The sequence below is a fragment of the Acanthopagrus latus genome, chromosome 2 (assembly GCF_904848185.1).
Source record: "Acanthopagrus latus isolate v.2019 chromosome 2, fAcaLat1.1, whole genome shotgun sequence".
Lineage (NCBI taxonomy): Eukaryota > Metazoa > Chordata > Actinopteri > Spariformes > Sparidae > Acanthopagrus > Acanthopagrus latus.
In genome coordinates, this window is record NC_051040.1 from 12,400,943 (window position 1) to 12,644,735 (window position 243,793).

The 243,793-nt window shown below is 41.5% G+C and overlaps 17 protein-coding genes across 32 annotated transcripts in view; 9 read left to right on the forward strand and 8 right to left on the reverse strand.

Annotated features, from left to right (window-relative positions):
• il12a (interleukin 12a) overlaps positions 1-1,584 on the forward strand; it is a 4,002-nt gene extending 2,418 nt beyond the window's left edge. Inside the window, exons 4-7 of one of the 2 annotated variants that reach the window (XM_037078882.1) lie at positions 159-200; positions 577-702; positions 825-866; positions 1,046-1,584. In XM_037078882.1, coding sequence (XP_036934777.1) covers positions 159-200; positions 577-702; positions 825-866; positions 1,046-1,186 — 351 coding nt within the window. In that variant the 3' untranslated portion in view covers positions 1,187-1,584. The remainder of the gene's footprint in view (positions 1-158; positions 201-576; positions 703-824; positions 867-1,045) is intronic. The other variant, XM_037078890.1, reaches the window with a different exon arrangement.
• A 660-nt stretch (positions 1,585-2,244) lies between these two features.
• si:dkeyp-97b10.3 lies at positions 2,245-21,150 on the reverse strand. Its single transcript, XM_037079296.1, has 16 exons — positions 21,113-21,150; positions 17,438-17,469; positions 12,366-12,446; positions 11,392-11,424; positions 11,269-11,304; positions 10,899-10,940; positions 10,754-10,803; positions 10,566-10,618; positions 10,260-10,486; positions 8,945-9,198; positions 6,252-6,377; positions 5,167-5,302; positions 4,981-5,028; positions 4,807-4,878; positions 4,426-4,710; positions 2,245-3,580 (listed from the first exon to the last, which is right to left on the reverse strand). The coding sequence occupies exons 1-16, from the start codon at positions 21,148-21,150 to the stop codon at positions 3,552-3,554; spliced, it is 1,542 nt and encodes a 513-aa protein (XP_036935191.1). The 3' UTR covers positions 2,245-3,551.
• Positions 21,151-34,048: 12,898 nt separating this feature from the next.
• On the forward strand, positions 34,049-38,919 carry LOC119031218 (uncharacterized membrane protein C3orf80). Its single transcript, XM_037119548.1, has 2 exons — positions 34,049-35,701; positions 38,907-38,919. Exon 1 carries the CDS (start codon positions 34,989-34,991, stop codon positions 35,652-35,654), a length of 666 nt encoding a protein of 221 aa, XP_036975443.1. The 5' UTR covers positions 34,049-34,988; the 3' UTR covers positions 35,655-35,701; positions 38,907-38,919.
• A 1,393-nt stretch (positions 38,920-40,312) lies between these two features.
• Positions 40,313-78,806, reverse strand: ift80 (intraflagellar transport 80 homolog (Chlamydomonas)). Of its 5 annotated transcripts, none has more exons than XM_037119468.1 (21): positions 78,621-78,806; positions 77,360-77,477; positions 77,083-77,143; positions 76,448-76,669; positions 74,036-74,146; positions 73,808-73,876; positions 70,498-70,607; positions 68,767-68,856; positions 68,549-68,686; positions 51,743-51,922; positions 49,621-49,739; positions 48,696-48,770; positions 47,999-48,162; positions 47,848-47,912; positions 45,758-45,893; positions 45,513-45,660; positions 44,298-44,469; positions 42,408-42,497; positions 41,635-41,807; positions 41,415-41,538; positions 40,313-40,975 (listed from the first exon to the last, which is right to left on the reverse strand). In XM_037119468.1, exons 3-21 carry the CDS (start codon positions 77,117-77,119, stop codon positions 40,865-40,867), a joined length of 2,334 nt encoding a protein of 777 aa, XP_036975363.1. In that variant the 5' UTR covers positions 77,120-77,143; positions 77,360-77,477; positions 78,621-78,806; the 3' UTR covers positions 40,313-40,864. The 5 variants fall into 5 exon arrangements, with proteins under 5 accessions (XP_036975363.1, XP_036975353.1, XP_036975344.1 ...); XM_037119458.1 differs by lacking the exon at positions 78,621-78,806 and adding an exon at positions 77,605-77,643; XM_037119449.1 differs by lacking the exon at positions 78,621-78,806 and having other exon boundaries at positions 77,360-77,642.
• On the forward strand, positions 78,062-95,552 carry smc4 (structural maintenance of chromosomes 4). Of its 3 annotated transcripts, none has more exons than XM_037119417.1 (24): positions 78,062-78,342; positions 79,709-79,869; positions 80,854-81,044; positions 81,613-81,804; positions 82,853-83,029; positions 85,222-85,386; positions 85,756-85,883; positions 86,097-86,237; positions 86,485-86,635; positions 88,646-88,810; positions 88,920-89,153; positions 89,267-89,452; positions 89,585-89,746; positions 89,987-90,212; positions 90,756-90,832; positions 91,271-91,423; positions 91,570-91,696; positions 91,850-92,039; positions 93,105-93,249; positions 93,686-93,859; positions 94,047-94,229; positions 94,323-94,555; positions 94,640-94,823; positions 95,214-95,552. In XM_037119417.1, the coding sequence occupies exons 2-24, from the start codon at positions 79,719-79,721 to the stop codon at positions 95,376-95,378; spliced, it is 3,900 nt and encodes a 1,299-aa protein (XP_036975312.1). In that variant the 5' UTR covers positions 78,062-78,342; positions 79,709-79,718; the 3' UTR covers positions 95,379-95,552. The 3 variants fall into 3 exon arrangements, with proteins under 3 accessions (XP_036975312.1, XP_036975302.1, XP_036975321.1); XM_037119407.1 differs by having other exon boundaries at positions 78,062-78,278; XM_037119426.1 differs by lacking the exons at positions 78,062-78,342; positions 79,709-79,869 and adding an exon at positions 80,006-80,128.
• A 1,360-nt stretch (positions 95,553-96,912) lies between these two features.
• trim59 (tripartite motif containing 59) lies at positions 96,913-103,587 on the reverse strand. Of its 2 annotated transcripts, none has more exons than XM_037119516.1 (5): positions 103,148-103,587; positions 99,609-99,914; positions 99,270-99,491; positions 98,960-99,169; positions 96,913-98,530 (listed from the first exon to the last, which is right to left on the reverse strand). In XM_037119516.1, the coding sequence occupies exons 2-5, from the start codon at positions 99,861-99,863 to the stop codon at positions 97,931-97,933; spliced, it is 1,287 nt and encodes a 428-aa protein (XP_036975411.1). In that variant the 5' UTR covers positions 99,864-99,914; positions 103,148-103,587; the 3' UTR covers positions 96,913-97,930. The 2 variants fall into 2 exon arrangements, with proteins under 2 accessions (XP_036975411.1, XP_036975420.1); XM_037119525.1 differs by having other exon boundaries at positions 99,609-99,955.
• Positions 103,588-103,726: 139 nt separating this feature from the next.
• On the reverse strand, positions 103,727-117,760 carry kpna4 (karyopherin alpha 4 (importin alpha 3)). Its single transcript, XM_037119482.1, has 17 exons — positions 117,510-117,760; positions 115,664-115,708; positions 115,412-115,501; positions 113,709-113,738; positions 113,542-113,594; positions 111,854-111,949; positions 111,471-111,556; positions 110,017-110,103; positions 109,758-109,927; positions 108,796-108,840; positions 108,526-108,657; positions 107,940-108,068; positions 107,124-107,228; positions 106,930-107,001; positions 106,422-106,584; positions 106,225-106,319; positions 103,727-106,093 (listed from the first exon to the last, which is right to left on the reverse strand). Exons 1-17 carry the CDS (start codon positions 117,576-117,578, stop codon positions 105,998-106,000), a joined length of 1,563 nt encoding a protein of 520 aa, XP_036975377.1. The 5' UTR covers positions 117,579-117,760; the 3' UTR covers positions 103,727-105,997.
• Positions 117,761-119,543: 1,783 nt separating this feature from the next.
• Positions 119,544-122,415, reverse strand: LOC119031224 (ADP-ribosylation factor-like protein 14). The gene is made up of 2 exons (XM_037119560.1): positions 121,938-122,415; positions 119,544-120,468 (listed from the first exon to the last, which is right to left on the reverse strand). The coding sequence occupies exons 1-2, from the start codon at positions 122,250-122,252 to the stop codon at positions 120,160-120,162; spliced, it is 624 nt and encodes a 207-aa protein (XP_036975455.1). The 5' UTR covers positions 122,253-122,415; the 3' UTR covers positions 119,544-120,159.
• A 2,426-nt stretch (positions 122,416-124,841) lies between these two features.
• ppm1lb (protein phosphatase, Mg2+/Mn2+ dependent, 1Lb) lies at positions 124,842-178,158 on the reverse strand. The gene is made up of 4 exons (XM_037119537.1): positions 177,193-178,158; positions 141,158-141,374; positions 129,856-130,017; positions 124,842-127,633 (listed from the first exon to the last, which is right to left on the reverse strand). The coding sequence occupies exons 1-4, from the start codon at positions 177,589-177,591 to the stop codon at positions 127,293-127,295; spliced, it is 1,119 nt and encodes a 372-aa protein (XP_036975432.1). The 5' UTR covers positions 177,592-178,158; the 3' UTR covers positions 124,842-127,292.
• Positions 178,159-179,896: 1,738 nt separating this feature from the next.
• Positions 179,897-194,212, forward strand: nmd3 (NMD3 ribosome export adaptor). Of its 2 annotated transcripts, none has more exons than XM_037119497.1 (16): positions 179,897-180,006; positions 180,441-180,542; positions 181,468-181,602; positions 181,767-181,863; positions 182,526-182,606; positions 183,155-183,283; positions 184,898-184,988; positions 185,726-185,804; positions 187,112-187,208; positions 187,783-187,900; positions 190,395-190,540; positions 190,921-191,033; positions 192,046-192,118; positions 192,328-192,434; positions 193,448-193,518; positions 193,721-194,212. In XM_037119497.1, the coding sequence occupies exons 2-16, from the start codon at positions 180,499-180,501 to the stop codon at positions 193,852-193,854; spliced, it is 1,515 nt and encodes a 504-aa protein (XP_036975392.1). In that variant the 5' UTR covers positions 179,897-180,006; positions 180,441-180,498; the 3' UTR covers positions 193,855-194,212. The 2 variants fall into 2 exon arrangements, with proteins under 2 accessions (XP_036975392.1, XP_036975402.1); XM_037119507.1 differs by lacking the exon at positions 179,897-180,006 and adding an exon at positions 180,053-180,075.
• Positions 194,213-197,026: 2,814 nt separating this feature from the next.
• Positions 197,027-202,153, forward strand: sptssb (serine palmitoyltransferase, small subunit B). Of its 4 annotated transcripts, none has more exons than XR_005078296.1 (2): positions 197,027-197,669; positions 199,761-199,815. XR_005078296.1 is itself a non-coding variant. In XM_037118122.1 (2 exons), exon 2 carries the CDS (start codon positions 200,161-200,163, stop codon positions 200,401-200,403), a length of 243 nt encoding a protein of 80 aa, XP_036974017.1. In that variant the 5' UTR covers positions 197,027-197,669; positions 200,153-200,160; the 3' UTR covers positions 200,404-202,153. The 4 variants fall into 4 exon arrangements, 3 of the variants coding, with proteins under 3 accessions (XP_036974017.1, XP_036974003.1, XP_036974012.1); XM_037118122.1 differs by lacking the exon at positions 199,761-199,815 and adding an exon at positions 200,153-202,153; XM_037118108.1 differs by lacking the exon at positions 199,761-199,815 and adding an exon at positions 200,153-202,153 and having other exon boundaries at positions 197,027-197,449.
• An 8,078-nt stretch (positions 202,154-210,231) lies between these two features.
• On the forward strand, positions 210,232-213,047 carry otol1b (otolin 1b). The gene is made up of 5 exons (XM_037080643.1): positions 210,232-210,347; positions 210,825-211,240; positions 211,321-211,410; positions 211,884-211,955; positions 212,044-213,047. Exons 2-5 carry the CDS (start codon positions 210,838-210,840, stop codon positions 212,940-212,942), a joined length of 1,464 nt encoding a protein of 487 aa, XP_036936538.1. The 5' UTR covers positions 210,232-210,347; positions 210,825-210,837; the 3' UTR covers positions 212,943-213,047.
• Positions 213,048-214,574: 1,527 nt separating this feature from the next.
• On the reverse strand, positions 214,575-217,894 carry LOC119013412 (high affinity immunoglobulin gamma Fc receptor I-like). Its single transcript, XM_037087915.1, has 6 exons — positions 217,776-217,894; positions 217,657-217,692; positions 217,193-217,480; positions 216,300-216,572; positions 215,311-215,586; positions 214,575-215,209 (listed from the first exon to the last, which is right to left on the reverse strand). The coding sequence occupies exons 1-6, from the start codon at positions 217,798-217,800 to the stop codon at positions 214,839-214,841; spliced, it is 1,269 nt and encodes a 422-aa protein (XP_036943810.1). The 5' UTR covers positions 217,801-217,894; the 3' UTR covers positions 214,575-214,838.
• A 1,511-nt stretch (positions 217,895-219,405) lies between these two features.
• Positions 219,406-226,090, reverse strand: LOC119031233 (rab5 GDP/GTP exchange factor-like). Its single transcript, XM_037119573.1, has 9 exons — positions 225,943-226,090; positions 225,056-225,249; positions 224,731-224,903; positions 224,147-224,325; positions 223,560-223,641; positions 223,343-223,475; positions 223,124-223,215; positions 222,771-223,027; positions 219,406-222,425 (listed from the first exon to the last, which is right to left on the reverse strand). The coding sequence occupies exons 2-9, from the start codon at positions 225,226-225,228 to the stop codon at positions 221,994-221,996; spliced, it is 1,521 nt and encodes a 506-aa protein (XP_036975468.1). The 5' UTR covers positions 225,229-225,249; positions 225,943-226,090; the 3' UTR covers positions 219,406-221,993.
• On the forward strand, positions 225,154-232,131 carry LOC119031242 (caspase-1-like). Of its 3 annotated transcripts, XM_037119601.1 has the most exons (13): positions 225,154-225,292; positions 227,584-227,769; positions 228,661-228,939; positions 229,071-229,101; positions 229,468-229,508; positions 229,541-229,575; positions 229,672-229,771; positions 229,862-229,965; positions 230,068-230,244; positions 230,358-230,607; positions 230,708-230,872; positions 231,034-231,143; positions 231,242-232,131. In XM_037119601.1, exons 2-13 carry the CDS (start codon positions 227,763-227,765, stop codon positions 231,344-231,346), a joined length of 1,404 nt encoding a protein of 467 aa, XP_036975496.1. In that variant the 5' UTR covers positions 225,154-225,292; positions 227,584-227,762; the 3' UTR covers positions 231,347-232,131. The 3 variants fall into 3 exon arrangements, with proteins under 3 accessions (XP_036975496.1, XP_036975479.1, XP_036975486.1); XM_037119584.1 differs by lacking the exons at positions 229,468-229,508; positions 229,541-229,575 and having other exon boundaries at positions 229,071-229,177; XM_037119591.1 differs by lacking the exons at positions 229,468-229,508; positions 229,541-229,575 and having other exon boundaries at positions 225,255-225,389; positions 229,071-229,177.
• A 1,420-nt stretch (positions 232,132-233,551) lies between these two features.
• Positions 233,552-236,038, forward strand: LOC119031264 (caspase-1-A-like). Of its 2 annotated transcripts, none has more exons than XM_037119624.1 (3): positions 233,552-233,708; positions 234,812-235,103; positions 235,505-236,038. In XM_037119624.1, exons 1-2 carry the CDS (start codon positions 233,681-233,683, stop codon positions 235,084-235,086), a joined length of 303 nt encoding a protein of 100 aa, XP_036975519.1. In that variant the 5' UTR covers positions 233,552-233,680; the 3' UTR covers positions 235,087-235,103; positions 235,505-236,038. The 2 variants fall into 2 exon arrangements, with proteins under 2 accessions (XP_036975519.1, XP_036975527.1); XM_037119632.1 differs by having other exon boundaries at positions 233,558-233,708; positions 234,815-235,103.
• Positions 236,039-237,182: 1,144 nt separating this feature from the next.
• Positions 237,183-243,292, forward strand: LOC119031258 (caspase-1-like). Its single transcript, XM_037119610.1, has 8 exons — positions 237,183-237,341; positions 239,519-239,821; positions 239,961-240,049; positions 240,462-240,638; positions 240,733-240,982; positions 241,118-241,288; positions 241,430-241,539; positions 241,630-243,292. The coding sequence occupies exons 1-8, from the start codon at positions 237,335-237,337 to the stop codon at positions 241,732-241,734; spliced, it is 1,212 nt and encodes a 403-aa protein (XP_036975505.1). The 5' UTR covers positions 237,183-237,334; the 3' UTR covers positions 241,735-243,292.
• The last annotated feature ends 501 nt before the right edge of the window (positions 243,293-243,793 follow it).

Below are 243,793 nucleotides of genomic sequence, written 5' to 3' on the forward strand. Positions count from 1 at the left end.
GGGACAGAGAAGAGGATATGTTTGACTTTTTAAACATGTTTATGGAAAGAACAGCCTCAATTTTCATAGTTTCAGCTCAGATTTCACTATGTAATAAAACTCGCGACTTGACCGGAAGAATACATTTGCTTATGTTTGAAATGTGTTTCTCTCCGCAGAGCTCAGGCTGCATGATGCAGAGAAACTCATCCTTCAGCGAGGTAGCCTTCAGTTTCTCTTTTTAAGATCATGTATATTTTCTTTAAATTTACTACAAGGAACATCTAACTGGTAATGGAACTGTCTCAGTTTAATACCAGTGTCTCTATATGACTACATAGAGGAATATCGTCCATTTCTGGTTTGGATTGGACGTCATAGAATAAAATCTGTTCACAGTCTGAGGGAAGAAGCTGCTCAGTGAACCTTTGCCCTCAGAGGTCGCCAGAAGTTCCCTGTAGTAGCTTTAAATCCGGCTTTACACGTGTTGTGGAGGACATTTCACATTCAACGCGCATTCAATCACTTTGCTCTTCTCACTTCCTCATGTTTTCACGATGCAGTCCGGTAACTGTTTTCTCGTGTTTCTCTCGGCAGAGCGAATGTATGAGGAACATCATGAAGGACCTGGCCCACTACGATGCCGTGATCCAGTCCTACCTCAGGATCACTCCAGTTCCACTTCTGAACCCAACTCTGGGGATTATCCAGGACCTGAGGAAGGTGTGTTTATCACAGAAACAGAGAGAAACAATCACAATTTAAAGACAGAGAGAGCGAGAATCTCCTGGGAAATAACACTGACGAAATCTTGCTTGTTTTTTTGTTGTTTTTTTTTTACACAGACATGCTCCCCGATGGCGGATGGAGACAGCGACTCCTCTGAGGTATTTTTTCTGTTTCTTCTTCTTTGTTCCTTATTCGCTCCTCATCTCTCAGCCTTACAGAGGAAAAGTGAGACAACAGACACAGAGGGAAGCTGGGGTGGGTTTTTTGTTTTGTTTTGTTTTTTTACATGTGAAACTGACAGGTGATTATTGTGTCTTCCTCCTGTGTCGCCTTCCAGCAGGACGTGGCGCAGATGTGGGGGAACGACAGCTTCATCAACAGGCAGGAGATGTGTAAGATGATGCGAGGCTTCTACGCCCGCCTCATCACCATCAACCGGGCTATGGGCTACATCTCCTCGGGAGACCACAGGATGTAAACGGCCCGTCATCATCATCACCATCATTCCAATTAACTAAAAAGATTTTTTTCATGTCCTTTAACTTACCGCAGCTGAACTTCAAGGCAAGGGCCTTTACTGATCATTCACTACCATCGCCTACTACTACTAACCAAGTCGATCTTTACACTGCACATGCCGCACAACTGCCGGCATGACTGCTGCTCAGGCATAAGCTCTCCGGCCTCTCCACTGGAGTTAGAGCAGTGGAGACCATGATGGCCCATTATTTTTATCTATTAATGTATTCCAATATTTGGGGGAATGTATCTATTTATTTTTTGAGAACTATTTATTATAACTATTTATTTATTTATGTGATGGCCTGTGATGTTATTTATATTGTTATTTATAATAAAGTATATTTGTGGTATCAAGAGCTGGAGTGGAAGTGGTTTTATGATTGAAACTGGAGCTGACGTCACTGAATCACAGACACATTCTTCCTGTATTACAAGTGTTTGTATCAGCTGATCACGATAAGAAAGATGTAGATATTCTCTTCTCTTTTCTTAAACTTCCGCAGGACTTTTTGTCATTTTTTTGGCGATGTTGTTATGATTTGTACCAGCTAGTGGCCAATCCTGGCTTCTGTCAGGGAGCCTCAAATAAAAAGAAAAGGTCATTATATCACAAATCATGCTTCGGTGCCAGATTGTGGTGTGCAGCTGTATTGAAGTCAGGGGGAAGATTCATAGAAGAACACACTAAAACCCAACATATCTGCAATTACACCGCAAACAGGAGCCTTTCCGAAACATAATCACTGGGCGAACATGTTGGCAAAAAAAAGTGGTTAACTGAATCTCTGAAGTGTGGTCTTTAATTTTCTTTGAGGCATTTCTTCATCAGAACTCATACAACGTAGATATGTTGGGTTTTACTAGGTTTCTCTATGCCTCTCCCATAGATTTCAGTACAGCTGGCACCGAAGCGAGATGCAGTGATGTAGTGACCCTTCCTTATTCTTTAAGTTCCTTGGCGTCTGTTTATTAAGGGTCATACCCACAAAGGACAAAGTAAAGCTGAGGGAGGCGTCAGGAGAGCTTTCCTCTTTTTATTTGGTACACATTTGCATCTTTACATTTATTCCACAGTTCTTCTGCTGGACTCACACACGACAGACACAAGTGCAAAGAGGACGGACTGGACTTGTGGTGGTCCTTTGTTAAAAGAAGCGACTGTGTTCTCTGAATGTAAACATAACTGCATGATATCATTAATGGAGAATCTGACATGATTCGCCCGCTTTCTGCAGCCTTTTCCCAGATAGTGTTGAAAACAGTGTCGCTTGAAAACAGGTACAAGAGGAACACAGCTGTGACTAATGTCTGGGTGTGGAAATGTTTCTACAGGCGGTTTACGGAGGGGTTTGTTTTCCAAACCATAAGCGTTCTGAGCTCTACAGCTATGAAATAAGCCTCGAAAATATGACTCTGATCTAATCTATGAATGTTTCCAGGCTGCAGCTGCACTCACACAGGTTTATTCTTTAAATTCAGCCCTGAATCCAAATGCTTGTTATTTGTTTGTTTTCACGGTGCACACTTCTTGTAATACACACGTTTAGCCTTAACAAACACAAGATGTGCGTTACAGTCACAGGAGGGATTTATAATTCAAGTTAGAAAAAATAAACATTATTATGCAACTTAGTTTTACAAGTTGAATAACAAACAAAAACAAATAAAAAATAATTTAAAAAAATAAATCACAGGTTTGAAAACATTTGTAAAAAAAAGTGAAATATTTACAGGACAGCGTGCGAAAATACAAAAATATAGTTCAGTCCTTTGGACAGTCACACGCATGTGAACGTGATGCAATGCCCAATTCTTTTATAAAAAGTCCCACAAACATAACATTTAAAAGTGAAACAGATACACAGGTTGGTTTTTTTTCCCCCCCCATTTCTTTTCTTTTTTTTTTTGTTTTTTGCAGTTTCAACACTGCAGCACCTACACTTGCATTGTTTACTGGCTACATGATTAGCTACTAAATATCTCAATGACCTCTACCGCTACTGGTCTTTTTTTTTTTCCTGATTCTAGCTACGTAACAGGAGCTTTAAGTACAAATCGTCTACTCTGTAGTCATTACAGAATTACATGACTGACAATGGAAAATGCCCATCAAAAGTTCAGGCTGTGGCTCTTTTCATGAAATGCGACAGTAAAAAACAAAACAAAAAAAACAGTCTCAGAAACAGGTCAGTTTCATGTCCACAGCACGGACGGACAGAAGAGCTGATGTTTGGTCCTTGGGTCAACTCTTGATTGGTTGTTTTCCTGAGATCGACGCTGGAGCAACAGAGGCCCAACAGTCAATTTGAGTCAAATCTCTTTCACTTAGCTGCTCGATTGTCCATCATGTCTGAAAAAAAGACACAAATTGTAAGCCCATTGTTGACGTCCCACATTATGTTCTCGGGTCAACATTGTAATCAACCAGTTGCAGCCCTCTGACTTCATCAGCGTGCTTCTTTCAAAAGTAAGCTACGTTTTTCAAATCAAAGTGGATTCAACTGAACAAAACAGTTGACAAATAGTAAATATAATTTGACAGTATGTTTAACAACAAGACTAGCTAGCTAACCAGTCAAGTCATTGTCCCCAAATCATATCAAGATTTTCACGAACAAACGTTACTGTGGATGCAGCCTGAAGTACAGAGCTGAACAGTGAATGGGATGTGAGATTATTTGCTTATGTGATACAACGTATCAGTAAGTTTAGAGGGGAAGTGTACTTTCTGCAGCATTAATTTAGAACGGTGAACAGACAATTTGACTGGAACTCCTTAGTAGGTGTCCATATATCAGGGATTAATGGACACCCTGCAGCCAATCAGAATTGAGTATTCCTCGAGACCACGGTATAAAGTCTGGTATTACACACTTTAAGAGCTGTAGCAATCTGAGCCACTGCAGGGTTAGTGATTAGCTTGCTAGCAAGTAAGCTAGAATATTGCTCAGTAAGTTTAACAGGTTCAGAGTCATCACATAAAACACAAACAGGCGTGAACAGACTTAAAAGCGTAGCTATGTACTGGAAGTTTGTGTTAATTCTAAAAGATTTTGATTGCATTTGTCTGCTTTTGATGCTTTAATCTGTTGGATGTTGTGTCATTATGAACCTAATAAATACACATGCGTCATGCACCGTGTCTTCATAACTAATACAACAGCTAGTTGTAGTCTATTGTACACAGTGTATTACCTTGTAGAGTCTGATGGACCTCATTTGGCAGGTCATCCAGGTCCTCCACACTCTTCCACAGGTGGTACGCCGTGGCCTCCCCCGGCCGCCTTCTGCTCTTCCACTCCACCAGCATCTTCAGCTTCTGCATGGTCACGTCTTTCTCCACCGCTTGAATTTCATCCAGCTCCCTGGAGTTCAACTCCAGATAGATGGCCACCTGCTTCCACTCCTTCCCGAGCCGCTTGGCCACCTGCAGCAGCTGCTTCTCTGACATGTCCCGAGTCATCACCGTTCTCACTCCGTCTGGAAAACACACGCAGGTAATTCATTTCAGGATCATTTTAGACAGATAGGTGCATCTGGAAACAGCTCAGGTGTTCCTCTGCTAGCAAAAGTCACCTGACTCGTCCTGCCATCGAGGCCTTTTACAGGCCGTCTCCTCTTCTGAGGGGCTGCTGCTCCTCTGTCTGCCTGAGAGAGAGAGACAGGTATGAGGCGAGTCAGCTTGGAGACGCTTAAAGCATGCTGTGATGGAGAAATGTGATTTAAAAACAAGGACAACAAGAAGCTTACTGTTCGTCCTTTTCCTCGGCTTCTTCTCTGTGTTCTCCACACAGTCACCTAAGAAACAAATGAGACGGCCTTCACCAATCCAATAAGAAATGAACACTGGGAAAAAAACTGGTTTAGCCTGATTTCAGCCACAACACCTTGAATCAAATCACCAAACATGCTCAGAGTGACCAAATGCAGCGTTACCTTCTCTGATGGTGGCCGACCACACGGTCTCCTCGGTGTTGATCTCTATGAGAGACAATTTAAAGGGAGGAGGCTGCTCGAAGAAAGCTTCAAAGTAACCCTTCATCTTCGTCACTGCAAGGGTGAATTTCAAGTCCTGCACAGGGACACATGAACATCACTTAAAGGGACAGTTCAACCCAAAATCAAACATACATATTTTTCCTCTTAACTTAAGCACTGTTTATCCAGTCAGATAATTTGGGCGTGAATTGTGTTAATCTATCAAACAACCTCCAACTGTTTCACCACGCAGAAGGAAGTGTGCATCTGCTCACGTGGCTCCTCTCATTTCTCTATTTGGTGCTTACTCATCTCCTGCTCTCCTTCATCGTCCCACCATATTGGGGGAATGTCTCAATTCCTCAAACACATCTCCAGGTGAGAGGAACAAGGAGAGGAGGAGGCACAGATGTATCCTTTTTGCGGAATTTTATTGATACCTGTGATAAAAAGGGGCGCGACACACAGGGTCTCAGACATGAGGAGAGGAGGTGGGAAAGGAATGGAAGATGTGCAACCTGAGTAATGATGAGAAGAGGCTCGGCTCATGACAGAGCGTGATGTAAACAATAATGATGCTCTCCTCGGTTGAGCTGTGACGTTAGTTGCTCAGCGGTGATTCACGCTTCCTTCTGCGCTGTGATATGTTTGGGGGGGGGGGGTGTAGTTTAGTACAAAGAATGTAGTTCCCACATGAGACTGCCCACAACAAGGACCATGGGTAATCTTGAGTAACCAATTCATGATTTCTGGAAAGAGACATTGCTGTTGAGTTTTTGTTTTTTTTTTAAATCTAGACGTTGTGTAGTTGAAAACTCAGCACCTCGCAGCAAAACAACATAGATGGATAAATAAAGGTAGGTAAGAGGATAAATATGTATTGTTGCTTTATTTTGGGTGAACTGTCCCTTTAAAATAATTTTAATTGTGGAGTCCATGCAAAAACAAATACAATGATGATCATAATGTAGTTAAAAGATGACGTACTGTAAGTGTTTGGGTTTTCAAAACATGGATCGCACCATGAAAATGGTTTCACGCACCTCAGGTTTGATCTCTCCCTCCGGCTCGCTCACGAGGCGATACGTCCCCTCGTCCAGTTTACACGTGGGAGGCTTGTCTATCTTAATGTAGCGATTCTTGTAGCTCCGCACCTGTTTGGTAATATCCTGGTTCACATATGGGCAGCAGGAAGAAGACAGGATGATGAGCCGGGCTGGACGGTGATTAACGTTCAACAAAAACATTAATTTTCCACAGTGGAAAAACTGAAGGCCTCAGAACAACAAACCACTTTACGACTTCAGCCCACCCCCTTAGTGTTTGTTGTACATAATGTACACAGTGATGGAAAAACACATCAGATGGGAAAGCACAAATTTGTTCATAGTTCTGGTGCGATTATTCACCAACACACATGCTCACCATCACGGACACACTTCCTGAGTGACCTCAGCTGTACAGTGTTAAAATGAATCAACATAATGGTCACGTCAATGTCAGAACACTGCCTTACACAGTAACACACACACCAGTGGACTCATCGCCACTCAGATAGACTGTATATACCAAAAAACCCCACCAGCTTTCAGCTTTCAGCCAAAACAAAAATTATGCTTGCTGTTTTTGGCCACCGTATATTTTGAGTAATTAAGTTACCGTGCTGTCATCTTAAATAATGAAAATGTGAAATTAAGGAATATTTAAATGCTTCATTACAGTAACAGGACTATATTTTTCTAGCTCCACGGTTAAGAAGGATGTGCTTCCTTTAATTAGTCGACTACATGCGTCACCTGTGTTGTGCATGTTTTACAGTAACACAAATAATTTCGGTTTGCACTAACTGGGCAATTTTCATACTCATATGTATTATTCATTAATAATACACTGCCCACACTGTTTATAATAACACTGTTTATATTTGGACATACCATGTATATACGATTCTATTTCTATTTCTGCTCTAACACTTTTTCTTGCCTGTTTATTATATTGTTTATTCTTTTACTATTATTATTGTTTGTTCTTATATTGAACTGTCCTTTGGCGGCTGTGATGCACACATTTTCCAATTTGCAGAACTAATAAAGGAACCGTCCAGCTCAAAGATGCAGGAATATTTCAAAATGTTTTCTCTTAGTTTCTAGTTCAGGTTCATCTGATTCTTTGACGGTTGAATCCATTTGCACATTTGTTGGTGATAGTGGCAGTTGGCGTTGTTTTCACTGCAGATCAGTCTGTCAATTAGTTTCTCAATTGCTTGATCAGTTGTTTGGTTTATGTCAGAAGAATGGGGAAAAAAAATGTTTGTAAGAAATTCTCAGCATTTCAAAAAGCCCAAAACAATCACGTCGAATGTCCACAGCCCAAAGATATTCAGTTTAATGTCACAGAGGAGTTAAAAAAACATTATTCACATTTAAGAAACTGGAATCAGAGATTGTCAGACTTTTTTTTTAATTAATCAAACCTATTACTCCATTATCAAAGTAGTTCTTGATCGATTTAGAGCTTGACAAGCTATTAATCGATTAATCACCAGAGCTCGAGAGTTAACGCAGCGTTGCCTCATTCTGGTTCAGACTGTAACAGCAAGATAATTCATGCTGATATTGATGCGATATTTAAAATTCATTTCTTTACAGGTGCACCTTTAACTGTCTGCCAAAGGCCAAGAATTGTTTACCAGTTTCCAAAATGAGCTGTGTCATGGCACAAACAACATAAGTGAGTTTATCATAATATTTTTGGATTGTACTATGACCTCATCACAACAACTTTCTGTTTCACCTCTGCTTCGTTAGATTGCACAAACCCGGACTTTATCAGCCGTACAGCATCGAAGCCAGTGCAGTTCAAAGCATGAACAAGAAGTGAAAGAAGAATGTTTTGGCTGTTTGTTTTTCACACGCAATTCATTCACAGGTTTCGCAGGCATTTTGCTGGAGTTTTATCATGTAGGTGGTTGGTATGGTTGCACGTCACAGTTGAAGAATTCGGGCTAACTCAGGTGACGGTCTCATGAATGGAATATTTATTTGTACTGTGCATGAGGGAAAGGATTTTTTTTGCCTTTTTTTAATGCTTGCACGTCAGAGAAAAACTCCTCAATTAAAACACAAAATGCACTTTGATGTAAAAAGTCATGAGGAGCTTTTTCACATTGACTTTGGCTTATTTGTATTCACTTAAAAGTGGATCATCAGTGATTGAGGGATAAGAAATGAAACATGACAAATGAAAATGACTGTCTTCAGAAGCCGGGCATAGGATATATAATACTTAATAAATACATGAGTGAGTGTGTGTATTCAGACATTCAGGCTTTATCCTTGTTCACACTGTATCCAGTAATGTCACCCGACTATTTCATCACCGTACAGGAACAGATACCAAAATGTTACAGCATCCTGAGCAGGCAGATGGTCAAAGCAACTTCTAGGTTCTTTTTTCAGTTGTGACATTAACATGTAAACTTGCCAGTCATGTTACTTACAGATTAAAAATTTCAAAAACTGTTTGAAATGGATCCTGTTTTAGGAAATTAAAAACAGGATCTTGCAACTAAAGAACTTAGTGAGAACTTGACCAAATTCCCCCCGAAGTTTTTTCAATTTTAAAATATGCCATGTCAAAGCCTCAAAAGTGTTTTTGTGAAGTAAGAAGCGAAAACTGCCAATCGTGATTCCCGAACAATAAGGTGCACATATACACAGTATCCACCTCCGCTTACCTTGATGTCAGATGAACTGTTGGTGGCCAGGTAGACGTGGAAGCTGTAGTTGTTGTTGTCGCTGCCCGCCTGCTTGTAGACGAGGACCACCCCGTGGTGCTCTACGGACTGGTTCGTCTGAATTATGGGACCCACGGGTGACAAGGACGTTACATTCCACTTGACGTGGCTACCTGAGTGGTCCACTGTCGGCTCGATGAGTGGACGGTTGTCCTTTATGTGCAGGACGCTGAATGTCATCTCATTTTCTGGATCTGTGTGAAGTTATCAAGAAAAAAAAAAGAAGGTTTTATGTCTCACCTGTTCTTATAACTAAAAATGTATTTAAAGTGATCCTGAAATGCCTCTCCCAGACCAGCCAAAAGTAAATACAAAGCTGGTGTTGAACCCTTTGGACTACAAGCATTTTTTTTAGGCTCATTTAAAAGGTTATAAGGTGATTTTTGAAGATTTGTAAGTGCTCCTGGTATTAATCTATAGGAGTTTGAACGTGGTAGATTATATTTTTTCTCGCCTACATTTTTCAATGCAAAAATTAGCCTGTAGTTGACCTGTAACTGCCCCCTGTTAGCTGAAAAACACAATGGGTCCACATCATATAGGTCTTACACGGACAAGCCTCAAAGGTAATAAGAATATAACTGAAACTTAACACTAAACACATGATTTTCTAACAAAATATTCAGTCACCTGGCAAAATACCCTGCCTCAGAATAACGGGGGCAAAAACGTATTAAAGTTACTTGTTTCCCTATTTCCTTTGTACATATAAATAGCCAAAGACGAGTGCTCAGGTGGAAAAACAGCCGATTCAAACAGCAAAATTCCCCAAAATGTTTTATAGCTTTAAAAAACTGATATAAACTGTATAGTACCAAATTTGAAATCTCAATGGCTACATGATGAATCAAAGGTAAAAAATAAATAAATAAATAAAAAGAGAGCGAGAGTGGGTCAGTTGTCTACACGATCACTCATTTGCTGTTGTAGGTTCTAGGGCGGGCGTAGAAGCAGGATCTAAGCTCTCTGACGATGCACTGTATATGATGACCATACACTTAACCTGAGGCACAGGCAAGCCTCTGATTTTTATAAGTTAATAGATAAAAGATAACGATACTCTGAAATTGAGTACTTTCTATAAAAGATTTAAGATGAGTCATAATCTTGATTAATAATTAAAAGCTGTACGTCACTTTTACAGACATCAATTAAATTCAAAACAACCTCTGGGCAACATCTCTCACCACAGGAAGCCAAGATCATCATTGTGTATTATAAACTGAACAGGAGAGAGATAGCTCTGATATCTCACCAGCAAGACAGACGGAGTGAGGGAACTGGATGGACTTGAGCACGGACGCATCCTTGTTGACGGTGTCCACGTTAAAGATGGGTCCAGCGAACTTCCAGGAGTCCCTGAGGAACGAGCCAAACTTGGACCAGGACAGGACTGAGTACCGCACGAGGACTCGCTCCGATGCCTCAAACACCAGGCCGGTGACCGAACACTCGAATGTGCCCTCTCCTTCCAGCTGCACCCTAAAACACACGCGCACACACAGTCAGTAATGCTGTACATGCAGAATCAGTGTAAATGTGCACAGACAGTTGTACTCACTGTAATCGTCCCTTAGAGATCCTCCTGGGTGTGACCAGCTCATTGCCGTGGCTCTGTCAAACAAACAATTAAAACCTTTTTTTAAAAAAACCATAGAAGACTTATACAAGGTCATCCACAGCATCAGAAGAATGTGAAATACAATCAAGTATATACAGAAAAGACAAACGCGTGGTTTCTCAACCCACCTGCTGAACAGCTTTACATTTTTCACAGCAGAATTTGAAGGCCCTTTCATCTGTCAGGATGTAAAACAAAAAAAAACAAGATGTTACTCACAAAACATGTGAAACAATCTCCAAAACATTTGTTTGTGTGCTATTATCTGCTTACCTTTCCCATTTGAAACCTCTGCTTCAGGTCTAGCGACTGACTCTGGAAGGTGAAATAATTCCAATATTATGAAAAGAAAATCACATGCCAGAGGCTGTTGAGTCTCCTGACAAGCTGTTTAGGTTGTGAGCCACTTTTCGGGGGTTGTAAGGGTGGAGCTCAGTGACATGTCGAATCCAAGTCTCTGCTCCAAAAATTCATTCATTCATGTCATATGGCTGTCATTAAAATGTGGCCACAAGATCAGCGAGTTACCACTAAAATCATGGTAACTATGAAAACCAGCCAACATGGCGGACTGGATGTCAACAACAAAACACAACAGTTTTAAAAAGCAGGTACTGTGTCATGTGCTCATGAAGCGCCGTACCGTTTTTAAACTCCTCGGCCTCGGCCTCTTCGTTGTCTGCAAATTAGTGAAGGAGATCGACTCTGTTAATACATGAAGTACAAAAAGATGTGTGAGGATTTATTAAAGGATGTTAGTTCTTACCTTCCTCTCCTCCAAACTTATCAGCGCTGCCTTCTGGTGAGAGTCAAAATACAGCAGAGTGGGGAGAGTGAGAAACAGATAATAATATGCACCTATTTTCAATATCTAGTAGGGTAACTGACTCAGTTAACATTTGTAAAAGAGGGGGGATTAGGAGTAAGGAAGAGGTTATTGTTTCTATACTGAGAATAGTTCACACGTTTCTGAACAGCACTTTGTTTATTTTAGTAAAACACCTGAGTGGCTTGTGTTCATGTCAGGAACTTGAAGCAGTGCAACATGTTTTGATGTCTTGCAGAAAATATGACCACCAAAGACAAGAGCTTCTCAGAGAATTGCGAGAAATTGGATTAGAGGAAGTATCTCTGAAAAGCATTTTGGAAGTAGGGTCAAGCAGGAGGGGAAAATGCTGTTTTTTTTTCAGATTCTTAAAAGACACTGGTCTGTACAGCAGGGTTTAGTGCACTAAGGTGCTAGTCCCATAGATGGCAGCAATGCAACTTTAGGATGCCGGCTGCCGTAAAACCGCAAAGAAGGAGAAGAAGAACAGCTTGCCTGCGTCTGTCCTAAAGCAAGTCTGCCGAATTATAATTAACCTCTGGGTGACAACAAGACTCCAGGAAGTCACTGCTCCCAGGGTAAGAAATTACTTTAAGACCACAACATTCAGTTTCTACCTTTTCTTTTTAGGGATTTAAACAGAAAGAGATAAGACATGTTAATGTTTGAGCTTTAGAGGAGCTGGTAAGTGGATTTTTGTCTACTCCTGAACAGAGCCAGGCTAGCTGTGTCCTCCTGTTCCCAGTCGTTATGCTAAGCTAGGCTAAGCTAAACTAACAGCCTCCTAGCCATAGCTTCAGATATGAGAGTGGTGTTAAACTTTCCACTGTTTCTCGGAAAGAAAGCAAATTTCACAAAAATATCCGACTACTCTTTCAAAGGCCTGCTGGAGCAGCTCAACTTGCATCTCTCACCAGAATCCTCAGCCTCCTCTTCATCCTCCTCCTCCTCGTCCTCGTCCTCTGAGCTGTCCTCAGTGGATGTTCCCGTGTTGTCTGTTTCGACACATCAACATGCAAAGGGTACGTGTAAGGGAGCTGAAAACTTTGCACTGAATTTCCAACGAATGATGAGTAAAATGGTTTAATAGAAGAAAAAAGAAGACACTGAATTGTGGATCTGCGGATGACGAGTTTTCGCTTTGAGTTATGTGAAAAAACAAATGAGTGAACCTGTTGCGGTGCGATATATCGCTGCTTACCTGAACCACTGCTGTCACTCTCTGGCAGATTATCTGTAACACACGTGCAATTATGAGGTCAGTGCTGTTGACCTGTTGAAACATTATCTCTGACGTGTGAGACGTCCTTGTAAAATTTCCATCTCATTAGTCATTTCTATCACTACATTATTGTTAACATCTGTTGTTTACACTGTCGTTGTCATCTTTACAGGAACTTGTCACCACTTTCAAAAGGTCTGATCGCATCATCCACCCATTCCTGTGGTTAGTAAACTGCCAGGCAGTTATTGCGTTCAACGACCACACGGTTTCAGGAAGACTGAAGCCATATGACTGTGTCTCATGTTATTTTCACCCGACAGGAACCACAGCCCTATTAATAGTCACTCCCTATGAAACCAATACATGACTGAAGAGGGAAAGCAGACACTATTCTGCGTCTTTACTTACCAAAGTCTATTTGACCCAAACAAAATCTCAGGTGCAATAGTGCCTCGAGGCAGGACTCGCACACAGAGAGGCTAATTGAAGTATCTGAAGCCTGATGCATTGATCAATAATAGGTGCTATTTCATCTGACATTTTCAGCTTAAATCAGCAGTTACACTAAAAATGAATGTAGGGAATCTGACCGATTATTATCAAGGACTGAGAAGATGACGAAAAAGTGAAAATCTGGAAGAACGTCATATTTCAAGGAAGTCAACATATTTGATGACCCGTTAGTTAACGTTAGCATTCAGCATCTTCCGAGCTAATATCACCGATTTATTCCATCGAGTGTGTTTCACTCCAGACTTAAACATGCGTCCATTCATTCCTATCCTATGGTGTTCTACATTATCAAACAGTAATGTCAGCTTGGACGTAGTTGAATGCTAACGTTAGTTGCTGTCTCACTGAGGCGTATAAGGGTCATCAAATAGTTTGTTTTACATTGAAATATAGACCAGTCTGTTGTCTCTTCACTTGATAATCAATTAGAAAGCAGTGAATGATAACAATTTCCAGATTCCCTGAGTTTATATGAGTTGCAGCTGAAATGCAGCAGTATGACATTTAAGCTTGTGTTTGATGTCTGAAGAAAATGAATACGGTTGATGAGACGACCAGTTATTTTATCTCGTTATCTCATAACAAAGCTCATTTTCTCGAGATCTCAAGAAAATAATCCTAAAATGTTTCACTCTGTAATAAAAACAGATAAAATGTAACTCTCGTTTAGGGCATCTATATTCCAGTGCATCATAAATATATCATATCTGTGTATACTGGATGTTGTCCACAGGCACAGATATGAAAACTTTTAGTTTAGTTTACTTCCTAATTTCAGTATCGCTATCAGCCTCAGAAACTGAGTATCGATTGGGCTCAGAGAAAAGAGATGTTTAACTCCTTTTTCTCTTCTCTCATACAAAGCAGACAATGTCTGGGACACACCGGCATTGTGTGTTTTAATTCTGAAAATGTAGACAATTTTTAGCAGCTTTGTGGCAACAAATTTTGACATGCAGCCGTAGTACTGTTGTCTACCTTCCTGCATGTGTCAAATGTGACATCCAGTAAGTAGGAAGTTAAATTCAGAATCAATGAACATGTTTGCCGTGGTGACCCTCAATCAGCTACTGCAAGACACTTTGCAGCCGGCAATCATTCTACTTCAGATTTGGCCTCAAGTGGCGTTGATATGATGTGTTTTCAGTGACCCGATCTTTTCATTTGTCTGTACCGATTTCCAGTGTACAACCTACAATTTCTACGCATTTACTCTAAATCAGACGTGTACGAGAAAGGTGGCTATGTTTTGTTCTGGTATGTCTGTAATGAATGGGCCTGCTGGTAATCGCCTTTGTGTTTGTTTGATCAAGCGTGAGATGACTGACCCGGTGCACCTGTAGAGTAACCCACATGTAGGGTGACTCATCATGCATGCCTCGTTTTGCACGGAGGAAAGTCCTACATGGACTCAAATGTTTGCCCTTTTGCACATTTCTTCAGTGTATGTGCAGCAATGTAATGGAGAACACAGACACTGCACTTTTGCTCAAAGACAAACAAGGGACATTTTTTTTTTAAGCCGCAGCTCAACCTTTGCAAACCAAAACCTCAGCCACAATCAGCGATGCTGAACTCCACACCCGTACTCTTCAAACTTTTGTGACATAGGGAAAGTAATGATAGTTGGACTACCCAGTACTAACTATTGCCTTCTGTCACAGGGGCTCTTCCTCTAAGAGGTGCAGCCCCAGTGAGACACCTTTTACTTTGCTTACATGTTTGTGTACTCTGTCTGTGTGTGTGTGCATGTGTTTTTAAAAGCTCTCCATCCAAATTAGTCATCAAAAAAGCCCTCAGCATGTCTGACTAACTCCACCAGCTTCAACATATCCATCATTCCCCAGCAGCTGAGCGGTGGCACCCTGAGAAGCAGCCTCTGATAAGTGCCATGCATTAACATCCTGGCACATTTATACAGATGGGTCCAGAGGAGCTGCTTCTCCTCTCTTCCCAGCAGCAGTGGATGTCCGTGGGCCGGGCCATCTGGCTGAGTGCCTGGCCGTCTAATGGATGGAGCCCATCCTCTCTGGCCCACAGAGTTTTATCTTAGACTAACAAGCAGATGCTGCCATCGCCCGCTCGACTCGCGGCACCTCCCTCATCAATCTCTCTCCTCGACTCGGCTCGATCTGTCTGCTTCACCTCCATTTCTCCCTCCCCGTCCTCATATGCCTCCCATGGCCAATCGCTTTCTCTGCTGCTGCTGCTGCTTCATCTGAGCCAGCAGGCATCCCTCTTCACTCTGGCACGGCCGCTTCCCTTCATCAGACTGACAAACAAGGTGGAGAGCAAACACCCGCACAGATACACACATGCTCATGCAAACATGAGCACACACATACTTGTTTACGGCTTCACGGATCTGGATCGTTCCATGGCTGTTGGCTGCCATCTGCTGGCGTACAAAAAAAACAACAACAAAACCAAGGGCATGAGGAGGCACGTGTGTGGCGCACAGCAGTGGATCTCAGCCTTTCTGGCTTGTGGCCAGTCCACAATAAACAGTTTTGTGGTCAATGTCATCATGAAAGTCAGTGTTTCTACGATCGGTTGTATTCATTAAGACACAGCAGGTCACTGATATAGTTCTTAGCACCATTACAAACTCGTATCTCATAAAAATGGTCCCAATGATTTCCACACGGTTTGTTAAATGTGGGGAAAATGTATATTGGATTGGAAATCCCTGTGGCAGAGCTGAAGTGAGAGAAAGTGTCAAATCCTTTCAGTCTATATTTGTATCGGAGTACATTAGCTGAGAAATATCAAATATAATATCTGATCAAAGCTTTTACTTTGAATTCAAAGACAAAGTGCTCTAAAAAGCTAAAAAGTATATCTGTGCCTTTCTAAGTAAACATTTGAAGAGTCAGAACTGCCCTTTGATTTTATTCCTTACATTTGTAATAGTGATGTCAGTTAGATTTCCTTTGGTCAGATCCATGAAATACAAAATAATCCATCTTTGATCAGTACATCTCATCCTCAGATGTGCACAAACTACAGGTTACATGAACAAAACAAAATGTTGAACGATCGATTATCTCATCTGTATCAGAAATGAGGAGCAAGTTATTATCAGTTGTTGTATTGTCCTCAAAAACATATTTTGCATCCCTATTCCTCATCATTAGCAGCTCATCATGTCTGCCAATGTTTTATTAGTGTCTTCTTACTATATAATGTCACAATAAGAAACAAAAAGCTTTTACTTAAAAGGATTTATTTGTTTGGAATTTATGTGCTAGTGTACAGTGTTAAAAATGGCAAAACAGGGGAGCGATTGTATGGCTGTGCGTTAATCTTGCGGCCCTCTAAAGGTTCAATGTGTAGGATTTCGGAGGATCCATGGGCTGAAGTGGAATATAACAGTCATAGTTGTGTTTGTTCGTCCTTTATGTTGTTTTCATCACTAGAAATTCCAGTAGCTGAGAATGGACAAGTTCAACACCATTTTTTCAGAGGGCCTCTCCTGTTTTCTTTTGTGTTTTTAGCGGCCAGTTGCTTGCTTTCTGCAGCCTCGCCACAGGGTGCCACTAAATCCTACACACTGGTCACATTAAGGTAAATGTTATGGAAATCAGGGAGGCCAAACACAGCGAGTAGAGAGAAAGGTAGGATGGCATATAAAGGCAGGAAGGAAAGGAAGTGTTGCGAGACAGCGATCCAATATTTAATGCTTAACCTCACTGACGTGATAGATTTTTGTATATATATTTACTATATTGTTCTGAATTTGATGCCAGCACATGGATGTATAAAAGATCTTACTACATGGGCTCATGAGCAGTTAGTTTGCAATTTCTGTTTTCCTTTAAGTTTATCACAGCTATCTATAGTTTTAAGAAAACACTAACATAAAAGATTTAATTCACTGTTCTGGTGTGCATAAGTAAAAACAGGGAAACTTGGGACACCAGTGAGTGTATGACTGTGCATAATTCCTGCTGCCCTTTGAGGCAAATGATATGGAAATCAGGGAGGCCAAACAGTAAGCAGAGAGAAAGGTGCGGAGGCATAAATAAAGGAAGGAAAACCACAGCAGTGAGGAATAATAGATGGGGACGCTTGGCTTTTAAATATTAAAAAAGGAGCCGGAGAGGAAGCTCCAAGTGTGATCAGCGTATAAAAACAACAGTGCAGACACATGTAGCCCAACATGTGCTCAGCGAGATGGTGAAAAGAGAAAGAGACGGCAGCAATGAGTGGGAGGAGGGGAAGGAGTGAACCTGGGTAGATGTTTACCTTTGTTTTCAGGCGCAGGGATATCTCCGTCTCTGTGGGGCAGAGGAGATAACATTCAGACAACTTTCAAAGACACAGAATTCAGTGGGAGTCATGGGAGGGACCTCTGGGACGTGTGATGACAATTATAGAAGTATTTAGAGGGCTGGAACTTGCAGTGGCTCTTAAAAAAATTGTGCAGCTGCAGGCTCTCGCAGTCGACCACTTCTGCTTTCAAACAGGAACACACGCAGCCGAGTGAATGAGAAAAACAGGAAATGTGTACAAGCTGCCAGCGTCTCACTTTCTCACACTGCTGACACCAAACCCATCCTGTCGAGTGATAGATTCACCTTTCCACCCAAACTCCTGCTCTGACCCACTTTCAGAGCAGCGCAGCAGCTGTGGAGGGGTGCTTGCTGGGTACTTTTGCTGACTGGTACCGAATCACACTTTTTTTCTGCTTTTGTAAACAGACAAGGATTGTGGGTAGATGATTCACATTCAATCTGATCATTTATTTACTTCAGTGATACTACATCGTTATGCTATGATCATAAAATTACGTCTAAATTGTGAGTCCAAGCACATTTTGATCCAAAAATAACTGAAATGAGTGAACCGAAACTTTTGTTTCATACACGTGAAAGCATGCGACGCATAACAGTAGAATACACTTGACCGCACTGATCATAATGTTGAGTATTTCACACGTGATTCTGCCATATTGTGATTGTGTAACATTGAGATTTCAACCACGATCACTGACTGTCAAAACCAGCTCTTCCCGACTATTTAGCCATTTGACTCTTTTGATAAGTGCTCGACTATCCTGGAATGTAGGCGATCAAAACTAACAATGAGCCACGTTCAGATGTGTCCGACTGGAGCGACCTGTTGACGCAGTTCGAGCTGCAACAAGAGGCAACACGCCTGAGATCCGTCAGGAGGAAGAAGAACGAGTTCGCCACCAGCAGCAGGCTTGAAAAAGTAGGTCAAATACCGCCCTGTGTCTGTTCAACGGGGCCATCAAAAGCAGAATGATGCATCAGGAAATTTGGATTATTAAACCCTAACAAATTGTGGCTCTTTTATTTACGCGCCTGTTACTCTCGATAAGGCACTGTGGGTTCCTTTGTTCTCAAACATCTGTCCAGGAAACACGGTTCTTCTCCTCCTCAAGGTCAACGCGTTCCCAGCTTGTGCCACGTTGTCGCACCACAACAGCGCCAAGGCTCATTAGTTACCACGGTGATCATGTCTTCCTTGGAGAGAAAGGGCTGCTTTGTCCTCCCTCAAATGTTTTCAGACAATAAATAAAAACTCCCTGCATGAGTTCTCAGACTTTCTCTGCGGTCACTTGCTCCTATCTTTCCATAACAAACATTTGATAAGACAGCTCAGTGAGGGTGTTGTTCTGTGTCTGGCCGAAAGATAAAGGGCCACAACACCTACACGCTCTCGACAACTTCCCACAACCACGATGAGGAGAGAGGACATCTGTGTGCAGATAAACAACAGTCAACAAAAGGTGCAATATGTAAGAATTGGCCACCTGTCTAATTCAGTTAGCCGTGCAGCTAGCAGTCATATTAGCAGACTCTGACTGGGAGCTCAAAACACAGTGTGTGCTTAGCATCCTCGTAGTGAACAGGGCCATTCGGGGCCAAACACAGTCTCCAAGACCGGCAACTGCCAGCTTGATGACAGGGGATACAGTATGGAGGCGATTTACACCAGCTCTGACCAGGCTCTGATTCTGAAATGACAAAGACACTGCAGGTTTAGGGTGAGACAGGAGAGACAGGAAGCTCACACTTCTGGAGGCCTGAGCTGGGGTTACGGTGTGGTCAGGGGTACCTAGAGCCAAACCTGGCAAGAAAACCACCTCTTTGTTGTTGGTGTGACTCATTTTTAAAGGTCTTGTATAGCCAACTCCACTACACTGTGTCCATGCTACAGAAAGCTCTGTCTGCACCACTTCTCATTCCTCCACAGAGGAAAAAACACTCCGTCTTGTTTGTATTTCTTTGCACCAACCATAATCCACTTGCACGGGGCTAAACCCAGGTGCCTGTGCAAAATAATTTTGGGGAAACTTGTTTTGCAAGCCCTGACATTAGAGTAAATAAATCCTCACTAGCTTGCTGAGTGACCAGGTTAGTGTTGGGGTAACTTGCTATTTTCAGCGTGTGCTAGCCTGGAGGTTGTTGTTTCTCACAGCGAAGGCAGATGTAGCAAGGTTGGAGAATGCCACCTGGTGAGGAGGAGAGTCAGACTCAGGTAAATGTGGTGTTACGAGACAGGACGTGGCAGGGCTAGTTTGTTAGCTTGTTAGCTTGTAGATATCTCTGAAACACAATACATGGACATGATATGATGCCAAAACTGTTATTCATTAGCATTCTGTTGATGATGTTAGTTAATTTTTTACAGTCACTCCTTTAATATTATACTCCTCCACTTTCACTGTATGTTTATGGTCGGTTATAAACATAACAAAGCAAACATTGTTCTGCTTCTGCTACTGATAATAATTTGCCTTTAAAGTGGCACAGTGTGGTTTTGGAAAAGAAATTCATTCAAAAATCTTTTCCATAACTGAATAAAATAAGCTGCTCTCAGAGGAAAATAAGGCCCCCGGAACATAGTTTGAAGCTAGAAAAGTGGCAGGGTCCGCCAAATATAAACAAAATAAAACAGTATGAAATTGTGTTGTCCGTCTGTTGTCGGTTTGTTCATTTAGTTCGTTCAGACTCAACAAAAAAAATGAAGAAAACATCTTTCTCTTCTGATTAAAATGTCTCCCCAAAACTACATGGTGCACATTTAAACTACTATTTATAACACTCTAATACGCTGAAAAATGTTTGATATTGTAGCACAATGTTATTAAAACCCTGGTGGCATCTGACACTCGGGGACTTTTCCAGCCCTCATCAGCAGGTGAATGATACCCTGACGACAACACGGCAGCTTAGCAGCCTTTTTTTTTTTCCCCACAAGCGACGATGAGTCATCAGTATCACTTCACCTGTCTGTGGTCGACAGCACAACTGACACAACATACACATCGTATGGCCTGCTTATTAAACAGACAGTGCAGATGGTTTTCAAACAGCATCTTTATCCAATATGAAAAATATGAGCAGCCAAGTCATATTTGAGTGCTTGTTTTTCATGGATTGTAACACATAAGGGTGTTTTACTCTCATACATGTTCTTTCAAACGACATTTTGTGTATAACTTTATTGAATAAACGCGTTTAATCTTGATCTTTTGTTATGAAACACGCTGCTCGCCCACACTCGTGTCTCCGGGCTGCCACACGGTTGTTGTCAGTGAGTCATCACAATGTAACAACACGGCGGCGTGCAGCGCAGACACACCGACAAACACACCGCGACTCTGCTCTCCTCTCACTCTCCAAATGCATCTGCGCTCATTGAGACGTTTGTGTAACCAGGAATCACCAGCTCAGCGTGTGCTTTTGTTTGACTTCAAATGCACAAGCACACGAGCCCACAAACCAACAGCAACAAAAGACTTCCTGTGTCGTCGCAGGAGCGATTTTAGGCGCCGCATCCACAGCAGGCATCATGTTTCCCAAAGCGAACACTATGGAGCGCACAATCGATAGAACGAGGTCAGGGTTTTTTTCTTCTGCTGATAACCTAAAAAAAAAAAAGTCTTACCCGTCCTCCAGATGAGAAGCAGCTCCGCAGCTCGCCATCTCCGCCACCATCCTCTCTCCGTAACTGAAGCCCCGTTACACTTTCTGTTCGTCCGCCGCGTGCAGCACCTGCGCGTAAAGGCACCTGGACGCGATCCTATCATCGGCCACCAGCGCCTCGTTAAGGACCTGGGCAGCAATCAGCGCGGTGATGGTGACAGTCGTGAGCCCCTCGTGTCTGAGCTTCTTCACAGCATCTGTCCTTTTGGCTGCAGCATGCCCCCCAACAAAAACATCTGGATCTGACAAAAGAGAGAGAAAGAAAAAAGAAAAAAAAAAACCGCGCACACAGTTTCCAAAATCCAAACAGAAAACAGTCGCGAGGAGGAGAGCGTCGATGTGGATGTTTTGTTTCCTCTCACAAACACTTCGCTTGTGTGAGGGCAATGAGTTGAAAGACTGATCATCACGTCATGTCGTGCAGCGACGTCCCGCTCCCAGCACGCAGAGCAAATTTGGGGATCAGCGCTGCGGCGCAGTTGCTGCGCAGCGCGTGAAGGCACGCCGACGAGCATCCCCGTGTGGGCGGGTGCTGCAGCATCCCGCCTTCACCGGGGGCTTTGTAAAAACCATGCCGATGATTTACAGCCGGACTTTTACCACCACTTTTTTTTTCTTCATGTGAGAATACACTGAGAAGTCGAAGTGGCCCTGATAAGAAGATGTTTGCCAGCAAACACGACCGAGAGCAGCGGCGCGTCTGGTCCTGTTGTTCGCGCAAGGATAAGAAGTGGAATAAAGTGAAACTAATTCACGTTTTCGAAAATTATGTGTATTCACTTCTAATGCGTCACTAAAAGTTTCTAATAAAAACAATCCAGCGCTGTCAGACACAGAAATAACAGAACGGGGAGTGAGTTGGAAAGGAGCGAAAAACACGTCTGCGCACATCTGAGACATGTTTGTTGGATGCACATTTTCTCCCACACATAAAAAGGGGGCAGCCAGCACTCCACAGTGCAACTAGGTCACTTTGAGCGGGAAAAGACATCCACATCAAGACTGTGGAGCTGCTGCACTACTGGCGAGACACCACCAGATGTCCCATCAGACAACAAAACCGGTGAGGGCGAGCCTCCTCCACAGAATATCCCTGCACCGGAAGACGCGCTCAGAACCAGCCTCACGCAGTTATTATCAAATTTGTGAGGAATCAAAGTGGCATAAGCTCAGTCCATCAGAGAGAGCTAGAGAGGCATGGAGAGCTCACTGTGAGTGTCTGAAGTGTCCAGTGGGAGGAATGAGTGAAGGATCAAGGGCTATCCTATTGATCTTCCACTCATTGATCCTCCTCTCTCCATCCACCCGTCTAACTTTCATGGATGGATATGTAGTTTGCAGCTGGGAGAAAAGAGCGAGAGAGATGCCGCAGACTAACAGGGACATTATCCAAGTCTCAGAGTCTAAAGGGAGAGATCAGCCTCCTCGGTGCAGGAAGAGGCAGCCGAACATCAGACTGAGTGGCGAGACGATACCCCCTATACCTCAGGAAATTAGAGGAGATAAACCGAGAGAAGGGGGGGTGGGGGACGAGAGGACAGGGAAGGTCAGGAGGAGAGGGAGTGAGGGAAAAGAGGAGTTCAGATAACAGGAGGGGGAAAAAGGAGGGAAAGTGTGAAGGCTTAAGGCTCGAAGCTTGGACTCGACTTGTGACCTGACTGCAGGACGATTTGTCTTGACTCGAGACAAAGATCTAAAGAGACCTGACGTCAGATCAACAAATGTTTATGAAGAATACGCCCACAGCCAAACTACACTGGAATCACAGGAGTGTCATTAGTTTTGCAGATATTCAGCCATAAAGGTTTGGGCGGATAAAATATTAGACCGGATCAGACGGGAAAAGTAAACGGATCACCATACACTTCACCCAGAGGAGAACATGAATGTCTGGAAGAAGAAGAAAAAAAAAATCCATGGCGTCCCATCCAGCAGTTGTGTAGTCATTTTTTGGTCAAAACCACAGATGTGATCATCATGTTGGCGCCGAAGGAAAAGTCTGGAGATCATCAGAGTCGTTTTGATTCATCATCTGGGGATCATGACTGTCTCAACCAAACTTTATGCTAATCCCTCATGTAGATGTTGACCAGTGTTTGGGATCATTACTCAAAAAAGTGATGTTTTACACATTACTCGTTACTTTAAAAGAAAAAAAAACAAGAACAAGAGAGTAGATCATTACTTGGTTTATTTACTCCCAGTAGAAAGTAGTCTACCTGTTAATCACCTGAGACAACTGTCACGTAATTGCCAGTTAATAATTACATTAAACTCCAGGTATTAGCCTTGCCCTAATAAGGAAGCCAAACAGAAGACCTCCATTATGCTCTTTTGATGGCAAATGAACTGCATTTAATGGGCCAAACACACTTCACTTGACCTGAGCCACTCGCGCACAGAGCCACAGCCTATAGTCGTCTAGTCCATCTTGTTTGACGTGTTTATCATTAAAGCTTTGGTTGTTCCTCACGGGGAGCCTCTCAAATCGTTTGTCAGACTACCTGCTCCTCCTCAGAGTCAGTCGGCCCAGTCGCCGGGATATAATGTCCGCAGTTAACATTTCCAGAAACTACACAAACGTTCAAGGTTGACGCTTCAAGCAAATGTGGCGTATCATGTTCACATAATATCTTTGATAGCTAACTTACACATGAGTGAGGTGGAGGGGACGGCCGACCGCAGCTCGAATCACGCCACTGGATATTTTTGAGGCCACCTGCGAACATTTCTGGTGGTCTTGGTGGCGACCAAAACTGTCTTTTTGTCCACAGGAAGTCAGACCATCTCCATCTGTGATCCAGCCACCAAAACAGGTACTAATAATAAGCCAAACAATGATGTTTCCCGAACCCTAACAAAGTGTTTTTTGTGCTTAAAACCAAGCAGAGCATTAACACAGCATTGTGACGAGAGAGAAAGAGCCTCACTGTGCGCTGAACGGCGGCTCTGGGTTGAATTTCATGAATATCAGGAGGTCAGATAGTTGCACAAGTGTGCACGAAAAGGCACGTCTGCAGACTTTTTTCTATCCGCCTATGATGCAGATCACTGAAAAACTTGAGTAAATTATTCTTTTTGGTAACAGTAAGGTTTTATGTGACTGCGTGACAGACAACCCGTAAAGAGATAACAGTAATGTGTCACATTATTTTTGACATATTTCACTTGATAGGTGACAACTTTGTCCTGCTGGAGGCGCTGGAGGAAACATCTGGGCGGCCGTTGCTCAGGAAGCAGAGCGGCTGATGATTGGCAGTGATCGGAAAGTCATGGTTCGAATCCCCGACTCCCCCAGCTGCATTTAAAAGTGTCCTTGAGCAAGATACTAATACTGAACTACAAGTTGGCACCTTGCATGGCACAATTGTATTTTATTTTGTTGTCTTCTCCCTGCACTGCACTTTTAATGCATTAAATATATATTTCCATTAAAAAAAAGTATTTGTTGGGATTTTTACTATTGTAATTAGTATGGAAAAGCTTGTCATCAAGAATATGAAGACTGAGAAAAACATAAAAACCACAGTGGCAATGAAATCTGTCTCTATTGTGCTGTCATTGTAAAAAGTTGAACCGATGTGTATTTTAAAAACCAGGTATTGAGAAAGGTCTTTATCAAAAGCAACAACTGACATAATCTTTCCCTCCGCTGTGGCTCAGTTAAAACAGTCTTTCATTGTGTGTGTGTGTGTGTGTGTGTGTGTTATGACAGGGCTTTTTTTTTTTTTTTTTTTTTTTCCAGATCGACCAACCTGTTTGGAAACGATGATGTCACACACCCTAGAGGGTTAATATGAGCCCACATTGTGCAGACTCATTATCCATCACATAGACACACACACATACACACACACACACACTCAAAATAACCCACAGAAAAAAAACACAGTTACTCACATGTAAGGAAGGCAGGAGGAAAACCCATACCACTGCACTCAAACATTCCCTTTATAACATACATGCATTCACACACGCAGACGCACAAAAGGTGTCGTCTTACTCCGGAGATGAGGAACGCCATATCCTTTCAGTTTCAATGGGCCATTTTGCCATCAGGGCTGAGTTATCACTGGAAAGATCCTTAGTGACAAAAGAGCCGTGCCTCGCATAAAGAAGCCGGAGAGAGGTGAACGGGGACAAAGAGCAACACCTTTGGAAAGAGCAAATGGGAAGAGAGGCTCTGGAGATCATCCAGCCATGAGAGATTTCAGAGGCAACTTCATTCATTCCCATACAACAGTGTAATGTATAATGCATGGGCCGTAGAGCCGGTAGCAATCAATAGGCTAAACTTTGTATATCAACGCACAGCAGCACAAAAACAGAGCAGAGCTGCTGCACTCAGATACAGGGTTTCCGGTCAAAAAGGAAAGTGACTTCACTCGCTAATGACTATTTATTTTCATTACGCAAGGCCTGTGTTTGTTTGTTCTTTATCTTTATTTTTACGTCTTTTATTGTTTTTCAGCATTTTGCTGTTGCCATTGTCTGTTTTTTTTTTCATCTTGGGCCGAGATGTTTTATGAGTCCTTTTGAGTTCTCTTTTTTTTTTCCTTTTTTATCTCACCCACACAGTTTACACTTCTTTTGTTCTCTATTTTCAATGTGTTGTGGTTTTGATGAGAAATGAACCTCAGTGGTGGAAGAGTGGTGCTTTACTTAAATAAAAGTGGCAGTAACACAGTGTCGAAATACTATGTTGTGTGTAAAGTCTTCACCTCTGTGAAAGTACAAAGGCATTATCATCAGATTTCCAATTTCATAATAATACTGTATTATTAGATTATAATTATTGATGCAATAATGTGTTCTTTACTTTATTGCTGCAGCTGTTGATTATTGATGATTGTCTTAAAAAAAACCTTTTGTCCATTATCTGAGGTGTGAGGTTATTATATTAATGTGTGAAGTAAAAAGTGAAACAATTCTTTGTGAGATGAATACCCGAAAAATTGTACTTGATTAAATGTACTTTGTTACTTTTTGCCATTACTGGTATCTGAAAAGCTGCTTCACAATGTGGTAAACTAATTTTTTTTTAAAAGTCGAAGTCTTTGCACGACAGTGTTCAGAGTGTCAACTGTGGGACGCCACTGAGGCAAAATGATGTGTTGTGCTACATGCTAACTAACCAGCATGCTAATAGCTCACAATGAAAATTCTAACATGTTTAGCATTATAACACTCACCACCATCCTCAATGAGTATGTTAGCATATTGCCTGTAGTAAATTAGCGCCAAGGTGGAAATTATTTTACTTTTTAAAGCAACATTATGTAGAAATTGGCATTTTGTGTGATTTGGTGCCCCCCCCCCCTGCAGTTTCTGAGTGTGACACCACTGTTGTTAACACAGATCCCAGGTCTGTAACAGATTGTCAGAGTTAATGTAGGAGCTAATAACAAAAAAAAACTTGTGACATCATAACAATGTTATGTATTGAAAACTTGTATATTGAAGTAAATAGGTGTAACGCTGTGATCCGAGCCTCTCGCTGAAGTTACACAGTGCAGAAACAAGCGATGAACGGGCGGAGTGGCTGAAACAGAGACAACATTCACTCTGTTATAAGGCGCTGACCCATCAACATGATTTAGAAGTGTTTATGAAACATTAAAATCTAAATGCATTTCCTGGTGATACAATATACAATAGTTATTGAGTCTTTTTGCAAAAAACTGCAAAGTCAGTGGGATTTTTATTTTTGGATTCATTAATGTCTGTTCTAAATGTCATGGCACTCCATCTCATAGCTGAAATATTTCAGTCTCGATCAAAGTGTTGGACTGACGGAGCATCTGACCGTACCATCCCTGGAGCCATGCAGCTAGTGTGGCTAAAAACAACCAGTCAGACCTCAGTAAATACGAACAGCAGCTGTAAAAAGTACCCTCCAAGTCAGATAAACCATTTGTTCAATGTGTTTCAAAAGTTTTTACTGTGTCTGGCACAATATTTGGTATTTCTGGCATCTTGACTACAATCTAAAGTAAAGATTTGTTTATTGAGCAATATCTCTCTACAGAAAAGTTTGTGATGATGGACCTACATGTAGTTAAAGGAGTTGTTTTTTGGGAAAGACATCAGATTTGGCCCCAAAAGCAAGTTTTAGTCTCGTATCGTGTAAACTTTGTGTTTTCGGAGATGTCAGGCACATCTGTCCTCGATGTCAGTGTTTGGATTTAACACCTACACAGTTTCACTCTGAATTTCTTGGGACCATTTCATTGTTCCTGCTTTCACTTAGGGGGATTGACTTTAATTGTTGTGCATTTCCACATATTAACAGATTTCCTGTCTCTGGACATCCATAAAACTGGATGTGAGGGAAGAAAACAGAGGAAGGGAGACCATAATTTAAACAAGAAGAGAGAGAGGTTAGTGTCTGTAGCGTCTCTGGGGAAAACGGATGTCTCTGAGTTGAATCCCCCCCTTCCATCTCCTACACCAACCCTCCACTTAGTGCTTTATATTATACTACGCCTGTCAGTATTTATGTGTAATGTGTGTTGTGTCACGGCCGCTTTCTCTTTTCACCCGTCTCTCTGTGTTGGCGATTCCATATTTTGGAGCCCTCGGGGAACTCTGTGCATTCAGGGGCCACAGAGTTATGAGTCTTGCGATGTAACGTGGGCGTTTGGTAGGAGGGACGTAACTGAAGGCCATATAGCCTAGTCACCACCTTCTGAGACGCACCCTCCCTCCCTCCGTCCTCCTTTAGAGTGACTCAGCGCGGCAGTGCGGAGGCAGGGGGTCAAAAATCCCCTGCCCTCCGCCTCTACTCAAACATGTGGGAATGGGAAAGCTTTATCCTATATTTAACCTCCAGGTGTCTGTCTGCTTTGTGTGTGTGAGTCCCAGTAACTGAGTCATCAGCAGCTGGGTGCTGCAGACGGGTTATCTTATAGAGGAGAATGAGGTGGCCCTTGTTCTTGGGGGGTTGGTTGGGGGCTTTTGAAAGTCGAGGAAATGCTGCCCCTCTATGCTCCACACTCACCTCCCTCTGATGAGAACTTTCCACATTAAATCTGTCTGATGTTTTGTGAGAGCGAGTACGTTAGATTTGCGAGAAAAGAAGAGAATTTAAAGGAGACCTATTATGCTTTGTCTTTTCTTTCCTTTCCTTCAGTGTTTTATATATATGTTCTTGGGCATATAAAAAGATCTTGAAGGTTTAAAAGGTAAAAGTCAGCGCCAACAGAAGCTCCTCTATCCCACAGAAAACACAGCTCCTGAAATGCCCTGTCAGCACCTTTAGTTCCGTGACTTTGTGACATCACAGAACGTCGACATGTCACACATTTGCATTATCTATACCTAGCAGCTAGTCTAGCATGTACGAAATTATTTAGCACTGCTGCTCTGCTTTTGTTAGCAGTGCTGGCTCAGGTGTGTGTGAGCTAACCAATCAGATCAGACTGGGTAATCAGGTGCTAAAACAGAGCATGTTTTTTGAGCATTAAATCACGTAAACCTAGTCTTGTAGTTAGCCAAAATGAAATGATGAATCTCATGAATATGTCTCCTTAAACCACAAAACTCTGCTAACTGTCGCTGCTATTAGCTAATTAGCTCAGTTAGCCATGTAGCTAGGTGTCTGGACTTGGAGCTTGAAGCACCAAAGTAAAGTGCTGGAGTTACATTGCAAGCACAGAATATTTGGAACAAGATGGGCCAGGTGCTAGCTCGTTAGCATGCTAAACATGCAAAACTGTTATTCCCTCACATCTTGTTGATAATTCTGGTTAGTTTTATTACAAATTGCACCTTTTACTAAAAGAATCCAAGGTGCAGCTAATCATAATTGCTTACATACAGTCAGTGTAAATCCATCCTTCCTTGCTATGATAGTGCAACGTTTAATGCAACAGAAAAACAGCTCCCCTTCTTGTGCAGATTAAACGTTTCTTCCTTTATTAATAGTTAATTAATACATCATTTCTTACCCGGTGAGTTACAGTAGTCAGGTTTAAGATGCTGGGTTGGTTATGTCTGTGGCAGAGTGTGGAAGGGCAGCATCGCCCGTAGGCTAAAAAGACAGTGATTGATGTATGTGTATGTAAATCTTTCCCGGCAACAGGATGTTCCCCATTTGAGCAGAAGGCAACGATGCTGAGTCAAATCACTTAGAGCTATTACCCATCAAACCTGTCTAAATAATTGCGGAGTATGATGGCCTATACGATTATCATATGGGCAACTGTATACATTTATTCACTATACAGTCGAAAAGCCCAGCTCAGCAGATTTATTAAGAGCACTGAGACTTTCTCTCTTATTCTCCCTCTCTCTTGTGTGAAGGGCTTTTGGGCTTTAAGAAGCAGGTTTTCTCTTCAAAGGAAGTTCTGATTCTTCCCCGAGCCAAAAAGTACACATCGCTTGCCACGTAAAAAGGTAAGAGGTGCTCACACTTTCATTAGGTGACCACATCCACTCGCTAGTTCAGTTGATTCCAGTTGAGGGGGGAAAAAAGAGCACAAAGTTTGACCCGGGCCACATGTCATCCCTTCGCCGTGTCCCTCTCAATCAACCATGTGCTGTCCAGCGATGAAGAAAAGGGTTAAATGTTAAAACGCCCACACAAACATACTAAAACATAAATATAGTCACCCCATACTCTCAACACACACACACACACACACACACACACACAATCCTGTACACTTGAAGACCTCTGAGCAAGCAGAGCGATAAGATTAGAGGAAGTACGTGGGTGTGAAATAGCTGTGGTGTGGGACTTTTCTGGATTCGCACAATCTACGCCGACTGCAGGCCCTGCTTTTTATTAGAGTTCAAGCTGATGGGAATACACAGACGCTGATGACACCCACACACATATCCTGCAATGCTGGGATAAGAAACACACACACACACACACACACACACAAAGATAAAACATATGCATTCATCCTCGGTAGTCTGCAAATTCAGACACAGCTGTTCTTACACATGCAGCAGGATTAGGACAGTCTATCACATCATGTAACGATCAGATTATCCTTTAACAACAGTGAGTCTGCAGAGGCTGAAGCTGGTCTCAGGGCAGTAACCCCGAGGTTTTGACTTCTGCTCTGGTGCAAACAAAGCAAAGAGCAGAACCATCAGTGGGTCCATTAACAAAGCCCGACGCCTGACAAGGCTCTCTTTGTTTCATAATTAATGCAAACGCGATAACCGTGACATTGACAGTTGGGCAGTCCGCGCATCAACGTCTCTGACACATGAAAATGAACGCTGCCATTCATCACTGCACAGGGCTAATGGACCCCATAAGACTGAATTATTAAGCACAACACAGGAGACCTTTGTGCCAGATTAATGGAAGCATGCAGCAAAGCACATTCATTACAGTGATGTAGTGTAGTCAGTGAGTTATCATGTTAATTGTTAGCCATTGAGGAGGCTGCAACATGAGATTATTGTGTCAGTTAATGTAACAGCAGCAGAGTCGCCCCTTGTGTTGACGCTGTTAACAGATTTGTTGTGTTTATATTCTCTACATCTGTCTACCAGCGTCTGTGTTTCTGTCTCTGTGTGCATCGAGGACTCGGACAATCTGCTCAAGCAAAGAAACTTTCCACTTTCTGTAAACATACTATGCAAAGAACACTTGTCCTTTTTTTCCCCCCGTTTCCTCTGGGATGTAGTTGGTCTCCATTTAGTTTGATGTGTTTGCTGAGAGCCGCTCCGAGATAGACACAACAAGAAAGAGGGGGGAGGCAAGAGAGATAAAGACAGAGAATTTATTCAATCAAGTCTTACTCACATAAGAGCAGCACTTTGTGGTGAATTTCAGGGAACGAGGAGGAAAGAGGCAGGATGTGGTGGGTGAGAAACAGACCTGAGGATGAGAAATTGTCAGAGATAGAAGATGAGAGAGGAAAAGGATAGATTGAATCCTGGCGTCCTTGTGATCAGAAAGAAAACAAAAGAAAAGGAAAATGCTTTATATTAAAGGTTGACTTTGTAAGTCGATTTTGTAAGTTGATTTGTCGAATAATGACGCCTTGGAACCGACCTACAATCCCAAAGCTTCAGTGCTTGAGTCGGGACTATGACTCAAGAATGGACTCTCTCACAAAGTGGACCTTTAAGGTTCTTGTAATAAGCATGAGATAATAAGTCCAGACCTTATAAGATGCTTGTTTACGTAACAAGTGTTATTATAGAAGAATAAACATGTTTATTTGATATTGATTATTAGAAACTTGCTCGTTGTAGTAAGTGTGTCATGATAGTACCATAGTAATGAGAACCATGATGTCAAATATTGTAGTTTGAATAACCCAGAGAAGATGTTTGGCCTTGTGCATCTTTTGTTCAGTTCATCTGGTTACATTTTCATGACCAATTTAGTGTGATTGTTCCTTGTGTTGTTGTTGTTTTGTTTTTTTTTACAGTTATGAAGGTCACTTATCTGCGAAACACATCTAATTTGATTTACAGAATTATTCTTTTTCAAATTTGTACAGATATCACAAACATATCAGAATTCATTTGTTTGTCTATGATAAATGTGTAGTGAAAGTCTGTTACCTTGAAAGACTTCATTAAAAGTTAATAATCCTTTATTCTGTTAATAAGTGCATAATAAAGAATCTATTAACCTTACCTCGGTGTTGTTCTCACGATGGATCCAGTAGCCGCAAAAGCTGCAGAAAAATATAAAACGTATATATAAATATAGCGTATAAATTACTCTCAATGAAGTAACAGAAAAGGCTTATGAAAGGTTCGACACACACATAATAAGGCTTTTTTTTAATGTTCTTAAAGCAGCAATATGTAGAAATTGGCATTCTGTGCATTTTGGGGCAACACCACTGTCTTAAGAGCAAATCCCAGGTCTGTAACAGTTTGTCAGATGTAATGTAGGTGCTGAATACAAACAAAACTCATCACATCACCACAATGGTATGTGTTGGAAACTTGTATGTTGAAGTAAACGTGCAGAAACAAGAGGAGACACCAATCACCCTGTTAAAAGACACTGGCCCATCAACATGATTTTGAAGCTGTTATTTTAAGGTAAAACAGTTACATAATGTTGCTATAAATAGTCTAAATACTATAAGAGTCTAAGTACTTAAGAAGACCCGTACAAACTATTACATAACACTTATTAAAAAGGACCTTAACATAAAGTGCTACCTAAATTACTCTCAGTTTGCTTCAGGATGAACACAGTTTAACTTTGTTATCTTATTTCTTCTGCTCACAGCGGTTTGATCTGGGTGGGATTTAAAAGCCAAATGGTTTGAAGTGCTCCTCTGTACTCGGGTAAGAACTGTGGAGACGGCAGCATTTTCTCTACTTTCCTGACACTGAGAGCCGTGATCAAAAAATAGCTGTTGTTCCCTAAACATGTCAATAAGTGTATCAAAATAGCAGAAGTGCTGGGAAAGCCCTCGAAAAACAAAGGAGCTGAAAAAAGGGTTTCTCTCAGAGCCGCCGTCCAGAGGCTATTGATTGTGTATTTGTTTATTTGGTTAGCAGGGAGCCCTGCGATCACGTTTCCCTAATCGAGGCCGATTACAGAAAGAAATACGATGCTGCATAAATTAGGCTGTGTGATGTTACCCTTCTACTGAATTTCACATCATAATGCTCCCGTAATTGGATTTGGAGCATTGTGCATTAGGCCTTGTTTAGGAAAGAGAGGAATACAGACTGGCTATTGGTGACAAAGAGTAAACGTGAAGACAGGAGGGGTGAATGGTTCCTGTGACTCAAAATGATTCGCTTTGTGATTTACACACCAGAGTGTCAAAGCCATGTCTCATCAGTGAGATCACTTTTATCTAAAATATAGTAACGGGCTTTATTCGTCTTTAGTCTGTCTTAATATCATAAATCCTGTTCTCTGCGGGAAAGAGGCTGTAATCCTTTTCAAACTCAATAAGGACATAAGTGTTTGAAAGTGACCTTTGTCCCTCTATACACCCGCTGCGGAACATTATTCATTCAGCCACTGTTCCACTGCGATACAACATGCAGACGGGGTTTAATTAATCAGTTACCATTCAGTGCTTGTAGAGCAGCTTACCGAGCCGTCTGTCATTCTTGGATGTTGTCCAAAGGCACTTCTTTAGCGTAAATTAACACGTTGGGGCGAGGAGACTGTCGTATAAACTGGAGATTGAGTTTTATGGTTATATGCCTCAGTGCTGAAGGCACACGGTCCTCCAGGGTGATGCTGGACTAATGTGAATCCAGACACTCTTCTAATGGGGGGCCATTACAGCCCACATTGCAAGAACTATTCATTTTTTATGAGTGGGGTAGATCGGTTGGCGCCTTGTTTCAGGGGCCCTCACCACCACTGGTTACATCTGTGTCCATACATGACTCTTCTAGAGGGTCACAGGCTTCCAGTGGTGGACTGATTTACTCAGGCACTGTGCTCGCGCACAAATTTCAGTTTCTTTTTACTTCCATTTTGTGCTCCTTATCTGGCAGCTTTACTTATTAGTTAGTAGCAGTGAAACGTAACTAAGTACATCTACTCAATCATGAGGTGCTTTGAGTTATTCCTTTAAATGCTACTTTATTCTCTTACTCCACTACATTTTGCAAGTAAAGTACTGAAATATTGAAAATCAATTCTCCAGAAGCCCTGAGATCCCAGACTGATTTGAACAGACCTAAACCTTGACCCAAACCTTCATTTTAGCTGCTAAGCTAAAGACCTTAGCACACACCCCATATGTTGGGTGGTTGACTGTCTTGTCAAATTACTTTGAGTTCAGTTCCAGTTCAGTTGTTTAGGAGAACACTACACTGCAGTTTTGCTGTGAAGCTCCAGAAATGTTTTTGTGGATGACGAAACTTCACCTGACTTTCCATCAGCATGAGGGTGAAGAGATGATGACTGAATTTCCATTTTTGGGTGAACTTTTCCTTTAAGCAACACAGAAGGACATGAAGTAGTAGAAATGAGTGCAATCTGAGTCAGCTGTAAACAGATATGTGAATGAATTCCTCAATATTCATGATTTAATAATGTATATATTATGCAATGGGCCATTCTGCCTGTTTTTATGGGAATACTTGTTTTACTCTTTTTTTTTACACTGTAGTGCTGTACTGCATCTCACTGTGTCTGATTCAGCCACCAATAGCACATAAATAGTTTAAATGCTACTTATGCATTGATCTTCTAATACATGTTTAACACTCAGAGGGACTATTGCCCTGCACTATGTTTACTTCCCATACTTAAAGTGCATTTACCTCATAGTACTTACTACTATTTGCTTGTAATAAAGTATTTCTGTGGCGCAGCGCCGGTGCTCCAGCAGAGCAGAATGAGAACTAGTTTGGTTTCACAGTCTATCCAAACACAGTATAATGACTTCTCACTCTCTCATCTGCGCTCCTCAGTTCTTCCTACATGCACCTCATCTCACCAAACACAAATCATGGGGCTCTGCAGCACACCCTGCACTCAGCTGGGGTGGTCTTATTGATTTGAGGTGGCTGGGGTCACAGATCTCTTTTTGGGGGGGACCAGATCTGTGGGTTGCACTGGCATCAGGAGCTGGAGGACTGAGAGAAATGTCTTCACGTAATAATGATGTAAGATTATTCATGACTGTCATCACTGCTCCCTCCACACGCTGATGCTGCTCCACTCCTATCGCCCGTGCAGCAGCAGACAGGTCGTCCTCAGCGGGGGGGCACCTGCCGTGCTGTCCCGCTCGGCGTTGCAGTGTCTGTGTGAGCGGATGATTGGTGCACAGCTGGAGACAGAGGCGGACCTGTGGCCGAACACCTGAGCGGACTACCGACTTCGCGGGACGGGAGACGCAACACATTACTTTCCAGATCCAGCGATGATGCCCCGTGGTGGGCCGGGCGGCGGCGGGACACCGCGCGGGACCACCGGCACCTTCCTGTCGGCATGCCTGCTCTCCGCCTGTCAAGCCTACCGAAGCTGCGGGGGGGTCCAGTGCGGCGACGGCCAGCAGTGCTGCCCGCCCATGGTCGGCGGGAACGGCAGTGCCAGCTCGGCGGTGCGCTGCTGCAAGCTCCCCATCCACATCTTCTTCGACAACGTCGGCTGGTTCACGAAGAAGCTGTCGGGCATCCTGATCCTGTTGCTGCTCTTCGCCATGGGCTACTTCATCCAGCGGATCATCTGCCCGCGGCCCCGCCGGAACCCGCACAACGACCGCAGCGAGGAGCCCTCCCTCTTCAACGGGCACGCGTCGGCGTCCCAGGACTCCCTGCTGGACCGGTACCCGGAGGGCAGCCTCGGGGACTTCACCTCCCCGAACCTGCCGGCCTACGACGAGGTGAAATATCTGCCCACGTACGAGGAGAGCATGCAGGAGATGCACAGGGACCGATCCGACGACAACCTGCTGTCGTCGGGGAGCGACAGGGGCGGTCAGGGCAGGGCGAGAGCCGCGGGACCGAGAGCCGGCGAGCAGAGGCGGGATGTCCTGGAGGTGTCAGGACCGCAGCACAGCCCAAGGACATGTCGGAACTCTGTGTGACCGGCCGGACTGAGACAATACAGCGATCACATTTGAATATAATCAGGGTAATTATCTTGCAGAGATATAAACTCAAGTGCAATTATAATCCTGAATGTTAAGAATAAAAAGGAGGAGGCTGCGAAACATGGGACGTGCTCTGTAAGATTATGGGGGATTACTCGCCTTTTGTATGCAAAACGAGCGCTTGGGTTAAGGGGGAAAAAAGGAGATTATAAAGTGGAGCGGAGATCGACGCTCTTTTGTGAAGGGGGGGGGGGGCGTCTCGTTTGGCTCTGGTACAATCGCATTAAGGTTTTTTTTTCTTTCTTTCTTTCTTTCTTTCTTTCTTTTTTTTTACCTCAGCATCTCAATTTCAAGTGGCACCGTGAAACCGCTCCTCTTCCACAGTCTTCCTTCCTTAGTCTTAATGCTAAATATGCTGCAAGACCCCCATCTTCCTTTTATTGCATCTCGATTGAATTTGCATGCAAAAGGAGAGAATATTTAGATTTCTTTCTGCCTCTCGGTGACCTGAAATGTGTGCTGAAGGGAGGGATGTCAATGTTTGAATACTTTCTGGGGCAGACATTTTTATCAGGCAGCCTTAGAGCCGGTTAATTCAGCCCATAGCTTATCAGCATGAAAGCAATATTCTCTCAAACTGAGTCTCTCTCTCTCTCTCTCTCACACACACACACACACACACACACACACACACACACACTTCTCCAGGGGGCTGACAGATGAGCATTTTATCAGTGACCTGAGCCATGTCTAATACTGCACAAGCTGAAGCTGCAGCAGAGATGTGCAGTTTTTGTTTTTTTTTCCCACTTAAAGATGCTGCCCCGAGGCTACATGTATCAGTGTCTCCCAGGATTTTGAATCCATGGTAGAAAAAAAAATGAAAATAAAAATAACAATGGCAGAGATTACAGCTGGCATACTGATGGGGTGTGAGCTGCCAAGAAACAAAGTTGTATTTGGATGATAGCATGTCAGACAAGAACTAACGCCTCCCCAGCTCAGACCGAGGGAAGGGGAAAAAAAGATAGAGGGACATCTGACAGGAGACATCTGAGACAAAACCTTCACTTCTGCTTGTGTGTTGACCACGAGCGTGTAACTGTCCCCCTGATAATTTGCGTCTCTGACTGATGAGAGTGTCATCACATCAGGATTCACGGCCCATCTACCTGGATTAAAGATATAGGTATACTTGCTATCAACTGTCAATTAAAATGCCTCATTATGCAGCAAGATTAAGCTCATCTGTCATCAGAAATTACTTTACTTTGACTTTGTGTGTGGCGAGCAGTCACACTTGCCATATCCTCTCTCAGGCTCAGACTTGTCGAAAAGTTAGCACATCGTGAGTCTCAGGCCAAAAGAGAAGGCGAGAGGAGAACAGTATCTCCATTAAGGCTGCAAGTGATGGCTCATTTTCCTAACGAATAACCTGTCAAAAGTCTAGTAAACGTCTACCATAGGTTCCCAGATGACTAAGATGGCCCTGTCAGATAGCTTGTTTGATCTGACAAGCAGTCCAGAACACAATGATATTTAGTTTACCATCAAGGAAAGCTTAGGAAAAACACAAATATTCAGATTTGAGAGGCTGAAACCAGTGAATTGCTTTGTTGGTCTTTGTTTTGCATGAAATATTTACTTAAACGATCAATTCTAAATCTTAAAAATGAACAAAGCAGCTGTCAACAATCTTTTCAGCTCTAACCTCCATTACATCAAATGAATGAACTAATTTATTTACAAGTCCTGAATGGGGTAGTGTTGTAAATAAATAAATAGAGCCCAACAGATATATAGTTTTGAGAGCCAATGCTGATACCGATACTAGGAAGTATAAAAAAAAAAAAAATACACCTATTGGCTGTTATATACACATTTTCTGCGGGGATCTCTCAAATGTGGTCATCAAACACTTGGGACAAAAATATGTAATGGCATCAGGACAGTTTACAGATGAACTAAATCACCAATTGTCTAAAATAACATCCGTGCACTAATACAGAAAAACATGTACACATGTACATGTACACTGATATGGATATGGATATATCGGTAAACTGATATATCAGTCGGCCTCTATGTAAAACGTGCAATTCTATTTACTTGTTAATTCTTTAATACTTCTTTTATATTCTAAGTGGATATAAAGCACGGAGTGACCCTCAGCGTATTGACTTACGTGAGAAGCTCCAGAGCGGTTATGTACCATCTGAAGCACTAGTGTATACTCATTAGGAGAGTGTAATAAGAGGCAGTAATATTTAATAATTAAGCGCCCTTAATCGCCACAAAAAGTAACGCTTCACTTTCTGTCCAATGTTTAGAGATTAAAATACGGAAGGAGTTGCTGCTAAAGCACCACAAGCCCAGACTTCACAATTAGAGACCATGAGCTCCTCTTAAGTCTGAGTCTGATTGTGGTGGCTTGTGTAATCCAATACTTGTGGCCCGTGATGGCAGATCCACTGGTGAGCGCTGATGGCTCTGCTCTCCGGAGGGAACAATGTGGGTAGGTGGGGTTTGCACTTAGAAGCATTAAAATCATGCTTAAAACCCACTGATGGGTAGATGAGGTGGAGCATGTGACCCCGAGACGTAGGCGGTCACGTGTGAGTGCTGCTCAAGTCGTAAGAGGTGTGAATGTTGCATTTCACCCTCTCCTTCTCGCTCATTGCATTTTAAAGGAACAGTTCACCCCACAATAAGAAAATAAGGTCATTGTCTTCTCACCCTCACGCCGATGGAAAGTTGAAGGTGAAGTTTTGTAGTCCGCAAAACATTTCTGAAGCCTCTCGGCAAAACAGAGTTGCAACATTCCCCTCGACAACAGCATGGGACAGCTGTTTCATAACGTTTTGCTTTATTCGACACTTACTATCTTTGCACAACAACAAACCCCACTTGTTGCCTTTATATTCTGTCATTTTATGTTTGTTCTCAAGTACATACATGTGTACATAATGGAACATGTATAGATATACTGGCATGACAATAAACATCTTGAATCTTAATTCTTGACTGGAAAATGAAAACTGCTCCATAAAGCTCATCTGGCATAATAAAAGTCTCCTGAAGCCCTGAGAACCAATCTTTACTGTAGCTGCTGAGCTAAGTTGGTAAATAATGTCTTTTCAAATCAGTTTGGGATCTCAGAGCATTCGTAGACTTCGATTATGCTGGATGAGCTGTAAGGAGTCATTGTATGTTTTGATTAAGGGTTTTTGTTTGTTTGTGTTTTAGAAACAAGTCCCCATCTACTTCAGCTGTTTAGGACAATACTGAAACTCTGTCTTGCTCTGAAACTACGTAACTTCACCTGATGCTCCACCTGCACCTGGGCCAGTGGACGATGGCTGAATTTTCATTTATGGGTGAACTGTTCCTTTAATCAGATCACATAAGACTGGGACATCTGTCTGCCAGGGGAGAGGACAGCTCTCTTCAAAAGTGCATATTACTAATCCAAACATATACGTGGACGTGAACTGACAAAAGCAGAGCTGAGTACAGTGGCGACACACGCTCACATAAAAATTGATTCAGTGTAAGCAACATCACAATCTGCATCAACGATCCAGTAATTCTAATGCTCACTGGTCCAAAGGACAGATCAACTTTTAAGGTCAAATCAATGAGCATTATTGTCCTCGTAAATTCTACATCATATCCAGGAAATGTATTTTTGGGATCAATCTATTAAATGAGAACTTGCAAGTCATTAAATGTGGGAATACAGCTCTGAGGTTCAATAAAAGTGCAGAATCTTTCTGGTGTTTTGTGCTGTGTAGTTTTAAACACTGAGATTAAAATATTGAAATGAGACTTTTACTACTCTTAATCTACAGATGTGGTAGTCTGTAGTGTGTAGTGTGCTTTGTATAGTTCAAGAGGAAGTGCATAATTCATTTCAATTCTATTTTTCACTGTGTGTGGCCGCTCTCAGTCGTAATGCATGTGAAACCTGACTCGCTGATAAGTCTTTTAATAGATTAATGTTGTGTTGGGTCTGGAGGACTACGGTTTATCATGCGGTGAGCAGGTTTCCAAAGAAAGCAGATGGAGGGAGTAAAATAAGCGAAAGACAGTGAGTCAGAGAGAGCCTAGAAGTGGCTAAAAGTGCAGGTGGCTGAGGGGGGAAAAAACCAGGCAACAGCGAGAGAGAATGAACCCATTGATAGATTTCCCTCCATCTACCGTTTTCTCTGATGTTTCAGCATCTGCGGCCACTCACAGTTTCAGGGATTATTGCCGCTCACTTTCTACCGTGTCTGTCCACGCGATCGTGATATGGTCAAGCAGTTGTTTTTGTTCTGGAGAGCCCTGAGACGGCTCTTCTCCGTCATTCGTCCCTTCTGGGCCACTAGAGGAGATGGATAGGCTATAATGGTCCGCTGATGTACTGGCCCTCTGCCAACCAGGGGGTGGAGCTGCATGGCAAGCGGCTGGTTTCACACCTCAGCAGAAAAGGAAATACAAGAATAACTCAAAGAGAAGCACACACTGTAGATATATTGAACTCTAAAACACACACACGCACCTAGAAATACCCTTTGGGTGGATGGGCAACGCTGGAAAAACATCTCAAAGATACCACTGAAGCAGCAAGACGTTAAAGGAATACAATGAAAGCAGGATAAAAAAAGGTGTATACTGTATCTATCGGTTTTATTCACCAACAGTTTAGTCTTTACAGGATGCAATGTTATGAATATACAAACTGTAAAAATATCTATATATATATAAAAACACAGTCAAATGCCACTGACAGAGAAACGCAGCAAAACATTTGTGCACAACGAAAAGATAACAATGATATCACTGAAAGGCTGATATGACAGAAAGGCCATAATGGTGCTGTTGCTGAGAAATACAGATACTCTTATCGAAAGTCAAATTATCCACCCACTGTAACAGAATGCTGTGTACAATATTGTGCATATGTTTTACATTGACAAGACTGTAGCGTAACAATCAAAATCAAGTGTCATATTCTTTATGGCCTCCACATCCAAATGTTCCCCTTTGTTTTCACTTGAAGTTAATGTACTTGGAACTAATGGTTGACATTGTACCTCGAGTACAGAACATTTTTATTACTGTGAGTGCGAGCCAAACCACCTAATATTCACCAAATGTCAAAAACACATGGGAATCGATTCCTGCAAAGCTGATGTTGTAGACAAAAGGTCCCCTGAGTATCAGCGTCGCACGGCCATGCTGCTCCTCACGGAGGCGTTAGCGGCCTTCTCTCTCTCTTTGGACAACTCCATCTCTATCTTCGCCTGGATCTTCTCCCAGTCCACCTCAACCTGGCACACAGACAGAAAGATGAGATGAGCAAGATAAGACAAGATACTGTAGCTTGCTTTGATCAGTATAGAAGCAGTTAATTATTCACATTACATGTTAAGGAGGGGATCACACTGGGTGCCTGAATAGTGTGGCGTGATTTAATGCTTTCCCCCTCCTGATGGTGATAACACTGAGGAATATCTTGCAGCAAGGGGCACCCCAGTGATGCACCAACATCTAAACTTTACTCTATTTTTGGTTTAGTTTTAAACTCTTCCCACTGGACAGCAGAGGATGTATCTCCTTAGAGTTAACCTTTTTCAACTGGAGGCACTCCTTATAGTGAGTTAATGCTGATAACCTGTCGGAAACAATTATAAACCCCCCCCCCCCCCCCGTGTTATTCGCCTCCCTAATCAATTAATGCAGTGCAGCAGACAGACTGTTCCAACTTACCCCGTCAGCATACTGCAGGAATCGTTTATTGGTCTCCTTCCTGCCAAATTTCTGTAGGAACTTCTGCCTATAGGCCAAAACTGTGTCCACATGGGTCTTGTATTTCACTGCCAGCTCCAGTGCCCTGGGTACAAGATGCACATCCACATCCATCACTCAAACCTAATTTTTCTAAAAATGGACCTTTAAGAGGATGAAAGATATCATCACTGTCATGTACCTCTCCCAGTTGAAGAGGTCAATATTGACTTGTATGGCCTGGTAGATGAGACCAGCTTGTAACAGAGTGGCCTCAGCCTCCTGGACCTGACCACTGAACATCAGCATGTGGGCCAAAGAGGACTCCTTAGATGGCTGCTGCTTTATGAAGTTGATGTACTGCACCCTGGGTAGCTATAAGAGGAGAGGGAGAGGATATGCAGAGACAAGAGGAGACCTTTTAACTGATCTCTTAAGCCTTGTTTCTGTTTAATTGTCAAGTGCACTTGAAGCAAACTTTTGAAATGCACAACAAAGAAACACAAAAACAAAACCAGGTCCACTGCTGCTTTCGATCTCAAATGGCTGTGATCTTTCATCACGGATGAGACTAAGATTATTCTTTTGGTCTCCTCATAGCTCCCCATGTAACTGTTGCTACTAACAGCCATGTATATCTGGGAAGACGCTGAAAGCGAACGGAGCTTCTTTTTCTCCACTTGGAGCGGATACATCAGATCAGTCGTGTGAGTTAAATGTTCTCTAAATCCAAATTTATTTGGGCTTATAAGGTGTTTTTCGTAAATGGCAAAAAACACCTCAAATGAACATGAAAACTTTTTGTATTGTAATGTTATCAACCTTTTCTAATGCATTACTTTAAATTTTGACTAAACAAAGGCGGATGGAAACATAGCTTTTGACTTGATTCTTTTTTCTAAATCCCTGAAGTTTCAATTCATTAAGAAAATGTGTGTATCTTTACCTAAATCTGTCTTTAACAAATGCTCTTACCTCTCCAATAGAAGCGTAGGCCATCTCCGCTGTGGTCAGCTCCCTGTTTGCCATAGCCATACCAGCAAGACATGCCCACAAAGACTGGTCCTATAGATCATGAGAGCAGAGGCAGTATGTTACAAAGGCCTGGAGACAGATTTTTTAGAGTTCCCCCCCATTTTTTTCCCACAAACTTTTAACATAACCAAATATTTATCATCTGAGTATAAGCCACTTCTATTTAGACTTGTCCTGAATGTTTGATCTAAAATACAAAGTCAGTTGGTTAAGGATATAATAAAGCAGGGACAGGGTATGATGGTATCTTTACAGTCCACTCTACATCCCGCTCATATCCTGGAAGGCGTCATGTAGTCATGCACGACAACACACGCAAAAACAAACACAAACATTCGGCGTACGCAACACCAATGAATGTGATCTAATGTGTCACCACTTTATTCTGTGCAGCTGCATTCATTAAAATGAAGCCTTAACCACCAATTGGCCAACAGTTGAGCAAACTTCACACTGGAGTCTCCACTCTGCGTTCCCCCCTTTAATCAGTGTCCATCACCAAGACAAACAGCTCTCATCGGAAACCACTGCTGGAAACAACAAATAACACTGTCAGCCACTGCCTGAGGTCATAAACTTGATACAAAAACTGGACTACCTATCACAACTTCGGGTCAAATCTTCTGCTGGCAGCCAGCGTCATAGTGATACCGTCTACTATGTACGCATGTTTGTGTGTATGGCTCCAAACTATTACATCAACTCCTTCCAGGTGAAGGCTTACTGACAACGTGGACTGGGATTCTGGGAAAAGCCGCTGCCACCAAACTCTTACCAGAAGTCGAGGGGGGGAGGGGTGGTGGAGGAAAAAGGCTCTTAAAACCAGTCCCTTTCCCTAATCCCTTTTGTCCCACCCTCGTCTTACTACTGGCCGTCCATTTCTCCAGGGTTGTGGTTATTGCATCATCGCCTGAGCAAACACATAGTCTAATAGTGTACAGAATGTGTTCATGCATGTGGAGAGTTTACACGTGCATGTCACCGAGTGTGTATTTATGAGTGAGGTCTATGGGGGCTAAATCCGGTAAATGGTGTCACCAGGCTAATTGAAGGCTAATTAAAGCCTGCTGGTCTGCTCCCATAAACCTGTCTGCTACCTTCTCATTTCAGACTGTCTCACTCCCTTTCATACATGTATGCTTGTGACACAAAGCACAGGACGTTAGACTGTGCTTGAACCCCAGACAGGATATGTCACCCTATCTTGAGGTTCATTATATACATCTTGGGTATACTTTTGTTTGGGTATCTTACACATATACAACAGCTTTGCGTGAATGATATTACAGCAGATGTAGCCAAGTTCATATTGATGATTTCTTCTCTGGCTTCTCTGGCTCTAAAAGTTAGCTAACGTTACATCAAGAGGAGTTAGCCTGATGTCAGATCACCAACGTCATGTTATTTCTGTAGAAATGTTAGCCAGAAAAGATCAAGGCTCCTCTTGTTTTCATTGAGACGACAATGACTTGGCTTCAGTTTGCATCCTTTGCTGTGTTCATTAAACCTAACATCAGTAATATATCCTTCCACTGGCCACTGTAGTCCTTGCTCCCAGAAAAAAAATCTAACAAACACTACAGCAACTGGTTAAACAGTACCGCTGCCACCATGTTTCTTATTTTCAAGCTTGTATGACTCAGGTCACATTTTCCGCCACAATCCAAAAGATGTGACTTTACACGTGCTCTGGAGTCCACCATCTTAGTGTCTTTCTGCTCCGCAAATAGAAAGCACCATTAGTTTACTTTGATTTTGAAACATTCTAGCATCTGGCTTCCAGCACAACACAGAAGTTCTATGGAGCCCCTTTGATAGAGATTTTCTTACCTTAGCGAAGCGGCAGAGGCGCAGTGCATCCTCCCAGCGTGCAGAGGTGCTGTACTCATGCAGGAGAGCTGGGTAGGGAGGTACACTGCTGTACACCAGGGAACCATCTCCTTGGCGTAACGTCACCTTGGTGCCAACATAGCTCAGAATGTTGGGTGTACGACTGAACTCACTTTCAAGGGAACACATACACACACACACGCACACCAGTCAGAACAAATATATGTAACCACATCCTCACAGTTTTGTAGTTACAGGAACACTGAACAATCTCAGTGTTCTTGTTTTGAATACTCGTGTGGGGATAAAAAGACAAACTGTTTAATAACACGTGAAGGGTGATGCAATATGTTGTAACCATGTAAAAATGTCACACTTTAACGTGTGGAGGATGATTGATTGTGCTAATTAGGGACACAACGATCTACTTGTTGAAAATGCAGTTTTTGCCATTTTGCATACGTGTGCCTGTGTGTGTGGCAGAGTAATTTGTGGCCGCTCACCACACGTACAATTTTGCTGAATTGATGAAATAACATACTGACAGTGCTGCTTTTGTAACGCTTACTGTACTTGGTCCAACCTGCCTTCCATCACAGATATGAGTGGAGCCTTTGTATTTGTTTATTTATTAGCTCTTGCCACTTAGTATCGGGTGTTCTCCATTAGCACATTGCATAAGAACAAAAGAACTTTTAATGACTCTGATGATGCAATCTGGCTGCTAGAACACCAAAATAGTAAAAGCAAAAAAAAAACAAAAAAACATTAAACGCTGAAAAATAGCAACGCTAACTGAGGCTTGTGTCGGCATAAACAGCCCGCAACTGCAAAGCTTGATTCATCACGTGTGTAAAAATTTACAACAGCAAGTCATAAACCACTGACAGTCAAGAAATAAAGGAAAGTACAGTGTGTACAACATGAGCACGAATAAAAAACAAAACCAAATGTTCAGATTGGTGCAGCAGAGACATGCAAAAGTAGTTCAGGATGCCTTAGCACCTCCTGTACTGGCTGAAGCTGAGGACTTTTTGGGCAGGAAGTATTGCACAGTCTGACAGCTGCTGGCAGAGAAGAGCTATACCTAAAGCACTATGTGTTGTACCACAGGGACAGCAGCTTTACTTGTACATCTTTTTCTACTACTTCTCTTCTATGACCAAAAAAACCAACACATCATGAAAGTGAGAGTTAAGAAATGGACATGTCTACCTGCCATCCTTCATGTACAGTGTTTTTGGCAGCAGGTCCTTGTCAGTGAAGACAGCACTTGGGTAGTACCACACCGTTAGCTGGTTGTCTTGGACTCCACACAAGATGTTAGCAGCATCATTCCAAGCCATACTGTGAACCATGCTACCTACAGGACAGAGCACACACTCAACGATCATGTAACCCCAACATTAGTTAGAGTCACTGCACATATTGCCAAAACAGCTTCCTTCTCCCAGTCTCACCAATTTTGCAGATTTTGGGCTCCCGTCCGAGATGACGTACGGAGGTCAAATAAAGGTCCCGGTTCTTGTCTATCAGGGCAATCTTCCTTTCACTAGATGGGCCACACTGGTCCAGAGCGACCTCCACCACCTCTAGCTACATATGAATAGTGACACACACAAGCACAAAGGTAAGAGGGAACAGAGGAGTGAGTGATGGAGGAATGACAAAAGATCAGGAAAATAAAGGAAAAGGGGGAGAGCAGTTTGTACCGTGACCAGCAGCCTCTCTGCCAAGTGTGTGCATGTGTGTGTGTGTGTGTGTGTTTGTGAGTGAGAGAGAGAGATAGAGTGACATGGAGTGGGGATATGTGTGTCTAAACCTGTATGTAAGTGAATGTGTGTGTGTTTTTGGCCAGAGCCAGCTGGCTCTGCTGCAGTGTCTTGGAGCTGTGGAGTACTGGCAGCCAAAGCCCTGCTGACAAACAGTGAGTCCTGCTACCTCCAATTCTTTTCCTTCGCTTCTAATTCTTTCCTTCTTTTTGTCTCTTTCCCTTTTAATCTGACTCCAAAGATATTCACCCGTTCTAGTCCTGGGTCTTATTGTTTACCCAACTTCGGGATATAGGTTATTTGTTTAAGCACAGAAACTCTAAAAAAAAAGAAAAGAAAAAAAGAAAAGAAAAAAAAGCTGCTCCCCTCACAGATCTATTTAGATAAAACCTAGTCTCCTGAATCGTTAGGACAAACAATCAGCCACTACATTTAGCTAACGCAGACAAAAAGTCAGCATCCTCAGTTGTCCTTTTAAGACATGGGAAAATTATCATCAATCTTATAGCACAGGGAAAAATGTTCTCAACATAGCTCATGCCGTGACAAGACAATATCATACAAAATAACGTACTTTGCTAAGAGTCACCTAGCCCCTAACAGCGTTGTCACCAAAAGTCATACTGGAGTAAACCATCTGAATAGTGCTTGAGTAAAAACTAGGCATGCCAACACAGTTTTACTCTGTGTTTTTTGGCATGGAAAAGGCAAAAATATTACAACATCCCCTAAACTCTTTAGATACCAAGTATCACTTTTAGGCTCTGGTTACACAAGCATTTACAACAGCAACAATTTGAATTAAATCATTTTCACTGCAATCAGAATGATCAGTGAAAATTGCTAACTGAGGTGAAACTGCACGCTGACTGGTTCAGCTATGGGAAACTTCTGACACAAATTCGCACACCTACTGCAAACTGTATTGATGCTGGTGCTGAACATTGTGGACACAGAGGGGACCGCAATGTCTAGATTGAAACAAGCTATCATATTAGCTACATCACATGACCCACATTTTGAGTTCACTATGCCACCAAGCTTCCAGCAGCACCTCATTTGCAACGACACACAAATCAATTTCACGCTGCTAATTTCTGGTGCAGCTAGATGCCGCTACTACTAAAAGTAAAGTATCAAGAGCTCTAACGACATGTTATGATTTCCACAATGCTCATCATTAAAGCACCTACAGGGAACTGTTTTCGTGATTCTGGCGGCCCTTTGAACAAAATTTGATGATGGCGGTACCACAACACTACTGAGCAGCTTCTCTCCTCAGACTGTGAGTCTCATCAATTCATCCTCACGTATCCAAACCAGCTGATTTTTGCTTTGTTGGTCTGGAATCTGATTTCTAAACATGTGTTAAAGCACATATCCATGAGTGATCTACAGTATTTGTCATAGATAACTTGGCTGTGTGTAATAGTGCAACTAATCAAATGAGTCTCCAATCCTTCTTCAGTTGAGATCTCATATTGTTATAAACACACAGTAAAACACAAATACCAACTCAATCTGACAAGTTACTGTGACTGTTATGATAGTAACATGACAAGCTGATCATAGCAATCTCATATTATGATTGTCAGATTGCTGTAGAACAAAGTCTCTGATTTTCTTGCAGTTCTGTCAGTCCTTTATGCTGCACACTGTCCTATAAATGAGGTCTGACGTTTGCTAAAATGTAGGTACAAGGTGAACAGAAACAGGATTGGAGCACCTCCTTGTTGCTGAAACAGATCAGGTCAATATAAGGGCAAACAACTACCCACCTTGTGAGTTAAGGGTTTCCCATCGGCAAGGGCTTTCCCGGTCAAGGCGTCAAAGAGGAGAATGACTGGTGAGGAGAAGGACAGAGAAAACATAGTAAAAAACAAATCTGTTCAGTGTATCTCACCATCATGGTGATGGCAGCCACCTCACCCTTTTCATCGCTCTTGTCCCGGATGGCGATGGTGTCATTACTCAGCGAGACGCCCTGTGCGTTAAGGATGTCTGCTCTCATGCCGGGAAACTTGGGTGAAGATATCAGCCGACCCTCATAGGAGAACGTATATAACCCCGCTCCATCCACGAGCAGAAAATGTCTGTGAGACAAGAGGAGGCAGTGGATGAGAGCAGAGTATGCCTGCTGTGTATACACTGGGGAGGGCAAGGGAGCAAGGAGGGAGAGGAGATGACCTTTTAAATAGTAGAAGAATGAAGAGTTGAGTTAATAAACTGATACGATCAGGTCATTTAAACACATAATGCACATTAACAAACCATCGACTTACTCAGAAAGACTCATCAAACTCATCTCTGAATAGCCAGTAATCTATTTAGCTGTATGATGAGTGTCAGGGCCACGGCATTGGAGTATTGCACAAGAGCTACTCCATATTAATCTAATTTCCCCCAGTGGTTTCACTCTCAGCCTTATTGTATGACAGGGCTGGAGTACAGCCTGTGTGTGTGTGTGTGTGTGTGTGTGTGTGTGTGTGTGTGTGTGTGTGTGTGTGTTTGGTTAGCTGCTTGATGAGTGGTCAGTGTGGAGTAATGAAGCATTAGAGAAGCTGACAGACGATCAGACAGCCTGCTCGCTCTCTTGTTGTGCTGCCCCCGGAAAAGAGAAACTCACTTCTCGGCCTGCAGGATGAGGCTCACTGTTCCCTCCTTCAGGTCAAAGATGAGTGGAGTGTTCCAGTTTCTTGAGCTGGAACGGATGAGACATCACAAACACACACACACACACACAGAAAAGATTTGTGAGAACACAAACATCTAATAACAAAAGTGTTACATTTGGCGGGAGTGCAGAGGTGAGAAGATGAAAGTAACAAGACTAGGAAGGCAAATTAAAGGAAATCTCATTAAAAGGAGATCAGAAAAATATGCAGATAGAACATGAAAAGTGACAGACAAGGACACGAATGATCATGACAGAAATAGAGTAGAGAAAAAAGCGCTGACACAGACTTCAAACAGAGCTGTGACATTTAATGTTGTCAACTACAAAATTAACTGCCAAACATTTTAAGAATCAATTAATTGGTTTGCGTCATATTTCAATTGAAAAATAGGTAAAAATGATTTGATTCCAGCTCCTAATATGTTAATATTGTCTGGCTTACTCCTCTATGACAGTAAAGCGGGTTAGAAATAGGTTTCAGACAAAATTTTAGGAGACCATCATGGGCATTTGGAAACACGGACTGACATTTTTGACCATTTTATACACCTTAAATTAACCTACCAAATTCACCATGCACACAACATCATCTAATAACATGAGACCAGTATAATTCAGCATTATATCCAGATGCAGTTGTTTTTGAACCAGTACTCCTGTATTGTAGTGTTTCCATTTTTTTTCCATTCTTTGACACCATTTTGGGTGAAATTTTTCAGGCTTATTTTGCCTCAGTATTTGGATGTAAAAGATGAGTATGGGCAGCACAAAACCCTCATGTGTGAAGGAATACTGAATTCACAAGATGAGAGAATTCAAGGGCAGTGTGAACGAGGATTAGAGCGCACGAGGGAAGGAGGCGTGGGCTACTGACTTGTAGACATAGCACTGGAGGGAAGTGGCGACCACAAGGTGACCGTACGCCAGAGATGCTTTGATGACTCGATCTCTAAACTCCAGTATGTCCACTGCATCGTTCATCACATTCCTCACCTGAAGGAATGTGAAGCAAAAATATGAAGAGGTTAGTACAACAACAAGAGCAGGGATGAAAACAGGCATACAATTTATAGTTCTGAGCAAAGACTTAACAGGCAAACAACAAAGGGGAGACACTGTCTTCACTAACTGAGTAGTGAACACAGTAACATACACACTGGAGTGCATCTATTCTTAATATACACAGGAAACATTTGACAGCATGTCCAAGTATACGTAGGGAAACTGTGGTTGGAGAAAGCAGTTTTTACAGTTTTAAGTGAGAGCATGCAGTGGTTGCGACTCGTTTTTTCACCTACATAGATAAATACTTCCCTCCAGCTCCATCTATGAATGAATGAAAAGGCCCTTTCCAGCACCAGGTGAAAGGTGGGGTTATTTTTACAGCTTTACAAATCTTCCTCCTCTGCTCCCTCCAGCAAGCCAAATTTACATGCAACACAACCAGGAATAAAAAACATTTGACCGCAAGGTGGTAAATTTAGCTGGCTGATTCACAAACCACTGGCAGATGTGCACTTTTAAAAAGGACTGCGAGGAGGAGAGGGGGAGGAGGGAGACAGAAAGCGCCTGCGAGGCTGGAAATAAATGGCTGATGACCCGACTTTGTTTGGTTTACACAAACTGCACTTGGTAAAGACGTCTATGGCAAATGAGCACACGTGTGTTGGCACACAGGCATGTGCATGACCTTGTTTCTGTAGGTGTGCGTGTGTGTATCCCCGTCTGAAAGTATACAAGTGTGTGTGTGTGTGTGTGTGTGTGTGTGTGTGTGTGTGTGTGTGTATGTGTACATTTGGGTGTGTTAACCGCGTGTAAACGCTACCCTGTGGTTAGAATGAGTTTAAACAGTAGAGAACGGTGGAGCGAGAGAGGCAGCTACACAGGCTGGTCATTGTCATTGCAGGGCTGCACACTGGCACACAGGGAGGGTCCTGCTTTAATATATAGCCACGACTAGTCAAGGCCTGTGAAACATTTACTTCTCTTCATAGCATACTCACTCATCCGTTTACTGTCTGCCTGTGGCAGTGCAGCACTTTTTAATTCTCTTCTTATGCTGACGTAATTGAGCTCGGCTCTGTTTGTTTGCCTTGTAAAAAAATTGTAGTTTTACTCACAGATCCACTAATTTTTAGTGATCTGAAAACCATCAAAGACACCTTTAACATGTAAAACCTCAACTTTTATAATGGACCAGGAATCATGAGACTTCCAGTATGATTCTCTTGCCTATGCATAAAACTGTGCCATTTGTCTAGATGAGATTCAGTCTCATTGTTTTGTCTGTTTTCACTTCTTTCATTTCATCAAAATAACTAGAACTTAAGGAAGTATACATTGCTTGAAATATAGTCTTTTCATAGAATTTCATAGAGTCCATAGAATCATATCTTTTATATTCCATTCACTAGCCTATTCCAAATACTGTTTTCTAAAAATACATCCAACCCCTTCTCAGACTGCCTCTTCTTCTTTTAGTTGGGTAGATGGATTTGACCCTAGTTTACAGGTAGGATTTCGGACTTTTAGTGGTGTTCTGTTGTACTTGAGTATGAGGTCAGATATTTTCAATTCCGGACTGGAACACAGCATAAGCAGTGCCGCCAGCGGGCAACGTACTGAGAGCTGGTGTTGGCTCATCTGTCTTCAATGAGGATAAGATGGCAGCCTAGTCACAAACTTTCTTTTATTACAGTTAAACAGGACACTAAAATCTGTTTCCGAAACAGGGGAGACAAGAAATAAGCAATATAGTAACATAATTTCGGTGCACATTTGATCAGAAGTGACTAGTTTGACAGTTTGATTTGAGTCTGTGAGCCTCTTCTCTCTATCCATCTGACAAATGAGAGGGGAGCTCTGGGTGCAGCTAAAATGGAGGGAAGTTTAACATGTTTCCCTCGAGTCACTGAGTTCTCCTCAGACAAGACTAAATTGACTTTGAGGTTGAAAAGGAGCAGAAACCTAATCCTAATGTGTGTCTTTTATTCTACCTGCATGGTTCTCCTCTTGGTGAGGGTGATCACAAAGTTCCTCCACTCCCAATGCTGCTCCACCACATGGGCAAAGATGACATGCCCATTGCCACAAGCCCCAGCCAGCTGGGTGCCGTCTGCAGACCAGGCCACACTGAACACACTGCCTGTATTGGGCTTCTCCAATGCATAGGACCACTGGAGGGAGGGATACAGGGAGAGAACAATATAGTTAATTGCTATAGATATTTATCTACAATATCAAACAATTACCTGGGCAGACATCTTAGGAACAAGAAACATTGAGAAGTTTAGGTGAAGAGAGGCGGCGAGAGTCAAGAGTCGTGTATGAGTGAGTGCGTATATACAAGTGTGTGTGCGGACATAATGTAAACTCTGCTAGAAAGACAGGGGCCCAGTCAGTCAGTCATTGAGCTGTGATGAACTGTGAGACACTGAAGTAGCGCTCGGCCCTGCCAAGTCCAGCACTCGCGCTCGTAAACATACACTCTGCTATCCTCATCTATTACATACATGGGGGGCAGGGGTACGGGGAGGAAAAGGGAGGGTTTATATACGAGCCCCCAAACTGAAGCCAAAAGCTGATTAACAAGACCTCTCCCTTCTTTTTATAAGAAAAGGATTGAGAAGGTAGGGCTCTGGAGGGGGCTTACAGACACAAAGTAATAGAAAATCCGCTGCGCTGATGACTGTCGGGGATGGAGAAAGACACCACTGTGCGACATGCGGCCCTTAACAGTTTCTGAGACAAGGATTCCTCTCTCATCTTTCCCTGTTTCCCTCAGGTATCCCTTTTCTCTTTTTCCAGTATTTTGTTCTTCCCCGACATCCACCTTTCCACACATGTGTCCCTCAAGTCTTCAGTGGAGTATCACAATAAAATTAAAAAAAAACAACTTTTCAAGCAGTTAAAAGTTTTCCGAGATGTTATTTTCCAGGACGATTACTCATAAGGCCGGGCAGTAACACAGTAAGTCATACTAAATAAGTGTCTATCTCTGTTATTTGCTGTCAGCTGTGCACACCTGGAGGAAGTGTGGTGCAGCAGGCCGAGCACTGCGAGGAGTTTGGAGAAAAGGCCTCAGTGTTTGCTGCCTCACACACATGAAGCTGAGGGATGTGAGGTGTGGTGTGAGGTAACAGTCAGCAGGCTGCAGGTTACGGGATCTCTCTCCCTCTCCTGGTCTCATAGACACACAGCTCAGCTGGTTTTGGTCTGCACCCTCCCAGCCGTTAATGTCATATCAGGACCCAAAATAGTTTGAGAAAAAAATCAGACCTGTTCAGCCATGTGGACAAGAGATAGGTTGTGAAACTTAAATCAATTACCTTTTAACTTCTTTCCCCTCCCGTCTCCCTTTGATTTATGCAGCTCCACGCTTCCTTACTTATACATCCTGTAACAGGAATTAGCCTCTCTTTATACACATAATATTCTTTATGTGTAGATTTTTTCAAACCTGAGTCTATCCATGTGCTCATTCACGTGCCGCATGATCTCCACAGCCAGGCAGTCTGGCCCAGCGTTTATAACAATGAGAGATCTCATCCATTCTTCAGCTAACATCTTGAGATGGCCCGCTCTGTGTTAAAGCACCTCAGGGGGATAAGGAGAGGGGAGGGATGGAGGAGAGAGGGATGGATGGATGGAGGGTCAGAGATGCAGCTGAATGTATACACCAGACTGTAATGAAGCAGGACATATGATATCGGCCCGAGGAGCGCTGCTGGATCCATGCTTACCTAATGCTTTTAACACATTGAGCCATTTGACTCCTTCTAGAGCCAGCCGGCAAGCCAGCAAGTGAGAATGTGTGTGTGGGAAGGAGGGGTCGTCTTTGTGTGTGTGCAGTACTTTTGCGCATACGTGTCAGTGTGTATGTGGTTTTCACCATGTGTGAGTGAGAGAAACGACAGACGAGATGAAGAAAGTGTAAATACTGAAATTGTGAGATTGGAAGAAAATAAGATAACACCGCAGCAGAGTGATTCATGGGTGTGTAGACAAGGAGAAATAAATGTGGGTCATTTTTTCCCCTCCTCTTATGAGTGTCCAATGTCTGTTTTGAAGGTGTGTGTGCATGTGTGTAAAAGAGGTGAAAATCCTCAGGCTTGTCAGAGTTGTCAGCCGGTTTCTGACTATGGGACACAGGGGGATTCCTATAGCTGTCCTGCGATGGACAGCAGAGAAGAAACCTGGGACATGAATAACCTTTTCTGGACCAAAAAACCTGCATGTCACCCTGCTTGATCTGCCTTTCTTTCATTTATTCACTCCTTTCTTACAGGTAAAGCATTTAGAAGTTCTGACAGATGGCTGCCTGACAAGAAACTGATTAGGAGTGAGGTTCTTCAAAAAAATAAGAATCTAAGCCAACTGACATCGGGCATTTCCACTCTAAGATGGATTGCATTATAGCAATCATCTTGCAAGCACATGACAGGCACAGTATATTTTTGTTTATTAGAGGAGATTAGATTAGATTATTTTCATCATTGATAAATCTGCCACTTATTTTCAAGATTAATCGCCTATTTGTCTGGTCTATAAAATGTTATTTGTAATGTAAGTAGGCTGTGCCTCATGACAAAGAAAAGCGGCAAAGACATAAATTTAAGAAGCTGCAGCCAGCAAATGTTTGATATCTTTGCTTGGAAAATGACTAAAAGGAATAAACAACTATCGAAATTGTTGGCCATTAATTTAATGGAATCAACTATTTGAATAAACAGCAAAGTGTTGCAGCTCCATTCCACTCACATTTCACATCTTCTGATAACAATTTTGTCTCAGTGTAGCCAAGCAAAATTTGAGAACGCACTGAGATCACTCGTTAAAAAGCTATTTCATGGTAGCAATATCGTCTGATTACACACACACACACCACAGCATATGCATTGTGTGATCTGCATCTATAATGAGTACATTTCTGCTATATAGACTAAGCACACATATGTCATCATTCTCTTCATTCTCACACTACCAAGCCAGACTGGTGCTTTAAGATTTGAAAAGGCTGGCAAAAAGACGGTGGATGGAGTGAGAGTGGACTGTTACATGTATAATTTAGATGGAGGAAATGTGCAAAGAGGAGACCAGCAGTGGGAGGCGAACATCAGTGGCAGTAGATTTGGCAACTGGTTTTATTGCAGCAAAAAGGGGTGGAACTGTACTAGAGGAAGGAACTCTACTGGACAAGACTGGAAGATGATTCGAGATTAGTGTAAAGTTATATCATACAGGAAGAAGAAAGGGTGAGAAGACATGCAGAGAGAATGTATAAAGGCCAAAATTAATATTTAGGAGGGACAAGTAGGAAGTTGAAGGTGGGTCTGGGCCTTCATCTAGTGTAGCAGGAGTCCACACTCTAGTCACTGAACCCTGTCTGTCCATAATGGGCAGCTTTGTGGCCAGAGAGAAGGTGGCAGACATGACGTGTAGTTCTCAGCTGAGCTCTTTGGGAGAAGGGGGGCCTCAAACTCACAATGAGCTTATACACGTAGTGTACACGCAGTAAAGCAGCAATGCATGGCTGTGCATGTAAGTCTAAGTAAACACCACACAATGCAGACACAACCACGCCCACACATGTACCTGTGTCAGAGACATGGCAGGAGCCCAAGGCTGGTAGTCTAACACTTGCAATGATCATTTTGAGCACCAAGCAAAACACCCACACATGCATCCTGTGTGTGTTGACATGTGTGTGTTAATGTGACTCAGACGCACAGACGTTAGTTGCATGTAGGTGACAGACCCTGGAGGGCTGAACTGGTAAAAATGACCCTGTGGGATGCTGTAGTACCCTTCACAGAATAATTCAATAACGCTGCTCTACCATCCACCATCCTTCATCGTATTTGGCTGGCGGTTACTATCTGGATCTCTTTTCGCTACAGGAGCAGGCCTATGATGTGATGATCCACAGACCCTGGCATGTAGCATGCAACCTACCCCAGGCCCACACTGACATGCTGACAGTTCTGCAGACAGCGGCACATTTGCACACACACAGACATATGCACGCACGCACTCAGAAAAAAAAACCCAAAACACAGCCAATCTGCGAATGCACAGCCTCTTCAGAGCCTCTTTAAGGAGTGTGCTTGCCCTCTCCCTCTTCCCTTCCTCCTCCTCACTCTCTCCGCATTTCTCGACATATGTTTACCATTAAGACTGGCAGGTGTTGTGGGCCTGCCCCTTCTCTCTATTGTTGCCCTGCAGCCGCAGCCAACATGGGGAGGCCTGTGAAAAGGTTACGTTAGCTCAAAGGCAACGAAGTTCTTATTCTGAGAACCCCCCAAAATTATAACAAGCCTGTAACAAAAGGCACCCTCTGCCTCTCTATGTAGTTACGACTCCACACACTTTTTTCAGTTATTTCTCACTTTAAGAAATATATACATATCACCTCAACATCCATCTATTTAGTACAAAATACTTACCTGTAGACTTAAAAAGGCAGCTGGTGAAAGTTAAAAGTTTTCTACTTTCCACACACAATAGCAGCTGTGTTCAGCTTAAATTATGTTGGTCAAAGAGACAACTTTTCATGTCAGGGAGAACGCATAAATGTATGTTGCATGGTAAGCGGTTTCTGGTTGTCACAGGCAACTTCATTTTCAAACTACAGATGAAAGCTGTGTACTGTATTTAGACAGATTGGGCCAAAATATGAGTGTTTGGAACATACTGCACATGTGGCTGGATAACAAAGATGCGGATTATGCTGTACTAGTGATTTGAGAAGTTTCTAGGTAGAACTTTATCAGAATCCATGACATGATGGAGACCATAGATGCTATCCCCCTCCATTTATATCCAAGAAAATAAAAGTGTGTATCTGTGCCATAAGTTTACCCCTCCCCCTCTCTCTATCCGCACCACCTGAAACAGCGCTCTGGTTTTTGTGGCCCGGGCTGAGAGGAGTGGGGGTGGGCGGGGGTGGAGCTCGGGCCAGGGAAAGGGTTAATGACACATGTCTGGACTAATGGCTCCCAGTGGAGCTATCTGCTGATTCAGCCCCATTACTTCACAAGCATTAAATATGTCTGCCCTGACCGCTCTCTGCTCCCCCCAGCCCTAATGCAAGTCAACAACATGCTAATCAAAGCGGGGGCATGAGATTTCCAGACTCTCTGTGCTTTTCTAGCCCTTTATCTCTGACAGTCCTGTCACACTGAAGCAAGCACCTAGGAAAGGCTTGAAACAGCCATTAGTGTTAATGGGTCAACCTGAGTCTGTGACCCTGTTAAAAACCTGCATTTTATGCAGCTACAGCGCTGCTGGGCCTTGGTGTGCAAAAATGAACACTCTGTACATGCAGTTCATATTTAGTACTTTTAATGTATATTTCTGACAAGAATTGAAATGTATTGAAAAGATATTATTGTTGAGCCCTGCCTGACAGTGATGGAATGTAACTAAGTGCATTGACTCAAGGACTGTACTTAACTAAAACTTTTGAGTTACTTGAGTTACATTTCGAGTTTTCTTCCATACTTGATACTTCCACACTCCATGATTTTGGAGGTAAATATTCCTTACTACTTTTTACTCCACAACATCTGTTTGAAAAATTTAGTTACCAATTAATTTGCAGATTGCTGCATCAGAGCCAAAGTATTTTTAAATGTAGTATCTGCAGTCTGATAAAAGAAAAACTGATTCTAGTCATGAGAAAAATGCTGACAATCATATCCAATAATCTGCCAGATACATATAATTAAACATATATACTTACTTTAACATGTACTTTTGATACTTAAAGGGGCACTATTTCCTTTGAAGTGGAGATGCTAATTAAGGATTTTAACTCACAATATTAATAAGGTAATAATACAAATTAAGTAATTTTTTTCATTACTAAATAAACAAGCTGATCTCAAAAGGAAAATAAGGTCCACAGAACACCGTTTGAGGCTAGAACGTTGGCAGGGTCCGCCACATACAAACAAACTAAAACAGTATGAAGGTGTGTTGTCCTTTAAGGTCAGTTTGTTTATTCAGTCATGAAAACAAAGAGAGGTTGTTCATTTTGTTTGTCTAGGCAACAGTCAATGAAGAGCTTATGCTTCTGATTAAAATTTCTTGCCCAAAACTACATAACGCTCCTTTAAGTACACTTATTGCCAGAATATTACATTGATACTTGTCAGCAACTTTTACTCAAGTAGTATTTATATTGGTGACTTTCACTTTACCAAAGTACTATTTTATGACAATATACCTTTTTGACTCAAGTATGACGTTAGTGTACTTTCAACACTGTCTGTATGTGTCATCACTGTTAGTTAAGAGCAGTTTTAAGCAAAAAATGCTAAATTCACTCAAAGTAGTAAAAGTATTTGTTAATCTCCTGATTACATAACAAATACAACCACAAAAAGCCCCTTCTCTATTAGTTTATCACTATGCTAGTGGGATAGTGGGGGCCAACCTAGTCCAGGGTTAACAGTCTTACATAAATCAGAACAGATGGCAGACTCGCTGCAAAGCCAGCTGGCTTCAGTTTGCCTGTGTGTCTGTGTGCAGGACAGGACCTGGCAGTGCAGGTACAGAGTGTAACTCCCTGCACATAATAAACACAACACGCGTGTCCGAGTGTATTGGACACTGGACATATACAGGCAAGCATCTAGCCATGAAGAGACATACATATATACATACATACATACATACACATCACATGTATGAAAATGCTGCAACAAATCTACTCTTCAAAACAAAAGTTTGTCTCTGTGAGAAGTGTTTGAGAGTGAAACTGAAAACAAGATGTTTGTTTTGAGGAAATAGGAGGTGGTTTTGGATGAGGGTTCATCAATCTCTCAGGAGATTAGGAGGCCTTGTAAATGTCAGCTTGCACTGACCCCTCCATGGGGGATGGGGTTACTATTAGGATAAGGACAAGCTGGGCCCAAGTCCAGGATAGGTCAGACCTATGTGTGGCTGAGAACGGGCCCCTAGAAGGGACTACATGATCCAAATCACAACACCTTTCCTAGAGATGAAGATGTTACAATAAAGTAAACTACCTGTTAATGAATTCTACATTCAACCATGGATTTACATTGTTTCTCAACTGCCAACCACCTATGTATTGGAAGTACTTGATGATAAATCATTTTTCTTTTTTCACAGACAACTGCCAAGGTAAATTATCAACATGCTCTTTTGGGAGGAAAATGAGGAGCATCTAATGCAATGTACTTTGTAATAAAGCTGACTCAGCTGTATCAGGTTACATACTATCAAAGCAAATGAGGTCTCCAGCCTGTAAACGAGCTGCTTTCAAATGTTCCATGACACAGTGTAGTCTCAGCTTCACACACAGATATACACACAGATATACACACACACGCACACACACACACGCACACACACACACACACACACACACACACACACACACACAGTCAACACTCACATATCACCTGGGAGGTGTTGAACACCATGATACAAGCTTCAGGTCTAAATGCAACTCTATACAAAACATTTATTGTGAGCTGCACTTGCCATTAAGGTTACTATTAATGATTCTTCTTATTATCAGTTAATCTGCCAATTATTTTCATGTCAAATCAGTTGGATTTAAGTTGCTGGAACCAGCAAATATTTGACATTTTTGCTTAAAAAATGACTTAAACTATAACTCCATCATGACAATAGATGGTCTCATTTTCATTTACCTGATTTATCAAAATAAATTTGCTAATTTTTGCAAAGAAAAATTCAAAACGTTTTTTTTTCCATTAACATGGAAAGTTTTTCCTCACTCAAATTGAGGGTCTAAAGACAGAGGATGTTGTTCACTGTACAGATGTAAGGTCCACTGAGGTAATGTGATTGTGATTTTGGGATATATAAATAAAATTGATTTAGTTTGATTTGAAAAATTACAGAAAATTCAACCAATCTCTGTATTATTTGTTGTTCGTTCGTGAGTTTTTTTTCTGAACCACTGTCAGAGGCACAAGTCAAACGAAATAACTCCTTGACTTCACCAGAATGTCCCCAGACACAGTACACATTTGTGTACTTTGTGGGTTTTATTCCCACAAAGTCATCATCTCAGTCTCCCTGTTGTCCAAAGGAACTGTGTGCGTCTGCACAAATGTGTGTGTAAAAATACTGCATAATGTTTAGTGTAAGATAACAATGAAATGGAATCTCATTTCTTTTTAGTATTATAGAGTTATGGCCTCTAACACAGCACATTTCCAACTGTTGAAGTACCCATTATACACTAAGTGAACTTACCAGCACTCACAGTGTTTTCTCTGCCTGCTGCACAATAAACCATTTCCATTCCCTGACTCGGCAATAACACACAATAACTATAGCTATCATATAAGCCCATTTCTAAACATAGGCCAGCAAGAGGAGCTCTGCAAATCTCTGTATTGAAATACCCACTTGGCTCAGCTAAAGAGATACAGAGGCCGAGCCTGGGACGAGTGTAGAGTGGCACAAGTTGGAGCTTTGGCAGAGGCAAGGGGAAATGGGAGAGAGGGGCGGGTGAGTGAGGGGGGTGAAAGAAAAACTGGAAGATATTGAGAGAGAGAGAGAGAGAGAGAGAGAGAGAGTAATGATCTACACATGGTTTCATGCTGGAGCCTCAACATAGTAACCATAGACATATGCTGAGGCCTCCTGGGACTCATCAGCAGGACACAGCTGTGAGCTGGACAGCAGAATTCTATTAGCACCAACTATGCACACATGCACTTGCAAACACACACATACATGCACCCACACACCCACACACATACACACAGACACACACACACAGGTAAATTCAGTATTTGGCTGTGTTTTGGCATCCTACAAACACATAAGCCCTCAAGTGGACCTGATGGCTGATCTTGAATACCCTGAATCACTTAGTTCATCTAATGGCATCCACACAGGCTGAAGGGTTTGACAATTTTAGTCAATGAGCCGAGACAACGTTCGATGGGATCCCTACAGACGCAAAGAGTTTATTTTGGAAGACACTGACAAGTGTGCCTCTAAACTGCTCCTCAATGGGTTATGTAATACCTGTTGATAACAGCTCTAAATTTCATGCTTATATCTTGGCTAGGTCTACCCAACTATGAAGCAAGGAGTCCGCCTGTCTGTCTGTGCTTCGAATATCCCGAAAACTGTTCACTTGATCTACTTCATACAAGGCAGGTGCGTTGCTGGGGACCTTAGGAAGTGCAAGTCAGAAGTAACTCCATAGACAGCTTCTTGCTAATCCTAGAATATTTTATATATCTAAAATATCTAAAATATTTTAAAATACTGGCACATCACACATTACAAATAGGGTTATCCTACCAGAGGCAGCAATGTATCATCTCACATTATCTTTTGGAGAGGCAGACATAGAATAACATCCAGAAAATAGAGATTAGCCTGGTGCAACAACTTGCTGTAATAACACACGGCAGAAAGAGAAAAACAAAAGCAGGCGGTAAACAAGTCTGGATGAGTGGGGAAAATCGTCAATGCAGCAAAATGTTTTCAGCAAGAGCTGGAGGTGAGCTTTTAAAATTCATCTATCAACATTAGCATGCTAGCTAACGTTAGCCTCACATTTTACGTTTATCAAAAAATTGCGGCTTCTAACATTCAGATATTTCACTTTTTCTGTATGGTACTGCAATTTCAATAATGTTTTGATTAACTGTGCAGCCCTACAAATGAGGCACAAATTATATAGAATAAAGGAGCCAGTCAATAAATTAGTCAATGTCAAAGCCTAGCACCATTCTGATGTCTGATGAAGGAGGAGGAACACTAGGGTGAAGCCAAAATTAAACCCTTTCAAATCATCCTTTTCTGGACCATGGTCCACTGCCTCTAGCCCGGCCCTAGTCCTCAATAACAACCATTAATGAACTCTAGGTTGGCAGTTAAGCTTGAAGTGATACCCCAGTTACACACATGCTCTGCTTTCGCTTATTTGTGTGCACCACTGAAGCCCTTTATTTGCTCCCTTCATCACTCAGTATCACCCGTGCTCCTTCTACAGTTTTATCCCTCTTTCTGCTCCTTTCTCTCTGCTAGTGTGACATGTTTGTCTAGCTAGTGGAGGTAGTGATTTAGTGCTGCTAAGAATGATGACTCTGCCAGAGGGGCTGGCAGGGCACTGTCTCACTGTCATACGCTACTCCAGTCGTGGGGGGAGGGAAGGATGGAGGGGTGGAGAAGTAAAGGAAAAAAAAAGAGAGGGACAAGAGCAGAGCGAGAGAAAGAGAGAGAAAGAGCACGAGCCACAGCAAGAGACAGAGAGCGAGAGAGAGAGAGAGACAGAGAGAGACAGAGAGCGAGAGAGAGAGAGAGAGAAAGAGAGACTTGAGGGAAGGAGAAACCACCGTCTTTTATGGAGACCAATCCTCCAAGCCTCACTGCCTAGGCCAACTTTACAGGATATATTGGACAGTTCCACACTACCCCGCCCCCCACCCCAACTGCTCTCTTTTCTCAACTCTTTTTCGTGCTCCCCTCCTTTTTGGTTTCCAACAAGGCAAGCCTTTAGCCGAACTCTGGAGAGGTGTAAAAGTATTACCATGTCAACAAGTGCCTTTTACTCTAACCAACTTTATGCACACAAGCACCGGCTTCTCTGTCTCTCTTTTTCTGTCCGTCTGTCTCTCTCTCTCACACACACACGCGCTCGCACACAAACACACACACACGTGCACACACACACACACACACACACACGTGCTCGCACTAAAAAATTGGGGTCAATCATCTGCAAGAACGACCTTAGTATACACTGTTCCACAGAGTGTGCCAGAATAAGTTCAGCAACACAGAGAACCAAAGCCTGTTCGGCACAAAGGACCTGGAATACAAAGGAGAAACCATTATCCTTGCTTTTTGGTAGTGAAACTAATGAGCTCCTCGGGATGATAGATTAACTCTACATGTAAATCCTGCATCTCACACGCTCTAAACTGGGTCTTCAATGTGCCTGGTAACCTCATCAAAATGAGATTAAAACAAACTGGTAAAGTTATTCCTGTGAAAATGGGAGCGTAAACGGTAGAGGAGGAGAGCTTTGAAGGGCGATATAGACCCCAGTTGCCCTTTTTCAGAATTTGTGGTCTCTTTCTACCACTAGTTCACAGTGTACGGAGGGAGCGGGCTTACGACAGCAAGAGAGAACAGAGAGAGAGAGAGAGAGAGAGAGAGAGAGAGACAGAGAGAGACAGAGAGAGAGAGAAGCCCTGCCCAGTTGCCTGGGGAGAAAACTGCTCTGGTGCTGACTCAGGACTCTCTTTGTTTGACAATGCTCCCTCGCTCTTGCTCTCTCTCTCTCTGACACACTCATACTCTCAAACTCACTCCTCTTTTTTCAAACACTCGGTCACCATCTTTTCTCATGTGCACATGCTCCTTCTTAGTCAGACTCATGCCAATAATTTCACTTTGACTTACTTTTCATCTTCTTTTCCCCTCTGCTGTTTTTCCACCCACTATCCACTGTGTTTGTGTGTGTGTGTGTGTGTGTGCGTGCGTGCGTGAGTCCATCTCTCCTACCTCTGCTGCCTTTCCCTTCTTTTGCAGTGACATTTTTCGCCATCTGAACCACACTGAATGTAAAAGTCCCCTTCTCGTGATGAAAGCAGATAAAGGCTTGCAGTCTAATAAATCTACAGTGGTTTCTTTTGCCTTTTCATGCTCCACTAACAGTGGTTCACGATCAGGACCAGAACTCTGGGCTGTTTTATTCTCTTCCAGCAACGGCAATTTCCAGATGTTGGCCGGCCAGTGGTTGGCAGCAAACTGCCAGCGCAGGCTCAGGTATATGCTCCCCAGTGATAGAGAGGGGGAAACTGCTGGAGGGATCCAGGGAAGCCTGAAGTCTGGCAATTAGGGAGAGGGTGGCATGTCATAGAGAATAAGAGTCTACCTCTCATAAAAGAGTTTTTTAAAAAAAGACCACAAGAAGACTGGCAGACTAACCGACAGTCAAGAGTGATAGACTCTCTGAGAGAAAATAATGGTTGGCAGCTATAAGGATGGCAGACAAAGATCCTATAGAGAATGAGGCTGCATGTTATAGAGGGAAATGAGGAGAAAGAGAGGCAATGGTGATTCCAGCTGGACATGGACCCATTCCCAGAGTGGCAATGCTGAGCAAGGCTCACAAAGAGCCTAAGGGGACCCCCCCGGATTCACCCAGAAAAAAGGGGAGGTAAAGAGGGCCCAGGAGGGAAAGGGAGCCAAGCGGGGGGGAAGCACTGATAAGCACGAGGTAGTCCAACACACCCTGACACAGGGTGGAGGGAGGAGGGAGGCATGAGCAGCAAACAGGAGGAAAGATAGAGAGAGATTTACACTTATCCTCAAAACAGGAGAATTCCCTCTTTAAAAAGGAAAGTGTGCTTGTATCTCACAGATAAAGAGGGGAAAAAACTGAAGCTGCTCTATCTCCCACTTTAGTTCATACAGAATAACTTTTAGAGCAATGTACTGGCACAAAGTACTCAAGATGGATAGACAGATAAGGGAATAAGGAGGGCTTTTCAAAGACAGTGGGGCTTGCAGCAAATCACAGCTAGTGATAATAAATCATTGATTGTTATGATTGTATGAACTAACAGGCAGCATCCACAAGTAGATACCAGTGGTTTTACTCTTTACTAACATAAGTTTTAAACAATGCTCTCATTATGTGCTGTAACTTTGATACATGATTTATGAGTAGTCATCTCCCAAAACTGTGCGAGGGTGATAGCTGTTATGACACTGTGGAAGGACGACTGGGAAGAACAAATTACAAGGATTTTGTTCAAGAACCTGAGGCTAACATTAAAGTGATCTGATGATCTGAATCAGGTTGCCTGTGGTTAAACATATAACATAAAGCTGGGGAGGAAGAGAGGGAAATAAAAGAGAAACATCGGCTTATCAGTAGGAGAGCAACAGGAACGTGGATCGTAGCAGGGTCACATCTTCAGTAGACCTCAGTTAAAGGTAAGGGAGGGCAGTAGTGATCATTAAGTTCAGTGAAGGCTGGGTCACAGGCCAACATCATCATTCATTCATTTAAATGAGGCCAGACTGGCAAAAGGCTCAACTCTTTCCAAATCATAATGTGAGTTGATTCAGCAAGGTGCAGTGGAGGCATCAATTATTTTAACCGGGGGATGTTTTCTTGATTACAAGATTCAGCCATGTTTATGTGACCTTGAACAAAACACCTGCCTGACAGCTTTAACCAACTGATTTCTGTGGGGGTGGGAGGCCCAAAATTCAATAACCATTTAAAGAAACCAATACATCTACCTAGATGTAACGTCATCTTACACCGATGTGTAGCCATGCCAACATACTGGTTTTGCCGGGTATTAAGTGTGGAGCAGAGTGAGCAATACAAACTACACTTTGGTCAATATTGAGAAGACATGGCATCTATGAAACAGCACCATCCATCTTGTCAATTGCGGCCGCCATTGTTGTTATCACTTCTTCGTTCTGGCACACATCTTATAAAATGCTTGACAGCAGCTTGACAACGGAGTTTGAGCTGCCTGTGGTGCTGATTGGCTGAATCTTATTCCCCCCGTGGCGCTCATTGGATAGTCTGCTTTTCAGATGAGAAACCGCAGCTTTATGTCGCTATGCCAAATGGAGCGGATGGATTTAAAAGTCTGGACCCAGGCAAACAAAACACTGTACTCCTATCTGCTCCTGGGACTATGTCTGTCTGTCCTTTAAGAATATTTTCTCTTCATTTATCATTAAGTTTTTTAAACACTCACCAAAGAAAATCTGCAGAACTTAAGTAACATAAAAAACATGAATTCTAACCCATGAACGATTTAAAAGAGGAAAAAGAAATCAAACATTGAGCAGAAATTAGAAAAGCAAAACCAAGCAACTATTACATTTATGTATGTGAGCATGGGTGTACAGTGCAGAGAGAAAAAAACAAGCACAGGGAAGAAAAAGGGGAGGCGAGAGGGGGAGGCGGAGAAATAGAAGCGAGAGGGTGCTCGCCTGGCACAATGAGTCCTACTTGTTAGCCAGTGACAGTGTCAGGGATCGTGACAGGGTCCAGACGCTAGACACCAGCTGCAGCGCCTCGTAAATAGACTGCTGTCTCGCAGGCACATTTGCACGGCAATGGTTGCACACACACACGCACACACACAGACACACACAGGCATGTGGGCACATGCATATACCATGGCAGGCACACAGACAGACACTGACTTATTGTCTCTCCCAAATCTTGTAAAAGGGACAGTGAACCTCTTTGTGCCTTGTGTCCTGTTAAAGCTCCTGTGGAGAGAAAATGTACTGTACACACAAGAACTCCAAAAACAACAAAAATGCAACTGAAATAAGTTAATGTGTATTAATAATTCAATAATGTATTCAATAATAACTACATACCGATGCTTTATGGAAAAACAAACTTTGTGTTCAGTCCATGGGGTGGCTTGCTGGGACTACACGACTAGTCTTTCCCAGTACTTTAGCCTAAAAGAAGTTAACTTTGTACGCGTGTGTGTGCGTTCCCCCTCCCTGCATGGTGATAATGGGGGGGGGGGGGTAACACGCTACATCTGCCCTGTGGTGTGAGGAGGGAGAAAATGCAGGAGGAAAAGGGAAAAGAGCAGGAGAGAGTTGAGAGTTTAAGGCGAGAGGAGAGCTGAGCTGTACGGGGGGTGAAGGGGTTAAATGCACGGGGCTGATCCTGCTGAGCCAGCAGCAATACGTTAAAGTGCAAGGTTTCATTGTAGCAGATACAGAATGAAACTCCTTCCCATTAGTCACGCTAGTAAGTGAAAAGACTCTTCGCGCTCCTTAACCCTTACTGCAGGGCAAACAAACCACAGCAACAACACAGGTATAGCTTGTTATTGGTTATGGGTTTCTGTGTTTGTAGTAGCCTCACATGCTCGGTGAGATTACAGTTATTATGCATTGTGCATGTGAATGCAAACAGAACTTTCTCAAACTTGATGCTTGAGTGTCCTGAATTCACACACAGAATGCAACTCAGATGGAGTGACCTTTGAGGGGGATTTTCTTTTTCTAAACTTGTTTTCTCTCCTTTTAACCCCCCCATCCTCTTCTTGAGTAAGCCTCCCACGCCATGCTACAGTACACACTGTCTCTGAGGGGCTTAGGGAGGAGAAGGCAAGCATACCCTTCCTCCAGTTAGAGCATGGCAGAACCATAATCATCATAATTATCATCATCATCACACTGCCTTAACCAAGACACACACCACAGCAAAGCAAGTGGTGCAATGACGAAACAATGGAGCAAACCAACCACGTAAACAAACACATAACGGGAGGACATAAGGTGAATCGGGTCATTACAAAAAAATAACAGAGTGAGTTGTACTCAGTTCTGCCTGTTATAATTTTAATAGCTCAATAATTTCTATTTTTGTTTACACTAAGTAAATGGATACAAGCTGGCCTCATGTGAATGATTTCATCAGCTCACAGCTATAATCTGGCGATTTTCCCAAAAACTACCAAACTCCATGGTTCACATAACCAAAGGTAACGGCAGAGAATAAGGGATTTCCCTAAACTTCCTTCAGACGTTCATACAATACAAATTATATTAATGTAACCTCTCCAAAATGCATACAAACACACACCTTAACCCTCTGGAGAAGACATGTGTGTTGGCTCAGGCCTCTCTCCAGCCCATTTGCTTTAGTGCTCCAGGAAAAAAAAAAAAAAAAAAAAAAAAAGCCATTTGATCCTAATTAAATCAAAATGGAGCATGAAATGCCTGGTGATCAGCACACAAAAACCCAGCCCTGGCTGTTTGTTTTCATTACAACAGGTCTGAGACAGCAATACACTGACATCTCTGAGTAAACTCGAAGAAGCCCTAAACATCCCACAAGGGCAGAGCGGGGAACTAGTAATATTGTTCCTGGCCAAACGTTCAGCAATAATAAAACAACAATTACCATCCATCATTCTCTCATTTCCCCTCTCATTACAACTCCAGTTACCATCAGCACCAGGTAACAAGAACATGTGGCATGCAGCCTAATGTGGTTTACAGAGATGAACGATGTATAGAAAGCATGAGGCCTGTAGTGAGACTCATAATACAAACCATACCAGACTGGAAAAGCTGACAGTATAACATAGACACTGTACATTTCAAGGAAAAGGACATGACTGACCACTAAGGATCAAACCTGCAACATGGTCAAGTGCAATAATCAAATCGTAGAAGCGGAAATCATTCGAAAAAAAAAATTATCATGACAAAACAGCATATCAGCTAATCACTGCAGTGCTGCAGAGATGCAGGGGATGACAAATTTTGTCCTCCAGTGTAAGAAAACATGTTTGTTTGGTGCAGACCCCAATATTTTTCGGTGAAAATGAAAATTTGTACACCCACAAGACATTTTTCAGAGAATTACCTCAAACATGGAGTAAGGTAGAGGTACAATCAGAAATACTTTTTATTTTATGACTTGCTATCCAACCAGATTGGTAACACAGTTTTTATAAGATTTTGCTGATATTGTTCAATCAAAAATCAATGGAGTGTCTGGCTGTAAGTGCAAAGCATTATTTGTGTTTGGATTGTCTGACTGTCAGCTGATGTGGCAAAAGACTTCCACGTTCAGCTTCAAGTAAAGGTGCCAGATATCTAACATCTGGCTGAACAATATTTTTATTGGTCAGTGCCAACATCCCATTGTGGTGATAGAATAACTTCAAATTGTATTCAGAGAGTCACCATGTGATGCAACAATTCAAATATAGGGTACCGATGGAGTGTGAAAAGGTGTTGCTTACTCCAGTCTTGTCACAGAGACGCAGGGTGTTGAAGGAGCCCACAGAAAACACCTCTCCATCTGGTGCCCAGGACAAAGAGGTGACCGGGTAGTCATGAGACAAGGAGGAGTAAAGCAGACGGCCAAAGCTGTCCCATACCTGTTGAGGGAGGACATGGCTTGAAAGGTAAAAAAGGACTCTACACGCTCCCAAGACATCTAAGAGTGCACACTGCCCACCTTATATTTACAGTCTTCTCCACCTGACAGTATAAGGTCATTCACTGAATTCCAGTCAACCTTCAGAACAACCCCGTCATGAGCCTTCCACTAGAGAGAGACAGAGGGACAAGGGAAAGGACAATTTCAGGTCAACACAACAGAATGATGCCATCCATATTCAACTTCGTCCTTTAGCTGAAGAGAAATGGGAGGGCTCTTTAAAAAATACAGAGTCCCCCAAAAAAAAAAAAAAAATGAAAAAAATGAGCAGGATTCACTCCAGAGACAGTGACATGTGTTCTTGGTGTCTCACACTGTTATGGGTGTATAAAATGTTTCCTGTCAGAAAGCCTGCATTTGTCATAACCTCAAGACACTCAAGCCAGGCAGTGTCCAAACCATGTTTAACCCTGTGTGGCTGATGCACATTGACCCATTCAGATGGAGCCCACACAGGTTCAACGGCATCACTGCGTTGGTCTCCAGTGAGTCTGGAGGAGAGGTGATGAAGTTAGGTGTGTGTGTGTGTGTGTGTGCTTGTGCCTGCTCATGCATGTGCGTGGTAACAGAAGAGAGAGAGCAAAGGGTTGAGAAGTCGCACATTAAACCCTCCAGTGTTTATCCAAGGTCCCAGGCGCTTTTCGGCTTCAAGAAGAATAATAAACAAATGTATACATGGACAAGAAAAATACTCACTGGTGAGCAAGGTCCTCAGTGCTGCGCTTTCTTAATGCAGAAGCACTTAAATACAGATCTAAGGCATTTTTATTCCTTTTATTTCTAGAGATGCAAATCAATCGCCCTTAAGTTTAATATCCAAAGACCTGAATGAAGAAGGTGAAGTGCTTAGGGATGTCACATAAAATTATGGGCAAAATTCATATTCAAGATAAAAACTAATACACAAAGATATCTGCAACAGAAAATAAACTGCCCATTAGAAACTATAAAGGTGGCAAAGTAGATAATGACTGTGGCAAGAGAAGCCACAACCTTAGTCAAAAAAGTTTTAACACTAAGCAAAACTTTGGGGTTACTTACTATTGTATCACTGTCAAATTTTAGTGAAATAATTGACTTATATTAAGTGTTTATTTAAGTATTTTCATGTAATAAGGCCCTCACTAACTTCTGAATAAGTTGCTTGATTTGCCCCATCTTTCATAACAATTTAAAGCAATTACTACACCAAAAACATTTTGAGAAAAATAACAGAGGCAACATTTTTTAACAACCATCATTAATAAATACTAAATGTATAGTTTACATTTAAATTTTAGTGAATAGTATGTTCACAGTAAACAAACAATGAAATGCTTCATAAACCATTTATTAAACTGTAAAAGGTCATCAGCATTAGTTGTAACCTTAAAATTGAATTCAGTTAAAATTGAATATAGTTTATGCAATAACATATAAATGAGTTATAATTCTAAAAGTAAATGTAACCAGTGAAGTAATAGCAATCAGTAGAAATAATCAGGAGCTAATGGGTCATATGACTGAGAAGTGATTGAGGAAACAGAAAAAAAAAAATCTAACTTTTTTCCCCTTTCCCCATTTATGATTTCTGAGTCTGTATAGTCCATAAAAACGGTATGCCCCATTTGAATTGTGTTGTGTCAGTTTTTTGATTGATTTTATGCTAACTAACATAACTTTTGAGTCACTACTTACCACGTAACATTTACAAACTTGAAGATATTTGAATCTTAGAATTTGAAAAACTTAAGAATAGAGTTAGTGTACCTGTATAACTTTGGCGCTGGGCTGCAGAGGTTTGACGACTAGCTGTCTTCCTGATGTGTAGAGGATTCTGTCCGAGTCTGGACCCCAGGCTACAGAATACACAGGAGACCCTGGAAGATATGGAGAAACACAGGTACACAGACTATGATATCCAAGGCAGATGAAGTCGCAAGATCACGTGACCGTTTGATCTTAGGAATCCATTCTGGCAGGCTTTAACCTATGTGCTTGTGTTTGAACCACAGCAGTTTGGACTTCTATTCCTATGAGGAACTACTGGCTGCTTTGGGTCTGGTTTTAATCGTCATGACCAGTGACAGAAGCCACTGTTCGTACGAAAATAACAATGGTGGCTCCTAGAGAGGTTAGTGTAGATGCTGCAATAGCATCAGTCACATTGGATCTGAAGAGGATTTCTTAATTGAAATAAAAGCAGGTGCTGATGGTAGCACTCTCCTACTGTTGATCTGACTGGCTGAAGTTAGCATGTTAGACAGCTGATCTGTTCACCTACAAAGTATCTTTAAGTGTCTGTCTTTTTCCAAACATTTTCAAAGGACGACTTCTGAGATAGTTCTGATGTGTATTCAAAAAAATGTGAATTAATATTGTGTGTGCATTGATTTCTCTCTCCCCTTGACAAACTGGGGGTTAGTTTGAACAATGGGTCCAGGATACAGCAGTGCTAATTCCTCCTCTTAGAAGGTTTCATATTTCCACAGAGATCTCACCTCATTCAGCCTATGGAACAGCACTTAGCTTGCAGGCACACCAGCTGAGAAAACCTGCCTAACCTCTACAGCATAAGCACGTAAGTGTGTGTGTGTGTGTGTGTGTGTGTGTGTGTGTACTTTCGTGCACACACGTGTGAGGGAAAATGTGTATGTATGAGTTGGGTTTGTGGCTACGCGCGTGTGGAGAGGAGAGGGCCTGACATTTAACCCCACTCCAGGTGCATGTGGTTTCTCACAAATGCCAACTGGTCACATGATCTAAATCTGACAAAGGCGATGAGAGGGGTTGAGACAAGTTCCTCCCTCTCGCTCACTCACTTCCAACCTCTTCCTAGAGCTCTCTCTCTTTTAAAATGGGTCATAGTACACACGAAGAACCGCGGGCTGCTGTGAAGTGTGTGTGTGGAGTCGCTGGCTCTGAAGAGAAGCAACACCTGCAATGATCTGAGTGCCATGTCAAGGGTGGTGTGTATCTGCGGCAAAGCCACCATATCCAGGTGTTCCACAAATCTGTAGGTCTGGTGAGCAGTCCACCACCCAGCAGCTCATTCTCCAAACAGCCAGCGTAGGAAAAATGTTCCTCCATACTGGGGCTGAATTGCTGTTATTCTGCCAGGTTTTCCACAGCACCCGTTATTCAGCAGGAGTGTGCCATCCATTTCCCCAGAAGCCAACTCTCATCCATCCCTCCATCTTTTTTTCTGTCCCACGACTGAGAAGAAACATTTAATAAGTCAAACAGCACGATGAATCAATTAATAAGTAATACATCTGTAATGTGAATGCTGGATAGCGAAATGTATCATTAGGAGTCTTTTTTTTATAGCTTTTAATAAAACGCTATTTCTATAAAGCTTTGAAACTTTATGGTTCTTTTAAGAAAAAAGACATAGAACTGGAAGAGAGATTCTGCTTTTAGTTGTATTGAGCACAATTACACCCTAATAAGCCCAAACCCATACACACACCACACAAATGTTCACACAATCACAGAGCCACAGAAAGAGAGAAAAAAAGACATTTCCTTTTTGATTGTCATTCTAAATTACTTGGCTTGAGTAAAAAGGCAGTTTCAACACAGAAGGAAATCTTGCAGATCGTTCAGCGGTGCGTGCCAGCAATGAAATGTGGACGTGAGGTACATGCTCACCAATGGAACAACCACACACACACTTTTCATAAAGGAATCATAAATATTAACACAAAATGTAGGATAAAAGTCTGAAGAATAAAATCAAACAACATGTAAGGTGTGGCAAATTATGGCACCATCTGGCACCCTGTGTAAGAATGGACCGTCAAGCCCCAGCTTCGAGGGGGGCATTGTTCTAAGCCTGGTGTCAAACAGGAGCCAGATGAGGAGGTGAACTTGTGTGTCATAGCACTAGGAGGAGGAGAAGGATTTTTTGATACACATGAATGATATCAATATTCTGTGTCTGGTCTTTTTCATCTGGTTTCTGCTTCTTGTGGTTTTTGGTTCTGTCACATTTTTTCCTTCACAAGAGGGATTATTTGAGCCAGAAGGTTCAAAAACAACAAGTACTATACTATGTACTATACGTGTGTGTGTGTGTGTGTGTGTGTGTGTGTGTGTGTGTGTGTGTGTGTGTGTCATATTGTATTGTGTGAACTAAAAGCCCATAACTTGTTGGTTAGTGACTCGCTGCAGGTGGCTTTTGCAGGATGCCACCTGCTTTAAACTGTATAAGTCAAAAACATAGGTTGGCTCTTTCTCATACCGGAATTAAAATTAAATTAATCGAGATTTATATATAGGGTGGCCTGGACAAAAGCCACCTTGCCTGTACAGTTCTAAGCCTTATTGTATAGATGCGTGCACACACACTGAGGGTTCAGGTCATTACTGTGGTTCATGTAATCATCTCCAGTTGGTCACAATTTACTTATTTTGTATCACAATGGATTACTTGATCATTTAAAACAGCAGACGAGAGTGTGAACAATGTACCAGCTGTTACTATCTATATGAAGATGTGATGCCCTCCTACAGAAAGACTCACCATTTTGCTCCTTTTTCATAATATCACAAAAACACCTTTTTTACATTAAATACAGTGTTATGTATGTTTCACTGGGAAATCATATTTGGCTGCGTGTAAATAGAGCACACACACTGGCGTGCAGAGAAAACATTAAATGGATCAAACTGGAAAAAGTTTCATTTCTCACAGACTCAACTCACAGAATTATTGTTCCTTAGCTACAGCTGATTCAATTTTCTGGCTACAGACGTCCCTTCATGTAGTGAAATCATTGACCCACAACTTTCACCTCTATCATTAAAAATCACAGCTGCTGCAGTTTAAAAACTGATCTCTTATAAATTACTATTTTTGTATGCCATATATATATATATATATATATATATATATATAGCAAAGAAACAGGCATCAGCAGCAATTATTGTTATTATATCACAACTGCATGTACTGTGCTTTGGTTGATAATTTTTGGTTCTGTGATCATATAGAAAACATGGATAGCTGTTACACACAAGCACTACACGTGACGCTAAAACTCAGTTTAATAAAGCAGGGGTGTTTCAGCCTTACCTTGGCTGGCCAGTGTTGAGCGCAGCATCCCACTTTTTGACCAGATCTTGATCTGCCCATCTTCTCCAGCTAAATACGTCGTAAACAGATTAAATGGATTTTAAGAATATAAAGATTTGCAAGACTAAATCCACAAAATCCTAATCTTAAATAAAAATTTACAGCAGGCAGCTTAAACTAGCATTTGTTAGATGAAAATCAAACTATATATGCTCCTGTCATCTTTACCTGTGATAAGAGCAGTCCCATCATAGTTCCATCTTCCAGCCAAAACAGCTCCTTTGTGTGCTTCAACATTCTTCTCAATGCGCCCTGTTTTAGAAACCAGGTGGAACTTTCCTGTAAAGAGACCAAAATAGGCTTACTGTGTGGCAATTTCCACCATCTAGGCCTTGGTTGGTGTGGATGTTTCACAGTCTGTAATTCAGAAACATTACTGTCTGCTTTGCCGTTTCAAGCAAGAAAGAATATAGAGATCATGGTTTTATAAGTCTGAATGATAAAGGTATCTGCGTGAGGCAAATGTGCTTAACATTTTTTAATGGCCATTCCAGAACACCAGTGAAGAGAAAATATTATCAAGCTAAAAAGATGTTACAATCCAGCACTATGAATAAACCTTTAATGACTGTCTGACACACAATTAGCAACAATGTTATATTTTCTCCTCCCAACTAAATTACAAACTTACAGCATAAAGCGGATGAGTACAACTAAGGGGTTTGGCTGGCTGCAATTTTCTATTTGCAAGACACGAAGGGTGATCAGGCATGGAGACAGTTATTGAAGACGCTTGCCTAACATATACTTTGTGGCAGTGTGTATTAAAAAATTCTGAATGTTCTATGTAATTTCTGGTGGCCTAAAACTGCAAATCAGCATGCTGCTGCTCTCTCCCATTTCTAAATTTGGACATCCCAACGAAACATCCACTTCTGTGCAGCAGGTAGTGAGTGTAAGACATGTAAAGCTGCGCTGAAGAAACATACATTTAAAAATATAATTAATAATACATGTGCTCTCACATCAGCAGCCCTTATCTGTGCAGCCAAACATTGTGTGCGTGATGCTTTTGTCTGGCGATTTGTTTGTTTGCTTTTTTTGTTATCAGGCAGGTGGTTTTTATGATATCTTATCAAGACAACATACTAAGACTTTGCCATTTTACTTCTATTGATATACGGCTAGATGATGCGCTTGTGTGAAATTTATTATGATGCCACATCGTAGTTCCACAGGGTAAAAAGAGAAAGAGACTGACAGACTGTTGTTCCAAACAGAAGGCCCAGCGATATCCTTCATGCTTAATTTAGTCTTCTTTGAGTAAAGTCTACTTCCATTCCACACTATACCCTCTCTGGTAGAATGGAAAATGATGCACTGATGCTATCCAATTATGTTTAGCCATGGGGAAATATCAGGCAACGAAGTATGTTTATCAAGTGAATGTTAAACATTTAGCTAATATTGTAAAATGTAACATATAATATTGCACAAAAACCTTTATTTCATACTATATTTTTAACTGGGAAAAGATCAAACTGCATATGGAATAGACACAAAACAAAATAAATATGCTGGCATGGGAAAGGCAGGCAGACTAATCAAATAAGGTTAGGAAAAGCCAGAACATTAATATAGAGTCCTCCCATCCATTAAAGCCCTGGCTGTTGGACTGCTCTCTTTTCAACTATATCATACAGATCTCTTAGAAAAGGCTCTGTACTGAATCCAGATTTGAAAACAGCTGTGCCAAAATCCTTCATTGCACACCAAGGTTTCAAAGAGCAAAACTGTGTCACGATCACATTTTTTTGCTTTCAAAGAAGAACAAAAACGTCTTTCAACATATAACTATGACAATACTGATATTTGTTTGACAGTAACAAGGCAAGAAGCAGAAGAGAGCTGCAAAAGTGAATTGTAACAGAGTTTTCACTACTCGCTGATCTGCCAGAGAAAATTGCTGCTTCAGTTTGTGGGTGTGTTTATGCAACCCTACACTGCCATTAGTGTTGTGACCACACATTGCCTGCCATAACAGTACATCCATATGCTGTGTGTTTATATGTAATATAGGACAAAGAAGAGAGATGAGAGGCCACGTAGATGCACATCACAGAGAAAGTTTAGTATCAAGAGTATACAGTTGCAAAACAGACATCTATCTTTAGTGATTTGTCTCTGAAGGCCTAATGAAAAGTAGGAGTGTGCACAGACTCTATCTTTACTATGAAACTAAAAACATTTTCCTAAAGTGAAACTGTGAACATGAGTATCCTTCTCTCGAAATGATCATTCTGTTTAGTGCGAGATAAGTTTAACTGAACACAGTTCAAACTGGTGGGGATTATTTTGAGCCATGACAGAAAACATGAACAGAGACAGACCAGAGAGCAGTGAAAACTTACTTACTGTTACAGTTATTATGTTAGTTAGTTCCCAGTTACCATATAAATATTACTGTTGATGATCCTTAACTAAACTTTTTCCTTGTAAGAGTATAACTGAAAACAATAACATCAGCATCATGTGGCTAGTCACTGAATAATTAAAGAAAACTTTCAATTTTTTTTAACATGTGAAACAGAGCTGTGAAAGAGCCCGCTGGACAGATTTTTAGAGAATAAAGAGACTTGCCATCCGTGCTGGTCAAGACAAAGATCTCTGTCTGGTTCTGTTTCTTGCAACCAACAGTTTTGGGGAACCAGTGTAGGTCAATGGGGTAAATGTCATCTGGCAATTTGACAACCAGAGTGGTCTCGCTGGTGAGCAGGTTCCACCTGAGGATCTGATGGTCTTCACTGCATGAGTACAGCTCATCTGCCGTGGTCCAGCCAACACAACTCACAAGCTCCTTATGTGATCTGCTGTTAAGGTAAGTTATTGAGGCGAGGTATGAGGTTGTGTATTTCAAATGATTGTATGACATGAGACGGTTGCTTCTGCAATAAACAGGGTATTGTGAAAAACGCAGGTTCTAGTCGGCAAAGGCTAGTTGTAGTTCGTCAAGTCAAGTCAAGCAGTTGGAAGAAGCCAAATACAAGAATTGCACTAGTACTTCTATGTTGATGAAGGCGATTCTAAGTGCTATATGATAGCAAACTGGTCTATTTTCAGTTTCTCCTCTTATCAAAAATCTGCTCATACTTCTACTTGTGCTTACACAATAAAAACTAATAGTTAACAATAGCAGAGTTTTGAACATCTCATTACATACATATTTGAAACATAAATACAAGGTCAGACAGCTAAAAAAGCCATTAAAAGGATATGTTTGGGTTCCTGGAGCAGCGATGTTTTTAGTCTCATGGTGGAAGTTTGCTGTGTTGATCCCTAGAAGAAGAAGAAATTGCCTGTTAATGACAGTTAACTTCATATTAAAGCTTTTTTTATACCACACTAATGTCAAACGAACACACAGCATAGAACAATGTAGACGACCAAAACCTCAAACTATGACTTTACCCCGACAAAAAGGCGAGGAAGCAGTTGGCATGCTGTGTTAGCTGTAACGATGACTAAGTCAAGCGTCTGCAGTTGCTACGGTACCTGCCACTGTTGCTAACGCGAATCCTCAGATGTCCCCGAGTCTCGTCTGTTACTTGAATGCTAACGTTAACTGGCTTTTCTGGTTGAAGCAGACATCGTTCTCTCGTTTCCGAGCGTGCTGTGTGACAAGCAGCGATGTATGTTAGTCTTTTACTCCATTAAAATATGCACAAGAACTCAACACACATAAGAGCAAGCCTATTCATTACTAATAAGCACCGTATCGCTAATGTTATAAAGGCTACCTTTAGGTAGCCATTTAATCTGGGTCATGAGCAGCTTGAAAAGTGAGTTATCGCGAGACTTGCAAGTCTCACTTCCCTGAAAACGGATATTTCGAATTATTTACAAAGTACAGTATGACATCTGTTAAATGATTGTATTTAATGAAACATATTAAAATCAAAACACGCTAACATTAAAAGCTGATCCACCGCACCATATTATCTGTAATGTTAACTTTTCTTCCGGGCGGGACTTGGTCCTACTGTAACCAAGCAACTGTTTAAACACGTAGGAATATTTGAATCTGACAGTAATCTAAAACGATTTCTAATATTGAAATAAGTATTGTTACGTTTCGCATTGTTCGTCTACACATTCACTGGATTAAGGTTTATTTGGAACGAGGCGGAGTTGGCTTCGTCCCCTTTTTTGAATTTCGTCTTTTTTTTTCCCTTGCCCTTTGAACGTTCCATGGTGCCTTGCGTCAGTTTGTAACGAATTTGGTTCGACAGCACAGTTTAGGCGCCATTTACAAGTTAGAGTTTTCAGGCAGGAGAGCGACACGGAATGACACGGGGCTAAATTTTGTGGATTATAGTTGCCATTTTTTGGATTAACGAACACCTTTTCTTCCGAAATCGTGATTTTACTCGGAAAGGAAGACTCTTAACAGAACGCGCTCGTGTTGAAGAAGGTACAGGGAAACATTTTAGCTGAGAGTAATGACTGGGTTCCGTCTACTTGCTGAAATGCATAACGTTAGTACCTAACTAGACTTAACACTACCAACACGTTAACTTGAGGTTATACTGCAGTTACTTTGGAAAACGAGTTGACCGAGGTTAACAGTATTTCATGATGTAGTTGCAGATGATCACTTTTCTGCCTTCTATTATATTTAATACAAAATTAGCTTTTTCGTAGACACACACATACACACACCCCTAACTGTTACATGCAACTTTGTCTAAGCAAATGTTAATGTTGCGAAACTTTGAGCAGCAAGGTCTTACTCTGACTAACGTCAAGTACTTACGTTAGCGAAGTTAAGCGCCCTTTCTGTTCAGGTAACGCTAACTTTGACTACAGTTCACGTTGCAGTATTGCGTTAACGTTATAGGTCCACAACGCACATACATTTGCTAATCAAAGTTAGCCATTTCGTTAGCGTTAGCTCTGCTTCGTTATTCTACATCAGCTATCGTTACAGCAGCTAACTGAATATTTACAGTTGCAGTTACGTGGCAAAGTTAATTGTTAATGCTACGTGTATTTATAATCGAGTGACCAAGCTGGCATTAAGTTACCAAGTTATTGAACATAACTTATGTGGCACACGTATGTGTATCTATAATCTTAATATTAGTCTAACGTTACCGTTAAGCAACATTGGTAGTTTGAACGTGCTTTCCAATTAGCTAGCGAGTTAGGTTGCCCCGTGTACACCTCCGCCCCCTACATAAAAGATGAGGGGATTAAATAATATCGTTGTCAGTTTGGGACCTCGATCAATTTAGGACGACTTTACCACCATCTAGAGAGCCTGTTTTCCTGCGTCTAATTTCGTCAGCAGTGATCATATAACATAGGCTGGGCTGAGGGCTGTGGGGAGAGATTTTAGCTATTTGCATATTAACTGAATTTGTTATCCAGTTGACGTTGCGTTAACCTCATTTTCCATTTTTTTTTCCACATCATTGGAACTTTGTGACGCGCAAATCAAATGCCCCCTTAAGGTGCAGGAGATTACCAAGATTGTTTGTCAAAGGAGCAGCTCATTATTTTATACTTTTATTTGGGTTTAGGGTTAGAATAGCATCTAATTCGCTACAATCACAACGCATCTTGATCGCTACAATCTGTAATGTTATCAGACTGAGAGCCATTAATAACTCACTTTGTTTAGGTGACAAATCCGTTTATTCATGTTGATGTAAAATAAAACAAGTAGTTATCATATGTAAAATGTACCGACTAACAGATGGGCGGCAGTGAGCGCTGACTGTGGTAATGGTTTAAGCCTGACAACGGTAGCTGCGTGTGACCGACTAAAAGTGGAGTTGGGAGATTGACAGGCACAAAAACCACTCATGGATATTCCTTTTTTACCAATGACCCCTTCAGATTTCAAATCATGCCATCTAAAACGGCAAAGATCTCAACTGCCTCCGCCAAGCCAAAAGGGAAAGGGTCGCAGCCTCGGGATGACTCCGAAGACGAGCTGGATGTACCCCCCCTCAAGAAACCAACTCCAATGGCCCAAGAGGAGGCACCGCCGACAACTGGCAAGTAACAAAGGGTGTTTTGGTGTCTGTGAATCTAAATAAGTTGTGTTCACTCAATGGCGTTGCGTGTATTGCTGTATTGCTTGTGGCCAATTGGCACAGCCGTGGAGTTTTTTTCTTGCTTAATTCTCAACACGTAGATAGAATGGCTGGTATATTTTTTTCTGAAGTGTCAGTCATCAATAAATGTCTTATGATTTTTGGGATGATTTTGATATCGTCGAGTGCACTTCTTCCTCGGATCTCCTCAGCAAACGAGGTAATGTATTTCGGATAATGAAACGTTTTATGTAATCTTCAAAAACGGTGTTTGTTTTAATGCTTATAACTTGATAATATGTCATTTGTATGATAATTTGAACACGAAGCTTTAGGTGCACATTAAGTGATGTTCGGTGTCTAGATGATGTTGAAAAGCTTTACTGGGTGTCTGTTTACAAGGTTTTAATTTACAAACATCGACCATTAGCTTGTTTATGCTTATGTGAGCACAATAGATTTTGGACAGGTCGTTGTGGCTTGGTGTGATGGCAACATAGTCGGGTAAACGTTATACATTATGCTCACTAAACAAGGTTTTCCCTGTCTGTGTTACGAGTGCTGTTCAGCATGAGTGAAAACGTGACGTTGGTGATCGAAATGTACACTTTGGTTATTTAATATCGACGAAATTAATGTGGCGCATCTACTCTCACGTATCAACGCTTCTCATGGAGAGCGTTTGTAGAATATTGTGGTTTTGTTCAAAAGCGGCGATGATCTCTCTTCTTTTTTCGGGTTTGGCTCTTGTTTTCAGAACAAAGAAAAATAACGCCTGTCAACTTTCTCGGGAGTCGTTGAGTGACTGCTGTTGTAACTTGCTGCCTGTGTTTTGTTTGTTTGTTTGGTTTTTTCTGCTCCTCTACCCCTCCCCCATGCACCACTGTCCCCCACCTGAAACGACTCGCACAGAGGATTAAAAGTTACTTTTTTTCTGTGCCACAGATCCGTCTCAGGGGGAAGCTGCCGAGGCGGTTGATAATCGAAGTTTGGAGGAGATTCTCGGTAGCATCCCTCCACCCCCGCCCCCAGCAATGACCAATGAACCGGGCGCTCCTCGCCTGATGATAACACATTTAGTTAATCGCAACTTTAAATCATACGCAGGCGAGCAGATTCTGGGGCCTTTTCACAAGGTACGACCTGACATGTTTACAAATGTCAACCCTGCGTTGGAAATACTTTAATATGTTGTGTAAAGCTCACAGATTTACCACCATTTGAAGTGTTTGTCTCTTTAATTTTATTTGTGTTAAATTTCACATTGTGTAGCTGTTAACATGTTGCCTTGTGTAGTGTTAGACACAAAGAAGTACACAAATATTAGTGTCACTACATTATAACATTTATTTAATTTTTTTATATTTTTTCTTCAAAGTGGAAAAAGTCACACTCCTCCATTTTGATTTAGTGGGTGTATTGTACAAGGGATAGTGATCTAGTGATGTGCTAACATTTCACTTAAATGATGACTTTCTTTAAACTTTGTCTTTTCACCTTTTTGTGCTCCCCTCATTATTTTGCAAATAAAAGTGTATTAAAAAAAATCTTAACTACACCCACATGGGAGACATTCACTGTCACAATATTACTATGCTGAAATGCTCACATATAGCAACTGTTGTTATGACCTTTTAAATTATTTGTTTGTGGATGCAGTATTTATATATAATTGATTTACATACATTTTTATCTTTCTCTCAGCGCTTTTCATGCATCATTGGTCCAAATGGAAGTGGGAAGTCCAATGTGATAGATTCGATGCTCTTTGTGTTTGGATATAGAGCTCAAAAGATCAGATCGAAAAAGCTCTCAGTGCTGATTCACAGCTCTGATAAACACAAAGATGTGCAAAGCTGTACTGTGGAGGTGCACTTTCAAAAGATTATTGATAAGGTATATATATCTCTCTATCTATATCTCTGTCACACAGATACACACTACACTCACTCTGGCTCTCCTAAATTAATCAATACACAGTCCATAGAGAAAGGGGGTGACTAGAAGTATTTTCCTGTGGAAGATATTTTTCATGAATTTTAAATGTATTTTTTTTTCCTCAGTGCTAATGAGCTGATATTGCTACATAATCATAACACCAGTGACTAAACACCGACTCAAATCAGTCATGAAAGTTACAACTAACACCCACAAACGCAATAGTCAATTCATAATGGCCTCAAAGGGATTCCTTTATTTTTGTGTAATTTTAGAATGTGCCATTTAGTGACCAGGCTCTATGTTTTGATTGAATTGGGGAAAGACGGTAAAATGATTGTTGGTATTAAGAGACAAATTGAGTCTGTCACAATAGCTTACAAATTACTTTTAAAACTGATTGTGGTTCAGAGAATTTGAGTAAAATATGTTTCCATATTTGATCTACCACAGGGTGTGTAAGTTTTGCATTGACCACTGTTAAATATATCCAGGGCTCTCTGTATGGTCCATCTGTTCACAGTAAATTAAAATGAAGTTGTTAAACTAATGCCATAATTTCAATAAACTCTGCCAGCTTGACAATTGGCCATTTCTGAAGCTTAAAAATATTTTTAAAGAGGTGGTGTAAACTAGTTGAATTATAAGACCTGTTTTTAAAATTAATAATTCTTTAGGCAAATGACCCACCATTTTACATTGCATTTAGAATCTCACCGTCTTATCCAACCTGTTGTTTTAATTTTGTAAATGTAAAATGGTAAAATACACATTAATATTGTTATTGGTTAATTATATATAAAGTTGCTGGCCTGGATAGGCTGTGTGCTTTTTAAACAAGTCCTTTTCTCAATTGTTTCTAAAGTGGGGTGTTTTTCTGCCCACACTCAGTGGATTTGTCACTGTTATGAGTATTACCATTTGATGTGTGGAGCTGTTTGAGTTTCTCTTGGACTGTTCTCCTCTAAGCTCCTCTGTGTCTTCTGCCCCTCCCCCTCTGAGCCAGGAAGGAGATGACTACGAAGTCATCCCCAACAGCAAGTTCTATGTTTCCAGGACAGCCAACAAAGACAATTCCTCAGCCTACCATATCAGTGGCAAGAAAGCCACATTCAAAGAAGTGGGGGCTTTACTCCGAAGCCATGGTATTGACCTAGACCACAACAGATTTCTGATCTTGCAGGTAGTTTTGAATTTTTTATTTGATTTCCTCCTCCACTTTTAACTGTGCTTCCCCCCCCCTTTATTTATTTATTTATTTATTTATTTATTTATTTATTTATTTCCTTGCTGTGACCATCCCATTTTGTCAAGAGATTCCCTGCTCTTCATTCTCTTCCCATTCCCTAGTCCTTTTTGAGTAAAATGTTACATGGTTACCTTAAAGCCATGCCTATCTGTGGGAATAACCTGTTGCACTAGGATTGGAAAGGAGAGGATGTGTTCTCAGCCAGCCCCTTAGACTGCTATAGCAGCGCATCATGGTTTGAAACAATGTGGAAAAGGTGCGAACCATTTTTTGCTGCTTTAGAATTTTAAGGAAAAAATGCAGTTTTACCCATACATGGACTTGGATGTAAGTGGCTGTTGAACAACTAACTCAGATTTTGTAACGGGGGGGTGGGTCTTTGAAGGGGTTGACCCTCCAGTGGGGACAGGTTGGGTTGGACCACCCTTTCCCATGTACCTGCCACGCTTTAGCAGCACGTAAATATTGGCGTGTGAGAAATGACCCCAACCCCAATATTAGCAGTGCTGCTTCAGTGTGACCGGATCAAACACCCTTCATATTACCATGGCTTTAATGTTGGTTCAGCATTTTAAAACTTTTTTAATTTTTTTTTTACATTTTTTTTGTACCTTGATTGTGAGTGTAATGCATTCCTGTGTTGTTTTTTAAATTGTTTTTCTTGTCAGGTTTTTATGCATTTTTTTTATTTAGCTTTATGCTGCTCTGAGTTTGCTCACTAGTTACACTCCTACCACTTCAGATTATATTACATGTGTGACCGACCTATTATTACTGATTAACCAAAGGCTTATAGGGTGATGACTGAAGTCATAGTAGCACAAAATGGCTGATTTAAATCTTTGTTCAAATTTTTACATTGTATTTAATTTAATTACTTTTAATGTATGTGGTAGTTTCAGGTGAACAGTTGGTTTTTACCCTCCACTGTGGTTTTGTGGTTAGCTGGTTGATTACATGTGTCCTGCTCGACTTTTGTGTGTGTCTGTGTGTCTGTGTGTGTGTGTGTGCGCGCGTGTGTGTGCGTGTGCATGCGCGAAGGCACGTGCGCATGTCCATTCTCACTCTCCCTGGATGTTAGATTTTCAGCTCTCTGTCTCTATGACATGGCTGCATGACTATGGGAAGAGGCTTTAGCTTGTTCTCCAAGGTCACTTTTCCAGGCCTCTGGCTAAGGGGAAGCTCTCTATTTTGTGTACTAGTCAGAGCAGAGGATGACGTGGTTCCCCCCCTCCTCCTGGCTTCTGCTTTTCTTTCATACATAAAAGTAATATGTATGTGAGCTGCCTTTATTTTCACCTACAAATAAATGAAACACAATTTGTGACATAGTTTTTAATGTATTTAATTTATGTTTAACTTGTAATTTATTATGTCACAATATTGTTAATGTAAGCCAGCCTATCTTTAAAAAAATATTACAATAAAATTAGCAAATGTTGAGGCAAATATAAATACACTGTAGTGTTGTCCTTAACTTGTCTCCAAGTAGTATACATGTATAGTATTTAGAAATTCATCTAGTGTGTAGTTACAACAATTCAAAACCTGCATGCTGTCAAAAGTGTTTGTTTTTAAATTACTTTGAATTCATTGATTATAATCTGAACACCAGTTCTGTATTGGATAGTTATTGCTGGTGGGGTGGTAGTGTGTTAGAACATCATTTATACTTCAGAATGTTCTGAAGCTCTGAAGCATGTTTAATGTGTCTGTGATTACACTTTTGACACTACACTACAACACTTTTTATGTCAGATTGAATCATATCCATTGATTTTTTAAAGAATGGGTGTTTCAGTATTTTTATTTTGTGTCCTCATTTTGTTTTGAATTGATACATTTGTGTTTGTAGTAGTGGGGATTATTCCTATTTTTTCTGAGTCAGAAAAGCTACTGGCTCTCAGAGGAAACCTCTAGAAATTAATTTATGGTACACTGTTTGTATCTTATATGTTATTGCAAGTTTATTAACCACACATCTTAGTAGTAATTGCTTGTAACATTTGAAATTGTAGTATTACAAATTACAGTTGATGTTTTATAAAACTTTGAGCTTTACATTTTTTTCCCCTGAATAATTGCCTGCATGTTTTTGTCCATGTGTTGGTCTGGACCATAAATAGGGCGAGGTGGAGCAGATTGCAATGATGAAGCCTAAAGGTCAGACAGAGCATGATGAGGGCATGCTGGAATACCTGGAGGACATTATCGGTTCCTGCCGCCTTAAGGAACCCATCCAAACCCTGTCCCGCCGCATTGAGCTACTCAATGAGCAGAGGGGAGAGAAGGTGACAAACACTCATACACTATCTGCTCACACACTTATAAGCTAACCAACTTTCCGTCCTGTGTCCTGACTTCAGTAGACGTTTCTTTCTTTTGTGTTCGAATGTGTTCGGTGATCATATCTAAGATGAACAGAAGATTTGATTTGATTTGATTTTTAGGATTTTTTTGTATTATTTAAATGTACTGTATAGGTAACAAGATACGGGACTACGGGGGTACAGGATTACATAGCATGAGAATGATGGAGACACTGTAAAAGCAATATATCTTCTTTTAAACATGTAGCTTATGCATATGACTTAGGTCTGGGAATTGTATTGAAATTTTCTTACCTGATATTAATTAGTGCAATATGTTCACTGTCCTAGCTAAACCGAGTGAAGCTGGTGGAAAAGGAGAAGAACGCTTTGGAGGGAGAAAAGAACAAAGCTGTAGAGTTCCTTACTCTGGAGAATGACATCTTCAAACACAAAAGTCAGCTGTGCCAGTATTATGTGTGAGTGCACCAGCACCATCTCTCTGCACAAGACAAAATAAACATTAATAAGATGTGATAACATTTAAATGAAGACCACACAGGAGTGTAGAGGATGCAAAGGAAAATGCTATTTTATATTCTATTTTTAATTTTAACGCTTTGGTGTCTTTGTTTTATACGTACATTAGGTTTTACCCCTCACCGTTTTTACTGTTATCTCTTTGTCATTAGTCATGATCTACAGAAGCGTGTGGTGGATAAAGAGCAGGAAAAGCAGAAGATCTTGGAGGACACCAAGGAGCTCACTGAGAAAAATGCAAAAATATCACAGGAGACTGAGAAAATGAACCAGGAGCTCAAAAATGTGGAGAAGTAAGACATTTTCATCTTTGTCTGGAAATGTATAGAAGTAACAGTAGTAATTTGTCGCAAAAAATACACATCGTTTTGTTTTTTCTTTTCTTATATTTTACTGAATGAGCCTGTTTTCATTTGTTATGTTGAAATTTTTTTTTGTTTCAGTTTTTTTCCTTGTATTATCATTGTTTCTCTAGTATTTCAGTTGATTTGTATGCAATTGACATGTGCGTGCTCAGTAAAAATACTGTTTCTCCACCAGGAAACAAAATAAGCTCAACAAGTACATTGAGACTCAGAAGGAGAAGTTCACCCAGCTGGATCTGCAGGACGTTGAAGTTCGTGAGAAGATTAAACACTCCAAGAGCAAGAACAAGAAATTGCATAAGCAGCTGGAAAAGGACAAAGAAAAGGTGTGTTGGCCTTTAAATTGAATTGTCCTCTACTATTACACACAGTTCAATGACAACAATGACTGTTTGCAACTCAGTAGTTGTTGTGATTATTTCACTCTGACAGTATCATGGTGGGCATCCTCAGTTTTCAGAGGCACACAGACTCATAATCTGTCAGGAGTGCTTAATTGTAACCCCCTTTAAAAAAAAAAAAAAATTTTTACAAAACGTATCCATTAGCAAACACTGGGTTGCACTTAGTCATGACAAGCTAGCACCACTGCTATGACACTCCAGTGTTACTGTATTTATTTTGTCCTGTGGCCAACAAAGAAACATGGGCACTAACAATACAATTTCAGTTGCTTATAGAAAACACAAGGGGCTGTTGTTTGGAGGCCTAGAGAAAATGCCATTTTTCAAAGCTTTACAGAAACTTGCATATAAGTGATAGGGGAATTGTAGAATTAAACAAAGACATTTTAACATCCATCTGTGCCTTTTGTATGTTTAGTTTGAATTCATATTTCTTAGAATCACTTTTGCTAAAGGCATCCCTTATTTCACAGGTTTGGCATATTTTGTGTACCGATTTTTTTGCTTTTTGTTATGTTTTTTGTTTTAAACTATGGTTCATTTTATGTTGTTTGCCTTTTCATTTAAGTATATAACTGACTTATTTGGCATATTGAACAAGAATTTGTAAAGACAAATTTCCTCAAGATTTTTCTGTTCTTTATTTGTTTGTAAAAATGAAACATTCTTTAAGTTTAAAAGATGATATAGGTTTTTATGAAAATATAACAATGGGTGTACTTAGAAAATAAACTGGGAAGCCTTCCTGCTGGAAGAGTTATTGATTCCACAGAAATGTAACTGACATCATTCTACGTGATGGCTACAGCAACATGAAGCAATACCCACTGCAACTGAAATTGGCTTTCGCACAATAAAACATTTAAATATTCCTACTGACATGTGACTGAAAAATTAAACAAGTCTGTTGAGACCTTGCTTTAATTTTTCATATTTTTTCTTACCTTGGGTAAAGAGTAATCCCTGCGTATTTTTTCAATTAATTGGCATTATCCGTTTAAATAAAATAAAATCTGTGTAGACTTGTAAATCAAATTTCATGGCAGGAAAGGCTATCTGCCTTAAACAGGCCACTAGGGGGCTGTGAAGTAACACACAAGGTGATTGTTAGTGTGTGCCTATTGATAGCCTGTTCATGCTGTGTTTCACCATTAATGATGTTCTTGTCTCTTAGGTTAATGTTTCTATAACTTGCAGACCTATTCAAGAACATTTTTATACTAACATACAGTTTAGAGATCTCTGGTTATCATAGGTATATATTCTCATCACCCTCTCTGCTCTCAAACTCTCTCTGCTCCACCTACAATGGCTGTGCTCTGGAAACGTCTTGGTCAGAGGCAGGCAGACCTCTGGGGAGCAGTGTTCTGCTGTGTGGTAGTCAACTATGGCCTGGCTTGTGTAACACTCCCAGCAGCCACATTCACATTTCACCCGCAGTTAACCCTACAAAACATAGACTATATGCACACACGCATACACACACGTGCATGCACATACACACACATACACCACTCCTTTGCCTTGTTTCAGCCCTGCCAAGCAGCACTGTTGTGCCAGTCTTAACCAGGGCTTGCTCAGTTCTGAATGTGTGTTTATAGTTGATTACAGTTGTGTGTTTTGGCCAGCTTCTGAATGTGTAGCACAGTTGCTTGTAGCTGACATGTAAAACATATTCAATCCATTTATTTTACACCTATTTTCTTCCAAACTCTTCACTGATCCCTTTATCTCATCTAATTTAAGAGGCAAAGGGTTATTTCTAGTGTTGCAGGTTTAGGTGTGTATTAACTTTTCCTTTCTTTTTCAAGATGAGGAAAATTAATTTTGTCCTCAACTTGAATCTAAACAGGTACAACCACTGTTGCTTAGACGAGTCAGACGCAACTCATAGCTTTTTTTGTATGTTTTTCTGTCTGGCTCATCTTTCAGCTGGAGGAAGTGCGCGGTGTACCAGCCAGCAGTGAAAAGGCCATCTCTGAGGCAACTGCTCGCAAGGAGGAGCTGGAGAAGCGGAAGGTGAAAGAAGAAGAAAAACTGAAGGAGGTGATGGAGAGTCTGAAGGAAGAGACCAGTGGCTTGCAACAGGACAAAGAGGTGTGTGCACACGTCTTGTTGTGATGGTAAACATTTTTACATTGCTGCATCTGTAAAATCGTGTCTCCTCATCTTCTTACCTTGCCCCTTATCTTTTTGTCTTCTCCAGACTAAGGAGAAAGAGCTGATGGAGCTCAGTAAGGCTGTAAATGAGACTCGATCTCGTATGGAACTGTCTCAATCAGAGCTTGACATCTACCTTAGCCGCCACAACACAGCTTTGACACAGCTCAACACTGCCAAGCAGACACTTCAGACTACCTCTGACAAGCTGCGTGAGCGCCGTGCTGCCATTAAAGACTTGGAAGTCAAAATACCACAAAAAGAACAGGAGCTTAAGAGGGTAAAAACAACAACATTATTCATGGATAGCATTTTGTTTAGGAAGTATTTCTGCACAGTGTATCATGTAATTTGTGTGATCGTCTTGTTAAATTGCTTCTTTCTTCTTTGCAGGACGAGGAAGAGCTGGCAAAGCTGATGAAGATGGATACTGAGACTAGGGAAGTTGTGAGGGAAATGAGGCAGAAGGTGGATGAAGCCAAGAGCTCCCTGTCATCCAACCGCAGTCGAGGAAAAGTCCTGGATGCCCTCATGCAGCAGAAGAACAGTGGCAGAATCCCTGGCATCTTTGGAAGACTGGTAAAAAGCTGCTCTTGTAATTACACAACAACAGATTAATGTACTTTCTTTGACTTTTCAGCAGTCAGTGGCTGGAATGAAAAGTAGAAGTCTATAATAGTTTTGTTTTATAATTTACTGTTGTGCTTGTAGGGAGACCTTGGAGCCATAGATGAGAAGTATGATGTGGCCATTTCCTCGAGCTGTGGTGCTCTTGACAACATCGTGGTGGATACCATTGACACAGCTCAGAAATGTGTAACGTTTCTTAAAGAACAGAACATCGGAGTTGCCACCTTCATTGGTCTTGACAAGGTAATGATCATAATAGTTTGGACTTCAACAAGAGAATGTAAACGCTTGTAGGCTAGATTGGTTTATCATACATGTTATACAGAAGACAACATAAAGAAATTGTACCAGTTTGTTAGTGGGATTTCTGGATATAAACATATATTTACCAAACATTTAAACTTGTTAAGCTGTTTGTGTTTCCTTTTGATAAATCAAATGGTCTCCCCATCTCGCTGCTCCTTCTCATTCCTCCTCATTCAGATGAAGGTGTGGGAGAATAAAATGGCTCCCATTCACACTCCAGAGGACAGCCCTCGTCTCTTTGACATGGTGCGAGTGAAAAATGAGAGTGTGCGACCAGCTTTCTACTTTGCCCTAAGGGACACACTGGTGGCCAAGGACATGGAGCAGGCCACAAGGATGGCCTTCCAGAAAGACAGGCGCTGGAGAGTGGTCACCCTGAGGGGACAGATCATCGAGATGGCCGGTGGGTGTCATAGCTTTACCTGCCTTTTTTCTCTGTCTTTCTCTCTCTCTTTCTCTCTTTCTTCCTCTAGCTCTTATACAAATTAGAGCCCTACCAATATATCATTTGGCTGACATTAGCCTATGACAGATGGTATCATTGTATGTCATGTCCGATATTGCTGATATGAAAGCCTTTTATTTTCTTAGAGCAAGATTATAAGGCAGACAAAATGCTTGAGGTAATTAATAATTATTAAATTCCCACTGAAGCTTATTGTCAGTTTAGACAACAGAAGTTTAATGTTAAAATCTAAAATGTCCTGCCTCCTCAGATAAATGTTTTATAACCTCATTTGAGGAATCATTGCAAAAACTTGTGTGTCTGTCGACATATCAACAGAATATTATTTTACTCCCTTTGCATCAGTGTTTTCATCAGCCTTAAAAAATTGAAATGGAGTGTTTGTCAGCCTCTAATACGTAGAAATGTCTGTCTCAGTGAAAAGATTTGGTAATGTAGGGGGTTTTTGTTTGTTTGTTTGTTTGTTTGTTTTCTTCACAGGTACCATGACTGGAGGAGGAAGAGTAATGAAGGGCAGGATGGGCTCCTCTATTGGCACTGAGTTCTCCCAGGAGGAGGTGAGTACAAAATACACATGTAGTTGTTGGTGTTTATCAGATGTCTTTGAGTATAATTCTGGTCTGAAGTTTAGAGCAATAAATGTTTGGTGCCTACCTAAAACTATTAAGGAACAGCATGGCTGCAGGTACTTTTTTTCTAAATGCAGCTGTATTATCCAGGAAAATATTAGTTAAGTATTGGATCGGGACTCGGTATTGATCAGGATATCCCAACATAAGACACCATCATAAGTATCATAAAACTGGACATTATTCACTCTAAAAGGAGGCTGACTCTTTTCTCCCAGTAAGTGAAGCTAGAATTATAAATAACCACAAGCAAATCTCCTAGAAATGATTCTGAGATGATGAATGAATATGGATCCAGCAATCAGATAATCCCCAGAGCATAAGATTGGTGTACAAGACGTGGTGATTGTCTTGTGTTTTCTGCAGCTCGACCGTATGGAGAGCAAGCTGAATGAAAAGGTGTCCAAGCTGCATGGCTGCCAGGAAAGAAAGCTGCAGCTTGAGGAGAACATCCAGCGCCTACAACCACAGCTCCGAGACATGAAGAACACCCTGGAGAAATATGCAAAAAGCATGACGGTACAACCGATACCCTGTTCCTTTTCATTCATTGTGTTCTGTTTCACTTATTTGGGTGTATTTGTGATCTGAATAACAACCAGCCTATGTGACTGGGTGTTTTCCTTCTTTCCGTCCTCCTTCCTTCTGTCCTTCCTTCCTTCCAGAGTCTAGCTGACCAGGAGACTCACCTGAAACCTCAGATCAAGGAACTTGAGGCTAATGTGCTGGCTGCTGCCCCAGACAAGACCAAACAGAAACAGATGGAGAAGAGCCTGGAGTCCTTCAAGAAAGGTAAACTGTGAAGATAATTCTTTATTGTTAGATATGTTATTAAGTTAAATGATCATATCTAGTCATATGTAGGAAAGCTTAGTTTAACATGAATGTTATCATTAAGTCTCAATTCTCTTCACCCGTTTCTGACCCCCTCTGTCTTTCTCTCAGACTATGAGGCAGCATCCAGTAAGGCTGGAAAGGTGGAGAATGAGGTGAAGAGGCTCCACACCCTGATTGTAGACATCAACAGCCACAAGCTTAAAGCTCAGCAGGACAAGCTTGACAAGGTCAATAAGGAGCTGGATGACTGCTCCTCCACCATAACCAAGGCTCAAGTGGCCATAAAGACAGCTGACCGGTGAGGGAGTGATGCACATTTATGTCCTGCGATTACATGTGTTTGCATTGTATACACAAGTTAACATATTATAGTGTTCACTGAACTTTTTTTTGATTGTTATTGAAAATGATGTGTTGCTGTGACATCCCATCCTTGCAATTATTTAGTTGCAAAGACATCTTTCCTGTTGTCACAAGGGGGAGACACCCTGTACAAATGTGCTGGGTGTCCTCTCTTCTTCCCATTGTTATCAGTGGTTTGTTTGACTTCTTTGACAGCAAATTAAACAGGCATTCATTCATCATTATCTATAGCTGGAACATTAAGATTGATCATTCGGGCAAGACAGCCTGGCAGTCTGTTGCTGCAAAACGACACTGGTGGCTCAATGTGACAGGGTTTTATTCATCTGGAGGAGCTGTCCGGCCAATTAAGAACACAGTGGAGCTTATGAAGTGAGACACACTGAGGCAGCCTGTGTGAAAGTTCTTCTTCCTTGAGGTTAAATACAGCCTTGTTTCAGCTAATGTCTCACCATGTTCACACTAAAAACTGCACTTAATCTATTCACACTAATCCCAGAATTTTCCAGGTTTTACTTTGTATGTAACAGTTTAAGAAGTTGAAGATGAATTTCAATACCTCTAATTCCTTTGATTGCTTATTTCTGTATGTAAATAGTCACACAAGTGTTGCCCCCTGCTTTTCTGTATATGTCAGCATACTGTATTAATTTGTGTAAGGGTCTGAGTGCAGCAGTGCAAGGGTTTCTGTTAGCCTTTTTTAGCAATTCTGAGTGCTGCCAAAACATTTGTGTCCTTTACTCAATACAGTGAACACATTATGTATACACAGCATTTGAGGGTTAGCTGTCAGATCATGATGTTAAAAGTCACTGAACTGAGATTCTTGAACCCTGTAGACGGTTGCTCTTCAGCAGTCATCCAATAAGAGTTTTGTTTTGTAAGACTCAACATGAATTGATCAGTGGTTTTTCCACTCACTCTCACGCACTCTAACCACGGACACCTTGACAGAGGCTCATAATATCAGTGTCTTCTGCTGTACGTGTCCCTTCTGCAGCAACCTGAAGAAATGTGAGGAGAGCGTGAACCGTGTGCAGGCCGAGCTGGAGGAGAATGAGAAGTCGATGGCTGAGCTCACAGCACAACTGAAGAAACTGGAAGACGAGGCCGGAGAGATCATGAAGGCCTGTCAGGAGGCTGAGGTTGGCACTCTTACTGCACTTCATTATTGAGACTTTTTTTGTTTTCATTTTGTATTTAATATATCCAGGCAGATTTTCTTGCAAAGTTAATAGCTAGGTTCAAGCTTCTTTTTGTAATTTGAAAATAAGGAATGCAAGAGTAATAGAAGAGTTTTTATCCTTATAATCAAAATGAAGACTAATAAATTCTTCCTTGAACTCATATTTCACAGAATTATTTCTTAGGTGGCACTTTCCTTTAATCACCTAGACTCGAGTATGCAAGTTATTTCTATATATTATTATGGGTCTGTGGCTATAGTTGTTCATTCTGGACCAATTAGAGCTTCTGTAAAAGTCTTGTTTTTTTCTTGCTGTAACTGTGAAATCACCAATGTAAATGAATTTCAGGAAGACACTGAATGAAGTCGTACCACTGTTATTTCCTGTCCTCTAGGCTGCCCTTCCTGAGGTGCAAGAGCAGTATCAGGGAGTGCTGAAGGAGATAAAGGTGCTACAGCAGCAGGAGCACGCGCTGCAGGAGGAGTCCCTCAGCGTCCGGCTCCGCATCGAGCAGATCGAGACCACCATCACCGAACACAACAACAAGATCAAACACTGGCAGAAAGAGGTGGGTCAGGAGGTTTGAGGCATGTGTACTTTAAAGTTTTTGGGTCAGGGGGGTCATGTTAATAAAATAGTTATATAATAATTCACAAATACTGATGTTGTTTGACTTGGTAAGCTATTAAATATTTCAAATTGGTTAATGATTTTTGTGTCTGACTCTGTTAATTATTCCTGTTAATGTTTTTCAGGCTACCAAGCTGTCCCTTCACACCATTGAGGACAAGCCAGCAGAGGAACTTCCTGTCCTTACTTCTGCCGCACTTGAAGAAATCTCAGACCCAAACATCATTATCAACAAGATGATCACATTAGAGACTCAATGTGCTCAGATGAAGCCCAACCTCGGTGCCATTGCAGAGTACAAGAAGAAGGTGTGCAGAAATATAAACAGGCACACTCATAAACTGTCTTTGGTATATCTTCCACTGGTGCTTTATTCAACATGTGCTGCTGTGTGTTTTCAGGAGGAGCTGTACCTGCAGCGCGTGGCTCAGCTGGACGAGATCACCACAGAGAGGGACGCCTTCAAGCGTGGCTACGAGGACCTGCGCAAACAGCGGCTCAACGAGTTCATGACTGGATTCAACATGATCACAAACAAGCTGAAGGAAAACTACCAGATGCTCACACTGGGTGGAGATGCAGAGTTGGAGCTTGTGGACAGTTTAGATCCTTTCTCTGAGGGCATCATGTTCAGGTAACAGATGAGAAAATACACAGATCTGAAAGCCCAAAGGCAGTTTTTGTTGATGCCTAATTTTCTGTTGCTCATCCTCTGCAGTGTGCGTCCTCCAAAGAAGAGCTGGAAAAAGATCTTTAACCTCTCAGGAGGCGAAAAGACCCTCAGCTCCTTGGCTCTGGTGTTTGCTCTGCACCACTATAAACCCACACCCCTCTACTTCATGGATGAGATTGATGCTGCTCTTGATTTCAAGAATGTCTCCATTGTTGCCTGTTACATTTATGTGAGTATTTTTTATTACAATTTTAGTCACAAAATTATGTAATATGTCATGAGGAGCCTAAAGTGAAACATGAATCCAGGGGGTGCTGCTGGATAATACACTGATCCAACTGCATTGCTTTAGCAAGTTAATTTTAGAAAATGTGGTGCTAATCAGCGCTGTAATCACTGACTCATGAGAGCTCAGTGTTTCTGTTGTGTAACACTGGAATAATGGAGGAGTTCAGAAAATCACAGATTTTTGGGAGCAGGATCAAAGGTGCTAAGCCTTTAACTATTTGCCTCCACTGTGACTTGTCTTTTTAAAGGCTTTTAGATAAATGTTTAATCATCCCAGTTGAGTCTCTCTTCAGATAAGTAATTGTATTTTCTCCCTCATTTCACCATGTAGGAGCAAACCAAGAACGCTCAGTTCATCATCATCTCCCTGAGGAACAACATGTTTGAGATCGCTGATCGTCTCATCGGCATCTACAAAACTCACAACACCACCAAGAGTGTTGGAATCAACCCCAAGACCATCGTGTTTAAAGAGAACGAAGCACTCGTCCACTAAAGTCACTGATTGAACCTCAAAGATCTCTGCTGAACTCAGAAAGTTCTCTACTTTTTCACTTTCCTTTCACGTCTCATGTAAATATTTTGTATCTTTTTAACCTATCCTTTACAATGAAATGCTGCTGTTTTTATACTTCTATCCAAACCAATAAATGTTTTCTGGAAAAATCTTTTTCACACATATTATTTTATGTTTTGTGCAAGTAGTTAAATCAAATTTTATGACAGGCTTCCGATATACATCAACTTCAATCAGTCACAACCAAAGGCAAAAACATGTGTGCCCTGATACTTAGGACATTTTGGGCTATTTTATCCCATAACCTGTCTTCTTTGAGACTCCACATCTAGGTGTTTATATGTTAGTTCAGATTCGTGTTCTGGGAATGTCTGCAAATTCATATGTATTTCATTTAATTAAATAATGCCTGATGTATGTTTTTTAAGCACTACAAAAACTGATTGTCTTCATGTAAGTAACCAGCTGCAGTAATTTCAGGGTGATTGCTTATTGGTTAACATTTTTACCAAAAAGCTGCAAGCAAACATTTGCACACTACCTTGCTAAAAATAGTTATTTTGCAAATCAAAAAAGATAAATAAACATCAGTTCTCTATATTGCCTATTTATCTTTTTATATCTCATGTGGAGACCAATTGTTTGCAAGTCATCAATCACTCACCAATCTTGCCTTGGCATCGACTGCATTGTCACTCAGTCTCGGACAAAAAGGATTCTGGAATTTATTTAAAGATCGGTCAAGACCACAACTGCAGGGATATCGCTGTATTGTTTCATAGAATCTGTACTTAAAAATGGTTTCTGTGGAAAGACAAGTCACAGAAACCCTGATGCTTGCACAAAAAATTATTGCGCATCGACAGTCAAACTTGGAAAAGGAGAGTTCTGCTCCTTCATGTTCACATTTGTTTGCTCATAGATGATGAAGTAAAATTCTCACCTCTTATGTCTTTTGTGATTATCATATCCAGACATCTGTCAAAGGTACATGGCAATAAGAAGTGAATGAAAGGGGTTTTTAACTGATTTTATGCAGCCTTGTCTAAAGCACAGGGCGTCTAATGCTAAAAAAAATATTCTGATAAAGGTCCAGAAATAAAGATGGTGTGTGGACGTTTGTTTGTACCTTTTCGTCGACCTGTCCCTTTATGAGAAAGATAGTTTCCATTTAAACTTTTACCTTAATCACTGGAAGCGTCTTGCCTCAGGTATCCAAATTGATCAAACCAGCCAAAGTGGCAGTAAGCACTGATGACGCACCTCTACAGGCCATATTTAAAATAATTATTTTAAAAGAAATTGCCCAGGAGCAGCACAAGCGGTCATGGTCTAGGTGTAGTTGTAGTTCTGCTCTGAGGTCACGTGATGGCTCAGATGATAGATTTGACACCACAGAGACAGTTCAGTGAACTGAGCTCACTGCACCACTTTGAGACATACCACACCATTAACTGACTTGTACCTTGTCTCGTAATAGAAAACATGGCTTTTAAAAATAAATACTACTAAATAAAACAAATCATATTTATTAAGACACTTATCTAAAATACAGGAAATGAGAAGGTCACAGCTGGGTGACGACATTTGTTAGAAAAATCACTGAAATGTCTTCAACTAATACAGGCATATAACGTTTAGGAAAGCAGCATTCTGATTCCTCAAAATAAAAGAAACAAAATGAAATAAAGCATTTATGGAGTGCACTGATAAAGCTTTTATCCAAAGACTTGCATAAGTTTTGAAGTAGACTTAACCTGAGCAAAGATCCTGGTGGATTTATCACAGGTCACTACAATAAGGCTGTTGCATCAGAGAGTTAAAGGCATGATGGGTAAAGGCACAGTAATGGAGCCACTCGGAGCTGTGCAGCACTGCAACACAACCTGCGGCCTGTGAGTCAGGTCAGAGGCAGGTGTGTGTCTGGTTCCACTCACCGGGCTCTTAAGTTCATGTACTGTAAACAGTCCTGTGTAAGGAGATACATGTGCAGCTGTGCTGCTGTCCTGGGCTTTCTGACACAACGGGAAAGCTACTGCAATGTCCCATTGCATGATGGGAAATGTGACTTCAGAGTGTCGAGGCACCAGTTTAACAGTTGCATACATTTCTACTTTGCTTTGTGCACACCTGAATGTAGGGTTTTTTGTTAGTGTTTGGTTTGATATGTGTTTTATTAGACAGTTTGATCATAACATAAAATAATTAACTTGAACACTAAATATATAAAAAGACTGACGGCTACATTAACTGTGCTCAATTTATTATTATATAAACTATCTTTATAAACTATTTTTCTTTGTTTTCGGTTCTCAGTCAGCATTTATGTCCGAAGCTTTCCATAGGTCTGCATAGGACTTCTGTGAATCTTTGAGGAGAGGCTTGAGGAAAAATCCATCCTCAGATGACTGTTTTGGATAAAACATTACAATGGGCCCAGGAATGCAAAATCATAAACAGCAGGTGTTTGAGAGGGTGGATTTTTTTCCTTTTACAGGAATATGTGAGACTTTATCGACACTTTGGTCTCTTCAATGGGATGTCAGAGTTTTAAATAAGGCAGCCAGCTGCTGAAACGCCTTTTCACCCACTGACGAGAGGTGAGAGCTCCATCTTTCAACAGCAGCCTCCACCACCGCGTATGTCGACTCTGCCGTGTCGCAGAGAGATGTGATCATTTCGCTGCTCAGGCCGTGGATTAACTGACTGAACCGAGACACGAGAGAGAAACCAAGTGATGCCCCTCCGACCGGGTTGTACCACAGCGCCGCCAGCAGCAGCAGCAGCCCCAGCAGCACCACAGAAGAAGTGGGCCGCAGCTCACACCACAGGTCGATCTGATCCCTCCCTGCTTCGGTCTCCACACCAGCCTCCACGCTGCCACATCTGGCACAACAGCACATCTTAGGGACGGGCGCTTCCGGCAGGCTCCCGATGGTCACGGCAGGCCAGTGCTGCTGGAGGTACTCTGCTGCCCGTGGCGTGACGGAGAGGTTGATCACCGAGGGAAGAGGGGTCGTAATGAACTCCTCCACCCGCTCTCTGAACAAATGCACCTTCTCCAGGAAGACCAGCGGCGAGTCCTCCTCGTCAACTGACGAACCCAATGACACCAGGTCCAACTGTTCCTCCTGCAGGACACAAGATTGTTATCAGTGCTCTGGAACGCTGGTGGAGCTGAAAATATCAGTCAATTGATCAATCAACAGAAAATTAATGGACAGTCTGTTAATTAATTGTTTATGCCACATCTTCAGCAGAAACAGCAGATGTTTTCTTGTTCCTGCACCCTCCATTTTGTTTCATTTTATAACAGAACAGAATATTTTTTTTACTACATTTTTACTACAAATTTATATCATTTTTAAAAACTGATTGTCGGTCAATCCCCACAATGACAACACATTTCATGAGGGCGGAGCACCAGCAGCAGCTGGAGTTCAACGACCCACAAATGTGTCGTTTCCTTTTGTCACCTGTCTATGCCACCAAGGATCGGAAACTATATTTGTGACCTTACTTTGATGTAAACTTACTCCTTGATGAACCCTGACACACACCTGTAGCTCCTTTACTTTGTGGATGAGAGGGTCGTAGGCTCGGGACACCTCCGCCCCAGCTGTATCCAGGGCCTCCAGGTAGGCCTGTTTCTTCCTTGTCAGCACCTCCTCCAGCCTCTGAAAGAACTGATTGACCTCCTGTCGGTCCTGCCTCACCAAACCCTCGCAGCGAGCCTTCTCCTGCTCCAGCTGCTCCCCCAGCTCACACACCTGACACAGGGAGACAAGGAGAGGGCTGTCAGCACAACAGGAACATCATTTCTCTGGAACATTTACATTAACATGTGCAGCTTTACACTGGAGCCCCCACCTGCGCCCATCTGCGCTCAGAGAGTCTGGCCAGCAGTAATGATGGAGTCTGCTTTTCTCTGATGAACGCCGCCTGCAGATCATCTATGGGGTGGCCCTGGTGCTGTCCGACCGTCAGACACAGCCCGCAGATCAGCTGCCGATCCTGGATGCAGTACATGTTCAGAGGCTGCCTGTGGTGCTCCTGACAGGACGGGGGTCGCGGCTCACTGTCACTCTGGTACTGACGGCAAACACACATGCAAGACAGACGAGCAGAAAGTGAAGCAGCACTGTACGGCCCATTAAAAGGATTTCAGACTGAACTGTTGTCATACATTTCACAGTGATTCTCTCCTACTTTCTCAATGATGGCCCGCAGAGATACGTTGGTGGGCAGAGCGTCTACGCCCGTCGGGGGCAGCTCCACCACGCTGCGACAGTTGGGGCACTTTAGCGGCAGGCGGAGCGGGCGCCAGATGGAATAGTTGGCTGACGCCTGGAGCAAGTTGTCCAGGCAAGCCTTACAGAAGGTATGTGAGCACGGCAGGACTCGTGGGTCAGAGAACAGAGAGTAACACACGGAGCACGTCAGGTCCTCCTCCAGGTTGTCCATTGTGAGGACTAGAGTCCAGGCTCAGGGCTGGAGGTTTGGGAGGAAGAAGATCTGGCAGGACAGCAGGATGGATGAAATAATTTGTCATGCACCTGTTGAGCAAAATATTTTAACTTGCTACAACTGTGACTGTAACCTGGTGACTACTGAAGAAAATGGGACAGAAAGTGATCGAGTTTAGAATGTCAATCAATAGCATATTGATCAACAACTATTTAGATAATCAATCAAATATTTCATTAATTTTCCAGGCAACACTTGAAGGTTCCAGCGTCTCGTGTGTAGTGATTTGACACTTTCACTGTCATATGTGACAGTAAATTGAATACTGGATCGGATATAACAAGAGGAAAAACAAGTGTTTACCTTATTTTTTTTAGATTTTGTCGACAAATGATAAAATGAGAGTGGCTCAGTAGAGCTCAGTTGAGCACATACCTCTGCCAAGGCCTAACAGACCCCTTTCGTACTCACTCATTCAAAGTAGCCTAAAGCCTCAATATGCCTGATTTTTTTCATCAAGATCCATGGATTATTCCCTAAGAAATTGACAAAAATGGCCAAAAAAACCTAATAATTAAATGCTGTATCTTGCAATGTAAAAGAAAGCAAGGAAAAAAAATCCCAGATCAATCCCTTTATCTGGACACAATCCATAAGTAAATGGAGTCTGTTCTGGGCTGAGACCCATCCTCCATCCAAGTTTTATGGAAATCCATTTAGAAGTTTTTTTGTGTAATCCTGCTGACAAAGCAACAAACCAACAAAAAGACACGAGTGAAAACACAACCTCCTTGGCAGAGGAAATGACTGATCAAAATATACAGCAGATTAAATAATGAAAATAATTTAAGTCGCTTTCCTTATTAAGTTTAATAAAACATAAAAAAAAAAAAACAATGACCCCACCTACTACACTCGGCTGTGGCATTTTCATGGCGGTGTAAAACTCATCTTTCATTCCCTTCCCCAGTCCTCCAGCCTGTGACTGTCAGTGCACCAGTGTTATAAACAATCAGTTGAAATCCAATGCAACAGTTCTGTCATACATTCTTCCCTGTATGAGGTAACAGATTATGAGATGTTTTGTTTGTCCTCCCTATTTACAGACATGTGGGGCAGAATATTACAAACAACTCTGAATATAATGCAGCTGAGTAGCAAACAACCACCACGACGTCACTACTAAAACAGAACGTTACTCTATTAAATTAAAACCTCAGGGAAGAATGACAGATAACTTCTCGGATATTTATCAGTATCTGTAAAATTCCAGCTGGTAAACAGTCAATAATATGGAGCCATATTGCTTTTGATGACTTCGGACTTCTGGACTCTGATCCAATAGGGGGCTGTTTGCTCCTTGAAAGTTTGTTTGAGAGGCACCAGTAATCACAGAAGATGAACAGAAAAGGAAGAACAGCCTAACATGTTGTCGGTGTGAACATTTTTTTTTTTTTTACAGTTTCATATGGAGACAGCATGAAATTAATTTGCAATAAATGTTCTAAAATGGCTCAGAGAGCAGGTGGAATATTAAATCATCTGTCTTTGCTCACTACATCTGTTATGAGCTTCTTTTTAATAGAGTCTGACTGACTTGAGTTTTGGGGCTAATTCCAATACTGAAACTGGGTAGAAAAAAAAATACAGATATAGCTGCGGATTTACACATGTTTTTGGCAATAAATCAAACACTGGCGATAAAGATATGGAGGCAGGATATTTTACAGTTTAACAATAAACTTAATTGTCTAAAATGACACCAGCACCCTGAACGCACCGTGTGAACTTCACTGGGAACTTTATCAATTATCCCAAGCATATTTTTCTGCATTCTAATTACAAGCTGCACAATAACTATTAGGCAGTAAAAACATTACAATATTTATATATCCGCCAATACACACGTCTTGACAACCGCTGCTGTATGATTAACACAGACCCTTGTGCAATTTACTAGCCATTGCTTTGTTGTTTTATTTGACATTAGAGCAAAGAGGATGTGGGTGCATGACATGATCTGTAGGCGCCAAAAATACAGAGAATAGTATCACCTAGGTCAGGAAAAAGACAAAGTGATAGTGATGTCACCAGCACCTTTCTGAAAAGTTGAGAGATTTCCAACCCGAGGGGAGGTCAGCGTGGCCTTTTCTCTACACAAAGACCTTTAAAACAAAGTTTTTATTTTGGGCACATATCTTACACAAGTATAGGGAGTTTAGATATATCTGTGATAGGCCAGTGTCGGTCGACTGATATATCGGTCAGCTCTTACTTTAAATCATAAAAATGTTAACCATATCGTGCATCCCTAAAAACCTCTGAATTTTAAAGTGTCTCTGCATCTGAACATGGAACTTTATGTCAGAACATTTGTTTTGGATTATATTAAATACTACAGGTATACCTAATAATAACATTCCCTGGATGTAGTATAATACCATTGACATCAGGATGCTTAACTAATAGAGACTCAACTAAATCTAAAAAGTATGTGTACAAGAGTAGATCCTGCAAAACAAGACAGCAGCCAAAACCCAGCTCAGCTCATATTAGAGGATCAGTGGGATCTGTGTGTGTGTGTGTGTGTGTGTGTGTGCTCTCTCCTCTGGTTACAGCCAGCCCCGCAGTGACAATAGGAGGCGTTCTGCCAGCACCCACCCAGCCCCAACAACACACACATGCACAGACACACACTTTGTTGTCAGGACAGGCTGTTGTTCAGTTGTGCAACTGTCCCCTGAACCTGATCCATGCATGGGGCCGTTACTGCAGCCAATAAGGCGCCCAGATTCAAACAGGTAAACAGGTGTCCTACAAGGTACCGATCAGCATCATTTACACTCGTTATGAAGTCGTCATATGCACATGTGATGGTACATTAAGAGCTGGCCACCTTTCTTTTTTCCACTCTTTCGCTATGTTAGCATGGCAGATTTTTAGCTAACCTAGCTATTACTTTGGTTTAAATTCAAAGACAGTTGACGGTGACTGTTGTCTTCGCAGTTTTCACGAGCAAATAAACTGTCAGTTCATGGAGCAGAAATACAGGGAAATATAGTCTCCAAGTGATAAATTGTCATTTTTATATTTTATTTTTTTAGTAAATCGACACTCCCAAATACCAAAAACGTGACGTTAGCCACATTACAGCCGTTGAAGCTACTTTCTCACAACATTTACACTATTAGTTGTGGTCCATTTCATTAACTTTTCGATAAGACAAAACGTACGCGATGTAAACGGATGTCTTGAGGGTAAACTATTCAGACAAAACTCACCGTTTGCTTGGGGCAAAAGTGTCTGTCCCTAGTTATAGGTCCATGGTCTGTCCAAAACAGAGCTCTTATTTCCTGTTCCTTCTCGTGCTGCCTTCAAGTGCTCTCAGTAAACTGGAGAGCCAAATACGAAACATTCTCAACTCTCACAGCACATTCAAATGCACGTATAGAAAATAGGAAAGACGAGCGTTTTGCAAGGATCTATATAAAGACTCAGGATGTTTAAATCAGCTTCCGTTCACAAAATGAAAGGGGATGTGCACACACGTTTTGACATCTTGTTTCTTATTTGACTGTTAAATACAACTCGTATGAAATGAACTGCGCCAATGCCCTAACCGTTACATTTCCGTTAGTCTCGAACGCATCATTTTTAATACGCGTACTACGCATGCGGGTAAACGGTCTCCCTGACCAATCAGGCTTCGCTTCTTTTAGATTTGAATGAAAGCTCAGAGAGTGGACGGAACTTTTTCTTTAGTTTTTTTCTTTTAAAAAAAAAAAAAAAAGAGGAAAATAAACGTAAAAAGTTTAATCACACCACTTCTTCACAACAGACCACACACACACACAGTCTCCTGATTTGGGTTTCACTATTTATTTTTCTCGAAGACAACCTATCCTGTAGCCTATCTCCCAAAAAGGGTTTTTTTGGGGCAAACCACCTTTTTATTTCTTCCATGTCATAATTTTAGATCTGAAACCACATGTTTGCTAACAAGGAATGCTGCAAAAAAAAAAATACCCCTATGTTCAACAGAAGGTGTATGAGCACAATGTGTAATCATTTACTACAGTGTTTGAAGTTAACACAAAAAAATGGGCAAGGGTAAGCTTGTACACCTAAGCTGGTATAAGAGGAAAGAGGAATATGGGGCTAAGGACTCTGCAAGGTACTAAAGGTACAGCAAACTTGTTCATGGGTTTATTTATTATTCAGGAGAACCCACATAGGACAACTCCAGTCTGACATGTGGGAGACCCTTTGACCTTGAGAAAAGGGAGGTTAAATCTCCTCTTAGTCTAGCTGAGATACATTAGCAGATTCATTACCGCTGCTCCTGAAATAAAGTCATTATTTTCTCAAGTATCACTAAAAAGCATCATTGGATTACTCTAGAAAGACAACAAAGATTGTGGTTGAGTGATGCATATTGTAGAGGTTGTTGGCAGGTCGAAACTTATGAAACCAACCAACACCTTCAGAAAGACTTCAGGCCTCACTTTGCAGTACATGTGCAAAACCATAGATTATTCAGCAAATCGGACACTAGTGAGGGGTAAGGGAAGGGGAAACATGTAACATTTAAGCACAGTTTTACTTAAAATAAAAATTACACTGTATCCACAGCCTAAGGAAACTAAAATACCCTAAAAAATAACTGTGCTATAGTTTAGTACATGCAAAGGTTATGATTCACAATCCTACGTGAAATGGCCATTGTTCTCTTCTCCCTTGGTGATAAGTCAAAGCTATGGCAACAATACTGCAAAAGCAGTGATTTTGCTGTAAATTGAAGGAAAAATAATGAAGTGTCACAAGGGGGGGAGGAACAGGTCATTTGGTTGATTATAGTGATGGTGTCAGAAATTTCACAGCATCAAGCCCATGTCTGGTGCGTAGGTTAGGGTTCTGGCGTGAAGGTTGGAATATGATCGTCGTCAATCACCTTTACAGAAGCAAGGAAACTAAAAGCTGAAAATAAAAAGTATCATAAAAGGAACACACTGGAGGCAAAAAGAAAAGCCCAAAAGCCACCAAATGCATCTTAATACAATGCACTGCTGCTCCACACCTGCCAATAGCATTGTCCAGTGTCAATTAATACTAAATTAACAATAATTCAAAACAAAAAAAGAATCCTTGTGATGACGATGATTTTTTTTTTCCATATCCAAAGTTCTTCCTTTCAGGGATTTGAGGATCAGCCTCTCTTTCAAAGGCAGAATTTCTTTCCTGAAACCTTTGCTAACCTCATTGTTGCGTTTCTCAATTTTTGTTTCTCTTCAGATGTTGTTAGATTTGTTGTTTTTTTCCTCCGTCTCTGCATGCGTTCTCACCCAGTCTCGCATACTCCCAGTCACGCACGCAGCCAAGCACACACAACTCATCCGTCCATTCTCTCGCACATGCGACACGCGCAGCCGGACTCCTGGCCCCGCCCACCAGGGGGAGAGGATGGTGCCCTGTTGGGGGCGTTTTTTTCGTTGGAGGAGATGAACCTGGCTCCTCAGCACTGAGTCCAGACATTCATACACAATGGGTCCATTCACACACATGTCTGATAGCGTGGCCGATTGGGGGAGGGGCACATCGAGGGTGGCGCCCTCTCAAGTCGGAGGACCGCAGAATTGTGATGGTTCATGGTTCATCTCAGTTCGTAATTAAAGTTATATTCGTTTCTGTATTTTGTTGTGTAGTAATATTTCAAGATCTCTTGATTTCTTATTTTTGGATGTCCTTGGTTCTCCCCGGGCAGACATCAAGTTTTTTTGTTGTCATTTGAAGTAGTTTTCCGAAGACGACAGCTCCAATAACACAGAAGTTATGTCGGCATGTCTCTCAACCGTTCGATGTAGATGTTTTGCTTTTTTGCAACATGTAGCCACTCATTCTCACTCGCACCCACTCGCCATCTCAAACTTCATTTGGGCTGGTTCCCCTGGAATGCCAAATGAAATCCACACATTTTTCTCTCAGATAAGATGCAGCCATGGATCCCACGAGCCAAGCACAATGGATCAAATTTCTCACACTCTCGCTCTCTTTCGCTCTTTCTCTCCTAATTTTTTTTATGTTGAACAGAGTGCTGCATCGTGAACAAAACTCCAGAATACCCCAGATGACGTCTAGAACTGGAATCCCTCGGCTGGCACGTTGGCTGAGTTAAAGCCGTAAGTTCCGCCCTGGATGGCCTCTGGGACCAGGCTGGTGTCTTCATCGATCTGAAGAAAGCAATGAAGCAACAGGGCGTTAACAAAATACTGAAATGTGTTATCACTAACTTCAAGCATTACAACACTGTAATACTACTGAAACACAAAAATCCATCATAGCACAGATATTCTTAACTTACATCGTCAGATGAGAAGAATTGATCAATAATTTCATATGCCAATTTGTAGATATCTTCATTTTCATGATTCTGCAGTTGCTCCACTTTTTCCAAACCTGACAAACAAAGAAGAAAAACATTTTAACACCAGTCGATCTAACATGAACACCAGATTTAATACATTTAAACATGATGAAACATCAGCACACGGAACTCACCTCCACATTCCTCAATGAGGTTAGCAATCGTTTCGGCCTCATCATCTGCCATCTTGAGGATATTGCTGAGGCCATCGAGAACCACCTGAACGACCTGGGCGTCCTTCACTGTCAGCAGGTTGCAGAATGGAGGGATCACTTGCTTCTCAATCAGGTGTGCCACCTGTAGGTGAGCAGAGAGACAAAGAGGAATATCAGTGATGTCACAAGCTGCAGAGGGAAGGAACACTTTGGGTTTGATATGTTGCAGTCTTTGCTGATGTAACGTTCAATCATTCAATCATTCACAGTTTAACAATGAGTCGTAATCTCAACCCTTAACTTTAGAATCATTTCTGTAAACATCTCCCTTTTTTGTTCACTCAATTTAATTCTCATAAAATGTCAGGATTTGTTTCTCATTGTTTTGATTAAAGATAAATAATGGGATTTTGTCAGAAAAAAAGACTCACACTCGCAGAGCTGCGTGATTGAGAGTAAAAAGTGATTTAGTGCAGAAGAGCCTTACCTGATCTTTTCTCCCACTTATTGTTAGGTTGCTGATGGCCCAAGCGGCTTCCTTCTGAGTGCCAAAGTCACCCTGACAAAATAAAAATATACATTCAAAGTGAGAATTCCATCTTTTCTCCATATGCTCTCCAAAATAATCTGACATAATCCAGTTCCATTTAAGAATTAATACAAAGAGAGATTGATACACACCTTGTCGAGCAGGTGAATGATCATGGGGACTAGCTTGGCGTCGATGACGGCCTGCACCTGCTGCTGGTTGCCTGCTGTGATGTTGGACAGGAACCACACTGCCTCCTACAGGACAAAAAGCACAAATACAAGTTGTCAGCGACAGTTTGGAGGCTATGGGCAGCTGAAACACTAGGTAAAATCGGATGCAGGTCCTAACTGAAGAAGCTGGGTGATTTTATCATTAAAGATCTTTGTTCTTAAAGAAATATGACTGTAAATCCCTCTTCCTGAGGGCTAAAACACTTGTCAAAGTTGAGTTTTTGAATCTGAACTGGATCAGAATCCAGAGGTCCATAGTGAAAGTTTGACCTCTGGCCGAGACAGCGTACTGTGGGCGGGGCAGGGGCGGTGTTGAGGCTCTAATCATCGTCCGGGTCACAAGAGAGGGGCCTCATTTTTAAGTGACTGGACTCAGATGCACTCCGATATCAGCAGAGACACACGGCCTTCAGCACCCTCTGGCCACCAACCCGTGGTATCACACATTCAAACCACAAGCACACCAACAACCCTCTTCCCACCCCCATCTATCTCACGAACTACAGCAACCAGCCACTGGGGTCCTCTTCGTCTTCTTCATCCGCGCGATGCTCCATGTTGTGAATTGCTACAGCTAGCTGTCTGTCCCGTCTATACCTTTCATTCAGCATTCATACAAGCAGCTAGTCTCTGATTTCATCACTTCCAGTCGGCACTTCTTGTGGCAATTTCAGAACAACGGGGGATGAGTACGAGCGTGGGATGAAGAAGAGAACAGAGAGTGTATATCATTACCTTGTTGATTTTCTCTTTCGGGTGTGTGAGGAGTGCAGGGAAGTGGCTGAGAGCGTCACAGTTGAGCACCACCTGGGTCTGTTCATCTGTGCCAGTCACTATGTTCCCAACAGCTCTCAGGGCAGCAGTCTGGAGGTAGAAACAGACGAAATGTATTGATTTCATCATAAACATATTCAACATCACTAGGGTCTTTATGTACAGAAGCGTTATTAATTCAATTCAAAAGCATAATTTTAACTTCATGTCTGATTAGTTTTCTTTGGCTCATTTCAGTGTAAAATTTCCAAAATAAATTACATGAAACAAATCCACTGCAACCCAGAATACTTGTACAAGAGTCATGATTGGAAAAAATAGCAAACTAATAACTTCTCTTAAATTTACCAATATTTTAGCAACAATTAAAGTCACAGTCCAGAGAATTTCAGTTACACCAAGTGTGCTTATGGCAGTACTGGCTTACAGACTCTCTTTTGTCATCCTCGTCTTCTGATCCTGATATAAACAACTTCAGTAGGCTGCCAGGTTATAATCCATTTTATACATTACTAATTATGTTTTTAAAACAACTACATAATCATACCTGAACTTTAACCTCCTGGTGACTGAGCAGAGGTACCAGATGAGGGACGATACCGGAGTCGATGACCATTTGGATTTGCTCGTTCCCAGCATCCGTCAGATAAGACAGAGCCCACACTGTGTCTACCAAGATCTGAAGGTACCAAAGAGGAAAAACAAATGAATCCACTTTCCGTCTCGTGAATGATTTTGTAGGAATATAACGGAAATAGGTGAGTAAGTTCAAGGCACCACAGCATACTTGAAACTGGAATAGAAAAAATGTACTCACACTGACGTCAGTGTGGTGGATCAGAACACAGAGAGCCGGCAGGATCTGAGGAGAAAAATGACAATTAAAACATTAACAGTGTTTCTATATGATCTTTAATGGCTTACTCTAGATGACAGCATGATCCCACACTCTGAAATACCGACTAACACTAATACAAATCAGCATGTAAATGCATCACTAAATTTGCCCTCATTCAACTAACTTAGGCAGACCACAGAGTCCTTCTTTGCTGTTTTCCAAAACAGTACTATTAAGCACATCTTAGACATGCAGCTGGGATGAACATTCACACCAGTCAAAAATAAATGTTTTTGAATGATTCTCCTCTGGTAGCCATATTAGTAGTTTTTGACAAATATACAGTTCTATAAAAGCAGAAAGCATGACATCATCATGCATCCAAGACATTAAAACTTGTTTTTAAATCAATAACATTTTGAATTAGACAAATTATTTATTCCAAAGCTGATGATGAGTAAGCCATCTCACTTTAGAAAAAAAATCTCTGTTACAAGTTGCACATGCAAGTATCGGGTACTGACATGGAGTGACATTGTTGCAGCGGATAATTTCTTATACCTTTTAGTTCAGTCTCTGTTTTAAACTCATTTCTGACAAACCAATGTTCAGGCACTGTTTGTTTGGAGCCAATCAATAAGCATGGCTTTTGCAAAGTCATCTGACATCTGAATGCAGACTGTTGAGAACAAGAGCCAGATTTTATAGGGTTTTGTTCAGTTTTGTTTTGCTTTCTTCTGTATTTACCATCTTAAGATAAGAGATCAGACATACTGTCCAAAATACACAACTAGACACCATTTTTCAATCCAACATCCCACATCTGCACATGTAATCCCTTAATGATTAACACTAATGACGCCTCCTTCCATAAAAAGCATTGTTACCGGGCAATGTACTGCTCACTCATTCTCTTCCTCCTCATCTACACACATACACACCTCCTGGATCGTCTCCATGGGTGGTGGAGGGTCCTTGTGGCGGCACAGATTGACCATGACCCAGGTGACATTGCGGAGGAAGGTGATGGGGATGGAGGGACTGATGAAAGAAAGCAGGGGCTTGACCACACCCAAGCTGATCACATAGTCTCTGCACTGAGGGCCATCACCTGAAGAGAGCACACAAAGATTAAACAAATGTCTTCTTGGGACTGACTTCATTTTCTGATACACCTGTTTGACACAAACTACAACTTACCTATGATGTTGCCCAGGGCCCACACGGCCTGTTCGCAGACGTTCTGGTGAGGAGAGTGAAGCAGCCTCAGGAAGAGCGGCACAGCATCTACACAAAGGAAACAGAATGGTGTAAATCTTCATCATCATCAATCAAAGACAATGTTAATCATCTGAACACAAGCCTCCAGATCAGGTTTGCACTAAATACAATCCAGCTGCAAAAATGCTCAAGATGTGAAGAGGGAGCAGTTTGTTACAATAAGATCTTTAAAAATCACTAATGTAACCACATAAAGGTCAAATTAAGGAAATACGCCTCATTCAAGCCCAGAGATGCTTAAATCAGAATAACATCATCAAAGTCTGTAATTAATTATGCAGGCTTAACCACAGAGTGTAAGTGTTCAAATTGCCTCATGGGACAGTTTGCTGCCATCTAATGTGATTGATTACAACTTCTGAATGTTTGCCATGCAAAAATCAATATAAAGAAGCAGTAGATTTTTTTTGAATACACTATTATTATTTCAATTAATTTAATGTTTGGAGGCAGCAACCACAAGACATATTTCCATAATATAATTTCCTATTTTTTTTTGCCCATTTAAGAGGAAAAGTACCAATGACAATCCAAATATTTCAAGAATATATTGATAGTGTATGTGGGGACATTTCCATTTGTCATTCATATGTGGAATTGTATCTTTGTTGTTAGGGTTAGGGTTGTGATGTTCTTAAATGAGGTTTCCACCAGTGTATTGGCAGGGAGTGCGTTGGACTCCCCATCGAGTCCAAGTATTAAGGAATTCTTTTAAATGTATATTTAATGATGTTTTTTGTAAACTGAAATATGTTACTCAAGTTGCAGAAAGAGAGTATGAAGCTTCCAGTATAGCGGTACCCATTTCAGTTCACCCAGTTCAGGCTATTTGATTGTGAATAAATGATACAACTCCTCATGACCCAAGCTAAGTTACCACATCCTGCGTGCCAGCAGCTGATTAAAAGTGGAGAGGGTTAGCCCTGGAGTTAGCGACAAGCTGGACTAACCTTTAAGGTTGGCCAGCTATTTTCATGTTAGGAGCCTTATGGCCCAACTGCTTTTCTGGCAGAATACCTTATTATACCTTGTTAAAAATCACCTGACTGGGCAATGATTACATGTAGAATAACCATATATTCATTAGTACGTAGTTAAATAAGAACTCAACAAAATCAATCAGAATTATGCAAAGATTAAGACTCCAAACTAACAAAAACAAACAATCCCTCAAACAAATTATTTGAATAATGACTATGATTAAATGGAAAATACAACAGGCATCTGTTCCAACCTAGAACTGCACAGCCCAGTATCAAAAATCAATTACTGGAGCATTCAAAAAACACATGTTAAAAAAAGGAAATGACACTGAAACAAAATGAAGAGAAAGAAAGAAAATAACGTGCATGTCGTGATAAAAAGTCACTTACTGGACTGGACCACTGCTTGGGTCTGCTCTGAGGTACCAGACGCTATGTTGGTTAGAGCCCAGGCTGCCTCAAACTGGAGAGATGGGCTGTAGAGGGGCGAGGGAAGAGATATAAGTGAGTGTGACTGGGCAGGGGCGTTGAACAGTATAAAGTATGCTGCTGATGACTCATTTATATATTTCTACTGTTCCTGGAAGGTGAAAACTGGAGCACATTTACATAAATGCTACACAGTTCAGAAGAAGGCTGGCCCAAAACCTGCTGCCTCATTTGCATAACTTTGAAGTGTACATAAACTCAACATGATGAGGAAAAAGGGCCAACTAGTACTAAAATTATCGCACATGAAAAAGCGAAACGAAACAGAATCACGGCCTGCTTACTTGTCATCTCTGTCCAGGCAGTGCACCAGTATAGGAAGGATCCCAGATTTAATCAGGTCATCAATGGGGGGGTTACGGTCGCTGGACAAAAGCTTCCTACAAGAGCAGAGGAAACAAAAGACCATTTCACACATACCACAAACCAATGACACACTCAGCGAAACAGCTTAAGAATTTGAGCCATCTACAAAGTCAATCTCAGTGAGTGCAATAACGGCAGACTTCAACCCGTGTATGACCCAACATCAACGTTATATAACATCAGGTACAGTGTCATCTTCAGTGTCAAGATATGGCTGCAGGGTAGACTTCAAACAGAATGACTGAAAGGAGGGAACACAAAAACAATCCTGAAACCAGCTTCATGAATTGCTGCACCTGACCCGTCATCGGGGAGGGCTGCACTGCTGAGCTGCAGTGCCATTTACAGTCCCCATTAATCAGACGGTGCTCACTTACTGTAAATCACTGCTGTCTAACCAGAGCTGGAAAAAATAAAAGTCAGCCCCTAATATTTCAACATGGAAATTGTATTTTGCAAAAGGCCATGCATTTGAATCAGAACCTCGTTCAAATGCAGAATCTCTGGTTCACATATACACTCATGAACAGGATCTGGATTATTTTCAATCTGCGACGGTTATAGAGAAAATAAAACTAGCGTGGAAATTGAGTTTTGCTTGTATGGGAACTCACAGAATCATGTTAATAATGACAGCTTGCTCTTGATTTCTACCAATATATCTCTTCGATGTCATGAGGTGCTTTAGCAATTAAGGTTGTTTTTTTTTTATTAATATCCTCTTGAGTACATTTATAGTCTGGTGATGTGTCAGATTTCACCAATTCGTCTTGGTCACTTTCACATCTGTATTTCAAATTATTTTGGGCTACACAGCAACAGTTCGCTTCTAAGATCGCCTCCCTGACACTTGCTCAGAGGCTCACATGCTCAGCAGACAGATTCAGCAGTTGCCTCTTTTGATGCCATGCTAAAAATCACCATCATTAAATCTATGACTCATTCCACTCATCTTTCCCACTAGGGTTGGGAGATTTGGACAAAAGTAGCAAAGACTGAGTGGTCAGTTCCACTGCGGTTGTTTTATTGGGCAATATGTCATTTTATTCTGCTTATCTGTGGTCAGCATCTGAAGGAGAAGAGCCGCTGCTTAGTTTAACACTCCTGTTGAGCAAGGTAGCAGTAGCACAAAAAGGCTAGCAACAGCAGAGCGATGCAGCATGGGAAATCAGTCTGAAGAGCCAGAATATTTTCACATCTACGTCTATGAATTATTCTGACCTAACCAGAGTTGGTGTTGGAACAGTGGGAAGACGGTGTTAACTTTTATGTTGCTTCTGTGTTTACAAAAAGATTTGCAATCCCTCGTTGTTGAGCTGACAGGGGCCAGTTGGTGAATGCAACATATTGCCAAACAGTAATGAACGGAACCGGCATCTGCTTGAATTTCTCACATGGTCTCAGTCCGGTTGTTTAGTATGCACCGGAGATTGATCAACAGCTTTCACACCAGCTAAAACAAACTTAATTTAACACACTTTGAAGTATCAATATCAATATTACAACATGAGAAATGTGACACTAAATGATTACACACAGACATGAAACAATATTCAATAATTGTCCAATTAGTGGTGTAAACAAATGTGAGGGTGTGCGTTCCTACCTGGCAGCCTGGACAGCACTCAGCTGGATGCCCTGGTTATCACTGGTGGCGTTCTAGAAAAACAAGTCATGCACAACATTGAGTTCAATTTGGAGGATAACAGTTTAATTCCGTTCCATAACATACGCTGCCCATTAGACGAGCTGAATGACAAATGTCCAACTTACTTGTACTATTGCTTCAAGGGAGGTGTTTTGCTGAAAAAGAAAAGATTTGCAAAGTCACACATTTGTAAGAAGCATAGAATGCAATGTTAAGAGCTACAAGATGATCAGTAACAGGTGAAACCTAAACTGGTGGTTGGGCAAGAAATAAAAAGAAGCCAAAAAGCCATCTGAATACCCTGAGGAACGAATATCCTGGCAGCACCAAACACAGCTGAGCAGACATCTGTCAGCGGCTTTCTTTGAATTAAAAACAGTCACTCCTAAAAATTTCTTTTGAATGTGAAGTTGTCAAAACAGGAAGCAAAGTCGACAGAGCACCACTGAGAACAGGGAGGGGAGGCTCAGGATTGGGAAATGCCACCAGAACAATGTAGTGACTTGCATTCTCACTTGAATCAGTGTGGTGTAACAGTCAGCAGGCTGGACGACGTGCAGGCCAGCATTCAACACGATTTTGCCAATTGGCACACTCACCTGATGCCCTCCGCAGGGGGGTTCAAAGCTCAATATAGGCTACCTCTGAGTATCACTTTCTATCAAGGAGCGACTATGATTGAGGGTCTTAATACATAAAGTTGACTGGAGCCTCTGAAAACCAGCAGTTGCAGCTGATTTCCAGTCCAGTAGTCTCACAAAGCCCTACGCCCACATCTACATAAGACTGTCTTAGGAGTGAGGAGAGGTCTCGCGCCGTTTATTAGCATTCTGGTACTGGGGGGAACAAACCCTCTGACTTATTTGTATTTGTTTCAAACAGTTATAATTCACTTTGGCTGTGCTAATCTGAGGATGCAGCAACAGTGCCACAGCAAAAAGGCACAGGGGGAACTTGTTTTCCATGTGAGGAGGTGAACCCTGGCATTAAAATGGCTAAATCTTCATTAAAGAAAGTTAAAAGCTGCTAGCTTGTTTAGTTTTATACCAGTGACCAGGTTAGTTATAGGGTACCCTGCCTGTTTCAGTGTGTAGGCTGCTAGCTCGGATATTGTTGTTTCCCACAGTGAAGGAGACTTTGAAAACATAAACCTCACAGATAGGGTTAGGTAAGAAATGTTGCCTGACACAGGCGCACAACGGTAGAAATGAGGGGAAATTAAAAAAAAAAAAAAAAGATATTGTTGTATTCACATTCCATGGCTTTGGTGGAAGATTAAAGAGACGACTTTAACTGAGGGAAATTGAAAACAGTGGTGACAGGAACTCAGAACAAAGGCAGAAAAAGAAAACTGGGAGGGGAAGTGAGGATCTGTGAAACATCTGATACATCAGAAGAGGGCAAATAAAAGGGCAACAACCGGAAAAACACATTTCCTAAAGGCAACACGATCAATGTTATTTCTGACTGACTGAAAACAGTCATAGTGGTCATCGGTTTGTTGAGTATTTAAACTTGATTGGCCAGCATGCTTTGCTATAAAAGCCTCTCTAATGTCTTGCCGTGAGTCACAGCAGCACGTCATTGTTGATATATTGCTAAGCAGCCCATTTCGAGTCGGCCCTCCCAATACCACTACTGTGATTGAATTTCTGAACTGCTGAGTGGCCATTTTAACCCAGCAATGCCACCCAATGTTAAGGCCCCTCAAGTGATGGCGGGATTCTTGATCGGCCTACTTTTTGTGATGTTGTTAGCCTAAAATACATCATTCTGATGTGCGCACACATGCAGGGACGGCTTCTGAGACTTTAACTGTCGAGCGTACCGATCTGAAATCTCCATCGACATCAGAGTCCTCACAGATGTCCTCATGGGGCACGTTTCTCCTCTTCAGAAGGTGCTCATCTCTTTTGTTCTGCGGTTGAGGGAAGCATGGTCAGTATATGTATGAACCAGCAGAAATTCATGACAACAGGGAAAAAAACTGAGCATCTTTCAATACATTCATTCAGTGTGAACCTGAAAAACTTGTAATCAGTGTTTGAAGCTGACAGCACAACATAACAAATGTTCTTACCTTTCTGAGTTCCACCACTACTTCAGTCCTCTGTCTTCTCATAGTCTGTGGGCGAGATAGAGCATCAACATTACACAACGAGGAATCCCAACCTGCCTCTGCCCAGGAGAGTGACACAACATTAAATTTGGGCACAGCCCAAGATCAGGATCCAGTTTGTCCGACCAGAGCTGATCAGCAGTATCATCCATGCCGGCAGCATTAAGTCAACCGCCCACATGCTGCATATGACAGCACCAAAACACAGTTAACACAAGTCTGGCCTAATATGAATCAGCTTATGTTATGCAAGAACATTTCATTTGCCTTAGCAGGACAGCCAATCCTGATGTTTTACCATTTATACAGTTTTCAAGCATGTCCTCACCCATACAAAACAATCTCATCACACCTTGAAGACTATAATTCACCATTTTAGTAGCAAGGAAAGGTTTGTTCACTGATTGGTGGTTCACGTGAGATATTGTAATCTGTACTGCTGTTCAAATTGTATTAAGAGGAAGTTGGGGTCTCATATTTAGTCTACAGGCATTGCTATACATGTGCAGAGGAAATATATCTCTAATGCAGCACCACATCGCATCGGCACCTCTCTGGGCCAGTTTCAAACTGTTCTGCAATTTTGACCTCTATGAAGGTAGAGTATATCGCAGTCATGTTGCATTAGACGACACTGGTTTGAATCTGGGTGTAGCTAATAAACTGGCAACTGAGCACAGGGCTTATGAGCTGAACGGCGGGGTTTCAGGTGCAGTCAGAGAGTAGATGTTTGCTCACGTCGGACCACCTCCACCGCGACGATGATAGCTTAAGTTATTAACAGGTTGCAAAGGCCAGACAGCTCATGTGTTGAGGCCTAGCTTGCAACAGCAACTACTTGTCAAACAGGATGTGTGCGTATATCCTGCTCACATGCATCTTGAAGAGAGCCCGCCTGAAAACAACACCGTCCCCCCTCACGTTGATGAAGCAGAGGCACGCCGAGCTGCCTGTGTGTCATCTGGTAACTTATGGGGGGGCCAATGTTAGCTAACGTGTAGCTTTGATCTATCAGTCATGTGATCGTGTTAACGAGCTGGTCGCGTTAACCTGGTTCTCCAACGCATGTGTAACGTTAGTTAAACCACTGAATCCTATTTTAACACTGCGCCACAATTCAAAAGATCAATGTAACCGGTGGGCTAAGAAGCTAACTGGTTTCCGCCATTGTTTTTGATGATAAAGACGGGGGATGGGTGGAACTGCAGCCACCAGCACCACCAAGCCCTACCGCCGAGCTTAACGGCAGCTAGCAAGCAAGCAAGCAAGCTAACACGCAGGTTAGCTAACTGCAGTATCAAAATAATGCTAATTTACCGCTGTGTTAGCATGCCAGTCTACCATGTATCACCATATGCTAGCCTGGAGATGAATTATATGAACTTTCAGATATACATTAAACGTGTTCGCACGCTAGCACATCGAGCTAAACAGATCCGGTGGATGATATGCTTCAGTACAGCTAGCTAGCATATCCCCCGTGGGCCTTGCTAGCAGCAAGCTAGCAGAGCACATCCAGCGGAGGCGATGGTGAACTCTGACTAGCTTCTCTGACATGTTTTATAACCAGCGCGGTCTCATGGCGTAACGAAACCAGTGAAACCCGAGGGGGAATCGCCCGGCCAAGGCCAACCATCTAAAAGTGGTGATCCGTGCGGGCCTTGGCCGAGGCTTTAGGTACAAAGTTCCCGATGGTGGAAATTAGAAACGACGTCACAAGGAAGCCAAGAGGCGAAGCTGGCTGTGAACAGAGCGGCGGAGCCGAGGAAAAGAGGAGATCCTCGACACCGATCTGAATAACTTTTACCTCCAAATCACGGCCTTTATTCTTGAAATTCTTCAGCCGCTGGTTGTCCAGTTTCTCGTTGTCGGCCATGGTAGCGGTTCTGGTTGCGTTAAATACAGTTAAACTCGTGGATTTAGCCTGTGAGCTACCCTTTCTAGTTCCCTTTTCTCAGCCTTTCGCGAACGGACTATTTTTTGCTGGTCTGTCCGCGGTGCATACTGGGAATGCCGGTGGTGGAGGGCAGCCTCTCTCTGCGTAGAGGAAGGGTGGGGAAATCCCCTCCACTCTCATTGGCTTCACTGTTAACATCCATCTGCAGGGCGCGACACACAACCACCTACAAACTCTGCATTCATTATTAGGCTATATTCAATAACAGGTAACCATCCGACATGTACAAGATAGATAGATAGATAGATAGATAGATAGATAGATAGATAGATAGATAGATAGATAGATAGATACTATAATGCAAAATTAAAAAGGGACAGGTAGAATAAATACAATTTGAATATAATTTAATATTTCATTAACTGGAAATGCATTTACTCAATTAAATGCGACACCTTCTGAAAGTACAATGTTAAGTATTAATTGAATATTTATATTTTAAACCACAATGTTGCATATTGAGATTTTACACATGAAATATATGCACATAATATACTGACTAATATACTGACCTATCACCATAATCAGTGTATGTAACATTGATACCTTTTTGTTTTACTTTCTTTATATATGGCGGACCCTGCCACCTTTCTAGCTTCAAACAGTGTTCTGGGGACTTTATTTTCCCCCAAGAACAACAACTTGTTCATCCAGTTATGGATTTGTATTATTATATCATTGATATTTGAAAATATTAACATTCTGAGTTTGAATTTTACTACGTCGTGGTGCTCCTTTAAACATTTAATATGTGTAAATAAAGATAAACTACTCAAAAATAGGCATATTTGGGTATAGCTACATATATGCATGTATATGGCTGTGCAATAAAAATTCAAATTAAATGTGGGAACCAAAAGAAAAACAATATCCCATCTAATTTTGAGCAGTGTATATAGTCAGAAGGATTAGACACAAACTGCTGAGTGAATTCCCCCGAAACTTGGATGGAGGATGGGTCTTAGGAGGGGTTTCAGCCCAGAATAAAAGATCACCCCAGGAGATTTTGGTGTAGTTCTAGAATATTCAGATTACTCTGAGGGAATAATGTTCGGAATAATGGATCTTAGTGGAAAGAAATCCATTTTACATAGATACAAATAAAGATCTGGATTGAGTAGATTAAAATACTATGTTTGATTTAAATCAAACATAGTATTGTAGTTGGATTAGATTAATTGGTATATTATTGGATTTATTATTGGATTAGGCTTGATTTGATTAAAGGGGACTGTTGGATTATATTTATTTCTGTGTACTGATAACACGTTAGACATTATAAATGTATGGTCAAACTGTAAAACACCCTGCATGTGTTACATATCTTTTGTCCTAAATGTTTGATAACCACATTTTACGGATTACGCTCCAAAATTAAGTATCGCTCAGGTGCAAGTCCCGTTTCAATTCATATCAAACAATCAATAATATAAAGTTTTTAAAAAGGCAGGGTTACAGTACAATAATTTAAAAAAAAAAAGATTTCCCTAAATTCACTGAGTGGTAGTTGTTGGTTGTTTGCTGAGTTGATAAACTAAGATTTTATTGATACATTAGCCTCATTGTCATTCAATTGTATAGCTAAATTCCTTTTTTTTTTGTTTCTGTGTGCACATGGTCTTTACAGTCAGTATGATCAGGAGGAACAATTAGTGACTAGTAACTATTTCAGTGTAAACATTGGCATATGAAAATTGTTTTAAGACAGACTTTTAAAAATATGAACTTTTCCTTTAAAGCTCCGTCTTGCAGGAGCCCTTAGTTAAAATCAAAATTTTTGAATTCCAGGACTTTTACATGCTGTTTTTACTTACAAGAATCGAAATACCTCATTTATTATTTAACTTGGCGCCCCATCTCCATAAATCACCTCATTAAACTCCAGATGTTTTAACAACTTTATTTCATTGTAACAAAAAGACAAATCAATAGTGAAACAGGACCAGCACAACCCTCAAAACAGGAGCTGACAGATTGAGCAGACATGTTTTAGACACATTTGCGTCGGTGAAGGAAACCAGTTCATTTATTCTCACATATTGTGAGGCAACACTGGCAGTGTTTTTCCAAATAAATAAATAAATACAGTGGCAATGACACATAACAAGAAATCTTTATATTTTATAAAGAAATAAAGAAAACTGTTCATTCATGTCTGAAAATTCTCTGAGCCACAGAAAGCCGACCAAAAAAAACAGGCTTTTATCAGTCAGTTATCCAAATTCAGCATGTACCTACATCAGACTGAATTGTCTCAAGCAGCTCACATCAACGTCAAAATAATCCACAAAATCCAAGATTACTCACAACCCCTGAATGCGTTATCACCACTTTGTCTTCACCAGGGTTGAGTGAAAGTTCTCTCTGCCACAGAGATTAAAGCTGTGATCACATCATCCCTTTTGTCATCACCTCCTCATCTGATCCCGTCACAATGAGGCTGTTACACAGGCAGGTGAGAAACAATCCTACACGTCGTGTAATGAATGAAAATCACCTCTCATCTGTTGCAGAGCAAAACCTGTTTCACAGCTGTGAAACTGAAGCCCTTTGACCTCATCTTAACCTTGATGTCCTCCTGAGTCTGTTTCAATGGAGTCTTCATCAGATAGACCGTCCTCCTGAAACCTTCCTCCAGTCCCATGCCGGTGGTGGCTGAACAGGGCTGGATGAACCACGCCCGGCCTTCACACACTCTCCTCAGCTCCAGTTTCAGGCAGAGAGCTTCCGGGCTGAGGGCTCCCTGAAGGTCCTGTTTGTTGGCGAGGACCACGAGAGGAACCCCTTTGAGACTCTCGTACCTCAGGACCTGACGGACAGCCAACAAAGGGAAAAACACTTTAAGTAAGTTTTATAGTATAGTAAGCTTTTTGAGTTCTTGCAATGAATGAACTTGTCCACTGCTTTGAAGCATTGTGTTTGCTACACATCCCATGAGGGGAGCACTTTAAATTAACCCATTTTAGCAGGAATAAGTATAAAAACACATTAGATGGTTAATAACACACTGTAATGCAGTTTTAACCGTTTATTAATGTATTTGTGTGTAATAACGCCTCCTGCTGGTAAAAACAAAACGAATGATTGAAACAGTTAAATGTTATGTGCTTATTTATTATATTTCCTTATTTATTTGATCAAGCACATGTTCATTTAGAAATATCTGTTCTTCATTATAGAGGGCAAATGAGTATCTTGACGGAGGCCATGATATTCTGCTGAAAGCTCCAGCTGGAACTGACAGAATGGGGAGTGAGATAAGGGTGTTTTGGGTCAAACTGCTGCGAACGAGCTGAATAACGAGCCCTCAAGGTCAACATGTCTTAGTGAGTTCAGATGAATTTTAAACCCATCCATGAATGATTTATCTTGCACATATATAAGAAATAATAAAGGGTTTGTAACACACACGCTGATTTCCGGGGCAACTCATACATCTGGTTAGAGATTACATCGACTGCAGTTTTGGACAACACGGTTGTATTTTTTTCCTTCATTCATTTTTATACCTGCATTATTATTATTTTTTTTTTTTTTTGTCAATACCATTGTTATCATAATTTTTTTTTACTTTCTTTGATCTCATTGTATTCTGGACTCAGGTCTGACTTGTAAATGGTCTTGATCTCAATGTGTTCATGCAGACTTATGGAGTTACAGTTGTTACTTCTGCACATCAAGAACCCCATCTGGCTTTTAACCAAAATAATCACTCATCCTGTCTTTGTGTAAATTATGGGTGGAGTTGTAATGGAAATGAATTATTGTCCTCTTTGCGATGACCTCCGAGTTACCAAGTAAAGCAGAATATTACGATTAAGTCATACAAGCTAAAAAACCTCACTCTGTGAACCACTGCCATGAGCTGTTTATTAAAGCTCCAGTCTAGACACGTGCCAGGACATTTAAAACAGTTCTGCTTTGAATAACATTTGGCATTTGAAATGGTTATTACCCAGGGAAATTATATTCTAATCACTTGCATCTGCCTCACTAAAAACATCCACAATCTCTGCACAATGCAAATATTTTTCATTTCAAACGTCTCCTCCTTCACAAGTTAATCTGTGTGTGTGTGTGTGTGTGTGAGTGTGTACAGTGGACATTCATAAAGTTTTAAATAACACCAGGGTTGTAAAAAGTACCTAAAAGTCACACTTTGGTAAAAATAAAGACACCATGTTGATATATTACCTTGGTAAAAGAGAATGTCACCCACATGAATAGTACTTAAGTAAAATGATCTGATATTAACTGTTCTTAAGTGTCAAAAGTTACCCGATGAAGTTCCTTGCGTGCCTCGTCCAGCCTCTTCTGGTCCCAGCTGTCCACCACAAACACCAGTCCGGCGGTGTCAGTGTAGTGATGCCTCCAGTGGGGCCTCATCTTCCTCTGGCCCCCGATGTCCCACACCGTCAGGCCCGGGCTGCTCCTGTCTGTCTCTAGCGTCTCCACGTTGAAGCCCACGGTAGGCACGGTCACCACGCTCTCGTTGTACTTGAGTTTGTAGAGCAGGGTAGTTTTTCCTGATCCGTCCAGGCCCAGCATCAGGACCTGTGCTTGTTTCTGAGACTTGGATCCATGCATGCCCATGGCTATATACAAAATAACTCTGGCTTTCCTCCTCTTGTGTGACTGTGTAAACCGAGCTGTGTGCAGCCAGTGGCTCCCTCTGTACTGCTTTATCTGTAGGCTCAGTGTGTCTGCTCTGCTCTGTCTATCAGTATGCTCTATGTATACACAGTCAGAGAGAGCCCTCCCCCCTCTGTTGTGGTGGGATTCCTTCTGTCCCTGCGTCGCTTTCAGTAAATCTATTTATAACCAGAGTGACGGTGCAAACTTTGCTCTCTGGTTACCAAATCACAGAGAGCAGAGTCACATCACACCTGCCCTGGATCATCATACACACCAGCGGTCAGGAAGTCCATGTTTGAGTCGACGGGAGGATTGTGTTTCTTTCTGGCTGTTTAGTCCATAGCAATGACATCACAGGGACATATAAGTGGAGGATTACTCACCCTGGCTGATGGGAAGTTTCTGGTGGTTTCTGGTAGTTTGTTTCTCTGTACATAAAACATCTTTTGAGTGATTATGATAGACAACAGCATTGCACTTATTATGTCCTACAGTCCCTGCGACCCTGCAGAGGATTAAGCGGCGTACATATAATGTACAGATAATGGATGGATGGATGGATGTCCTACAGTATGACTAGACAATATGATACACATAACTGTCACATTTGGGACAATAACAAAAAGATGCATTTTTAATATACACAAGTGTGTGCTGATTTGTTTGTGTATGACCACTTGTTGACAGGACCACAGATTGATTAATAGATTACACTGCTGTGTGTATGTCACTGGTTAGGTGGGATTCAGACAATTCATTTTTAATGATTATATGACTATGTGATCAAACTGATTATGATAATCATAATGTCAATAATAAATTCTAGTCCTCGCATAAAAAGTTATGGGGATACACTATGAGTGAAAACACTTTTTTTCATGTTCTGACCAATTTTAAGATTATAAATATATAATATTAATATTATATTTTTTCTTCTCTCAGACTAGTGTCTGTAAGAAATGTCCAAAATACACATTTATCTGTTTATATTAGTTCAGATTTCTGTTTTGGACATTGTTGCAAATTGGCATGCACTTAACTAGATTGCTTCCTTTGCATATTCAAAGTAACATTATGTAGAAATTGTCATTTTGTGTGATTTGGCGCCCCCCACAGTTGGAGTGGAGTAGCGTGAAACACCACTGTGATAAACACAAATCCCAGGTCTGTTTGTCAGATGTAATGTCAGATATAGCTTTATACAAACAAACCTCAACACATCATAACAGTGTCATGTGTTGAAACTTGTATGTTGAAGTAAACATGTGTAACGCTGTGATCTGACCCTCTCACTGAAGTTATATAGTGCAGAAACAAGCAATGGAGGGGGGAGACAGAGACACCATTCACCCTGTTACTGACCCATCGACATGATTTAGAAGCTGTGTGTAGCTGCATTATCCCTTTTTCAAGGTCGCAGGGGTTGTTGCTGCAGCTGTCTCTGGGCAAAGGCAGGGTTCACCCTGAACAAGTCGCCAGCTCATCGATGGACGCTCACTGATGGCAGCTGCACATTAGGAGCAATTTGGGGTTCAGTATCTTGCTCAAGGACACATGCAGCTCAGTTCAGCTAGTTACATAATGTTGCTTTAACTAGATAATGTCTCATATGCATATTTAAACATACATTTTTCAGAAAACTTACTTGTAATCTAGGTAATCAATTGGGGCATTTTGACGGCGTTATCTGTTAGTTAAAATCGTTCCCTATTCACCAGTGGACCATCTTCTAATCACCCAGCAGGTGGCGGAGATGGACTGAGACCAAACGCTGTTTTAAAGTCGAGGGTCCCTGTTTGGTTTCAGACGATGAATCTCTTTTGCTGCATTTTCTCGTTTAAAGCAGGACAAATAAATAATGGTAGAGAACAACTTCTCATGGTATTCAAATGTTCAAGCTTTAGCTTATTGGGCATTTTTTAAATTTACTGATCATTCCTTTGTGTTAGATATGAGATGATGAGTCCCAGGATATACAATATGATGTTTTCTTCCTTCTGTTTTCAAAATGTACGTTAATGCTAAATGCCCTAAATGTAATGAAAGCTGTGTCTGTATCAATGTATCAAAGGTAACTCAAATTAAACTAAAAGGTTAATCTGAAAAAACAAAACAAAAAACTCACATTTGAGATAGCAGATACAAATAAAAAACTAGACTTTAGAACAAAATAGTATGGTACAATATTGTACTTCAAAAACTAAATATAATAATATCAAAAATACAGAAATTGTGAAAAGGTGATGGTGCACATGTTTTGCGAGACTAAGTCAAACACTTTCACAAAGACTGTTCTGAACTTTCTAAACTTTGACCCTGTCAAATAACCTCCATATCATCCTGTACATCAAAAAATGAATGAAAACTCAACTTAAGCTAAACTGGACAACAAATAAAAACAAAAACAAATACTATGATAAATGATCTGTTTAAATGACCTCTGATATATTGAATTTCTTTAAAAATAAAAAAAACAGGCCCAAAGAAAATGATCTGATCATTTATCATTTTATTGTTACCATTTTGATTTACATTTTAAAATCTCAGAATTCTTTTTAATTTTTTTTTTTTTTTTTTTACAGTTTATTAAAGTCAACAAAAACAAGTACAAATGCCACATAAACATTCTGTAACGTACATTATTACGGAAGAATGTGAACTGAAAAAGCACAAAACAGTTTTATCTGTTATATATCTCTGAAGTTAAACAATCCAGGAACAGGCGCGTTGCGTTCGTTGTTGCTGTATAAACAGTGGAGGGTTGATACTAACATGAGGACAGTATGTACATTCATCTTTACAACGTCATGTCTCCCGGAGACTTCGCTCAATGATTCCACATGTGAGTTAACAAGACGTGACACTGAGGCCGTGCACTGTGCATGGTATGATCGACTGCGTTACATTAAAAAACAAGTTGTTTGGCAGCAGACTTCATAACAGGAAATGGACCGTTAAAAAATAAGGCAACAATAACACATTTCATTCAAAAGGCTTGTTACATTTTGAGTTACAGTTCAAGGAAATGTGACATATGATCTGTATCAGGATGTTTTCTCTCAGTGAGGGTGACAATGGATTGTTAATTTCAATATATTTATACATCTCGTGAAGGCTGCAGTAAACGATAATGTAAGAAAAGCCAGATAAAGGAAGGACGTAGAAAATAATAAAAGATTGTAAATTCTTAAATATGAGCATTTAGATTATTATGATGTGATAACCAAATTATGACTTTCTTTTTACAAGTCTAAATCAGTGGTCAGTGTTTTTACATCGCAGCCTAGTCGCCACAATAAAATGTTTGCACTGTATGTTTCTGCAAACCGCGAATATGTCAGATTTGTATGTACCATAACAACAGTTGTGCCATTTCATGCTCGCATTACATGTATATGAGCTGATATTCGTGTCAGGTGGCAGCGGTGTTGGGTGTCAAGAAACCACTGTTTGAAGCAGCATTTCAACATTTGTAAGTGTGAAACACCTGAAGAGTTTTAATGCTTGAAAGCGTGAAACCAGTGAATAGCTTCAACATTTGTAAGCATGAAATAACTGGAAAGTTTTAGCATTTGAGAGCTTGAAACCACTGAATAGTTCTATTTGTTAGCATGAAACCACTGGATGGTTTCAATGTTTGCAAGCTTGGAACCACTGAATAATTTTGACATTTGAAGCTTAAAAAACAGAGAATATTTCTGACATTTTTAAGCCTGAAACCGGCAGATATTTTTTAAACATCTGTCAGTGTGAAGCCACTAGATATTTTTAAGGAGACGTCAGGACATTATCCAGCTGTATTTGTGGCAAAAAATTATATTTCTGACGAGATGTCCAAATAGAACCTGGAAACTGAACCTAAAGAAACTTTAGACTTGTAAAGAAATGTAAAGTTTTCATATACCTTGGCAACATTTTTTCTCATGACAGTAAAAAAAAAACAGTTAAGAGTCATAATGACATGTTTTTTTTTCGGGGATATTGCTTTAAAATGTTGTATTACTTTTTCATGTGAGATTTGGTTACATTTTGACAACCTGCTGCATTATCTAACTGTTATTACATCATCACGTGGACGCTGATCAGGGGCTTGACAGTGCAGCAGAACAGATCAAACAAGACTCAGCATTAAAAAGTTTTAAATTGTATCAACAATCAAAACAAAAAATGAGATAAAAATCTAACAGCAGTCAATTTAAGTGAACTAAGACATTCAACGGCTATACTTGACTCAAGAATCCCCATGTTCAACAAATATGATATGAAATTACAGTAAATTCTCTCTCTGTACAATATGAATAATGATATTTGGACAAGCATATGTATATTATAATCTGTGTTGATCATGTGTAAAGGGAATAAATTCGTCTTGATGATTTGCACCAGCGTCATGAATCTGATCCAGGAAAACATATTAAACGACAAACGGTTTCACCGCAGACACCCGTCAACACAGCTAAATGATGTGAAACTGAGTTTAGGAACCGAAAAATATACACGTAGTGGTCACACAGACGCTTGAAATAATGCTGAAGTGGAACTCTTGTACACTTTAAATTTCTCTTTATTGGCTAGACAATGGATTGGTCGTTAATGTGACACTTAGTGAGGAAGTTTATCACACAAAGACTTCTATCACTCACACACGCACACACAGACACACATACAAATGTGTGCAGACTCACAGCTGCACAGAGCTAAATCTGTTTGTTTGCATAACGGTGCCCCAGCTCGTATTACGGCGTCTGAACGATATGGCAAAGCCTAAATGACAGAATTTTCTTACGTGTGTCACTTTGTCAGCAGTAAGGAGGACGGAGTGATGGGGCATGGGGGTCTGATGCACTGAAGGGGTTAACTTCTGTAAATATCTGTGATAGAAATAGTTCTCGCTCAAAAAGTTGCAGGCCCTGTTTTTTAAATCTTCCATCTTAAGCCTATTTTATTCTTACTTATATTCAAACATAATACAGATACTGTGCGTAGCCAACGGGCCGTCTACTGCTCGCTGGCCTTGCCTTTAAACTTGACCACCATGACGGTGATGTTGTCGGGGCAACCGCGATAGAAGGACTGGAGGACGATGCTCTTGGCGCCGAAATGTGGCTCGTCCAGTCGCTCTCTGATGAAGCGAACCGCCTCCTCGTTGCTGAAGGTATCCCACAGGCCATCCGACGCCAGGATCATGAACTCTGGCTGCAGCTTATCCAGGTCAAACGACATGATGTCGGGATCGGGGACGACCACGTTGAGGTTCTTCAGGGGGTAATCGCCCAGAGAACGGGACATGGCCAAGATGCCCTGGACACGCCACGAGCCATTGAAGCTGATGAACCCGCCTGAGGAGGAAGACAGAGGGGAAATGTTTGGATAAGGAGTGGGAAGTGAAACATAATGACAGAGCAACACAAAGGTAAGGGGAAAAGTAGAGAAACAGATGTTTTCCTCGTTACTGCCATCAAACTGCGAGATACAAGACGATTTTTTTTTCTTCCTCTGAACCAGTTGGCACAACTTCTATTCATTTTTCATCAACTAAGAGACGTCAAAGTTCGAACAATAATATGGATCGCTGCCACCAACATGTTTCCACTCAGTGCTCACCGTCCATGCTCATGGAACGGATTGTTTATGTTGGACACATTTCAATTCATGTCACATCCTGCGAATACAGCTGCGTGTCCTCTGTGGGCTCCAACAGATTTGCAGGCAGGGAACTGTACTGGAAATGACTGGATAAGATGAAGACTTCCATACTAGGTCAGGCTGCCTTCCTAGCTCCTTGTATGTAAGTTCTGGACCAGCATTTAAAAAAGAAACTCTGAGGTGAAGAGTTCAGGCTATAATAAACTCCCATTATGTGTAACTTTCTATAAACTGCACTTAAGTGGGCTAAAATCCCCAAATTCCCAGAAAAAAAGCAGAGAGGACTGGACTTCTCTGTCCTCAGTAGACGATACTTCTGCCTCTTTAGGCTTGACATAATTGTTGGGAACATGTTTTGTATAAGTGACACTTAATGAGACGTGATCTTTGTCGTTGGTATTCAAACCAAAAGTGTCAACACGAGAACAAGACTCAACAAACAACCTATTTTCTACAGAACTGCCCGTCCTCCCATTAAGATACAGAATATAACAGAAAAAAGGAAATAAAAAATACTAGTAAGCAAAATAAGTATTTATATCAACAACAAGAAAAGATTCTGTATCCGATTTTCAAGTTCAGATCTAAAGTGTCATACACTAATAGGAAATCAAAACCTAAATGACATTTGCGTTCGTGCTGCTGCTGAGACTCCTTCAGTCGCCCTCAACACCCCAACTTGAATAGCTTATTTTTGTTCCTTGATTAATATTCATTTATTCATTAGACCTTATAGTTTGTTTTTCTGTGTGTGTTGCTTAGAGAATTAGAACAGAAATTCTATTACACAATTTGGTGTGGCATAATGACAACGGGAGTTACAGAATTCATTATTAGCGAAGAAACATTGAGGAATTTGTCTTACACTTTATATTTAATATTTAAAGTGAGACCCAACTTATTCACTGTATTCTGAGGCTCTCCTGATTTACAGTTGATCTGATTTGGGGCGTTCTTATATAAACTATTGATGGTTAAGTTGTCTCAAGTGTTTGTTGCAGTCTGCGGCAATTATGCCTGTTATTATTATTAAACATTCAGTGCACTGACAGGAATAAATTTAACACTTAAGAGTTACAAACGTTTAAAGAAAATCTTGTTCCCCTCATTAATATGTAAATGTATACAACAAGGGGCTCCAAAATCTAATCAGATCATCAGCACTACCCCCTGGAGCCTGTGGAGCAGGTATAGAGTTTTTATAGAGTCATTAATTGCTCTTGAGTGTCTGTTTGCAAGAATGTTTCACCGAGAGACAAACACTGGCATAAATAAAATAAAGCTTCCCCATGAGAGGGGACTATTGTATAAGTGGTCTTTATTGGTATTCTAGCGGTATATGAGGGTTTATGATTAAAACATTAGGTAGCCACTCTCTCTCTCTCAGGTCACCGTGAACTGTGGGGAATCTCAGCATCTGCAATGTCATAATTGTGAGCATGTTACATGAATAAGTTAACAGCAACATAGTGCAAACTGAAATCTATGAGTTTTCTTCCATTACCCAATTAGACCATTAGATGGAGATGCTGGGCCGTCCTGATGGTGACCACACCATCATCTGGCAACCAGCCATCAAACTCGGCTCAGCACAGCGAGTATGCAGATACGGTAGGAAGGAGAATTATGTCCACAGATACACCTTAAACACTGTGCACTGCCTGGCTGCATTTGATAACACGCTGCTTTAGAGGCATACTGTGTTATCAGGCAGCAGGGTTTGATGTCAGCCTGAGCTCAGAGACAGAAGATGTGAAAGAAAGGATAGCGGTGCTCAGCTTTGATCATAAGAAGACTTATTTTATGCTTTCAAGACAACAATCTGAGTTGTGGTGTTCCCTGAAGTTCTGACTTTAGCCTTGTTCTGCAGCTAATAATCAGCTGAGAAAAGTCTGGACTGCAGCTGTTCGCTCACCAGCCTTCTTGATCCTCTTGCGTTCTTTCAGCTGGTAAGGTTTGTGGTCGTGCGATAGAGGGATGGCATTGCCATCTTTATCGCAAAGGACTCCACGCGAGTCTCCGACGTTGGCCACTGTCAACTCCTTATCAGACAGCAGGGCCACCAGGCATGTAGTGCCTGAAACAGATGGAGGAGAGGGGAGAACAGCAGGGGACCAGAGAAAGATGAGAAGGAGCAGGAGAAGGTGGGGGAGAAAGAAGGTGTAATGTAGTTAATTATCTGGGAATAAACATAGAAACAAATACAACCAGGATAATCCACCACAGCAAATACCTGACAAATCATTCAACAAGAATAAGACTGGCCTTCTTTGAGGTAAATGCTAGTGTTCTAAACACAGAGTACACCTGAGGCAGTGTCTTCAGTTTTGCTAACCCAGGAACCAGATGAATCTGCCAAGCTCAGGTTTTATTTGCTCCGACAGATGTGTCAGGGCCCCCTCGTGTTTAGAGACCCATTCCAGGTGAGCTCCACCCTCCAGCCAGTCACAACCATTAACAGTGGTTTGGGTATGGGTTTCATTCGCTCACCTGCCACTCAACCCAAAGAAGTTTTTAAAAATAGCAGAACTTTAAGAGGAGAGGTTGTGTGAGTTGCTGAGAGTTTTTAAACATCTGTATGATGCTACTTTGCCTGAGCACATGGACAAACTGTTACTACAGAAGAGCTCGGAGGAGACTGGATGGGAATGAATGTGAGTTGGATGGTGATGAAGGAAGAAAGGGAGGTGCATGTGAGACAGATTTGACTCAGAAAGACGCCCTCTAGTGGCTGCATTGCTTAACATCCACACTAAAATAAAGGACACGTGGAAGTGGACAGTGGCGGGTATGTCGTCTGAAGCGGGTGTAAAGGGAGCATGAATGAGCCTGTATTCGAAGAGACTTGGAGGTGGAGCTCACTAAGGTCTGCTGTGTTTTGAATGCACCAGTTATTCATTTTTAACACATGTCATGTAAAATCAAACAATTCTGCCTTTTTTTTAATCTTGTGGTTATGACTCCAATATGAAAAACTCATGTTAGGCAGTGCTGATCAATTCTGTGTTAGTATTCTGTTTACCAGGCTGCCAGTTGTTTTCTGCTTGAAAATGGACAAGGAACCGTCTGACTTGCTCCAGTCGCTCAGTGCTACATCTTACATTTTGTTGTAGGTCGTACTCAGATATTCTACTCTCAGCCCGTCATTAACGCTGCTTGATGATCAGATAAATTTGGGATTTAGTCAGGTGGTGCCAGGCCACAGTTTTACAGGCATTTGGTTATAAGCCAAAGGAGTGGACAATTAAACTTTAATGGGATGATGACAATAGATGAAAAGTCGCAGCACGAACAAAGTTATCAGAGTTCATCCTGAGGTAGCAATCCTAATTGTTTGTTTACATATTTGAGACCAGACCAGAGTGGTGGTCCAACAGACAGACTGATATTGGCATCCATAAAGCCTCTGTGCCAGCGAGGCTATAAAAATCCAATATTGCCATGAAACAGTCTGCGAAGGCTGACAAAAACATGGTTCATATCGTCGTATCACCCAACTCTAAATGATAACAACCTTAATTAAAAACTCCAGTAATTTAAGACAAGACTTTTTTTAAGATACACTACACACTACACTTTCAATACACACCCTTCCGCCCTGCACTGAAGTGAAACACATGAAGCTATGTGCAAACTCTTTGAAGAAACTTCTCTTCCTTGTACCACTCTCCAAAACGCTTTCATTTCTTCTCCCTCCTTCCTTTCTTTGTTTAGCTTCCCAGCCAGGCAGAACAGAGTCTGGACTCTGAATCTGAGGCCTATTGTGTGAGATTCAAAGTCCCGGAGAGAAAGCACAGATCTGCCTTTTTGGCCATCTGCGCAAACAGAGAAAAGACAAAACTGAAGAGAGAGTGAGGCGAACAGTGGAGAGGTAAAAAGAAAGGAAGCAGGGGGTCCTACTAGCCTGGACCACCCGAACAGAAGCAGAGAGAGAGAGCGAGAGAGAGAGAGAGAGAGAGAGTGGGAGGATACAAGGAGGGAGACAAGAAAATGGGACATACAGTGGAGACGTTCTCAAGAGGTAAAGGCTAGAACAAAGCTGGCTTAAATGCCATCACAGGAGAGTGGATGACCTACTAACTTTTGAGGCTTAACTTTAAAAGTTTCACATCCTGATGAGATATTGACTGAATTAAATACATTTTTCACTCCATAAAGGCTTCATCCATTCATTTCACATCTACTCTGTCCCACCCCATGCAGTCAGTGAGTGCATTTACACATTGCACATTAAAGTCCTGGTTTCAAGAGGTACCCTGTTTTTCATCATGTTTGGGATACCGCGTTCACATGGAACACGAAAAACCTTGCTACACCTCTTCCAAAGTCCAACTCAAGCACATCATATCCTTTATAATTATGCTAAGCCAATATAAAACAATTTACAGTATGATGAAAGTAATCTTGTTACAAGTTGTTTCAAGCATTTTACCCAGAATTCCACCACTTTTTAAACCTTGAAAACACTACGTTTTAGGGATTTCCAGCACTTGTATGAACATTAGATATCCAAGTTTCTGATCATCTGCCTGTTTGATCTCCTAACTATCTTAACTGTTGTTCCATATGTTCATAAACCAGGACGAGGCGTTTACATGTGTCAGTATCCTTGTGTTTTCTGTTGGAGTGCTCCAGGTAGCATGTCCAGGGATAAGGCCTGGTCCAGGTTTCTGTACCAGGATATGAGGACTACATTCATTGTAAAACTGCATTTGAGTGGAAGACCACATTGTGGAGCACTGACTTGCCTCCACATGTGCGAAACATAACCAGGATACTAGAGCGCATAAACATGCAGCAGTGGATTCAGATGAAATGGAGAGCAAGAGTTGAGGAGGGCGGGAGAGCTTTGGAAAGGAGATTACTCAGCGGGACAATGATTTTATTGTTCCCATTCAAAGCTTTGGGTGAGAAAAAAAAAGTGAAAATTGGGCAAGGAAATAAATATGCAGCAGCTGGAAGTGAGGCCAAAAATGAATGAAGTGAATATTGATGCCACTTAATTGTAAATGACTTACTAAATCTTTCATGCAGTTTGTGGAAAAATCCATTTCTATTAGTTTCATCATTGTATGCATCCATAATCCTGCTGCTCGCGCCTATAGCTGCCGCTGCCCCGTGCCATGCTGTCCAGCTAATTATCCATATCTGGTTCGCATGGCGATCCAGATAATGGACTGAGTTGCCTTACTAGCACACCCTTCTCCAATTAGCCCAGCAATGCCATGCACACGTTCAGCACTCACTATTAAAATGGCACAGTGGCCTGCGTGCACCCCGTGCTCATGTTAATTATTGGCACAGCTCGGCCAGGCACACCTTCAACACTCCGATAAGATTAGCATCTCAGCCCCGGTTAGTCCCCGACTCCAATTTATATCATTGCACTGATTCAGTCTCGTAGCTCGCAAAGACTCTTTGTTTGTGCTCTGAATAAATCTGCAGACTACAAGTGTCCATACAGCACCAGAATATATCTCATGGATTTATGCTCTTCTCCAAGCTGCTTGGCATTTAGGTGAAAAATGTGAGGGCAGGACTGCCAACACCCGGCTCACCCCGGCTCATCTTCTCCTTCAGAGCCTTTTCTAAAAAACACTACCTGCCCATTAGTCCACCCACAACATCAGATTTTTTCCTCTCAGAGCTGCCTACCTGTCTTACTGTACTTGGCCTCCTTGGACTTTCACCATTAACATTTATAGCAATGCTATTTTTAGCATTTTGTTCTGTGCAACTCTCTGCATTTGCATACTATGTCCCAGTGAAGCTTTAAACAGTGTCTGCTTTCTATGATGCGTCATTTTGTGTTCCATTCATTATTATCTATCCTACGTAACTAGCTGCTTCGGCCTTTATGGGGCCATGTGTGAGATTCGTCTGTGTGCTATTTGTATTTGAAACCACCCAATCATTTCCTTTGATTGTTTCTTGTACCTTTCCAGTTTTTATTTTCCAAAATAAAAGAGCAGAGTAGTCATATCTTGGCAAAGCATGTGATGGGGTTTATGGCAACACTGACAAACTCCACCTCATGGGACTCCAGCTTTGCACTACTATTAAAATTGTGGACTCACAGTTTAAAATAAGGGTTGCAGTCAGCAGCAGAACCAGATATCAGCTTTTTCATTTACTGTGTTTTCTTTTTATTAACCATAATGTGACCCGACCAGCTCGGTCTGAATTCAAATTCCCTCCTTCTGGTCTTGCAGATTGAGCCCTCGTGGACTTCAGTTGTATGAACTGTGACGTGTTCACCATCATCACATGAAGTCCACAAGGATGCAAAACTGTAATATAAGCCGCTGATGGTAAGGCCTAAAAAAATGTCCTGTCCAAGTGGACTCTCTGGAAGTCTGTAGGAAGTCCACTTGAGGCCACTTTTGGACTGGATGAACTGTGGGTTTGGGCTGCCCTCAGCATTTGCAGTCTTCCCAGGAACAGTAGTAAAAAGTGGTCAAGTCTGGACGTTTGAATTCAGCCTAAAATTAGGATGTGTTGTGGTGGTACAGGGCTAATATAGCCTCAACCTGCTAACCTCAAGCAGAGATGAGGAACAGGCTCACCTCTTCCTGACTCCACATCTCCAGAATGTTTCTTTGTCAAACTCGTAGTCTTCAGAACAAACTTAGACTGACTTAAGTGACATCTCTTGTATCAATTAATCAGACTTCCTCTGGAGCCACAAAAGGCATAACAACTTTTTTCAGATATTCAGGAGTATTCCCCAAGACCTGAAAGTCGGTGGATTTCCCTTTTAAGATAATAAATCTCCTTCCTCCTCACAAGTGGATGCAGAGAAATAAAGAGTTTTGTGCCTGGAGTCCTTTAATACTTCAATTTAAAACAGAAAAATCTTGGTTTTTTCATGCAGACAGTCAAAGCTATTTAAATCCAACATCAAACTTGCAAAGACTTGAAACTTGCTTGAGATAATGGATAATTCATCACAAAGAAAAACTCACCATCTTAACTATCTAATGGTCCTGCAGCCATGCAGAGAGCAAGAACTACTTTAAAAAGTCTCCTTGTCAAGTTCAGAGAAATGTCTCAGGCATGGGAAATTTTAAAATTCAGCTGCCAAAAACCACTGCTGTGTGGTTAGCTGACATGAACTGTCATTTCTCAGATGTCAGAGTCTGTCAAACATGGTTGAGGCTACATGTTTTCTGTTCATTTTTGTGTATAATGCACATTGAAAGAGATTTGAAATGGGAAAATATTTTAAATGTATTCTAAATATCTTCTTCAGTTTTATCTAATTGACTTAAGTGGAGTTCATTAAGCATTTTGTCTTTTTGTATCCTGCAAACATACATTGTCTAGCTATAGATCTGCAGTTTGTTTAACCTGTACACTTGAATTACCATGAATCAGGACCAAGAATAGAGCCCGTCCGTATCCAATATACAAGATCAATACGAGGAAGGCACTTTACTTATTGATTGCTGTCAGTTCAACTCATTTTTGACCCTGTATTGTTTGCCCACCTACACATCTGGGATGTATTTCACAGCTGGGTGCACTGGCTTTGAGTTTGAAGAAACAATCGCAGGCCCACAGATCTTACCTGGAGGAGTCACCTCCCCTTCCAGTCCGACAGTCAGCTGTAGGCCAACAGCTAAGATCACTTTTTAGTGTGCAAAACAGAATCAAAGAATTTTACAGGAATAATTCTGACCTGAGAAGCTCAGAGTTTGACACAAACAGCAGAGGAAGGGCTCAATCAGCATGGACGAGTTACTGTGGTGATTGAGAATTAATGTCAGAGATTGTGTACATAACACGGACTGTAAGTCCAGTGTGGGTGTCAATATTTGGTGCCGCCATGGTTCAAATGTTGTTGTATTCCGCTCGACAAACAAAGTGGAATCTAAAAGAGGAGACACTGCAGAGTTTGAACGAACTGCTGCGAACGTACTCAGTGTGAACAAACATTTAGTTAAAGGGGAATGGAATGTAAAGCGCTTTTCAAAGTACTCAGACAGAAAAACACAGAGAAAAAAAACAATCTAACATCATTGGAGTCAGAACAGAAGAAATGACTCATAAAGCAATCATCAACAATGACATCAACATTCAGCTAAATGTAATCAGAAAACAAACACAAAGATTGGAAGAATTAAAAAAAGGGAGAGAAAACAGGGGCGTTGGAGAATGTTTATATTGTCTGTAAAGTCTGGTGAACATTTTTAACTAAGGAAGAGGCAAATAGTTATAATGACTTTGTAGAGGGACTGTAACTGATTGAATCTTATTTTCCATTACCATCTTGGCTGGCAACTGTTACGAAAACAAGTCAAATCAAGATGAACAATTATTGTGCCACATTCTTTTTATTTTAGCTCTCATTTTGTCTCTCAATCATCAATCTTATCTCTTCATTTATCATATTATCACCTCTACCAAGGAGGTTATGTCTTCACCCATGTCCACTTGTTTGCAGGTTTGTCAGCAGGATTGCAAAAACCCTACTGAATGGATTTCCACAGAACTTGGTTTAAGGATGGGACTCGGCCCAGAATATCCACCATTAACCTGTGGTGCAGAACCGGATACGGGAATGGATCCAGGACATTTTTTTTTCACAATATTTTACATTGCTAACTTTTTCAGACATTTTCATTTATTCCTCGGGGAGTAATGCAATGGTAAAAAAACATGAGGCATATTTAAGTGTCTGGCGTAAATTATGGTCGAGCAGTTATGGATGGTTTTAAATTTAGAGTGATACACGGTTATAGAGTTTAATGTTCGATTAAATTAGATTGATGCGCTCTGAGTAAAATTCTAGTTACACTATTAAGGTTGGATTATATCAATGTCTACTGTGTGTTTTTTAAAATTAAATAACAGCATGATGGCATGAAGTCAAGCAAGTATAACATCTTCTCCCTTTTGGCACATAATTGATTTCTAAAATGTTCTGCTTTCTGGCTGTTCAGCCTTTTGACAAATTGACCAAGTCAATATTGTAGTCTGCATTGCCAAGTGTGTTTTTAATGTTGCCGTCAGTGTTAAGAGGTCTCAGTCTCTGCGCACTCTCTGTTTTATGTCACCTGTCTATAAAACAATAAGGCACTGAATGATGTGGCCAATAAATACCTTAAACTGCATGTGAAATTCCTTTTATTCAGAGGGATATTCTTCGGTTCTGGAAGAAGAAGGTGGTTGCACAAAATGTTTTCCCCAAAATAAATGTGCACATAAATCCAAAAACTCTCCTCGTCCTGTTCCCAACCTTCAATTTTCAAGACAGAACCCTTTAGACACGGCGACATTTTCTGCCTGCTCGCTAAAAGTAACTACTGATTATTTGTCTAAAGCACTACTGGACACTTTTGTGCTCTTGCGTGGGAGCGCAGAGACATGTCACACTGCCACATAAAGGTTAGCGCTACCAGAATACCACACCGCATTAAGGAGACTGTTTCCATAATACACTGCAAGCTCGTGGCCATTCCATCAAAGTCCCATCTCCCTTATCTTTCTTTCAAGCGCTTTTGTTCTCTGATAAACAACAGAGGGATGAACGAACAGGGGGATAAATCTGATACGCTGTCGTCCAGGGGACTGGGAGCCGAATTGAGACTTTATCTCTCCATTTTCCCGTCTCTTCCCTCTGTGCCAGCCTAATTTAGGTCCTGATGGGAACAGAAAGCAGGGAGCTGTGCACCCTAAATGGTTCCTATTGTTGAATCAGATACAGGAACAAGAACGCACAACAATTACCTGATCAGCAGACACCCACCACAAGAGACGCTGGCAATAAAGCTAGGACAAATGCTGCAACAAATTCAATTCCTGAATGTCTAATGCTCTGGATAGACACCACAGAAGGGTTTTCATTGTAACGGAGCTTGGCTGTGAGTTTATCCACAACCTTAATGTCAGCCCTTCTTGCTGCGCTGTCCAAATAAAGGATGATAGAAATATAGTGGGATAAGAAGAGGATATCAACAGATCTTTTGGAGCCTGGATGCAACAGGTCACGTAGCGCAAGAACAGTAGTGGTCAGAGGGATCAGGCAGAGAGATTTACTTAGTTCAGCAAGCCGATGCTTTATCTGCAGCTGAGGAAGCAGCGGAGGAAAGGGGGAGGTGGGGATGAAAGAGGATGAAGAGGTCGAGAGCAGGTGAGCATAACAAAAGGTGCGGCGTATCAACCTTTCTGTCTGGAAATAATCGTTTGTTGCCTACGGACTGGGCGCTCCGGCTCTGGAGATTTTAATTCCTCTCTTCAGCAATCAGTGTATCATATGACCCATCATTCTCCAGAGGACGTGAGGCCCTCTCAAAGGCCCTTTCATACCAGTGACCCCTTCACCAACTTTCATGCGAGTCACATGGCTGCCGTCTGTGCACATTTCCATTGAGGTTACAAACTGTTAGGACTTGTAATACATAGGAATTCATGAGGCAAGGGGAACAAGAATGTAGCAGCTTACAATTAGATTACAACTGGAGTCTTACGTTTTGTGATTTTACCCTACATTTCTATTGGCTATGACGACAATGAACTCACCAAAGTGACTGCTGAGATCTGGGAACACAGCGACACAGCTGCAACAGTCAGCCGGGACAAGACACACAATGATCAGACGGTCTTAATCAATATTAAAACATTGTTGTGTTGTGTTCATACATTATCCTTAAAGTTTCCAAAAACATTTAACTGAAATAAATCTGTAGTAGTACTCAAGGCAACAGTGTGTTCAGTCATTTACCTGTCATTACAGCTTTTGGGAAACATTGGATGCGAATGTGACTCCACATAGACAAAACAGTTTACCTCATCCTGTAAGATAGATTTTATTTGGCAGTGGTGGTTGTTTACAAATGAAGACAACAACTCCCATGATGCCACACTACTGCACACTGTCTTCAACTACGTTTCTTGTTTTAATTGTTTTGACTCAAAGACCCACAGAGACAGAAATGAAATACAGCGGTTTTTAAAAGTGGGGCCTCTGATGGCCTTAAGGGGTTAGGGCGGCGAACATAAAGCAAAACATCTTCACCTTGAATCCAACCATTGACCTTTGCGGTGGCGTCAATATATCTCTTACTTCATTGCATGTCAGCCTTTTTCTCTGAACTCTAAGAAAAGGCATCGTGTGAACACGTGAAGTGTCGACTCGTTACACTGAAAAAACTGTGTGCACAACTGAGGTATGGTGAGTCAACCACCAGCTAGGACAGTGTGTAAACTGTGAGTGATGTTCAAACTGAGTAGTTTGAGTAATAACTTTACTGTTCACCCTAGCTTCTTTTGAGACATAACTTATCTTGTTATTTGTCAAGAATCTGCATGATTTTCTGACCACAAGGCCTAAGATACAACTCTAAAATTCTGGAACTGGAAGTTTATTATCCCCAAAGTGGGACCCTGCTACCTCCAAGCAGTGTCCCACACTCCTGTATCCTGCACGAGAAGCCAATACCCAGAAACAGCAGGCATGTCAGCAGATTTACATTTGTTGATGTTCATGTTCTTGACTCAGTGGTTCCCAAATGGGCCAAGTCCAGGTGTGCCATGGGAGTTTGTTACAACCACACATTATTTTCACAAATATACATATAGTGATAGATGCACACACACAGTTTTTTTTCTGTCTCTCTATGTTTGTTTTCAGTTCACCTAATTTTAAATGTAGGACCTGTCTGGTTTAAATGCATTTTGCTGCTTTATCAAAGCTACAAACTAATTATTGGATAAATCTGTTAATAAATACTTAATGAGTAATATAGCAGTTTGTCAAATTTTATTTGGCATTGCTAGTAAAAAAATAACGGTGTCCAGAGATAGGATAGATAACACGTTATAGAGGCTATTTTGCATTTTGATTACAGATGTGCCTTGAGATTTTGGCTTAATCTGTGTTGTGCCTTAGGCAAAACTAGAACTAGATAATAAAAGAAACTTCTATGGAATTAATTCACTTTATGTATCAGTGTCGGATCAGTGCTCCGTATCCGTATCGCAAAAGAAAAAAATTTAATTGGAGCATCTCTACTGGTGACCACTTTTTCTTGCATTATAGACACAATAATGCCTTAAAGCTAAAACCCAGACTGCTTCCTTTAAGAAATGACAACGATATACATTTCTATCAACTTACTCTGTAAACCTTTCCATTGCTCACATCTTTTCTCTGCTTCTCACTCTACTTAGTTTGATCATGTGCAACAGAAGGAAAAGTGACCCTACCCCGGGAACCTCGAATTCTTCAGTGACATTCTTCATCTCACTCCAGTTAGTCCATGTAATCATAAGATAATCTGTATTCAAACTGTCTCCTGTGCACATTCAATAAGCCAATAATGTTTCTTCCAATCATAATCACCAGTGTTTGGTCTTGTCCATTTTTCTATACCCATGGTATAAATGTAAAATTAATAAAGGTGGATGAAAGCACACGCAACTCATTACTCTGCTCTCTCTCACTCACTGTTGCTGCTTCTCTGATGTCTACAGAACAAAGTCAATATGTTTATGAATGAAGCCCATATGTCTCCACGTTGCACTGTAGGATTCTGCTGCAGGACTTTTTGTTCTCTCCCTCCTCCTCTCCCCTAAAAGGTTTGTTTTGGTTCAGAATCAGTCGGCCTTTTTCATCACCCTTTGTATTCATGTTCTCATTCTTGTCACCCTTTGAATGTCCCTCATTCTCTTTGTCCCCTTCTTGACTTCCCTCAGCACTTCCCATTTACTGTGCACCCTTCATTTTGCTCGTCCCTTGTTGCCTTTCTACTGTTCAGCTCTCACCAGCAAAATGTCCTCCTTCCACACATACATCCTTCCCTCTGACCCCTCTCCTACCTCCTTCCATCCATCACGCTCCCACTCTTGCGTCACCCCTCCCATCCCTGCCTCCCTCCAGAGATAATTACTACAAGCCTTGTGAAGATCAGCTTGTATTTAAACAGCTGAATAAGCAAGGCCTGGGGCTGCTGACAGTCACTATTCAACAACAGTCAACTAAACCGAAGTAGAGTAGGAAGTCACAGTTTGCGTGCGGCATAAAAGGAGACATTTGAAAACATCTCCACTGGATTTACTGGTGCTTTGTTGTTGTGTCCCCAGCAATGAGCAACACTCAAGGGTAAAAATCCATCTGTATGTGGCCTCCTAGTCCTTGTGGCCACAAACACAAAAACCAAACGTACATATTCAGATCTGATTGGGGGGGATTTTAACTAACTGTAAACACACACCTGCTTCATTGTACGTGGCAGAGAGCTTGTCCAGCATTTCTCTGTCCAGCGTCAGGATCTGCTGCTCCAGGATGGAAGGGTAGGACAGGCCGCCCCGCTCCTTTTTTTCTTCTTTCTCCTTGTCTTTTTCTCTGTCTCGCTCTTTCTCCCGTTCATATGTCAGCAGTTGCTGGCGGAGAGCCTCGGGCAGGTGGGCCTTGGCAAAGTCAGCAGCAGCCTGATAATGGAGAGCAGAGGGAGGTGTGTTAGATGACTACAGATTAACATTACGTTTGGCACAAAAACACAAAATATGTTCTGATGTGTTTTTTCTTTAAACCTGAGCGGGTGCAAGCAGTAGCATGGATTCCATCGGCAACATAAATTAATCAACAATAAGTGTGATAACTGCATGATCGTTTGTTGGATTTTCTATTTTCACCTTTTCAAATATGAAGATTCGCTGATAATACCATCTTTTCTATATTTAGAAATAGAAATGTTTTGATATTTCAAAAACTGAGGTATTGAGTCGCCAGTTAACCTGCATGTCTTTGGAATGTGGAAGGAAGCTCGAGCGTACATGTATATTATCTACATACCTATAAATGTGCACATACGCACAAACTCACAGCGCATTCAGCAGTGACACACACAGCAGGCTACAGTGGCAGTGACCTGCTTGTCCTTTCTGCCTTGCCAACGTGGATAAATCACAGATAAACAAAGATAAAGAAAGAAAAAGTGCACCGCCAGTCAAACCCACACAAGCTCACACTCACACCCCGCTGTGGGCTAGAGCTGAGCCAGAGAAACTGTATCTTCAACCTCTATCCATTTTACTCCGAGGGCAACACCAAGCAAACCTTTTCTGCACATTCCCTGCTGCTGTTTCAAGGCAAACAATGCCTCCCTCCATTGGCTCGGTGCCAAACAGGGAAGATGAGCCAGTCCAAGGTCAGGGAGTTCACAAAAGTTTCAAGTGCGAATGTCAGATGATATTCTGCTGACATGATCTGCAGCATCCCAGATTTCATACAGCTCACATTTCATACACTTGTAGGAAACAATTGCAGCAATTAAACAGCAGTGGATAAAGAAAACAGAGTGCGGGAGAGAAAAAGTTTGCAATTTCCTGGCTGCCACTGAATATAATGGTTTGAGGTCATATGACAGAGACCCATAGATGAACCATATGTCCCCTGTGTGTCCCCATTTAGCTCTCTCTCCTATCTATACCTCCCTCTGTTTCTCTCTCCATCTATATCTCGCTCTGCTTTGGGAAATTACTTTCAAGGACTCAGATAACCCTGCCTCCTCCGCTTCGTCTCTACACCATGAAAACAACTCATCCACTCCTCTCTTGTTATATCGCGTCAGTGTTATTGAAGCTTTCCTCCGCGAGCTCACTCCTTCACTCTCCCCCAATCTTCTCCAGTGAAACCCAAACACTTTTAGTTTTCCATTATCTCTGCCTCCATGGTGATGCTCAGTGCAAAGTCACCATGGATCTCTCCGACACCTTCCTTTCTCTCGCCTGAAGACGATCACGGCTGACATACCGTCATCCTGTGGTTACCATGCAGAGAACAGGAGTCATAAACTGAGTTCAAAGGTCATGAAGACTTTTGTCGGCCAGGGTTATACGGTGCCAATTACTGAGCAGTTTAATTGTCTGCCTTTCAGTCCTTCACAATGAACTGGGCTCACATTGGGCTTTTTTTTTTTCAAGCTACATTCCGTAGCATTTCACTGAACGTGCACATGTTGGCAACAACCAGTCTTTGAGACCAGTGGTGGAAGGTGACTCAGTACATTTACTCAAACTTCTGAGGTACTTCTACTTTACTTGAGTATTTAATTCTCATGTCACTTGATACTTTTGGCACAGTTCAGAGAAATACAGCTTTTTTCATACTTTTTGTTTTACTTTACATAATTTATCTGACAGCCAATACAAACGCAAATTCAGATTTTTGCACATAACACAAGTACAGCTGAATTTATTAGTTGGTTGACAGAAAATCAACTGTTTAATGCACGTGTAGACATATTTTAATGATATAAGAATACATAACAATTGCAGAGGAATTTTCATGACTATACGCACAGAGTTACAGTTGCGAATCATTTCAGGACTTTTACTTGTAACAAAGTGCTTCTAATGTGTGGTATTTGTACCTTTGCTTAAGCAGAAAATCTGAATACTTCCTCCATCACTGTTTGAGACAGCGTGACTGCATGTGAGTCTTCACTTGGGAACAGCTCACACAGCCTCAACAGAACTGAAAGTGGAGTCTAAGTCTTGATTATCTGACAATCTAACCTGCCGGCTAACCAGATCGACACATTGAACACCTGGCTGCAACATCTGCATCGGCTTAGGGGATGAAAGGAGAAGGAGGGTGGATGAGAGAGGGATGGCCGGGATGGATGGGGGTGAGGACTGTGGGATACAAGGATGAAGACAAGATGGCAAGGATCAGGGAGAGTAATGCATGAGGGAACAAAATGGAGGATGAGATTAGTGGTTGGCATAAGTGCACAAGGGAGGAATGCAGGAAGAGCTGAAGGATGAGCTGTGTTTAATGGGAGATTTAGTGACCCCTCTATGTCTTCTTCAGAACGAATAAAAGTTTCAGTCATAAAAACACTGTTATAACACAACTAGTGCTCAAGACTCCAGTGTATCTTTAATGTCTGTGTAACCATTATAAAGTGTCACCAAACCACATCACACTTTATGTGAGAAAGTTGGGAGACATTTCTCAAGTATGTTCCAACTTATCGGCAGGTTATTGCTTCATTTTGAGCCATATTGCAAGATGTGCAACTGGCCAGTATTCAGCTCCATTTTGGTCTCCATAAAAATTGCCAAGGGACAGATACTCCACAATGTTCACCAGCTAGTTGGGAACTTTGTCTGTCTCTGTCTACTGTCTGGTGCTGTCCCTCTGGCTATAGCACTTTTTCACTGAATATAGCCTAACTTTTCAAACTGCAGAATGAAGTGAGAATTTTCTGTTTTTTGTCACCATGAGCATTGATTTTCATTATTAACCTGTGACTATTTTTTGTAATTTAATCAACTGAAATGGAAAGGTATTGACTGATTTTAAAATCCAGACATATTCAATTTAAACTGATATGAAACATTTAGCTCAACTGGAACTTGTTGTTTGCCTTTTTTTACTTGATGCTTGGCTTAATCACTTAAAAAAGGATTTTACCATTGGCGAGACAATTTTTCACAAAAAAACTGGGCTTTCTTTGTAGTAGAAAGAAACATGTGTTTAATATTGCTGCTTCATGATCTGAGAAAACAGAGGAGATGGTTTGTGTATTTCCTTCTGCTCAATCCTACAACAAACAGAACATACACCAATAAACTCTCATGAGTGATGTTCTGCAGGTTGGGTGGTGCCTGGTTTTGGCTAAACTGGTTTCAGGCTATGGTCACACATTTGTGGAATCAAAAGTGACGAATATTCACCTGCCGTCACTTTGTGTGAACATATCCTGAAGTGGGAAACAATATGGAGACCATCTGACAACAAATGATCTTGTATATCAGCTAATTAGTACACTAGAATTTGTTACTAAAATGTTTTTGGTGAGATATAGCTCATTTTAATTTATATTTGATCAAAAGGCTGCTGGATGATGCAAAACACATTACTCAGTGGACTTGCTGTTGCAGGCAACTTGGAGGGAAGGTGTTTGGCTTTGGTTATTTGCATAGGCTACCCACATGGTGAAGATACAAAGCTGGTTGGAAATCGTCCTCCGTGCCCCCTGCCCTGCATCTTTTAGATGTCTCCCTACCCCAACACACCTGATTCAATTGATCAGCTTGTCACAGAGCACTGTTGAAAAGGACCATTCGTTTGAATCAGGTGTGTTGGGGCAGGGAAACAACTTTAATGTGATATGAAAATTGACGATTTTATCACTATCAACCACACTTTTCAAACCTTATAACAAAAAAAAAAAAAAAAAAAGCATGTATTCCTTGTCGTGTAGAAAATCGTTATTGTGAGTCCCAGTCCCAACACAGGAGAGTTGGCTCAGAGTGCAATCAGTCATGGCGGTGTAGAGCATCACATTGGGCTCTCCTTCACACCAGACTTCACTTGCAAGCACAAAGGCTCGTATGCACATACAGTAAAGTACACAAACCCCCACACACAACCCTTCCTATCTCAACAAGGCCACCTCCACACTTTGCATCATCTCCCCAAACCCTCCCCTCTGACTGCTAACTGTGAGCCACTCAGACGAACAGTCAGACAGAAATAGTCGGGCCTTTTAAACACTTCCATCCATCATATCGCCAGGCCGGCAGAAATGAGGAAAGTCATCTGAGTTTTCCTTTAGAATCACCCTGAGGGAGTTTCATAACCGAAGTAGAAAAATCTCTTTCTGTGGTCTCTCTGACAGATCAAGCAGGCAGATGGAGAGAAGAAGAGAAAGGGAAGCGGAGGAGGAGGGGGGGAGGCCGAGGAGGAGGGTAAGAGCCATTCATTAGCATCACTCAAGCACATCATTAAAGAGAGAGAGAGAGTCCCTCCAGTTTAAAGACTGAGCTGGAGATATAGTGACAGAAAACCATCAAAGCAATGAATTCAGAGAGAGCAGTGGATGCATGAGAGGAGGAAGAACATCTCAAAATATTGCTCATTGTTGTTTTGATTCACACGCTTTAAACTATAATTGCAATAGTTATCTTTGAGCACAATACATTTGAAATTTACCACACCAAGCATAATATGCATGGACTGTAAATTGCGTTGTGCTTAATGCCACAGACAAATGGGATATGATTTGTCTCTAATTAACCAGGAAAATTAAAACAAAGAGGTTATATTGTTAATTAAAGGCGGGGGTGTTCACTGCAGAGGTGTAGCATGTTTCTCCTCAGGGTGACATTGCAGAGCTCAGTGTGTCCACAGGGCAGAGGAGAGAGCATGAGCAGGGAGTCCTAATTTCATTATCTCACACCTCAGCTTTGCATGTGTCAAGGCTACGCCAAGTATAGGCTGGGAGTGGGAGTGTGTGTGTGCGCGTGTGTGTGCGTGTGTGTTGGGACAGTGTTGTCACTGCATCATAAATAGAAGCTGTCTCATTTGTAGGAAAGCAACCACGGCTTAGAGAAACCGGACACAGAGCACACAAGCATCATCTGAAAGGTTGAGACTGAAAGTTGATTCTTGACCTTGGAAACAGCAAAAACTATTCCAGCCAAGTGTTCATTTAGTATTGGATTTGTGAGTTCAGCTTTTAGGGCAACAGAGAGGAAAGGTCATACAAGTGTCAGGTATGATGAATTTTAACATGTACACTCCACCTGCTGAGGAAGGTCATGCGATACCAGTGAAAGCCCCACGACAGCTACTAAACAGACCCTGCGGTGAGAATGATGGTCAACTGTTTTTTTTTTTTTTTTTATTTCAGTGGTGACATCATCTTATAAAATGATCGCAACAGTTGAGCATTAACATTGATTCTTTATCTCAAAAATAGAAAAAAACAAAACAAAACGAGACTTAATGGTCCACTTACTCCCTTATTCTGGAGCTTTAAACCACATCTCATCATTCACATTTTATGATGGTAGTGTAGTAATGAAGTCATCTTACTTATTCTGCCTGGTTTTAAAATAATGAGCTACTTAGCATTTAGGGCTGCACAATAGGGTAAAAAAAAAAAAAAAAAAAAAACATAATGCGATTATTTTGACAGATATAACCACTGAGATATGACTCATGATGTGTGGGAACGATCATTCTAGCACTGTTATTTTTATTTTCACTGAAAAAAAAAAAAAATTGACAGTTGTTGGAGTCTGTACCAAGCGGACATTTTTTTCTTATATCTGGAGAACGTGACTGATCTCTTCAGCATCACGGTCCTTCAATATAATGTGGTTTTATCACAAATTGAAAATAGCACCTTCTGTGATTTGGATATTGCACTCTGCGATATTGAAATTTTTATAATATTTAGATTAATTGCACAGCCCTACTTCTATAATAGTCCTCAAACAAGAGCAACTACACTGAAGAATTTGTTTTACTCTTTCACAAAAAAATACCGTAAAAGTGAGAAACAGTTCTCTGCTGTTGACGACAGTAAAGATGTGGTTGAAGCTCTTGAAAAATCAAGTGGACCTTGAATTAAGACATATTATGGTGAATTATCTTAACAGCTTAAGTTGCTCATTATAAAGTTCTGCATTATTTCTTACAATAAAGAAAGGAAATCAACCAGCCATATTTTTGTATTTCAGATATCATTTATTTGTAAGGGTGTCACGGATTCAACTTAGATAGAAATCAGATGCAGTATTGTCACTTTTAAATCTACATGGCTTCATACGGCAAAGGAAATGTGCGCCAACAGGGACGTCATGGCGCGTTCAAGTGCACCTCATAGAATGTAAATGACAGTTGTCAGGGCACAAAAGTCTAAGTCTAACAATAGCACACACGTCAGTGCTGAATGATAATGTTTTTAAATTGGAAATTCAATGGAAAATGAAAGTGTATTCAGAGAATCGTGACACCTGTACTTATTTGGTCATTTTCTCGTTGTGTTGGAATCATGGGTGCAAATTGCCAGCACATTTACATTGATGTTTTTTAAAAAAGGTCAAAAATGTGCATTATCATCTGTAAATAAAGAGCTATAAAACGATAAACATGTACATTTTCAAGTGTCATCAATGAAGATCAATGTGTGTGGATGCGGATCACTTATTTTTAGAAAAACAACTGTAAAACTGAGCATTACAACTCAATCACGTCCTTCCTGTGCAGTGTGAGCCTGGAGCCAGATTGGAATTGGTTGTGCGGCCTTGAAAACACCCCCTTGCGCCCAAACACACAGATTTTACCCTGGCATCCTGAAACTATTTCTCTCTAGCCGCCCTTAAATCTCACCCACAACCACAACAAGTATTCGGAGCACAGATGGGCTTAGGGACGGAGGGCCGGGGAGGGGCGACTGTGGTGGTGCCAACACACACATATTTACAAAAACACACATTTCTACATGAGCCCAAGAAAACAGTCCAAACTAAGGCAATATTCATATTCAAATACCAGTCGTGTCTCAGGGGGTACATGTAATGGTCAACATTGTGCTGCGTGGCTGACAGTGTAAAAGAGGACAGAAATGACTTCTGTAAAGTGAATGAGGACTTGAGAGGAGAAAAACGCAGAGCTATAAAAGCGTATCAGGACTGAAAAGTTGAATATAAGTCCATTAAAAGTGGCAGGAAATGCTTCAGTGCCTTCAGAGAGAGAGTGAAAGAGACAGAGAGAGAGAGACAGAGACAGAGACATGAAATACTGCCTCTTGGCTAAACAGTCAGCCCCTTGCTCCTTTTTCTCGCTGGCTGTGAAAGAATGAGAGGTGTACGGCTGGTACGATAAGAACATGTGGTAGCTATGGTTACGACTGCCAAAGCCTCCGATTGGCTGAACATCTGTCCCACCTCAGCAGACGGCTCATTCCAAGTCCCCTCAAACTCGCGACGATGCACACAGACCTGCCCCCGAGGACAACGGGCCGCAGGTTGTTGGCTCATTCAGCTGCCAATAAAGCAGATTTTACAGCAAAGGTGACCGTCTACCGTCTACCAGCTCCAGATCCACCACATACACACACGCACGCACACACACAGTCAGGTACACATTCACTCTTAGGCACACAAATAGAGACAGATCTTGCCTCTCTTTACTCATAAAGTAAAGGGAACTATTACGGATGTGATTCACATTCAGGCAGTGAACGGACTCCGAGCAATCGCTCTGCCTCTCCACTCACAAATTCGCAATACACACGACTTCAGGAGTAAGACCTCACCAGTTTGTGTCCTTCGCGCGACAGCAGGGCCCATTAGAGGAGGTGAAAACTCATATTAAACCTAAACAGTCTATTAGAAGGAGGCTGTCTGGTTGATCCATAGCTTCCTATACGGCCTAACCCTCCGCAGTAAGAGCACCCTGTCAGTATCTACGCCCTGGACAGCCACTCAATAATAGACTGATGTTTAGTTTATAGAAAGGAAGCTCAGCATCATTTCCAAGGCTCTGTGATGCCAGAAGATTCATATAACTGCTGAAGTATGCAGGGATGTGAGCTGCTTGTATTACAGCATGACTGGTACTGGATATTTGATGATGATAATGATATTGATATCTTAGCCAAAGAAAAAAAAAGTCAGGGGACAATATATTGGCAGGTATTAGTTCTTTTGACTTAATCATTTTTGATTTAAAAAATTAAACTTACATTTGTTTTTTAAAGTGTTGGTCACTGTTGATCGTCTGACGAGCTCAGCAAAACCTTCATCAAAAGTCTTCATCAAAAGATGTATGCTTTCGTTGCCATCAAACCAAAATGAATCACTTTTCAATACATGTTGTAAATAAAATGGATATTTTGCTTCATTTTTCTAAGTTGATAGAAGCTACCAGTCATCTCTAACTTTCAGTCTTTGTGCTAAGCTAGGCTCTCCACAGTGATTTTATATTCATTACACCTGGGTGGTGCTTAAAATATCATGCGAGGAAAAATCTTGTTCCTCTTGACCTCATCCTCCAAGAAGATTAGAATTATGTTTCACAAATGCAGCAGTATGTACTAAATAGCTAGGTAATGCAAGTAGACATCAACAATTCATTAGCTAGCTGCAAATTTTCGAAGAAGACATGACTTTTTATAGCTCCATGGCAAACTAGCAAACCAATTAGCAGCAGAACAACAGAGAGAATGTGTTTCCTAATGGCTGCCTGTGTAGCAGTCACTTACTGAATAGGTGACAAACTTGCATAAAATCGAGTTAGTCAACAAAATAGGGGTGTCTTGGTGGCCTACAGGGAACATCCTGGTTCCGGCCTACATGTCACTTCACAGTTCTCCATGAGATCAGTCAGACACACAAACTCTAAACACGTCACCTGTCTGCTTGGCTGTGATGTGCTCTGGATCCGTGTGTTGCAAACAAGAGCTGCAGTGCTTTGTGGCAGAAGTATTGTGTAACAGGAATGTTTTTTTTTAAACATATTTGGCATCTCTTTACTTTTTCTTATCAGATAACACAGGCTTGAATACACGTCTTTGATTCAGTCGTTTACACCTACCTGACTAATATACAACCTTTTGTGTGAGCAGCATATTTCACCCGATAACAGCATGAAAAGCGCTGCTGTCATATACAGCAAAACAAGCGAGATCATGGGAAATGTTGGGTGCAAAGGTGCAGAGGCGCTGATGCTCACACATCAACAGCATGACAGCAAATAACATTACGACTTCCTTCTTGCTGCCGCCTTTTTAAACACACACACACACGCACACACACACTTGCGCACACACACACACACACACACTACACAAGCACAAACCGAGCTGCCAAAGCGCAAATGTGGCACCCATGAAATGTAATGCCAGTTGTTACAGCTCTGTAATCTTCATAGGTCTGGGTGCTGAAAGCAGTATTGCAGAGGAATATCCTCATGCTGTGTGTGCATGTGCAAATATTCGTGTGTGTGTGTGTGTGTGTGTGTGTGTGTGTGTGTGTGTGTGTGTGTGTGTGTGTGTGTGTGTGTGTGTGTGTGTGTGTCTGTGTGTGTGTCAGACAGATAGACAGAAGAAGTTATTACGTTTGGCCTGGGTGCTCCACATGTCACATGCCTGTCTCACAGAGGGAGCCGAAAGGTGGCAATTAGAATAACTTCAACTGGCATAAATCTGCACGGGTCATAAACACGACAGTGAGGGGGGAAGGAGTGATGAAAAAAAGATTTAAATGAGGAGGTGAGAGGAAGAGAGCAGAGGTGATAAAACCATTTTAGATGTGCGCTCAGGTGAGAGAAACGGGGGGAACAAGGGGGAAAAATGATGGAGAGAAAAAGAATGAGGATAGAGGATCGCTTCCTGCTGACTGATTAAAAAATGCGCAGACACAAACACCGGTTGTCCTTACTGACAGTTTCAGGCTTTCATCGTAGAGCTGAACCGCACCGAAGAATTACATCTTTTTCTTCCAAGCTCGTGTTATCTCATTACCTTCATCCAAAGAGCAGAAATGAAGACACCAGATGGAGCTTTGACTGCCCCCAACAAGAACTGATGTTACGTTTAACAAGTCTGGACAACAGGAGAAATCCATTCATAGTGTTTTTCCGAACACACGTTGAGCTTCATTTCTGCCAACAAACAAAAGAGGTTTCCAGCAAAGCAGACACCTCGGCTATGATTAGGGGCAGACATGCTGGAACACGACGTTCCTGAGAGATGGTGGTGTTTGCGTGTTGTGATCTCAGCGCAGACAATGCTTTGGATACTTTCTCATCTTCCACCTCCAGTAAGTCTATTATTACCAGCAGCTACCAGCATCAGCCCGTAATCCCACGCTTTTACTAGAGCTGCAAGAAAACAAATGATAATTCTTTAGAAATATTACACATTCCTACTCTATTACAGAGCAAAGAAGCATTCCCATGACTCTCTTCTTCCAAAACTCCTTTAGTAAACTATAGACTGATCGTTTTTAGATCAGCGTGCAGCTGCAGAAACTAATGGAGCAATGTCACCAAGTTGCAGGGTCAACATTTCCACTGCACAGGCGAGCCTCTGTCTTTAAGGCAGGCAGAATGCATTATTGATTGTTTAGTGCAAGCCAAGACATTAGATACCAAGAATGAGAGTCCTATCGGTCTTATTAATATCCCAGGATCAGGACATGCCTCTGATTATATTGTGTGACACTAGTTTATTGATCACTGTAGAGCTGAAACGATTAGTTGTTGGAATTGATTTGTAGGCAGTTGTTTACCATTTTTCAAGCAAAAACGCAAACATGTCCTGGTTCCACACACTCAAATGAAAAGATTTGCTGATTTTACTTACATATAATGTAGCACACTGATTATGTTTTGTATTTACAATGGACAAAATAAGCATATCAAACAAGAAACGAACAACAATTGATCTATTAATGCACAAAATAATCAGCAGATTAATTGATAAAGAAAATAATCATTGGTTGCAGCATCTTTAGATCTATGATTAGTCTTGAGATGACTCAAGGCCGATATTATTCATGGCAAGTTATTAATTCTTTTACTCTTTAATCACCTAACTATTATAATACCTGCACATTTTTTCACCTAAATGAACTAACTCCATTTGCACATATCTATCAAATTGTCAGTTCTCTGCTGCAGTTTCAGCGGCTAGACTGAAAATTCACAGCTGTATTTTAATTCTTAAATTATTGTTTCCATTTTAATTTTTCTATTGTTATGAGTATTGGTTATTTTTTGCCTGCGCTGTATAGCTGTTCCGATTCCCTTGGTGGAAATTTCCTTGGGCAAGATACTGAACCCCAAACTGCTTATGATGTGTTGGTTGGCCCCAACCACTGTGATCGGTGTATGACTATATGAATTACTGTAAGTCGCTTTGGACAAAAGTGTCTGCTAAATGTAAATCAGTCAATAAATCCATCCATCCATCCATAAGTGTTGAATATTTAGTCAACTAATGATCATAAAAGTTTCAGTTTGTCAGTTGTGATGATTTCATCATGGCAGGAGAAAATAATCTCCAAATTATTGATAATCTAAATAATCGATAGTTACGGCCAAGTTCCGACTTCAGCCTTCTTCACTCTGGTTTAGGTCTATGTTAATTACAAGCCATTAAACACTGATTCCTTACATTCACAAATAAACTTCTTGATTAGGTGACAAAAACAAGCGATGAAAACAAACAGCCCCCACTGTACAGGTAATGATGACATACTGAACAAAAACTACATCAGTGGCACTCTGTGAAGAATCAATCTGGATTCACATTGAGAAGCAGACCGTAAATTGATAAGGTTTGATTAATGCAAACCCCTTGCAAAGAAAAAAAAGACTGTTGAGTTTGATGCTTATCATACAGAATTATGACAGGAGGTGGACCCAATTATTGCACATTTGCAATTTTCTTGAATGCACAGATGTGAGGCTAGAAAATGATGACTGCTTCCGTTCAGGACCCAGAGGGGTTTGGCTAAGCACTTCTCAGATATCATCAGCTCACAGATGTCCTTGCGTTGAGGACAGATCCTGCACCATTAAAAAGTTTCTGAAACGGTTTGTACTTAACAATACCTTGATAGAGAGCCCTCAAGGCTGCACATGTACATCTGAACCAAAATCCCAGAAAGTGGTGATCTATAGCCAGAAGTAAGAGAAGAAGAATGAGACACTACTCAAATATAGATTCTTGATGTCCCCATAGGTTTGTCCTTTGGCATCTATTAGGATTTCACTTGTCCTTCAGACCCTAACACCTACCTCTGGTCTATTAATATACACCTGCATAGTGTGTGTGTGTGTGTGTGTGTGTGTGTGTGTGTGTGTGTGTGTGTGTGTGTGTGTGTGTGTGTGTGTGTGTGTGTGTGTGTGTGTGTGTGTGGTCATTCTCCCATTTGCTTGGCAGGAAAAGAAAAAGCTCAGGGAGTTTATTCATATTCTAATCAGCGGCAATACTTTTTACACACAGATTTAAAATGCTGTCTTCTTGTTTTTCCAATTGTCTGTTTTTTCTGCTGTTATCGTCTATTTGTTTGTTTCACTGCTCCAGTCTTTTAGTGCTTACAGTGTGTATTTGCAGCTACATTAAAAGTTCCCTGAGAGATCCTTGTTGCATCTTGGCTTGAGCCAGGAGGTCAAGTGTATCTGACTGGAAAATGAGTCAGAATCATTGCATGTCTTCCTCCTCCCCAAATAATCGTCTTCATTCTTTCACTGTTCACATTTCATATCTTTGAATGAACGATAACTAAATCTTAACCATAGCCTGTCACAGCATAAGATTATCATTTGCAAAAGAAGCCATTCAGAGGTAAGGCGAGAGAAGTTTGGCTTCTTTTGAGAAAAAAAATCCTTTTGCATCTGTACAAACACCCACGTGCCATTTTACCACGTTTATTGAAAATTATCTAGTGTTGCCAGGTTCTAACTAACACAATCTGAACAACTTAATTCAGATAAATAAGTCAGGTTAATCATTTTTCACATCTGCATAATACTGACATGCTAAAGTCTTCATTGTGTCGGTTCGGATCATGTGCGGTTTTCCCAAAGTTATTCTGTTTCTTCAGACAGTGTTTTCTTGCTGTGCAGTGGCAGAGGGAGAACCAATGATGACTTTGGGTTTTGTCCACCATCTCTTCCATACAGTCTCCTATAAAGCTGGGTATTGCTAGCGATTTCCCGAATCAATTGGCTACCAATTCAATTCAAACATTTCAGTTACAATAAAAACAATTTTTTTGACTGTGAAAGAAATTCAGAGAGAACTAATGCTGTAAATCATACATGGAACCATCTATTATCTAACCTGTTGCATTATTAAAAATATTCATGTTTAGATCAATAATTGAATTAAATGGTTTCAGAGTTTTGCGGCCTACAGAGAAACCAGTGTTTTAGTGTGGCACCCAACCAACCAAAAACTACTTGACCCCCAAGGCTAAGATAGAAAAAACAGTCACAAAAGAAAACAAAACATTTTCAGAAATTACATGCAATTTATTTACTTAGGTATATGTCTACTAAATAAAACACAGCAATGGTAATCAAAGCAGGCTGGGTATCTGGTTCTCCTCCCTCTCCTCCAGAGGTAATAAGATATTACAATGATTTTAGCATCTAATTATCCAAAAAAAATGCTGCACTGAAAGAACAAGAAAGTGATGACAGATGTAGGACCATATGTTTCAAAAAATGACAAAAATAGAAACTGTTATTTCCTGTTATTAACAACCTTTGTGGCCATTCAAGAAAAGATTCCTAAGTTTACAAGCTGCATCAAAGAACACTCGAATGCACCATGAAGTTTCTGTCCTGTGTGTAAAACTCCGACACGAGGACTGAACCAGTGCGCCGTAAAGATTTTTAATCACATGACTGTTCTGGTAAAAACAATTTCCTGTCAATGTGGCAGATAGTGCTTGATGGGTGTTCATTTTGGACCTCAAGAGACAAATTCACAGGAAAAGGCATAAACATTGAAAGAATTATCACGGAGGTTATGAATGGTTATGAATGATATGAATGGATCGTTGCACTTCAGATTGACTTGAATCAGAAAACTGATCTTTCTAACCACCAATAACTCTTTACAAAGGGGACGTTCGAGTACTGTTTGAAGACAGACTTGAAATAAATGTGAAACCCTCCTTTAAAATCACATGCTCTGTAATGATGACATTAGCATAATGTGATAATCATCAGTCCAATGTGAAGACAGCTGTCTTAATAGCTGACTGATATTTTGCTTTTAGTGAGTAAGTCATCACAGTGGTGTTTCGCAGTCTTTCATCCCTCATTCCACTGTACTGTCCTACATACAGGAGCTCTGAACAAACGGCAGGATGTAATGTAGAGATGGAGGCTGAGTTGTGAAGACAGCAGGCAAAAGTTTCAAAAAAAAACAAGAGTGAGTGTTCCTCTCCCTCCTTTGAATGTGGGGCACAAAAAGCCTAGAGGAGAAGAGCTAAGTAAATGTCAGCTACGCCTCTCTTTCTCTATCTGACACACACACAGACACACAGACACCACACAGACACACAGACACAGACACACACACCTATCACAATCTTACACCCTCCCAAATTGCTCATGCACTTCGGGCCCTATAATCTCCTTGTGTGCCCACACACGGAGCACACACACGCGCGCACACACACACACACACACTTCGCAAATGTTCTTATTTGTATTCCTGCGATCTGGAGCTTGCTTTCTCTGGCAGACAGCGATATATCAACTGCATGAATATTCATTCACTAGTCAGAGTGGCAAGCTTCACCAGCCCCCTCTTTTCTTGCAAGTGTGACTGCACAGACACATGGACACACACACACACACACACGTTTCTCACACTATGGTGATGCATTCCTAAACAATGCTAACCTTCCACATGCACGTATGCTATGCAAGCATGCTGTGGAGCCGCAGCAGGCAGGAGCTTTCACCATAAGCTAATGAACCAGGTCCTTGTTTGTCTGTCACCTTCACACACAAACACACACCAACAGACACACATTCACTGGATGTCTAAGAGGTGTCTTCCTGCTGCGACTGAAGCCACTTATCAATCATTTCCTGCTTGATTAATTGGTACAGCGGATCTCCTGGTAGATTAATCACATCCGTCTGTGAGCCTTCATATGTTTGAGCAGCTTCACTGAGGAGACTGTAACCTGTGAATGTGTACACATATACGACATGCACAATGATTATCAGTCAGTCCTTTGTTGCCCTCCTTCATTCATCCATTAAAGACAGAAGAAGAATCTAGTCCGATTTAAAGAAAAAGGCATCAAGAAATCAGTAAATAATTCAAAAGACCACAGCTGAAGCTACATTTCCAGACAAAGCCTCGCCGTTATTGGGCTTTTAGTCAAACACTGATGTCGTCAACTTCATTAGAGTGGGAGTACGAATCTTCCTTCCCGTGTGTGGGCAGGAAGCTATTTAAGTTGCTAGTGGTAGGGAGACAATTCAAGACCTTTGTCATTGTGCATTCGTCATCTCTGCTCACCAACTTTCTCTCCTACGTCTTCACGGCTCATTGCTCTCGTGCTCTGTCTCTTTCTCTTCTCTCCCACACACACACACACACACACACACACACACACACACACACACACACACACACACACACACACACACACACACACACACACACACACACACACACACACACACACACGCAAATATATGTTGCAGCCATATACTCACACAGCTCCTCTGATCTGAAATATCAATTTGCATTTCTCTCCACTCGGCTGCAAGCTCAATGCACATCAACACAGCAATACCATATCACTCATTCTCAGTGAAACCTTGTCATTGTTCTTAACAGTCTCATTTTCTTCAGCTTTGTTTGAAAGGCCAATTACGTATAATGCCTTCATAGAGCAAAATCCAAACCTAAAACTCCACGTTTTCCCACCGCTGCCCTCTTTATCCTCTCCCCCGGTGAATACATCCTCTGCTCTTATCAAAAGACAGAAAGGCAGTGGGAGCGTTGCAAGAAAATGAAAGTGACATAAACAGAGATGGAGAACAAAGCTCCCACTCCCAGTTAGATCTACAGATGGAGGAAACACAAAGATCTAGAGATGCAAGGGGCCAATGCGAGATAAGAGAATTTCCAGTGTTAATACCAAAGCTGTAGTTTGAGAGGGAAAGTGAACTAAGTTTTCTGTTTACAGATTACCACCTCTGTTGTGCGAGTGTTTTATCACACCACAATGCCTTCACTGTGGGACAGAGGGAGATAGGAAGGAAGGAAGGGAGGAAGACAGGGGCTGTTTACATATTGAAGAAAACACACACTGGCCTACTGTTCCTCCAGCTCCTTCTTTCTCCTCCATTAGTCCTTTCTGGTGGAGGTGAATTCCTTCTACCAATCCAAGCAGGCAATCGCATTCATCCAATAAGCATTCTACAGACAGCTTTATTCCAACGAGACGGCCACGTCCTCACAAATGTTGATCAAGAAGACAAAGGCAGCCTTATTTTTGTGCATTTCTACTTAATTGATGTGCAGACAGATGAAAACCATGTGGACAATAGGGACAGTCTGATATATTTATATCACAGCGGAGTCTCAGTGCAGACCACAGGTAGCCACAACATGCAAAATACTACTCGGATAATATCAAAACAAATTCACCACAGTTAAAAACAGATATTTTCACGGCAGTCACGCAGGGAAATTGTACCAAAATTTCAGATCACCGTCAAACGACAGACTATCCCACAGAAATTCAGCTCTATTTTACAATTAGTCAAGCATGACTAAGGCTCAATCCAGGCTCAGTCGAATAGTGTCTGCCCAGCTGACATGGATTTTTCATGTTACATCTTAAAATGTGCCATTTATAGGGATGGGATTAAAAAACACTTGTAATACTGATCGTGGTGAATCAATTATCAGGTTAATGCTGAATCAAATTTATTGTGAACAACCTCACTGAACGACTTAAGAAAAGCTGTCCAGCCCACTGATGTCCTTCCCTTTATTCATTTCCTGATTCATTTTTGAATTGCCCAAGCCTGTCACCAAGGCTGACGGCTCAGTTTGCACATGGTATCCACCACAAATACAAGTTAAAATAAGACGTGTGTAATTTCTATGGATTAAAAGTTGAAAAAAAAAACTACAAGGAGGTGAGGTTACCACCATTTAGTTATTCTCCATTCGTGTGGGAGGATCCTGATGATTCATGATGACCTATTCAGGACTCTTTGCTTAAAAAAAGATGTGCGTCCTATTTGGGATGCAATAAAAATATCTGATTGAAAATGTATAGTTAGTGTGATGCCTGGGGGCAATTTAAGGTGAAGGTTTAAAAATACTTGTGATGTTATATCAATGTTGGAGATGAAATGTTCATCGTCCCATGCCTAGCAGTATATCATATTTCTTAACATTTAAAGCTATATCGTAAGCAACTGGACATGTTTCAGCTTCACCTCTCATCTAAGGGGCTCCTTCAGTTGTAACTAACAAGAGAAGAGTTGCAAGATTTTAAACTCTGTGTGGGAGTGTCCTCACAGAGTCGTCACAGTCAGACACGTGTTAGCTCTGAGTTTCAGAGTCGTTAGAGCCACTTGTGGGTTGTTGAGTTAACCGGCCTTCATGTTGGTTGCTAGGGCTAGGTTAAGTTTTCCGGGAAGGGAACTGGGTACTGCATTGTAGATGGGTGATAAGAATCTGAAAACACATTCCATGGTAGTAAAGTTCAGTCCCTCACAATTTAGATGTGGCTACGAGGTGATATTTGCTTAGTAATTTTCCTACGAGATAATCACTCGGCATCTTATCTCTTCAGCTATAAACATAACACCGCTGTTATTAACGGACACCTGATGATTATTGAAATGCAGATTGAGTCGTCGCAGTCACTGACATTCTGAAAAGACTCTTGCCACCACAAGGCACATGGCAGTGCGCTCTGCCAAGTGCCACTTCCGCCATTCTGAGTGAACAGCTTCCTGGACTCCATTCATCCCTTCCTGTGTCCATCCATTCACGGTCGCTCTCATCTCCATACAGCTGGCTTCCCTGGCGCAACAACTCTTTCAATTAAACAACATGGCAGGAGTGAAAAATTTCCCTGCAGTGGGCATATGGTGCAAAGTAACCATTCCATATTTCACATGCACATGCGCCTCATTTCCATACACACATACGCGGTGGTGAGCAGCAGAATGCCTATAATTGGGGCACCCATAAATAAGGAAAGGAGTGACGCCTGGATTTCTGCTGATCTGTTTCGCACGGGAAGCATGTGTGAATAAATTGATGGCTTTTCATTTTAATAGCGCCGCACTCTGCTGGTGTCATCTGGTTTGCTCCCTCCCCCTGAAACCTTTACCTCCTGCACCAGCTAACAACTACACCTTCTTTCTCATCTCTCTCTCTCTCATATTTATGATCACGCCACTCCCTCATCGCTTGCTTTTTCCAGTGCTTCAATCTATATCCTCCTCCTATTTCTTAACCTCACCCGTTTTTTTTTCCTCTGGCCTGTCACTTCGGAGACAGATGCTACATTTATCTCATTAATTACAAACTGCCTGCCTCTTCCCTCGCTCTGATTAGCGTCAGAAAAAATAAATAAATGAAATCCACAAATGCAAGTGCTTCACTGAGGCCTGTGTCAGGTACACACGCACGGAGTTCCTCACAAGGTTATTTGGCACCAATTCTAACCTCCGTCCTGTTGATCATTCAGTAATATGTGATGCTGAAAATGTGACTTTCCTTCACGAGTCACTGGCTTCTTGGCTTTACCCCCCTCTCTGCGTTCCCATTCATCAGAGGGAAGAAAAAACACACAGCGATCAATGCGACGCCTGTTTGTGTGTGTGACATGGATCAAGACCAAACTGCACTCGCTGATAAACATACAGACATTCATAAAAATCAATACTCATCTACTACATCCACTGCTGCTGCCCTCATAAAGCTTCCTGATGAATATAGAGGATTTTGTGTGCTCTTTGTGGATGCATCACTTTATGGGGGAGTAGAGACCTCTATCCATCAGAACATTGATTCAGGAGGCTCCGGATTTGAGGTGCATTGTTAAGTGCATATAGGGACAAGGCTGTGCGTGATGGAGCTATGAATACTGAGCAATACAGCAGAATGAGTAAAGAGAAGCAGCTACTTTCAGGATGTGAGTCACAAGGACAGAGACAGAGGTAGATCCTGCATCACATCACTCTGTGTGACAAGTTCGTGGGCGTACAAGACATCACCTCCTACTCTCTAGCGAAGTAGGTAGCTGAAAGTAACGGATGTCCCTGAGAAATTAAAAAAAAAATCTGATTCAGCAGCGCTGTGTCGTCTAAAGTCTTCAATCTGCAAACAAGGCACCAACGGAAAAACAGAAAACCTCTGTTCGGCTCCCTGACCTGGCTGATGTTGATTTTCCTTCATTAATACCTAAACTTATTCCTGCAGGTCAAACTTATGTAAAACAGCCTAATGACATGATGATGACACATGCTGCTCCATGATGGCTCAAATCTTCAGCGCAGCCAAGTTCCCATACAACATAATGAGGACAGGATGTGTTGCCAGAGACCAAAACCCAGTGCCCACTTTCCAAAACAATCCCGAACGCAGCCCATTACGGCTCAGAACTACACCGTGGGCATTTGGGCATGACACGTACAACAAGCTTTATGTGGAAAGCAGCCAACAACTTTCATTCGGGTCCAACTAATGAATTGAAACGCTGCTATATGCTGAATAAGCTGGCTCACGTAGCGGATCATTTTTGGATTTTAAAAATGCTTCTAATCATTTTTTGTTCACTTTTGGTTTGCAAGCTCTTGACAGCTTGTGCATTTGTTGTCTTGCCCGCATGGTAGAGGAGCGATGGCTGCAGGCGCCTCGGCAGAGCCAGCAGGCGTCAGGCCACGGGTCTCCAAGGCAGCCCAGTTTCCACAGCAGGTGCACTGCCATCATGGAGCAGACCCACTCCACTTTGGCCTGCTCACTATTTCCAGCCTTAGACACCAATGACTCCCCAAGGGACTGCCTGCTAAGAATAGAAGCAGGATACCTCAGCCTTTGCTGCATTTTTATCATTCTTTTGTTTTGAAAATCACCATTTGCAGGTGTCCTGACTTTGTGGAGGTGCTTGATGTTTCCGTTTTGTTCAACATCAAAAGGACAAGTTTTTCTTTTTTTGAACAGAGAAGTTGTTGCACAGTATGTTGTTGGGCACTTTGGAAGACATTACATCAGTCAATCATTAAGATAATGGTTAATTTATGACAACTGTCTAATTAAATGCTTTTCTATCTTGGTCCTGGGGCCTCATGTCCAGTATGTTTTAGATGTTTCCCTGCCCAAACACACCTGAGTCAAAGGGTCTTTATCAGACTTCAGTAAAGCTCGATGACAAGCTGACCATTTGTCTAATTGATTAAAGGTGCTCTATCAATCAATTTTGGTTTTATGTTACCATATTCTTGAACTGCAGGACTTCTAGATGGGAAATGTGCCGTTTTTGTCCCTCATGGCTGAAAATGCAAGCCCGATTTGCTCTAATCTTTACAAATACAAACGTAAACGGGCTTCAGACCACATTTTTAAACGTTAGCTTCTGCAAACTGCTATTCCGTGTACCAAGGGCTCAGTCTGTTTGTTTACAGGCCTGTGAAAAAGTTGCAAAGTGCACATTTAATTGACTAATCCTTTCAGCTCTACAACCCCTACTCCAAATAAAGTTGGGACGCTGTATAAAATGTAAATAAAAAACAGAAGGCAATCGTTCTCAAACACTCTGTGATTTATTTATGTTTCACTCGGCAAATCTTCTGAAATCAGAGTTGACGCCAGGACGGCCGCATTGGAATGCAAACTAACGTTAACTGGTGTCATGGAACTGGCGCGTGTACGACAGTCAATCGGGCTTACGTGTCAGCAGTCTCTCTGACAGCATATAAGCATCTACAGTTTCCTGAAGGAGTCCGTCAGTCCACAAGAAACAGGAGAAAATGAGCAGTTTGTCCAAAGTGTACCGCTGCAGAGAGTTTCCAGGAGACATCATGATTTAAGTTGAGTGTGTATGTGTGTGTTGTAAGTAAAAGTCGTGGACTCCCCTCAGGACTGGAGGCAGCAGACTCTTTAATATTTCACAGCAGTGATAAATAAGTCAGACAGACTGCAGAGAGATAAGGTGACTCTGCGGGTAGGGGTGACGAGGGAGGGAGGCAGGCAGTGGGAGGAGGGGGTGGGGGGCGAAGGAGACAGAAGGAGAAAGGGAGAAGGGGGAAAAAAGATATAGCGAGGTGGAGAGAGATATATAAGGCAACAGAGCAAAAGGTCAGAGAAGACATGAAGTAGAGGAACGGCGAAAACAGAACTTCAGCCAAACCCAGACACCTCTGGCAAAAAGGGAAAAATCTGATATCTACCACATTTTAAAAACACCAGGAAGAGTCAGCGATGCAGATCATAACCTAAAGATTTGTGTCGTTCGATAGTCCAAGGAGGAATCTCTCTCCTCGGGAAGAAATACACCCACACTCTCAAATTGCCCTTCCTTGACACACAGACCTGGAGACACTCGAGGCGACTGACAGATTCTGATTTCTGAGGACAAAAGATATCAGAATGGGGGGGGGGGGGGATCAGAAGCAGTAGAGAAAGGGAGAGGAGGGATAAGTAGGTAAGGCAGGAGGAAGGGGAGGAATGGATGAAGAGGTTGGAGGGAGGAGAAAACAGACAGTTACTATGGGGAAAGGTCAACAGGGACAGAGAGCGAGTGTGAGAGAGAAGATGAAAAACAGAACAAAGTATGCCACGCTCTTTCTCAGGGGGGAGGAACTGCAGCCCCCATGGTGCCGTGGCCTTCAGACTGACAGACTCATGATCAAAAGATTAGAAAACCCTCAACTGGCACTTCACACACAATCCAGCGCAGCTTGTTGTACAGTTACTGTATGTTTAACCTATCTGTCAACTCTTTCAGCCTCTGAATCTACACCAACTTTCTGGAAAATCTTCAGGCGTCGCCTCTCAGCATCCATGGTTTTATCCCCTTCTCTGAAAGAAATAACTTCTTCCCTGCCTTTTCTCCACCCCAAAACAGCAGCTTTAAGCTCCGTCTTCCGCTATCTCCTCTTAAACTTCTGTAAGCCGCTGGCATTTTTAGTTCTTGGCTGCTTTGCCAGGCCGTCTCCTCTCTCCTCCCCTCTGCATCTTTCCCCCTTTCTCCATCCTCTTCTGAGGGCAGGCCATCATTTTCATCTCTCTCTCACGCTCGATAAAGCATCGCTCCTCTCCTTTTTAGCAGCTGTAAGTACAGCTACCAGCTCTGCTGCTGGATAAGCTCATTAAATCAACTCAGGAAGAGGGCTCCACACAGGCTTCTCAGGATAGCAAACACATGCAGGTACTGGATGTGTAGAAGCCACACGAGAAGGAGGGGGTGATCTAAAAATATCAAAAAGTCTGTCAGGAAGTGAGCGAGGAATTAATTGGGGAAATAAATAAAGCGTGTGAGATGGATGGTGGGAAAAAGAGAGTGAATCCACGGAGGGGACGTATACTCCCAATCTCCCCAGTTGGATTAGTGTAAATCTAATCTGCCCCGCTGTCTCTTCGACTCCTTTTAGCCTCGGCTTAGAGACTCTCTCAGGAAGAGAGCAGGGATCCTAAGAGCCTTGAGCTGTTAGCATTAGCTCACATCATCACCGTAAGCTTCCTCGGCACCACACTAATCAATTACCGACCCCACTCGCCTCAAAGCTCCATTTACCAACACACTGGGTGTGATGCATGCTACAAATCTGCTGGTTTAATGGGTGGTTCACATAAGGTCAGAGGAAGCGTGACTCCATTACATCATCATGAAGTTTACCTTATTCAAATAATCATGTTTAAGAACAACAACCTGCTATGGCTGTGAGGGAAAAGCATGGGTGAGGAGATTAAGACTGTTTCTGCAATGCATCAGAGACAGAGTTAGTTGTTTGAATGGTTATTTATAATTGATTAGTTGTTTGTACAGCCTGATGGATATTCAATCTTTGGGGCCGATGGCAATATTAGGGAGTAAAAATGAAATTCTGATTTCGATATATTGACCAACATAAACTTACTTTGCAATGATCCCTCCAATGTTGTCATTAGACACACATGTAACAGATGAGGTGTGAATCTAGTTGGCCTCACCATTAGATTAAGATTCACCTGCCAATGATTCAAATGCACTAAGATTCATCCTTGCTTCCTATATTCGTACACACACTTTTTCTTCATTTAATACAAGCAGTAAAATTAATCTTAAGTCGGGCACCTCCTGAATGTAGCAAACATCACAAACATGACTCACCTCTCTCAGAGTTGGATGGAAAAGTCGAAAGTTCCTCTTTATGGCTGCTTCATATGATAACGGCGAACATGGTTTGTAAAAGTTGTGGGGCAGATTTTACATTTCCAGAATGTTCATGAAATCCTTCATGTGCACCAAGATGTCTGCTTTCAAAATACTAGATGTTTTTTTTTTTTTTTTAAATAAATCACTGCTCAGCTCTGCCTCCCTCTGTCATGTCTCCTGATAGGTAATGATAGTCAATGACAGCCAGCCTGAATGAAATAAGCAATCTGAAGATGCCAACTTTAATAGAATAGAAGAATAGGATGGAAGAGAATAAACTTTACTGTCCAGCTGAGGGAGGATTTCCATAAAATAAACATGACAACAACAGAGCAAAGACCTCTCAATTTTACGACAGTCAGTGCATTCATATCTAAGTTTACTGTAGTATGTTGAACATGTTGGATTGAAGAACCCCTGCAGCTCAGACTAGAGAGGTGTTTTGTCATTAATGATTGACAAGTCTTTTCTGTGTAAAGATCATCTAGCTGCTTCTGTTGGCGGCCTGCCATCTTCTCTGCTGTCTTAACAATCCTTGTCAGCTTGTTTCTGTGTGTTCCATTCCAAGTGTCCATCCCAAACAGAGATGTCAAAAACAAGGACGCTCTCAATCAGGCTGACTCAGACTCTCTGACTGTCTCTCTTACATATAAAATCAACACTGCCTGTGAAACTCCATATGTCATCTATATATGTTCATTGATACCTAAAACAATTAGATGACATTGATTTTTTTTTGTTTTAACTGTCTTTTACAGCCAATAAACATTAATAAATAATGAAAATTATCATTAGCAGCAGCCCTTGTTGACTCATTGCAAAGAATATCTTCTCATTTTAAAAGTAACCAAAACGTTGACACTTATTTTTGAGTGAGATGTATCGTATTAAGTTAAACAGGTTTGGAAATATGTATTCATCGTACCCGTTATTTATGCACTGCATAATCCGACTAAAACTGTACATACTATTAAATACCCAGTACAAATGTTGGACGTGTGTGAGAGCTGTTATGTTTCTGGGGTCAGAGCATGTGAACAACCCATTTCTGATTTCTGAATGAGGCCAACGATACCTCCGGAGGCCTCAAACATTAAGCTCTGGCTGCCAGTAGATAGCCTATATCTGACTGGGACATGGTTAAGTACAGAGTTTACACCACTGTTAGCCAAAAAGGTCGTAAAAATCCAGATGGGGATCAAGTTTTAATCCAATCGGACAATTAAGTCAACGTATTGTCGTTAGTCTGATGAACATGTGGCCTTTGTCTTCATTATGTTTGCAAATTATAGCCCTCAATCTGCTTCTTTGGCCCCGTTCTGTTGTGTCTTTAGACCTAACAACTTTATCTAACACTTACACAGCAGATGGTTCACCACAAAGCTTTACTAGTGTTGGTCTGCCCTTGCACCACCCTTCTCTATAAGTGCCCTACAACCACAGACGGAAACAACGAGCTGAAAAAAAAAAAAAAAAAATCTCAAAGGGCCACAATCAAGAGTGCATGGCAGAGATCCAGTAAGGCCCGGGTAGACAAACAATCGCACATACTTGGCCTAAGAATACATGCAGAACAGACTTCCTCCCGATTTTAATCACGAGCACAAATTAATGACATGCTGCAGAGTCAGATTCTTTTGCTTATCCCGCGAGCCTTCGCTACAGTGCAAATTAAAGACAACCTGGCTCAGGGTTGAGCCACCAAACAGTGGATTTGAAGGTTTGTAGCTGGCAGTGAACAGAAACCATGTGCAAATATCAAGCATTCATATCAGCTGCATTCCTCCTGTCTGGATGGATCGATGTCTGGAAGACTGCGCAGCACATGTGTGCAGCAGACCGGCTCCAGTATGCAAACTTTAAACATACATACAAACATGCGAGCGGTGGAGTCATGCATTCAGAGCGAGTTAGAGTAAATAACCGCAAATTGTTTTGATTTTCAAAATGATGGAATCAACGACTTGTGGGCCTGTGTGGTGATAAGTGGCGGCGGCAGACAAAAACACAACCAGGAGGCCTGTTTCCATTCACCAGGATGCACCTGCCTTACCCAAGAGGCCCATCTGGGCAGCGAGAAGAGAGAAAGAGCCACGACTGTGAGCGCTACAAAAATCACGCCCCCCGGTCTCTTTGCGCACACAATCACACCAATGTCGCTAACTCTGAGCAGCTGCGACTTGCTGCCTTCTCTCAGCCAACATTCTTCTGCCACCGGTCCTCACTGCCAAGACAGCGAGCAGGCAAAAACTCCAACTGACTCATCTATTTTCTCAATCGCACACACACAAACAAACAACTGTGGAGCCGGCGCTGGCATATAGACTCCTAGTCGGATTCAAATTGAACACGATTCTCCCCCCCCCCAAAAAAAAATACACACATGAGCAAGCATTCTTTCATTTCAGCATTTTTACATAACCGCCATCTACGTGAAGAATGTGCCCCTTTCAAAACAAAGTGTAGATTAGACCAAGCAGCCCAGACAATTCTCGCCATGTGATTAGATTTAGAGAGTGCTAATCAGCTACACACACCAAAAAACACACGTAAGACCGTACAATCTAATAGCATTGCTTTGGACAAATATAGGCGAGGATTATGCATTCAGAGCCAGACTAAACCTCTACTTCCAAACAGGAGCAGCATGCTTGGCATCTAAAATAGGGAACGCAACACAAGGGGCAATACGTTAGTGCACCAACATCGAGCGACTGAGCGTGGCAGGCAGCAGAGCAGCCATGGCAAGTGTGGACACAGTGGGAGCGGGGGTCGGGCGAGATGCCATAACGGGGGAGGACAGCAGGTTGACACAGCCTCGGAGATGGAACTTTTGTGGCCCATTCATCAACAGGGCGATGGCAGGGTTTGCAACTAAACACAACAGCTTCATTACCGAGCTCACCCATCAGCACCAGGCCAGCTAGATCCAGCCACACATGGTGAGAAGTGGGTGAGGTGAAGGAGGACAAAGAGAGGCTAAACACCATGAAGCCCCAACATCGAAAAACAACTTTCCAGACACGAACTCCTCCCAAAAAAAAAGAAACAACAAAAAAAAAAAAACCCTCAACATAAACAGTGATATTTGATGCGTGTGTCTCAGCGGTGACCTTGTGGCTTCCTTCTGCTTGAAGGTACGTGTATATTTAGTCAGGGGTTTTTCAGCAGAAGTGACAGAGAGGGTGTTAAATTATTGAGCAGTCGCAGCCAGCAGGGAAGGACGACACACTGAGGCTGAAGAAGGCACTCTTATCTGCCGCTGTATGCTGTTGGCAAACACACACACAAAAACACGCATCAGACCAGAGGAGTGCGTGTTCTTTTTAGCCGACTAAATGCTCTTATCTGAAGAGAGGAGAAGGTTTGTTTTTTTTTTTTATACATGCTAAAAAACACTGAGGCAGAAATATTATTAAACTCAGTGGATTTATGAATGAGCCTTACATTTATTTGAAGGAAAAAAGGATGACAGTGGAAAAGAAGAGATTACAGATGTTTACTTCGGGGCTAAACATTCAGGTTGCTTGACAGGCAAAAGCCCCATTCATCCATTTAGTCGGTGCGTTTCGCTCAGTGGCTCCACTTCTCAGTCACTCCCCGACAATCCGCTCGCTGCGAGGAAAACAAACCTCACCACCGGGGACAAATTACCCGAAAGGTCAGGAGACTTTTCAGCAGAATCCTCCAGCGCTCTCTTCTCTGCAGCACTGGTATTTTCCAGCAGAATATGACCTCCCGTGTGCTTTCCACTCTCTGCCTGACTTGACGTGATGGAGGGGCTGAAATGTTGAGCGTCAGCTTCTGCTTCAAGTGACAGAAGTGGGTACAGGAGGATGACATTACTTATGACCAGTTTAACTAATCCTAATTAGATTAATTCCTCTTTTTTTGGCCTATGCAAAGTGCAGAGGAACCCGTTGAGCTGCCAAGAATTCAGTAACTCTTAAGAACACTTCAGGGGAGAAAGCTCTCCTCTGCAGCTCCCAAGTGGTAGCCGCCCTGAACTTTGCGTGTCTCTTTAAACTCGGAGTGGACAACAGCACACTGGGTGGGGGCGTGGTGCCTATGCAAGAGGATGAGCATGGCATTGATCACCCAATTTGTTATTTTTCTAAGAAGTTGAAAAGACCTCAGCTACCCTGTAGTACCACTGAGAAGAAAGCTTTAGCTCTTCTCTTGGCACTACAGCAGTATACTTCGGGTCCAGCTCGGTGACTATGGTCGTGTCCTCCGACCACGACCTGCTTGTGTTTTTGGGTCAGATGCAGAGCAGTAATCAGCACTTGATTCACTGGTCCTTACTGCTGCCGGTCTTCAACACTGAGATCCGGTATAAAACTGGGTTTGACAACGTTATGGCTGCGTCATGATCTGCATTAAATATTTATTAGGAGATAAATGTTTGATTTTCAGGCAGAGAGGCGTTATGACCCTGAGGCATTATTGTGTTTCTGTTTGCTGCTGATCTGCCTCTCCTCCTCATTGTACTCTCTCTGAGTGTGTGTGTGTGTGTGTGTGTGTGTGTGTGTGTGTGTGTGTGTGTGTGTGTGTGTGTGTGTGTGTGTGTGTGTGTGCGCATGTGGATCGTGAACAGGTTGGACCAGCTGATTGGCTTGCTCAGCTTGACTGCTGACACAGGATTGGGCAGAGGGAGGAGAGGACCACCGGCTGACTGCAATCCACCTCTCGACTCAATCTTCCACTCCCAACCCAGATCAGTGTCTAGTAACTAGACAGGGGTGGGCCACCCCTGTGGCTTACATCACAAACAAAACACACGTCACACTGACTCTTGTTTGACATGTGTTTTGTGATGTAAGCCAGTTGTCTTTTGTTCTTTTTTTGTTGTATTGGTCTTATTCTCCCTCTGAAGGAAAAGAAATGCTACTTTGAACGTGGCTCATCTGTGACACTGGCTTTCTTGAGAGTGGGAATAATGGGGAGAGACACATCACGTTATGCCTTGGGTTCGCCTTGACCAGGGGCGTAACACCCTGCAGAGGATGCTTCAGCCTGTGCCTGGTTGTGAATGGACTGAACCATACTGCGGAGCAAATTTGCCAGTCACAGTCATTTCACACCAATGAATCCACCAACTGCTGAGGGAAATAACTTGCTCTTTGGGTCCTAAATGCTACGCATTTTGGACCAGCTACTAGCTAACCTTGTATGTCTTCCGTTTTGTGCTGGGTAGGTACTGTACAACAGGTGTTCCAAGTTGTTTCACTGAACACAGCTGCCTGTCATGGCCGAAAATGAAACCCAATATTAGTATATAGTATATCGCGCAAATAAATCATTGGCCCTACAATGAGACATTTAGATATTTGGCTATTCACTCATAATTCACTAAAAATAGTGGCAGATAAATGGAGCCGATAATACAAAGCTCAATATCTTCATTGACTTACTAATTGCACCAACTAAACACTTCAGTGGATGGTGGGATGCACCTTTAAAGTTGGTATGTGATCCGCAAAATCACAGACAAAGAAGAAAGACAAGAACATGAAGAAGAACATGTAGAAGAAGAGGGACAAGAAGAAGGACGAGAAGAAGGAAAAGAAGAAGGACGAGAAGGACAGGGTTTGGGTTTTTTTTACAGTTTCATAACAATATAGAGATCTGGGCGATAGTTTTCCATTAGTTCATCAGTGTAAAAATATTAATCATAGCAGTTTAACAAATTTGTAAAAATTCCATTTTCTTTCTTCATTTATTTATTTAGCTCGTTACAGTCAATTACTCAAAATGAGTGCCAGTTCAGTCTATTTTATAAGCCAGCTGGGGGCAGTGATTGATGAAGTGATGTAAAGTGGTCTGAGGCAGGTGTCTGGACCTGATAGGCCTTTGGCAAATTTGAGCCTCTCACAGTGAAGTTGTCTCTCCCTGGAAGACCAGATAACACCAAACTGACCCTCGCAGCTCCGAGTGAATCCTCAGCGTCCGTCAAGAAGAAGCAGTGCTCCTTCTTGTGCAAGCTTGCAACACACACATAAATATTCATACACTCACACACACACACACTGCTGTCTTCACACACGCCGTCTCTTCGTTTGCTCTCCTTCTAATCCTGTAATGCCGACAGTGCAATTAGTCACATGCTGGCTCTTTCTTTCATCTCAGGAGGAATTCAAACTGCTTGGTATCTAAACTACATAACCCACCCCGTGCTCCTGGAGCATAACAAACACGCACATAAATACAAATACCTACAAACTCAAACACCAGCCGTCCTGACTATAAAATGTCCTTCGCTGTGAAGCGAGAAAGAAAGTGAGCTGTGCTGCACAACTGCTTCATTCGCTCTCAAAAGTCCTGTGTACTTTGGGATTCCAAAAAATGAATAATGAAGTAGAAAATGAAATGGCCATTCAGCCTGAATGTGAGCTGAATAAAGAGGATCCCTCTAAAAATGGTCATCATCCCTGGTGGGTTTTTTTTTTCCACTTCTTTACTCCGCGCTCTTCCATCGCTTCATTCACAGTTAAGAGACCATACTGTATCTATCACAACCCACTCAAAAACAAACAGCACTACATCGAAGTGTGAGCCGTGATAGAAGGAGAAATCTACAGAAAAAAAGCTGAAAGGATGGCAAAACAGACAGAGAATAGCAGCCCCCGCATTCAAGTTAAACAGCCTTGTAGAGAGTGTCTTCTCTGTACTCTACAGCTAAGGTAATTTTGCAGCGCCTGAAGCCACATCCTGACAGCGAGGCAGGGAGGAGCCAAGCACGGCTGACTCTCTACATGCCGGTATGGAACAAATGGCTCATGTTGCCGTTTTATGGATGGAGAGCCCAGGGTTATCACTTTCATGCAGGTTATTGCCACAAGTCAGCTAAAAATCAATCTCCATTTAACAGATAAATCCCCTCCCTTAGCCAACATCTAATGTGACTGAGACTGCCGGTGGCTATTTTCACATTTAACACAGATTTTTAACACCAAATTGAATTTGCATTGGTGTGTGTGAGAGCGGGTGTGTGGTGCAGAGAGATACAGATGTAAAGGAGGTTCTCCAGATGTTACTTAGCAGCACTGACTGATGATTTATCTGGTAGTAAACCGATTGGTTCCAGTGAGTGGGTAGAACAGTGACGGGGCAGAACTCACTGAAGGATTCAAGATTTTGTTCTTTCAGCCTTCCAACACGCTGGGCTCACATCCTTGGATGACAGGATCCAAATCACTTCTGACCACGTTGCAAATTTAGGGAGATACGTGGGGCTATCCGGAATTTCATTTTTGGGGATTTGGGGCAGGGAAAGGGGGTATCAGCACCCCCAGTGAGAGAGAACTGAGAATGCAACATTGATTTCTAGTAAAACTTTTCAACAAGCTAAAATCAGGCTGCAACGTTAATGCATCACAAAATAGTATTAATTGACAAAATAAGTGCTAGGCGTCACACCATTTACATGCATGAGGTGGTTGTGGCTCAACAGGTGAAGTGACCATCTGTCAATCAGGACACTCTACAATGTACAAATACTAAGATATGGTTATTTTGATGCCTGGCTAAGAATCCACAACCTAATTTCTCAGTTGAAAGCCAGTTTTGCAAATCCTGGTGAAATACAGTCAAAACTTTTGAGTATCTTTTCACCAGTGACCACTGATGTTTTTAAATGTATCGTCAATGGGAAACGCTCAGTGGGACTTCATGAGTGAGCGAGTATTGAGCCGTTTCACGTGTGTCTGGAGTGTCGAGCTCGCCCTCGTCAAATCCCCAATGCTCGCTGGACCACATTTGCTCACATGGAGCAGAAATGATGATCCTCGCGAGGACGGTTTCTCCGCTCATGGGTAATGCTCTGTGTACTCGTACCATTTTCACATGAGACATTAAACACAGTAGAGTCCACATTTTTCACTGATTATCGCTATTTTCATTGCATTTATTGCAAGTAAGCCAGCATCCCCTTTCTCGTAAAAAAAAAAAAAAAAAAACAACATTTAAACATCCAGAAGCTCCAAAACATTTGGGTCAGCCCTAAAAAAACACTTATTTCCTTTCTTGCAGAGAGAGACAAGAAGATCAATACCACGCTCATGTTTGTTCACAAGCAGCTGGAGCCAAGTGAAGATTACCTTAGCTTAGCATGTGGGAAATAGCTCGCCTGCCTCTGTAAAATTGTAAAGACTGTAATTTTAAATACTAAATACACCTACCACCCACTCCCTGACATGTTGTCTCATGTTTGTTGATGTAAATATGACAATTTGTGGTTTTATAGGCACGTATTTTTAGCAGCCGCCTGCTTCCAGTGTTTATGCTAAGCTAAGCTAATTCCTTTCGGCTCCAGCTCCATAAGCCATTGATCTTCTAATCTGTTGTTGGCAAGATTAAAAAAGAGAATTTCCCAAAAGGCCAAATGAAGTCTACATCTACACCTACCCTCAGGTGTATCATTACAGGCACATTAAGTGTTTTTATACAACACAAACCATTGGGAAAAATATCCGTTACCTACATCATTTTCATCTACAGCTACTTGCTACACCTATGACTGGGTCACAAAGACATAAAGTGAAACTGTGTGTTTATTAAAGATGGCAAACATGACTTATTTTCACCCTGTCAATTAGGATAACTTGTTGGTTTTCTTTGTCTTACATCGAGCAAAACTGAGTTCTGGACAAAACTGAGTTCTGTCACGTTAGGCTCTAGGAAAATGTGATAAGCATTTCTCTCCATTTTAATGGCAAAACTATTCAAATCAATTGAGAAATCGATCAAATTATTCAGGATATAAACCGAAAATATTCATTGCTGCAGACCTGATTGCATTTGGATTGACTTCCTCTTCCCTTAAAGTTTTTGTCGAAACTCTGCTCTAATTAGTTGGCACACTTACACCGGAGTATAAATGTATTTTAAATTTTGGTCTTTGAAAACCATGTCAAAAGACCTGCTGGTGTAAAGTCTTTGACGCTAGATAGATGTTGACATAAGTCCAACACTGCTATAATGGCTGTGTACGTGGTTTTGGATGAGAGCAGTGTGTGTGCGGAAAGAAATGGAAGCAGCCGACACCTCACTAACTAGCCAGCGGAGGCAGCCAGTGTTCCTGACGTTGCCTTGGGCCACACAGCATCCCTCTGCTTTTATTCAGTGCCCTCTGGCTGAAAGAAAATTCTAGATTTGCTAAACAGGGGAAGTTGTTTCTGAAGGCTGCTGTCTGGCAAACCATCTCGCACACTTCAAAAGAGGGCGTGGGAATGAAAACAGACCAAATTGTTGCCCATGGACATGCAGTGATAAAACAGCCTCTCGCCTACACGGGCAAATCTAAACCGTCTTCTTCTCGCTCTTACTCTCACCATTGATGCTCTCCCACTCATTTTTCTCCTTTTTTCTGTCACGTATACAAAACACATCTCTTCTATTCACTATTTATTTCTCCTGTTCTCATAACCATATGTGTGGTAGCTGTAGCAGGGCTCACAGGTTCGGTCACCGGTATAAAAAAGGAACTCCACAGAGGGAATATGCATGGAGGGGGGTTAAAAGGCCACAGGGGAAAACAATCCAATGACCACGATTGGTCAGAAGCTGCAGCAGTCAGCACCGCAGCCTTAAATTTAATTTCCCCTAAAAGAACAGCTATCCTCAATGCCTTTGGCTGCCTATTTTTAGCATGTTATCATTCAGACCACAGCAGTCGAGCTCAGAATGAAGACAGCTGTTGAAGACAGCATGGAGGGAGCTCCGCCTCGCTGATCAAGAAGTGTGTATGCTTAATTTACAAGCTGAAGTAAGAGAATCGAAGTGGAGGTAAGAGACACGGGGTAATGGGATATACTGTCACTTACAGTTGTTGCATCAGTACTGTCGGCTGAGTTCAGGGTTGTTTCAGGAAACAATGCCGTTGTGTGGCGTCACCTCAAATGTTCTTTGTTCCTTAAACTCCCAACTTTCGCTTTTTGATGCGAGTTGCTCTGTTAAGCTGTTCCCTGCTGCCCTGAATGCATTACCAGGCTCGTGCACTCGTGGCAAATTACAACAGTCGGTCAGCACCAAGGAAGCAAAACGGAGGAAGATTTCTTAGCTGCCAACAAGTATCGACTGGGGGTGGACAGTGACCAGCAAACCAGTGATCTAATGGCCCACTTCAGCTACGCTCCCCTCACAGTGTTGAGCTCAGTTAGCTGTCTCAAGAGCACACCGATTTGAATTCACCCTCCTCCTTCCTGCTATAATCATGTTAGGCCACGGGGCCTTTGCTGTCTGCATCCTAAAATGTTGTTTTGGCAAAAAAGAAAAAAAAAAGAAAAAAGAAATGAGAGATGGATATTTTTGGCATGGTTTTAAGCTGCAAATAGATGAGATGCAGTTGCCTTGCCATTTGGAAGAGAACATAGTAAGTGTGGGTGAATGCGTGCAGCAAGGAATTATGGTCTCCCACGCACAGTAAAGGTCCATGCTCCACGTGTCCTCAAATACTCAATGACAAATGGCCAAGGGTGAATTACCACTTGCCTCCAGGGGCCCCGGATAACTCTAGTCCTGCTGTGTGTCAACTGGTTTGTCCTAATTCAATTGAAAACTTGTAAAGGAATGTGCACCACCAAACACAACAGCAGCTGACATCATAAGTGCCTGAATGTATGTCCTGCTTTATCACCTGACCTTGAGGCCCAGTTCAAAATGGGATCTTTGTGCCAAAAAGTAGTTTAAAGATAGGGATGCTGTGATATCGTGATATGTAGGGTAATGGTAATGTTAAAAAATGAAATACTGATACCATATTGATAATACACATATGATAATGACGTGTGAGTAATCCAGTATAGATGTTATGCTGTTATGATGATGATGTTATTGGTTTTTTTTGTATGCTTTGTATATAGACACAGTCTCTCTCCACCTCCCTACACACTACATTTTGAGGGTAATCCATTTGCCAAAATGAGACAAAACACACAAACGGTTAAAAATGAATTTGATGGCTGGGACTTTTTTTGTTCTAATTTATACAAATATCGTGATAATATTGTTATTGTGAATTTGTCTGACCATGATAATCATGACGTTCAAATCTGATCCTGGGCTCCAGGGTGACACTATTTTGGTCGCACATGCTCCCAAAAAATAGGTCAAGCATCACTAAACATTTACATTGGTCACACCGGTGTGTCTGAAAATGTATTTAGTATACACAGTTTAAACACTGAGTTTAAACTTTTATATTACATGAATGTTTTTTCTAAATACCCCGATAAAATCTTACATCATTTACCTGAGTTTCCTTAACACTTAAAACAATAGCACCTTGTAACTTTTTATAATTCTTAAGTAATTGTTATTGTTAAGTTATTGCAATTTCTTGTTGCGTGTGCTGTTATTTAACTGATTAAAAAAACATAAATAATGCGCTGGTACACCTCAAATCAATAAGATGCAACAAGTCTGTCTGGTACCCTGTTGGATTAGTTTGTGTTTGATGGCCAAACAGCAAATGAGGGTAATGGTGGTATTCCAGCCAGAGATATGAGATTTTATTGTGATAAAAACACTCTAGATCAGTTTATTGTGGTAAATTTACATTATCAGGATAGTGAATCAAGATAATCATGAGTATCTTAGATGAGTGACTCAAAAAATCTTGATAAGTCCTGTATATCTTCTTTCCAGTCATTCCAGAATATCAAACCTGCGACAATGGCTGAAGAATGAAAAACTCCTTTACTTACATCAGAGAACTTTATGATTTCTGATTATATTACTTAAGATCATTTGTTTATCACTAAAAAAAGATGTGAGGCAGTAAAACTGTTGGGTAAGTGCCAATGTAAGTATATCTTGATGATTATCGTGGTAATATTGTTAATCACAATTACTCTAGGCAGGATAATCGTCACATGAAATATTCAAATCGTCCAAGCAGAGAAGAATATGAACACATTGTTCAAACAGTAGAAGGAACAGGGGCCCAGTATTACATTTTTCTTCTCCGTGGCAGGTTGATCGAGCCCTGTCCTCAACTTAATCACAACTCCACACATTAGAAGGTGCACTATGTAGTTTTTGGGGAAGAAATTTTAACCAGGAGAGACTGACTTTTTATGCCTAAACCAACTTAATAAACAACCGTCTTGTTTTCATGACCTGAGATTCTGAGGTGGAATTTCTTTCATCAGTGCTATGAAGTTCCCCTTTAATCTTGAATGCATTCAACATAATGTACCAAATTAATCATTAATGCGTTAATTTAACTGTCTACAGATGACACTTAGTGTTAGATGCAGTCCTGATGAGGATACTCTCATGTTAAAAATGCCATTTTCATTGTCCAAGTGGGAAAATGCTGTCTCCTTCACTTACCCTCTCACTTATAAAAGTATATTTTTAAGGGCTGTTTTAAAGCAGTCTTTAAGACAAAACACAGACACACAGACTCTTGAAAGCATCTTATCCAGGACACATGAGGACCCCTGCAGCTCAGCATGGGGCCCCTGGGTGCCCAAACACACACACACACACGTGTGTCTGTGTTGGAGAGAGTAAGGTGTGCTGGGTGCCATCAGGAAACACCTGGCCTGTGAACACTCACCTCTCCTCCGTGGCCGTCAAACACCCCAAATATGGACGGGTGACTCTTGTTGACGATGTCCGTGAGCACATCGAACCTGTCCTCCATGTGGTCTCGCCGGCCTTGGATGGAGTACACGGCCACGTTGTTGCTCTTGAACTCCCATGTCTTGGAGAACTCCGCGTCCAGGACGTCCAGCCCGCCGAACCGCTCGTTCTGCATCATCTCCGCCACTTTCCCCTTGACCATCTTGACCGCATCCCGGCTCGACTTGACGATGGTCTTCACTTCGTCCGTGTGGAAGAAGTAACTCCACAGAGCCAGGCTGATGCACAGCAGGAACAGGGTCTCCGGTCTGAGCAGAAAATAACGCATGATCCGACCTAACAGAGACAGCAGGGTCATTGTATCCTCTATCATTTATTTATTTACATGCAAGAAATCGCGGCAGGTTGTGCGTCGCTCTCGCCCGCCGTAGATTTCAGTCCATCGTCGTCGGCGTGAGTGGTTTGTTCGCGGCGAAACAGGCACATTTAACCGAGCGGTACTGTGGAGACTAGACTGACTGAACGAGGAGGGGGGACACTTCACTGCATATTAAAGCGGACTCCCCAGGCAGAAGGTGCTAGAGTAGAGAGACGCTTGACCGCGGGGTGGAGGGAGGGGGACGGACACGGTGGGTTCCCTCTAGCATGCAGCCCCGCAGTGAGCCACCAACGGCTGTCCGTTGACCCTCCGATGCGGTCCGAGAACGCACCGACGCCCCGCGCACACACACAACGCAGGTCGCCCGTTTGGACTTCAAATTAAGCCAGTGCGCTGCTGGCAAGAGCAGAGCTTTGGGCTGAGCCTCTTCCTGGCCAGCCGTGCTGCTACTGTTCCCAGTCCCTGAAAATAGCGGTCCGTGCCGGAGCCGTCACATTCCCAGCTGCCACACTGGCTGCGACTCTCCGCCGCTGCCTTACTAAACACTATGGTGCTGCCTTCAGGCGCAGCTCGGAATGTCCGGGATCCGGAGGTGTCAGGATCACCTTCAACTTTTGAATCAAAGCACTCCGTAGCATCATGTTGTAATACATGTTTTAGTAGATGCTATCACTAAACTTTTGATATTTAAGAACAATTCATGTCAGATACTTGTACTTCTATCTATGTAGATGACTTTCACTTTTACCAAATTAATATTTTAACATGAAGTCTTTACTCATGTATGACGTTTGAATATTTACACTACACTACAAATAAGACTGGTGGATATTACTGAGGCGGACTGATCTTTTCTGCCTTTATAAGAAAACCTCCCTGCTGATAAAGGCAGAGAAGTTGGCCATCCTCCCTTTTTAGAGGCAGGGGGGATAAATTAGTAATTAGTTGAAATAGACATTAATTAATGAGTAAGAGTTACCATTTACCATCAATTCCACAAAGCTCTTGTGCATATTGTCCATTCTTAGTTACACCGTGGTTGCAAGTATTCCCTTGCCTCCTATCATTAGGCTATGTCTTTACTAAAAAGGCACGATCGTTCACGTTGAGATTTGATATTCCCGACGGCACTTGAAGGCATCTAGAAAGCTACCGTACCACAGGTGCTTAAAAGACATCCATGGATGAATAACTGTATTTTTGTAAATGTACGTTTTTTATATTCATTTCTGGCAAATCATTATATTGATTATGTTAAAAACATAAAGGCCTAATTTTGGCAATGTTATTTAAACGAGTGACAAAATCAGATAAATAATCCCAAAGTTGACCACTCAAGTACCAACTGGACAGAGTGTGTAACTGCCCCAGACACACAGGGATCCCACAAGCCATTGCATGATTACCTGATCTTGAAATCGTGTTTTGAGGAGGGTCTTTGCATTGCAACCTATTCCCTAAGGCCCTCCCTTTTCCAGCAAGTTTTGTGCTTATTTAGAAAACTCCAAAAAAATGTTTGTAATCAAAAAACATCACACAGTAAACCTGGAATCATGTAATATGCTATTATAGGAGTACTTGTGCTGCACAGAGAGTGGGACAGACAGAGGGCATAGCAGAGTATCTCATTTTTGCCTCAGGCCCCTCAAGCAAGTTAATGACCTTGGGTACAGGGGAAATACATGCAATTCTGGTTTTGTTAATGCATGTTGAGGTTAACAGATCTGCAGTTTGATTTGTGAGGGTCTTACAAGCTAAACTAAAAAAAAAAATGAAAATGTAATATAGACATGCCATACAAAATGTGCCTAAGTCAGGGAAAGAAATGAATAATTATTTTCTATATGCATACCATATAAGAACATACACGATCTTGACTTGGAAAACAAATTATGTGATACACACTCCATGTGTACATGTTGTTGTTTTAATAAAACACACAGCCTGGAACCATGTGCAAGTAATCTAGCAATACTATTATAGCAAAGACAGTCTAGCACATATTTGGCTGAATTAAATCGATTTTCTTGGGGTACTGTGTTCGAATTGAGAGCGTCATTGAGTAATATACAACAGTCTTAAAAATGTATTAAAATAATTTTTAAGTGTAATGTGTTAAAACTTTTGTGCATTCTGGTTTCACAGCCTTACATCTGTATTTATACTATTTCTCAAGAATTTAATCCTCTCATACCACTAACCTCATACCAAATATGGTTTTATCAGCCTTTTAATTTAATTTTTAATTTAATTTAATTTAATTTAATTTAATTTAATTTAATTTGAATGTTTTTTTAAGGAAATCTATTCAGGCGAACAAAGAGAGTCCCGGGGTCCTTAACTCCTGCATGACGTCATCAAGCCTCCCTCGGTCCTCGGTGGGGAAAACGTGGAGGACTGTACTTCACGGTGTGTTTTGCTTTCTCTTGTCTAAAGTAACTCCAGCAAGATGTCATCTCTCGCTTGTTCCAGTTCTAGGCATCGAATAATTGTGGTCGACATTTTGAGCTTGTTTCTTCTCGAATATCCGTCAGAATCACTCGTGAAAACTAGCAATTTAGCATCTAATGCTAACTGATATTGGATGTAGAACATCAGCTAGCAGCGTTAACTACTGAGTTCACACTGCATATTTTCAGTGATATAGCAGTCTTGATACATCTATTTAAGAGCGTAAACTCTGGAATAACGAGCCCATATTCTTACTGTGTTTACCTCCTGTTTAAAAAGGCTAGTAGTTGTTACACCATGTTAACTACCAGCTAACTGACTTTTTCCCATCACCTTTCCCCCTCTCAGAGCTTTGACAGGGCCATTTAAACCTGTCACATTTCTGTCCTCAGAGATCATTGGACTATACTAAGATCGTCTGACCCACACTGACCTGTCAAGTTGACAAGAATGGAGTACATGCAAGCTCCTGCCACAAGCAGCCAGGGGAATATGTAAGTCAACAAAACGTAACAGCTCTTGTCCTTTAATCTGTGGTATTGTCTGAATCCACGTTCACCACTATAGACCTTTCTTATTATTGATATTCAAGAAGACTTTATTTATCCCGAGGGAAATTGTCTGATATGTTTGCTTGTCATCAATGGAAAACACATCTTGTCTGTTACCACATCTACCTGGAGTACAGGCATTAACAAAGACATAAGTATTGACTTTTTGTCAAGTCAAAAGATTTACAATGACATATAAAGTGTTATTGACAGATGATGAAGCAGACATTTCTTCCTCTGTAGTTGTCCAAATAAGAGTACAAAATCCCAATCAATTCTAGGCTGAAGATCTGGTAATCAGTCATAGTAAACATGAATTTGTGTCACAAGCTATATGGCACGAAAGAACAGGCTGCATTTATAAAGGATTTTATCTATTTCTCCTAAATTGGTCTGACTGTTCAGACTGTTTGTCTGAAGCTGCTGAGAGAATCATTTACTGAGAAATTTAACAAAAGATGTTGGGTTGTCTCCAGTCTGCAAGATTAAAAGGGGCTTCATGAATTCGGTAGCTTCTTTGACTTGATGGCTGGCTTCCTGTTGCTGTTTTTAGTCTCAAATGGCAAAGCTTCTCACTTGGACTGTAACAGAGCCACTAAAAAGAGTTTTCTAAACCATCTGTGATTTCAGCCGCTCTTCAACACAATGTTGATGTAATTTTGACAGTACTTTAAACATCTACATGCTCATAATCTATGATCATACAGAAAATGGAGCTGATTTATTAAATAAACTATGACATGCTTCAGTCAGTGTCAGCACTACTGTATAGCTCATTTTGTCTTTATTGAATATCCAAAAAACAGAATTTGCTGATCAAACCAAAGGTGTAAAATAACACATTATTCATTAATTTTCTCCTCCTCAGCCTGTGCTGTACATGTGGAGTCCCCATTCCTCCCAACCCAGCCAACATGTGTGTAGCCTGCCTGCGTACTCAGGTGGACATCTCGGAGGGAATCCCCAAGCAAGTCACAGCGCACTTTTGCAAACAGTGTGAAAGGTTTGTTTTTTATTTACAGGGTGATATACAGATGAGATCATTGTTTCCCTTTGGAAAACATTTATGATTACTAGAAGTTCTTTTCTGTCTTCAAAAAGTAATTTTCTTTTTTTAATAAAAAAAAAAAAAGTAGGCTTAAATGGACATCTTCCTCTTTCATGCAGGTATTTGCAGCCTCCAGCCACCTGGGTGCAGTGTGCCCTGGAGTCCAGGGAACTGCTGGCTCTTTGTCTCAAAAAAATCAAGAGCTCGATGACCAAAGTAAGTTTTTATCTTACTAGGATGCACATTTTAGGCCGTTTCCTTAACTGACAGTCAGCTGCATCAACAATCGATTATTAATCAATGATTACTAATACATTAAATATTGTAGGTGTTTTTCCCTAAAAAAATATTACCACTGACATGATCTATGTTTCATGCATTATCCGAGCAGGCTAATTCGAAGAGTTAAAAAAACAGATAAAGTAAACACCAATTTACTTGAATGAAAAACTGAATAATGCAATGAAATCAATTCATAAATGCCAGACTAGCCAATAGACATAAATTATGCATGATGATGCAGTGTGATGTCATAAAGTCACTGAATCAAAGGTGGGGCTACTGATGAGGCATTTCAGGAGCAGTCTTTTCTGTGGGAGAGAGGAGCTCCTGTTGGTGCAGACTTTGACCTTTTGAACTTTAAAGATCTTTTTCTTGCACAAGCACCTATAAATCACTGAAGGAAATGAAAAACAATTAGAGGGATAGATTTTTAATTTCGGCACATTATTTCTTAGTGACAACTTTGTTTAACCTTTTCATGCTGCCAAATCCAACACAAGGAATTTTAGAATGAATAGAAAGTTGAATCAACCCCTTTGACACAGCTCCAACGTAAACAAACATTGTCATTTTCAACAACACTTCTCTCCTCACAGGTGCGTCTCATTGATGCTGGCTTCCTGTGGACAGAGCCACACTCCAAAAGGATTAAGTTGAAAGTAACCATCCAGAAAGAGGTACGAGAACAGAGTGGAAGTGATAAGTGTGGGAGAGTGACATTCAAACAAACAGAAAAAAAAACTGATCTAGGACCTGAGACAGGCAACATGTTTTTCGTTTAAGGGTTATCTGGGTTATTTGTTTAGGAGGTAATTGGCAGAAATCACAGTTTATATGAGAATTGAAACCCTCTGGTTAACATGAAAATAATAACATCACACACGTAAATTACTACAAAGCGACATTTTATGAGATAATCTTATATGCAACAGAGTAAATGAAGTCTTCTGTTCATGAGTTGTGTGTGTTTGAGAGAAGTGAGTTTTGCCAGAGGCTGTCATCTCATCTCTTTGACCTTTAGTGAGAACCTGAGCCCTGTGCTTATCAGGGCCAACTCTCTTGTTTGTGCTGTCTCCAGGTCCTACCTCTCCAATCTATCTAAAAAGCAACTTGGTGACATGTTGAGATTTTCTTCCCATGAAGTGAATTTTGTCGCTGTTTTTGTCGCTGTTTGCTGCACAGTTCAAGCAGATGGTGTAAATTGTTGCTGTATTTGCCTCTCCAGGTGATGAATGGCGCCATCCTACAGCAGGTGTTTGTGGTCGAGTTTGTCATCCAGTACCAGATGTGTGACGACTGCCACCGTGTGGAAGCCAAGGACTTCTGGAAGGCCGTCGTTCAAGTTAGGCAGAAGGTAGGCGTCTGTGCTTTAATGAAATATCCTCATCTGTTATATCTGCTGTTTGATTTAACCTGAACTCTTGACGACATTTTCAAGGTTTGAAAAACATATGAAGCAGAATGTGCATCAATGTTAAATGCCTGATTTTAGGAAGTATGTATTGATTAGTTGAAACATTAAATGCAAGTGTGAGATAAATCCTGTGAATCTGGTAAAAAGCTTTGAAAACCCAATCATGCGCTGGGCTGGAAAAACACATACAAGTAAAGTGATACTGAAAGGCTACAAAGGATGTAAATGTAAAACATTAACAACAAAAAATGTTGCCAGTTAAATTTTTGGTGACCTGATTATTTAACTCCTGTTAAATAGTGTGTAGTTTGGTTCCTCATTTTTCCATCTTAAGTGTCCTCAGCTTACTCTTTCTTTTCACAATCTTTTAATGCTGTGTTATTTTTGCAATTGCATGTTAAAACCCGAACCCTGTTCATTCCATGTTAAAAAAACTTGGATCTCTAGGTATTTGGCAGGAAATACAAACACTTAATCCTCAATGGATTGCACTTTTCTGTTTTCTCTCATCAGTGATGTGTTACAGAGACAGTAGATGATCGAGATGATTGGTCAGACGCAGGTGAATTCGGTCCAACTGTAGATTAAAAGATTGAGCCTCTCCTACCACTTTTTTAATGCCTCCTCCTTCTGCTAATGGCTACCGTCCAAAGCAAAGAAGCAATTGTAAGATTCCCAGTGTGACCTAGACTCCACAATGTGCTATGAAAAGACAGAGTGAAACACTTGATTGTATAAGGTATGCAGGCTTTGTTACTTACTGATCTGCTAGAACGAATACTGTTTTGGAACCGTCTCATGTCCCAGTGGTCGGAGGAAACCCATATCAGCGAGGGAACAGATTTTGACATAGCACTGAACGACTGTCCGTCCCCCTCTTGTTTTACCTCGGTTTCTGTCACACTCCCTCTTCACCTTCTTTGCTTCTTCCATCAGCGAGGTTCTTTGTCCTTTGCAGTGTAGAGTTTCTACAGTTATTCCAGTTGTTCCACCATTACCTTGGGAAAGTGACCAGGGAAGACAAGGCCTCTTCCTGTTGTTGTGCGCAGTGCCAGACACACTTCCTTTGTGTAACAATGTCACCTTCATTTTTGCGCAAATGTAGGCTGAATAGCATAGTGAAAGCGAGTTTTTGTAGGGAACCAATCTACACGTGGATTGTGTTATTTTTCGAGAGCCATTACACTCTGCTATCAGTATGTACTGCAGAATGATTAGTTGAAGTTAAGTTTAACCTAGCTGAAATAAGCTTCTGCCACTGTTCACAATAAATCAAACATTAAATCATGTCTCTTCATTGAAATGCTTTCAGAAGTTTGAATTAGAAACATACTAGAATCTTTCAGTCTACTTGTTCTTGCTTGTTTCCCAGCTGTGCTGTTCAGTGGAAAGAAAAATATCAATGTGTTTTTCTGATTGGTCAGAGGTGGCAGATGCCAGGCTGTCTGTTGTGTCATACCAGTAAATAAATGAATAATTGGGTCGCAGGGCCTCGGGGAACTGTATGAACGTCTGTATAATCACGATGATGCTGAAAATCTGTTTTTTTCACAGACGGCTCATAAAAAGACTTTCTACTATCTGGAGCAGCTGATCCTCAAGCATAAACTCCATCAAAATTCCCTCAACATCAAAGAAATCCACGGTAGGTCAATGTGATTTTTTATATATATTTCAACATGTTTTAAAGGGGAGGGGCCTGCTGTATCCCTCAGGGCCTCTAACTGAATTAGTCGGAAAAGCAGGAAAACTTGTCTCATCCGTCACCAGCGTAACCAATGTGGATTAGGCCTAAGCGGAACATAATGATGTGTCGAGTGTTAATTACCTCTTCCAGTACCAGACTGCAAGCCATGCATGCGTATCACTGGCGCCAATCAGTCCATGCAGCTGTCCTCGTGTGGGCCTCAGAGGGGCACGCGTTGGGCATCTAATCAGTGTTCTGTAATCAGAGCAGGCATTCCAGACAAGATTCCTGCGATGCAAGCTTGATTCATACCCTATTTAGAGATGCTAACTGCTGCATCATACATACAGGCACACAGAGAGGCATCCGCACACTCAGGCCCACATGCTGTGCAGTGATAGACAGCTCAGCAGCAGCACTCTGTGCTCTTGGACGGCACTGTGAAGCAGAGATTTGGCTGAGAAGTGTGATTTAAATCATCTCCACATCTCGGCTAGACTTAAAAGCTTTATGAAGGGTACAACATGTGGCTGCCATATTTTCTCCAAGCTTTGTGTGTGTGTGTGTGTGTGTGTGTGTGTGTGTGTGTGCGTGTGCGTGTGTACATGTACATATGCGTAGGGTGTAGACCTGCGAAGCAAGCATGTGATGTATTTATTGGTGCAGGTTGTGAAGGTTTTGCTCTTCTTTCTCAGATGGGATTGATTTCTACTATGGCTCCAAGCAGCACGCTCAGAAGATGGTTGACTTCCTTCAGTGCACCGTGCCCTGCAGGTGAGAGACCTGCCTATAGAAATCGGGCTCTACTGCCACAGTAAGACCTGTCTTTGCTAGGGGTGGGAAGTACTGAGTAACTCTAGGTTGCCCACGATAATTTCATTATCATGATACAGCAGTTCTGCAATAATTGATACATTGCAAGACAAGCCACTAATGATGTGTCATGATATCTGTTAAACTGAATTATACAAAATACTCCTAAAAAGCCAAAGGGAAGGAATTATTTATAAATTCACTGTGTTGTGGTATCAGTTTCACAGAATTTGACATGAACTGAGATGAAACGATGTACAAAAGTGCAAGGAGTATTAGCTCACAATAGTATCATGATATATTGCCCTATTCATATTTTGTCCCACCCCTAGTCGTTATGCTGCCTTTGTCTTTCTACACTCATCAATACAACAGCAGAATAATGCCGGCCCAGTGTGTAAAGATATGTAACACAACATAACGTTTTCAATTTCTTGTCTTCCCTCCTGTGCCGTGTTACAGCCACAGAACGGTCACTTGAGCTGATTGTGGCTGTTCTAGACACTTTTAGATGTTCGTTTTTCCACATTTCAGATGTATCGTGGCATCTACAGCACAACAAAGTTGGAAATATTAAGAATATACACACTTGAAACAGACATACACCTAAATGATTTAACTACTAGCCTACTCACCAGTGGTAGAAACACTGAAAAAGTCAACAAGTCAACAAGTCAACAATATCAGGCGGACATGTGGGAGCAAAAAAAAAGTTATACAAGCCAGGTAATGGAGACGACCTGGTGGAATCGAGGGGTGAAGGTATAATGATCCTTGAAGAGGATGTGTAAAAGAGGCTTAAGACAACCTTGTCCTCATAAGGCTCGGCATGAGAACAACATCCCCCTTTTATTTAGATGCAAATGACGAGAGGATTCAAGCTGATTATGACTGCTGACTTTCAGCAGTTGCCTTCATCCAAAAAATCTCGAAGTTTCTGAGCATATGTGGAGGTGTCACCGAGATATAATTCACTATAAGGTGTATATCAAAATGTTGTGGTGAAAAAATGTCCTCATAAAAAATGCATGAAAAAATAATATTTGCAAAACAAAAACTGCAGGTGTTTCAGGATGAGAGAAACACAAACTTTACATAATCCATCTCCTGGATGCAGAGACGGCATGTTGACCTCCAAAGAACACACAGGTTATTCCATGTGTAAACAACATCTTATTGTTTTAAGGCAGCGTTGTCAATATACTTATTTAACTGAGACAGTGTAAACTCTCTGCAAAAATGAAAACTTTCTCTTTCCTGTTTTAAAGGTCAAAGACATCCCAGCGCCTCATCTCTCACGACATCCATTCAAACACCTACAACTATAAGAGCACCTTCTCTGTGGAGATCGTACCCGTCTGCAAGGTATCCAGCAACCTTTATATTTAGTTAACTATTAACTTAATTGGATTTGGAATCCGCAGAGCTGAGACACACCCGTATCTGCTGGACAAGCCTGAGCTGTTCTTTAGACGTCACCTCTAAAGCCTTCACTCTGTCGGTTTAGTAGGAATGTTGCGTTAGAACGCTGACTAATGATGAATTTTTCTTGTGATGTGTGTGTTTTACATGATAATTATGCTATCAATTTTGATAGCATAATCAATAGCATTAGGGGACAACAAACTACATTTCAATATATGACCGTGTGTAGTGAAATGATGCAAAATGCAATTCATACATTCATGGCAAGGTGTTTTCATGTAATGAAAACAGGAATTTGATTAGTGCTCTGCTTGTTTTGTTCTTGAAGTTCAGAGCAGAAACTTTTAATCCAGACAGACACTCTTTATCTAAACTGTAGGTTAACCAGAGCTTTCCTCTGGGAAAAGAGCTTTTAGACACTTCTGTACTTCTACAACAACTCTAAAGTCTTTTTTACTTTCTCTTCGACCTCAGTTTGACCTCAGGTTGTCTTGTTTTTTTATCTGGTTTCCAGGACAATGTAGTGTGCCTTCCACCACGGCTGGCTCAGAGCCTGGGGAACATGGGTCAAGTGTGTGTGTGCGTCCGTGTCACCAGCACCATCCACCTCATCGATCCTAACACCTTGCAAAGTGAGTACTTCTACCACCGGAGCACTGCTGAGTTTTACAGGTCCAACTGACACCGCAGACAAGTTTCAGTACAACAAACCCTGCTGTGGTTACGTATAGCTCCTGTCTGGTGTGTCTGGTTGTCATCAGCTGAGTGTGAGCTTGTATCCACACTCACTCATTCAGTGAGCTCTATGTATAGGCATAGTGGAAGACCTGATGTGCAACATGTCAGAGTTTTCCAAAGATTTTTCATGCTGTGTACTAAGGAATTTAGCCCAAGACTGACCTGTGTGTCAAATTTTGTTAGTTTGAATGCATAACAGCAGGGGGAGCTGATATTCTTATGAGCTGTCATTGCATTGATGTTAAAGTATATACAAAAATCACAAAATTTCAAGACCTTACATTAATAAATTCTTGAATATATTTGATCCAGAAAGTACCATAAATTGAAGAGCTTAATTTGACTGCCGACTTTATTAGGGCCTCAACGAACATGAGTGATTAATGTTATTATAAGTTCAATTCTTTGTCATAAAATGGTAAAAAAAAAAGAGGAAAATAAAGCCCTGACTTGTATTGTTTTGTCTGCTCATTAGTCTAAAACTCAAGATTGCCGGTTCAGTAGAAAAAAGAGCAGTTGACTGGCCACAATGCAATTTTTTTTTTTTTTTTTTTTTCAAATCATATGTGTTGTGCTATATGTCTACTTCATGCCAGTATAAAGTCCAAACAATGACACAAATAGTTTTTTATGTATTGTCAATGATGTTTAGAGTGACCTGGAAACGATAAACGTGTTGACGCCTCATCCCTGGAAGACTTTCTTAAATTTTTATAAGTTCAGTGTCTGGGGATCCTCTCTGATCACTGCGCAAAAACAAAACTTTGTTATTCACTGCTTTGACTGAAACTGGATCAAATTTTACGGAGAACATTTTTTCAGGGTATCTGTCTGATATCCTCTGGTGACGGATGAGTTTTACTCAACTGTTAGTGTAGCTGCACCTAGCAGTCCTAGCTGACTTGGTGTGTTCATGTGCGTAATGTTGGATGGTGAAAAGACGTTTTTGTGTATTTTATTGCTCAGAACATTTGAACAACACAATGACAGCTGTTTTCAGTATTTCACTGACGAGGAATAGCAAAGGAAATGATACAATGATTATACAAGACACGACTTTGATGAAAATTTCTTACATCAACTTAATGTTTACTTTCTTCCACCATGTTTCAGCATCATATGATGTCAACTCAACAACTTGTGTATCAACATTTTCTCAGATTTTCTGAGTTGTTGTTCCGACTAAGGAGGGCATTCATGTGAATTTTCACAGATAGCATGATAGCAGATGAATGTACATTCAGGTTTGGGTTGCCAGGAAGACCACCTTGGTACTTGATCACTGCCATAAAAGTGGCCTGTGGGAGTGTTCTGTAAATGCCAGTCAATATCCGCAACAAGTCCCTCTCTAGCTGCCTGTGTCTAATTTTACAGGAAACATAAATCTGAAGAATCAAATCCCTGCCAACTGTTTCATGGAAACTTGAAGTTGTATTTTTGGATTGCACTTAATCCAATAATACATAACTGTAATAATAATAACTGCTCCAAGTTTTACATATTTATGCATTCACATATTTTAGTGTTTAATGAAGAAGATTAAAAGCGTTTCCTGTATATCACCATGGAGATCTAACTGGGAGTAGTTGAAACCCTTCTGCTGCTCTAAGCCGGCCCCAGTCTGCTGACCACATGTTCATCACAGCGGTCTTAACTCAACAGCTTCCCTCTGCGTTCAGTCACGACAGAGCTCGAGACACACTTCCAAAAAGAGAAGAGAAAAATCCTAAGTTTGCATTTTGGATGCTGTCATGGCAATTTCCATCTTATTTGGAGGGATTTATAATCAATACAAGTGTGGTGACAATTAGTGATGATGCCTTTCCTCCGTATCTGGTGTAATCACTCATTAATCCAGAGGCTGAGACGCTCCTCGACAGAATTCTGACATTTTGGAAGCGGCACATGCGTTTTTAATTACTCTTCAAAGAGCGGGCTATTTTTGTTGCAGAAAGTTTTTCAGCAGGCTGAATAGCAGAAAGCGCCTCGAGGCAGAGCTCTGCGCGACAGATTTGGGCTGCAGAAGGCAATTAACTCTGGTATTAAAAATATTTGTGTTGCTGTTTGTCTGCGAAGACAGACAGAAACACATCGCTCTGTTTACTTGGAATATAAACAGATAGAAGAACACTTAGACAGATACATCACAGACGTGTTATTTTGTAGAGATTATAAATTTTAAAGTTTGAGTTGTCAGAAATATCTAAACGTATCGAAAGTGACTAATTTAATTGAGCCGCTGTTTGTCTGCGAGAATGAGAAGCAAGTGATTTATCTAACTGTCTTTAACTATCAGGTAAATATGAGAAGAAACTGTTTTGTGCTGATGTTTCTGGCTGTCTGCTCTCGTGACCAGTAATCGTCAATAAATCATCTCTAACTCACTAGTTGCCGAGGTGGATGGGAACACATACTGGCGCAACCCCTTCAACAGTCTGTGTAACCCACGGCAGCTGGAGGAGTTCATCGTTATGGACATTGACACCATCCGAGACCAGAAGCTGGGTGCTGGTGCCGGCATCAGGTCCAATAAGGTGCGTGCGTGCGTGCGTGCGTGCGTGCGTGCGTGTGTGTGTGTGTGTGTTGTTGCAGAACAGATTGCATTATGAGGGAACATTGCTTTTCTTTCTGGAAGCAAAATCAATAGTGAACCATTACATTATCCCTGAGCCTGTATGCAGGATTCAAGCCAGAACAACACACAAGAGCGTTTGTTCCGATGATGCAGGGAATGAGGTTTGTAGGGAACAATGTTCGCTCTCTCCTTCCTCCTCGCCTGAATGTTGCATTAGTATCGATACAACTGCCTGAACAGATTGGAGGGAAAGAACAAGAGTAATGTTGTTTCAGCTTCTCGAAAGTACATTTATATTCCCTCTGTGTGTTTGTTTGTGTGTGTGTGTGTGTGTTACAGCACACCCTGGCTGAAGTGTGGGTCCAGAAGACATCGGAGATGGACACCAGTCAGCAGTATCACTGCCGTACATTCCTGGGCCACCTGCTCAACATCGGAGACCTGGTGATGGGGTGTGTATGAGGTTATTGGGGAAAAGAAGGGATGCAAGATAAATTATGAAGTAGTTTTCTCATTTTGTCGATGAAAAGCATAGAGATATAAGAGTAAATCCTCTATTGTGCATCCCTAACTAGAAGTTCTTGGCATTAATGACTAACAGATGATGTCTGCAGGCCTTAAAAGTCGTTAGTCTTAAATTTTCATCTGTGAGTTATTGATCACCCCAAACGTTTGATCCAAGGTCATTTATCCATATTTGATTTTTTTGTCCAAATGTGTCAGACTGCACATTTCTGTAGTACTAAACCTAATACAGTCTTTTTTACTTAATACTTGCACTTTCCTCTTAGCAGCATTTAGGCAAAGCTAAGTAAACCCACTAATTATATTTCAAAATAAAACATGCGCAGGACCACAAACACACTACCTCTCAGAAATTTGGCATCATTTAGAAATGTCCAGATTTTTGAAAGAAAAAACATTAAATTGATCAGAAGTGCAGACTAGACAATATTAATGTGATAAAAGACTATTTTAGCTGGAAATGGCTGATTTTAATGGAATAACTACACAAGTATACAGAATACCAGTCTCAACAACCATCACTTCTGTCATCCAATGAGTGATTCCAAGTTTGTTGTGTTGACACACTAATTGATCATTTGAAAACTTTTCAGCCATCATGTCAGCTCGGCTGAAACTGTGGGAGGTGCTTCAGGAAACATGGTGTAAAGCTTCTTCAGATAACATCAATAGATTGACAGCTTAAATGCCAAATGTCTGCAAAGCTGTTATTGCTGCAAATGGAGGATTATCTGACAAAAGCAAAGTTTGAAGTACAAAATTATGATTTCAGTTAACTTAAATTACCTTGTCAATGTCTTGACTATATTTTCTAATAATTTAGCAACTCCTTTGTTGAATTAAAGTGTGAGTTTCATGGGGAGTTTGTACTACATACCTCTATAGTTACCTGCAATGTCTTGAATTTGATTAAATTTCTCACCCATTCTCACCCGACAGATTTGACTTCGCTAATTCCAACGTCAATGACGAGTCCCTGAACAAGATGAACCCTCACCACATTCCTGATGTGGTAAGACTCTCCTGCACTTCACTTAACATCCCCTGTGAATAAACCTGGACTTTTTATAGCTGTTGTAGACTTGATTAACACTGACCTCTGGTGGTAACATGAAATACTGACTGTCGATCTGATTCATTCTTGGTAAAATAATACATTGGTATGTTGACGATCTGCTGCAGTGTTTTAATTTCTGCACCCATGACCATTGACTGTTTAAGGTGCTGATCAAGAAGAGCTACGACCGCACCAGGAGGGTGAAGAGAAGGAACTGGAAGCTGCAGGAGATGCCCAGAGACCGCGAGGGCATGGACACAGATGATGAGAGGTAGGAGCTGAATGAATTCAAGCTTCAGAGATTTGTTCTCACAGTCACAGCTCGTCATTTGCTGGCCCGCTGTATTCAATATTTTTTGTTATTGGAAAAGACCAAAAACAACAATACACTCTCACTTCTCTACCCTGTCTGCAACAGTTAGACCCACTTGGTCCTACTTGACTGGTAAAATATAATTATTTAAATATATAATCTCAAATACAAGTCAGTGATGAGTGATTACATGTCTGCAGAAGGGCTAAATCATTTTCTAAAGCAGCAGGACACTGTACTGTGAAGCAAATATCTGCATTCGCTGGGGACTATTTCCAGTTGTAATACATATTTTTTGTTAAGGGAGTATTTACAGCAGCCAAACTATGTGTGTTGGATTGACTCGGTTCAAATTAAAGTGCCAATGGCCATCATGAAGAAAAACATGTCCCCAGTGCAACAGTGTGGCTCATTACAATGTTTTAATAGGTTTGGAGCTCTAATTAGCCATTTATGGCTCTGGCTACACAGACTCCTTAGTAGGACAAATTTGTGTTGGTTTGGACTTTTTGTGGGATGTGTTGACTATAAGACAAATGCAGAATATCGGATGTAGTGCATGCTGTGAACAGTACAGTCCTGAGCCATTTCCAGTTATGGTATCCGAACAGCCCTGGCCACACTTGATTGTAAGAGTGATCATAATATCCCTCATCCGGTCACAAGAACGTGTATAAATTTAGAAAACCTTGTCCTTTAAAAAATACCTTCCTGAATAAATAAAACAAAAGTTTAAACCTCAGTCGCATTTTAAGGCAATGAGGAAAGTTTCAGCACAAATATCTCTTGCACAGAAAATAAGGAAAAACACTTAACATAGCTGAGGTGATGACTAAAGACATGAAATTGTTTTGGTTAGCTAGTGAATAGTCTGAAAATGTGCCAACAATGCCAAGTACCCTGTGAACATAGTTTTGCCTGTGATGTCGCACCACACGGGTTTTTCCTTTAACTTGCTTTTCTGTCTTCAGACAATACCAGGACTTCCTGGAGGATCTGGAGGAGGATGAGGCTCTGAGGAAGAACGTAAACATCTACAGAGGTGAGGAGCTGGACACTGCTGACTTTTCACTGCACCAGTATCCCATGAGATTTCCGCCCTTCTTTTGAAATGTTTGTTTCCATTGTTGCAGCCTAAACTGCTCGTTTACCGTCAATGGCTGCTAATGGATCTAATGTCACAGTTTATTATAGACGATGTGTTGGATAGTTCATGAATAGATGTTGATTGCTTTTAATTTCAGATGCGTCAAAGATCCCGGTGGAGAGCGACACCGATGATGACGGAGCACCACGGATCTCCCTGGTGGAGATGCTGGAGGAGCTCAGCCTGTCAGATGCCACAGGAGGAGACGGCGCCGACATGATGACAGACTAGCTGCTCGCCGTCCTGCCTGTGTGACGCCGACAGCTTCTCCTGTTGAATACACATCTGCTGCTGATACCGTGATACAGTTACACACAGAGCTGAGACCTGACTGCAGATCGAGGACTGATTGAACCACCAACAAACAAGTGAAAATATCCACAGTTCATCACACTGTGGTTTAACGACTCATTTCAGTTGAAACCCATAAATTGTGAGTTATAATGGTGTCACTTAGTAACAAATACGCTTCTGCTGAGGAACTAGACTTTCAGTGGATTCTTTCCCCTTTTCATGAAAAATTTTGAAGTGATGTGGAAATGAAGTGCTTCTGGATCACTATACAAATAAATATTTCTGCTAATTCTCACTTTTTATTGATATTTTCAGGCGTAGGGATGTAAAGGATATTAGCTATGTCCCAAATCCATTGCACTTAGTAATTCTAGTCAGTATTTCTTTATATGCTAATCATCGTAAAAGGATGCAGTGCATTAAGAAGAGACGGTCTTGCTATGGGATCTCACCAGCCCAGGCGCCCATCAACATATTGACGTTCCAACCCAAGACTACTTAATGGCCATTACCACATCATGACACAAGTAGTAAGGTTGGACCAGACCTACCTTCGAACTCAGCCTTCATGTTAACCTCAACTATCACCACCTGTAAAGTTTTGCAAGCCTATCTTGTACGGTTGTGATGCTGACGTGTTGTCTGCCCATAGTAAAATGCCTGGCGTAGTACTTAAAACCACTGTTATGGTAGTTCCTGCTACAATAGGTGTCCAGGACCGCATTTTAGTGGACTGGAATGACTGAACCTGGGTTATTAACTGGAATGTGGGACAGGGGCATGAAGTGGCAGGGGCTCAGTTGCCTCTTCCCTGCATTTTGCAGTGATGACATACACACAGGCTCACAAGGTGAAAGCAATACACATCACATACTGCACAGCACATAGTACAAAAACTGTACATATCCACCAGAGGGAGCCTTTGATCACCTAGAAAAAGTACCTGATGCTTTCAAATATCAACAATCACACACCATAAACACACACGCACAAATCAAAGCTTCATCAATGCTGGATTTCACTTTGCATTTGCAAAATGATACATAAACATTTGGATTCTGCACCCAGGAATGTTCTTCAAAACAACATCGCTGTCCAAGTAGGGGCTTTTGGATGATATAAAGTTATAATTAACTCACTGCGTTAAGATATTAGCCAGATTTAATCTTGTCTGAAACTCTGGTACTATATAATCAATTTGTTGTTTCTGTAAACTATCTTTTTTTATTTTTTAAATGCTCATCACAATATCCCAGCAGCCAAAGTAACATCTTCAGATCGCGTCTGTCGTTCAAAACAAAAGTCTAAAACCTTAAGACTCTTTGTTTGCTGTCATAAATGACAAAGAAAAGGCACGAGTCCCCACATTTAAGAAGCTGCAAAAGGCACAATTTTGAATTTTTTAACAAAATGAATTGGTAATAAAAAGGAGGCGATTACTTCTTTCTCAGCTAACTATTGCCTGTGGTTAGATAGTCTCAGTTTGATGGATACAGTGCTGGAGCTATTGAACATTTTAATACCTTTATTGAAAATTAATGTGAAAAAGGCATGTGAGACTACTCCTTTTTTAAATTTGACAGCAGATAAAAACTTTATATCAATTTAATATCAAACCTTTTTGAATGATCCCTGCTAATTTTAGGAACATAAAACCACATCATGTGCTCACAAACTGAATCTAAACGAAATCCAAACCATTGCTGAACTCAGAGTTGGTTTAGAAGTTTTCTTTTTGTCAGCAGCTTTGCTGCATGGCCATGCACACCTACTAGAATGCAGCTTTATGTAATGAGACACAAGAGGAATGTGTGTTTTTCACGGGCTGTGTTAGTGTGTGTGACATTTGAACATGAAGAGGGAGGAGGAGGAGGAGGTCCAGTCCTGTTTTTCACAAACCTGAGCTGGCTGTTAACGGTAATCGGATCCACTTGGGAAAGTGAATGAGCTGAATCTCCTCTGGGTGTGGGTGGTGGGGGCAACAACAATGTGGAGCAGGGGGGGCTTCCTTTTTTTTCCTGATCACCCTCCTGCTGACCTGATTTTCTCACCATCTTTGCATGTGCACACACTGAGCCCCCCTGACCCAAATACTTTCCCCCTTTATCCCCCTTTAACCTATTTCTAGTATTACACTCACTTTCGGAGTCTGAGTGACATGTTGTTAGAGCAGCAACACCTGAGCTATTTAGGTCCACGGAGGCTGGTTGTCTGCTTTGAATACTGATTTGCAAAGTACTTGTGCTGAAGCAGGTCAGAACAGGTCGCGTAAAGACAACAGTAGATACTACAAAGAGGTGTTGAATCTCTGCGAAGGCTTCATTTTGTTCATGCGCTCTGTCTGGCGTTCCAAACCAGTCCTCGTCCTTGTGGCGCTGCAGTGTATCCATGCGTAAACGGTGCGCCACGGCGCCACTGCCCGTGTTTACACATCAATAATGCACAGTGTTGTCAAGTGCAGGAACTGAACAAGTCAGCAACCCTGGAGCAGATAGAAGATAAGATTTCCTAACTGTTTGTCCAGCTGCTCACAAACAGAGGCACAACTTCTCAGCTTATTATATCGGATTTTGTTTTCCAGGGGTGTTCGGGCTGTGCGTTTTTTTTCTCTTGGTTGTCCTTTTTGAAGGCACCCTCCAGAGTCAGTCCGGAAACGTTTTATTAGTTTGTTTGGAAGAGGTATTGAAAAGAAGAATGGTTAACTGACACTTTTCTCGATGCATGTTTGAGTGCGCGTAGGCAAAACAGAGCCCGGCTGCCGCTGGGAGTTGATCAACCCTGCGGGTAGTGCGTAATGCGTTTACGCAAGGAGCACCTCACCAGTCACACACCTCCTCCGTACACCTTTGTTTTTGAGTTACCGTATTCACCATAGCATTATCATTCTTATGCATAATCATCAACGCATAGACTGCACTGACGAGGACAATAAAAGCAGAGAGGGGTGTCTGATAAGCTATTTTCCGCATGTTTAAATCAATATTTCAAATTAGTCTCCAAGATTGCTCGGAGAACACTGATCCTGTCTGTGATGTGTGCACTGACGTGGGTCCAGCGTGTTTTTGTTTTTTGTTTTTTACTTTTACTTGAGAAACAGGCGATACGCAGATGCATGACTGTTAAAAAAAAATACACATTTGTCTAGTATTTGGCTCCCAAAAATAAACTACGTTGCAGCATCCCGACGCTGCGCTGGTATGAGTGCATACCAGCATCCTGCCAGTCTGTGCTGCCTCGGCTTGTTTGCCCATCCTGCTGCTTCTGCCGCTGCCTACGTCAGAGGTGGTGCTGCAGCAGCGTCGGGCTGCAGCATGGTGGGACCGATGCGCAGGGGGGGAGATGCGGCACCGGCTGAGGAAAGTTTAAGTATGCGGCACAAAGCAGGGGGCTCCTTGCATGGCTGAAAACAGAGCTGCGACCAAGACATCGAGTCCTCCTGAGCCTCCCACTGAAACACACACACACACACACACACAACGGCCCGTCGCGTCGTCGCTCCGCGGTCACTTCACCTGCACCATCTGCGAGCCAGGTGAGTGTGAGCACGAGCAAGTGGGTGTGGTGTCATTCTCACAGCGTGTATGAGCTGCTACATATAGGCCCGTGGGGGGGAAACTAGCGAGGCAGCTTTTCGTTTACACAAAGCAGAGCAGCGGCAGCGGGACGCGGGCTGCAGTCTGACTGTCTGTGGCTCGTCCAGTCGTTCTGTCTCATTAGTGCAACGTCCAGGGGATCTGACTCCGGCTGCTGAGGTAAGCCACCATTTAGATTTATTATGGCGTTATTATGATCATACAGAATACAGACTCGATACTCAATCATCTGAGGATGCGATTTGTTCATGTGACCGGCCGCACCAGGAGACTTCTGCGTCAGTTATTTTTTGGGCTCTTTGCTGCACTCGTGCTGTATAGTATTTAAATCAGGGAAGTCAATCTGGCCCCCTGCTGTGTAGAGCAGCTCCCATGTGCCTTATTTTCATAGCCTATCTGTTGGAGTATATTCTAGAAAGCCAGGTGCACCTGTAGCGCACCTGTCGGCCCCGCCCCCTACCTGTGCAGCAGGACCTGTTAACGCCTGCGGATACGCAAAACTTCATCTAATACACACGTAGCTTTTCATCGGATATGTTTGAACGGTGCACTAATTGCAGACAACATGAAGAGAAAGATTTGTTTCATGTGTTTGTTAAAGAGGCACTATGTAGTTTTGGAGAATAAATTAAAACTCATATTTACAATATTAATGAGGTAATAACAGAATTGTTTTCCATAACTGAAAAAATAGCTGTTCTCAGAGGAAAATAAGGTCCCCAGAATACTGTTTGAAGCTAGAAGGGTGGCAGGGTCCGCCACATATAAGCAAAGTAAAACAGTATGAAATTGTGTTGGCCCTTAATTTAGTTAGTTTAATCTGTGTATTCAGTCATTAAATCAAAACGTGTTTGTGTATTTAGTTTGTTTAGGCATAAAGAAATCAGTCAATGAAGTTTTTTTTTTTTTTTTTTTCATCTGGTTAAAATTTCCTCCCCAATAACTACAGACTGCACCTTTAAAGTGTATGTTTTATGTGCTGTATGTTTGCTAAGGGTGGAACATTTACCCTCCTCACAACACATGAATTAATTTCCCATGTGTGTTAAGTGTTGGAATAAGTGGGGACTGTTTTGTGTCCATGTGGGAAACCCGGCGTCTATTTCATTGGTGTCTCTCTGACTGTTACAGGACTCTGAGCTCCCATGAGGCCCGCTTGATTGTGTGTTTGGAGGGGGTTAATTCCCAATTTCCTCTCACACCACCTAATTAATAAACACACAGCTACAAGGACTGTTTTTCTATTCAAGGATTATTTTTCCATTGTGGTTACGCAGTCGTCCCCACGGATAATAATTAACAGGAGGGAGAGCGCGTCTCAGTCTGCGTGTGTGTGCGTTGGTGAAAATTATACATGTTGTGTTTTTGTGAAATCCCAAGAGTTTTATAGAATAATCCTCTGTACTAACGGGCAGTCAATATTTTTCCAGAGTAAAGTTCCAGTGTTTCCGTACTGAATTTATCTACAGGTTTTATTTCTCACATCCTGTCTCATGATGCCACTTTGAGCTCCCTGTCCAGACTGCTAACTGCATGCTTTAAAACAGCTACATGGGCAGTTAGCAGTTGAGCAGGTAAACTGTCCCCCCACTAGTTTGGAGCTTGAGTAAGGTGGCCTTTTCTTACATATTGCACCCTTAAAGTTGAGGGATTTCCATAATAATATATAATCAGCTCATAAAATAATATGTTATGGATTAAACAAGCAGAGTATAAAGTAGTTTTACTTTGATTGACATAAAATGGTGCCTATCCAATAATATGGAAAATAAGGAGAGTCATTCTTCCCCTTCATGTACACTTAAACTTGTAATTCTTTGAGTAGGTTGTGTTGTTAAAGGAACAGTGCACCAAAAATGAAAATTCAGTTATTTACTACTGGAGATTCACAGCAGAACAGACACAACTGAAGTTGATGGGAACTTGTTTTAACATGTAAAAAAACAACCCTCCCAAAAAATGTAAAATGGCCCCATACAGCTTGTCCAGTGTAATCCAAGTCTCTGGAGGCCCCGAGATCTCAAATTGATTTGAAAGATGTTATTTACAATCTTTATTAGACAAAATGTTCCCCGTTAGCTGCCAATCTAAAAGGGTTAGCACACATTGAGTCTGAGGTGGGTGCACAAGCTCTACCGAACGTTGACGGTGTAAATAAAGTCCTTTCAAATCAGTTGGAGATCTCAGGGCTTCGGGAGACTTGGATTATGGCTGTATGGGGCCATTAATTAATCCTTTTTGTTTCTTTAGTCCCCATCTACTTCAGTTGTTCAGGAGAATGCTGCAACACTGCTGTGAAGTGCCGGAAATGTTTTGTGGACTCTCCTGACTTTACATCAGCATGTGTGAGTAGATAATGACCAAATTTTCATTTTTTGGGTGAACTGTTCCTTTAATGTGTCTGCGCCTCAACTGCAGTAAGATTTTGAATGCAGGATTTGTGTGTAGTGTTTTTACCTTGAGGCACTGCCTCTGTGAGTTCTCAAATGTATTCTTTTTCCTTTTTATTTTTACAAACCATTTGAATTCTTATAATCACTCTCATCCTATCCCATCTCTCTCCATCACCTTCACCTCTGTCTTTCTATCCCCACCACATCCCCCCCGTCTCTTTCTTACGGCCACCACTTCCTGCCATCCAGCTTGCAAGATGAACTTCAAGAACCTTTTGGAGTACCTGGCCTGGCTGTACTACCAGTACCTGCTCATCACCGGCATCTATGTCCTGGAGCCGTGGGAAAAGTCCATCTTCAACTCCATCCTCTTCTCCGCCATCGCCATGGTGATCTACACCTCGTATGTCTTTGTGCCCATCCACGTGCGGCTCGCACTGGAGTTTTTCTCGGGGATCTTTGGCGGCCAGCCTGAGAGCACCATGGCACTCATGAACTAAACGAGGGAGAGGAAGAGGCAGCGGCTGGGTGGATTAACATGAAGTCCCCAAATCATTTCCTCCTCGGCCCCCAAAGTACCTCTTTACACCACGTTCATCCCCAACCACAGCGGTCAGTCACCTCATCTAATCGAGACTGAAAACATGAAGATTTTAATGGAACAATCTGGAAATCAGAGCCTTTCTATCTTCTTTACGTCCCAAACCCTCTGGCCTTACCCCACGGTATTAGACACTCGACTCTACATCACTTTCACACCCTCGCTGTGAAACGTCTTGTGAATTGTTGTTTGTCCTTTTTCTCTTTTATTGATTTTTTTTTTCTACCCACGTGTCCTGTGTGAGTGCATACCACCTCTGGGTTTTGCATGATAGGGTCATATGTGGGTGGTTCATTTGCATGCTCATCTCAATACAAAATATAGACACTTTTCTTTTCATCACGACTGTTAAGTCTTTAAAGGAGTATTCCTGTGATTTAGGTGGTCAGTTCCATATAATGGGGGCGAGAAACGAAGCAGCAGGGATGGTGATGTATAGACTTTTAGGCTGCGATCAGAGCCAAAGAAGACTTTTTACTTTTTTTTTTAGGACTCAGGAGTAAACTGAACATGGTGTATAAAATCGGTGTAGTGCCCCTTTAAGCATGTCTGTTCCAATCTACATCTGTGACACCATGTTATCACTGATTGTGAGTCGCTCTCTGGTGAAACGGGGGTTAGTTCTCTTCCCAACATTTCTGACATGCACTTAATGTTACTGGTTGATCTATGGTTTTGTATCAGAACCACCATCACCTTGTTTAAGTTGCCTTCATGCACTGTAATGCTAACTGGCAGGGTACACCGCACATTTCAAGTCACTGCGTAGCTGATATTCAAAGTGAAAGCTGACAGAAAAGCCCAAGCTATGCAATTAATCTAAAGGCATCACAATCAGGGATCTGTTTGTCCCAGGCCCTCATTTAGTGGTCAAAGCGAGTAATAAAAGGAAAAAATGTACCGGCATGTGTGCCGAGCCCTCTCTTTATCTCCTGTTTTTTGACTGGTTGGTATGTCAGGAAGGTGTGCTCAGTGCTGAGCATTAGCAAATATTGATACAACACTCCTTTTCATTTTAGGCTTGGCTTTGTTAATGACGAAGCTTAACTCAATCAACAGCCTCTGAACTCAAAGCAGAACTGTTTGCTGTCACATGCAAAGTGCAGTCAAATTGGCCTGAATGAAAAGCGAAGCCTGACAGGCGGAACGGAAACCCCGTCCTCCTCATCTATAGTTGATCTATAGAGAATGAGTCCTATCTGGTAGTTGGGATGAGTGTTGCATTTAGTTGTGTTTTAAAGATCATCTTTTATTATTTTTGCTTTGGGTCAAGGGCTCGCTGATTACAGTCTAATCATGATCTCTAACTTAACTTTATTTATACGGAGCTCTATATTTATATACACTGGTAAATGCTTGGCTGGTTACAATGTCAATTACCAAAACGTCTTTGATTATTTATATGTGTTCTCTTGTGGCCATAAATGATGCATCATTTTGTTCTTTACTTTGTTTTTCCACCTGAAAAAAGTGCTTTTATATTGTTCCCTGTTTGCTGCATTTCATTTGTGTTGTCTTTAACATGTTGCAGTCGTTCCAGACATTTCATGTACCGAGAATGAAGAGCTCGCTGAGAGGCTTTTTTTTCACTGTTCACCAAAATGAATGTTATATTTATACATGATGGCAACACGTCACTGCAATATTCAGAAAATAAAGACATCTGAAGATACTTTGACAAGTCCTCGTCTGGTATTTGATGAATTTATGCGGCAAATAAAGTCTGTTATTGCCTATAAAAAAGAGAAAATGGCTGTAGATTTACTGAGGAGTGCTGCTTCACCAATGCAGGTCTCAAAAACAGGTGCTCTTTGGATCCAAGGACGTATCATAAAACCCAAAAAGAGAGAATGTAGACTTATACTTTGATTTGTGTTGAAGAGGTTGTGACCAAATTGAAAATTGGAAAGCCACCTGCCAACTCAAGTGTCTGGATGTTTCATAAGTGTATCAAACTCCAACAAAAACGGTCTTTCTTTGGTTTATTTGCAAATTTCCAGTAGATGCATTTCAGTAAGTCCAAAACATAGTAATCCATGATCAAATAGTGACAAAAAGGCAGAGAGGAGATTCCAGGACTGTCCTAGAGCTTATAACAGCCAGTGACTAATCATGTAGACAAGTGACTAACTCTCTTTCCTTTGTCCTCTCTCCTGGTCCCCCTTACATGGACCATGTAAGACTATATGATGTGGATGTGTTTTCCAGCTGAAGGGGGAGCATCTGCAACCTTTTCAAAAGAGCCTAAAACCTGGGCTCTGCAAGAGCCTGCACTACAAATGATTCGACATCGGCTTTGAATTTACTTTGGGCTACATTGGGAGAGGTGCTTCCAGATCAACTTTCAGGAATAAGAATGATGCTAATCGCCTATATTGGATTCAACTCACAGTCTTCATCGGGGCGTACGGTATATAAAGGCTTTTGAATTTTGCAAAGCTTTGCAGTTACTTTGAAATGAAAGAACAAGCAAAACAAAGGCTCATGGGTAGCACATTCCTCATACAATTGGCTGTACTACATTATTTGAAATCACACAATAAGGGGCAGAGCCACCAAACCAGTTCTCCTTAGACAGTGTAGGAATGAATACCCAGCGGCTTGTCTTTCCCTCCTGCAGGTGGTACGAGGTGACCTGCCCGTGCCAACAAAGCTCTGTTTACCTGGAGCCGTCCATGTCCGTCCTCTTTGTTGGAGCAGACACGTTTTAGATGATGAGAGGCATCATCGTGAAATTAAATTTGCACTGGACATGCAAATTTCCTGCAATGATATCAATGTGGGTGAGGGAGCAGGAAAATATTTTGGTCATTGTCAGTGTCGCCGCAGTAGAGCGGCAGCCAGGTAACTATGTTTGTGCCTGGATTCCTCCATCTTTGTTTTTGTTTTGCCAGGAACACAAAAGCTGCAACACCCTCATTTCTCAACCTGCACATTCAAGTTAATTCTTAAATATGACTGAGGCCCTTTCCTTTCCTTTCCTTTCCTGTCCTGTCTTTCCTTTCCTTTCCTTTCCTTTCCTTTCCTTTCCTTTCCTCTTTTCAAATCTTTACCTCATGACATTCTTTTTCTTCTTTTACTTTCCTTTAGCTCACTTCATCTCCTCACCCGTACCATTTTCTTTTCCATACTTTTCTTTTCTCTTAATCGTATCATTACCTTTACCCCAGTTCCATTCCTTCCATTCCATTTCCTTTCCTTTTCCTTCCCTCTACTCTCGTCTCCCCTCATACATCCCGCTTAGTAAAGATTTTAAGTCTGCCTCGGGGTCTCTGAAGGACTGTCTTCTGTTGACACTTAACATGTTAATTTGCGTCCCGTGAAGGAAGAGGCCAGAGGTTATCTCCATAATGACAAGGTGTACACCAAGCCATCTGCAAACACTCGGAGGGCTGGTGTATTTTTTCTGTTGTGTTTACATGTCGCTTGTGAATTTAAACTGGGAGGCAGGGCTCGTAGCAACTGTGGAGTCTCACAGACAGAGACGTACGTGTCGCCAAGAAAACACACACACACACACACACACGCTCTTGTACGCCAACGGTGCCACCTCAGCCAAGTTTCAGGTAACAAGGACCCCCACAGAGAGCTCCAGTATTAATATTATTGCTAACAGTATATCTAACTAGTCTCTCTCTCTCTCTCTCTCTCTCTCTCTCTCTCTCTCCCTCTCACACACACACACATCTAAAGAGCAACGGTTTAACAGCCCATTGTTCAGCTCTGCTCTCCTACAGGTGTGTGTGTGCCTTTGCGGTGAGTGTCTCCATGGTAATGACCCCAGACTGATGTTTAGCCTTGATCTACGACAGACAACAATGGACAAATTTAGACACGCACACGGTATTACAGCTTGTTCGTCGACTCTGAATTAACTGTCTGACACCATATTTATATCTGGTCGGTTACTTTTCTTACTTACTTTTCCATTCTCTGACAAAATAGAATATGCTGTTTTTTTTCTTCAACTCAAAGTGTTTTTTTTCTAATCTAATTTAAAAGTTTCTCCTCGAGAAGCTTTAAGAGGTCACCAAACGTTTTAGTTATGATACTCATTAACCAAAAACCATGTAAAAAAAAGACAAATGATGCAAAGGCCTAACATCTCCACTGGATTATTCAAACGATATCATCATTAATACAACAATTAATATTCCATTCGTTAATATCGTGGTTAATGTCAGTATCACAGTATTGCGACAACCCTCCAATATTCAGCACACAAGTAATTGTTTTTTTAATCAAATTGTCAACTTATGAAATAAAATAATCAAAATGTTAATGTAGTGAAGTATAATGTAGCAGATAAATTAATATGGAACTAAAGTACAAGCACATGCACAAGTGGTGTACATGAGTAAATGTACTTAGTTACATTCCATCACTATTAAAAGTCAGTTTTTTGAATATTGACCCTTCTGTCACTGTTTGTATAAAATATGTGAAATGTTTCAAGGCCTGAATTTATGGACACATCACTAAACATCGCACTGAGTTGCAGCATACAGACATACTGAATGTCTTTTAAAGGCAGTGATTACAACAACATCTTAAATCTAAATCTGGTTAAAAAAGCATTCACATCCATCTTTTACAGCTTTGAATTTATTGCAGTTTTATCTCAGCCACAAAGTGAGCATCTCAAAAAAACACGAGTTGAATTTTATATTGTTCTGCATGGCTCACAAATGTGACTGACTTATCTGGATGTTTTCCAGCTCACTGCATGACTCAGTCTTGTGATTCATTGTGAAACTGAATTTTGCAACGATTGTGTGGTTTTTGAGTCACTTGTGTAAGGATCCGCTTCATAGAGATGAAGATAAATGGATGAATTAAAGGACTGGACAGGACAATAAACCTGCTATTACAATGTACTATAGTGGCCTGTTTTTGAAGGAACGTTGTTTGCACTGCTGGGTGTGTGTGTCTGTGTGCGTCTCTGCTCTGCCTGTTGTTATACAGTGTTTCAGACTCAAAGGGTCATCTCCAAAAAGTCGACAGTTTTATGGATGTGTAAATCAGTTTTCTTATCACACCATAATCCATGAATTGTTTATTCGCCAATACATTTATTTACGGTGTCCATTTCCCTTCTTTAATAGTTGAACTTCTCACTTTGACTTGACAGTCTTTGCATAGAGAGGAAAACAAAGGCGAATCACCCACTGAGCAAACAACACATAGATTAGATTAGACACAATAGCCAAAGTAGTTGCATGTTTTGTGATACTGCAGTGGAGATCAGGCACAGGCTCATATTATCATGTTCTGAGGATAAATGAATGTGTTGTTTCATGATTAACTCTATGTCAACACCAGAGTTATTTCCAGCCTGCTCTCTGCGCAGTCAGAGGAGGCTTGTCAGGTGGCAACTCAGATTAATTGTGCGATTCCTGGTATTCTTTGTTGATCAAAGATGGAGAAGGAGGAGGAAGTCATGTCGTGACAAAGCTTCCAGCTCCACGGTCTATCTCAGTCAGGAATCAGTCAATATGATTGTGTGGGAGTAGCTGGCCTGATAGCTGGAGCCAAACCCTGACATGGTCAATGGGCTTTTACTACAAAAGAACACATGTTGTGCTACGTTTGGTTCCTGGGAAATGTTGGTGAAGAGCACTGTAGCTTAATAAAGAGGTTGGATTGTTGCTTCATCAAAACCATCTAATATGAGCTCATGTATACTTTTGTTCATACCTCAAATTTGTACAGCAGGTGTCTTAAAGGGGCACTATGTATTTTGGGAAATTTAATTTACAGTATTAATGAAGTAATAACACAAACTCTGAAATATGTATTATTCCATAACTGGGTGAACAAGCTGTTCTCCGGGGAAAATATGGTTCTCAGAGCATTGTTTGAAGCTAGAAATGTGGCAGGGTCTGCCACATCTAAACAAAGTGAAACAGCATGAAACTGTTTGGCCCTTTAAGTTCTTCTTCTTTTTTTTTTTTTTAAATTAATACATTTTATCGCCAATTAGATTCTGCTAATCAGAGAAAATGTTGAGTATCGGATAATCAGCCTGATGAATCAGATTAATGTAGATATATGATGATTTATATATCAACTCATCATACAGTATCAGACACTTTTAGAACTGTTACGAGTTGTGTGAGTGACCTGTACTTTTACTAATATGATATATCATCATGCTGTCTTTAATACTACCCTGATACTTCTTACAATGATGACAAATAATAGTAAAGAGTCACAATAACAACAATAAATGGCAATGATAAAATACAAGTCGGTCTCAAAACAAATGTAGTACAGAAACTGAAAAAAGCACAAGTCTGCCACCAAGTGGTCAGCTGCTGAACTAAGCTGAGAAATCACCCTTAAGACATCCGTCTCAGAGTATGGTGCTGTAAACTCGTGGAAAACAGGGATGTTTTCATCAGTGTGTGCAAGCTGCTGTGAAGGAATGTTTGGCAGGGTACCAAGAATTTTATTGTGAAACACAGAACGGAGGGAGCAGGACAGAGTTGTGTAATTTCTCTTTCCCTTGATATAACCTTTCCTTTTTTCACAGGGTCATGAAGTCTGTTAGGTGAGCTTGACCTGAGCAGATTGCTGTTTCTTTTATATTTCTTTTAGCCTGATTTAGAGTTGGTGTGCTCGGTATGGGACCTTCGGGTACAACAGTGGGGCGGCACCTTAGGGAGTTTCTGTGGGAGTTTCTGTGGAGCTGCAGGACGGTGTAGGAGGAGTAAAGAAGGAGAGAGGGAACAAGAGGGTGGAAAAATCATCCATCCATTTACGACCCACATTGAGCATCTACTTTTTGTGCTGTTGAGGTGGTTTTTAGTTCCCCAGAGATACAACTCATGAACTCAAATCAATCTGGGAGCTCACAGGATCCTGTTTGTTTCGTTCTTCTGTCCAATCGCGAAAGTAAACTAACAGACACACAGTCAGTTAATTATGTTTACTGATAAACCAGAATACAGTTTTTGACATCAATACTCTTACTTTACTAAATTACTAAAACAGATTTACCTTTTTAATTATTTTTGATGTATTATTTTGTTAATAATAACCAACTCATCAAGGATTCATCTTCATCTTAATCTTCCTTGGCAAAAAATGTTCATTACCACACTATTACGAGGCATTCCTCTGTGTCTATGTCTGCGTGGGTTTTCTCTGGGTACTCCGGGTGCCTCCCAAAGTCCAAAGATGTGCAAAAAAGTCAGGTTAATAAGTTACTCCAAACTGTCAATAGGTGTGAATGTGAGCTTGAATGGCTGTTTGTCCCTGTATGTCAGCCCTGTGATGAACTGGCAACTTATCCAGTGTGTTCCCCCGCCGTCGCCCAATGTCAGCTGGGATTGATTCCAGCCCTCCCGTGACCCTGAAAAACGTAAGCGTTTTAAGATGATGGATGGACGGACAATTGCATGGGCTAGCAAGATCAAGATCTTTACAACAGGAAGCAGTGGTGCTCACGTCGCTTTGCTCAACAGGGGCCACCAAAAATCTTTGTAGCAGCTTTAACTTAAAGATGTGAGAAGGTTATGAATCTTTTCATCCTTTCATTCTTGGAAGGAAATGTTGACTTTTGTTACTTTAAATCGTACGTTCACCCAAAAATTACCACTGAAAAATGTTATCTACTCACCCTCAAGAAGAAGTCGGAGGAAGTTTTGTAGTCCAAAAAAATATTGGCAGAGCTTCACAGCAAAACATCATCATCTCCAAGATAACAAGGAACGGAAAAGAGTTTTTCAAGAGATGCAAAAAGACATCACCACACATTGATTCCCAAACGATCCCCAATCAAATGATGTGATCAGAAGAATCACTATTCATCTCTTTGCATATCCTGTACAAATACAGCAATGATCTGTCTGTTGGACTTCTAGATCCCTGGCGATACATTTTGTAAACAGAGATTCTACCATGAGCAAAACAACTTTTCTCTTGTGGAAAATGCCATCGTGTTGACACAACCAGCTGCGAGCGTATTAGAAACTGATCCAGTAACATCAGAGAAAGCGTGGCAGGGGGAAAGTGTTTCTGTCCCCTCTCTGACTACATGAGACGAGCCTTCACTGCCAGCACATCTCTTGCCAAAGTCATTAGCTGCTAATTCTGCAGCCTCTAGATTTTCTCTGATAAGATTCCACAGTGAGGAACAAAACAGCAGTCTATGGCCTTATGAGTATGATGTTGACAGTGGCCGACTGCTATGTTGGTTAGTAAACAAGTCTCTATCTTATTGTCTCACCCTCTCTATCTCTCTCTGTACACATTCCCTGCAGCTTCAGGATCTCCTTTACATGAACAGGGTTAATGTAAGGCAATACACCTCCATCCATCCAAGTCATCTTAGGTCCTCTCTCTGCTCGGCTGCACCCGTTGAGTAAGTTAACTCTTCCTTATCCCTCGCTCTATAGCCGGTGTGGATTGAAGCTGAGGGCAGGGCCGGTGCCAGTGTTAAATGAACGGACAGGTGAGCGGCGCCTGGGTCCTCTGTGACCAGCTGGGCACTGTAAGCTGACCGCCGCTGTTGTGTGTGGTCTGAATGGAGCTGAGAGACGATGGGGTTGAGGTCGGGCAAGGAGAACCCCAGAGGAACCCCTCTCCGGCTCTCTCAGGGCTCAGGTGCATATCTTACACTCCATCTGTTTGTCTTTTATGAAGGGGTAAGTCAGGGACACACCACCTGAGCTGCTGGGAAGAGGAGCATGTAAATGGAGGGTGAGGAGATAAAGAAAAGTGTATGTTAGGAGACAAAATGAAATAAACACAGTCAATTCTTCAGTAGCTCTCTCCTCGTCACCCCTCTCTGTTTCCCAAATTTCATTTCCCCTTCCTCCTGCTCGCTCATAGCTGGTCATAGATCCCTCTGAGGACGTGAGGTCTTTGACAACTGAGGCATGTCCGCTGCTCAAGCATTCATTGTCACGGACAAGTCGAGAGTTTCGACTAGACAGCTCACAGAAAATCACTTTTCTCCAAAAAGCCGATGCTATCTCGTTACACCGTAAGAATGAATCATTGTCCAGCCACACAGTATGAATCATAGTTAGCGAATGTGGCTGGGGGCTCATGTGCAGAAAGCCGGTCACAGTGATCAGGCAAGCATGGCGACTGCACTGATTTGATGGAGATTAACTGGTTCCTTTGACAAATATCTCGGGTTTAGCAACTGTTGAGTGAGGAGATTATCAGAGCTCTTTGGGCTAAAGCTTTCTTCTGGATTTCTACCAAGTGCAGCCTGTGCTACGCGCCAGTTTGCAGATGTCGTCTTAAATTCATCGCTGCAGATATTGTCGTCTGGGCGTACCGAAAGCATCACCCTGCACGACTGGGAATGGCGCCTTGCACGTAAAAGATCTTTCTTTCCTGCTTGCGGCTGCACGCAGATACAAACCAAACCCACGCTTGAAAACAGGCCGTTGTAGTGCCCTGGCCTCTGTCACAGAACCCTGTTTGCTTGGCTTTGTCCAGCGTAAGAGCCTGGGTAGTAGGCTGGATGTTGGAGGAATGCCTTCCGTATCGGGTGACCCATTGCCCCACGGCCTTTGCTCCTCGCCTAGCTCGCAGCGAGGGAGTGCTCCTGGCGGGCGCTGTATCCCATGTCACAAAAGCACCTTTCTACACAACAGGGGTACAGAGAATGGTCCACAGCACAGTGGTTCTCCTTGGGTCGGCTCCAGCCCGCCGTAGTTGGATTTCAAGACCTCCCCCTGTGCTTCCAGCAAACACCCTCATTGGTGGGGATGTTCTTTCGCCCAAGCCTGGCAGAGATATCAGAGGGACCTGGGGCTCCTGGTGCTCCCTCCAAGAGACCGCTAGAGAGGATAAATGACCATACCACTTATGCATAACTGGGTGAGTCTTACTATATTTATTAAACTATACATTTTGCTCAGAAAGTGTCAGCATGAGAGGTAACCCATGAAAATGCTTTGTGGATGTTTAAGAGGAGAGTGCTAGACTTCAAAAATCTGCCATCGTTACTGCAGGTTTTTAGCAGCTGAATTGAAAAAAAAAAATCACTTTTTTCAATAAAACCAGCATTGAATGGCCAAACTGCAGACTTACTGAGTCACAGAGGGAACAACGTAGCTCCAACATGAAAATGCCAATGTAGGAAAAATTCTAGGGACGTTGAAAAAGTGAGACAAAGAAGCTGATTTTTAAAAACAAATGTTGAAATTGTTTATCTCTGGTTACTACGGAGTGATTTCTAACAGTTAGCGGCTGATCATCATCAAACTATTTTTGTATCCTTATGTCTTTAAAACTAAAGTACACGGTAAAAGGAAACAGAAGACAAGTGTCACGTATAACCTTGTCTCTTCTCAGATCCAGGTCAACCATGAGGATTATCTCCTGTCAGTCGACTCTCGGGGCTGTAGTTGTTCTCACACTCACTGTGGTGTCCTGCGTTGAATCGAAGACCACACAGAAACCGAAGTACCAGTACACCAAGAAGCCAGTCCCTCAGATCACAGTGTACAACCCTGCCACCACCAGCATGCCCAAGACTCACAAGATAGTCCCGACTCTAAAACCTGTGGAGCCCCATCCGCTGCCCCCAATGGAGAAGACTACCTATCCAAGCCACATCTCTCCAAGGTACTACACAGAGAGCCCCGAGGTCCCTGGTGTCGGCCCTGAGAACTACACCCTGGATTACAACGAGTGCTACTTCAACTTCTGTGAGTGCTGTCCACCAGAGAGGGGCCCCAGGGGGCCAAAGGGAGACAGGGGCCTAGAAGGTATGAGTGCAATATAGAAAAATGCTTTTGATTTAATCAATTCAGTTGTTTTAAAATGTGACCTTTTGTTGCTTATTCAGGACCGCCAGGTGACAGAGGCCTTACAGGAGCAGCTGGTTTACCAGGACCACCGGGAGTGAGCGGTCCGATGGGGTTTAAAGGAGACAAGGGTGAATTTGATACACATTTCGAATTTCTGTTTACAAAATGTTTCATTCAGTAAGTGAATTTCTAAATTAAAGACCTTTTTAACTTTGATGATCTTTTACATGCACAAGAACAAATATAACACACTGAAGGAAAGGGAAATAAATGAGAAAGCATATTAGGTCTTCTTTAATATTTGCTGATAAAGATTTGTTTGTGGATATACTCAACACTGCTGGTCACTGGGCCCCCCTGTTCCCTTGAAATGACTAATGATAATGATAGTAAGATCTGTGTTGAATAATCATGCAAGTATGAGTAAGTAGTAAGAAAATGACATCATGTCACTGTAATGGAGCCTTAAAACCAGGAAAAGACACCACTCATATGTAATATCACGATAGAAGGAGATCCAAAATCTAGGATGATATAAAGTCCTAATAGTTTATGTTAGATATTGAGAGTTGATTTGAACTTTAGCATGTTAATTTCTCAGGGGAAAGAGGTGACAGAGGAGGCAGTGGGACCGCCGGCCCACCAGGAGTCCCAGGGAAGCCAGGACAAAAAGGTGCCAAATTGTTCAGGTGATTGCTGATTTTTTTTTTACATTGTATCCATACATCAGTAGCTCTTAAATTGTTTCTTTCACCTTGCAGGTGAGGTTGGCCCAAAAGCTGAGAAAGGTGAAGTAGGGTTGCAAGGTGTCAAAGGTGTTAGCGGGGAGAAAGGGGAGCCAGGCCAGAATGGAACTGCTGGCGAGAAAGGGGAACCAGGAAAAGAAGGTCCAGCTGGACCTCCAGGAGTGGCTGTTGAATCAGGACCTAAGGGAGACAAGGGGGATAAGGGGGAGTGTGGCACATTCGGGGAGCGAGGACAGAAAGGTGAGCGAGGGGACTCTGGGCCTCCTGGCATCCCCGGAGCGATGGGCATCCCAGGAATAAATGGCAAGCATGGCGCCCCAGGTCCTGTAGGTGTCCGAGGGGATCCAGGACCTCCTGGAGCACAAGGAGAACCAGGGGTTAGAGGATCTCAGGGACCACAAGGCATAAGAGGGATGATTGGGCCCAAAGGGGACAGAGGTTACCCTGGGATGAGAGGTGAGCGGGGCTTTCGTGGATTTAAAGGTGCGAAAGGATCAGGGGTTCCCCAGAAACGCTCAGCCTTCAGTGTGGGGATCTCTCCAAGAAAGTCCTTCCCTCCTTCTGGCTTCCCGATCCGCTTCGACAAAGTCTTCTACAATGAGGAGAACCACTTCAACGTCACGTCCAACAGCTTCACATGCGTCCATGCTGGGGTTTACGTCTTCTCCTTCCACATCACTGTCCGCAATCAGCCACTGAGGGCCACCCTAGTGGTGAATGGGTCACGGCGGGTAAGGACACGGGACTCTCTGTATGGTCAAGACATCGACCAGGCGTCCACTTTGGTGGTGCTGCGGCTGGCGGTGGGTGATCAGGTGTGGATGGAGACCTTCAGAGACTGGAATGGGGCGTATGCCAGCAGTGAGGATGACAGCATCTTCTCTGGATTCCTGCTTTACTCAGACAAGCCCTGACACGCCACTGAAAATATCCTCCTTTATACTGGACTGTTCCAACGTGACTGTATCCATGAAAAGGCCAAATACTGGTGGTGCTACTTTATACTCATCATTTATGAACTGCTCAAAAGCTGGACTGCACACTAGTATGGAATATATTAAGGTGCAGTTCAACCAAAAATGAAGATTTAGTCATTATGGACTCGCCTTCAAGCCAATAGAACATTGGATGAATTTTTGTAGTCCACAAAACATTTCTGGAGCTTCACGGCAAAACAAGGTTGCAGCATTCTCCTGAAAGACTGAAGCAGCTGGTGACTTGTTTTAAAATGTAAAAAAAAAAAGTGTGAAATAAAAACAGAGAGAAAACAGAGTAGATAATGACTAAATGTTCATTTTTGGACAAACTGTTCCTTTAAAGTTGGTCAGTATCATATCATGTTTATCGCATCATTTTCTCACTTGTATCATCTTTTTTTATTTTTACCTGTTGCATTTGAATAAAAATTTTAAAAACTCACATAAACTGTCTTGTTACTGCTGATATATTTATTAACATTTGGATCTACGGGTCATGCAAAACAGTTCTTTATATATCTGTAGATACAAGGTAAATTATCCAGTCCACAGAAATTAGGTCAGTCGGTAGGCATTTAAAGGGGTTCTGTTTAACTTCTGTGTTGTGATGAAAGCCGGTCGTAAGTTTATGTTAGGTTAGTTTATACTTCATTTCTAACGTTAGCTGCATTTGCTCTCTGTTAGCAGAGCAAAGAGAGGCGCTGAGACGAGGCCCACGAGAACATGCGTGGAGTCAAGTCCTTTGGGCTGACGCGGAAAATCCGCTCTGAGTCCTTCAAAAAGAAATCCACGAAAGTCCAGCAGCTTTTAACAACTTACACAAACTGTCCACAGGCTCGTATAATGCAGGTAACCAAGAGAGATGGTCTCGTATTTCACATCAAGTTACAATCCGCTCACTTACAGCTGATTAAAAAGTGGCTGATGAATGTACATCATGACAAAGTTACATGGAGCCCATTTAAAGGAAGAAGGAATGCTGTAATCACATTGACAGTATTAGAAAAGGGTTTGAATATGACGGTGTAAAGGGGAAAAACTATGAATATTAATCATCAATGGAAATCGAAACAGCATCCATATAACAACAAGATTTTGAGGACAAAGAATTGCATAAATATACATGAATAGGTGCAGAAATGATTAAATACTTTACTACTACTTTGCCTGTCTGAAGTTTTTTTTTTGAACATCTGCAGTTTTGCCCTCAGCTGAACGGCGTGGCCCCCGTTACCCTCTGCTAACTAGTTTGACCCGGAGAAGTTCCTTCACCGTCAGTCGTTCTTCCTCTTGTCTTCCTTCTCTTTGTCGTCTTTGTCACCTCTACTCCCTGTCCATTTACACCATCACCAATGACCTGATATGATCTATCTGAAGTATATCTATTTGCAAAAAATTAGACATTTTTGTGTTAAGTATACAGATAATATCTCTGTGACCTGTAACTGTTTAGCTATTCTTACTCTAAATCCAGATGTTATTATGGCAGTATTTGTAATATGTAAGCAGTATTGCAGTAAAATAGGGTTGTAAAAAGTGACTGAGTTGAAAATAAAAGCCAGTAGTACATATTATTTATGATCAGCTTTATTAATGGCATTAGTTATTATGAACCAGTTAGTTTTGTACAGATCAGATGATGAAGATGAAGTTGAGACATATTTAACATGAATATTACCAAGAACTGCAATAGCATTGTACGGATTATTGATATCAGACAGCTGAATATGTGGCAGTCGCGCGTTGTTACTCTGATTTAGGATCAATAATATCTGTAATGGTCTTTATTGTATGCAAAGTTGTCTCTATGCTTATGGAGAATCTGAACGCATGTCACCAGAACCTCTTGGGCCCGTCACCAGACATGTCACCAGACATGTCACCAGACACGTCACCATCATCCTCAGGCGTGTCACCAGATTGCTCTGTTATATCGTCAGTTTCTGGGAGAGTAGTCTTGTTGAGAGACTGGGCTGTGGATGGCACAGTTCTTGGTGCTGGCTGTGAAGATGGAGGACCAGAGGAGGGGGTGCCCGCTTCAGTAGTCTGAATAACAGTAGGAGTGGCAGTAGACTGGTGAGGGGGGAGCAGCGCTGCTGTTGGCTCAGATGCAGGAGGCAGGGAGGGGTCTGAAGGGGATGAGATCACAGGAGCTCGAGTCCATGGATCTCTGGGATGAACTGGAGGCTTTGTCATCTGTAGCTCTATTTGGGTCAGAGACAAGTTGGCCTTGTCAATCAGGAAGAGGACAAGGCTTTAAAGTTTAAGTCGAGGCAAACAGCAGGCTACATTTACTTCCCAGTACCTGTCACTTGTCCAAAGCTTTTGGGCTGACTCCACCTGACGAGGCCCAACACAGGCACCCTGATCTTGCAGGTGTACTGGCCCGGAGTCCGTTTGACCAGATCATGGTTCTCTGAGGTTGCCATTCCCAGTTTCAGGTTATTTCTAAAGAAATAGTAGTGCACTGGAGGTTTAGGAGCAGGGGCATTGTATTGGTGGTGGCAGTTGAGCCGCATCATATTTGCTGGAATCAAGTCGCCGACAGTGACGATCTCCAAAACTGGCTCCGACAGAACCTCTGAGACAGATGAGCAGGAGAGAAGACATCACTGACATGCTGGAATAATTTCTGGAGAATATCATGTTGTTGTATTTCGGCAGTTAATTAAAAATATGGGCATAGTTTGACATTTTGGTAAGTTCTATCCACTTTCTTGTCAAATGAGAAGATTGATAACATTCTTGTTTCTGCACACAAAATGTGTAATAATAATGTAGTTATGTTCAACCAGCTGCAGTTTAGCTTAGCTTAGCATAAAGACTGAAAACATGGAGACATAGTGAGCCTGGCTCTGTCCGAAGGTCCTTGTACCAGCACCACTAAAACCCACAAATTGTTGTTTTTACACTGGAGTTTTTGTACAGAATATATAATAAAATAAGATATAACATTAATTGGCAGAGATGAGGACTCGGATTTGGAAGTTAAAGGACTTGTTGATTTGTCTTGGTTAATTCAATATTTCAGAGAAGTTATATTTGTTTGTTATATTTGTTTGTTATATTTGCACTGTTTGGACTGGATCTAATGCACCTTTAATCTGGCTGTGGCTATATCTTGAAAGGAAAAACAATATATACACATATAATATATACCATATATAAAAATACATATATATCAATCTTCTCATTTTATTGTTTTCAAGAAAGATAAGTGCATTTCCTAAAAAGTCTGGTCGTTCTTTCAACATGTGATCTGCAACCACAACCAATCGCAGCACATCAACTCACCTACAACCTGCAGCAGCGTGTCAACAGAGATTACAGAGCGTGTACGCCTCTCTATGTCCCAGGAAGCTCTGCAGGAATACATCCCTTGGTCCGCCACAGTCACGTTGGTCAGGGTGAAATGTGGGTTGAGTCCCTTTTGTCTCATAACTTCAATGCCTTCTTTGTACAGAATCACCTCACGAAGCTGGGAGGTGCCTCGGACACGGCAGGTGACCACTAAGGTGTCCCCGACAAGACTGAGAGTCGGTGGGACTTGCAGGATAGCCCACCCTCCTGAACAAAGACCCCAGAAAAAGAGAGTTACCTCAAAATAAGATCTTGTGAACTTCACTATGTAGTCACAGTTCAAATAACAAAATGCGGTTGCACAGGAAGCTTCACGAGAGTTCAGCAATTTCCGGTATTCAGTGTAAAAGGAAAAGATCATCCAAAAAAGGAAAATTAATTCACGATCTGGTCACCCTCATGCCGATGGAAGGTCAGGGGAAGACTGATTGTCCACAAGACATTTCTGGAGCCTCACAGCAGAACAACTGAAGTAGACGGAGACTTATTTTAAAATGTAAAGAAACAACTGAAAAAACATAAAATGGCTCCCGTAAATAACAACTTTTCAAATTATTTTGGGATATTGGGTCTCCTGGAGACTTTGATTATGCCAGACGAGCTGTATGGAGCCATTTCATGTTTTCTTTTCTTCTCTTGTCTTCCGCTTTGGATGTAAATAATATATTTTCAAATCAATAGAGGAGGAGAGAGGTTTTGTGGACTACAGAACTTCTCCTGACACAGGGTTGTCTAGATAATGACTGTTGTTTCCAGTTTTGGGTCAACCTTCCCTTTAACGCGTGAGCAAAGCAGATTTGTAATGATACAGATAAACAAGATCTTACCATCCACGTTGATCTCTACAGGCAGACTTTTACTGGTGTATATGTCTCCCACTGCTGAGTCCCTCACTCCCTGGCAGTAATAGTTCCCACTCTGTTTAACATGGGCTCTCCACAGCAGGAGGTGCTCCCCTTGCTGTGGGAGCTTCTCAGACCCCCTGAACCACAGGTAATCCCAGGTGGACCTGACATCAGAAACGCTGCATTTCAGCCGAACACTCTCCCCAGAGAAGATCCTCGGATCCCCCGACACAATCTCCACCGCAGCTTTGACTGAGTCCACGGACGTGGCTATGGAGACACACAGATACAGGTATACAAAGGGAGGTATATCTTAATCAACTGTATACTTGCTAAAATACAAATACTGCTTCTACAGATAGAGATGCTGTTTTCAAATATTAGGATTATGCTATGCTAAGCTGTTTCATATCTAGAATTTGCTTATAAGAAGATTTGGTACATACCCACAGGCACAACAAGCAGTGGTAGTGTTGAAAGAACTGAAAAAGAAAAAATATATAACCATGTGTTAAACATAATGTAAGATTTGTGAGATATTGTGACTGAGATGAAGAAAACTCACCAAGGAGGGAAATGACCGCGTTCATTTTGGCTGCTCTGTTGGTGGGAAGCAGGGACTGACGGAAATTCTTATATTTGTGATGGTGAAGAGGGAAGTGAAAATGATGTTTGGTCTGAGTTTGAAAACACCCTGCATGACATCCCCTTTTTCAGAAACAAAACCATCATATTTGACAAGAATGACAAGTCATTTTGTTTTTCCATCTTAAACTGTGGGTGTGAGTGGGTTCTGGGAATTTATCAGGATTTAGTTTTTCAAAAGCTGCAAAATTAAAAAGACTGCAACATTTTTAGTAGATTCGATGTGGCAACCCTGTATTTTCTGCTCATGATTTCTTCATCTTTATTTAATTTCACTGACCCCACCTTAGGAATAGCTCAATCCTGGAAAACCTAAAACCAAAAAAGAACCCGAAGGGAAGTGAAAGTAGTACACCTACATGCTTTTTCCAAATGCTCGGCTTTGGTGGAAATGTATCACACCCTTTAAGAAACAATGATGGGAGGAAAGTGTGGGGAAGGGACTAAATAAATGTTAAATTCAAATAAATAATAAATCTCTCTCCAAAGAGAAAGAGGGTATTTTGGCATTGAATGAAATCAACAAGCCATCATAGTTATTTATTTAAATTCTACGTTCTTGTTTGCTGTTTTTGTGTGTGTATCTGCTGCATTTTTAACCGTAATACTTAAAGGATAGGTTCAATTTAATTTATGAACACCTGACAAGTGTAATTTCTAATATATGTCTGGAATTCAAAGACGCATCGTATCAACCAACACCTGCTGCTATTTACCAGCTGTTAGTTAGCCAGTTACTTAAAACCTACTCTTAGGTTAGGATTTACTTTTAGGTGTATTAATCTGTTGTAAAACAAACTTGCCGCTTTTACATCTCCCTGCTGAAAACAACTGGGTGCTATCAGACTATCCCCCCCTTGTGTTACAGAGTGGTATTGCGAGACAGGATGGACCAGAACAAAGGTGAGAGGACATCCCTTTGACACATTACATAGATGTATGAGATATTTGGTTATTTTTTTCAGTGTTTTACATTACCATATGTACACTGCAAGACTTGCTATAATTATTCCTCCATTCCCTCCACACTGATGTTACAGTGTTTGCTTGCCGAGAGGAATAACAACACAGGAAGACATTCGTACAAAAGACTGACTTTGGAAGACTCCCTCTTGATTTGTCTGACTCAAACAGCTTTGAATATTCTTTTAACTGTGTGATTATTCCTCTTCCACAGTTCAGAAAGCAAACACTGTCTGTTGAAGCACAAAGAGAATATTCTGAACGAAAGAGTTCAAGTTTGGAACCTCGAACGTCAACTCCCATATCAAGTTTGACTGAACTTAGAAGTAGTTGTTTTTTTTTTATTTATTTATTTATTTATTTTTACAAAGAATAGGACTGTGGGTTTTTATCAAATATTACCATTTACTGGGGGAAAAGTTCCATGACTCCCAGAAAGGTAATAATTTGTTTCACTTTTATGACCATCTATTACACGGAGCTGTGCAAGTAGTTAATTCTCAGTGCGTCAACACTTTATTTAATCCTAGCTTGCAAAATCACGACAGTCATGTGAAACAACATGATGAACAGGAACTGCACACAAGTGCACGTGCATTTTCAATTTTTAATCATCATCATCATCATCATCATCATCATCATCATCACACACCCATAGATGCAAATAAACCAACACTGCCCCAATAAGTTACATTTAAATAAAAGACAGTATTGAGTTACTTTCTTTCAAGTGATACAATAACAAACCTATAAGGTTACAAAGATGTTTTTAAACTTCTTTAAAATACCTGATAAATGGCTTCTGCATACAGTGCAATATGAAATTATCCAAGCTATTGTTTGAATGTACTACAAGGAACTTTCAATTTAATCAATTTGATACAGATGCCTCTACATGTCCTACACAAGAGAACGAGACCATCAGCAAGATGACTGGCTGTTTCTGTACAGTTGTTACAGTTATTCTGAATGCCTGTCACTAGGTCAGATTCTGACTTGTCTGGGTGGAATATGCAGTAAAATTTAAACTGTTTTAGGGCAGAGTGCTTGAGGTAAGAAGCTGCTCCGTGGTCTGGTAGCTGTACAACGTTTACTTCGGTTCACATCATCATCTTTTTTCCATATAAGGGCTGCCAGACTCACCAAAGAATGAGCGTTTCCTTGTAGTAGCTTTAAGTTTACAATAAAAGCCTCTTCTCAAACTAAAACTGAAAAGCAACTGCACACTGACTATACTGTTGCAAACACAGCTATATAAAAAAAAAGATTAAAATCTTGCAACATAAGGAAATGTTAGCTCATAAGCAAAAGGAAGACAAACGCACAACTCTCCCAAACGTTTCTTCAACTACATGGCTGCCAAATACAAAGAAACACGTCTGTACGGCAACAGCCCACAACACTGTTCAACTGATGATCCTTTTATCTGAATACAGCCACATCTTCCTTCATTAAACATACTTCTCAATTAAAATCATACAGAAAAGTGCTTAAAAAAATAAATTAAATTGGATGAGTTAAGTCGAGTCTGCTAAACTAGTAAGGCAACTGGCCTTACCAGTGATTTTTATGTATTGTGTTTCCAGGAAACATCACATTTGTCTTCTTCTTCTTTTTTTTTTTTTTAATCTAATCCAACAGCCCAGACAGAGCAAATTTTAAAAAAACTCTTTTTTTGTGTTATGATGGGCCATACTTATGACACCCTCTTGAGACGACAAACCAAAACATAAACATTTGACTATTCAATCATTAGAACCATGTGTTCAAGCAATGTTCTTTACTACTGTAAATATTACAGGATTAATATCTGCTATTGCATCCAAAAGAATTGATACCTGCCACTCTATAGAAAAATAAAATCACTTCTGTACATCCAGCATATGACTGGAGTGAGACATCTGGCATGAGGAAAGAAAAAAAAAAAAAAAACTACAATGCCCAACCACACGACTGGAGGACTTTATGATTCATCATCATTAACGGAACATGTCCATGCAGCACTTTCAGACACTCTGGCCTGCATGCACAACCGCCACACACACACGCCTTTCTCCCCAGATGTTTCGCCGTAGGAAAGGGAAATACACAGTAAATACGGCACGTATCACGAGCATGGGCTGGAAGGCTTTTTTTAGTGTGGGGAAGTTAAGATTTCTCAATTTCCTTTGCCAAAACTTCTCATTCTGGTTATTAGATGCTAAAGCCTCCGCTTTTTCAATTAACAGCTGGAAAAACTTATTTCTTATCTGAAAAGATGCAGGTAATGACAAAAAACATGTTTAAATATCACATCCAACCATTTATCTCATCTGCACAGATCTAACAACGATTACAAGACAAGTGTGAAGAGGGACTGAGGTACTGAAGACGCCTTGACGCTGGCCAATAGAAGTGTTCGGGAAGAACTTGAAGTGGAGTCAGTCTGCTCCTTTACATTAAAAGGAGGAGCCTGTTGAGGCGGTCCAGGCACCACATCAGGATATCCTCGACTTTTCAACCACGACAAAATGCTGGAGTGTACTTGGTCTCTGCGACTCTCTCTCTCTCTCTCTCTGGGAAATATTCTTTTTCGCTTTCTTGCTAGGAGTCAGATGAGAGGGCCGATACTGCTCGCATGTCTGTATGTTAAATATTAGGATGAAGCCAGGAGATGGTTAACGTAGCTTAACACAAAGACTGGAAGCAAATCGAAATAGCAAGCCTGGTTCCATTCAAAGGCAACACAACTCAACAACAAGCACCTGTGACAACTAACTAGTCATCTTTGTACTTGGGCTTTTACACAAGATAAACAAATGAGATAGATTGTTCAATGTTCACTTGTGAGCTTTGAACAGAGCCAGCCTGTTTCCAGCCTTTATCCTAAGATAAGCTAACCAGCTACAGCTTAACATTTACCATACAGAGATCCAGTTGTCACTGATCTTCTCATCTAACTCTCTGCAAGAAAGAAAATGAGTGTGCTTCCCAAAATGTCAAACAATGTTTCTGTTACTGTTCGGTGTGATTTCCCGGCCTCGAGGACAAGGGATGGATGGAACAGTGATGGCTAGAGTGGAAATGATTCATATCTCATGTACTGGCTGCTGTATGTGCATACGGACAGCAGGGGAAAGGAGGGGGGTGGAGTAAAGCCTCTAGAGGAATTCATTTTAGAGCAGAGCTCTTCACGTCAACCAGCGAACACCTGTGGGGTCAGTGGTGGTGGCAAGAGCTCATTCTCAACATTATCAGCATCAATGGCTGAAGATGCTGCAGCCGTTGTCCCAGTGGCTGCGGGGGCAGTCAGGTTCTGTGTCTCTGGTGGAAAGCTCTCCAGAACACTCTGCACCTTCTGCTCCACCTCGTCTGTCCAGTCGATGAGGTCGTTCTCCAGCTGGCGAGCCTTCTCCATGACCCGATCCTGCCTCTCCCCGAGCCCTGTGAGCATGTCCAGCCGTTTGTGGACCTGGTTAAGAGCTGCGCTGCCTGGGGAACAGGAGGAAGCTCCGGTTGCCTGTGGCCAGTGAGGGGACGCCTGGCCCGACATGTAGAGCTCAAACTCCTCGGAGCTTAGGTTCAGAGACTGGCCATCCAGCTTCTCAATGAAGGCCACCGCACAGCACTGGGAAGATGGGATGTAGGAGGTCAATAAGATAAAAGCCTCAGCTATGGATAACTTCAGTCTGTGACATCAGATTCAAAAACATTTATGGACATTTTGCAGTTAATAGACAGTCGAGACAGATGTTCTAGTAGGATATTCGACATTCACTCAGATTTAAAACTTTTCATGCCAATTGGAGCAGTGAAGACGTAGTGAAATGTGATGGAAGAAATAAAAACATCGCACATCAGTACAGTACAATTCAACAGCATCTAAATGTCTTTGAAATCATAAATATAGAGACATGGAGACAACAACTGATAAACTACATAAATGCAAGCAAGCCGGTAGTGATTTTCTCACCAGATTGGTGAAGTAGTAACCGTCCTCTCCAGTCATGAGTCTGCTGGGGTTGCAGAAGCGGGTGATGTACTGGATGTTGGACTGCAGTCTCGGAGGATTTGCTTTCAGCACAATGTAGATGAGTGTGGGGAGGAAGTCATCCGCAGACGCAGCCTCTTTCTTGCTGACTTTGATGGCATTGAAGATGTGCTTGCTGCAGCGAGTGATGCATCCCAGCTTGTCCTTGGGCACACGCTTCGAATCCATTTCAATCACATCTGAAATGATGCAGAGGTTTGTGAAGATGACAAATTGTTTATCAAAACACAAAATCTTAGTGGATATCTCACGCCAAAAATAAAAATAAACCTTACCTGTGATGGCTTTGACTACACTGTCGGACACCTCGGGGATCTCTTCATCTACAGGAACACACAGCATCTCAATCGTGACCCAATGTAAGGCTCTGTAACAGAAAGCAGTAAATACCGCTCAAATGTAGTAATTTCCCCGGTAATCTTGTTTCCTTGTGCTCAGAGGGAATGCAGACAGATTAATGACGACTAGAAAAGCATTAAAGAACTTTTGCAAACCTGATTCTCTTCTGAATGGCCAGGTCTTTCTTCTCATCGTCTGTGGTCTCTGGACAGAAGACTTCCTTGTAGAGACGTGTCATCATGTACTTCTCCACTTCATCCATTACACTCTCCACATGATCTGATGAACCTGAGAAACAGAAGCGCAAAGAAGACATCAGTGATATTCACTGATATTCACTCCTCTTCTTGAGTGTGAGCGTTAAAGCGGTACCTTTGAACTGAGTGTGGAGGCGATCAGAGAGGTTCTGGTAGAAGTCCTGCACACACTCTGCTAGCTCATCAGAACCCATGTCCTAAACAAGGAATTCGGATCAGATTTCAGATCAAAATATACACAAAGACATCAAAATTAAACTCAAATATGACAACGTACTATTGTGCAATATTTAAATGTATTACTAGACAATTGTAAATTGATATCTAGTCAACATATAATAAACTGATTTTAGAAAAACATTTGCAGTGACTAAAGGAACATATTTCCTCATCATGTATTTATAAAGACGTCTTTCAAAACAACATTGTGCAACAGGCAGCATTCCACAGACACAAATGTTAAAGCTGTTACAGAACGTCATGCACATAATGAATGCTCCATGCTTTTAGCTTTTGAGTTCACCTCATACATTCAGTAACTGTGATGTTGTGAGCAGACTCCCCTCCACAAAAAGAATTTAAGCAAAAGCAGTGTGTTAACGTGATGTCTGGACCTTCATATAACTATTCATGGATAAGATTTAACTGGTTCCAGCAGGCTCATCACCCACGAACACAACAAAACATGGCGATTAAACTCACCCTCTTATAGACCATGCTCTCAGTGAAGGCCCTGCACTGTTTGAAGATCTCCCTGCCAGACTTCAGAGGCTTGAGGAAATCAATGAACTCCCGTGTAGCATGGTCACTGTCCACAGAGGAATGCCGGCTTGCAGAGGAGCTGGGGCTTGGGCTTGCCTGCGCGTCAAAGGGAGAAGCATCTGGAGGAAGTGTCAGAATGTTGCTTTAATCAGTATTATGACCTACTGTATAGCACTTTCTTCTAATAACCTTTGACACCTGCAATAGTTGTGTTCTGTGTTACAGTCCAATGTCCTCATTTAACCACATTTTGTCGAGATGTGCAGGCTACAAACCAAGGGAAGTGGCTGAACTAGGGAAACATTATTGAGCAATGGTTCTGTTGACCTCGATCTGGTTAAAGGTTATTTCAGTAAAGCAGGTCACCAGACCAAGTTCTGGAAAAATGCATGCTCAGGCACTTCAATTCGATAAAGAAACAGTAAACTCTCAACAATACACAACAATAAAAAGTTTAAAAATAAAGATTTCATAAACAAAGACTCATCTCTTACACTTGTTTCTGCTTATGTTTTTGCCTGTACCTTTTTTTGGTGGTGTTTTTGAAGAAGGAGTAAAAAACTTTGTGACTGTGTGGACTTTGCTGGACTTTTCCTTCGTTTTTCTTTCCTCAAACTTGCTGAAGGGTGTGATGGTGGACTGTGATTGGGCCTTCTGATGTCTGCTTGCGTATGCTTCCTCTTCCTCTCTCTGCAGCCTGGGAGGGAATAAGACAGGGCAAAGGTTAATAGGTGTCAGATGAGCAAATGAACAAGAGCAAGCGCACAGAATGAGGACATAGCAGAACGAAAGACACAGTATTCGTCTTTTAGGAACCGTCGTGCATTGGCCACAGAGTGACAGACGAACCTCTCAGCAAGTGCCTGGTCTTCTTGAATCTGTTTTTGTCGTGCTTGCTGATTTTCCTCTCGCCAGCACTTGGAGCAGAGGCCCTGCCAAGCAGTGTTGCCATAAAAACCACATCCTTTCTTGCAAAGCAGCTCTGATTGGTCCAGATGGATCCCACGCCGCTGGCTCATCATCTTTCAAACTTAAGAAGACTGCTTGGGGGGGACAAAAAGACAGAGGACTTTAACAATCAAAACAGTGAGTAGGAACAGCAACCCAGTGACGAGAACAGGTCCCTCTGCAGACTGATCAATTCAACTGGTCATTTAAGTATGCTCACAACTTTTTTCGACTCGTAAGTAAGCTGAGCTCAAGTTTAATTCCCACACCACGTCGTCGATCTAACACAGATAATTTGGTTCGACGCAGCAGTAGTTTGTTGTAGCATCCGTCTAACTGCTCAACGTAATCGATGTCCTGCCGGCTCTGATTAGATGTATTTTAGCGGAGCGAAAAGACTGGTGAAGCGGAATGTCTCCAGCTTTGACCTATCTGATTTGTTAGCATTAGCTAATAACCTGCAGTTGCTACAGTGCTGAGGTGACAGACCGCAGCTCTAAAACAGAACATCATCTAAAAAAGCGTTGTCACTTCACGACATTTACTTACTATCGTGCTGAAAGATGGCTGCATTGTTGTAAAGTCAGATTTATGGTCCAAAACGCTACATCAACAAGCTAATCTACAGCTAGCTACCAGTGGTGACCAGGCTAATTACAGAGCTAACCTAGCCAGTCAAGCTAACTAGCTAAATTAACAATATATTGGCTTAGCTGCTCTGTGCTGGCTTTGTTGATTTTGTGTCAACATACAGTCTCATTCGCAGTGTCAAAAAAAGCTCAGGTAACCTTATCGTCGCTCCAGTTCCAGGCTACTGAGGGTGGATGTTTACACTAGCCAAGCAGCTAGCTTTGTCCCACAGCCATTTTGTCTGTCAGTTGGTTCTTCTTCTCTGATTCTTTTTTTTTTTTAGCAAGTTACAAAACAGGTTAAACGGTATGTCGCCACCTAGCGTCACTTCATGTCTGAATCAGTCTTCATCATTTACTTTGAATAATGACATTAAGTCTTTTTTTCGATACAAACATGTATACAATCATATAACACAATATCATTGAAGAAGATAATTTCAAAAACACTGTTTCAGACCCCCAATTTCTGTACACTAACTGCTAAAATGTTTTCTACTGGTTCTTTTGTTTAACTCATTGACTCACCTAAGTAAATAAAAGCTGTGGGGCCACTACTTATAGTCAGAAATGTATTTATTTAATCCATAGCCAAGAAAAGAAGTTAGTTTTATTATAGAGCTTATATATGTATTTTTTAAATTTCCCCCAAGTTTTTGTATGGCTGTCCTGATATCTTGACATATTTTAGTTACGAGGGTTCTTCATTAATCTGTACATAGATTTGGATTTTGTTTCGCCATTGTTGATTGTAAGTTTTTTTTGGATTATGCATAAATAAACACAGTCAAACCACACTAACATCCTGCCCTGCCCTTTCCTGTGTGTGTGTTAGTATATATATATATATATATATATATATATATATATATATATATATATATATATATATATATATATATATATATATATATATATATATATATATATATATATATATATATACTTTTAAAATTCAATCTTGTTTTGTACTTTATTTATACTATTTTAAACCAAAACCTGAAAGGTCAGGATGATTATGATTTATCATTGATGTTATTATTATAACTATTAATGTTATCATAAGTCAGCTTCTAGTCTGTTTTATGTGCAAAAAGATACCAACATGTTGAAGGGAGTGAGTGGAAGGCCTTCAGATTTACACTTGTTAGGCTTTGGTGCCCCCTGCTGGTAGCAAGAAGACACTGTAGATGCTCTCATTGAGCAAGATTACTGCAAATCGATATCAATCAATCAATCAATCAATCAATCAATCAATCAATCATCAGAACACAATCCACCAGATTTAAAATGAAAAAATAAAATAACTCTTTTTACTAAATGCCACTAATAAAGCATTGCCTATGTGTAACCGTCATTAGATTAATTTAGATTAGATTGTTTTTATTTATCACACAACGGGGAAGTCCAGCTGTTAAAAGAATCAGACAAATACGCTTAAAGTCAAATGAAAAATAAATAGAAAAAAAAAACCCAAGATGTTTACAAAACACTGTTGTCTCTGTGTCCCTGCAGATGGATACTACAATCTTGTATTTGTATCACATTGTAATCATCTCACCACTCATTTGACCGCGGCAATCTCCATATTGATTCGGGGCCTGATAACACGTCAAATTGCAGATCACAAAATCCCCACACACGGAGCCACACATCCAATGAACTATCACCAACAATGTGTTTTATTGATTTCTGTTAAGTGAACTACAACCATTAACCATTTGTATGAACTAATGTGACGGTGGCACTGCTGTAACATTTAAGATGATAACTGATTATCCTTCATCTGCTTTTTTACAGTTGGGCCTTTTCTTCCTCTGCCATGTACCCGCTATAAAAGTGGGGGAGGGGGGATAACTTCTTATGTTTATGACTGGGCGGGGTTCCATGTAGCCCATGATAACAGTTGAGCAGAACATCTCCAAATTAGGCTTTGTGCACGATCGTCCTTCATCTGCAGCCCTCGACCCCGCGACACGATGGCAGGTAAGATCTGTGCTAGAACAGTACGGGCACAAACTCAAGTTCAAAGTTGCATATGAGTCGAGAAAAGCAACTCTGGGGTGTTTATCATGGCGTTTCCGTATGAAGCGCACCGCTGCAGGAGAGGCAGGAAACAAACTGTTTTTAGTTTAAGATGTACCCATCCTGCAGTCCGCCAGGACCAGGTTAATATCTGCAAACATGTTCACACAACACAATAATGGCCTGTGGAAATTCGTCATGTTGTCTTGATACAGTTGCTTAACTGAAATGAAGTTTTATTGACTTATTTACTGAAGACGGTATATGTAAAATACTGGCGTTGGTCGAAAGTATTGACAAACACTGTACTTATGTAAATTTTAAGGTACTTTACTTTAGTATTTCCTTTTGCTACTTCATACTTAGTCTTGCTTGCACTTCAGAGGCAAATATTGATGTTTTTACCACAGTAGATGTCCTGTTAGCAGTTGTTACCATGCAGACCCTACAAACAAAACAACATATCAAATATGATGCTTTGTGTTATGACCAAATAACCAGTCAGTTAGATAGATAGATAGATAGATAGATAGATAGATAGATAGATAGATAGATAGATAGATAGATAGACAGATAGATAGATAGATAGATAGATAGATAGATAGATAGATAGATAGATACTTTATTGATCCCGGAGGAAATTCAAGAATTCAAGTTTATAAAGTTGGTACAATTAAGTCAAGCAGTTATTATATGATATGAAAATGTAAAATGCTTGATTAATGGTGATCCTATGTACTTATTTATAGGCTATGTCTATATTGTAATGTAAAACTCTAAAAGTGGTTGTTCTGTAAAATAAGTACTTGTTTAATACTTTTTAATCTCCACGCTTCATATTCTTTCTTTTAGATCAGCTCCTCAGGGCGAGGGTGGATTTTGTGAACCGGGTGTCTTCACCAGCTATCTCTCAGCTCCTGCACCTTACTCTACAAGACTGCATCTTGAGTTTTGAGGAGAGACAAAGGGTTCACGAGCACAGAACCTCAGCAGACATGGCACGAGCTCTCATTGACACTGTGAGTAGGAAAGGAGACCTAGCCAGCAGGATGTTCATCTCTCACATTCAACATGTCGAGCCTTATCTCTACGAAGTTCTGCGTGAGTCCTGGGGCCTACCTGCTCCACCAGGTGAGCTGACGCATTTAGGAATCATCTCATTTTGATTCAAACTGATATCTTGGACACTGTCATGAATACAGGTGAGTAAACAAAAAGAAAGTAGCGCATCATTTCTAACAGAAATGTTTTGCTGTTCCCAGCTGCAGAGCCCCAGATGGAGGAGGAGGAGAGGTCGACCTCGCTCATCTCCCAAACCACCATATCAGCTATCATGGCATCCATTTTTGAGAAACTGAATGAAATATACATTAGTAATTCATAAACGCCATATCAAATACACCATTTTAGGATTGTCATTTATAACACGTTAATTAAAAATAGCGCGTTATTGGGTCATATACTTTGACTTTTAGTTACATTTTTTACAGTGAACATTTATGTACTAAATGCATAATGTTTCAAGCCACAACATAAAATTCAAAAATACGTTATGACAACTGAGTAATTAGTATTAGTTTTAGTTTATTTAGTTGTATTAGTTTGGCATAGTTACTACAGTTATTTTGAGATCTAACCGACTTCTTCTTTGTACCCCAGCTTTGAACACAGCATTCGAGTAGCACAGTCAGTCAGTCAGTCAGTCAGTCAGTCAGTCAGTCAGTCAGTCAGGCAGTCAGGCAGTATACAAATTCTCATAATACAACGGTAGGTTAAAGTCTGAATATAGAGTTTTTGAATTATCATTTTGGGATCTATTGCACCAATTTTTTTAACTTCCTTTAAAAATTGTTTTTTTTTCAGAGGAATCAGGATGAGGCCAGCAGGACGATGATCACTAACATCAAAAGCAAAGACCCTACACTTCACTCCAAACTGGCCTGTGGTCAAACTGCTCTGCCAGGTGAGATGACACATTTCACTGTGTTTTATTCAAACCGATATTACACTAAAGAAGTGCATCATCGTAACAGAAAGGTTTTGCCGTTCCCAGCTGCAGAACCACAGAGGGAGAAGGAATTGTTGACCTTGTTCCTCAATAGCCCCGTGATGTCATCCATCTTTGTGTCTGTGGCTGACAAACTGAGTAACACAAATGTTAGTAATTCATAAAAGCCATTTCAAGTATCCAAGGTGACTCCTGATCCTCACAGTTTACCTAGCCTGTTTGACTTTCTTCCTTTAAAATTTGTTTTTCAGATTTACCCTGTGACCAAAAAGTCCATTGAGAATCGTGTGGCCCTGCTTATCACTAATATCAACTTTACTGATAGGACACTAAACAGATACGGTGCTGACAGAGATGAGGCAAACATGAAGAACGTGCTCAGAGGTCTGGGATACGAGGTGGTGCCACACAGAGACCTCACAGGAGACGTAAGTTGTAAAAAGGGAAATGAAAGAATATTTTACATTATTGTTGTTTATATATTTTTACTGGTCGATTCAGTGACACAGAAACTCACATCTGAATTTTTGTGGTCTCACAGGCCATCGGTGCTGCTATCAGAAAGTTCTCTGAACATCCGAAACTCAAAGAGACGGACAGTGTGGTGGTGGTTATAATGTCTCATGGGAAACTGGGATCTGTCCTCGGTGTCGACTGGAAAAAAAAGACATCTGGTGATGAGAAACCAGATGAGTTCCCCATCAACGACATTTACAAACACTTGGGCCCAGAGGAATGTGAAGCGCTGACGAACAAACCCAAGATCATCATCATCCAGGCCTGCAGAGGAGGTGACGCTTGTCTGGTCTAACGTGTATAGATATAAGATATACAACAAACATGAGCAAAGATCTCACGCTCTGTATTGAAATTATGCCAAATGCGTTTCAGAGGAGGACGGATCAGTACCTGTTAAAGATGGTGCAAACGCAGCTGAACCCTGTGAGGATGTGGACCAGCCGGGTCCATGCTCGTCTGCTGGTGAACAGAACGGCAGTTCTGTGCGACGCGTGCACAGAGAGAAAGACTTCATCTCTCTTCTCTCCTGCACCCCGGGTGAGTTCACTTAAATATTGAAAGCTCTTACACCATGATCTGGGCGAATTCTCGATTCTGATTGGCTGGAGGGTGTCAATTAAGTTTTGATGTACGGACACCTAGTTACATTTTTTAATAGAACTAAATACATCTTCTGTCTCTGTGTGTTTTCACTGCAGATACTGTCTCATATAGAAACCCAATCAATGGGTCTTATCTGATCCAGTTTGTGGTTGAAGTATTCAACACCTGCGCGCAGAAGGATCACATTGTGGAACTTTTCACAAAAGTAAGTTTTGTCACCTGGATGTGAAGCATGCTTGTCAAGCTCTTGTTGTATCAGTCTTAGCGTTGCTTAAATTCATCCCGTTTGTTTCCCTGTCACAGGTCTTGCAACGCTTTGAAGACTTTCCAATTGCCAGCGATTTACAGATGCCAACCATCAATAGATACTCTCTGACGAAGTGCTTCTACTTCAATCCAGGCCTCTGAGATAAGACTGAGTGTTGGTTGGTGCAAACTTTGCATCAGTATTTAACATTGGGGCTCACTAGTTTATCATAATGTGAGATAAACTAGTTGGTGAACTTTGGTTTCTATGTACTTAAATCATTGCATTATTATTTTTATATATCCGAGAGTAGTACACGTTCTTTTATACTTTTTGTAGATTATTTTAAGGAACTTGACTTTTTCCTGTTCTCAAAGCCACTTCTCAAGTCTTAAACACAGTAGAGAAAACAATTTTACTGACTTAGAAAAAGGATGACCAGAAAAAAAAAAACTTGACTTGCCCCTCGGGGCTTTCCTTTGCTTTTTTGTGAAACAATGGCAAGCCAACTCTCCTGGCCTCCAGCAATAATTGAAACCCCACAGACTCTGCTGTTCAATAATAGACTTGAAAAATGGGAACCACTTGTTAAAACTTTATTATATTTCATGGAATATATGTTTTTTTGATAAATCTTAATCTGAAAGGTAACTAGTAAGTAAAGCTCCGCAGAAATAAGTTGGATATTTTCTCCTCAAGCACTGAAATTGAAATATTCAAGTACAGTGCAATTACCACTTGTATGTAAGTGCAAGTACTTAAGGAAATTAGCTTTTAAATGAAAAACACATAAAACAAATTAAATTAAAAATACCAGGTTTAAATACTTAAACTGTCAATAAAAAGTGCAGGGTTATATCTGTGAACACACTGTTGGGTTGTGTGGAAATGCATGCTGGGTCAAATGGGCTGTAAGTGGTTCACTGAAATAAAAAAATGTAACACATCTGAGTGAGCACTTGCACTAATTTGCACCATTTAATTCATTATGTGGTCTGCAGAGTAACTAGTAGCTGTCAATTGAATACAAGTATTTGGATTCCTCAGTAAAAGTACCACATTGTGAAAGTACTCCATTAGTACTGCAAAAGTCTTGTATTTCACATTTTTACTGAAAAACAGCACTGGAGAAAATGTATTTAATGTATTTCTGCTGAATGACTTCAGACTTATTTTTACTTTATTGGATCAGTGTTACTGATGGATAAACCTGTAAACAATATTTGTATTACGGTTCTGGTTGTGTTTCTATGGTTTCCTGTTTTATTTTGAACTTTTACCCTCACATTCCATGCTTTTCATTTTATTTCCTCCCACTCTTCAACTTCCCTCCCTTTTCCTGTATTATATTAACCTGTGTCATGTTATGTAATTAGCATTTGTGTGTGTGTGTGTGTGTGTGTGTGTGTGTGTGTGTGTGTGTGTGTGTGTGTGTGTGTGTATCTAGTGTGTGTGCTCGCTCATGTATTTGACAGTTTTTCCCCTGTTACTCTCCTGGGTTATCTGCTTGTGTGAGTCACCTGGTTATTCTCCTGTGCCTGTTCCCATGTCCTCCAGTGTCTCCTTGAGGTATGCTTTCTGGTTTTAGTTTCTCATTTCATTCCTTGAGCTTTTTACTTATTTGTACTTGTGCTTTTTGTTGTACTTTGTTTAAAAGTTTTGCATTCGGGGTCCAATTTGGTCAATTAAAGTTGTGGACCCAAATGTAAGAACACACGGGGATGCAAACACGATGAGGAACAAAATATGAGCTTTATTGAACAAAAGCGGAATACTCCAAAAATCATCACTCCAAAAACAACCAAGAAGTGTAAATCCCCCAAAATAAGAAGTAGCAACACAAGGACTCAAACAAAGTACATCAGAAAGCAAAGTACAAATCAGGAAAAATGCAAAGAATAAAGTGAGAAACTAATACAAGAAAACATACCACGGGCAGACACTGGAAAACACTGGAACAGGCACAGGTGAGCAACACAGGATGAAGTCAAGACATGAGGGAGAGCACAGACTATAAACACACAAGGGCTTATTACACATGAGGGTAAAACAGGAACTCACATGCACAACCAGAATCATAACATCATTTAAATGTTGAGAAGGTACATTTTGAGGGTAACTCTACCAATTGTATACATTAAACTGTGTATACAGGTCTTGTGGAGTATTACAACATATGTAGAAAAAGTAGTATAAAGCCTTTTGTGGGTCCAGAGGAAGCTGCATGTTTTCTGATGAACTGCTTCCACTGGCGTGACTCAGTGGCAAAGTTGCACTGTGGGTAATGTAGGCGACAGACAACCGGTTTAACATCGCACTCCCACAACACATTTTTTTTATTTCACGTATTGTTCTTCCTTTTCAAAATCTGGCGCCTACATTACCCACAATGCAACTGAATCCTCCGGCCAGTGTTTTACGCACTCCCGGCGCGCAGGGTGGAGTTTTGGCGCCAATGTAAAGGCATCGGACTTTAATCTACAGAACATTTAGCGATGGCCGGAGCTGTGAGAGTGATGGCAGGTAAGAGTGAAGGTTTGTGGTCTAAAATGCACGTCGAATAGCAACAGTACGGGCACAAGTCACGGTACAAGTCGGCGGCGATAAGATACTGGCGATCACGTGGGGCTATGTGTGTAGACAATGTAAGTAAAACTGGGATTATGTATTTTTTTGTCTTTGCTTTGATCACCACTGTTTGGTAATATTTGCTGTAGGCTATCTAGGATTAGTTTTACGTGGTGAGTCAAGCAAAGCAACTTGTTACCTTTGAGGTTACCGGGCGTTTCCGCGTGAAGCGCGCACAGCTGCATGGTGAGCTCCGATTCAAGTCAAGTTAAAATATGAATTTAAGAACTGAATCCTCCAGCCAGCCAGGAGCAGGCAGATGCCAGCAAAGATGTTCACACAGTACACCTCTTATTCCATCACATTGTCTCCATACTGTAGGTTTATTGTCTGCTTTAAAAAAAAAAAAAAACATACATTGCGTTTGGTTTCACTTTGACTTACGTACGTTGCTCGATCGTGTTTATTAAGAAAGTAGTCACTCGTGATTTCAAAATAACTCAACTTCAAAAAGTAGATAACATGCAGTAGTACATACATGAGTGCAAGTACAATTGCAGACGTAGTAGTCCCTAAAAATGACTTAATTGCGGTATTTTCAGTAGTTATAATTAGTTACCTTCAACTCTAAATATGATGGATTGTGTTATGGATCAAGAAACCCATCAGAATATAAAATTAGTACCAACATTTGTACGGACAACATTACATTTTATACATTTACATCTATATTGTCTTGTGAACTTGTAAACTAGTATTTTCTGCTCTTAAATGAAGAATTCACTCAAAAAAAAAAAAAAAAAAATTCAGGCCCTATCCACGGGCCACTGCACTGGTGGGAAGTGAAGTTTTGTAGTCCTCAGCACATTTCTGGAGCTTCAGAAAAAACAGTGTCACAGCCTTTCTCCTAAACAACTGAAGAAGAGGGGGACCCCCCCCCCCCCCCAAAAAAAAGAAGCAGCAGTGAAGATTTTAAAGATTTTGCTTAATAATTCTTGTAGATATGGAGCTTTCTGGAGTGAGTTTGTGGGTTATATGTCTTCTTTTCTCTTCATAAGCAGATAAGCAGCTTGCCGTGGTGCGGAGTACTTTTGTGGAGAAGGTGTCCATAGCGGTGATCGGTCAGCTCCTGGACGACCTTTCAGAGGACGGTGTCTTGAACGACCTGGAGAGAGAGTCGATACTGGAGCAAAATTCTACCAGAGTAGACAAGGCACGAGCCCTCATTGACACAGTGAAGAGGAAAGGAGATGCACCCAGCGCGAGGATGATCGCTCGCCTTCAAAGCAGAGATCCGGCACTTTACACTTTACTGGATCAGACTCTGGCTTAGTCTTCGTAACACACCAGGTGAGCTGACATTACTAGACACTGTCAGAATTGATAGTGACTAGGATAGTTCTGGCGTTTTTTTTTTTCATTGTACCCCTTGAAATGACCAGCCAACAACACAGTAGTCTGTCTCTTCAATACCTCCCCCGTGTCCCCAAGCCCACTGATGATGCGACTCTTTAAAAATGATTAAATCCGAAGCAGTTTAATTAGCGTCACTCGTAACTGGAGAAAATAGTGCACAGTGGATAGTGAAAGAGACTACACTGTGTGTTTAAATAGTTTTCGGACAACAACGGAGCTCTGTTTTATCTATTCTATGTTGGTTTTCATGGGATTTGCCATATAGAATATCTCAAATACACCATTTTGAACAGCGTGGTCTGACAGCAGTGATGTTGTGTTGTGCTGTTTTCCAGCCACAGAGTCTCAAGAGGAGCAGAACCGGTCGTTCCCCATCATCCCGACTGCTGGTTCTCTGTGGACGGAGTGAAAGAAGAGTGATTCTCAACTTTTAAAGCTCTATTAGAAAACTGATTTGGTGCTTCTCTGTATAATTTGAAAACTCTATAGTTTTACTGCAAAAGAATTCTATTAACTCATCCCCAGCCATTATCTAAAGAACAAGTGAATATCTTAAATATCTTTGCAAATCATGTCTCTCCCTTTTATATGAATGTTTTGGGTTTTTTATGAATTTGTCATTTTTTAGCTGCAGGAGTAGAGCTAAAGTCAAGTCTGTGATGTCAGATCCACTTTCACTATGTACAGTAAATTAGTCATTTTGATATTGATTGAATTGATCTGTCACGTGACCATCAGGGGTTGTGGGATATTTTTCACAGACAGAAATAAAGTTGCAGATTCTAACACAGACAACATCCTGTACTGGGACAAGGAGAATCTGTTCATTGTAAAACTGACTTGGAAGCTATTAAACAGAATTAAATGCCTTTTTTTCATGTTTTTCAGGAGGGGAGGTGAAGTCATAAAATATGCAAATATTTTGTGTGATACTGTGATAAACCTGTAAAAGAAAGTACCTCATTATTTTTTCTTGAGGAGAAATAGCAGTAAGAATGCAGTTCATCGACTTATAATGTAATTAGATCTTCTTCATGGGACTCAATAACTATGTAATGGTCCGTCATGCATTCCTAACATTTACTGGCATTACAATCAGGGGTGTGTCCAGAAATCTGATTGGCCACCCCATTATTCCTTACGTCTGACTGGCTACCTGCCCAGCGAGAGGTGGGATCTTAGTTTGAACCAAATGTTTTAGGAGGATTTTTATATGTGACACTGTTTTCTTTGGTATGTAGCTTGTAGACTGATTTCAGCCTATCAGTACAAACACGGCAGTCGTGAACTGGGAGAAAAGGCTCGTTAGTGCCTCGTATCTGCAGAGACCCTGCAGCCTGCTGCCTGTATTCTCTTATTTTCTAGTTATTTTGCTGGGACACTTTATCAAAATGTTAGTATTTGACTTTACTGGGACTCAATGATCAACTAGCTTTGTGGTGCATTTACGAACAGCTCCGACAAATCCTGCCGAACACTGGTGGATTCCGCGAAGGTGCCCTCTTTGTGGCCCCCATGTTAGATAAAACACAATAAAGTGCCCTTCCGGTGAACAGAACGTGGTAAAGTGGCGTCTCCTCACTAGAATTATATCATGACTTTCTGCACGCTGGTGCGCTTTTTATTTTGTGTGCCCCTGCCCCTCAAACATCTGTAGTTCACCCCTGCTACTGAGTCTACCTTCAAGTTTAATAATCTTTTCAGAGCCTGTACTTGATTACTTTTTTTAAACTTGTGTGCATAGTACCTGCTGCGTGAAAGTTGTCATTTCCAGAGAGAAAAGTGCCCTTTGAGTTTCATATTTAAGCAAGAAAAAACCTGAGGTCATGTCAGAGTTTCAGCTATTTCAGATATGGGTCCAGATAAGTGGGCAGCAACATGTTGTAGGCAACATCTGGAGCCATGGTTCACTTTTCCAACCCACCGCGTTTTTTGTCTGATGCAATGATAAAAAAAAAAAAAAAAAAAAAAAAAAAACCTCCTCGATCTGTGGTGCCTGTCACAAGTAGGTTAGTTCAGTTAGAAGGAGGAAGTGCCTTCCTTATCACCCTAAAACCAGCACGCATTACGCACAACCCACACACAGGCTGCAGGACGCGGAGGATCGCTTCAGTTACAACGAGATCAGTCTTGAGAGTTTTGTTCTGTGACACAAGTTTTGAGAAATGGCAGGTAAGAGTCGACGATCTGAATCCGTTTTTCATGGATGTACTTTCAGTACTTAACCGTTGGCGGGAACATGCAGGCGATCAGCCAGCAGATTATGTAAGACGTTACTGTCGGCGGGCTGTGATGTGAGGGGTGGGTGAGGTTTGTGCAAATATGATTCCTGTCTTTGTTTTACGAAGTCCGTCAAAGTCTGCGTTTGGTTTTGCGCCACGCGTTGGTTTCAGTTCGCTTCCGCTCGCGCCCACCATGGTTTGCGCTTTAATTAGGTCCGGATGAAAGGAAGCAGAGAAAAACAACATGATGCAGCGCTGGTTAGACTTCTCCAAATGTCTCCAACGTTTATTGAAATGAGAAGCGTGACAGCCGGTGCCCTGGAAAGTGTGAGTTCACAACAGGCAAACTATAAACTGAGCTCTGTACAGTCCAAAGTGCGCATGTTGGACCACAGAGGTTTCTACTGAAGTATTTGCTCAGTGATGGTCTAATAATCCATTCTGTGATTGTTTAATGTGACGAATACAACGTTAAAGCTGTTCAGCTGTTCGTGTGAAGCAGAAAAAAAAAACGCATTGGGAGGTTTCTTTTGTGCAAGCTGCCTGAACAGGAAGGGCACCAACTTCAAGCCTCAGCCCACCATATATTATACACCAAAAGCAGTGACGGAAACAGGATGTAGGAGGAGCAGGGCTGCGGACACCCAAAGGGCACCAGCTCATAAGCTGACAAGCATCGTGCCTGTAGTTCATGTCACAGTCCAAGTGGGATGGAACACTTGTTTTATCTCTCTCAGTTCACTGCTTTACAGAGTTTTTCTTAACCAAAGTAAAAAAAAAACTGGAAGGGGCATGACTTCGGCTCTCTATTCGAAATCGCTTTTTTCTTGGGTAAAAAATAAGCAAGGATTACAGGCAACCAGTCTGAATGTAGATGGTAGCATTTTTCTACAGTCTGTTGTACTGTAATATCAGTATTTAGTTCAGAATGTTACGTTTAATCAAAAGAGTTGTCCTGTGCACAAAAACTATCAACTGTATTAATTAATGCAGGAGGTAAAACAAGTGCTCGTAACATATTCAGTGCGTTTACATGACACTTAAGAAAACCGAATTACTGGGTTAGTCCGACTATGATCGGATCTTTAAGATGCATGTATACACCTTAGTCTGACTAAAATCGGACCAGATCGGATTTCTCATAGTCGAATTAAAGCGCCCAGATTGTTCGATTGATAGTCGCATTACTCCTGCATGTATATGTTCCAGCGGATCGGATCGGATTTTTGCGTTCTGCGCAGGCGCAAGATTTTTCCCCCGGGGCCGTGAGCCAGAAGTAGACGGATGGCGGTGGCGTATTTCCTCCGAAATCCCCGCAAGAAAGAGCACCAATCGTCCATTTAGTTTGTGTAATTATCATGTACACCATATGCTAAGTGTACAAAGATGTAGCTTCGTCTCGCTCTTTGTACGCCATCTTTCTGTGCTGAGGCAGCTGGTGACAAAAAAAGAGGTCAGCCGGAGGTGGGTTTGTTACCACTAGTTGAAATGGGTACAGTGCCACCTAGCGTACCAGGGTATGACATGCTTCGGCCCAATAATTCAATTTTCTCACCGACATGTATACTCGGACACTTGTCTGATTGAGTGGCACAGTTGAACTATGGCTGTAATCTGACTAAGCTGTGCATGTAAACACACTGAGAGTGTGATTTCAGAATTAAGATCACTGGGCAGGCCATTGGCAGTTATAGAGGCTTTGTGTTGCTGCAGCAGCCGCGGGTTTGAGTCCCAGCCCAGGGCCCAGCGTTAGGGCCGCGTGTCACCCACCCCCAGCTTCCAGGTTGCTGTCATCTCTGAGGCTGTCCTGTCAGTAATGCAGTCCAAAGGCCAAACAAAGAATTAGTATTATTAAAATAAGTGGAATCCATGCCTGTCCAAATGTGATCATGTAAAACTAAAGGAAATCAAGCAAACTGTTAGAGAAACAGTTGGATTATGTGGAATAACACATTGTCACAAAGCTGAAAACACTGTGTTTCTGTGCTCTGCATTTCACAGATAAATAGTTTTCACAGAGCTGTATAGTTTCTTAAACATTCCCGATGTTTTTATTACATTCATACCTTAAATCACCAGCATTTTTTCGATTGTGTAATGGTTTCTGCTTCACACTCTGTCCTCTAGCTAAGGAGCTTGCCAGGGTGAGGAGTGACTTCGTGGGTAGTGTGTCCAAAGCAGTGATCAAATCGCTTCTGGACGACATGTTAGATGATGAAATCTTGAATGACGGGGAAAAAGAATCAGTACTCGAGGAGAACTCCGCCAGAGCGGACCAGGCACGAGACCTCATTGACACGGTGAGGAAGAAAGGAGATGACGCCAGCAGGAAGTTGATCGATCGCATTCAAAACAGAGATAACACGCTTTTCTCCAAGCTGGGTCTGTCCTGTGAGGAGCGGGGCTCCTGTGATCAACCTGCTCCGCCGGGTGAGCCGACACATTTCAGCCAGACATTCATGCTTGTTTTAAATTCAAACTGTCATTACACTTAAACACTGAAATGCATGCAGGTGTGCACACAAAAAGAAGTGCGTCATTTCTGACAGAAATGTTTTGCTGTTCCCAGCTGCAGAGCCCCAGAAGGAGGAGGAGTGGTCGACCTCGCTCATCGCAGTCAAAGAGTCATTCTGGAGTGAGAAACAGAACAAAAAAGATGTTAGTCGTTCATAAAAGCCATATCAAATATCTCACATGGTCTCGATGGATAGATTGACCCTCGGCGGTTAGTGGTGGAAACAGTGGTGAATCTGAAGGGGGAACTTATTTGTTGTGTTATTTTCCAGTCTGGACTCTATTTTTCCATGTTTGTATGTTTAAGTGACCAATGGGGACAATTATTCTAGCTCACATTGTTATTCTTAGTTTCTGACAGATTCACCTTAAGAGATAAGATGCAGAGATAGACCTGTCTGTTAAAAACTAAGATCATTTTTGTTGAACCACAATCAGCTGCCATCTTTGGCAGTTGTGTCCTTATCGAGATCTAGGATGCACAGGCTTCCTTTACATGATCATGTTGAGACATGTGGTACATTTTGAACTTTTTTTCTTCATATTTGCTTTTCAGATCTACCCCGCGGCCAAAAACTCCATTAAGAGTCGCGTGGCCCTGCTAATCACAAATATCAAGTTTACTGATAAGCGTCGCGACAGAAAAGGTGCTGAGAGGGACGAAGAGAACATGGAGAAACTGCTCACAGGTCTGGGTTACGAGGTGGTGAAACACACAAACCTCACAGCAAAGGTACTTTATCACAAGGGAGATTAAAAAAAACAACGTACTTTTGAGTGGTTGATACTGATATATCAACTGATATTTAATTTATTTGGTTTTATAGGCCATCGATGCTGCTATCAAAAAGTTCTCTGAACATCCAAAGCTCAAAGAGACGGACAGTGTGGTGGTGGTTATCATGTCTCACGGGAAACTGGGAGCTGTCCTTGGTGTCGACTGGAAAGAAGAGATATCTGGCGATGAGAAACCAGATGAGTTCCCCATCAACAACATTTACAAACACTTGGGCCCAGGGGAATGTAAAGCGCTGCTGGACAAACCCAAGATCATCATCATCCAGGCCTGCAGAGGAGGTGACGCTCGTCTACTCTTTTGTGTATTGATATAAGATATACAACAAACATGAAAAAAAGATTCATTGAGGAGTCTTGTCTCCAAGTGATGAGGCTCTCGTTTATTGTATTAAAAATGCATCGCATGTGTTTCAGGGGAGTGCGGATCAGTTCTTGTTAGTGATGATGCAAGCGCAGCTGAGTGCTGTGATGATGTGAGACAGCCCGATCCACTCCCACCTGCTGATGAAGAAAACCTAGACGAGGATACCGTGAAATTTGTGCACAGCGAAAAAGACTTCATTTCTCTTCTCTCCAGTACCCCCGGTGAGCTCACCTGAATATTATCGACAGCTGACAACACATGCTAGATCGAACTCAATAATCAGCTTTGAAAACAGCGAAGAATTGTAACATTTCATGACAAAAACTGAACATATTTTCTGCCTTTACATGTTTTTCCTGCAGATGCTGTCTCATATAGACACTCGGTCAAAGGGTCTCTGCTTATCCAGTTTGTGGTTGACGTATTCAACACCTACGCACATCAGGATCACGTTCACGAACTTTTCAGAAAAGTAAGTTTGGCAAACAGTCATCTGGGTGTGAAACTGTGCAGTGGGAAATAGGATTGCAATCTCATGAGCTGCTCTGTTTCTCTCCCACAGACCATGCAGCGCTTTGACGGCCATGCTATGCAGCCCAAAAGACAGATGCCAACCATAGACAGGTGCACGATACCAAAACACTTCTACTTCTTTCCAGGCCTCTGAGACAGGATTCACTGTTGTTTAACACCGTCCTGTAACCGTACTTAAATGATGCAAGTAATGATTTCTGCTTTCTGCCTGAATTGATTTAAAAGTTATGGATGGATCACTGAATAGGCCGACGGGCACAAGCCCAGGGGCCCCAGGGGTCAGGGTCTTGGGTCAGGGTGTTTTGATCCTTTGTATAAGTTTATGTCTGTGTCTTATGACTATTTTTTTTTTATCACCGCATTTGTATCTTTTATATAAAACTGACAGCATGTAAGGCTCGGCACCCTTTACAGCCACGGCAACGCTTGCAATGTTTATTATCTTTTTAAAAGCTTTTAAAAGCCACAAAACACCAGCAAACACTGCCGTTAACTCAGCCAAGTCATTTTCCAAAGATCTATAGAATTTTTTTTTCTCTCTATTTTGTGAGAAATAACATAGTCTTCCTATTAGTGGTAAGGACAGGAGGAGGAAGGGAGAATGTCACATTGTTTGAGGCATCACAAGAGCCACAGGTGGGGAAAAATCCCCCACGTGGGAAGATATACAAGTTTAGATAGGATGATATTTGCTGTCCCATCTGAGAAGAAGAATCACTGTCCTGGGAAGACAGGATACACCCAAACATCAATGAGTCATTATCATGTAAAGAAAATGTTTTATGACTGTTGTAAATGAAGGTAACCTCCTCTCTGATTCTGTACTTAAGAATTTACAGTTTGGCAGATTATGCTTTTGCCTTCCCTCCATGCTGCGTGTTTTCTTTAAAAGAGATCTGATTCATAGGCTGAAGTCTGAAATTCTTCGGAGACTTAGCAACTCTCTACCACACAAAGGAGAATTTCCACACAATTTATACACAGTTTTTCTCATTTCTTACCATATAAAAAAGTTGCGGTGGGCCTTTAATTCATTCCAGTGCTCAGTAGAGAAGCACATTAATTAAAGGGTAACTCCACCAATTTTACACATTAATGTCTGTTAACAGTTCTTGGGGAGTGCTACTGCATATGTGAGGAAGTATAAATAAAGTCCCTCCTCTCCAGAAGAAGCTGCATGTAAGCTGATGAATTTCCAGTGATCTCACTAGTGGCTAAGATGTATTGTGGGTAATGTCGGCACAGGGTTCTCAGAAGGAAAGAGGAATGTGTGGAATGAAAAAAAGGTAATAACTCTGGCTTCGTTGGGACAGTTTTTCAAAACCAGGTGCCTGAATTACCAACAATGCAACCTAGCCGCTTAGAGACATCACTGGAGGCAATTTATCAGATTACACGCAGCTTCCACTGGAGCCACAAAAGACTTAATACCACTGTTTTCACATATGTATCAGTACTCCCCAAGACATGTAAACACACTTTAATATGTGAAATGGTGGAGTTACCCTTTAAGGTGTGTTAGCTCCAGTAAGCATAATTCAGACTAATCTAAGATGTGCTTTTTTAACACAGTCATGTATTTCAGTGATATTTTTAATGTAACATATTGATAATAATGGGCATTTACTCTTGTTTGTATTAATTTGGTGAAATGTTTGAACCACAAATAAAACCTTCAACATTTTTCAACACTGTCTCTTCACATCTATGTTCAGCTCTCCAGATGTTTTGAAATAGCTCTGTTTTTACGAATCATCACGTTTTTCTTTTAAGGATATTTTTCCGAAAGGTTGATTTTTGAGTTGCACTCAAAAAAAAAGACACTTTGGGATTGTAGGTCATCCCGACTGTCATCCTACAACATCAGTTAAGCTGTGAGGCGGGAGGTGAGAGAGACAGGTTAGGGATGCCTGGTGTTGTGAGTTATCCTCCCTTGAGACAATGTGTGACACTGGTCTTTATAAAAGTGACTTGAGTTTAATGGTAAGTCCAACAATTGTACATGTTTAAGTGTGTTTACAGATCTTGTGGAGGATTGAAAAAGGGTAGTATAAAAGCCTTTTGTGTCTCCAGAGGAAGCTGCATGTTTTTATTATCTGCCTCTACTGACACGTTGCATTGTGGTTAATGTAGGAACCACGTTTTGAAAAACTGTCCACTGGTCTAAACACACTTTAATGAGTAAAGCTGGT

Coding starts and splice junctions, on each gene's coding strand:
- si:dkeyp-97b10.3 (XM_037079296.1), bottom strand. CDS start 21,150: ATGGCGAGCTGCGGAGCTGCTTCTCATCTGGAGGACGG. Junction 12,447..17,437: donor CCCTGCGCCTGAAAACAAAG/GTAAACATCTAC, acceptor GTGTCGAAACAG/ACAACACGGGAACATCCACT. Junction 4,879..4,980: donor GCCGAGGAAAAGGACGAACA/GTAAGCTTCTTG, acceptor TCTCTCTCTCAG/GCAGACAGAGGAGCAGCAGC.
- LOC119031218 (XM_037119548.1), top strand. CDS start 34,989: ATGATGCCCCGTGGTGGGCCGGGCGGCGGCGGGACACCGCGCGGGACC.
- ift80 (XM_037119468.1), bottom strand. CDS start 77,119: ATGAGACTAAAAACATCGCTGCTCCAGGAACCCAAAC. Junction 76,670..77,082: donor GCTGCTCCAGGAACCCAAAC/ATATCCTTTTAA, acceptor ACAGCAGATCAC/ATAAGGAGCTTGTGAGTTGT. Junction 44,470..45,512: donor CTGTACATGAAGGATGGCAG/GTAGACATGTCC, acceptor TTCCCTTGAAAG/TGAGTTCAGTCGTACACCCA.
- smc4 (XM_037119417.1), top strand. CDS start 79,719: ATGCCATCTAAAACGGCAAAGATCTCAACTGCCTCCGCCAAGCCAAAA. Junction 90,213..90,755: donor ACAGATCATCGAGATGGCCG/GTGGGTGTCATA, acceptor TTTTCTTCACAG/GTACCATGACTGGAGGAGGA. Junction 93,860..94,046: donor TCAAACACTGGCAGAAAGAG/GTGGGTCAGGAG, acceptor AATGTTTTTCAG/GCTACCAAGCTGTCCCTTCA.
- trim59 (XM_037119516.1), bottom strand. CDS start 99,863: ATGGACAACCTGGAGGAGGACCTGACGTGCTCCGTGTGTTACTCTCTG. Junction 99,170..99,269: donor CTGAGCGCAGATGGGCGCAG/GTGGGGGCTCCA, acceptor TCCCTGTGTCAG/GTGTGTGAGCTGGGGGAGCA. Junction 98,531..98,959: donor ACAAAGTAAAGGAGCTACAG/GTGTGTGTCAGG, acceptor TGTGTCCTGCAG/GAGGAACAGTTGGACCTGGT.
- kpna4 (XM_037119482.1), bottom strand. CDS start 117,578: ATGGCCGACAACGAGAAACTGGACAACCAGCGGCTGAAGAATTTCAAG. Junction 109,928..110,016: donor GGCCCTGGGCAACATCATAG/GTAAGTTGTAGT, acceptor TGCTCTCTTCAG/GTGATGGCCCTCAGTGCAGA. Junction 107,229..107,939: donor CGAAAGAGAAAATCAACAAG/GTAATGATATAC, acceptor TTTGTCCTGTAG/GAGGCAGTGTGGTTCCTGTC.
- LOC119031224 (XM_037119560.1), bottom strand. CDS start 122,252: ATGGGCATGCATGGATCCAAGTCTCAGAAACAAGCACAGGTCCTGATG. Junction 120,469..121,937: donor CACGCAAGGAACTTCATCGG/GTAACTTTTGAC, acceptor GCTGTCCGTCAG/GTCCTGAGGTACGAGAGTCT.
- ppm1lb (XM_037119537.1), bottom strand. CDS start 177,591: ATGATAGAGGATACAATGACCCTGCTGTCTCTGTTAGGTCGGATCATG. Junction 130,018..141,157: donor TGCCACGTACAATGAAGCAG/GTGTGTGTTTAC, acceptor CATCTGTTTCAG/GCACTACATGCCTGGTGGCC. Junction 127,634..129,855: donor CAAGAGGATCAAGAAGGCTG/GTGAGCGAACAG, acceptor CTTCCTCCTCAG/GCGGGTTCATCAGCTTCAAT.
- nmd3 (XM_037119497.1), top strand. CDS start 180,499: ATGGAGTACATGCAAGCTCCTGCCACAAGCAGCCAGGGGAATAT. Junction 184,989..185,725: donor CAACATCAAAGAAATCCACG/GTAGGTCAATGT, acceptor CTTCTTTCTCAG/ATGGGATTGATTTCTACTAT. Junction 192,435..193,447: donor ATGGACACAGATGATGAGAG/GTAGGAGCTGAA, acceptor TTCTGTCTTCAG/ACAATACCAGGACTTCCTGG.
- sptssb (XM_037118108.1), top strand. CDS start 197,314: ATGGCTGAAAACAGAGCTGCGACCAAGACATCGAGTCCTCCTGAGCCT. Junction 197,450..200,152: donor CTGCACCATCTGCGAGCCAG/GTGAGTGTGAGC, acceptor CCTGCCATCCAG/CTTGCAAGATGAACTTCAAG.
- otol1b (XM_037080643.1), top strand. CDS start 210,838: ATGAGGATTATCTCCTGTCAGTCGACTCTCGGGGCTGTAGTTGTTCTC. Junction 211,241..211,320: donor GGGAGACAGGGGCCTAGAAG/GTATGAGTGCAA, acceptor TTGCTTATTCAG/GACCGCCAGGTGACAGAGGC. Junction 211,956..212,043: donor AGGGAAGCCAGGACAAAAAG/GTGCCAAATTGT, acceptor TTCACCTTGCAG/GTGAGGTTGGCCCAAAAGCT.
- LOC119013412 (XM_037087915.1), bottom strand. CDS start 217,800: ATGAACGCGGTCATTTCCCTCCTTG. Junction 216,573..217,192: donor TGTAGAGATCAACGTGGATG/GTAAGATCTTGT, acceptor GTCTTTGTTCAG/GAGGGTGGGCTATCCTGCAA. Junction 215,210..215,310: donor AAGCTTTGGACAAGTGACAG/GTACTGGGAAGT, acceptor TGACCCAAATAG/AGCTACAGATGACAAAGCCT.
- LOC119031233 (XM_037119573.1), bottom strand. CDS start 225,228: ATGATGAGCCAGCGGCGTGGGATCCATCTGGACCAATCAGAGCTGCTT. Junction 223,642..224,146: donor AGAGCATGGTCTATAAGAGG/GTGAGTTTAATC, acceptor TTCCTTGTTTAG/GACATGGGTTCTGATGAGCT. Junction 223,476..223,559: donor CCTCCACACTCAGTTCAAAG/GTACCGCTTTAA, acceptor TCTGTTTCTCAG/GTTCATCAGATCATGTGGAG.
- LOC119031242 (XM_037119584.1), top strand. Junction 229,178..229,671: donor AGAAACTGAATGAAATATAC/ATTAGTAATTCA, acceptor TTTTTTTTTCAG/AGGAATCAGGATGAGGCCAG. Junction 229,966..230,067: donor ACAAACTGAGTAACACAAAT/GTTAGTAATTCA, acceptor TTTGTTTTTCAG/ATTTACCCTGTGACCAAAAA.
- LOC119031264 (XM_037119624.1), top strand. CDS start 233,681: ATGGCCGGAGCTGTGAGAGTGATGGCAG. Junction 233,709..234,811: donor AGCTGTGAGAGTGATGGCAG/GTAAGAGTGAAG, acceptor TCTCTTCATAAG/CAGATAAGCAGCTTGCCGTG.
- LOC119031258 (XM_037119610.1), top strand. Junction 240,050..240,461: donor AGAAACAGAACAAAAAAGAT/GTTAGTCGTTCA, acceptor TTTGCTTTTCAG/ATCTACCCCGCGGCCAAAAA. Junction 240,983..241,117: donor CATCCAGGCCTGCAGAGGAG/GTGACGCTCGTC, acceptor CATGTGTTTCAG/GGGAGTGCGGATCAGTTCTT.